Below are 260,226 nucleotides of genomic sequence, written 5' to 3'. Positions count from 1 at the left end.
TTAAAAAATATTCAGAATTTGATTAATTATAAAAAATATTAAAATTTTAAATGATTATTAAATTTTTATTTAAAAAACTTTTTTTCATCTTTATGCCTAACAAAAAAAACTAATGATTAGTTTAAAGGTTGCACTTAAAAATTGATTTCAACATAAAACTCATGGCAAGCAATCGCATGAACATAAAAAAAAAATTACATTAAAACTAATTAATTTTACAAGTGGTTTAAAGATATATGTTCAATAAAAAGAACTGTTATAAAAATAATTAAAACTTTTTTTTTTTTGAATCTCTATAAATGATTGGACTCCGGCCCAATCCTAACTCATGACAATGGGCTTCTTAGCTTTCCATATTACGACAAATGGGCTACATCGTCATGGGCGAAGGATTCACTTTTAAGCGCCGAAGGTGTCCCGCTAGAGCTTCATGGCCCAACAGATGCAATCTAAACTTTTGGGATTCTGTTTAAAATTTGTTTTAAATGAAAATTAATTATAAATTAGAAACTTGTAGTATGTGTATATATATATAACTCAATTCCAGTTATATCCCTTTTTCTTCGTATGGAAAATGTTATAGTAATTTAATATATTGAAGTGGAAAACTAGGAGACTCTTGGAATAGAAAAATAATTTATTTAAATTTATTTAATAGTGTATTATCAATTATTTTTCTATTTTAATAAAAAAGTTCAGGAAGTTTACTAGAGAGTTTCACCTAAATTATATATTATGTTATAAAAATTATTTAATCTTTTATGTGATTATAAAAATAAATAAAAATTACAATCATGATGAAAAAATTATCAATAAATATGACTCGAGATTAAAATTTAATTTAGATTCTAATTAAAGATGATTATAATACTCATTGGCAAGATTTCCTTAATGAATAAAACAGATTATAGCAATCAAAGACAAATCTAACATGCTAGTTGCTAACTTACGGAATATTATTTATTTTAATTTAAATATCTTAGAATTTTATTTCATAAAAAATATTTTATAAACATTAATTTAAATTTTTATTTATATATTATATGAAATTAAAATGTCATAACAAAAATTTTTATTATATTATAGTTTTTAACACAGTTCCTTTAATGTAAAACTTAGCCCTTGCTTTGCGATTTGATTCGATATTTCGACCCCTCCATGATTTTGCTGATTTTGCCTCTGATAGCAATATGGCTTCAATTTTATCATTCATTGAAGCTAGGCATTTTTTTATTTGAAATTAATTAATATATTCACATGTTCTGAAATTGTTGTTGACCAAACCTTGGTTTGAGCAGCTATGGCTTTCTCTCTCCTTGAAATCAATCATAGTTTAATTTTTCCATATTCTGAACCTAATACTTGGAATAATGTTCTTCGATATCCTGTTCATCATATGCTCGTGAGCAGTAGCTTTGACTGGTATTTGCAATCTCTACCACATGAACCAGAAAAACATATTGATAAAGAGTTAAAATCAGTAAAGCAAGCATGTTGGTTGATTTCATGTAATCCTGAAGCAAGTTGGTAACAAAATCAAGAGCCAGGCGGGGGTTTTTAATTGTTTAGAGGGCTAGTCGGTAGCCTAACGTCAAAGTCCATTGCGTAATGAGTAAGCAAGATTTACCAGTGCCCGTGAATTTTCAGAAACATTTCACCTCTGCTTTATCCACAATAGCTTCTCATTGTGGAATTAATAGGAAAAAAATGGAAACTAATTGTGTTGTGCTGAGCTTTTCAAAGCTTTACAGGAAGCAAGGAACCCCACTAAACGGGACATTTCGACCCACTACTTCAGTGCATTGCAACCTTTTAACAAGAAAATTTGTCATTTTGAAAAGTATATATGCAAATATTTCTGGTTTACAGCACAAGTAGTTTGAAATAAAGAAAAAACAATTGATCTTACTTTTTCTTCACCAAGAAATTACATCTTCGAAGTTAACAATTCCATAAGACACTCCCAAAGAAGTGATTACTAAGCTTTGCGCCCTTTTGTTTTTTTCTGAACAAGACTACTAGAGGAAATGACAAGATCACCACGCGATAGTCAGCAGTCAGTGGAGTTTCTTCCTTGTATCATTTCTACAGTAAAGTCCAATTTCCAATCAATTTCAAGGGTAGTGATATCTGGTTATCTCTGAGGCCGACGTTTTAATAAGACATGAAGAAAAATTAAAAGCAAGAGTTAAGGGGATCGATGTAGAATCACAAAATGAGTCAAGAGTTTGCTATGTAATGGAACCTAGCGTGTAGGAAAATATGCATATATGCTTTTTTTGCCTTCTCTATCTCCATGATTTGATGAGGAAGCAAAGGGTATCTCTTAAAATACATTTGAATTGTTTTCAAATCGATTTTCAAAAGGATCAATGAAGAATAACGAAGCAAACTAAACACTTTTTAATTTGTAAACTTAACCTCAAAGAATCTGTAAGTTTCATTCGTCGTCCAAAAACTCTTTTCCCTTTTCTTTTCTTTTTTCTTTTGGGTTCATTGAAATTACATGCTTGACCCTCAGGGATTGTCAATTTTCTCCGTGGAAACAAGCATAATTTTACATAATCAAAAGCCTAATGAAGTTTCTAAGAGGGAACTGATGTCAAGTAACAACATAAACAACAGTGAAGCTTGAAACCAGCAGCCAAAAGAGCAGATCCCAAGGCGAAGAGTCTCTAGCTAGACCGCAACATAAGTTACTTTGTACTGGTCACAGGTTTCTCATTTATCGTACTGCAAACCCAACGCGTGCCTTTGCTTGATCCAGGGTTAATGGATGATTTCATGATACAATATGGGAATATGGAAGTGAATTCAAAAGACAAAAAAGAAGGCAATTTGGGGTCAAATTGAGCATCTTCTGTCTAATGTGTCTTCTTTTTTTTTGTGAACAGGATGGAGATCACATGTGAGACACAACCACTGCTTTGGTAGTGTGAGACCTTTGAGTGTTTTAGTATGACTTGTGGGAAGGGGCATGAAATCATGATGTTTGCAGCGTGAACCAAAGAAAATTGTCCATAAAAGAATAATTCTTCTGTGTAACCAGAAAATTATAGATATAACATACAGTTTACAAATTAAAGATAACTCAAAAGGGAGGAAAGGAAACAGAAATGTGTGGAAGATTGAATCCCACAAAAAGGGTTGGAGGATAGGCTGTCGTTATTGGATCACATTCGAGTGAGTGACAAGCCACTGTCTGGTTACATCACAAGCCTAGCATTGCAATGTTAATACTTTGCCTGCCAGCTAAAAAAAAAAGAACAAAATGAAGAAAACTGTATAGCTTTTTCCACCACAATTCCCAATGAAAACATATATTACTTCTAGTCTTTTTTTTGTTTTTCATTTTAACTTTGGCTGGTGAGATTTGGGGTTGTGAAAGTGTGGTTTTCGTTTGGTTTGGCAGTTGAGTTACTGATCAAAATGTTGGTCTAATAAAAGAAATGTTAATGGCGACCAAAATCAAAGTTATTAAGGTTTTGTTAAGATATTGTGTAATGTACACCATCACAGACAAATGAAAGTGTATCTGTCTGACTTTTTTTGCTTGGTTTATAGTGGCAATGTTGGTGGCCAAAAATATGACAGCATGATAACTCCTAGATTTGGCACTAGTTTTATCAACCAAACAGGGACAGTTATTAATGCTTCATGTTACTGAGCAATTACTGCATGTTAATTTTTTCTCATTGGTATAAATTCATCAAAGATTTCAGCCTGCCTTACCTTTCCTGTACCAGGAAATTGAGCTCCATACATCAAGATAGAGACCCCTGTTTAAACTTTCAACTTTCCATTAGCATAAAAGGATTGACCATTGAGCTGAATTGCAATTGATTTGTTATTAATAATAACTTGTGGCAACTGCCGGAGTCATAATTTTCCAAGTTCATGCACTTGGTGTCTTTGAATCCAAATCAAACACCTAAATTACCAACGCGATAAGAAAGGCTGCCACCTTTGATTAAGGGCAAGAGAAGAGAGAAATTAGATTACACCAAATTTACATGTAATACTATCTTAAAAAAGAAATGCTTCACTCTCCTATTGAGCTTAATGAGTTTTCATAGGAGACGGAATTTGAGCCCCCTACTCGTAAAGTTAAGCTAAAGCCTTGGTCACTCTCTGACAGTAACAATATTTATAACACCAAAGACAACACTAACAGGCACGCAGCGGCAATCACGCTAAGTTCAGTGGTAGACTTGCTAGATCTCGGAAAGGCTTTCATTTTATAGCTTTGTGTAAATTACTAGGCACTTGGAATTAAAAAAATGATAGTGATATATATGTAAATCACTATGATCTCTGCAGTAGTCTAGGAGTACTATTAGGAGCTAAAAGGCTACAAAGTGGTTTTCAATGATGATGAAGTATCGTTTATTAGAACTTTGAAGAAGAAAAAGACTAGTGGAAAAGAAAATCCGCATTGTTGACTTTGTTTATTTGGATGGGCTTTTTCAAGTCATAAGCCGGCAAATTAAGAGGTGGCTTTGTCAAGTCACACAGCACACAACACAACCCTTTAGCTTGCAACTGTTAAACCCCATTTCTCTCAACCTTTTATCATTATTGTTTTTAATCCTTTGAATGGTAAGCAAGGGCCGACCCACATCTTAATTCTCAACTATAAAAGCCAGCCTCGGCCAGCCAACCAACTCAAGCTGTCATGCCATTGCTATTCCTACAGCATTATGATGTGTTAGGTCAGAATTAGAGATAAGTATCATAAAATAGTTGAAGAATAAGTATTAATATACATCGTTGAGAAACTAAGTTTTTTTTTTTTGCATGGATGGTTGTGAAACTCTCAGGAAAATGGTATCAATCCCCCTTTTAAATGGCCTTTGAGTGGAACTTCCAAAATTAAAAACCCAGTTGCCTTATAATATCAACCAATTTGATCCCTAAATGTCTATAGATGGAAAAAAAAAATGAAAACTAAAAAAGGAAAATAATGGAAGAAATAAAACAAGGCATGAGTATATTCCCAAACCATAACAGCAATAAAAAAGAAAAAAGGTAATATTATTCCTTTTAATTATTGATTTTTCATGTAATTTAGCTATTAATTCTCCCCCGAACCTTTTCCTTTTTTGTTTATAATTTTATTTTCTCAAGGGTAAGGCAGTAAGTGTAATTATAAAGATGAATAAGTATATGGGAATATAACGTGGCATAATATAAAAGAATGCTAAGTATGAAATTATTGACTTTTATTTCAAAAAAAATTATTGATTTGATCATGGGAATATTACATTACCATCTAAAAATACTTGATGGAATTTATGGTTATCACATTTTTTTTTATATTTAATATATATTGTAAGAGATTCATCCATAATTACAGTATTTTCATTGTTTAATCATACTTGTGACATAAGCCTAAGTATTCTCTTGTTATAGCTTTAATTACAATATTTTAATTGTTTAATTATAATCTCCAAAGCAAAATCTTTCCTTTAAAAAGAAGTAATTACAATTTTTTGGCCATCACAGATTATAATTCCAAATTAATATTGCATATATGTACATATATATATATATATGTATATTCCACAATCTTCTATCCCTCTTAGTCTCTCTCTCTCTCTCTCTCTCTCTCTCTCTCTCTCTATATATATATATATATATATATATATATGATAATATGAATCTTTTTTTTTTTTGCCAGTGATAATATAAAGCTGACCAATAATAATGTTAATTGAATGACCAAATATTTTACTAAATGAAATTTTCTGACTGAGAAATGTTTGCTTTAGCTTATTATTATATATATTGGATCCGATGATCGTAGAATTAAGGCGGCCAATCTAACCTTGTTTTTATACTAATATAAAACTAACAACTGGGAAGGCTATGAAAAGTTCAGAATCGTGAATTATTCTTTTTTTTTTTAATTGCGTGTAAATAAATTGAATATGAAGATATTCTACTTTGGCATTGAATAAATCAACGACAGACTGATCACGAGAGAATATATATAATATATACACGAAGCACGAAAGATGGCTTTTGGCTCTTTGGCATTTGGGAAGCTCCACTAGCCAAATGCCATTCTTTTCATGCTTAAATTCATGCAATTTGGAGCGGATCAGCCATATCCTCCTGCATTAGGAGTTGGCGGTCATGTCTTTTTCTTCAGTTTGAAAAAAAGATTAAGAAGTTTATGTATCTCAAATTTATATTGGCTTACGTATAAATTTGTATAAAAGCAAAATCAAACGGAGTCATGCTCTTTCTATGTGTCAAGTTATCAGAATCGATTGCATGCCATCTGACATTTTCCCATGGCTATGATTTTGCTGTGTCATCTGTCAGGTTCACCATCATCTGTTATGCCTGAAAGATATATAGCTCATTGTCAGCCTAGCCCTAACTCTCTTAAATCTCACTAATTTCCAAAGGGGCAGCTACTTTGCCATTCAAGCACCCTGATCTGTTTTATTTTTCATTTAACGCGAAGATAAAGCAGTTCTAACTGCCTTGGGTTGGAATTACTTGGAGTTGGAGGCATGGGCAGCCTACCCCATTGTAATTATAGTACATAAAATAATGATCAATTAAATGAAAATAAGTACATTGTTAAAAGAGTTTAAAGTTATTTACATTTATTACAAATTTAATGAACTTTCTGTATATTTTTCCACTGATTCTGGGTCAGTAGGATACTTTGCTTTAGCCAGACACGTTACTCTCTCAGTAAAAAACAGAGGTTTTGCTTTTTCGATTTTTATTTTTCTTATCACCTTTTCCTACATTATGGAATAATGGAAATGTATATAATGTAAATCAGATTCAACCTCAAGGCTGTAAAAGTCATCAAATATTGTCTCTTTCCTAATCTTCTGGTTCAGCAGATTTGTAGGTAAAGCATGAAACAGCATACGGAAAACACAGATAAAGAAGCAGGCACCTAAATGCTGTGAAAGGAAATGAAACAGAAGCAGATACTAACTGCTAACAGAGAATTCCTGATGAATTTGTAAATACGGCAGTAGCGACAAACGGAAGCCAATTTTTTATTAAATGAAAAAAATAGTCTTTTGTTTGTTTGAGAATGACTTTTCTTACACTGAGAAAGAGAGAAAAAAGACCATTGTTTTGAAGTAAAACAATTAGTTAGAAAAGTAGGAAGTTTTGATTTAGAATCCATGAACAAACATTGCCTGTTGCTTCTTCAACAAAAAAAAAGGAACCCAGAAGCTCTAATCCAACAGTGAAATAAACAAAAGCATTCATGAGAGATTCTAAACGATCAGTTGTTACAAACAGATCTTTAAAGACAATTCAGAGAAAAGAATTACAGTTAGAACAGAGTAGAAAGTATTATAGCATAAATTTGACAAAGCAAACTGGCAAAAATCAAAGATCCCAAATATAGATAAAAGCAACCAAAATTGTCTACCTTCGGATCTAACATTGTTGTGAACCACGAAAAAAAATTGTTTATTACTTGATGTGGTTGACAAATTCAGCATCAGAGACCGCGGAAAGTTCAATTTGGCTAACATCATCTTCATCCATTGGAGCAGGAAGATTAAGATCTATCAAGTTATCTCCCAACTTTTTGGAACTTTTATCATGGGTTTGGGTTGTTGCTACAACTTGACCAGTTACATGAGATCTTTTATGTCCACCAAGGGCTTGTCCAGATGAGAAGACTCTAAAACAAACAGGACATTCATGTCTTTTCTTTTCTGTCATAGAACAAGTACCCATGTTTTCTGGTTCCAACTCTGTTTCATGAGTTGCTGGCGAGTGAGCTTTGATCTTTTTGTGACTCGCTCTGTGTCCACCCAGTGCTTGGTACGACTTAAAAACTTTGTTGCAGGTTTCACATCTGTACTTACCTCGAGTTGTTCGATTAACCTTGCTTAATTTGAAGTACTCTTCTGATTCATCTGTTTCTTCCATAGACTTTTCTATTTCTGTTTCTTCTTCTTCTTCATCTTGACGTGCTTTGCTTTTCATTTGGTCCCTTGAAAGCATCATAAGACAGAAAGCGACATCTTCTTCAGTTGTAGTGTCAGAGATCGAACTCACCGTTTCAGGTTCAGCCCAAGACTCAGTCATACACAGTTGTTTGGTGTTAACTTTAAGCTTCTTTGTGTCTTCTTGTTGTTCTTGTCTTTGCTGTTGTTGTTGATGATATTGGTGATGCTCTAGAATTTTCCAAGCCCGTTTAGATCGTCTCCGAGTTGGGTTCTTAGACGACTCAGTCTCACTTTCTCTGTCTTGAAGAACAACGGAGCCAGCATCAACAAATTCAGGATCTACCAAGCGAATACTTCTCTTTGGATTCTCTCTAAGCCCATAAAACTGACCTTTTTCTTCCCCTTCTTCTTCCGATGAAGATGACAAATATGATGCTGAAGCTGAAGCTGCCTCAGACTCTTCTCTGAGTTGCTTCGGTGCCACTTTCGGTCGTTCTTTTTCTTCAACTTTCGGAGGAATTGGAAGATTCAACATGTGAGACCTCATATGACCACCCAAAGCTCTTCCATTTGCGAAGCTTTTCAAGCATAGCTTACACTTATGTTTCTCCATTACCAAAAAACCAAAGAAACAGAGTTCAACGAACAGAGCAAAGACAAAGCTAGATGTTTATCTATGTCTGAAAGGCTCTGAATTCTGGGCACTGTCTTTCCCTTGAGGGAGAGAGTTTCAAAGAAGCATAAAAACAGAGTGAAAGCTAAAAAAAGGAGTTGGTGACAAGCATTCAACCGATAGATATATACAAATATCCAACAAGTTTTTCCAAAATTTAGAATAAAAAATAACAAATGAATTTATTTTCTCAATTTAATAAAAGAGTATGCATGAAGGGAGAAAGAGCGACATGTAACATGCGAGACTTTCCCCGTTTCTGTATTTATTTTATTCCGTTACTATTTCTTAATCTACAATTCCAAAACTGCCCTTCCTTTCCCCTCGCGGAAAAAATTGGTTACTTTTGTAAAATTAAAAGGGTATTTCAGGAATTAAAAGGAGGTTACCAAAATAAACCGGTGGCTTTGCTTGGACAAGTCAAGAAAACTGCTGGGTTTGTTGCAACGACGAGGTAGGATATGAAACAACAATGTGTCATCTACGAAGAAAATGAGTATACAAGGCTAAAATCGCTGGCTGTGACATAGAATCAAATGACAGCCACAGCAGAACAAACGAAATCTTTACGTGCTACATGTTTTGTCCACATGTCAACACCAAAAAACCTATTAGAATTCTCTTAACATTGGTTTTTGTTACTGTTATGTAATTGTAAATTTTTTTTAATTTTTAATTTATTTTATAAGCTTAAATTCTCTGTGGTTTCAAATCAACATTTACATATGATCTATTACCTGTAATTGTAGGTTTTTTTAATGCAATTAAAATCCTAAAGTATCAGTTTAATTTTAATTTGCCATCATATTAAAGATTATAAACGAAGTAAAATAATAACAGGCATGAAAATTAGTTAATCCATTATAATGTCAACTTTGCCGGGTTTAACTTACCTTTAATTTGGGATCTTTTTGTTGAAATGTCTGATGGAAATGAAGGGTGGGAAATGGGCAGGAAACTAACCATCCATTGAGGAAGGAGTTTTCTATACATGGGGAGTAAATGCCGTTTTGTTAGGGTTTGGTAGACCCAGTCCTAGTCGTAGTGACTGCCTCTTCCATTCGTTCATGTGGACAAAAAACACATTTTTACACGTTATTTTTGTTTGAAAATTAGCCTCTTTTTGTCTTTGTGGGGTTCACGAGAAAAATTAGCCGTGGAAAAGCATAAATCAAATGAAAAAGTTTATATTTGAATTTTTTGTATGTAAAAATTTTATATATTTTTAGTTAATTAAATAATATTATTTTATTAATGAGATGAATTAGATGATATTATTTTATTAGTGAATAAATTTTTTAAAAAATTTTAATGAATCATTATGCAGTACCGTTATGCAGTTCAATCGATGTACTTAAAAATTTTAGCTAGTTTTACCTTTGATCAAATGTTCGTTGTTCCAGCGTTAAAGAGTTAAATCAAGATTTTTTTTTTTTCATGACAATTTAGTAATAAATCTGCAGCATAGGCAAAAAGGAAGTGATCGCCTTTCTTTCAGATGCGAAAGTAAAAGCACTTGGGGCACATTAAGATCGTGTCTCTTCAGTATAGTTAGACCAATTCAAACTGGATAGGCACTGGAGCCGGCGTGAACAAGACCACATTGAATTATAGCATGTCCAGTGCTGAGGCAGAGCGGTGAGCATTAAATTTAAGTACTCTTTGATCTACTACGTACCCTGTACATCTTCATCATATGGGTTTTTGGCCCCAGCAGAAAGATGGGTGAAAAATAACCGACAGGGCAGACCATTTTTTTTCACTGGCAATAGCTTCAACCTTGTACATACTCCATTATATAACTTGGGTGCATCAATGCGACACATCACATTCATCGACCATTGCTCCGTCACCATCTCACAACTGCTATCTCCCATCTCATGATAACACTAGGGTAGGATCAATTTGGGATCTCATAATCATTGACATTGAAATTATTTCAAATAGACATTTGGGAATGATATATATGAACAAGGTACTGTAAAGCATGAAAGAAAATTTGGCAGAACATATATTCAGGCATAATTTGATATTATTATAGATTTATAGTTGGACTCCACAATTGCAATTAAACCTACGTAGTTAGGTAAAAATTTTTAAATCAGTTTAATTACAATCGCATCTAAATCACAATCTTAGAAGGCAATTGCAATGCGAAACTAAAGTTTAGTCAGATTGGTAGAAAAGGGATAGGCTCAAGTGTAGAGCTGGGCTGCATGGCACATCCAGGCTGGTTCAAACTTTCACTAATGACTCAATTTCAAGCTATAAACAAATATATTTGCAAATTGTTGGGTGTAATATTTCATGTAAAGAGATATTTCGTTCATCATGAATACGGGAATTTTTATTTGATAAGTCATTTTCAAATTATTTTGATAATATTGTTGAAATTATTGGCGAATTACTATAACCATTGGAGAAGAATTTTTTATTAGTATGAAGATATTACGCCATTGCCAGGCACCTGTGGTATGTGTGCATGGATTTGTCTTCTTGGTCAGTTTTAGATTGACAAGAACAAGACACTTAAGGATATGGTAATTTGGTCGGTCATTCTTTTTCTAGCTAGGCAGTAGTTACAGTGTTCTTTTTTACAGATGAGCAACTTCCATGCTTGTTCGGACAAGTCGTAAAGGGATTGCGTGTATTCTTGTGTTTCTACAGGATAAACTTAACAATGACATTTTAGGGATGGATATATATAGATATGATCCAAACGCTTGCTTGCATGTCAAAGAGAACCTCCTCTTTTATCTCTATTTTCATTGGTTACACAGCTACTCCACCTTGTATAACGTAAGTTGAATTCTCTTCTGTTTTGCATCTCTTTGTTGTTGTAATCTTTTTTTTTCCTTTTTTGTCAAAATGCCATTCCCTATATACCTCCTTCTCTTCCTCCATGATAAACAATCCTGTGCAGAATTCATGAAGGAGCAACAAAAGAACTTTTTCCGTAAGTCAAACAGTTTGACGGCCTATTGATGAATTGGTAATTGCTTAACGCATGCAATTAGAATTTGTCCATATCAATTTGGAAAGTTAATTTTATCATGCTTGTTGTGTTCCACTGCGCTGTTTTTAGTTCTGGTTCTGGGAAATTTTCTGCCCCGTCCTAAATATCCCTCCCCTTCATATGCTTTGAACATATGGAAGTTCTTTAGTGGCCAAGGAATTTCTCGAAGGAGTCCCATGAAGGGAAGTTTCTGTCGTTGTTTGTTTCAGGTGTGAATTGAATAAATTTCTAGCTAGTTCAGGTTGGATGCACACATTGCACAACGCGCTTAATTTGCTGTGAATTACCCAGTTGAATCCAAGAGCTTGCCACTGAAATATTAAATGGCTGCACTTTGGACGCATTCCCTGCTGGTGTCATACTGGGGAAGTTTCGTCCCAAGAATAATTGATCAGTTCCTGAAGGAAAGTTTAAGCCATTGCTTAAGCCATTTTCACGGAAATTATGAGTTGGAACACGGAAATCCCTCTAGATCATAAAAAAGTAAAAGATGTTTTCTATGATCACATGAAATAATTAAGAATTTTTTGATACTGATTATCAAAGTGATCATATTGTGCTGTAACTCGTGAGTTATACATGTCGGTGGGAATATACTGTAGTCACAGGCCATGGATATTACAAGAAGTTCAAAAAAATAGGTTCTCTAATTATCACTCATCGCGCATTTGTCGTCGGTTAAGTCTCAATCCAGGGGCCACAGGGCAAACCCATGCGCGTTCCCTCTCTTGGTTGCTCCAATTTCCCCGAAAAGGGTTACTCAAACTCGGACACCTCATGCTTGCTGATAGGAGCTTGCCCAAGAATTAACATACCAGTAATCAATGATATTGATAGCCATTCCAGCTTCATATTACCCTAATTATCGTTATTTGTACAATTTACAATCATGAAAATAACTGCCCCGTAAAAAAACAAATGAAGAGGTTTGGAATTAATTAATTAATTATGGTAAACAAGTTTCATTATCTCCATGATGTAATTAATTTACCGTCTGTATTGCTTTTCGTGAGTTGCATGTAAATAATCTACAGTTCCAAGGACTAACAACAGTAGCTAGAAGCAAACGACCCATTTAATTAATTTTCTAATTGCATTTACTTGGTTGTTGATGAAGTGGGCAACTTCCAAAGTCAAACAAGTAATGACAAGCACTTTTGTAGGAAGATTCCACTTGAAAATAAAGGAAGGCTACAAACCTTTCCTTTGCATTTGTCCCCAAAGATGGAATGGAAAGGCACCAAACAAGAATCATTGACTCTACTCTTTTCCACTCTCATGATTCAGGGTTAATGATGTAGCCTAAGAAAAAAAATCAAAGTTTTATCTAGAGATTATGAATCCCCAACTTAATTTGATGCTATTTCAAGGTGATTTTCATGACTGCAGTTTGCTGCAGACTTTGTTTTTTGTGTGGATATTTTTCAACCAAATGTTTTTAACTTCAACTTGCCCGCACCCATCTGTTTACTACTAGTAAAGTTGTTAGGTCTTCAATAAAAGCTGTTAGAACAAAAAAGAAAAAAGAAAAAAGAGCAAAGTCAAATATATTGCACTTGCTGTATATATTATTCTCTCAAATAGAGTTTAGTTTTCTTTATTTCTTTGGTCTAAGAGAGGAAATAAACCCCTTAGATTAATGCAAAAAAAATGAGAATATGGGTACTTGAATTCTGGCAACCTATCTAATTCCCACCCTCCTAGAAGGTGATTACGTGATCAACAGGTCGCATCTCTTGCTGCACTCAAATTAATGTAATATACATTTGATTTGTTGTCCAAATTCCTCACCATTTATTTTATAATAAGATAAGTGAACTAATTAATCTCTGTGGTAAATATATACAAGTTGAGTACTGTTGTACGGACCATGGAGTATGGATCAACATTTTCCTTTGAGCCATTTTCATATTTTCATTGGTGATTTCACTTATATATATGGAAGTTGCAATTTGAGAATTAAAAAAAATATATATTTCATTGGTTCTAGAATAAGACTAATGATGATATCTTTACAATCCTGCACAATCGATAGCCATCTTAATTAACTCTAAATTCTAGTGCCTTAATTGAGTCGAATTGTTATGTCTGTAATAACAAAATTTGAAGCATTTTATTCATATACAATGTATATGTAGTAAAAATGTTTAAATATTGGTGCCATCTCAAAGGATCATCACCCACTGTTTAATGAAGCAATAACCTCCCTTCATGATGTTTTATCTTTTATGCATTCTACTGATCACTTACCATACGATGACATTCACATGCAACTGGATTTTTTTTTCCCTCAGTGAATTTCTTTATAAATTAGTATATTAAGATCACAAATCCTGATATTCAAACTTCAGAATTCATGACTTGAGTACAATGCCACTCAAAAACACTTAATTTTCAATCTCAGCCTCTTGTAAGTTGAACATACAAATTTGCCATTAAACACTTAATTTATGAACTACTGTTAAATAATTTACTGATTTAAAAACTTTAGCAGCCGCGTACAGCCACTAGTTCCTATGTCGATTGGTTCGCATCAATCAATTGAAAAACAAAAAAAGTATGACTTGGGTTAAGGCCCATGGGCTTCAATCTTACCAATTTGACTGAAGTTTAACGCTGTTCAGTAAATCAGTGTCATGCAGGTGGCTTGGGGCTGCCGCTGGAGCATGCTGTTGCATGTTGATTACTGCACAAACAGTCGACTTCCAACACTAACAGCTCCAATGAAAGCTAGACTCCTAGCAGATACTCACTCTGCCCGCACAACTTTTGTCTGCTTGACAAGTGTCACTCTTTGAGTGAGGTGAGGTACTACCCCTCTTCCCTCCAGTCAGTCATCATCCCTAGTCCCTACAAAAGTTAGGAAATTACTTTGAGCAATTACCAGCAAGCAAAGTAATTGAAATGGAAGGTGCTTGAACACTGTACTATAGACAGAACCAAAGAGAATTTGAAAGAAACAGTTTCTGTGTGCATTTCATTTTCACCTAATACCGAAACATGCCAGCAATAACCATGCATGATTTTGTAATTACAGTTTCATTTAATATATAAATACACAATGGTTACAAAAAATTGAAAGTAAAATATGAATGAGAATATTCTCTTAATGAAATGCGTCGCAAAATTTAAGGGTCAGAGCCAACATTAGTAGGTGAACCAATCCCAACTTGCAGCCATGGAGATGAACCTGCACTCATGTTAATGTCCTTTAGTTCGCTTAGTTTTGCTGACTTCACCTTACTGTCTGCTTCGTCATCCGCATTTTGCATAAAACTATTACAATTATTGTTCCTTTCATTGTTGTTATCATTGTTAACTTGCAGTTGGGCTTGATTATCGTCTTTTTCTTTGGCATCAACGCTTATCCAAGGCTGTAAATAAATTTTTGTTGAAACATCAAAACTTGATGGATTAATGAGGTTCCGTCGTAAGAGATCATCTGCTGGAGCAGGAAGATTGAGATCGAGCTTAAGATGGAGTGGCTCAGAATTGTCAATGAACTTTGGTCTTTGCTGAATCTGCTCCATCTGATCTTGAAACCGATGAAACTTAGCCAAAGAGGAAGTGTCAGGTGCATTTGAAGTGATCCAGTGACATCTTTTATGCCCTCCCAATGCCTGTCCTGAAGAAAAAACCCGGTGACAGATTGAACATTCGTGTACTTTTGATTTCCTTTTCGATGTAGAGGCCAATGGAGTACTAGTTCCTTGATCAAATTGCATAGTTGACGTTGATTTTGTAGGGAAAAATTCTTCGTTTGTGATAACATCGTGGTCTTCATCAGCTTGACTATCATCCATATGATCAAACCGAGCTGCGAAACATCCCTTAACCTTCTTGTGACTGGCTCTATGTCCGCCCAATGCTTGATGGGAATTGAACACTTTCTTGCATGCTTTGCACTCAAATAGCCCTTTGGCTACGCCTTTGGCCTTGTCCATAGGTACCCTACATGCAATAGGAGCAATGAAATTCATTGTATTTCTTCTCTCCTCTTCTTTGCTGGCAGAAGCACAAGACTCCTCAGGCTCGGTTACAAAAGGATCAACGGTTGCATTAGATAACATCATTAGGCAATTGGCAAGATCTTCCTCTTCGCTTGATGGGCAATTCATGGAGTTGAAATTACCCACTTTGGCTCTCAATGATCTTTTCCTTTTAGACCAACCGCACCCTCTCCTTGTCACGCCATCGTCACCGTCTGACCCTGGTGAGGACACAAGCGATTCAGCATCCTCAGAGCTACATTTACCGTGCTCAAGAAAAGATTTCCATGACAAAAACTCCTTCCCACAATTCTCACAAACCCTGCAGCTCTTTAATCGATTAGGGTTTGTTCTTAATGCGTACATGCGCTTGTTACTAGGTGGCACGTTCCCTCCTAATTTGTCTTCCCAATCACTTGCAGGATCATTGTCGTCAATGTGCCCGCTCTCGTCGCCTATTCCATGCGCCCTCATATGCCCACCAAGTGCTCTCCCGCACCCAAATCCTTTCTTGCAAATTTTACAAAAGTGTTTAAAGTTTGACTGTTGATCCACAATAAATGCCATGCATTGAAAAGGAAAAAAAAAAGTTAAAAAGCAAAAGGAAATCTGGGAAATTTAATGAAGTGAAAGAAGAATGGGAAAGAAGGGTTGAGTTGTTTGTTCTTGTATAGTGAAAGGTTGTTGCAGAGTTGTATGGTGAAAAGAGGAACTAGTCCTAGTTTTTAGTAAGAGTCATGGCTTGGTTTTTGTGGATGAAAAATAGATTAGAAAAGAAGAGAGCAAATGGAGAGTTGAGGAGTGTGGTGACAAGTGGTAGGAGAGGAAGAGGGTAAGAGACTTTTTCCACGGCTTAGTGGTGGTGCTGGTGGCGCCGCCGGTCAAACAAATGTTACAAAAACCAACGGAGTTCCGCACAACCAGTGAGAGTGTTAGAGTCTGAGTTTTTTTTTTTTTTTTGCGTCTGTAAATATTGTGTGAGAAAGAGAGAGTGAATAAGTGATCAGTGAAAGAGATTAAGAGAGAGTGGTTCTAACTGCCATACCTATTCATATCCCTTCAATTCCAAGCCAAGAAAACCATCCCATGCTTCTCCTTCTCTGTCGGTTGGTTCAATCTGCTTTTCCACAGATTTTTTATACTCTTACACATTATTATTATTATTATTATTATTATTATTATTATTATTATTATTATCATCATCATCATCATCATCATCATCATCATCATCATCATCATCATCATCATCATCATCATCATCATCATCATCATCATCATCATCATCATCATCATCAAAACCCATTTTTTTTTGAGAGAAATGGAAGGACGTTAAATATATATATATATATATATATATGGATTTCTTTTCTATGACATTTTTTACCTAAATCATATTGCAGCACGACGTAATCCTTAGTCATGCTAATTAAATTCCTTAATCAAGCTGGTAATTCAAAATAAAATATCATCAGTTTTTTTTTTTCCAAAAAAATCACAATTTGAGTAAAAATAATTATAAATGTTAAGATAATGAAATTTGAATATCAAATTTACTGTGTATTATTTTTTAAAAATAATTATATAAATTAATTTAGTTAAACTTTGAATTCATAATCAATCTTTTATACACATGAATAATGAATCAAGTTGAGGTGAAAGGATTCATAATTTAAATATAAGAGCAATGAGACCTTAGTTTAGTGATAAAAAAGAAATCTTAGAACATGACGATCTTAGATTCAAATCATATATTTGGTTGTTTAGTTATATTCTAATTTATTAATTAATGATTCAGTAATTGTAATTTAATTATAATATAATAGTGGATGTAATAGTTGATTAGGATTATAACTTAAAAAATATATATGTAAGTTAGCATTATGTTATAATTGCCTTAGCTAGGCAATTTGAAGCTCAATCTATTAGCATATAGAACAAAAACTTTGTTTAGATTTAAGAGAATTTGTACTAAGTTTGTAGTTAATTATGAGATCAATTAGCAAAAGTCACTGAAGTACTCATGGGCTTGGCTAAGAAATGACTTTGCTTCCATCAGTATGGCAGTGGGTTTAGTCTCTCTAATCAATCAATGATCATCCTGTTGCTTTGACTCAAAGCATTCTATATTAAGCCAACTAGCTAGCTAGTCAATTAAGTAGTGATAGTGATTAAGCAAAGAGGACTGTTGGTTAGTCCAAGGGCCAGCCTATATTGAAGTAAGGATCAGTATACTCATCAACTGCATTTCAAGCTCAAGAACTTCACGTCGATGGTTGGGACCATTCCCCGATGATTTTGATGTAAATATGATTAAATATGATGATATACAGGTTGATGCCTGCCACCTAACATTTCAATTTATAGGTGTCAACTAGCCATTGATAAGCGTATATACTGGCCCATTTTGGCTTAAATTGGCCTCGAAATGAAGCAGTTTTTATGTTTTCCGTCTCATTTTATCAGACATTTCAATGGAGAGCATGGCGCAGTTGCAGTAAGTAACAGTGATTTTAAGGCTTTTTGAGTATAATGTTGCTTTCTGTCGGCATATTGTAGTATTTCACAAACTGAATTGCAATTATTTTTGCTTAATTACAAATTTGCACCACAATGTTCAGCTGAATTATATTATCAGGACACTAATTAGCGATAAATTGCTCCTAATATTATTATCTTGATCTCATTTTAACCTGTAAACGATGAAAGAAAAGATGAAGCGAACTAGTGATATTCATAAATTAAGTCAGAACTGAATTCAGATCGAATTTATATTTAATATTAATAATTTATATATTTATTTATATTCAATTCGATAATTTAAATTTTTAAATTTAATTTATATAATAAATTTTTTTAAATAAAATATAAAATAAAATTTTAATTATATATTTATATAATTATAAAATTTTAATTTTATATATATTGTTTAAATCAGACATTAATTTTAATTTTTTTATTTGAAATTTAAAGGAATTTAAAATTTATGACCGAATACTTTAATTAGAAAAATAAAATCTGGGAGAGGTTGAGGATTGTCCAAAGCCCAAACCTTGACAAGACTTGCAGCCTGAACCCAATAGTAGTTGACAAGTGCTCCAAAAGTGGGCTAAAAGGCAAATGAACGCCACACAATAATTAAAATTTTTCATTTGAGCAATTGAGCATATATCCACTTAATATTTACATTAGATGCATGTGAAATTTTTTTGTTAGTTTTGAAGAAAATGAATCAGATATACATATATATATAGTATAGGGCAAGATTTTGAATCTGTTGCATAAAACTAACTATAAATTATTTACATTGTCCTAGTTTTACAAACCTTCAAATAATGAATCTTAAGATTTTTTTTTCACTTGAAATTAGAATCCATTTTCTACCAAGAGATATCTTCAGCAACATTACATTTTCGGCTGAAAAAAAAGTTTTCTCATACTCTTTTTTCCTCATAGGAAGAATTAGAAAGAGATTAAGTGGGAACTTAACTATATAATTTCTATAAAAATATTAAATAGGGATAGGTGGTATGAAAGATGGAAAGGGATAAAAATAAAAAATTTATTAATATAATGGTCAAGCTACAAAAGTAAAAAAATAATTATGAATTTTAACTATTAGATTAACAAATTTTTCATATTTACTTCTTTCCATCATTCTTACTAAATAAAATCTTAAGAGATGATTTTCGGCTAAATCTCAATATTTATAATATTTTTCTTCTATCTTCATACTACAATGTCTTTTATAAAAAAAAAAGTTTAAATTTCTTAGATAAATAGCATTGCCACCCAACTTATTATATATATATATATATATATATATGTTCCCTCCGTCTCAAACTATTTGTAATATATTAATTTTCACGAAAATTTAAGAAAAAAAACTTTAATTTTAATGTAATTAATATTAAATTTTAATTTTTTCTATAAAATTAATGTTACATGATTTTTAATATCAAAAGGTAAAAAAAAATCATAAAAAAATAATTTAAAAATATAAAAAAAGTTTTAGATATTCAAAAAAATAAAAATAAAACATAATTTTGAAACATAAAAGAAATAAACAAAGAAAATGAGACAAAGGGAGGAATATTTTGTTGTCATTTTTTATATTGGTCTCTTTATTTGGTTGTTACTCAATTTCTCTCGAGGCTTTTATCTCACTGCATGTAAAAGAAAAGGGGGACTAATTGAAATTAGTCATACGATTCAAGCTATGAACTATATATAATATATTAATATATTATATTTGTATTAATAATAATTCTCCCCCATAAACATATGTAATCAAGCAATTAAGACATGGAAGAATATCATTTTGACTTAAAATTCGCCAACAATACGTATTAAACTTGTAACTTGTTATTCAAATTAAAATACGTACGTATACCTAATTTATACTAATTACATCGTCACGTATTAGGCATTAAAATTAACAACTGATCTATAGGTTTTCCCGGGCTCCCAACCAGCAGGAATAACACCAGCTGCCACAATGGTCTTGCCAGATTCGAGCGAAGTTAGCCTGATAGAGAACGGAGCCTGCAACCTCGAGCCAGCGTCAAGTTTCCAGACTGCACCCCAGGATTGTTGCATGGGTTGCCAGTAGTCAGAGTCAAGCGCTTGTTTAAGATCAACAGAAGAAAGGTCACCATCTCCATTTTCATATTCAACCAGGGTGGCGAAATAATTAGGATTGGAGCCGGAATCAACGTGAAATGCAATGGTCGTTCCAGGATAGTTACATTCAACTCTGCAACCCATTTCGTCAACAAACAGAATGGTTAGAAAATTAATGTTAGGAATTTGATAGCGAAATGAAGATTTAAAATTACTTAAAAAAATAGAGTAGATAATTAATCATAAAAACTAATCCCATAGGCCATAGGCGTGGTTTAAAAAAAGTCCATTCCCAAGAATATATACTCCCAGTGTCCAATTAATAAGCAATTAAAGTAGACTTGAAGGTTTCTTTCCTTCACATTTTCCATTAAACGTAATCTCAGGATTAAATTCTTCGTGGAAAAAAATTTACAAATTGCGTCATGCTCTCATCCTCTCATTTTCTAGTCAGTCCCAAAATAGTCCCAACAACACATGCACTCACGTGCATAAAATGTAAACTCTTACTTTCTATATTGAATCTGCAAGACTCCAGCGTTACGGAGTTGTTCAGCCCGGCCAGAGTTTGCCATGGCACCAAAAGCTGTGCCACTTAAATCGAAATGAACAGATTCTGAAACACAGCCAGGGCATTCATCAGTGATTACTACGGTCACAGGGTTTCCCGAGCAGGCTGAATTAGCCGTGCATTTTACCTGAAATATTTCAACCAGATATGTCATATACATATGCTAATTAAACTGAGTCTTAACTACCTCGCTAGCATATAAGCCTTTTTGGATACGTATTAACAAATTCCTAGAAGCTATATTTACATATAGTAGTAATAGTAGAATATATATGGAAATATGCAAATTTTATAGCACCTCATAACAGGCTCCGCATCCTTTGCCAGATTTGAACAGAGAAGGGCCTCCAGCTGATATCATTGCCGAAAATGGGGCTTGCTCCACACTGCTCCCATATCCACAAGCTCCACCTAGATGCAGAAAAAAAAATTGAATTTCAAGAAATAATATCATAAAATAAAAGAAAAAAAAGGTACGTAAATATTCTCAATCATTCTACTTGCTGAGCAGTACCATCACTTCCAGCCCCTGTGGGGCTGCCATACCACGTTGCTCCGGCTGGGGACCAATCAGACTCAGATGCTGCAAATGAAGCGTTAAGGAGCTTAGGGTAGAAGCCGTAACAACTGTTGAATAAAAGGGAAACTGTGGCTGCAAAAGTGAAAAGCGAGAACATGTTTTCAGGAGTAATGGAAGTCATGAAGCGGATACCTTGATCAAAGAAAGTTAGAAACTAGTAAAGGAAGAGCTTAAGCTCAATTTTGCTGATAATGGCTTCAGCAGATCAACGACTAGGTATTTATAGAGCAAAGGCTAGTGCATGGTTTCTAATGCAATCACTTAGTAGTGACACGTGTATGTATAATAGGATGATTTAAGCATTATTTTCTCCAGGAACAAGTCAAAAGAAGATCTTTGAGATACGAAATAAGTTATAAACTATACTACTTTATTAGACTTTTATAAGAAAAATTTACAAATTTCAAACATGAATCTTTCTAACTCCAGTTTTTAGTCAAATGAAAATTCTTTAGGACCAAACTAATTTAATTACATAATTAAATTGAATATAGTTCGTAGTTCTACATCTTAATTTCAAGCAATTAGTTGAGAACTTGAGATTTCTTTTTTGGCACAGCCCAAAATCACAGAACAAAATGCCGACGAGTTACACAAGGCACCAGAGAGACACGGCTAAACAACAATCACAGGTCCATAAAACAACACACAATAACAAAGAACAACAATGCCAAAACTCAGAAAACAAAACAAAAACAACAGGAACAATAGAAAAACCAATAATAGAAATCAAGTATCTCTTGTCCTGGCCAAATTTGACAGCGGGCGAATCAGCCAATCGTAATGTTTATCCACAAAAAATTAACAAACTCCATTGAACTAAAATCCAATTCATTGACAATCACCAACAAAACTATTTGCTTAAAAAAAGAAGAAATTATTTTAACTTTAATGTTCTGTCTATATTAGTCCAATCACAAGTTAATTATTAGTGTTAATGATGGTTCTGTTAGCAAAAACCCTATGACTATCAACCCAATCTTAACAATTACAGTAAATCAAATGTTAAAGAATGAGTTATATATTTATAAAAGCATGCCTCAACATATATAGATATATGTTATTCCACGTCTAATAAATATTTAATTTTTTATGATTTTATATTTAAGTTAAACTTTTTTATTTTATATCAATTGATTTTATATAAAATATTTAATATGATATCAAAATTAAAATTTATTTTCGTTGTCCTTTCTAAATCTGTCACAAGTAAACTTCTTTTCATCTTCTCTTACATGTGTAAGAGATTGTTAGTATTATATTATTTCACATCTAATAAATATTTAATTTATTATAATCAGATTGGACATTTTCACTTAATATCAATTAATTTAGATACTTAACAAGATATATATACATATATAAACACTATATAAACATACTCCACCATGGCTACATCAGTTAGATTGCTTGTTTCCAGGCTTCGTTGCCGGGCAAAACAATGCAATCTGATTTCCTCTCTTTGTCTTTCTCCTACGTAGACTTTAAAGTTCAAACGAAGCAAAGACTATTAACGTCTTTTTTGTCTGTTTGTGCATAAAAGTTGCATGTTAGTTTCAATACGTGGGCCCCCAAAAGGCCGGTTAACATCGGGTCCACACTTTCGTATGTTTCTCACCGTCTCATCATACATAATCAGCCCCCCTCCCTCCTCAATTCAAGGGGACATGCTTAATAAACTTCAAATTAAAACAGCGAATGCACATACAAGATTTGCGGTGAAGATTTGAAAGGAAATACAAACACAATTTCCGTTAATTTTGCCGTTGAACATCCCTATCCCAACGATCCATTTCATTCAAAATACGAACGTAATATTAGGCGGAGATTTGGACTTCTCTGATTTCAAATCATTTTTATTACATTCAATAAGAGTGATTATTGTGATCAACTCCTTTGTTTTATATGAAAATTAAAATTACTTTTTTTAATAAAATGTAAGTATGCATATATTTGTAATAATTTTTTTGTTTTGAAATTATTAAAAATTAAATTTTGATATAAAATTAAAAATATAACATTGTAATAATGAATTACACAATTATCCGCATGACGATAATAAACTTTAGTGCCTTCAATTCTACGGCAAATATAGATTTTTATTTTTCAATGGTTTATAAGCTTTTGAAAAAAATGAAGAATTTTTTAGCAATAATGGAATTTTAAATACAGAGTCTAATTAGTTGAGGCAGCTCACATGGCTATCAACATCAAAGATGAAGAGTGAGTCCTTCATTCCGAACAAGCTGACTGAGACAACACGAGACCATCCCATTCATGCTGAAGCGTGAGAGATAGTTGCAACAGGAAGAAATGCCCCCCGCAGGCTACACGACGAATATGGCTCTAGGTGAAACAAAATGGATCTCTAAATATAACCATAGAAAAATCAGCTTAAAATAGAGGAATTTTTGGTAAGATCACCAATAGCAATATATGTTTTTCCTTATTATTCCGGACAAAGCTTCAGTTGGTGAAACAGAAAGTTGTTCAGAGACATCCCATATGAAAATTTTCCATCATACGTATGCATTTAATGCTGAATCAGAATCTTATAAGAAGGTCAATTTCTATCACCAAAATTGGAAAAGAAAAACTCAGTAGTCAAATGGTATAAAAGGGTCCCGTATTGCTACATTGTTTTTTTTATCAAGAAAAGTTTAAGAACAGGTTAAAGATATTTTAGACATACATTACCTGCCAATAGAAAATTATGAAGGTTTAAACCTATGTACTTTACATTTAAATTCTAAATTTTAATCATTTATGTCAATCCTTATTAGCTATTACATTTACATTTCATGCTGTAGAAAGTATTCTGCTACTTTCTCTCTCTCTCAATGTGGGTCAATACTCAATATATTCATATCAATTCATTTAATCTTTCCGCTACTTTTGGATTGCCTGACTTTCCAAGTAGATTTGAAAATTTTAAATTATTGAAGAATTTCACATGCATGTCGAAAGGAAAATGTATTTATCTCCCTATTAATTAGAAAAGCAGGACAAGTTCTCGCCAGCTGACGTTGAAAAACGCACCTTGATGGAATGGGTTTGGCATAAATCGTAGATTCGGTTCAAGGTAACTGTTTTGGGCTTGTGCTCAAAAAAGAAAAAAAAAATTAAGGATGTAACTCGTCCTCGACAACTCAAGGAGCAATTGTAATTTTTAAAGGACCAAAAAAATTCCAATCTCAGCCTTCCAAACACAGCTTTTACAATCTTCCAATAGGGCTCCTAATTCCTACGTATTAAGGGTGATGAGAGAAGACCCTAGAGCCCAATAATCAGATGAGGTCCCTCCAACGCTTCACTAATCACTCTTGGGTCACCCAAAACTTCAAAAAAAAAAATGCTACCAACTCCTAATGGAAACATATTTAGGACCTGAATGATCCATTGTTCTTTTGGGCCCCTCAGCCTAGTATTCAAAGCATAGGGCTTCAGTTTTGTTATACTATTAACAGGCAATGGCCCAAGAGCCTAGATATACAATAAATGATATTACGAATCGACATCAAATACCATCCAGGCAAAATGGCCTATGACCCACTTAGCTTATGGAGACGCTTCTTGGCCCAGTCCTGAATATCAACTATGCCCAAGTGTCTGGCTTCCCTTAAATTTTCATTAATTCACGTGGAGATTCACACTCAATTTAAGATATGTTATCAATTTTGATTCAAATATTTTATAGCTTTATCTCATAAAAAATATTTTATAAATTTAAATGTTTATTTATATTTCATAAAAGATCTCAAAATATTTAAATATAAAATTAAAACATCACAAACTTTCTTTATTAAAAGTCTTATTTCACAAAAAAATGTCTTACAAGTATGAATTTAAATTTTTGCTTATAAATCATATCAAATTTTTAAAATATCTTGATATTAAGATTGGAGTGTCACAAATTTTTTTTATTAAAACTTAATCTCCACGTCAAATCCAATAGAAAGCACACATAGAATTAAAATCATGACTAGTGATCACTCTAATATTATTTGTAAAAATTCATACTCAACTTATAAGATATTATCTATTTTAACCAAAAATCTTACGATTTTATCCCACAAAATGTGTTCATTAATTTTAGGTTTAAATTTTTACTTATATATCATAACAAATTTTCTAATATTTTAATGTAAAATTGAGATATCACACTTCATTTAATCGATTGCAATTTACATAAATAATTAAATCCTTTTGCGATGATTGATGATACTTTGATCATCAATCTTTATTCCCTTTTACGAATACATGACATATTCTTTGTCAGGAGGACCAAGCTCAACAATATGATTGTATGGTTGAAACTTTACTTTTTGTAATTATATATGTACTCTATACTGTGACCATTGTTATTTCATGCGTGTATTATGCAATAAAGAAGATGTTTAATATAGGGATATTACATATAAAAAAGCTAAAACCAGTTGTATTATATGAGGCAAAGTGAACATAATTCATGGCAGAGATGTAGAGTTTGGAATTGAGCTTGGGAGAAAACAAAAATCAATGGTGCATCTGGGGAGGAGCAAATTCAGGCGAAACTTTCTGGTAAGAAAGAGAGCTGACTTAGAGCTGAATTATTATTAATCACAAATACTCATAATTTATAGCCAAGGAGTGGGTTGATAGGGGACAGCCTTAGTTGTAAGAATTATAGCACACCAATCTATGTAGAAACACTGCTGCCTTACTCCAACTCATTTAATTGTCGTTTTCGACAAAGCCAAGCTTGTACCTTCTTTCTATCTCATTTTCCACTCCCCACTGTTTCATTCACTGCATTTTATGTTATTGGGACTTTGAACTTTTGGTTCCTTCATGCTAATAGATTACTATGAGTTTCGGATTATGGGAGAGACGTTAACTGTCTTTTTCCATGGAAATGGCCATGGTTTTGTTTTAGGGCTACCCTAGCTACCACCGAACCGTACATCATCGTCATTAAAGGACTAACTCTATTCACCAACTGCAACATCTTGATGATAGGGCCCATAGCTCGTCGGTGTGTGGTGCGGCCACATCTTCCAAGAATCAAACATTTCGACTTATTTGGGAATATGATGAACACAGCATTAGGCGCATACCCAAAACTATTAGATTCTGGTTTAGCAATGGCAAAACATGTTTAAGACACTAAAGCTAAATCAAATAAAGTAATGTTTTCTTAAACCAAATAATCATTTCTCAAATTTCACGTTCTTTTTGCGTCCGCCTTCTTTCCTCTTTCCTCTGCGAAAAGTTGTCTTCTGTTTGGTAAACATTATTGTTGTTTGACAATTTTAAATGCGATTTGTTGTAGTAATACGTATTAATTAAAAGCGGTCCGATGTAGGTTTATGTGATGGAGGCCTTCCCTTTTGCTTCAAATCGAGACAACAAGTTTGTTAGATAAAATTAATGTTATTCCTAATTCTACATCCAAGTTTCAACTAACTGGATTTTATTACATAAATAATGTATGCTCTGTTCTGAACACAGGTCATTTTCTACTTAAAACTAGTTAGTTAATGTACCATCCTGTATCACTGGTTTGTTTATGTCAATTTTCACTGTGTTGCCAATGGGCAATGGCCCTTCTAAACTGTGATTGGTTGTAAGTATGTAAGTAAAACGAAAACCATGGGAATGTTAAAAACCATACGATATGGTTATGCTTATACACCACTCCTCTGTACTCAAATAAACCATCACATATTTATACATCGAATCTGTACAAAACCAAAAGCAAAATAGGGAGAATGAAAATTGCCTCAATGATACAATTACAACATAATGCGAGCAATCTGGTTGTATCTTCTTTCTTCATTTTGTCTTGATTTGATTTCTTCAGCACATCTTAGAGTCCTCTCAATGTGGTATCCTCCTCCAATGCTAACTTCCCTTTCCAAGTGACAGCAGTAGCTCTCGAACACACTCACATTTACATGCAACTTGAAACCCATCAAGAATAAAAATTCAAGCTCCAAGTTATTTAATTCGTTTATCGTCAATCCTCCCACTCGCGCAAAGTACGAATTTCTGTAATTCCTGATCAACAAAAAACACCAATACTATCAGAAGTGTAATAGATTTGCTTCCTTTCCCTTTTAGTATTATCATCTGTCAACATGCCGAGCAAAGAAAAAGGTAAAAAAGAAGGGGAAACAATACTCACATGTCTTCAACGTACTTGGAAGCCACCATGATGGTTATAATGAGAAGCCTATGTACATTTCTTGTATCAATCCGAAACCTTGGATTTGACTGGCAAAACCGATCAAGATATACATATGCAACCACATAAACTGATGGTCCGGCTTTGGTGTATCGGAAGATTCTCTCTAGGTAGGATTGAATTGTCATGTCTGGTGTCTCATGGCAATCAAAAACTCTGCTTCTGAAATCCTTTGTCAGCGCCGATTTACAATTCTTGGAAATCCTTTCGTTTCTTGCCATTGTTCTCTCAATAAGAGAAGCAAGAACTGATATCACCAGTGGGATGTTTGCATTATTCTGATAGGAATATGAGTAAAGATCGGATCGAAGCTTTCTTGGAGAGATTGTAAGGGAAGATGCTGCCATTTCTGTGAGTTAAAAAACGTTCTTCTCTGTATGTGGTCACACGGAGAAGATTATGCTAATGAGCTTGAAATCTGAGAGAAAATGAAGGGGAAACCTAAGCTGTAGGGTGTTGAAAAAAGGGTGAGGTTTAATGAGGATCTATATTAAGGGGGCTTGAGTTGGTAACGTAAAGAAAGATGAAGAAGATCAGAATGACCTGGTTTAGATAATTAGCTGTGACAGTGTATAAAGAGAGAGAAATGACATTATTTTGGGCCATTTGGAAGGTGGGTGGAAGCCAAGATACGTGACACCAGTATCATTTTCTTAAATATTTGAATGTTTCCTTCTTGTAAAGTTACAGTACAGACAAACCAGCTAAGCTTTCAACATTATAAAATCACCCAATTTTCTGTATCCCTAACCACCCCTTTGGTCCAAAAAAATAGAGCTCGCCGACAGTGCATCGAAGGGAAAGGATGGGCATGAAAGGAAGGACCTTAGTAGCTTCCCTGGTCAGGCTTGGACCCACAGAAAACTAGAAGGCATTTATGGTTGTAGATGTACTTGGCCTTAAGATTCGTGTCCTCTGAAATCCAAAAGGACTCTGGTCCAAGAGGGCGGCCTCTCTGTTACACGTGCAGTAGCTAATTGGTTTTCTACTTGTGGTGGTACTCCGTGCAATTTTGGTTGATTTCCAGTCAATTGTTTACCAGATCATGCTTCATTTTGCTGATCTAAGATTAGAATTTTCACTTCAAAAATCTTGAATTTTTTCTTTTTCCCTTAAAATTTTCTGCATATTTTGCATGTTACTTTGAAGCCAACCGACACTAAATTCAACTCTTTATATTGATCTATCAGGATGACTTACCATGAAGATAACAAAAGTAATTTTCCAATCGATATCTTCAAAATATGAAAGTGTAAGTTGACAGTTAATTAATAATAGGTGAGAAAGAAGTCCTAACGTATACTTGTATATACCATGATTTCTTATATTAGTACCAATTATTATAACAATAACAATAATAAATATATAACTATATTTTGTAATTATGCAAGTGGCGAAAACCTAAAATGACCACTATGGTTAATCACCGTTGGTTAGATCGATCGCCATTCTTCAATGTGATCCACAATTTTTGTTGAAATGAAATCTTGTCTGAAAATGATTTGGACTATCAGAATCTTACAGATCGTTGATTTTGCCACAAAGTTGTCTTTCTAAATTCTAATCTTTCTCAATGAGTAGAGAAGGGGAAAAGTTGTTTTTGAGTTGCTGCTACCATACACACGTCTTCTTTTTCTTTTGAAGGAAAAAATTTGTTCCCACATTTTTCCTTGATTTGCAAAATAACAAATCAAGCCTATAGGCCATTACTTTTAGGATCTGACAAGGGAGCCCATACCAAGCCTCAAGGCACTTCTATACCTCCCTGAGGGTTAAAGCCTGAATGAAATTAGCCCAAGTTGGGCCTAGAGAATTTGTTTTCTAGGCCAAACCTAACCCATAGGCCACAAAATTTTGGGCTTTTTGCACAAATAAGATAATGGGCATCAAATGTTCAGGACAAAAGGGGGATCAAGGCCCAGGACCAAGTCTCCTTCTCAGGTGCAAATATATATACGAAAAAAATGGTGTGCTCTGGTTTTTACTTATTATTTTTAGACGAAATAAATGTGTTTAACTATTTATATATTCATTGTCATTCCCTCTTACTTTCTGTGGGATTCGAAAGAGTAAAATTTTTATTCTCTTACTCCATCCATACCTTTTATCGTTCTCAAACAATGTAAAAAGGCTTAAAGTTTGAAAAAGAAGAAAAGAAAAAGGGGAATTTTAATTACTACAAAAGAGCTGAGGTCAGTGATTGTGTAACGAAAATGAATATGATCCACAGGCCACGTAGGATATGATCTTCCGACCCACGAGATTTCTTTTGGATGAATTAAGGAATAATAGCCGTATATGAAAAAACATTTCAGCAAGCCTTTCTAATAGTGACCAACTCTGTTGGGATCAGCTAAAAATGTTCCAAAAGCATCTCCTTAAGAGTTACAAGCTATTGGTTCTTGGTTGGGTCCAGTACATGAATTTTACAAGACCAAGTCGCCATTTTTTGACAATGTGACAATCGTTTGACACATCAACATCCGGTACCATTCCTACTCCTCGAATAACAAAAGCAAAACGCCATCAACTTGGCTGCCAGCATTGCTTTGGTTCTCAGGATTTGCAAGTTTTCCTCCCATTTGCTTCTATCGTTTTTCCTTTTGTTCCTTTTCATCTCTCATTAAAGAGGTATTATTGCTTGACCATGGTGAGTGATAGAAGAGCAAAGAGATTGGCACCAAGCAGGCATTAGAACAATTCTTATGATGGGACAGAACAAATATGCGCATTCGAAGGAACATTTATAACATTCTCCAAATGAGGGAAAACAATTATGCATGGATATAAGTTATGTTCTTTTGCTTTCAAGTTGCAAAGATGTCATGAAGCATACGATTCCTCCTTCCGTTACATCTATTTCCCTTTTGTCACCTCTTCTTTTTTCCTTCATTTTCTTTTTTAATGCTTTTCAATGGATTGAGTTGGTAGGGGACAGTCACTCAAACACGATATAGAAATAGGATCTTTCTACTTAAGGCCTAAAGACCCTTTCATCTTTCATCCATAAAAATTATAAGACTTTTTTATATGTGATATTAAATTATATAATAAGATATAGTCTTCTCTTGTTATATTAAGTATTAACTTATCCAATTCATAATTTGAACTCTATTTTAAAATAAAATCTTAAAATTTTATAGGAGATTCACATTGATATCCATGAATACTCTTAAAAATTGAACAATAAGAATTGACAAATTCGTTAATAATTATATATATATATATAATATATATATATATAAATGAACATTTCTGAAAAAAAAAAAAGTAGTAAATTTGTCATTGAAAGTGAAATATCAGCCTTACATCAACAAAGAACAAAAGTTTTGTTCAGTTCATTATGATAAGTTTTTCTACTATTCTATTGAACTCATATGATAAATGAATGTTTGACTTTATCTAGAAACATATATTTATATTTCATAGAAAAACAATAGAACCTTAGTAACGCCTCAAAATAGTTTTGACGTGATGGAGCAGCAAATTAGTAAGAGTTTGATATGATGACTGAGAAATTCAAAGTGCTCGAAATTGAGATTAATTATTTTAGGTGGGGAATAGGGCTAGATTTTCAACATAAAAGCATGTGTGGTGATCTCATCGTCCAAGCGTTTCATTCTCCAATCATACATGATACACTCTTATCTATCTTTTAAATAAGGATGTTATAACAGCTAAATGCCAAGTCTTTTGGGGTCATTTGTTGAAAAGGAGCATAATTTCTTCACATTTTTCTGCAAATAAAGAACAAATTAAACAAAAAAACAAGCTATCTCATTCTTAATCATCGACTATATATCTTGCTGATTAATTCTATAAGATGTAAATATTGTTTTGTTTAATTTAAAGTGGAGAAGATTGAATCTTCGTGTAATTATTTATTTTTATTTAAAAAAATAAATTCAAATCTTGGTTTTTTTAATAAAAAAGTCATGTTCTAACCAATTGAGCGAATTCGATCATGTAATTAAACAGAGAAAATGTGTCTTGGAAGTAGTTTATATTGCATATGAACAAAACCCAAAATGCAAGCAGCTGATTCCTCATTTACATACATAGCTGATTTAGTACTAAAATTTCCAGCAGGGTTCCAGAGTGGGGCCAACTTGAGAATCTATGAAATGATGTTGAACCAGTTGATATTAAGTGATTAGTAATTCATACAGAACAACTTGCAGCAGCCTGGATAACGTTTGTGAGGATTTGGTGCACTAGCAAGTCCGACCAAAGACTCAAAAAGAAAGGGCAAATGTGAAAGGCAAAACCCACCCCTCCAAGAAAAATCTATTATCGGCTTGAAAATAGGCATTTCTCATGATTTTGTTCAAAAGGCCAATGTCATTCACAATATGGCAAATGATAATTTGTGTGGAACCCATTGGAACAAACGTTTGGTGACTCCCAAATACAAGTTGACAAATGAGCATCCAATCATTCAAATGTTCATCTTTTAATGAACATTTCACATTAGATGTCTCCCAAAGGAATTGGAAATCGACAACAATACTTCAGATATTGGTTTTGAATATCCACCATTAAATTACAGTTAGCAGACGATCCCATGATCAAATTTGCGTTTCTACTATGTATGTCATCAATGATGAGAATGGAATGCCTTGTTTCAAAAAGATTTGATTGCTGGCTTGCATGCTTAATTACATTATTTTCAATGCTAAAATATTACAGGATTCTAAGTTTTTGCACAGAATTGAACAACCTTCGTTTAGCTCCAATTAAGCATATGACATATGGAAACTTCGAAAGATGAAATTTTTTACACTAAATACAAGGTTGAGGAAAGGGAAAAATTGGAAGCTCTTGGCTCATAGTAACCATGATATTACAAATCCAAAGAAAAAATTTTGCATCAAACTTACCACCCACACGCTTTGTAATTATCAAGAAATTATAAATAACTACAAGAACTAGATCGTACCAAAACCCTTTGCAAGTGTAAGAATTAAAACCCAAGTTCAGGTTTTTGCATACAAAAACGTAGCTAGCAGTAAAGGCAAGAAGCTTAGCTCTTAGAACCAGAAGCCGGAGGTTGTTGCATCTGCTGATACATGGCGGCCATTCGACTGTAAGCATCCATGGTCATCGGCTGCAACAAATTTGTAATCAATTAAATAGCCAATATGTATATCATTGTAATTTATAAATCTCACATTCATCTAGATTATTTTAAGATTAATCTTAAAATATGCTACCTGCGATTGGCACGCAAGGAATGCGGATAGGGGGTCTGGCATTACAGCTGCTGAGGCAGCTTGTAGTCGGTCACCAGAGCCATCCCAAGAAGTCATGGTCATGAAAGGATTAGGCAGAACAGGAGAGATGCCGCTGACGTTTGGCCGGCCCATGGGGTTCATGTCCATGAAACCCATGCCCATCCCCATCCCCATCCGCATCCCCATTCCCATCCCCATTGGGGCCATCATTGACATTTGGAGTTGCTGTTGCATTGTCATAGGCAACATCATTGGTGGTATGTTAAACCGACTCATTATTTGAACTTGTGCTTGTAGTTGTTTCAGATATTCAATCACTTCGTCTAGCATTGAAGCTTTGTCGGTCTGTAATGAAATACAATTAATCTAGTAAAATCAGTAACTTAGAAGCATAAAGCATCAAAATCGCTATAGTTTTGAATTTGTAATTTGTAAATATTGAGAAATCTCATCGAGAAAGGTACACAGGAAATAAGGAAAACATTCTTCAAAGAACCATGTTCATATGCATGCATGCTTTATTCTGTTACACTCCCATACTGCCAAACATGCAGAGCATCAAAGGCCCTGCTAACTATGATTATCAGAAATCTGTTTTAATTTGCAGTTCTATAATTCCTAAGGGCAAAAAATGAAGTTGAGGTGCTTGTGAACTCAAATGTGAGGGTTTTCCTGGTTAGTTATACACTGAAACTTAATTCCAGTAAGACTTGAACCATTCAATATTTTCATGCTTGGTTCCCCTTTTCCGAACAAAAATTGTAGTATTAATCAAAAGGTGAACACAAACAAAACCCTGCGTCACATAGTGCACCGCACAGTTCTTCAAGTCCTTTTAATTAACGTACAATCAGATAGTGAAAAAAAGACAAATCTCTCCCAACCGTAATATATGTCACTATGTTTTGCATGCATGACCGACTCGCCAAGGCGTGTACACCAAACTACTTCTCTGTACCATTATTTGCAGTTAATATAGATTAGAATCATGGCAATGACAGATTTCAGACATGCCCAAGAGCAACAGGGGCCTACCATGAAAGGGTATTTATGTGGTAGCAGGTGATTGTCTCCACACCAAACAACCTTCTGTCTTGTTGTCCCCATGGCAAATTAGTTTATGTGGCCTAGGATCATTGAAACAGCCCAAAAATTCCCACAGCCACTTGAACCAAAAATGGTTTTGGTCCACATTTTATATCGTTCTATATTATGTCTGCAGCAGTCTAGGGAAGACTAATCTGAGAAATTGGGATCTTCTAATCATGTGAAGTATATAATGTTGTATACATTGATTCAAAAGATAGTTTCCAACTTTCTATATTGCTATCTCTTGGACTTGGGTTTTCTAACTACCAAGAATGGGTAAATAGCTAGTACATAACTGCTCCAAAACAAGCAATCGGGACAAGGATCAAATCTGATGTCAGTGGATCAACTTAGACTAGATAGCATCTAGTATAGGTAATTCTCCATTGGAACAGATCCAAAAGACGAAAGTATAGTATCTTTTATTTAGTTGATAAAATATTTATTCCATGGAAAACCCCAAAAACAAAAAAGTATCTAAGTCGAGGATAAGGATTAAGGAAGACCTCAAAATAAAAGAAGCCTCCGCCCACAAAAATTATTAAGTGAGAGACTGACAGTGAAGGGCAGGAAGAAGACTTCGTCAGCTTTTTTGTTATGTTTTTCTTCTATTATGTACGTAAGGTGGGTCCTTTTTACTTGTTATCATCTGGTATCCTATAGGCTATAGAATATAGATAAGCCTCCAAATCTTTTTATTTTTTGAGCTTTTTACGAAGCAATTGGTACTAGTTTATAACAAAAGCATAAAAGTAATCCTACCGTACTGTATTGAGATGGCAATATCACTCCAAATATGGAAAATTGTGGAAAATAAACGTCATGAGAACTCAGATAATCCACTCAACTACTGTACTCGAGCTTTTGACCACCGCGAAAATTTTGCAGAGATTTAGTTGTTGCTACTCGTCTGCTTACTAGTATCAACATAAAAAGCAGAGATCAAAATTTCGTACCTTGCTAGAATTGGGTACGAGTTTCTGCAACGTTTTCATCCTTTGATTTATCTTATCTCTCCTTTTCTGGGGAAACCCAAAAAATAATGTAAATACTCCTTATAAAGAAGAAAATGAATACTACTGTTACAGCGTACCAACGATGGTATTTAATTATTTATACAGTATACTCTTGAAAAGTCAAGTTTCTTGCTTTATCCTTTTCACTGTCGCCACTAGCCTGATCGAATCCAATCATTGACAGTGATCATCAGCTTGGTGTCTCATTGATGAAGACAATTATAACCACCATTTTCTTAATCAAATTTTATGGAGTAATATTCAATATGATTAACAGAACAACTACATTGGAGTTTTATATTTTATTTTATTTTCTTAAATTCCTTTGAGGGAGAGAGAGCATACACGTTCAGACTGGTTATGGATAGCAGCAGCCCTGCTCCTTTTAGTTGAAACTGAAGATTTCATTGTTTCCTTCTTCTTGGCTTCCTCACCTGCCTCCCTCTTTAGCAAAACAAACATAAAAAAATTAAAAAAAAAAAAAGAAGAAGAGAAGGTTTTTTCAATATTTTTGTAAAAATAAAGCAAAGAAACTCAAAGTACATACACATGCAATAATAAATATTGAAAAGATCTTTGCCTGGGGTCTACTGTGACAGACAGAGTCATGATCATCAGCAGTGGTAGCCTTGGTACAGTGTTTTGCAGAGCTTGTATTTTCAGGGGAACCAAGGGAAGTAGAAGTGAAACCCACACCCAAATCTTTCTCATACGTATCAACAGTCACGTGCTGGCCATCTCTTCCAAACGTGGCACTGGCGCTTGCACTTTGTTCCTTTCTGCTCCACTCTGGTGTTACTCGAACACGCGCCGCCAGTGCGGGTTTCCCCGTGAGGATCACCTCGTCGTCTTGGGTACCAGCTGCCCCACTACAGGATCCCACCTTAGTGGAGCATCCCACCACGCAAGTGCCTCCAAGCCCTGGTATAGATTCCATCACGTGCGTGGCCCGGTCCTCGGACCTGTTCGAGCAAGGAACCAAAGCATCCATGGTCTTGGTGGCTGAGGACGCCGCTGCCGCGGCTGCAGCACGGTGGTGGTCCAACCAGGGTACAATCTCATCGCCGCCGCCATTAAGAGAAGCCTTATGATATGGAAAGCGAGTGGCCTGGTTCACTATGGACTCCAAAGTGCCACTAGCGCGTGGCTTATCCCAAGTGTACTTAGGGGAAGAGGTGGAATTAAGTAGTTTGACCGGCACTCGTGGCGGACCTAAACTGTGCATGGTTAGTTGGCCATTTTCCCATGTTAATTCTGCTACTTCATAGTCTAACCTGCAAATTAAGTAAATCACAAACATCAACAAAAAGTAAAATTGGTAAATTTACAGTCACACGTATGTAAATACGCGTAGATAAAGAAACAAGCTGAAAGATAAAGAGATGAATTTTTACATGGGAACATCAGGGGTAGTAGAATTGGAGTTGGAACGGAGGGAGTGGCGTGCAGTGGCAGGATTGTCGTCGAGATCCCAACTGGGAACACACCGACTCATTTTAACAGCACTTACCGGGAGTACTACCAGTGATTGCTGTCTTAGAGGAACTTGTCCCATCCGTTTTGCTTCACAATTTTCATGTTTCAGACAAGCGATATATATATTTGGGTCTCTTTTTTTTTTTTTTTTTTCCTATTCACGTTGTTGTTGTTGTTCAACTCATAATAGGATTTGAGAATGGAGTCATTGAGTGGTACTGAAAAAAATAAATGCCTTCCCTAGCCTTTATTATCGTGGAGATGAGAATCACAATCAATTGAAGAAAGAGAGAGAGAGAGAGAGAGAGAGAGAGAGAGAGATTCTGGTCCATATATAGTGAAAAAGAAAATGTGGAAACGCTTAAAATAAAAATAAATAAATATAAGGTACGAAATAATGGTGGGTAACTACATATATCAAGCTAATATCCATGGGAGATAGCCACAGAAAAAGAGGGTCAAAGAAAAGAAAGCTAGGAAACAAAGGGGAAACTCCAAAATTAATATCGAATGCAATTGTGGTGCGGGATAACGGCACGCACATTGAACAGTCAGAGAACGGAGGCGATTGAGTGAGCTGTTCACCGAAACAGCGCGTGGAGAACTGTAATTTTGACTCATCAACTGTACTGTCACGCGCAAAAGCTCTACTGGTGAGAGGTAACAGGATCTAACTATATATATACGGAAAAATAATTAAGAACCTTTGTTCAGATAATGGCTCTTCCCACCAAATTTCTACCATTGTTCAATTTGGAACTATGAATGTTCTTTGAAACATTTATTGCATCTGATCTGAGGCATAGAGTTCCTCGCTTTCTGGTTAATCTGTGACTCTATCATTACCAGTCTTCTTATGATCAAACGGGGTCCATTCTCCATATAGCAAAGATAAGATGAGTCATACAGCCCAAAACTGGCGAAGAACTGAAGTTGAAATGTTGTTGCAGGCTGTCAGTTTAAACTGTGAAGTTGATTAACTATCGAACTATTTGGTGTGTCTAGATTTTTTTAAAGAAAACTACTCTTTTGTGAAACATATTTTCAACGATTTGTGGTGATTAATGCTGCTATGTCAGTACTGTATTCTGGTCATTGCTTGGTTTTTTTGGGTAAAAAATCAGCCCTCAAAGGAACAGGAATTAAATCTAATAAAATATCTGATTTTTAGCTAAATGCATGCGAGGGAAAAATAATGGTCCAGAGATACCGACAGTCGGGCTTCAATGAGGCCTGATTCATAATTTCCATGATGTTTACCTGCTCAATGCCTTGAGTTGCATGGATATTCCAGGGTCCAAAGATTAATCACGGGAGAGCAAACCTTGACTAATAAATTCAGGAACACTTTCTATTTTCTATGATCGCCTTATTGATATCGAGGACTCTATTGAAGTTTGAGTCTTTGCTTGAACCCTTCAACTATAGATTGATTTCATGTAAACCCTTCAGGATACAAGGATGAAGGGGGTGAAAACATCATGCATTTTTTCACTTCAAGGATTGACACTCCAGAATCTCACTCTAACCACCTTCGACATGCCACTTGAAAAAGCTGCACAGTATCTAAAATCTCTATAATACAGCCAACGCAAACAAACTACCTATATTATTCTTTATGAATATTGAAATAATGTTTTCTTAATTATATAACTAATGTCCTGTATTATCGGCGAGGGTGGCCAACCCAGTGGAAACTCACTCTCTCTGCAGTGAACCCCGTATTGTTAGGAGCCAAAACACCACTAACATTCACCGCCCTGGACCCCTAATTGCTTGATATGAACTTCACTCTCTTGTTCCATGCAATTGAACGTGTTAACCTTAGACGTTAGATCGTTGAAACCAATTCCAAACTTGTACCAAACGACACGAATGTTATATTTATTGATGATATTTGATGTAATAAATTCACCAATGTATCATAGTGGATTGCCAAAGGATTTGTACTGGCAGCTGGGCCACGCACTTTTTAACCAAAAGAATATGAAAAATGTCCTGCAATTGTATGTGCTCATAACAGGTTCTGTAGTCAACAGGGTCTATATGGGCTTTGCCTTTGCCCCACCATGGTTGTGCCCATTTATTGTAGTACTAGTATACCACTTGAGTTTAACGCAGAACTCATTGCTTAGGTTATAATGAACTTCTCCATCCTGCCAGGCCCATAAATTGCAGTAAAATGGCAAAGGAAATTCCAGCTACCAATTGCAGTATAAGCAAGATTCACTTAAATGCAGTTTGTCGAACATGGAAGCACTTATTTCATCTCTGTCATACACTATTGGACGTACGAAACTTCATTGTCTAAAGAAATCCTTACAAAATCTATACAAAAAGATGACATATTACACCTATAACATAAACAAACCAAAATTGAAATTAAATAGTTTCAAAGCTCAAGCCATATCAATGACTAATAATTTGATAAACTCAAAAAGAAAGAACCTATGAATATCTCATCACTCAAAATTATTTTCTGTTTGAGGATTTCTTATGACTAATGACCCCTTTTTTTTTTTTTTTTTGCTTTTCTTGAAAAATGCCTTTTCTTCTTTTTTTTTTTTTTCATAATTAAAAAATTGTTGGGAAAAGGTGGAACAAAATCTTATCCGCCGATAAAGTAGTTACTCATATCACACATTACAAGAGACAAAAGCGTTAAAAGTACACCAGTGTTATTGTGGCAAACATAAGACAGGATTCAGTTACACATCATTTCCATATAGTATTGTACTAACAAAAAAGGATGAAGCAGGTTTCAGATTATACCAAATTACCATGCCTCCAACTCTAATCACCCTATAGAATTACGCCACGTCATTCCAAACATATCCATTTTGCTAACGTGGCACCTCTATATATATAAAACGAAAAGGATTTGCTTGAAGAATTTGTAACATTGTACAACCCACAATCCAATGAAAAGAAAAAATGGTTATGTTTCAGTTGGGAATCAAAATACCAGTTATGGAACATGGGGAAACTACAGAAAAAGAGAAGCAAAAACTTACTTCAATTAGACAAAAATAAAGCAGATTAACTGATACGTACAATAATTATTTGAGTTTTGGATTTGATTTTTCAAATGTTTTCTTTTTAAAGCAAAAAAGAAAAACCTAAATCCTTAGGAAATGTCACATTCACCAGGATCACCAAATTCCACCAAGACCCTAACCCTAGCCTTATCCCTAATTCTGACCATTATTACGATAAAAACTTAAACTTAAAGCCATCACCAAAAGCCAAGAGTAGGCCAGGGGCTCGAAGCATACCGGACATTTGGTTCAAAAAACAAGCTCTAAGGCATGTTATTTACAAGATGCAGCAGCAGTTCCACCGACCTCTCAGCAGCACCCCATCAACTTCGCCGCCATCCGAGCTTGATTTAACGTCGTATCAATCACTTTCCTTCGACCCAACCGCACCGGATTTCATCTCCCTCCTCTCCGACGAACTCCTCCTTAAAATATTCTCCAAGCTTCCCATATCTCAACGTGTCTCCAATTCCTTGGTAGGCAAACGTTGGTTGTACCTTAATGGCCGGTTGGTGCAATCACTTATAGTTACAGATTGGTCGTTTGTTACTTCGGGTAGGGTTTTAAACCGGTTTCCCAATCCCACCGATTTAGACATCGTCCGTTCGTGTATTCGGATGCCAAAAAACTCTGGCATTTTAGTAACTCACAAAACAATGTCGGTTAATGTCGATACTAGTTTTACTCCCAATGGATTTATCGAATAAACGGCGTTGTTGCCATCAAATGAGGTTGATCAAGGGCTTATAATGATAGCCGAAAAGTACCCGAATTTGCAGAGATTTGTGGCGATTGGGGCAAACGAAGAAGGGTTGCTAAGACTTGCGGAGGAGTGCTCTACATTGCAAGAATTGGAGCTACATTGTTGAGGGGATTCGGCTTTGAAGGGTATTTCGGGGATTAAAAATTTACAGGTGGTGAAATTGATTGGGTTTATTGATGGGTTTTACAATTCCATAATTTCAGATATTGGGTTAACGTTATTAGCTCAAGGGTGTAGAAGGTTAGTCAAGCTCGAGCTTTGTGGATGTGAAGGGAGCTATGATAGGATTAAGGCAATAGGGCAACGTTGTCAAATGCATGAAGAATTGAGCCTTTTTGATCATAGAATGGACGGTGGGTGATTAGCTGGGCTTTCGTTTTGCGGGAATTTGAAGACTTTGAGGCTTAAGTCTTGTAAAAGTATTGATAAGAGTGCCGAGGCGGATGAGCATTTGTGGTCTTGTTTGACTCTTGAAGAGTTGCAATTGCGGCGCTGTCAAATTCGGGATAAGCAAAGTATTAAAGCTTTGTTTTTGGTTTGCGAGAACGTTAGTGATATTGTTTTACAGAATTGTTGGGGTTTGGAGGATGATGTGTTTAGCCTTGCAAGTATTTGTAGGTACGAGACTTCTTGTCATTTCGATTAGCATCATCTTTTTTTTTTTTTTACTTGGATTATTGTAGTTCATGTTTATTTTCGGATTCTGGTTTCAAATGATATATGTATCAATATATTGCTGTTTCCATGTTAGCTTATTTGCAACCTCTGATTCCTAGAGAGTACCTGTTTATGTTTCATAGTGCATTAGTGATCAGGTTTCGAAGGGTTTCTTCTTTTAAACAATGGGCACTTTAATCTTGAAATATGACAAGAGGAAATTTTAGGCCTTTGCCAGTTGATTTAATATTAAAATTATTTGCACTAGCATAGCAATAAATTTCTGGAATTTCAGAATTGGATTCCAAATGAACAAGAGGTCATGCCCTTCATTTTGATGATTAGTAGGTTGAAATGTCTCTGTGATATGCTCATTGCTTGCCTTTTGAAATCCCAGCCTGTTTCTTATGTAATTGTCATGTTCAAATAGTTAATAGGAATTTTTGTTGATGATCATGATGCATTCTCAGTTGTCTAGTTTCTTTCATCACTTTTCAATGGATATTCAGTTTGCAACAGTATTTTATTGGAATTCTGACTACCGATTTCTATTTTGCTTTTCCCCACTTTATAGGAAAGTGAAGCTTCTTTCTCTGGAAGGATGCTCATTGCTGACAATAAAAGGTTTGGAGTCGGTAGTGCTTTCTTGGAAAGAGCTTCAGCGATTGAGAGCAATGTCATGTAATAACATTAAGGATACTGAAGTCACACCTGAACTGGCAACCTTATTTTCTGTGCTGAAAGAGTTGAAATGGAGACCAGATTCCCGATCTCTGCTATCATCAAATCTGGCAGGGACTGGAATGGGAAAGAAAGGTGGTACATTCTTCAAGAGGTCAAAGGATTGATTGATCTGCCTGGTGCCATGCATCTGGGTCTCAACTAGTTAATGCTCAGATGAACAAAATAGTAGCTGCAAAAACATCTCCATCCTTTCTATAGTTTAGATGATCTTCATCATGGTGATAACAAAGGAGGATTTGCCATTCTTACACGCATCAAAGCAGTTAAGCAGAGTTGTCTTCTGAATTATTTTAATGATGGATTCCTTCGGTTGTCATAAAACCCAGAATGCAAATGTCAACATCAAGCAAGAATCACATTGTTTATGCATTTTAGTGGTAGGAGTCTTTAACCATGAGTGAGGTTAGATTTTCTAGTTAGTCATCTGACTTTTTAGTTTATATAAACAGAAAGTGTAATAATATAGTTTTACAGTTTTACACTCTCATTTTTCAAACCCATTATAATTGGGATCAGGCTTCTTTGCATTTGATTTCCTTGACAGAATGAATGATCCATTTATTTAGGTTTAATATAATCGACGCTTTTGTTTTTTTGTTTAATATTTTTTATTTTTATTCATAATTTGCTAAAAGCAAAGGAACTTTATCGAACAAATCGCATTATTTTTGGGCATGTTTTGTTTGAGTTTGCTTTTTATACAGTGCCAGTGCAATTTTTTAATTCCCACATATTTACATTGATTTTTAGATTTATTTTTATATGCAAAAAAAAAAAAAGGAAAAAAATCTCAAATTGGGCCAACTTAGCCCATATAGTCTGGGCCCAGTTAGGCCACACAATCGTACGCGTCGGAATCGATGCATGCAGGCAAGTTTGATTCGTACTTTGTCTGGGAATCTATTGATGACGTGGCTAAAACTGATTGGTCAGTGTTGCGTGGAAGTATCCCACAATTTGCGTTCAAGGAAATATATTGGTCAAAGTCTCAAGGACATCAAACGGGCGTCTTGGCCATAAAAGAAAGGGCGTTTCCAAAGCTTGCAAACGTACGATCTGAATTCTGATTTCCAAGCCGACTCAGGCGAGTTCTTCCTCTTCTCGCTTTCTTTTACCTTCCATTAGATTATAATTGTTGCGTTTCTATAAACGATGGCTAGATTTTGGATTTTATCTCAGATTCGCATCCGAATAGAATAGATCGATCTACTGGATTACTTGCATTTAGATCTGGTTTCTGATATCTGATTCTTTTACGTTGTTTTGATTGGTTTTTTCTTAAGATCTTCAACTTTAGGGTTTTAGAAATTCTTTACATATGATTGTTAACAAGGATTTAGGGTTTGAATTAGATTGTAATTTGATCGAATCTTAAAATTTGGTGGATTGAATTCTATGGTTTTCCTTTTCGGTGATTCAATTAGTAGAATTCAATTGCGTAGAGCATGAATATTTAGTACAAATTTTGGTGGTTTTTATTATAATTTATATTATGATATATGAACATGATTTATGCTGATTTTATTGATAAAGTTATAACGGAGATTTGGTAACTTTTGGGCATTTTTACCACCTCTATAAAATTGACTATTTGCATCCCATCTGTTTTTTTATTCTTTCTTTTCTTTTTTTTTTTTTCTTGCAACTCTCTTTGTTCCTTGCAAATTACTTGCAATTCTCTTCAGAAATTTGTTTAGGTTTTACCCTCTAAGTTGTGTACCATATAGCACATGTAGCATGGCAGAGCAGCCATTCTTCACTAAGCCCTCTTCAAGAAAATGTGATAAATATGTATTTATTTTTTGTTAATACTGATTTGGAAATTCATTACTATTTTATTGGGTGCTAAATTCATTACTATTTGTATATATTTTTATCTGTTATTGAAAATTGAAGTTGTGCGCTTTGGTGGTTGGTACAGAAATGGCAACGGGAACAGCACCACCAAGAGGAAGTGCAGCGGCAGCTGCAAGCATGCGCAGGAGGAGAACAACAAGCGGTGGTGGGGCCTCAGGAGGGGCTGCTGGGACTATGCTTCAGTTTTACACAGATGATGCCCCAGGACTCAAGATCTCTCCAAATGTCGTGCTTGTCATGAGCATTGGTTTCATTGCTTTTGTTGCCATTCTCCATGTCATGGGCAAGTTGTATTTTGTTCGTAGGGACTAGGGAGGCTTCAGAGTGTTTTAACAGTAGCAAACTAAGATCAATGTCGGGATTTTCAATTGTCCGTGGTTCATTACTTTTTGACCTTTTACAGATTATAATTTAGAGACCGATTTAGTTTGATCCCCTGTACTTGTGTTTTGTTGCGGTTCCATTTCAAATTCTCGCGTCTGAATCCCTTACTCACCTGGAAGATACGCAGTCAAGCTAAAAAGATATTTACACTGTGTTGCATTGTGTTATAACAACTCCCGCGCTAGCTTTGGCAGTGAAACGCAATACCATTACCTTTTCTGAATGAACGGGTCACCATTTTCTTGGAAAAGAACTTGAATAATTATGTTCTGGGAGGGCGTGGTTCAGCACCAGAGAAATTTTCAGTTACAATCTATCCAAATATAGAAACTCAGAAATAATGTCCAACCAACCGCAGCCTCCTTTGGAACCGGAGAAATGAAGCCAAACACCTACTCTAAATTATGTAGCGGGCGCATAGAGGAATTGCTGCATTGCATGATCATTTTCTAACGGTCATGACTCATTTGGCCCAAACAGTCGATCAGAGCCACCTAAACCTCATTTGGCCTGAGCCAATGAGGGGTGGTTTTAATTCACAGTTTATACACAATAATCTAACACCGAATACAATATTCTTCCGGTCCGAGGCATTTACAAATAATAAAACTGCTGTGATCTCGAGTAAATTTGAACTGGTTTGTCAGAGGATACAAGGATAAATAACAAAAGGTGATACATTGCTTACAAATGGTGATTTTAAAATTAAACAGTTCAAATATATAAACATTAAACAGACCCTTAATGTGCGTTGTCGGATACCCAACCACTCTCATCCACAGGTTTCAGGCCCCCACAAGATCGTGCAACAGATTCAAAGAGTTTTTCAATCTCGGGTGCACACCTTATGAATGATCGATTCCAGAAGTTGTATCTTGGATTCTGAAATATAAAAATATGAACCTCAAGGCATATAGGCATATAGGCATATTCCGTACCAGAAAGCTAAAAAAATAAGATCGCATTCAAAATCAGTTTTACCTTTATGAGCTCAATGAAGGTAATAAGGAGACCCCACGGGTGAGGTTTATTAACAATTAACCGTTCCAACAGAACTCTTGTAATTTGCTCTTGGATAATTTCCTGAATAAAGCAAAAGTGTATTCTCATCCATTTGAAATGAGCAGCAAAAAAGCAACAGATCAAACAGTAATCTCACCTGATTTGATTCGGCAAATAAGAATAGTAAGATGAAGGAGAAGTAATGTGTATGGTTGTTTGGGTATCGCAATTGGTTAGCAATTGCATTAAGAAAAAGATAGCGCCCCTCAGTATCAAGGTCCCCTATTAGGCTCTGGAAAATATCCAAGGCAGCACCAACCAAGAACACAGTCATTGGAACAGTGTTTGCTGTTGACTGTGCATGAGGTACTCTTGACTGCAGTTGCTGGATAGCCTAAAAGCAATTTGCCACAGGAATTTGTTAAACGGTGAAGTTATATTCACTAAATGCAGATGATAAATTTTCCATATGAAAAACTTGTTACAGTTAACAGAAGTGAAAGGTGACATCTAGAAAAGTAGAAGATACAGTAGAATACCTGCATTCCAACATAAAGCACCAGTGAGTTGATTAATGGTACATTATAACGGGTACCAGCAGATGCTGCCTCACTAGGTGAAAGGAGCAGTCTTTGTTTCAGTTCAGTTAGAAATGATCCTCCTTGTAGCTTAGTCTGCAGAGAATTTTTCAGACAATTTTCAGAAAATAATTAAGAGAGTTACATAAACGGGATGGATAGCTGACAAGAATAAAAATTTCCAGTGAAAAGTAATAGAAAAAACACCAATTATCATATCTGAAAATGTTACATAAGAAAAGTAGGTTGAAGTAAATAATGAAGATAAAGGGAAAAAATTAGGGATGGGAAGAAACAAGCCAATTCATAAAGTCCAACACACAATAAAGAGTGAATTTGAGTACCTTGAGATACTCATCTACATCAGCCTTCATCTGTTTTGCTTTAAGAGCAGCATCAACCTCAGAGAGGATGCGAGGGGGTTCTCTGATTTCTGGAAGCAAATCAATCTGCACACCAAGTGATTAAAGAATTAATTTCATGATTAAACTATCTGGAAAAAAAGAAAAAGATCAATCCTGATGAATTGACACCTTTAGGTTGGGTGTAGATGGATCTGGCAGCCTCATATTGCGTGGAAATGCACTAAGGATAATATTCCGCATCTGTATGCAGCTCGGAGGAATCACATCACAGAAGGTAAAATGATAATCACACAGGAACTCAGGAAAGTCATGAAGCAGAACTAGCAACACCCTCAGTGTGCCTTTATACAGAAAATGAACCTATACAGATAACACGAGAGAATAAGTGGGACCATCATAATTAGTTTACAATGGCAACAAATAATGAAATCAGTCTTTAGAAAGAGGCAAACCGGCCCTCTAAGCTCAGCATTCCTCAAAAACGGCTCCAGGAACTGAAGCAAGTCCACCAGCAACCGTTGGATATAGGGCCAACCCTTCTGAGCATTCCCAGTGAGCAATTTCGGCATGAAACTTCTATGACTGACAAGCTCTAGCCATGCAAAGCTATAACAGCACAGTGAACAATGAATATAAGTAGAAGTATCCGAAGGACTTATGAATAGCAGCTTCCAGATTGTAAATGTGAATGCCAAAATACTAAAGCTCAACAACCAGTTATTGCTTTTCCAACTTCTTCCAACTGGATGCAATGTTCTCAAGACAATCTTCATTCAAATGCACAATAAACCATTAATAAAATGCAAGGTTTATGGGAACAGGAAAGTGCATTAAAGTATCCAGGTGATTTGTTCTTTGGACGTTAGATAGTTTTGCTATACTGGATGATACGTGAAAAATAAAACAGTTAACAGAAAATGTAGCTAATTAAGTCTGTTACAGCAGCTATTTTAAACCTGCAAATTTAGCTACCAGGTAATTTAACCCAAAACGCTGATTTAGCACAAACCTTAGTATAAGGTAAGCCAAATCATTCCAAGTGCAAAGTCAGGACTTAAACCAAGATAATAATAATAATAATATGATCCAAACTAAACCAATGCTTCACGGTGAAAATCTTTTGACTCAAAGACTCAAAATTGCATCATAAATGATGCTTTTTAAGAGGAGACAGCACATTCCTACATATACGAAAACCAAACAAACTTGCAGTTCTTACCTGAAGGCGGGAACTTTAAGGGGCTGCAAAGCATGAAATGCATTGGCAAAGGCTGTCAAAATCTGCAACAAACACAACGAGAATTAGCTATTCAACAGCAACAATCTCAGCTAAGAATATGCAATCAAATTGCACCTGAAAATTTGCACCATCTGTGACAGGGTCCAAGGAACCAATATCTAACAGCCAGTTGATAAATAATCTGAAATATGGTCTTGGATTAAAAGATGCTTTCTTATCCTCTGCATCTTTTTGAATAAATCTCATAGTCATGTTCAAAATCTGTTAAGCACCATAAATATCATTAAATGTTCTTGGAAAACAAAATTGAAAAATATACAAAATGAAATGTAAATAATATTCACCTTGGACATCAGAAAGAGTTTACTTGATCCCTGTTCTACTGGGCAATACTGAAGAAATTGCCAAAAAGGAAAAATTTTAAACATTTGCAAAGTTAGATTTAGAATGAGACAGAGATCATAATGATATAATTAACGAGACCTTAAGGACTGACAGCACAAGTTTGGAATAAATATCAATGGCAAGGAAAGAAAGAGTCTGCGCTTGCTGAGGTGATTGCAATGTGCCAGAACTCATGACCTCAGAAGATAGGCAATGTGCAACAGATAGTTCCTAACATGAAGGAAAAACAATAAAAAATGAGTTTGGTTTCTTGAGTTTTTGGGTGACTTTGTATGTAACAAGGGCGAGATTCACCGTGATAATACGGAAAAAGCGTTCCGTCATATCATCCCCTTTAAGCAGTCCATTTTGATGCAATTGTATGATGTAATGATTACAAGGTCCATCATTTGCACCAGGACGCTCACATATCTGGTACCATTCTGCAAACAGCATGGATACCTACAAAATTTTTGAAAGAATATAACGAATAAGAATTACATAATATCCCCAATTTTCCTAGGCATGCAGAACAAAAGAGGGAAGGCGAGATGGGAGAGACAAGGGCACAGCAAAAAGGGGAGAGAAGATAAATGATTAAAGTACAACAATAAGAATAGTGCAGGACTGCAGGAAGGAATATTTGCATCAGCACTCTCATACATTGGTGTATAAGCAAATTTGCAAGTGGAAGAATGATGATGAGAAAGAAAGTCAAATATAAATAATAGGAACATATGCAACTGGAAGCAAATGGTAGTTTAATACTTAAATGAGCCTATCCTATTAAAAAACATTCAATCTCCATAATATCAAAAGTGGCAATTACTGTAATTGTGATATACTATCAGACCATAGTTTGGGCAGGAACAATATGCATATACCACTCATAGTAGCAGAAGACAGGCCAAAGATACCTTGCTTTTGTTTTTGAGATGGTTGCAGTCTCATTGGAGTATACTATGGCAAAAGATGCAGCAAACTATTAATCTGCATGTGTTTTTAATAGGCATTTTTGTTCAAGAAATGACACCACGAGCTTTATATTTGTGCTACCCCTTTTTTAGAAACCCTTAACATCCTCCTAAAATTTTCTCTCCCTTCATATGATATTTTTTGGGTCCATGGTAGATTACTAGCAAAATCTATAACATGCACAATGCATTCTAGCAATGCCTTCTTCAATCTAGAAAAAAATAGTTACCTGCTCCTTGAAGCCAGCAGGATCTGGTTCCAGAGCCTCTATATTACTATTATCTTCCCTGTTAGCTGGTGTGGGACTAGGTGCCTGCTTCAAGAGAAAGATTTCAGGTCATAAGAAAATATTAGAATACTTAAGAATAAAGCAATACCACGGAAGAGTCATTAACCTTTTTGTCTCTAGATTGCCTAGCCTTATCCTCTTTTCCAACAGTGGCACTGGATGAAGCAGCCAAACTGGAAGATGGATTTCTGACCATCTCAATCAACTGTTGCAATGATTCAGGAGATCCTGGTTTCAAAGCAACCTGCATGTTCATAACAGTTAGAAGTCAATCCCAAAAACAATCAAGGGAAAAAGTAAAGGTAAAAAAGAAAGAAAGAAAAGAAGAAGAAAAAAAAAGAGAGGGAAGCAAAGAGAAGGACGAGGACAACCTTTGCCAATGCATCAACAAGATTGTGGAGTTCTGATATGACTCTCGATTCATCAGAGACCAAAGTTTGAAGAAGTGACATCGCAAATTCCATCGCAGCTTCTGCATATTTAACTTCATTAGCTAAGTTATACAGAATTAACTTAAGTGAAAGGGAAATTCCTTATACATACTATGCCTTCCCCCATCAATAAGTTTTGCCATATGAACATTGTACTCTGCAAGGTTCAGCAATTCACTTCGAATAAGGCCAACAGTGATATCTTTGTTGAACTTTCGCTCCTCATCTGAATATATCACCTGTAGACAACAAATGGAACGATCAACACAAATGAAGAAGACAATTCCAGACACACGTAGAAAACCAAAGAACAAACCAGAGAGAGTTTAAGCAAAAAGCCATAAATGCAGAATACAATCTAGCAAAAACTTACTCAGTCAGAAAACATCATATTACCAACTAGATAAAGTCCTAATAACCACTGTTAGATGAGTTCTTTCAATGGAAGCAGCATGCGAATAATAACTTTTATAACAGTTCTCTTCTTTGCTTTACAAATTAAACCAGTAACAAGTCCAAAGCAATGGAGCTAATGGATTTCACAACTAATATTAGCAGGTAAAAATGCAACTTGGTTGCTGCTATACACTAAGGAAAACAAGCCTCCAAAGTCTCAAAAGACCAGAATGTGGAAAACAGCATACCCAACTAGTAAGCTCCTTAACAGCAAGCTTACAAACATCACGGACAGCAGCCAGAATAGCAAGATGGGCACTGACATGAAGACTGTTCGATGCATTCTCATATAAGCCCTTGAAAACCTGCGTAAATATTGAGAAACAGAATCGAGGATGAGAACACAACAGAAAAAAAAAAAAAAAAGTGACTAACAAATAAAAGTTTTGCTCCAGAATTGTTAGAACACCTTTTGAGCTACAGCCAGTGCTGCCTCGTCCCGACTTACACATCTGAGTATGATTTCAGGTACCTCAGAGATCACTCCCTAAAACAAAAAATCAAAAATTAAGTAATAAATCTTTGTTAAAATAATGTAACCAAACAAAAATGAAATTTCATTTCTTGAAATAGTAACTTGTTTCTGCCAACAAAAGGAAGTGCCAAGGAAGATAAAGAAAGGCATGGAGGGAACAAGGAATAGATTAGGCTATTTATGGCACTGTTATATCAATAATATATAACTGCAGTACAAAAAAGTAGAAGGTTAAAATTACCTGAATGTCAGCTTCTCTACCATCACTTGTCACTAAAGTTTCCAACTGAATATATTTGACAAAGAGTCAGAAACATATTTTGACAAGATTTCAGTGTTTAACAGCTAAAAGTCAACTGAAGTAGTAAGTATACCAAAAAAAAAACCAAAACACGAGAGAGGAATGGGAGCCCTATAGCTGAGGTATCTCCTTCCTACTCTCTTAAGTGAGAAACTAAGTTTCTGTTGTATGCCAGTCTTCCTTGAGAGTAGATCCAATAGTTGCAAAGTTACAAACATTAAGATCATTCTAGATAATATTATGCACCTCTCTCAACAATTGAGCAGTGAAAAAGAAATATCGGTAAAGGCCTAAGAAAATTATGGAGTGGCATCTTATCCACCATGATATGTATGATCCATTTGTTGTGGCCAGACACCAGAATAATCCATTGATCTGACCAAATTCCCCCAGACCCCAATGATAAAAGGAATAAGTAGGGCAAGAAAGAAAGCAGCAAAAAGAAAGAGCTATATTCAACCTTCTGAGCAACAATCTGATATTTATCCAATGCATCCCTTGTGCTCAATGAAGTCTCCGAGATGCTACTTCCAAGACGCTCAGTGACAGCAGGTGAAGGTAACGGCTGTGATGCAGGTCCCAATTCCTAGCAAGTTGGAAGCACGTGTCAGTAAAAAAAGCATGAGTTTACCAGCACAAAAGTTCGTGCATATAGAGTTTCTCACTTTGACAGCATCAGTATCAACTGAATGTAATTCAGGGGCTGAAGTTGTATAAGACAATGAATCATTGAGGGGATCATTTTCAGTAGTCTGTGGGGTCAGACCAGCTGCTGGGCCAATATGAATTGAGGAAGCACTAAAACAAAAGGATTTCATATAGATCAGCAAGAAAACCAGAAAAAATCAAAGAAACCAAAGTAGCATTTAAAATGAAACACCTCAAAGGGGCAGCTGAGGTAGATTCAATTGCCTCAGAAGCAACATCCAATTGTGCCAAGTTTCCTGGGCCAGATGAGTAACCAGGGGTAACTTGCCCTGATGTTGAACCAAATGTGCCAGTAAGACCAGCATCACCAGATAAGCTTGAAGGAGCACCAGACATGGAATGTGAGCTCTGGCCAGATTGATTTTGCCAAGGAAGCCGAACAAAGTCCTAAAAGATAAAGATGAGAAATCACAAGAGGGGCAGGAGCAACTCTCAGTGCCTTTCTTCTTTAAATCAAAGAAATCCTTGTGCAAATGGTTAATCATATGAATACCTCATAAACTCGCTGCTGAGACAAAGACAAGTGACCTGGTTTAGGTCGAAGAGCCTCAGACATGACACCCATAGAACCTTGCCCGTACATGCTTGGATCAAAAAATGCAGGATCCCTATGCTTTCTTCTTAAAGAAAGTTGATTAGCTATTTCTCCATCAATGGTTTGTATTGCCTATATATTAAAGTCAAGGAAAAAAAAAAGAAAAAGTTAGAAAAAGATTAGTCAAAAATATTCAGTAAATACTTTTTCCTAAAAGCCTGCCATTATGCAGAAGAAAACCTCCATCAATGCGGGCGGAACTTCCATATGAACCATGCATTACTAAGAAGAAGGAAGTTCTAGAAAGCTAAATCTGAATATAATAAAACTCAGAGAAAGTCCACAGCAACTTCAAGTTTTGCATGAGAAACATTGTTTCCATTGGAGCTTGGAGTCATTAAAGCACCCTACGTATGAATCTAATCCATGAGATTTATAAAGATAAAAAAATCAACTTAAGAACCAACCCATGAAAACGAGATCAAGCCTATCTTTAAAACTTTGCTCAACGGACATGCACGCACAAAATGCTCCATTGTTTTCATTGGAGCATTCGAAGTCACTAAAGCACCCTACTTATGAATCTAATCCATGAGATTTATAAAGATAAAAGATCAACTTCAGAACCAATCCATGAAATCCAGATCAAGCCTAATTGTGACACTTTGCTCAATGGACATGCATGCACAAACTACTCCATCAAAGGCAACAAGCTGACCTTATCAGTAGCAGCCTGTTCTATGACCGCACAGCCAAGATCAAGGTTATCATTAGTAACGAGCTGAACAGCTTGTTCTAGAAGATCACTTCCAACATTCAAACCCTGAAGTGAATTCCTCAGCTGACTTGATATAGAGCCACGCAAAGGTTCCTAGAACACCAAAAAGTGAGATTAAAACCGTATGATAAAGTTAACAATGAATGGAAAATAAAACATACAAACTCAAAATGGCACTAGGAAAAAAAAAACTCTGAAAAGGGGAAAGGGATATCGAAGGAAGATTGATGTGAGATAAAACCTTGCATGTTACATGTGCTAGGCTTCCAGCCAAACTTGCAACCATCAAATGTGCTGCATTATAGATCCGTGTCTCATCTGATTCCATAGCATAGTCCTAGATTGCATTTAATTAAGGTGATATTAGAATAAAAATAGTTATTGAATGGCATGTTTAAAAAGGTGGTTGGAAGATGCCTATGCTTTCCAATAAACACTAGTAGGAGACAATTCTAAACCATAAAAACAGGAATTTGAAAGAGAAGCCATCCAGTGACTGCAAGAAGAAATAGAAGCTATAAATAATGAACAAGAGAATCAAAATTGAGCTCTAATAAGAAGAACACCAGAAAATACAGAAAAATAGTAACAAAGGCAATTTGTCAATAATGAGCCAAAAGCAGTGGATCTATTATGGAGAAAAAACAACTGGAAAGTCATCATATTGCCCTAACAAAACGAGAAGTCAAAAGTGCCACAAGAAAAGCTTGAAACTTGGGCAATTATTCAAGAAACACAACACAATCAAGGAGCAAACCAGCAAAGCAAAATTTGCAAAACTATTGCTATCAACCAAGTAGTTCGATCTTAAGCTTTATTGAGTTGACTTTTCAGACCTTTAAAACAAGCTCTTTTGTTGTTTGAGTTGCTATAGAAACGCTTCGCTGAACAATACCAGCTACAATCTCTTTGATAGCCCTGTCCATTGCAATTGGAACCACCCTGCAACAGGTTATATGCAGAGTTTATCATCAGGGCACCGAGTAACGTATGTAACAAGCAGGAATAATTAATATGACAATGGCATCAAACCTCTGAAAATGCAAGTGCAAGCCTAGTGCACTAAGCTTCTGATTGATAATAACATGAGTTCCAATGTTAGGTATCGGCGTGGAAAGCTGCAAAGAAGAAAGGACCAACAATCTAAATCTAAATAAACAAAAAAGTTAATAATTCTTTGAACATTGAAGAATGAAAACAAAAATGATCAAACCTGACTAACAGAAAAAGGTGACTGTGATGGAGTTGCTTGAAATAGCCCTTGTGCAGAAGGAAGCTGATCAGACAAGCCTAAAGCTGCTAGTTTTTCATCCTCCATTAAAGCACCAGTAGAGAGACGCAAAGGACCGGCATACTAGAACTCCCAAAAAAACAAATTAACACATGTAACTAGCTGCTAACAGCTATGATGAATAATTGAAAAAAAGCAAACCTGAGATAATAAATGTGTGTGGCCACTAGAATTAGGTGGACTAGCAACCTCCAGAGGTAGTTCAACATGATTAAGTGGAGTAATAATTCCCGATTTAACTTCCGCAACCATCTGGGGTTGGGATGCTCCAACATCTTTGTTAGAAAAATCAGGATTCCCCTCAAGTTCTCTTTTACGATCCTTAAGAAGAGAAGTTGGCGTAATGTCCTTCATATCCACACTAAGGTTCTTGAATAGAACCTAAATCGCCAAAAGACACACATACGTACACAATAGGCAGATAAATTCGGTGAGAAAAGCTACAATAATGAGCAAAAAAAGACCTTGTCTTCATAGCATGCATAAAGCATATGTCAATACCTCTATGTCAAACTTGAGATTCATTTTCAAGTTTGGCATTGAATAAATCTCAGCTAATAATGCCAGAATGCCTATGGTCCAGGGATTAGGGGGTTGATATGCCAGACTGCTTTGACATGGCTCAAGAATCTGCAAAAAGTAACAAATTTTTGAATATTGAAACATAAGTTAACAACAAGAAAACAAGTTAATCATCAAAAAAATCATACCTTTGAAGTAAATGGGATAACCGCAATCATCAACCCCTTCTCATACGCCTGGAAAGTGTAAAAATAAGATCAAAATCAAAAAGAACAATTTCAAAATAAGTGATGGACTATGAATAAACCAGATAGTCATCAAGGGACATATGAATAACTGAAACCTTATGACATACAATCAACTAAAAGTTTAAACTTAGGAAACAAGTACCTCTATGATCAAAGATTTGGGATCTATTTCACGAGCCCTCAAAACTTGATTCCGGCCAATTGTCAACTTCCCAAGCCAACTACCCAAATTTTTTAGCAATGATCGCTCTTCTGAGCTTGATTTTATAAGCTCTGATCCCAACAAAACCTTAAAAAGTATATGCGATAATAAATATTCTCTTCTACTATTTGGTCAAATAAATCTCAATGCATAGCTATTAATTAAAAGACAGAAACCTTGCAGTTCTCATATGTAGCTTGGATAATCTCCTTATTCAAAGCCTTTGAGTGAACTTTATCAAGGAACTTCAAATACAAATCATGAAAATTTGGTTCAATGCTTGCTCTGCAATAAAATACAAGATTAAGTTAATCCAATGGTACAAAGATGAGCAGGAATTATAATGAAAACACAGGTGTGAGTTAAATAATCAATCACATATCATGCAGAAAGAGGTATGCAAAAGAGAATTAAAGTTTGACCTTTTCATAACCATATACTGGGCAAACCAGGGATAATATTGCTCTTTTAATATATCAGTGAACTCTTTCCCTTTAGCTTCTATATTTGCAGCCGAAATATTATTGATTATAAATGATATCTTGTCCTGAACCTCAGATGCTGGAGCCTGCAAACAGAATGGAGAGTAATAGAAGGATTAAGTTCCAAAATAAGGTGACATTTTCAATAAAGCAAAACTCAACATCCACATGGTCATCATTGAGCCGATTAATAGTCTGTTTTGAAGGAAGGGAACTAGAACAGAGTAAAGGTTTTAATCTATCTTGATTGGGAGTTTTTGAAGGGAAGGGAGAGGGTTTGGAGGAAAACCAAATCCCCCTAGATGATCACTTTCTAAATGTTCTTCGCTTGGGAGCATATCGGAGTCAAATATTCCAATTCAATGATTTTAGCTTGTGATCACTTTTTTATCCCTCAAAAACTATTTTAGCAATGACTTTAAACCAGCGTCCCTCTACACTCCCAAACAAGGTGGAGGAGAGAAGTCTACAATCCTACCTTTGCACCCATTTTGCTCATGCTCTCTTTCATCTTCAAACTAGGCAAGCAAGATCCAGTTAAAAGCAAATCAATGGTCCAGAACCTAATGATTCTTATAACCATGCCAGATTGCAACTAATAGTAAACTTGAATGTTTTTGGCATCCTCATCATAGCCTATTCTAAATCCTTTTCTCTCAAATCAGCACAGCCCAAGGCTAAAGTTAAGTATGGTTAGATAGCCACCATCATCTATAACTATGACATCTTTAATTGATTCCAAGCTGTTTGTTGCAAAATCATAAAACAAAAATGTATGATATGCAAGCTGATTAAGAAAATGTTAAAACAAATTTCCAATAACAATTAGAATGAAAGATAGATAAAGGTTCATTAAATACCTCTATGGGCGTCTCTCTTCTCTCAGCAGCAGCAACTAGTGTTTCAATGTTCAAAGCAGAACCAAATCCTGTAATGAAGAGAGAGAGAGAGAGAGAGAGAGAGATTGTGGTGTAAGCACGTAAAGAGGTCAATGTTTTATGGAAGACTGTAAACGAAAAATCCCACTATCAAAAATTATTACTAGTAGAAGTAACTCCTCGAGAAGAACGAACAAAACCAGGGGAAGCAGACAGCATAGATGAACCACTGACTGCACTCTGCAGCTGCAATTTTAGTAGTAATATTAGTTCTAGAGAACAAAATTCCACATGCATCACAAAGAAGTCACCAGTCATACTTTTTGAATGCTAGAAGCATCACTCAAGGGAGCAACTGAAGGCTGCCCTACAGAAGATAGAAGGGGTTTCACATCATTAGATGATGTAGGAGGGATTTTATTACGCTCATCACTGGAACTATCATGTCTTGGAAGCTGAAGTGGTGAAGAAAGTTGTGGCCCAGGCAGAGAGATGTTAGAGCTATTTAACTGCAATGGTGACTTAAATTTTAGAAAACAATACAACAATAACTCAGATTATATAGATCAAATAAAAAACTATATAATAGAAATCCAGGATAACTTTATAACTGGAAAGCCTAAAACAATGGTGACCAGATCATCAGCAAGGTACAGATTATTTATCATTCCTTCTACAGCCAAATGGATTGTACTTTTTTTTTTTTTTTAGTTTGTAGCATCAATCAAAAGCATGTCTTTTGAGCTTTGACATTTATAGGCATGGATCTAAAGAGAAGGATCTTAAGTACAAGTACAAAGAGGAAAAGAATCAACTTTCTCAACAGCTCAATTCTTGTATTATATCCAGTTATCATTCATAAGCAGCAAAACATGGTAGTTTTTATTTATATATTTTGGCCAAGGTGATATTTATTTTGTGACACTGTTATTCGTAAATTTAAATTTTTTATCTTATGAAACAAAAACAAAAACCAAGATTTTACCTCCCCATTTCCTGGGGCAACCTGAGAGGAAACTTGGTGATGAACAGAAGGATTGTGGCTCCCATCTGACTCCAAGTGCCCAGATGAAATCCTGGCGAGAGCTCGTTCAATGAAAGTGACAAGCTCTGAATGAGTGGCACGCAGGTGAGATATCTGTAAAATATGGTTGCAATACTGCGGCCACTCAATCAGACGATCCACGAACTGCTCCAAGGCCTTGGTTCCAAACAAAAACATCTGTCACACAGATAGGCCATCAGCAATTCATTAATAACACCAATGCAGAGAAATAAGAAAACACAAATGCTAAAATAACACTAACTTTTGAATCAGCAGGTTTACGCAATGCATCTAAAACACCACGCAAGGCAATTCCAAGAGTGAGGTGAGTTACAAGTTGCTGCTTGATAACAGAGCCTGAAAAATGTCCAAAGGCATGGCATAAGTTTAAAAAGAAAGTGAGTATCTCGAACCAGTGCCTGATAAAAGTGCCTGAAACTTATCAATAACCATGGCGTCACAAAAAATATGAATCTCGGTCAGAAAACTGAATTGTTTAGCTGAATGAAATAAAAAGATAGAGTGCATTATAGATTAGACAACTGGGTTCTGCCTAGACAGCAAACATGACCCATCAAATTGTTAGTATTACATATGCAAAACATACCTTCAAACACATTGATCCAGAGTGATCATGATAGACTGCATGCATAAGATTATATAGTACAATAACTCACCAAAGAGAACTGCAGCAATTTTGAGCTGTCTTTCAGGATACTTGGGGAAAAATCGGTATTCTTCAAACAGATTCGCAACCATGCACTCAAATATCAATTGTTCCCTGTTAGTATTGAACAGCCTATCAAACCATCATGTCTCAAATATGAAATTTCTCGTAAAAGCCAAGTATTCAAATGATGACAAATGTAAAGGCACAGATACACTGTGGATAAAAGACTTGAGTTCCTTCCTTATATTACAAAAATAAAAAATAACTGGATGCATATAAATTGAAACAATTAACCAATTAAGAATACCCATAGACAAGAGTATACACAATCAAAGATAAGAAAAAATTTTGAACAACAAAGTAGAATCCAAGAATGATATCAAAGCAACAACTTACCTTCTCACAGAAGATTCCTTGAAACGTGCAAGCATTTGAACCATCGCTTCAATGGTCAACTGACCAGAAAACATTTGATGGAAGTAAGAATTTGCTTCTCCCTCAATATCATCTCCATATCCATCAGAGGTTGAGGAATCTGTAGTCCCACCATTTTGCAGCTTTGGATTAGAATCCATGATCGTTGCATGCAACCTTTCCATTTCGTCAAGAAGCTGAGTAGAGGCTATCACCTCAGAATTAGCTTTAAGGACCTGCATGGGAAACACACAAAGGAAAGCAGTTAGTGTCCAAATAAAAATATATCAAATGTGGATCATAAGAATAACCAACTGGTAGAAAATAAAACCTTGAAAAAGGTAGAACTAGTTTCCAAATAAAAATTTAAAACAGTAGTAGTATGATGGAAGGGCCTGGCAGAAAACTCTTGTGATCCACTGAATTGTATATCCTTCAAGAACTTTAGGCACTCCTGTAAATTGCACCATGCATGTCAGGCTAATCATTCTGATGACCAAATTAGCTTCAGTAATCATATCAGCTTGTGAAGGACTCAAAATTACCTCAAAGAAAACATCTTTATATGTATTCAGGTTACCACTCAACCACTTCTCAAAATCTATAACCTCTTTCCTGGAAGCAAGGACTGCTAATCTGATGCCAGAAGGAAAAGGTATCATCTCCAACACTGATGATAGAATCTGAAAAATAAATAAGAAACAAGAGAAATTACCAAAAACAGAAAATAGATAATAACATACAATTAAAATCCTGAAGCAATTTTTGTAACAAATAAAATATGAAATCACTATTGAAGAGAATTTAAAAGAGATAGACAGAGAAAAGGAGGAAGAAAGTGACATAATCAGTGTCTGATGCAGCATAAATATTTATCTCACAATGTGGAGCAGAATGAAAGAAACGTCAATGAAAATCCAAACTTACCTTTAACTCTTGACAAATTTCCAATATTCTAATCATGCTGTCAGGTTCAGTGTTGTGTACTTCTACAAATCCCCGCAAGACAAGACTAGTGTTCACATGCCAAAGTTGAAGTATCATACCAGCACCCATGGCATTTTTAATTATCATTGGAAAAACTGTGGAAGTCACATCATGCTGAAGGAGATTATAGACCGTCTGCAAGCATAGATGCAAAATTTATTAACCAAAAGTGAAAGATGCAAAAAAGAAACAGCACACAGCTTTATCACATATGTGATATTATAGACATGTACATTAACATGTGCCATCCCAAGAAGCAGGACTTCAGGGCAGTGTTTTAAGGGATACTCGAGCATTGATCGAACAAAGCTGGTGCGACCCCTTTCAGCTAGTTGACACAGCACATCTAGGAGGTCAAGACATAGCCAGGCATGATTTTCATTTCCAAGGTAAAGCTTATGGCCATGCACTGCATCTATATAGGCCTGCAAGATTGATCATTATTCCTACTGCAAATATAGTGACAAGAATAAGGCAAGACTAAATTTGCATAGATCTTACCAGCTGCCTCAAAGAATGGGCAAAGGTAAATACTTCTGGAGGTGCTGATACAGCATATTTTAGAAAAGATAGCTGACCTTCAATATTCTTCCACACAGAGCCACAAATGGCATGGAGAGGGAAGGGTTCCTGCACAACTTCCAAGGATTAATTAAACAAACGAAAAATAATGACGAAAAAATCTAAAGCAATACGCATTTCTCGCAACTTGACACATGCTAAAATAAAATAATACCTGGCACGCATGTCGATATACAGACATGAAAAAGGAGAATGCTGCCTCATTAGGAATGTAGAACCCCTCGTGATCTAGGTTTTCAATAACTCGAATCCAGTTGGTACCAGGAACCTGTATTCAGCATGCATTACAAAAACAAAGAAAATATGTTTCTTCTAGAAAGAGCAATTAGTAAATTGAAAGACAATAAGAACTACAGAAAGCAAAACAACTATAACTCACCAGTTGCTTTATAGTTTTTATAAGAACATCAATGTTCCAGGAGCTCAATGGAGGTAAATCAGGTAAAGTGCTGCAACCGAGGGCCAGACTGAATGTTGAAAATGTGGTTTGGTTGTCCTCAAGCCCGACATAGGTGCTAGCAATTGTGCCAAGTATTCTTGATATAGTTATCTCTGTCAAAGGTGAGCAAAGAGATAAAATATCTTTGCAGTGTGCAACATCAACGGTGCAGCCATAACCTAGTTCCTTAATGATATCCCCCATGCTCATCTCCTTCTCCATTTCTGCTAAAAGAGCATCAAAATCATTTTCTCCAGATTCATTGAAGAAATCCATGTTCCTGCAGGGAAGAGAACGGGAAAAAAAAAAGACTTATCACAACATGATAAAAATACCAATGAACAGAGCAACATGCCACCAAAGCTCGCATGAATATGATTAACTGCAGGTTTAAAGGAGAAGGGGAAGAAGCCTGATATGCAAAAATCAGCACCTCAAGAAATTAGCCTCACGCAATTCATCAGAAAGTATTGGGTTTAAAATGAACTGCGCAACATCTTTTTCTTGAACTAGAGATAACATCTGCATAAAGGAATCTACGTGCTTTGAAAGGGCATCGGAGCACCGGAGGAACATAACTATATTCTGAATTTGCTCGGAAGAATCAACAGAGGCCGGATTGGAGTGCAATTCCTCGATCTGAGCCATACAGAAATTCTTCCCTAGAAAGATGCAAAAGCTTCACTTTCATCAATCTGGTCAACAGTGTCAAAGAATCCAACTATAACAAACCAATAGTACCAATAGTACATCCATTTAACACCCAATGCCCATTCAAATAATGCCACTTACCACACATTCTTATGTCAGGACTTTCAGAATCGAACAAAGCAAGACTAAGGCCAATTTTTTCAGACACCGATAACTGAATAGCTTTTGAGAAATTCTCCAGGAAATCCTCACTGATATCCATACTTCTCAGTGAATGACAGAAAACGGTACAAAAATTTGGCTTGTCCATGGCATGTCTAAAAATTGATGCTATAACTTGCTCAGATTGCAACTTCGAATCTGTCATGTGAGAATGCAAGCAATCCAAGCAGGTTTGCAGCACCAGAATGCTGCCCTCGATTCCATATTCAAAGAACTGCCAATATTAAACAGGCCATACCAATAAGTTATCCAGAAAATTGCATTAAATTGAAAAGAATCAAACCAAGCACCCATCCCAACCCGCTGGATATCCCTTTTCACAACATAACAGAAGTTTAAAAATCTCGACAAATTCACTCTTCATTATTAGATATGCCGCAAAACTAACATAATTTGAGACTGACTTGATTGACTTGATATATTGACAACGTTCTAGGGTTTTTTTTAAGACAAATCAACAGAAATCCTCGCATGTGAGTTAGCTCGTTTTCAAACAGCACCGAGCTAGCTAATCGAGTAAAGAAATAGTTACAACATGATCAGGCAATAAGTTAAAACGATAACAAAACTCCATATAATTGAATAAACGTACATTAAATCCAATGTTAACTTTTGCGTAATTTTAGGGTTTTTAGTGACCAGACGAATCTTGAGAAATGTAACACAAAAAACACCAAATTGGCGCATTTTAGCATGGAAAAGTTGATTGAGAAAGAAAAAACCTGGCAGAGCTCTCGAATAACTGAGTCGGCGTTGGCTTCCGTCACGGACCGGAGCAGGAAACGAACGTGAGTTGAGAGTGTCGTAGAAAGCTTCAGCATGGTGAGGGGAGACAGATCGAGAAGGTCTTCGGCGGACAGCGCCAGTAGAAGGCACTGAAAAAGAAAGAGACGGAGATTAAGGATGACACAGTGGGTATGGAGCTTTGAAGATTGGGAAGACCGATGAGAGAACCGTCGACAAAAGTTCTTGAATATATGGTAAGAGAAAGGACAATCGTTGTGTCTGGGTTACATGCGGGTCACGGTTCAATTTAAAGGTGTCAAAGTAAAAGCCCAAATTTTTGAGGCCTAAGGCATGTTTAAAATAATATTAACATAATTTGATAATTTATGAAAATAAAAATCATAAATGTGGAGCTTTCAAACATGTTTTTAGTGATCAATAATAAAATATATATATATATAAATTTAAAATTTTCAATAATTATAAATAAAAATTAATTAAAACAATTATATAATAAATATTAAACAATACATGCATGGAAATATTCAATTACAATGCATAGAAATGATGATGTCTCATTTTTTATTTTATGAAATCAAAAAAGCTTATGTGTAAAAAATAATATTTTTTAGATAATTGAAGTTTATTTCAAAATCCAAAAAAGCAAATTAAAATTTTTATAGATGAAACAATAAAGGTGATCACAATATTAACTAGTTCGGATAAAATCTATTTCATATAAATAACATAGTTTGCAGCTTAGCTATCATAGTAGAAATAAAATTAAATATGACATAATTATTAATAATATAATTTATTTGTCAGATGTTATGTGATAAAAAATAAAAAAAAATTATTAAATAAAATATCCAAATGTTACCTAATTTTTCATAAATTGTCAAATGCATAAGTTTTTTAATTAAAAAAACTTCTTAAAAATAGTGAAAATATTATAAAAAATAATAACAAAAGAAGGAGAGTGCAAAGAAAATTAGAAAAGTATAAAATTAGGCATTTAGTAGAAATAAGCAAAAAAAAAAAAAAAAAAAGAGCATGATAGGAGAATTTCTTCATTGATAGTTTTTGTCCAATGGAGAAATGGTCTTCGGCTTTTTCTTTTATTCTTCCTTCTGTCTTTCATTTTATATCATAAAGACAAAATTGTATATTTAATTTAATTTTTATTTTGAGTTATTTTTTAAAATTTATGAAAGTATTTTATTAATTTAATATAATAAATAAATCTTATTATTTTCTAATGAATTAATTAATATAAAATTAAAATTTATTATTATATTACGAACTAATAAATTAAATAAATTTTATTAAATAATAATCTATTATTTTATTAATTTTAATCATTTATTAATAAATTTATTATTTACCATAAAAATAAATTTTAAATTATTTAATCATTTTATAAATTTTAAATAATTTAAATTTTAATTTAATATATTTAATAATTATTTTTCATTATAATTTACTTTACTACTCTGACTTTGTTTTATTTTAAAAAATATATTTTTATTATTAATTTTAATTTTATTATTATAATAATTAATCTCATATCAATCATAATTTTTAATCTCTTAAAACATCCAAATTAACTCTTAAGCTGAATTTATTCAATCGCGGCCATGTTTCGTCACAATGAAGTAACTTTTTGAGCTAATCTCACTGTGATTTGTTGTTTGAAAAACAAGGCTCCAATACAATTGTGCCTATGTGGCACCAGCGAATGGCCAGTCCTGCCATGCTGGGAAGGCCACCATGTCCGTCCTTATCAATATATTTTTAGTATAATTTCATCTATATATTTAAAAGATTAAAATAAAAATAACCTTAGTGAATTTTAAAAAAATATTAGTTTTGAAAAATTTTAATTATTAATTAAGTTTATAAATATTAAAATAATTTAAATTTTTTATTATATCATATTTTAATTTAATATTTTTAATAATTTTATTATTATATTTTATCTTATCTTAATTATTATATTTATATTTAAAAAATTATCTTAAAATTAATTGTAATTTTATTATTATAATACTTAATTAATTTTATCATATCATTATTTTTAATCACATCAAAATTACTTTTATTATTATTACCCTCGATAAAAGCGAGTATGAGAGTGGACCCGGGGAAGCAGGTTATTACTTATTATGACCCTATTAATTGTCGGATTCTTAAAACAAAATTTACGAAAGGTTTCCCAGACAGCCAAACAATCACCTCCCCATGGCTACGGTATCTGAACCACCAGAAGATAAACCAAACCCTAATTCACTACCAGCACTGCCGCCGCCGCCGCTGCTGTCCAGTGATTTCTCTTCCAAAAGTGAATCGAAAGCTCTTGAACAAGCCACTTCATGGATCGATTACGCAGCGGAGCAAGCTCTTCTATACCAGAAGATCATCGAACAGAACATTAACGCCACAATTGAAGCTTCTAGATCTCGACTCTCAGAAATTCGCTCCACTTCCTCTGCTCATTTTAATCAAACCATTGTATGCTTCTCAAATTCTTTTTTTTTTTTTTGTCTATATTTTAAGCCGAGTTTAGGAGAAAGGAAATTTATGTAATTCCTTTAATTGCTAGGATTCACTTGAAGATGTCAAGCACCAAATTGGTGTTTACGAGGACATGGTATTTGGCAAAGTTAAGGGTCTGTTCCATCAATCGCTTCAATCCATGCACATTCTGTTTCTATCTGAGAGAATTAATTTTTAGTTTTGAAGGCTTTGAGGTTTGACAATTTTGTTGCAGAGGGGATTAACATTGCAGCTTCGCATCCATTGATCACAGGTGGTGCTGCTGTTGGCTTGGGATTTCTGGTGCTGAAAAGTATGGTTCTATAATATTTGTAGGTAGCTTTTGCATTCCTAGGTTGTATATGTAACAGCAGCATCGGTTAAATTCATCTCTATCTGTTTTTGTATATAACGAAATTGCTGCTACTATGTAATTATACGCGCTAATGTATAGGCATAACTTGTTATTCATTGAAACTAGCTCTTTCTGACGATGTTGAGGTGCTGCTTTGCCATAACTGATTTTAATGACTAGTTTAAATTTTCTAGAATAGTGGAAGAATCTTGATTAAAGTTGTTGCTTAGATAACTTGAAGGTTTATGCTTCCTAGCCTTGCAAGTGCTAAGTTTGCAATTGCTTAGATATCCTTATCACTTAAGTTGTTTTAACATGGATTTAGAGACTTAATTGATATTGTTTCATTTACTTGCAATGTGCAGGGCCAAGACGTTTAATATATTACAAGACTTTGCGTCTTTTTAACAGCGAAGAGGTGGGTTGAATATAGTTTCTGTATATGTTCTGATTGATGGAGCTCCCTTTCTATCCTTGCTACCTGGTTTTGTTGGTGTGTTTGTTTGGCTTATAGATACATAAACTCGATTTGGATTTTAGAAGAGGATATGAATGAGATTTCAAACTGCATGAAAAGATTTTATCCTATTTATCCTACCCAGGACATTGGATTGTGTAATTCTGTATAGACTCCTTTTTCACAAAAGAGTGAATCTCATAACAGCACCATCATCTTCAGCTCTTTGCTTTACCTGAGAGTTTGATGGATTACCTACTCATTATTATGAAAATAAAGCATCTTCCCTGTTTAAAACACTATCATTTACCTTGTACTATTTGTTGTTGCAGTCCTTGCTTTCCAAAGCTGATATTAGAGTAAAGAAGCTGAGACAGTCAATTGACCGCCTTAAGGCTGAAAGTGAGAAGTTGGAGGTAACACTTTCCCTAGTGGATCTAATTGATGACAAATATTGAAAAATATTCTATCATCATGTGCTTGTGTCATTTCATGCTTTAATTATTTTGGACCGCTGTTTCTGTATAGTCTATAGTTTATACATGTGTGTTTGTCTATGGAAGATAACTTTTTCCCTGGGCGTTTAAGCTGATTCTAGAATACTTTTGTGTAAACTCATAAGTCAACTTTTTTTCTTTATTTAATAATAATATAAATGTGAAAATGGAATGTTATCTGAATTCTCTGTGATTAATAATGAAAACAGAGAATTCACTGTGTCCAATGATATGTACTTGAGCTGTTTTAAATAGCAGTGTCAGTTGTGTGGTCAAGGAAAATTGGTTTATCCTCAGTAATGTAAAATTTTTAATTGCGGAATTGATTTTAATACAGTTTGCATTCAACAAAATGTTCATTTAGTGATGCCTATAGCTAATTGAAAAGTTTATTTTTCTTAATATACCTCCTGGAAGTACATTGACATCTGGTTCCTATTCTTTCATAGCTACTAATATGAAAAAAAAAAATTTACATATGCATGCTACTCAGAAATTATAAGTTAATCATTGCTTTGTATCAACTTAAATGCTTTAATCAAGCATTTTGTTAAATATTTTTCATAATCTGCTATTGATGTTTCCAGCGGAGTGCTTCAGTAGCTGAAGAAGAGCTGATCCGTGGCAGGACAAAACTCAGGTTTGAGATTTCAAATGAAGTGCAGTGGAATATTAACTTCTTCTTGAGGCTAATTTTTTTCCATCTGAACATATTCAATATTCTTTCAGACAAGCAGGCAAGCAGATCCAAAGTGTGATTCACTCAGCTTACAAGATCGAAAGACAAGCAGCAGGTATTCAGTTCTTTCTCTCAATTAGGTGCATTGAACATCTCAGCATTTATGTGGCTGAGATAACACCCACATTTTCTGTTGCATCAGGATTAAAAGATGTCCTTGGAGAACTTCCAAGAAGAGAAGCATCTCGATTTAGATCGCAGGTAAGTTCTCTGAATATTAGTATATGGACTTTGTTTTTTAAGATATATGATAGTGCTATAATGAAATTGGCTATGTTCCTCTATTCCTATACCTGTAATTGCATAGAACGTAAACATGGATGAGACTGTTGTTTTCCATGTTGCTTATATGGAATCATTAATTTGGCAGGTTTCAAAACTTGCTTCTGAGGCTAAGCAAGAACGAAATGCTTTGGCAGAGGAGGTTTCGAAAATTAGTAATCATGGAATTGCAGTTTGAGGATTCTCGTATCTGTGCTACATTGTTGCATCTGATCGAGTTTACAGGTCACAGTTTCCATGATTAACTCATAAAACATTTCTGGAGATTACATTTTGGCTGGAGGTTCTACCATTGCATTCAAATTTTACTTTTGAGCATGATGCGTGCAAATGTGATGTTTCCTGGTCAAGGGACATATAGAAATAAGCAAAAGTACAACATGAATTTTAGTTTTCCAATTTTAAGCCCTTGTTTTCAGAATTTTCTGGTTCAGAAGGTTGATTTCAAGGCCTCTAGTTTGGCCTAATCTGTGGAAAATTTCTAATGCTAGGAATTCAGGACGATTTTTTTTCATTAAAAATAAAAAACAAAAAAACAGCATGAATCAGATAAACCGCTTTATCTTTTATTGCATGTTTCTCGTATACGTTTTAGTTGGTACTTACACCACTGGCTCATGGTTTTCAATTTCTCTTTGTAAATGGTAAAACAGACGGAAAGATAGTAGCCATCTGTTGAGATGAACCATGTTTTCTTTGATTGGCACTTTCGAAGTTGGGATCAATCATTACCATGTTGAATTATTAGTGAACAAGAAAAATAAAAAAATACAAAAACTATTGGTTGGGATCAGAATAGCGGATGGCTTTTATCTCAAAATCAGGATTTTTCGGGCTAATGATTTTTGAATTATAGTAAAATATTTAATAAGATATTTAAATTATAAAATTTTTTAATGTGATATTTGAATTATGAATTTATTAATTAATATCATATTAATTTTTAACATAGATAGCTTTAAATGATGATATGTTATACACAAATTATTTTTTAAATATTATATTAATTAATAAATTTATAATTTATATATTATATTAAAGATTTTTAAAATTTAAATATTACATTAAATATTTTATTAAAGTTCAAAGATCATTCGTAGCATTATCCCTTGGCCAAACTACAATGTGATATGTCCCAATCTCAAACTACAATGTTGGACAATAGCGGCCACTTAGTTATTAGAATTAAGGATCTGGTCTAAAAATGCCTGCGAGAAGGATAATTACTGATATTCCTGATCACCTACAAGAGGGAACCAACCAAACAGGTCTCCCTCTTCAATAAAATAAATAAATAACTTAAACAGTAGCTATGGACATTTTAAGACATACGTACAAGGGATGATCTCTGGATCTATCTCATCTTGGAGAGACAGCTCATGAGTTAATGATCCCCCTGCAACAAGGTCAAGTTCTGGACCAATAGCAGGGTACCCCAGCAAATGCATACATGAAAACTAAAATTCCAAGTTGTTCCTTTTGTTAGATATTGATTATATTGGTGACCTGAGACCAAAAACCAAGAATTTTTTATTAAGTTTGTAACCTGAATACAATTTTAAATTTACATAAAAAAACTTCGATATTGATCAATTAACAATCAAAACTATATTAATTAGTATGAATAAAGTGCAAGAATGAGAATGTTTATGAGAAAGCATACCTTTATGGTAATAGTCGGATTTAGGGTTTATTGTCACTTAATGTCGTGTATTTACCTCCTCATCTTAACCCATATTTGAAAATTATTTTCCTAATCCTTCCTCCATGATCCAACCCAACATCGAGGGCCTGAACCCCTCTTTTCTTCTCTCATTCTTTTTCCTTTTTTTTTTCTCTACTTTTTAAACTTTTTTGAGACTTCAATTTAAAATTTTCTCAAGTTAGAATCTTATGAAAAACAGTTGGGTTTATTGAATTTAAAGGGTTATTTCTCATCATATAGTTTTATATCACGTATATATATGTTTTCCCTCTATCCCTCGTGCCCGTACCTCTCAACACCAGCACCAACTTTTTTTCATGACCTGATTGGCAAAGATGGTCCAGTGTCCAGTGAGACTGTCGGCTTTTGTGGCAAGCTGGTGAAACCCATTTAGGCACTTGTCTAGAAGTAGTAACTTGAGCAATTAAATATGCAATGATCAACCTGCTCTCTGATAAAACAATGGGTTGAATTGAATTTAAAGTATGAAAAAAAATTTCACCACATATTTTGATCATATATATAAGGGTGGTAGATCGCACGACTCCACACTGTTCGAATGAACTCCTATCGTTTGAGTACTGGGTAGCTAGCCAAATAGGTAGATAGTACCGATTCATATGAAGTGCAAAGTTTTCGTAGAATCTGGGTTGGATCCCAGCTTTCACTCAGCCAGATCTATGAGGCCCACAGACAATTGTGATTCACGTGTAATGAATGGTGCATGGGACCGGATGTTTTCAGTTCATGAAAACAAGTGTACGAGTCAATTTGGATGGTCGGTACAAAAGAAACCATTTTTTTCTTTTCAAGTTAAAAGAAAGCAACTTTTATTGCAAAATGGTACGTCTCTGGTTTCTCTGCAAAATGGTGGTAAGGGTGTAGTTCTGTACCCAAGGGGTTTCCAGTACGGAATAAATCCCCCGACATGTATAGGCAAGGGTGGTGGCTGTTGGGCTTGTGGGCACGTCATGATTCATGTGTGAAAAGAAAGAAAAGTGCCAAATTTAGAGGGGGAATTTTGTGTGGGGTTCCATTGCTTCTTAGCCTTACGATGCTGGTCCCCTTTCGCTCCTGAATAGGTGTCAACTTCGACTTGACACTGATGCACAGCCACCCTTGGTTTTCATAGATTTTGCTGCCAGGTTACGTTATGTCGGCGACCTCATGTTCAGACAGCCAGCCTCGTTTATAATTAACAATGCGGGTTTTTAAATTTTTCTCTACAACCATAAGTTAAGGTGCAACTTTCGCTTTTCTTGTATTATATGGGATAGTTTCTGCAAGGAAAAATTAAGATTAAAAGTGAAGTTGAGGTTGGCCAAAAGGAAAAAGATTGGCGTTCCAGCAGGAAAGGCAAATTAATGAAGAGTTCTAGCGTAGCATGCATCTATTATAACATGGAATATGATGCTACAAAGATGTTGACCTAACCCGCTGTATCAGTCTTTTCATTACGTAGGGTATTATTATATCAAATTGAGTGGCATAGATTGATTAAAATGGCACTTGAAAGTGGCTAATTGCCTATTGAAACAGCCAAAATACCCAATTCCCACACGTAATTCATATTGCATAAAACAGTCAAGTTTGTACTTTCCTCAGAACCTTCAACTTGTGTCCACACATGACATGAAGATGACTTTTAACAACTTACTTTGTTCGATTTGGATGTTTTCAGCTTTTCCTAAACTTGTAATCATGCAGCTCATCACTCATCATTCAAATTTGAATATTCTAACCCTGGGAGAAGCTTAGAAGTCAATTGGGTTCTGCCACCTCAACTGTGAACTATCAACAGGTTTCTCCAGGAGCAGGAGCAAGTGATGAAGATATACAAAGTGGAGAGTAAATTAATTAGCTGGAAGTGTGATACGTGGATGTAGAGCACCGAAAGATATCTGAGTAAAACAGACTGGAAAATGATCCCAATTATGGAATTCTGGAGCAGACATTACCAATGATCCATGGTTTTAGCCTGTAGGGCGCAAGCACGAGCCGTTAAAAGAGCTGTTTTTCTTTTGGGCTACACTTGACCTACACTAGACTAAAAGTTGCCGGGTCCTGCTGCCTTCCGACATCAACATAGCCACCCATAGCCTTATAATTTGATTTTAGCATTACGTCTCTGCTCAGTGGCCACTGCTCCCTCATTCTCAGTCTCAAACCAGAATCGCTTCGTCAAGTAACAAATACTAGCTATTAGCCATGGGGCCCTATCACTGCCTTGAAATAGAGCTGCTTTCAATACTCTTGCCATTCACGTGTATGGTGCAAGTAGTCGTATTTTTTTTCCTTTTTATACGAGACCCGAGCTGATGGTCTATTTCTCACATCATTATTCTACCAAACAAATTAGAAAAAAAATCAGAAAATATTACTACAGGAGTACTCGAGGTCATATGATCATGAAGAAATTAAAAGAAAAAGATAGTTAGCCACAAATGACGTCCTTGTTACGTTACATTATGGGTGGAAGTTGCAGTCCAATAATGTCTATTTATCTTAACTAGTTTGACAGTTGAAAGACTTCTAATGGCTTCTTACATCATCCAAATCCGAGTAGCCTAAACACTTAAATTAAGTTAGATTCGAATCTACATCACTGTGATCATGATTCATGACAATGATTGAAGCAGTTCCTGCAGATAATTGGTAAAACAAATTCTGGATATGGACATTTTTACTGGGACCCTATAAGTTTTTTCTTCAAAAAGGCAGTTCCATCTCATTTTCTAATTTCTTTCTTTTCTTCAGCCTGATTTCTCGAGTTAAAGATCAGGAAAAGAGAGGATATATGGTGTTTATTGAAACTAGATATATAGCAATTGGTACCCACTACATAAAATTGACAAGCCTAGTATTCTATTTCCGATATTCATCGATGTATATATGATTAATGAAAATTGACAAGCCTAGCTATATCTAAAGATTGGTGAAGATGGATGGCAACATCTTGAAGGAAAGGATAAATTAAAAAAAATTTTGTATAGTTCAGTTTGTTAATTAATAATGATGGTGGAGTGCTTAGTTTGGGAAAAAGGTAAGTAATTCTGGTAAAAGCTAGTTTGAATATGAGGTATATATGAATCATCTAATTCACCTTGCCTAATCCTAAAGCCATGATTAGCCGTAGCTTTGCCAACCCTCCCTTAATTAGCCTCTTGCTTTCAGCACACCCACAATCAGGCCATAGTCATGACCATCATACAACAACATCAGCCTATTATAGTTACCTAATTAATTATTTACATAGATTTCATTTTTCTCAAATTTCGTATTATATATATGAGAAGAAAAACACTTACATTAATGTAATTTTTACAATTTTTTAAAAATTTTTGGAACAAATTACTAAATTTAAAAATATTATTATAATTCAAATGATCATGAATTTAATTTTGATTCAAAGGTCTCAAAAAATGTAAGAAATACACTAATATAAGAGAGATCCCTACTCCATATAGTATATAAAAAAAAAAAAGGTAACCAACAACTAATCTGTTGATAGAATATTGTTGGACTTTTAAATATTAATTTCAGTGATCATAATTTAAATTCTAACAATTTTAAATATAAAAAATTTATAAAAAATGTTTATTAATAATGAATTAAAGGCAACCCATTAAAATTATGATAAATGGGATAGGATTGCCTTTCATTATTTAGTTACTTAAACTTCAAAATTTTCACATAATATATATTTTAAAAAAGAAACTTAATATCCCATAATATCTTTGGTTTGCTTCAGATTGAGATATTCAAAACCAAATTACTTTTATTTTTATCTGAATCAAAGCATTAATTCTTAATCTTATCACGAGTTGTAATTATTTTATGAAATGTCAAAGTACAAATCAAAATATAGTAAGACTTTTTTCCTTTTTTGCACAAGCCGAGGCTAAATTCTACCAAGAAGTGGACAGTTGAAGTGGATGATTACCGGGCTGCGCCATTGGAGAAAAATAGAAAAAAAAATGCTAAAAAGTGACCCAAGATCTAAACATTGACATCCTGAAAACCAAGTCTACCAAATGATGATGGAACTATGAAATCCATTAGAAAATTATTGAAAACTTATCCAAAATCTCGGCTTTGACATCTCTTAAAAGCCAAGTCCACACTCCACAAGTGTTGATGGAACTTGAGATTTGGTTCTTGATATATCACTATTATTTTAATTTTTTTCAACATGGTGTATGAAGTTTATCTTTCCATGCCCTGAAAATTATTATTTCAATAATAATGACTTCCAACCATATAATATTTCAGACTTAATCTCATGATTGTCATCCATGATCAAATATACAGCGAAGACTTATAATTCAACTATATATAGTTCTTGTATTGCTTAAGGGGTGTGCATAAGGATAAACTTTCAAATCAGATAAGTTATTTCGACTTCGAAATCATGATTAAATAGTGTTAACAAAAGATTATTAATAATGTTTTAATTTGAAATTTCTTAATTCTTTTTTGTTAAGCATTCAATTTAATATAAGATTATAAAATATTATATATTTATTAGATGTAGTACAATATCATATTAACAAACCTCCATCACGTATAAACAGATATAAAAAAAATTTATTATGTGATAAATTTAAAAATAACAAAAAAAATCATAATTCTGATATCATGTTTAATATTAATTTTAAAATTAATTAATTTTAAGTTAAATACTTAATATTTTTTATATATAAATGAACTAAACTGATTAAACCAACTATTCATTGATCAAAATAATTTTAATTGCAACAAGATAAGTTAAATTTGAACTCGGAGATTGTCTCTTAGCAAATATCCCATCTCGTATTACAATTTGTTTTGATCATTAAGAAGGCGAATGACTCCCAAAATTAATTAAATAAAAAATTGGACACTAGTGTGGAAGACAAAATTAGGTTTGTGATCTTACATATTATCATTAATTAATTTCTACATATATTATTTAGTTGACCAAAGACTAACAAAATTTTGTGCAAGCGTCTGCTTATTAAAAGAAAAAAAAATCGTCACTTTAGCAATTTAATATGGACATAATCAATCACAAAATCATTCCTTCCACCAAATTCTAATGCTTGGTAGTATAACTCAAACAATTTTAAGGGCTGCGTTTTATTCTTTTGAGGAAAAAAAAAATAAAAATGCTGCTTTCTTGGCTCATGTCAATTTGCTTAAACAAAAAGCAGATGTAAAGCGCCCTTTGGCCCACGTGACGCTTATCAACTTAATGGACTATTCTGTGTTGTCACTCATACATTACATGCATCCCTACTTCTCTTCTGACCGTCCGATTAACAGAATCCTTTCCTTTTTTGATGGGATTGTTGGGGATGCTTGACGTTGACTGAATGGAGTATTTAGGCTGTTCATTTCGTAAGTTAGGATGGCACCTTTATCCCTGTGTGTATTAGACCGTAATGGACTGTTAGGATGTGAAATTGAACCCTTTTTCTGGTTCTAATTAATAACAATTGACGGTTAAGATGTGTGAATGTAGAGAAGCTTTGTTGAGGTGCGGAGCATAGTGTGGAAGCACGGAGGGGCTGCTTTCCACTTCGACTATGGTACTGTGGGCTTCGTTTAAAGGTTGATAAACAGTAATAATGTATTTGGGATTTCTCAACCATCCCCAAATTCCCCACCGGAATATTTTTAATGACCGTTGTGTCCCACGCTTGTTAACAAGAAGAAGAAGAAGAAGGCAGCAGCTGAATCAAGTTGACCAAGTTTTCCTTTCTCTTTCACTGTGTCCAATAAATGCTAGATGCCAACCCACTCTCTTCACGTACGCGTGGAGACTGCAGTTGTTCAAAACTAGGCAACATTGTAATTCAACAAAACACGTGTTTTTTGAAAACCTAGGAAGGTGTTGTTAGGAGGGACGGGGAGCGTGGGGTGGAAGCTCATAACTTGCCAATTATATAATGGCAAAGAGGAAAAAGAACCATAAAAGGACAAAAGATGGGAAAAAGAATAGGTAAAAAAATAAAGAGACCAAAAGCAAAGCCGAACCCAGGACATAACTGTCATTTTCGGGACATAAATTTTAAGGTTCACAACTCTTCTCTCTCTAACTGAAAACGACTGCAAGCAACCTGTGGTCTACCTGTGAATAAATAAATTTATTTCTTTTTTTTGTAAATAAAAAAGTAAAAAATGTATGGGATTTATACACCGACTATGAAACCATTACTCTTTCTTTATATATAGATATGGTTCTCTAGTAGTTATCTCTCTTTCTTGGGCTTTTTCTCTTCAATCGAATCTTCTTCTTCTTCTTTTTATTCTCTTATTAGTTTTCAGCATAATTCAACGCCTTCAGTAATGGTGGATCTTCAAACTGTTTGCTGCATGTGCGGCGACGTTGGTTTCCCTGACAAACTCTTCCGCTGCAACAAATGCCTCCACCGCTTTCAACACTCGTATGGATTTTTCTCATTTCACCAACATCATAATCCATTCATCCATATATAGCCCCTCCCATCATCATCATCACCATCCACATGTATGCATATATCTCATCATCATCATCATCATCAAAATCATGCGGCTTGATAGCTACCCTCAACTGAATTTTTCTTATCATCATCACAGGTAGATAACTGGATACCCATCTTCACCAAGCACACCACCCAACTACCACCACCAAACATCATGGTTTCGTAATAGCCGAAGTAAACATCCTAGGCTACCATCATCATCATGCTGTAATAATCTTCTTTTTAAAGAATATATAAATATGTTAATGTTCATTATACCCATATGTTTTTTTCTTCTTATATTTTATGGCTTGAAACTTAAACGATTTCTTGATTCTGGCAGGTATTGCAGTAACTACTACGGCGAGTTAGCAGAGCCAATTGAACTGTGTGATTGGTGCCAGAGTGAAGAAAGAAACTCAAGGCACGGAAGCTCTTCAAAGAAATCATCAGCTGGAAACGAAACAGGAATTATAAACCGATCCGAGTATTCGGGTGACAAAATCAAGCAACACGATCGAGACGACAGTGTTGATCAGAAAGGCAAGAGCAGTGGGACGCCTTCTCCAAGGCCTACGACACGCAGGTACAAGCTTCTCAAGGATGTGATGTGCTAAAAAAAGACTCGAAAAAGAAAAAAAAAAGAGTTTGTGTCAAGAAAACTTTCTGTGTTGATAGTAGCAGAAAATGTTTATAAGCAGTTATCCAGTGATTTCTTTTGCTGGTTATGGATGAATATTTCACTTTGTCAGTCAGTTGTTAATAAAAAATAATGTAAACTTCAATCAAATTGGATTGGTGGCACAGATTTTTAAGCTTTTCTCTTTTATCCGTTGTCTGCCCCCATTTGTCCTAATGCTAGTTTTGATACGCCAAAGCTTGTAAGATGAAGAAAATTCTTGATGAATGACGGATGAGATATAGGTTTCGTGCATGAAAAATGTTGGATTAGCTAATTAAAATATACTAATCCATCTGACTGACATAACAAAGTTTGAAAACTTATTCAAGTCCGGTTGGTCCCTGAGGAAATACATAGTGAAGTTTTATTTTAGGCTTTATGCCGGATCAGCGACCTAACCAGCTCCTTTGGATAAGCATCAGAGTGATTATCTAGCTAGGGTTTGTTTCGTCACAACAACGTTTAGCGGGAGGAGTTGCACCTTCATTTCCTTTCACTTACATTTTATTAAACGAATCATGTTATTTTCAACTAAAATTTTATATTTTATTGCAACTGATTGTGTTAAAAAAAATCTGTAGCATCTTTTATGCATATTTTTACTGTAAGAAATAGTTTGTAATATTTATTGTAGTATAAAATTTTTTTGTTTTTATACAAATTGTTGTAAGATACGACAAATAATAGTGTTGTAAAAATATTAACAATAATTATATATTTTTTTACTATAAAATGTAATTTGTACTTATTTTCTTTAATGCAATATTTATGCTGTGAAAAAAATATATTTTATAATATTTATAGTAATGATTTTAAAAATTTTTATTACTAAAGATAAAATTTCTCGCAATGTTTGTTGAGTCGCCTAAGGAGAATTGAATGCAATTAATTGGTTGCCTTTCGGCCGAAGAATTCATACTACCTAAAGCTGCAAAGTTTTACAGATTCATTGAAGGCCTTTAATTGCTAGGCCCTCCTTTATTATTATGAGAAAAAAAAGGAAAAAATTGCCTGCAAAATGGGTATTTTATGGTAGTACTATAGTAGTATATTGTTAAAACAAAAAAAATATACATATATACATATATATATATATATATATATGTCAACACGCCATTCCGTGAAGAAGAGAAAATTATGTTAAATGTTTTGACTTGGGCTTGAGCTAGACCAACTTGTCGAGACAGGAGAGAACAGAGGAAGAGTATATTTCTTTCTACGAGATAGTGGCTCCTAGGCCATTCATTCAAGTCATTAGCTGCTGATATTTCTTACATGCTTGGAGTGCAGTCTTGACCCGTAGTTGTATGAAATATATATATATATATATAGATATATCCAAAGTACACTAGCATATAAAGTCTTCTTCACTGTATCTGTTTTGGCCATTTATGAGAAACCAACAAAACCCTTTCTTATTGGGGCTCTTGAAGTGAAAATGAACCCAAACCCCTTTTCTTTTCTTTTATTACCCTTTTTTTCTTACCCTCAGTTGAGGGCACCCTTGGATTCCTTAATGATTTCGTTACCAACTCTTCTCTCTCATTTTTTTTTCATCCTCTTCTACTTCTTCTTTTACTTTCTCTTCCACAAGTTTGGTCTGACCTCTTCATGTGAACCTGATTTGAAGAAGAAGGAAAGTCACCATAGACAAAACAATTCATCTATTAATAAAAATCTTAGCGATCTACCAAAAAAAAAAAAAAGACAAAACAATCATGACCCAATTTTCTATCCGTCGATACTATTCCCTTTCTTTCCAAACAATCATGAAATGAATCACATGGTCGCTGCTTCGCCTTGCTCTCTCCTCCACCCTCCATTATCTAACTCACAAGCAAGTCTTTGGTATCCTAGGATCTTTGCAGATTAACATGCATATGTCGGTTATCTGGGTATCTTAAAGCATATCTTTACAATTAGTTTTCATTCATTTAAAAAGAAAGTTGTCCTTTGGGGTTGCATGTGAGCACACATATCAAGTTCAATTTTTCTTAGCCTTTTTTAGGGTTTGAATTTTTATTTTATGTCTCTGATAAAATTTCAAGAATCTGATTTTGTACTCGGATCACATGTTATTTTCTTAGGGTTCCCTCTTTCTACGTTCTTTATCAACTTATTGCGCATGATTAAATGCTGAGCAGCATTAAATCATTGAAGAGCTGAATTCCCTTTTAGGTTTTGGTCATTATATCTTCCATGACAATTTTATAAATGGCGATAGTATTTGAATTGATGATTTGTACGAAGCACAAACTAGCTTGAAATGACTTCTCAAAAAAAAAAAAAAAAAACTAGCTTGAAATGAATGATTCTAAGAATCACCCAGCATGAAGATTCTAGACGATCGATCGATGTCTAATTTTGTCGTACCGATTCCCTATCTCCAAACCTAGACGAAATTCTAGTAAGAGTCGAAAGTGAGAACAACAATTTGCCTTGTTTCTTCCATCTTTATTGATTAACTCATTATATACGTTGGGTGAACTGTTAATTTCGCCCAAATAGTAAAGTTCGTGGCCTCAAATTGCGCATAATATTCACAGCATTACACATGTACAGTGTTGTGATTTAACACATGGATGCCATTAACATCGAAGTTGTCAACTATAAGCACAACAATTACTATAAAAATCAAAGGCAACCATTATGAATTACATATCGTGTAATTCTCTGTTTGCTTCACTAAATTATTAATTTTTGTACAACTTCGATAAACATGAGGATGATTATTAATTATAATGATGATAATAACCGTTGTTTTTATATTGTTTAACTTGCAATATAAAAATGTACATTAATCAAGGTTTATTTTTTAAAATGTACAATAGCCAACGTTATTAATTAATTTAATAACTGTATTTTGTTTCTACATTTATCATTTTCTGTATTTTTATTAATCCTTAGTGTTTCCTGCTTGGATGGGTTAACTTAGCTACCCTGGTAGTATATATAATTTATTGACATGATAAATTAATATATGGGGAAAATTTTCTGTTAAATATATACAGACACTTCAAATGTAAAACAGCAAAATTAACTTTTAACGGCCTCCAATCCTGAGATCTTTTGCCACTTCTCGATCTTTTTAATTGATGTGATTTTGATTTACTTTTTGTTTGAGGTGAATAGAGGTGGTTCGTGAGCAGTTCCCAGCAGTGAGCCAAAGAATCCGACAAATATGAACAAAGTAGCAATGAAATCTTATTGAAACTTTTAGAAAGAGGAGGGAAAATTAAAAAAAAAAAAATCTTTGCCTTAAATGGGTCGATGGGCATTACCTGGCATCAGTAAGCCTTTTGGTCTTGTGTGTTGCCAAATGCAAACAAAAGAAACATCACAATGCTGTTGGACTGAACTTGTTCAGAGTGGGTTTCCTGAGTTTTTGTCGGGTTAATTTGTTTGTGATGGGTTTAAAGCGTAGAGTTCTCTTTTGTTTCATTTGGTTTAATTTTTCCGACATATATACTTATGGTCTGGTCAATGTTGTATAAATCGTATGCATAATTACATATATGTATTAGATATACTCATATAGAGAAAATGAATATTAGAAAATATTAAGTCAAGTATGGGTCCCAAATACCAACTCTACTGTCATTTACTGCTTTGATAGTTTCATACCCTAAAATTCTATTTGTGAACGCTCAACTGTCAAAGAATTTGTTTAAGATGGAATCGCAGCCCTACAGCAGGGAAGCCACCGGAATCAAGGCCGCCAATGCTGATCACATCGCTGAAGACTTCACTTTGACAATGACATTTGACTTGTTTGACAAATTATTAAGGATAGGGTCGTGACTCTCGTGAGTAATCTTTTATTATTAGCATTACTTATTTTTTCTTTAATTTTCCGCTCACGACTTATGAGTTATGTCAAATTCAATTGTGGGACTTTTTTTTGCCACGTCATTCTATTGACATGTAACAAAATAATTGCATAGTATATATGAAGATGAATAGTTTGGAGGATCTAAATAACCAATGGTATACATGAATATTTTTTTTTAATTTAATTGTAATAATCACTTTTACATCGTGTTAAAATGATACATAAAAGAATATGCTATCCTCTTACAGCGTCCTCCTAAGTATAGTTGAGCTAAGACTATCAATATTAAGTAGAAAACCGAAAAAAAAAGGTCAAAATTCTGCTCCGTTTGATTTCGGAATCTCCCATATGACTGCAAAAGTATCCTCTATCAAGGGTCTGGGGTGCTCCTACCATGGAACAGAGATCACAGAATCAAAACCCAATCACCTTCTAAATTAAAAGAAAAAAAAAAAGAAAAAAAAAACAAAGAAGAAAATTTACATGCAGAAGAAGCAAGCTGCCAAGAGCATCGACATGGCCCATAAAGATGAATCAAAACTCAAATTAGCCGCTTGATTTGCTGAAGTGTCAGATTCCAACAAAGAACCAAATGTAAAATTAGGGTTTGATCCATAAAGAGATTGGACTCCTTCTATATCATCAACCGATAAATCGATTTTCTTTTCTCTAGGTTTCAAGCTTGGATACATAACAGCTCCTTTAACTGGACTATGAGCTAACCCTAACAAATGCCCGATTTCATGAACTGCCACTGATTCTAAATCAATAGCTACCTTCGATTTCTCCACTCCAAAATCAATGGCCCATGTCTCAGCTGCATCGAGATGAAACTTCCCGCTTTCAGGAGAAAACGAGTGGGCTAGGATCCCTAACACCCCATCAAACGGCTCTCCATCGCCATGATCGCCAGTGTAAAATCCTATTTTGATATCAGCAAAGCCATAATCATCTGTTTCTACAAAACTGACAGGAATAACCGATGCCCATTTCGAGAAAGCTCGTTTAAAGGTTTTCTTTATATCAGATAAACTCAAGTAATGGATCAAATTGTCAGGGGAAAATCCATACGTTAGAGTCATCGGAATCCGACGTGCCCATCGAGGTTTCCCAGGAAAATATACATAGTTTTTTGTTGCATGCAACGTAGGAGAAAGTTCTGAGTCGGGAACACCACATCTAGGAGCTAAAATTTGATACAGCGTATCATAATCGAGCTTACCGGTAACTTGAAGGCCAAGCTTTGTTTGAAAATGAATGATAGCCGATTCCAATTGAGCATCGAAGATATCATCTGATACGTTGTAATTTGGTGATGTTATATAACCGAAGTAGTGGAAGTATTTCTTGATCTCCGACATGCCACTGACATGGCTGCCTCTCCAGGAATTGAGGAACCTATTGTAGTAATTGACAGTTGATTCAGTTAGTTGCTTAAATGGAAACTCGGGTACTGGTCTTGCCGCCATGTAGGGTGGCAAGTTGTGAAGAAAGAAGATGAGGAGAAGGGAGAGAGGGTGATTGGATGGTAGAAGCATGATGGGGGAGGCCGGTGGAGATTTTTGGAGTGTAGGCGTGGGAAGCGCTGTTATAAAGAAAGAATCAAATTTGTAATTATGAGGTGGTTAGTAAATAATTAGAAATTTTAAAAGCATTATAGAAGCATGATTTATCTTTTCTGTTGTTTTTTGGATAATGGATATAGATAGATTCATAATTACAGTGTGTATTACGTTGTTGAAGTGAAATAATGGGAACTTTGGAAAAATGTTCCTCAATCTTTAGTGGATTCTAACCTTTAAAGGCATGACAAGTAAGCAATATATTTTCTATTTTTGCCAGACAAATTTCAATTACTGAAATTGTTGAAGTAACCGCTTTAAGGACTAATTACATTGTTAAAGTAAATGTAGACAATGTTAATTTTTAATATGATATATTTATATAACTTGAAAGTAATATGATTTAAAATTTTATTGAGTTTGATAAAAATAAAAATTATTTCATATTTAATTTGATGATACAAATTTAGTATAATAATTTTCATGTTTGATATAATACGAATATATAAATTATTAAATTTAAATAAATTAATGCCTTTATTCTATTGCTTAAATTACAATTGAACTCATGATTAAGTGTGTGTCTAAAATGTCAAATTCAAGGAATTAAAATCTATTCTTAGTTTTTACTCAATTGCTTTAAACTTTTTTTTTTTTGGTACAAACTTGAGTGATTCTTAATAAATAATAATTAATGGTATATAAGTTCCTCGTGAAGGATGATAAAGACAAAAGGATTTTGGATCAAACTTTGAAATTGCATTAGAATGAGTGGCGGAAGATGGAGCCGAAACACAATCGAAAGGATTGTGGCAAAGGGTAGGACCGAGGTGGGGGGCATGTCAGGCCTACCAAATTTTAGTTGTAGTTTTGTTTTCTCTTGAAGGTGAGGAAGAGGCCACAGTTTGAAGCGACTGTGACTGGTCGTTAGGATTTATCATTGTTGCTGGTGTTATCAGTCACAGTGTAGACTTGCGGACGACTCAATCTGTTGTCAACTCTGAGAAGCTCATGAAAATACTGCTCTGCTCTCGCTGCTTTTGAACGTGTAAAAGACTCAATCTTCGGTACATCTCCCTTGAAAAGTAATGGAACTATGCCTAAACTACCATTTTAGGCAACTACTGTACATTTGGTTGCTTGCTGATCATTCCAAATTTTCGTCTCAATATTCCAGGAAAGTGACATTACCCCAAATTCAACCAGCCTTTAGCTTCAGCAAAATCCATACATGTATGACAACAAGGAGAAATTGAGTTGGAATTACGATAATCAAAACGGAGTTGAATCGCTTTAACTTATGTATACCAAAATAGCTTACGGTCTACGTAACATTACTATTTTTTGCTCATACAAGTTAGGCTTAAGTTGTATGAGAAAAGGATACCTCATACATAACAAAAAGACAGGAAGATATGATCTATATATAGCAAGGAAGCTGGAGTCGAAATTTTATCTTGGGCCTTCAAATTTTCTCTTTGTTTTTAAGAGGGATACAGGACAGCCAATGCCACCACCGCTCAATTATTATTGGGCCAAGGCCCATTAAGTAGGAGGAAGGTAACAAGCCCTTCAGAAGTCAGGGTTTGCACCGTGGAACTAATGCCCAGCTCAAGTTAATTAGACCAAGAAGTCCTCCGGTTTCTTCGATCCGAAACAACTTCAAAGCTAAACTGCAGAGTGAAGAAGCTCTGCCCATAAGATTTTCTGGGTTTTCATCAGTTTTGGGATAGTTAGAATCTTGATTTTATAGCTAGATCAAAGTAGTAATAGATTGGTAGCCCCGGGTGATGAAACTTTCAGCAGACAATCTGATAGCCAAACAAATACAACAATAGGGGGAACCTTCTTTTAATCGTGATCAAAGTCTGGATCGTGTGTAACAAACTTCTATTTATGGTGAAATAAAGAACTGGCCCTGATTTGAAATTATTGGTCTAAAAATATCTATAACAAAAAAAAAAAAAAAAAAAAACAAAAAGGGAGATGGAGAGAAAAAGTGCTGAAATAATTGAGGCATTCCCTTCACAAGTGACGCTGGGTCCATACAATGCTTAAATCCAGTTGTACAAATAAATCAGGAGAAAGGCTCTTTTATGAGTTCTCAGATACAGAGAAAGGGCCATTCTTGACTCAGCCCCAGTCAGCTTTGATTGAAAATCTATAGCTGGGCCCATTTCTCTCTTCCTTTTATCCTTTTCTTTTACTATCTCGATTCTGAATGCATGACTACCATCCCCTTCCACCTTTCATCCTATTCTCCTTTTCTTTTGAGTGAAAGGTCTCATTCACCTTCCCCTTTATATCAAATTTCATCAGTTTGAGCAGGATTGTTTAGCTCATTGGGATATCAGAAAGTTACTTACCCTTCTTCCCCACTATCCATAATTTTTGTTTTTGTTTGAGGTCCAGATTTCCCTACCAGTTAAATTAAGTAACTGTAGAATTTACTGCTCAACAGTATTAGCTAGGGATAAGACAGTTATGTTCTGATCAGGACAAGGATTCCTTGTTTGAAGAAGTATAGAGTGTGTCAATAAGTATTTATTTATTTCAATGCTTTTGATATCAGCCGGGACTGTGTTTATTCCTTGGGATCCAACGCTTTCATAAAGAGAGAATGTTCCTTTTACAGACTTAAAGCCGAAATTTTGATGACCGGAGTATTCCAACGGTCCCCCTCTTGTAACACCCAAAACAAGAAACAAACATATATATATATATATATATGATATAAGACTCTCAATATTTTATAGTCATATTAAATTTTTGAATAATTTAGATTCAGATTGAATTTTATAAAAAGATAAATTATTTTATTTTATTTTTTCACAAAATTTAAAATCAAAATCTTAATTAAAAAAAATCAAATTTTAATCACTCAAATCAATAAATATATATATATATATATGAAAAATGGTCTCCTTCTCTCCCAATCCCGTATCCTTCTTTTTTACCTTCTCTGTTGTAAACCTTCAGTGTGTTTCATTAAAATAAACAATATGGTCTCAGGCTTCTTATGGTTCCCTAACTCCGTTGAAGTACGGGAGTATAGAATTTGGAAAATTGGATCGTCAATCAAAGTTTGTTTACATGCACGTGTCAAACACCCACTTTACAGGAACTCTTTTGTTTCATTCTACTAAATTTTCTTCAATTATATTTTACTATTAGTACCTTATACAGGAGTCAATGTTTTCCATCGCCTGCTGTAACAGTGCAACCCAAGTTGGACCATGATGTCCGAACACGTTGTTAGACCTAAGGTCATTAATTGTTTTGGGTCTCACAACTTTGGATACCCCGATGCTTCAGTTTTTAACTATGGTAAAATCTTTATGCCAAACCTGATGGGGTCGGCAGCAACAGCCCAACAGCCAACAGTGGAACGAACGATAGCTTTTGTTTAGGTTTAAAAGGATCATAAGAAGATTAAAAAGCCGATGGCAAAGAGCCCAAGTCTCCCGAGTCCTGATTTGCTAAAAATAAGGATTGGATTGGATTAACGAGACAGCCTGTGTATGTGTTCTCTGATATTGACAATTGCCCATCAGTGTCAGGCAGCTCGTAGTAGGAATAATATTTTTACTTTCTTAATAATCCAAAGCAGAGAATTTTTACTTTCTTAATAATCCAAAGCAGAGAAACTGCAAAAAGGCTTTGAATTTCCATCCCAGGAATGACAATGGAGTGTTGAGAACCGTGGTGAACGTCCCCCTTTACAGCGTGTAAACAGTCGATAAAAAGGCGCGTGGGGGCTGAATTGTTTCAGTAGTGCTGGCCTAACTGATCATATTCTGATGCGATCTGTCAAAAAATGGACACAATGGAGTATTTATAAAGTTACTATCACTGTTTGGCTTGAACTTCAAATCACATGGCACGACACTGAGTTCGTTTAATTTTTATGTGCAAAAATGTGTAGATTACGATTCCTAAATAGTTACTACATGTAAAGATTTTAGTTTTAATTTTTAAAACTTTGAAATATGAAATTAACATTAACTTTTTTTATTAAATTAAATAACATCTTAACCACTCAAAAAATTAGACTTTTTTTGTACAAAAAACAAAATATTTGAATATTAAACCCATATATATTTTGTCTTTTTTTTTTTTTTTAAAGCTAAGGGAAACAAATGTTGATTTGAGAAACCAAAAAATAAATATTAATATGGCCAGAAAAAGGGGAAATTGGGGGAGCGTCAATCGATTCCATGCAGATTTTGCACCTATTCTCGGAATAAACGAGTCTGACATCCAATCGAAGCTCGGTTCGGGTGACGCATTGAGTCCCCTTTGGAAGTGTATTACACGTTCCTTGACTGCTTCTACAAATTCACTTCTACAATTACTTACATATATATATATATAACAAAAAAAATTGTAAAGGCGGTGGTTTTCTTTCTTGCTGCTTATCAGCATTCTGAACCAAAAATAAATTAGAAAAACAAAAGGGGGAGTGATTTATCTGATCTTCTTCAGTCTTCTCAGTTATCAACCTCTCTCTCTCTCTCTCACTTGTTACCGCCTCGGCATCTGATTCTTCGTATCAAAGTAATCAGTTCAGTTTTAGCCCACTTGGATTGGCCCACCTTCACTCTTCCCACGTGCCTCTCTCCCCTTCCTAAAACTCACAGCTTTTCTCTTTCTCGAGCTCCTATTCACTTCCCCATTGGGATATAATAGAATAACGAAGAGCCTAACCCCACATTCATATTCTCTTACTATTATTATCTCTTTCTTTCTCTATTTTTTTTTAAACTTTTTTGTTTTTGGTTTTTAAATAAATATCCTCTTTTCTGTAAAACAATCAAAGGATGCTTCAGTCCTCTCTGTGTAGGCAAAACCGGCAAAGGTAAGCAAAAAAAAAAAAAAAAAAGTATCCCAAACCCAAAGCTATCCACCGTTATCGCTTAATTTTAATAAACAGATATATAGGCAAAGGCACTACGGAGTACGGACACTGCTAACTTCAACTGCAAGTTAAAAGACAGATTATGGAAAATGGCGGAGACATGTTCATGGGGAATCGAGGGCAAACTGGTAATGACAGCATTAATCTTGCTTGGGACATGCGGGAGCTTAAACCTACAACTACAAAATTCGATTGGGGAGGCAACAACAATATTAACACCTTCAATTTGTACGACACTACCACTTCTATTACCGCCGCCGCCAAGAGGGCGGAGACTACTTCATCTTCCTCCTCCACAATCCCTGAGGCGAGTACTGCCCACGCCCTGTTCCTTCCTCACGATGGTATTGCTACTCTTGCCCACCACTTGAACCAGCAACATTCTGTTTACACGGGCAATGTGTCTCGTATGCAACCCGACCCTCTTCTTGTTTGCTTGAAGCTTGGCAAGAGGCACTACTTCGAAGAGTCAAAAGCTCTGACTGAGCGACACCTGGCCGGTGGGTTCCCCATTGGCAAGAAAGGTAAACTCTACTGCAATAATCTTGGGAGGGGCAGCGGCGATAGTGCTGGAATGGGGCCTTCCTCGTCCACAGCCGTGATGGGACCTCCAGCGACGGTGCCAAGGTGTCAGGTTGAAGGATGCCATGTTGCACTGGTCAATGCTAAATACTATCACCGGAGGCATAAAGTTTGTGAGATGCACTCTAAGGCACCCAAGGTGGTGGTGCTAGGGTTAGAGCAACGTTTTTGTCAACAGTGTAGCAGGTGAATCTTTTAATTATCTGTTGCGTTTATTTTTTCCATCTTAGGGCTAAAAAATATGCCATTAAAGTTTACTTAAAAATAAGTACTATTTAGTGTTATCCATTTTATCTAATGTAGTACATTTTCCTTTTTTTTATGGTTTTTTACACTAAATATATATTAATGATTAGAGAAAATTGGAGTAGTGAATAATATTTTGGTTTTGTTTTCTTCCAATTTTCCCTTCATTCTCTTTTTCTTTCTAATTTTCAATTATTGTGTCATTGTATGCATTGGTCAAATTTGGCTAATGAGAGAAATTGAGATGAGTATTAAGAAATCTTTGTATTTTTATGAGCTGACGGATGAGTGGGCAAATGGGCATAGGTTTCATGTACTGTCAGAGTTTGACGACTCGAAGCGGAGTTGCAGAAGGAGATTGGCAGGGCACAACGAGCGTAGAAGAAAAAGCTCACTCGATTATGCTTCCAGGAACTCTGCCCAAGGTACTTTTTTTTGTTGCTTTTTAATCAGTTCTTTAATGTAATATATATATATATTTTTTTTAATACAACAAAAGGAAAGCCGGGGTCGAACCGCTGTCTTGTTATTTTCTTTAAGGCTTTCTTGAAGACAGTTCTTTAATGTAATAACATAGTGTCGATTATGGATTTTTTTTTTCGCTACATGATTTACATGTGACATTATTTTTATTATTTTACAAGTCCTTAAGACTGCACTAGCGGATGCTAATCGTGCTTTTCCAAGATGCACAAGGCTTTATGTCTCGGAGAAAATGAACTTTGCTTTTGAAAAACCTGTTGGAATAGTCAGAGTTTGGGAACGCAAATAATGAGCAAAGCAATACAATGCCGCCCACTGAGCTTATTAATTAAAAAGTGCATTTTCCTATATGAATCTTCTGCTTTGGGATAAAGGTTTTATGCTGTTTAGACGTGGATTTTTTTTGCCTTCAATTTCTATCTCAATTGAGCTGGTCACAGTTGAATCCCTGTTGTTTGAATAGGAATGGTCCATTAGATGCTGATATTCAATTGACAATCGTCATTGAAATAAGCTTGAGCTGGTTAACGTTAAATATTCTCTTTTTAAATTTTAATTAGCATTGAACTTTTTTAGATCTTTATGCCCAAAATATAAGCTATGCCATGTAGTCTGCTTTTTAGTAATGTTAATACACTTAGGTCTAATTCTACGCTTTAATCAAACCTTGATTTTTCGTTGGGTTATTGAAAAACATTAAAGCAGTGACATTTGATATTGTTGTAGCTTATTAATTTGGACACAATTTCTTTTGATGAAGCTTATCCCCAATGCTTTCAAGTTTCAACCCTCTCCCTCCAACATAACCCCATTAGACCTTGGTAAAAGCCACCCATCTTAAAAATAGTTGAGAGGGAGTAGGGAAACTTAACTGAGAGGACTTAAGATATTCTGACAATGAAAATGTTAGGCCCATAGATCATGTTGTCATTCCCACCTGAATTTAATATCAATCATATCTGAATCAACCCTTTTATATTGGTAAAAAGAATTTTAGCTTTGTCCCTATGTTTTCAAACTTCAAACCCTTTTGGTCTAACTTTCATGTGCATTTGTTCTTAGTATATTGAATTGGTAGTAATCTTGTCAGTGGAATAATGCATGCGCATGAGCATGAATTTCTGTGCATGTTGATTAGAGAAAACAAATTTTATGTATGAATTATGATCAAGTTGCATTTTTTCCTTAGACCACCACAATGATTAATTAAATTCCAAAATGTTTGGTGTATTAAGTTGAGCAATCCTTCATGCTTAGTTATAAAATGACAGAGTTGGTTTCTAATAACAAAAATTTGTGAGCTCAAAAGGTACGCTGTACTTCTGTGACATTCTTACTGTGAATTTCTTATTAACTTGTGATTTCACATGATTTTTTTAATATTGCATAATCATTTAATGTAACCATTGTACCCTTTTCAATCACCTAAATTTGTGAAGAAAACATTTGCTTTCTAAATATTGTATAACTTCATCTTGTATTAAAGCGAGCACTTATAATACTTTTGGAGCATTGATTATGTTATGAATACAATTGTCTTCATTTCATTTGAATTGTACATTAGATCACTGGTGATCAACTTACGTGATTTATGAACTCAGAAAGCTGAACGCGTCACTATGTTCTTAACAGATAATAAATTGATGACAGGGAGATTTCCATACCTATCGTGGCTGACAGGACGTGCTTTCTCTCTTCTGTCATCTAGGGCTGATTCTTGGGTCTCCCCATCTGATCTCTCCTCGAGATCTAGTGCTGCCTTACTTGAGCTGATTGCTGAAAATCGTGCTTCCATTCTGGCCGGGCAGCTTATACTCAATCAAGACTGGCACTTGCACCACCATGCAATGGAAAACCTAGGGCAGGCCCAACCTGGGTCCGGTTCTATAGGAGTTCAGCAGCATCACTCATTACCTGAGCCTCACCGTTGGGACAGGTTTCCTGAAACCGGTGCTCAAGTGACATTAGATCTCATGCAGGCTTCAAACTCAGCATTTGGAATGTTGTCTGTGGGGGAGAAAACAAAGGAAGAGTAAGAAGAGTGTTCGGAGTTGTGGAATTCCTTGGAGGGAGTTGAATTCCCATTATTTATTGGCTTGAAATACTGTAGTAGTTGCTTGATTTTCTAGGATGATTATTAATATTGATTGTTGGACTGTATAATTCATTCATAGTATGAGAACAATTGTCTTCACTTTGTTCTATGTAACATAAATTTCTGACAGTTTTCATTCAATCATGTGGTGATAAATATATATATTTATTTAGAACAATTAATTTCATAAATGCATTTGATGAATTTCCACCAGTTATCCTTTGGACTCATTTTGAATTGAGCTGTGAGAGTTGAGCATTTTCTAGTTCACACTTTCGACGTAACCAAATTAATTTCTTGAAATATACTTGAATGATGCTTTAAGTTTTCAGAGTTCATAGAAGAGACTGACAACAAACTTTTGGAGTTTGGACCACAACCTTATAATTGGGGCAACAAAAGTCAGGTTGAATCTGACCCTGGTTTGTTGAGTTCAGTAACATTTTGCAAGTAAATTTGTTGGGGCTGAACTCGGATTTTCATTTCTGAAATTGATGTATGCTGAATATTTCATGCTTAGTTTGTGATCATTTATCAATATATAGTTGATGCATAGTCGGCATTAGGCACCTTTTTATCATTAATTGAAGGAATTTAAGCTTAATTAGCGGCTTAATTATATAACTGCGCTCGCTCTGCATCTTGTTGAATGATTTTCCAGCATAATGAAAGTTAATTGACTATTTAAACTAAAATTATTAGTAATGATATTAAACGTTTTACAAATTACTTTAACTTATATACCTAATTAATATAATTAATCTTAACTCAGTGAACTATATATCTTGGATCAATTAATTATTAATCCAAGACAATTGAGGATGTTGTGTCTTGCCCTGTAACGTGTTTCCAAAGAAGTATCATAGCCTTTTGTCCCCTTGTTTTTAAGCAGTTAAGCATACTCGAATTCCGGACAGGTTTAAGCAGATTCATCTTCTATCTCAATCAATTAATAATTTTCTTTTGTAAAGTAATAAAGGACTGATATTGGTGAAGGCCAAAGAAAATTATGTCTGCCCAAGTTTAAATCGTCTCAAAAGAAATTATTCCCTTCCTCTTAAAATGACAATCCTTTTCTTATTTGTAATAAAAAAATTTTAAAATAAAATTTATAAATTTTGAAAAACATATTAACCCAATTTAGGTGGTAAGGATGGGAATAGGGATGATGGGAAATTTTCTGATATATGGATTTAAAAATTTTGACCTATAATGGCTACATATAAATATGTGAATGATAAATTTATGGCTACATTTTGTGTCTTTCAAAAGCGAAAGTAACCCACCGCCAAGAAGAAAAAAAAAGGAACAAAACTCCCTTTCACGATCAAGCACATGGCAAAAGCTAGCTACCAAATCCGAAAGGCTCCCGATACTAACTGTTGGGAACTATAAATCCATATCATGCCAAATCAGTTGAGGCCGCCACTTTTACATGAACTGTTAAACCATAAGAGAAAAACCACGTGGCAACGAGGCTTTGTTTTAGTGATAAAAAGAATCCTAAAACTCTGAGGACAGGCGGTAAATAAAAGAGAAAAAAAATTGTGTGAGGGACCCTACAAAAGCTGGAGAATGGGGAGCTAAGGGATTTGCTGCACTCCTACCCCGAAGCAAAACGTGAAACGTTGCTTGACAAACCCTTTGTCCAAACACACGCAGGGAAAGGGAAAAAGAAAAGAAGTTCCGTCCCCCATGTATCTTCTTTGCAAACCAAGAAAAAAAAATCATTTATAAATGAAATAGTTCTGAAAAACATAGGCGAAGTCCGTAAGTGGGCCATGCCCCACCTGACCTTAGACATATTCATGTGGTTCTACAATTTAAACAGTGGTATTTGGTACCAAGCTGCCGCCTGGTCCACCACCATAGCAGTCATTACGTCTACTCATCTGATGGGTAACTCAATAAAAGAAAATCTTTTTCTTTTATCCTTCTGGTTTCTCTGTTTATTAACTATTAACTACACAATTACCAAATCTCTTTTAACAGCCGTTTTTTTAGCTTTAAATGTCGGTCGTTTGAAAGTGGGTTTAATCATCTCACCTATCGAAGATAACTAAGTGAGATGAGTTCGATATATTAATATCGCTTTCAACATTCCACTTTGTACATGATGTCGGACAATCATATTTACATGCTATGCTATGTTACATGCATTTTTTATTTTATTTTTTACTCTATTTTGGTGATTATTTATATATATATATATGACAATTTGATCTTTCAAAATTAATATAAAAAAATTAAAATCATAACAAATATTCGTGTTCAACTCGGAAATCCAAATAAACATAGCATAGCTACAAAATATTATTAGGAAATTTCTCTGTTATTAGAAGGTGCGAATTAGGAAATTTGATATATTTTGAGACCAAAACAAACGCTAAAGATTAGGATTGAAGTTAAAACACCGACATATTGAAATGGGTACAAATATAAAAAGTTGATTTCCTCGAAGTTGCAAGGAGGTTTCCGAATGATTTATAGTAAAGCTTAAAGGAAACCCCCTCACTCCGGTTACTAACCCACATACACATAATTTTAATGAAAGAGGGCATAATAATAAAACAAACATAAGATCTCATCATCACTTAGGAACAAAAGTGCCAACTTTCATCTCTGGAATGTCCCGTCGGTCTCAACCCACTGAGATTGCAAGAAAAAGCTACATGCTTTGCCTTCCTTAGCTATCTTCTGCCTTGACATCCCAATGATTTAACTCATGTATTTGTTATTTTGAACTGAAGTACCTGTATCTGTACGGTCAAGAAAAGCTTTGAGAAGAAGAGTGTTATTAGTATTTTATTAATAAATCATACCATTGTTGACAATAATATTATATTTAAATTACTCATAATTAACTGATTGACAATAATATTATATTTAAATTGCTCATAATTAACTGATATGAATGTTCCAAAATTTTCTATGTTGAAAGAAGTGAACATATCAGTATATGGCAGAATAATTTTTCAGTGAGACGAAGGCAGGGAACAGATCAAATGGGTTCCTTCGGCAACGTATAAACTGGTTGAGATCGATCAAATCAAATGTCAAATTAACAAAGTAAGGCGATATTTTGTCTCAGGTAGGCCCCAGTCTAATGGGCCCCTTTTTAGCATCTTTTACCACTCGCTGAAATCCTAACAAAAACATAGCCACACAGAAATGAATGATGATGACGACGACGATGATGTTATGAGAGAGAATTTGGAAACATCAGATTGATTTTCTTCATGATAGCTTTCTTCGGTACGGCCAGCTTCCGTAGAGGAGACAACTTGATTGCCCATCCTCTTCCTTAGTCCCTAGCCCAGTAGCCCTCCCTCCCCTTTCAACTTTCCCAGAAATTTCGTACCATGCCATTTGGTTATTTTTCTTTACATATACAGTGTTACACAGCATTTTCCGGGAAAATTCCAATACCAGACAAAAAGGATAACAATTCGATTCCCAAAATGCAAAAAAAAAACCTGCAAAGTGCACAGCCCCGTTCCTGACTAAATTACACCGTATGAAAAAGAGTACTTTTTAAACAAAATTTTCACTCTCGCACTGGGACAATTGATCATGTCCCTTCCAAAATTATATTCTATATATGCAGAGATACAAACACTACGAATTAGAATAATAATTGGGAACTTATACATATATATATTTGCAATTATATATATTAGATGCTCTATATTAGCCCAAATTTCTTGATGTTTAGGATAAGCTAACACCAAATGATATTACAACTTGAAATTTCAGAGATAAAAGTGAAGAGAAAATCATACTAGAGACATTCAACTCGTTATTGCAAAAGCTAATTCTTAGGCTTCTCTTAAATCTCCATACAGTTCCATGGCATTACTTATTACTCATTATACCCACTCGAGAAAAAAAGTGTGCTTGATGATGATGAAGATGCCGTTGCATTGTAATTAGCTCTTTGCCTGAAACAATCCAATGACATTCGCGGTGGCGAAACTGCCACGGTTACTGATGAAGAAGACTGAACCACAGAATCCGGCGGTGAACCTATATACAAAAAATCTCAAACTAAGAAACCTCAAAAAAAAAAAAATCCTTACTGCTGTACTGTTTTCCTTGTCAATATGACAAAGAGAAGCTTTTTGAAAATGACTTACTTGTGGGTTTGTCAGAGGAGGCATAGCGGCCATTTTCAAGAAGGAGCGGCTTCTGATTTTCTTCGTTATTGGATTGTTGTTGAGATTTTCGCCTGCGACGATTGTGATCGGCCAATCTCTTTCGACAGCTACGCTTTCCATTGTCGAATTCTGAGAGAACGTGGAATCTGCAGAAAGTTTTAAGAACCCCAACGTTAATGAAACTAAGCAGTGCAGTTATTATCGACTGTTGTGAGTTGAGTTGAGCAAAGCCAACACAACAGCATTACATGTCATGGGGGGATAAGCATGATCCTCAGACGATAATGCCCTCGGGATTTCTACGAGTACGGGAGAACCAATCATTTGTCTCACAAAGTAATTCCAGGGGCACTTTCGTCAGCTCAATCCTCCTCCATATTCACAAGAAAAGAACGGAAGAAACAAAAATACTACCAAAAAAGAAGATTCAGGCAAACTGCGATAACGTATTGCAGAGAAAGAGAGAGAATATGAATGCATGTGGAGGGTGTTTCTGTAATTTAACGGTAATTAAATGTGTTTTTCCGTCAACCCAGCCTCCTATAAGTAGCACAGCAAACGGTACGTAAACGGAAATAACAGGGAACTTTTACGGACACAAATGCTATCCGGATCACCCCACGTATGCGGTGGGCAATCATTGGCCCTCACAGGCACACAGGGGCACTTCCGTCATTCCAAACACATGGTTATCCTCATCGGTCATCCCTCCTCCAGAGAGCTTATCGAACACTCTATATGATTGTTACTGCAAAATTGGAAGTGGCATTTTAGTAAATTGCTTAAACCTGCTGCACTGCTGGCAGAATCGTTGAGTCAACCCGGCGGCGATGACGTTGGAGGCCTTGGAATGGAACTCGCAGACTTTATGGCGGCGATGGTAGTGCTTAGCGTGGGTAAGATCGGCATTGCAACCCTCGACTTGGCACCTCGGGCAGTTGGTCAAACTGGGATCTCCCGGTCTAGACCTGCGATAAAGCCGGTTTACAAAGTCATCCTCGGCAGAAGAAAAATACGTACGGCCACCTAAGTTGAGACCAATCCTCGCTGTAAAGTCAACAGGTCTAGAAACTTCCTCCGTCTTTGGAACCAGAAAGTAACCGCCTCCGCTGCCTCCAGCGCCGGAAGTATGGTCCAGGGAGAGCAACGAAGGGTGGGGTGTGGAGTAAGGCGACCCTCCAGAGTAGGCGCGTTGGTCGTATAGGGAGTGAAGATGGGCGTGAGATTGGGGTTGAGCTTGAGCTTGGTTAGGGCTAGGGAAATGGTTTTGGTGGGAAAAGGCAGTGTTGTTTGGATGGGAAAGGAGAGTTTCGATGAAAGATTGCTGGGTAGTGGTGGTGGTGGCATAGTGATCGAACACCTGACGATTCGGGTCCGGTTCTTGATGGGGCTCTTCACCAGATAGAATCATTGCTGACGGATTTCCCCATTCATATTCCAACATTTTGTCAAAGTTGAAAAATTGCAAGATAAACCCTTTTTTCCCCCTTGTTCCGGCGAGGTTACGATGTTTTTTTTTTGTCGGTACGATTGCAACTAATGATCTGTCAACAACAAAGAATAAAAAAATTAGCAAGGGAAGCGAAGAGTTAGAGAGAGAAAGAAAGAGATGGGAGATGTGTCAGCTTTCACAAGAGAAAATTGAGTTGAATGAAAACAAATACAAAGTTTTTTTTTTTTAGCATTGCAGAGAGCTCTATTAAGAGAAAAGTAGCATAGCTTTTGGTGAAGGGAACATGTCGGTGTTCAAGGTGGTTTTAGCCCCCCAAAATAAAACAAAACAAGAGTTTTTTTTTTTTTTTTGAAACTCACCTTACATGCTTACACGTTTACGGCAGTGGATGCGAATTTCGAAACCCTAACTTAACTCTTCAATTAAGCCGCTCCCTCTCTCTCTCTCTCTCTTTCGACTCTATCTAAATCTTCTAGTCTTTAAAGCTCACTCACTTTTAGTCTTTAGCTTAGTCTCTTTAAAGCGCCTTAATCCCTCACTCACTCTCTCTCTTAAAGCCAACTTCAATTTAGCTCTTTCTTTCTTTTTCTCTCTAGGCGAGTGTGTGCGAAACGTGGTTACGAGGCGGCTTGTGCAGCAGTGATTGGTGAGTTTGGGAGAGGAAATTAAAGTTTAACACCCGTGATGGCTACGTATTTGTGGGGGCGAAATGAGAAAACAGTGCAATGAAATTCTGTGTAAAAAGCTAGGAAAATGGAGGAGAGTGGGGTTTGGCGTGGCTTAATCTTTCTTCCCATCTTTCCTAGTTCAACTAGTTGGGCCATCTCTTTGGTTCAGTCTCAAGACAGCAATGACAACAACCGTGTGGTTGGTTTTCTGTCAGCAGTGTAACGCCACGCGGTGCTCTTAAAACCTCTGGTCCCACTCACCTTTGTCTGTTTGATCAACTGCCTAGAAAGCCAGAAAGGGTCATCATTTCTCTTTTACTTCTTTAATCTTTACCCACGTCATTATTCACAAAACGAATTATAAGTAGATATAATTCATCTTGTTTTAATTTGTATTCTTGCTTTCGTTAAAGATTGTAGTTAGAAATTATTGAATGGCATTTCCAGTTCTTGATAGTGTTCATGCAACTGCCAATTTTCAATTTATATCTAAAAAAAATCCCATTGTCAATCAAAGTAGTTGGCTACTAAAATATATACTTTAGACATATATACTGTCCCCATTGCATTCCCAATTTCTGTTCTCTCGAGTCTAATAACAAAAAAGGCGGTGAACGTTTGATCACTTTAAGAAGGGATCATTCATTGGTAGAGAAATCTTTTCACATATTTATCATCATTCAACAATAATAACATATATATAGTGTCACATAAACGTCACTCTGATGCAATTTTTACAATTAACTTTGAAAAGAAATGATTAATACTACTCCTTTTCTAGGATTCGTTTATTAAATCGATAAACTTCACTTACTGGTATTTGTCAGAAAACCAATGTTGCCCTTTTTTTTGGTTTGATCGGAGAGTTTTCTGATATTTTGAGATTGGAGAAGGGATTTGATCTGTCTTTTGCGTTTTAGGGTTGGGAGGTTATCGGAGAAGACGAAGGAATATTCGAGGGGAAGAAAGGGGCATATCATGTAAATAAAAGGAGCAAAATGGGCACATTGTTGGAGGCAGAAAGGGAGAAGCCGATCGTATCTTCATCGTACGATGTATTATTAGGTGTTGTAAGAAGTTTGTTTACATCGAAGCCAGACAGCCCCATGTATACACGCTATTCAAAACGAACTGAGACACGCGCTGCCGGTAGTATACCCCAAAAGTTTACGCATAAAATTCTTCATTTCACAATGGATGCTTTACGGAGGAAAATCCCACTTTATCGTAGGGAGCCTTGGGATTTTTCTCTTGTTGTAACGTTCAAGTTAACCTATATTTTCTTACTTACTGTTTTTCTTCTTTTATTACATGTAACATTAATTTTGTCGATACATCACTTTGATTATAATTTTTTTATATGTATATATATATATATTTTACTTTAGACTAAATTATTGATGTGCAATTTTTCAAAATTATCAAATGAATTATGTACTTGTAGCATTTATTGTGTAATTTGTTTAATCTTGGTGAAAAATCTTAGAAAAAACTTTTAACAATGCCAAAAATTATAGTGGCTGATATAAAGTCTATTAGTTAGTATATTACCTATCACATATCTAATTATTTTTTTTTCTCTTATAATATTCCACATATCTAATTCTTTTTTTAGCTCTTATAATATTCCCATAAGTGATATGTTTCTCCATAGTTAATACCAAATAATTATTGTCATGTATGATTAGAAGTCCTTGCAGGCTTGGAAAATCATAAAATTCTTACAAAATCTTGGAAAGGCAAGATTTTTTACCCTATATCTTATTTTAAAATCTATATAATAATAATAATAATTTTTTAATGTTTTTAGGAAACAAATTCTTAATTATATATCACTAATTGTTTAGTAATAAGAATAACTTTTGATTTTTGGCATCATTCTTATTACTGTAGTCCATATGTTTTATATTTTATGCTCTTAAATACAATGTATATCCTTGTTCACTTTTTGCCTACTTAGACTGTTATTATATACTTTAAAATCCCTTATATTGTCAATTTATATGGCTGGATGTTTGGAATGTAAGGCCAAAATAAACTCAAACTTAAAGGATGAGCCAACACTTCTCTAAAATTTTTTTTAAAAAATTTCTAACTTTGTTTTTTCAAATATTTGATAATTTTCGGTCTTTTTCAATTATTATTTTTTGCTTCTGCGACCAGAATGACTTTAAACATATATGCATATCAAAGTGATGCATTATCACAGACTTTCAGCTGAATTTTGAATGAGCTTAAGTTGCCAATCTATCTTCTGAGTTAGAAATGATGTAAATCAACATTTGCTTGTAATCATCGAATTGGGCATGCAATAATGTGTTAAGCAGACCTCCTTCCCTTCTTTTTTATATATTTTACTTGCAGGATATTAACCTAAAGAATTTTCAATTCCATAAAAAATTCTTCAAACATGAAAAGAAAGAAGAAAGAGCCATGGAGATGGAATTATTTAAAAAGAAACAACAAAAAAATGCAGAGGGAAAGGGTGAGATAAATAGTAAAAAGAGAGGGGGAGGAGAGTACAGTGATCAGCTGGTGGCATTTGGTTAAAGGCTGACACAGACGTTGACACTTCTGTACGGAATGTCCACTACTTCAGTCAGACGGTTTTTTTTTTTTTTAAAAAAAAAACTTATTTTTTATTATAATAAAATAAGAATAAGAATTCCAATTGATATTTTCCAATTAAAAGGATTTTTCTTTTCCCTAAAATTAACTATACAACCCAGAAAAAGAGATTCAGAGAGCGAAAAGCTTTATACCATATGGATATGTTTCTTATACGTTCACCCTCAAACCTGACTTCACCAAAACTGCATTGAAGGAACTGCAAAGTAAAGATTTAGAGCTGGCTTCCTGCCACTGGATGGGTAAAAAACTCACATGCCTGCCGACTAAAGTTCATAACACAAAGAAAAGAGCCACACCCACCATCAAGAAATTAAATATTCTATTGAAAAAGTAGAACAGGCCAAGAGCAGCTCTGTATCATGCAATGCCATATTCTTTGCCTTGTCAACATCTCTTCAACTAACAACCTATCCAATATAAGATACAAAACAACAATAATGCAACTACGTGAATAGGTACATCAAAAAGAAATAACATATCATGCTAGTCAAAGATTTCGCAACGTTAAGGCTTTGTTTGGTAAGAAAGATGAAAAATTTATTAATTTAATAATTAAATTACAAAGTAAGAAAGCAATTATGAAAGCTAATAATTGGATTAACAAATTTTCCATCATTCCTACTAAGCAAAGCTTAAGTGAATCAGAACAAAGTCAGATAATGAATCACTAGAAAAATGGTTTCTCTGTACCCCTTATTAATGTTACTATGCCAGCATTGCTTCTAGAGAGGAAGTCAGTTCAGTAAGGTAAATGATACTTACAAGACGCAGCGGCAGTCATTTATACCAAAAAGATTCATGTTGTAATTGATAAAAACAAATCTTCACAGCGCAGTCAACAAAATCAGTAACAGTCGCTAAATTTCATCCAAGCTCCTTAAAAATCACAAGACTGTTAGAGCTTTGAAGTTTCTCAGATACTTCTGCTCAAAAGGTATTCCAACCAACTCCATTGTCATCCCCCTATAAAGAGCAGTATTGACTCCAAGAAAGTACTTTTTTTTTTTTTTGATTGCTTCATCAAATCAACCAGATCACACAATCTGAAAATAAGAACAAAACCAATGCTTAATCAGTAACACTGATTATTAACTGCTATACCCTTTTCAACAGACAGAACAACAAACAATGATACTTGCATTATGAGCATAAATCATCTAAAGAAAGACTAGTACACATTACACAGGATGATGTTTGAAGTGTCTGTAAAGTTTATGAATCACAACTAGTGGCCTTATTTTCGTTGGTGGTGGCTAGTAGGTGGAAGAAGGGGGAGGGGGGCAGAGGGTCACATTAGTACAAGATTATAGCATTACAAGGTATCCTCAACTGCTTAATCTGTTGTCACGAACTTCACAGCTCTAATAACATCATATATCCATATGGTCCCTGAACCTGATATTAACCTTTCCTGACATTCAACTCAAGTAAGAAGGGAGTTGAAGAAACGGAACCAAAAGCTATTTGCAGTCACACAATGCAAAAGGAGATGGCAACCTTACCAAGATTCAACAAAAATTATAGTTTATAAAACAATAATAAAGCACATGCAGAATTCAGTCTTCGTGATGATGATTGCACCTGTGAAGAAGTAGCATGTTTTTGTTCAATAAATCAATACAATTTGAAAAAAACAAGCCATGAGCCATTGATATGAATACTGTAGCCTGCTTCCTATGCAGAATAAGTTACTGGAAACAATAAGAATAACAGAAGAAAACAAATTTCCTTTCTGCACGGTGAAAAAGCAAAATAAGATTAATATTTTGGGTGAAAATTACTAGCTTCTTCATCATATAAATCCATCTTTCATGATTACCACTGAGTCAGCTGTCCGTGAGCGGTTGTCATAAAAAGAATGAAGACTTATGTGAACAAACCTATGGCTAAAGCTACTGCACAGAATAGGAGAAATTAATGATTTTTTACTAAAACGATAGACTGTTATCTAGTCAGGTTCAACTTTCCATGGTTTATCTTTTAACATTACTGGGGATCTAAGCACACCAGGGCTTCTGATATAAAAAAAGATCTCTTTCACATAGCTTTGTAATTTCTTAGCTTCATGATCCAGTTTTGCTTGATCTGAAAAACAGCAAGGACAAGAACCAATAATCCAAGCACAAGAATAGTTAATAAAACAATGGGAAATAAAATATTACAATGACAATTAACTAGAGCTCTACGACAATCATGCTCTAAGCCCCCAATTCTTAAAGCAGTGTTAGTAAAAACAACAGCAAATAGAATAAATTAGGTGATTAAAAAGTGGATATTCTGAGAACCAAAATCATTAAACTTCCAGATTCTCAAAGCACATGCTCGAGGCCCCCTCCCCCCCCCCCCCCCCCCCAAAAAAAAAAAAAAGGGTTACAAGCTCAATGTGCAAAGTACAGGACTAATGTTGAATAAATTCTACAAAACTTGTTGTCTTAGCACGTGGCAAAACCTACAGATTGACTCTAGCCATGTTATAATCAGCAGTTGTTTTTTTAAGACTTTTAGTAAGGAACAAGCTGACTGACAAAAGAGAGCCTCTCCTCTTTTGCTAACCCAAATTTTGGAAATTAAACAAAAGTTGGCAGGCATGCCCAACGGGAATATAATGCAAATATTACACCCATAAGGACCTAGCACCAGTGCTTGTTATTCTTGAATACTGACAAAAGGAGAAAAAAGAAAGAAAGGCCAGGAGAACGGCATCCTAATCATCTAAATGTCCACAAAAAGTTTGATAATTACAGAAATTGATGTCAGGGAATAAAATCCAATCTGTTCTCAACTACTCAACAAGGCTATATTCAGAATTTCTCAGTGAACCACCTACTATATTACAACCAACAACAACACATTTCTCACTAGTATAATGTTCTGAACCAAAGAAAACATACGAGTGTTCAACATAAATTAACTTGCACGCCAAACCTGTTTCCAAAATAGCGTGAGCAGCATGAAATGGGATCTTAGCAAAAACATCAGTTCCTGGGAACATCATCCATGTCCACTCGTTTGGTTCATGGTTGCCACAAGTTTCACAAGCCTCCTTTACCAAAGGCCTTGATCCAGGATTCCAAAATATTCTTCATCATTGACTCAAAAGGAGATGGGACATTAGTTTTTGTTGTTCGAGTCCTCTTCCTCAATGCAGTAAGTGCTTCCCTGTTTCCATTCCTCATTTTATCTTTCTCATCCAGCTGCATTTCCAATTAATATGACTTTAACACATTCTGTTATTTAAAAAAGGAAGGAAAAATTAAACTTTTGTATCTTATACTACATCATAGTTTATTTTAACTTTTTTATAAAGGAATGGAAGAGGTTTTAAATCGTTGACCGAGATGAAGAATTGTATTGGCCTCAACTTGGTGAAATTCTATGTTCTAGGAACTGAGAATTTATAAGCTAAGGATTACCTGATGCCGAGCTAATAGTAAATGTTCAGCTTCAGTTTCAAGCTCAATCAAGCCTTGCTGGAATTGCTTCATATTCTCATCCATTTCCAAATCGACTAAAAAAAAAAGCACCTTTCGCCTGAAATTGAACAACTTAACAATCATGCAAAACAGAAAAAGAAACTTCCTCATTTTGCTTCAACAAACAGTAATGAAATTAGTTTTTTTTTTTTTTTTCCTTTCTCAATGAAGGAAAATTGCAAGAAACAATGAGAGGAAAAATCAATTTCTGACCTTTAGATTAAGGCAAAAGAAAGCCAGTCAGTTTAAGCAAGCATTAAGATTAAGATGCAAGATGAGAGGAAAATAAGGATGCCTGCTCAGATTAAATTGTATCCAATTTGGTATTAATTTAAAACATCCGGTAGATTTTATTAGAAAAATGGCAATAAAACATCAATCTATGAATATTAAATGATTAAAGTAAGAAAAAGCAAAATAACTTACTCTTATCCAATAAAAGTGGTTTATATGAATGAACAGGGATGCCGGTGATAGAAATTGTAGCAAACTCGATGGTGGTCTCAGCTTTGTCACAAATCCTTCTGCATTCATTCCAGGAAGTATATGAGTTTGTTTTATATGAAATAGTTTCTCAGAAGATTTTGATTTACACCAGAAAGTATATGGTCTCGGCTTTCATTCTCAGAAGATCTCTAGAACAGATTCATTTCAGGTCACATATAACAAACAATTGAGACCTATAAATGGAACATAAACAGCACATGAATCCTATCTCCAATGGTCTCTTCCATGTTTGAAGCAAAATTAGAAAAATAAAACCAGACCCATTATTCTTAATTGCACCATATGTCAACAAATTCATTCAATTACAAGTGCCAAGCATAAACTAAAGATAAAAACTTAATTCTGAAGTATAGACAAAACCAAAAGAGTATACTTTTGCCGAAGTATTGATGAACCAAAACAAAAGCAAACTTGAACAGAGCATAAAGAATAATAGGAAAGACAAACCATAGCTCCCATCGACCTCTGAAGAGCTGCAAAGCATACACCAAAGAAGCATACAGGTTTCGTATAACATACCCAAAAATAATAACAATAAAGAAGCTATAAATACGAAGGGTACAATAACATATTCCAAAATATCAATCCCAGAAGAGGAAAACATACGTAGAAAAAGAAAAAGAGAATGAAAAAAGCGTTACAATGAAGATTGCAAATCAAATCTTTCATGTCCAGGAAAATATTTCTTCCGTAAAAACGAAATCCATATAAAAATTAGAGCGAAATTGTAATCCAAGAAGAACAGGGGGAAAAAGAAAACAGAGAGTAAATCCTTACAAAAATAGAAGAGAAAATAACGTAGAGAGCTTACGGAATTGGGTATATGAAACGTCACCGTTTGATTCAAGGAAAATTTGAGGAAAATGAAAATAGAATTCATGGATTTTGTTTTCCAGTTTGATAAGGGTGAAAATGGAATCTTGGCTCCCAAGTCCATATCCATTTTTTGTCGGCTACAGGAAGAACCAGAACAAAGTATAAAGGGGGATAGGGCTTTTGACGTTTCTTCTATTTTTATTTCGACTGGGCTTGAAATTGAGTTGGGTTTGAGTAACGAGGATGCTGAAGTCTGGCCCAAATAAAAGAATTATTACATTTCGGGATTTTTTTTTTTATATTTTTGACATAATTGAGCTTACTTATTTTTTTTAGCTCGGTTTTTTTTATTATTTCTTTTGCTTTAAAATATTTATTATATATTTATTTCAAAAAAATTTAATTTTAATATATTAAATAAAAATTTAATTTTTTTATAAAATAAAATTTTCATAATTTTTATTGTCAAAATAAAAAATTTTAAAATGTAATTTTAAAATATAAAAAATAAGAATTGCGGATATTCAAAAAGAAATAATAATTTTGAAACATTCAAAAAGAAATTAAATAAAAAAATGAGATAAAGAGAGTATCACTAGTGGTACTCCTTGATTTCAATTTTATTTTTGTTCAAACTCATTAATTTCAATGTCAATTTTACCAAGTTTATATGGCTACATTTCTGAACGTATAATTTCATTGGTCAGATTCAATCATACACAATCTCTATTATTATAAAACATTTAAAAAAGAAACGCATTTGACATGTGCCTTAAAATTCTATTGGGCCGTTAACGAAAGTCCAAAGTCCAGAGTCCAAACTCCAAACCTTGTTTGGCAAATATCTATCCTTGTCCGGAGTGTGGTACTCAAGCCGCCAAACAAGCCGCTTGAAACGCCATTTTCTTTTGCGTTCGCTCCCCTTCTCTACAGTTGCTGAAGTGTGAGTGGGCAGAGGCTTGCAAAGCCGAAATGCAGAATGTTAGGAGTTTGTTAACAAGGCGTTGTCGTCACAAGCTAACCCAGTGCAAGAGAAGCCTATCCTCGCTTCCAATCAATTCATCTGCCGATGATCTTCAAAATCAAGTAAGTTCACTTGCTCTCTGAAAACTGTGAATTCAATCAATTTTGTCATCAGTGATCTATATATAAATATATATTTATGGATAATGTTTTAGGTGCTGGTTCAAGGCAAAGCTAGTTCTCGAATAGCGATTCTCAACAGACCGTCTTCGCTCAATGCTCTCAATACAAATATTGTAAGCTCCATTTTGCATTTAAATCGGGTTTTGATAAATTCTGTTTGGTTCAAATGAAGATTATGCTATCTAGGGTTTACTTTTGATCTTTTGTTTGGATTGAAATAACAGTAATAGCAACTTCTTATTGCAGGGTGCTAGGTTACATGAATTGTACGCATCTTGGGAAGACGATCCCAATATAGGGTTCGTGGTCATGAAGGTAATTTTGGTTTTTAATAATTTTTTTTTTCGTTTTTCGTATTAACTGTTATGATAATAATACAGTAAAATGTTAAGTGACAACTGACATTTGATTTTTGGATAATTTTAAGGGCAGTGGAAGGGCATTTTGTGCCGGTGGAGATATTGTTGCCCTTTATCATTTGATAAATGAAGGTAAAACCTAGATGAAAAATGTTACGATAAAAAAATTGTAATATAATAGTATTTCTTGTTAAACATGATTTCTTGGATGATTGATTTTTCATAATTAGCTGCGTTTTTAATTCTTTTATGCAGGGAAGATAGAAGAGTCTAAGGATTTTTTTAGGACGTTGTATAGTTTTATATACCATCTAGGTACATATTTGAAGCCGCATGTGAGTGTTCAGTTCATTTTCTGTTCCTTGAAATATTAATAATCATTACCTTCGTTGGTGATTGATTTTTTTCAAAATTTTATTCAAACTATATTTTCTTTTTATGGAGTTATGGTGATAGAGATATGTATATTGAATTCTTTGTGGTGACTCCTAAAGTAGTGATTGGTTTCTAGGTGGCTATTTTAAATGGAATTACGATGGGTGGTGGAGCTGGTGTTTCAATTCCTGGGACATTTCGGCTTGCAACTGGTAGAACTGTATGTTGTAGTGATTTACTTTTGGTTATTTTTTCTTCCCATTATTCTTTCATTGTTGCTTAATTCACTGCAGGCTATCTATTTGTTGCCATGTAATCATCTTGTTTGAAAGACTTTTTCTGAACTTAAATAGTCATTTTGCATATTTATCAGTTTTTCTGTTGGTAATAATCAACTTGCCATTGGAAAATCCAGTAACTTGCCACAAAATTTTCCAGGTTTTTGCTACCCCTGAAACTCAGATTGGTTTCCACCCTGATGCAGGAGCATCCTTTTACCTCTCTCATCTACCTGGTCACTTAGGTATGCTTTTACAGTACATTTTCTTATGCCTATTCCACTTGCTTTTCATTACTGATTCTTGGACCTGTAATGTAATTGTTTCATCATGGACTTATTGTGTTCTTGAGTTTGGGATATAACTCAAATGATCTTCTTTCCAATTTGTTATTTTGCTATTTTGATAAGTCTAAGATAAAATTGTTAGAATATTGCTCCAGCATGTATATCAAGCTTGATTTTATTTATCTGTTATATGCTAATATCTTAAAGGAATATATTTTTCGCAGGGGAGTACTTGGGTCTGACAGGAGAAAAACTCAGTGGAGCTGAAATGATTTCTTGCGGGCTTGCAACACACTACTCACACACCGAGGTTAGTACTGATGGGCTTTTACCTTGTTCTTTCCTGGTTTTGTAATAATGGTGTATTTTGTTCCACAGACGCTTCCACTGATTGAAGAAGAGCTTGGGAATTTGGTCACAGATGATCCTTCTGTCATTGAATCTTCTTTGGAGAAATATAGTGATGTAGCCTATCCTGAAAAGATCAGTGCACTGCACAGGTTTGTTTTCTCAAATATGAGACCATATTTCTATAGAAGTTTTAGTAAATTAAAAAAGCAAAGAATTACTCTTCCTTGTTCCTGGTTATAGCTGCTACCAATTCAGTGCTCTTAGTCTTCTTTATTTCTTCATTATAACCTATGCTTATTATTTTGAATATCTTCTTATTAGTCATACTACTTATGTAGGATTGAAGTGCTTGATAAATGTTTTAGGCATGACACCGTTGAGGAAATTATTGATGCTTTGGTAAGCACTTTCTTTTTTTCTGCTTATTTTTTTCAGACCATAAATATGGTTTGATTTTTTCACCCGGAAATCTTGAGGCTATCAGATGGTTATGATATTCCATTGTTGCATAAAATAGAAGGCTGCAGTTGTTTTAGGAAAAGTTTTTACAAAAATTGCCAAAGAAAGGCATCGTTTAATGTAAAATAGAATGGGTTATTCGTAGCTTACTCACAACGAATAATATATTTCTCCATAATTCCACCTCCCATTGAGTGGATGAAATGTGTGTTAAAATGGGCTCTGGATTAATAGTGGGTGTTGGTCTGTTTTACAAGTAAGAAGTTTTCAACTACTATAAAATTTGTGGGAGATAATTGTTTCCTACTGTAGGTTCCTTTTCAATAAACAGGAAGACTGATGTGTATAAGATTCATTTTGAACTTGCGCTGCAGTAAGATTTCTTGATCAGTTTAGTGGTGTGACAGTTTTAAATAACAATTTTGTTAGGAAAAGGAGGCATCTGCAACAAATGACCCATGGTGCAATTCCACATTAAAGAAACTTAAAGAAGCTTCACCATTGAGCTTAAAGGTTTCCTTGAGATCGGTGAGTCTTCTTAACAGCTAACCCCTTTTCTTAACTTTTAATGGAATGCATCCATTGTTGATGGTGCCATTATAGTGATTCAGATACGAGAAGGCAGATTTCAAACCCTTGACCAGTGCTTGGCTCGTGAGTATCGGATGTCCCTACAGGGGATATCTAAGCGAATCTCTAGGGACTTCTCTGAGGTACAATATCTTTTTGTTTTCGCACTTCCCCAGTAAATAAATAAAATTTCATGGACTTCATTAAAATTTTGTTTTTCATGCTAGGGTGTTAGAGCACGAGTGGTGGACAAGGACTTTGCACCAAAGGTGTCATTCTTTTTCCATTGCGAATTCCTTGTGATTTTCCTCTTCTGTACAATTCTATTCTGTTATCAAACCTAATTTTTTAACCCTTTGGGGATGTAGTGGGATCCTCCAAGCTTGGAGAAAGTGTCCAAGGATATGGTGGATCAGTACCTTGCACCCCTCAGTGAATCTGAGCCAGATCTAGAGCTCCCCACGAAACAGCGGGAAGCATTTAGCTAGTTGCGATGGATCGTCATGCCAAAAGTTTAAGGATGGATGATAACAGTAATATACATAGAATCTGAATGTATGGGTTCCATTCCTGAAAATATAAGGTCTTGTTTGTAGTATTGGGTGCAGCTTGGAAATAAATCATTGCACTATAACATTCCGTTGAATAAGATACATTTATCGAGTTTCATTTCCATCTTCAAGCCTTTCTTTTTTAGGATGAAGGGTATAAATCTGCTGAATATAGTGCATAAAATAAAAATAAAACGAATATATTATTATGTTTAAAACAATTATGTCAATGTTAGAACAAAAATTCCGTCCGTATATACTGCTTGGCCGTTCACGATGGTAAAGTATGTGAAATACTACACTATTACGTTGGCCAAAAAATAAATGACGTTTAAACTTATTGTGCTTCCAAAATTTCTATCTTTATATGATCAAACGTATAGCCTTGACAAATATAGCAAAAATGAATATCACAGCGAATTATATGATTTGCAAAGATCATAGCGACGGACTTGTGGATAGTTTATTCAGCCATCCCCCCTGATTATTCCGCTGCTTTACTGGCCTTGTGAGTGTTCACTAACTGCATTTGGACGTCCTGAGAAACTGGTGAATGCTCCTTGTATTCCATTGTAAATTCACCTTTTCCCTGTACAGAGAGTATAGTACATATAAAACAAATTTACATAATCCAAACGAGGATCAAGCAAATGGGGGAATCCCAAATGCCATGCCTATGAGTTGATTTTATGCCTCACCTGTGTCATTGAACGAAGAGCAGTTGAGTACCCAAACATATTGTTCAATGGGACCTGGAAAACGCAAAAATAATATTCAGCTGTACGGAAAAAAAAGGCATAATTTTTCCTGCTGCTATGATGGCACTAAGCTGTGTGGCAAACTACATGCAAGACATGGCGTAAGCATGAAATACACCATATGCACAAGTACAACATGACATGCCCACATCACAAAATAATTAAACATAATTTTATTTGAGCACTATGGCACTGATCCTCAAATGTCAGACAACCTAGAGATCTACACCTATCATGTACTTTACATGATTTACGCATCATGTTAATATTATGTCTATAGCACGTGGCAAACACTCCTTTGACATATTTGTGAAGGTATATCATTTCAATCAAGATGAAACTGAGTTTATGCAAGGGTAACAAGGTAATTAAAAAAAGTCTATGGACAAAATTATGAGCAACTTCAAAAATTTATCCATAATGATAATGGATAAATTTTCTTGGAAAAGCACCTAAGCCATTCCTTTCAAGAAAAGTAAGTTTCACTTACATTGGCAGTAATTATAGAATCATCTCCATCTTGATCGTTTCCAACAATAACACCTTTCCTCCTACACATAATTGACATGCAGAAATTCAGATGTAAAAGGTTGAAGATCAAGGTTTACCAAGTCCTAAAAACATTCAACTACAAAGAGAAGAATAGTGAACTCACTTGTTAATATCTCCAGCTACTGTACCCTGAAATTCTGTTGGTACTTTCAACTCAACCAACATAACAGGTTCGAGAATAACAGGCCTTGCATTATTATAACACTGTTTCACAAGTCAATATGAAAATCCAGCAATAGCATGCCAAAAAGAATAACAGGAAGGAAAACCAAAATATAAGTAGCAATCACTTCACAGGATAACATCCTAAGCACATTAGACATACCTGTCTGAAAGCATATATAGCAGCTAACTTAAATGCAAGCTCACTGGAATCTACTGCATGAGAAGCACCATCTGTTAATACAATCCGGATATTTTCAACTGGATGCCCAATTAATGAACCCCTGTACATAAGAACACAGAACCAATATGGCAAATCATACTCACAGCAAACCATGTACAAAAGTATTAATTCTTTATTGATGAGTGAGTTTCAAGAAACATGAGAGCAAAAGAAGTATACTCACGAATTTGCAGCTTCTTTGAAACCCTTCTCAATTGCAGGAATAAAATTTGATGGTATAGCTTGTCCAACAATCATGTTCTCAAATTCAAACTTAATTGGAGACCCTGGTGGAAGTGGTTCAACGTACCTACCAATAAAAGAAATCAACAGATCATATCAATGAACAAGGTAGGGAAGACTAGACAATCTTGCCAAGCAATAATTGAACAAAGAAAATCAAAACCAAATCCGATAATATCAATAACTAGCCCAGAACAGAATCAGAATCAAGGAACTGCATCTAGTTTAAATGCGAGATTGTTATTATTACTAAGATGTCAATATAAAGATAAGCCAAAGACAGATAAATTGCTGCTTACCCACATACTCGTCCATATTGACCCTGTCCTCCAGATTGCTTCTTATGCAGATAATCAAATTCAGCACGTTGAGTTATAGTCTCCCTGAAATTCACACGAGGCTTTCCGACAGTTGCATCAACCTGTTTTGGGAAGTATTGAGTTATTTAAAAAGGAAATTTTCAATCATAATACTCTTAGAAATCCTTATTTTATATGCTCAACAAAGAACGAGTGAAAACCTTGTATTCTCTCCGGATCCGTTCCACATATATGTCCAAATGAAGTTCTCCCATTCCAGAGATAATTGTCTATGTAAATAAATAAACAAAATGACACTGTGGGTCAGTCAATGCAAAATAGCATTGTGTATGGTATACGAATCATTGAAAAAAAGATTTCTACATCACACCTGCCCACTTTCAGCATCCAAGCCCACACGGAACGTAGGATCCTCTCTCTGAAAACGATTCAATGCCTTTGAAAACTAATTTAAAGAAACACAAGATTCATCATTAGTTAACACCATATGCTGTGATTGAGTACATGCACACAAGCATTTATAAGGGACCAGAAAGCACTCACCTGTCCTCCAGAATCCTTTGAAACTGGCTGAACAGCTAATGACATCACTGGCTCAGGGACATTCATAGAAGTCATGGTGTATTTGACAGACCCATTAGTAAATGTATCACCTGGAAACACAAAGCCATGCATTATGAAAAAATTGTAAAAGCCCTTATGGCTTTTTTTGTTTAAGGGAAAACAAGAGCTTTGTCTACTCAACCAATGATCATTGTGGCGATTTTATTGCTTGCATAGTCAAACTCCTTGAATAATTAACAAAAAAAAACACAAAAGCTTGCACTTGCGAGCACAAATATGCAAAGCGAGTAGGACCTGAAGCACAGTCTACACCAAAAACTGCAACTATTTGCCCAACATGTGCCTCTTGAATGTCCTGCGTACTATAAACCCCAAAGAGAACAATATTAAATTAACCAACTGCCTCAAGATCCAAGAATTTACATAACTATTAAGATTGATGTCAAGTAAAGTCTAACCTCCATTTCATCAGAATGCATCCGAACCAAGCGAGGCACCTGGGACAAAGATCAGGTTAGTACAGAAAGGAAAGGAGACAAACAAAAGAAAAAAAGAGTGCTTCCATGTAATGGAAGTGGATACATCAATCACAAGACAAAGAACGACACATGTTCTGACCCAATAGAACCATATAATTTATGAATAGTCACCTTGCATGTCAGGGTGAAATTAACATGCATATGTGGCAAGTAGATGATCATACATCACAGGTAACTGCTTTTCACAATTTCATCTAATACTATTTTCTACCACAAATCACAAAAAACTAATAAATAATATGTTAGTTTGATATATGTGGTATTTCTGGTGGTCCATGTTATTCTTTGTAGATCAAGACCAAATCATACTTACAAAAAAGAAACAACAAATAAAATCTCCAGTACAACACATGGGATGTGTAGGTTCACACAGTTGAAATCGAATCCTGCTGTGTTGCCCAACAAGATCACACAACAGGAAAGTTAAAAAAAAAGGCATGAAAATATTGGCCCAAGAGAACATGAAACAACAAATTAACTTACCTTAATCTTCTTTCCTGTGTTTATGTTCACCATAAAATCGCCCTTCCGAATCACACCCTCATAGACTCTTCATCAATATAAATTACTGTTAGCATAACAGAAACACTAAATACTAATACAATGCAGAACATCAATGGAAGATGATGCAGTGGCATTACCTTAGATAGGTTAGCTGACCAAACCGCCCTTCCTCCAACTTAAAAGCTAATGCCACTAGTGGTCCATCTGGGGTTCCAGGCAACATAACCTACAAGAGAATTACAAAAAGGATTACATAAAAAATAAAAAGCAAAAGTTTCTGACCAGTTTTAACAAAGCTTTTTTTGGGAGGACTTGTAGTATCAATCTTATACCTTCTCTTCATTCTTTGTTTGATCAAGAGCACAGTTACTGACTTCAATTGGACATGGCAAGTAACTAAGGACGCCATCCAAAAGTGTTTGTACACCCTGTGTAGAAGAGAAAGTATCTGATAAATAGCGTCTAATAATCCGACAAATAAGTTAAACAAACTACATAATGTTGTTTCCTTCCAAACAATATGATAATGGGAATTCCAGGAGTGCCTTATTGTCACAAGTTGGTTGATTGTGAATTTATCAGAAACCAAAGAACAGAATCTATCATAAAGTACCTTGTTTTTGAATGCACTACCCATGAACACAGGAACAAACTTCCGCGCTATGGTTGCCCTACGAACTGCTTCCTACTTAGATCAAGATCCTAATTTTAGGACTCATATCAAGTTCATAATGAAAAGTAAAAAGAAAACAGCAGCATTTAGAATTGTAAGGTTAGCAAAGATAGAAAGATAAATGATCTGCTGCTTACACTTGTGTAATAATTAAGCTAATTTGACATTTAATATTTGAGGTAAGAAAAAGCCTTCATCACCCACCCATACGGCACACATACAGAATTATGAAAAACCATTCAACATGCTGGGTCATTCTAAATTCAGTGAGAGGCCATCACATCCACATTTAATTTTCAGAAACAAATATCAACTGCAAAAATTTGATGGCATAAAGTAACAATAAAGCCAACCATACTGTTTTTCTCAGCCATTTTTTAAATTCACAACTGACACTAGATTGCCAGTATCAAGTACACTTTATGTCATTAGAAAATAAAGAAGTAAATAAAGCAATATCCCCCAAACAGACCTCAAGATCAGCAGATGAAATAGGCTCATCATTTAGAAATACTTCAGCAAGTTTATCATCCACTTCAGAAACTGTTTCTATCAGTTCACGTCTCCTTTCTGCGACTATGGCCTCCATATCTGCTGGTATTTCTTCAGCTACAACTTTTTCTCTGCAATAGTTAGAATATGATAAAAAAAAAAAAGGATAAAGAAATGAAACGGGCTCTACACTTAAAGAAAAATTAAGCAAACCAGAGAGATTGAAACAAACCCGCTGGAACCATGAAAATAATAAGCTTTTAGTCGTACAAGGTCGATAAGACCCTGAAAATTTTCTTCCAAGCCAATTGGAACTTGCACAGCTGCACTATGATGTCGAAGCTTAGACCTTGCCTGAAAACAGAGACAAAAAATGATCAGCATGACATCGTTAAATTTCGAAGTCCAATAACGCCTATTCGGTTACATGAATATATCCAACTGTACCTGGTTGAGAACTTTCCATGGATCAGCACCCATTCGATCAAGCTTGTTAATAAACGCGAGTCTTGGAACCTCGTATCTTCTCATTTGTCGATCAACAGTAATTGACTGACTTTGTACACCACCAACACTACACAGAACTAAAATGGCGCCGTCAAGAACACGAAGCGCCCTCTCCACTTCAATCGTAAAATCAACGTGACCAGGCGTATCGATTATATTAATCTACAACAACACATAAAAATTATGCAAAACGTTGAAAATTATTAAAATAAACTGTCAAATTAAAATTTCTTAATGAACCTGGTAATCTTTCCAGGTGCAATACGTGGCAGCAGATTGGATAGTAATTCCTTTCTCTCTTTCTAAATCCATGGAATCCATCTTTGCTCCGACGCCGTCTTTACCACGAACTTCGTGGATCTCGTGGATCCGGCCCGTATAATAGAGAATACGCTCGGTTAGCGTGGTCTTGCCCGAATCGATGTGAGCGGAGATTCCGATGTTTCGGAGTCTCTCCATGGACTCTTTCCACCATGGTTCTTTGTCGTCCTTTGCTCGCGCGACGTTGCCCGCTGAGAAATGACGGACCTCGAAGTTCCCGAGGAAAGCGGCTGCCGGGGAGCGGGAATTAGGCGGCGTCGTTTTAGTGGAGTAGAAGGTGTAAAGGAGGCGCGGGACAGTGAATCTTCGGAATCGCTCCATGGTGGAATAATGGTACGGTGCTTGGTGCGGGGAAAACCCTAAACCCAAGACAAGGGGTTTTCAATTTTCTCGGGGTTTTTTTGATATGGAAAACAAAAGAGGAGATTTGGATTTGAAAATGGGTCGGGTTAGGAATTAGGATGGGAAAGATATCGGATTCATTTTCTCTAACGGGTCAGGGAATTTGGATCTTGCCTCCGGACCTATTTGACCATTCGCTTGCACTGTGCTCATGAACCGTAATCCAAATATGTATTGTTACTAATAAGGTCATAGACGAATAAAATTATGGACTGAGTAACGTGTTATGCGTAATATTTCCGTCGCAAAATTTACCGATTCATCCAAGAAACTAAGAATATTCCTATTTTATTATAATATAATAATAGATGAATAAGCGCAATAATAAATAGATAAATTAGTTGCTATTAGTTTTTTTGTTCAAATCAATGTGACCAATCAATAAATTCAGTTGCTTGGCTTCGATTGTCCTTGGAAAAAAAGAAGAAAGAAGTGAAGTTTTGATAATTGGTCGAAAAATCCTATACGGGCTGTATTTCCAACTTTATGTTTTCACCAGTTCCAGAAGATGATGCAGATGGAGATGATGATGATGCTGCTGCAGACTCCTGCTTACGATCATCAGAGTTCATCTCTTGCACTGGAGGAGGCTTAACAATGGTCATTTGCGTTTCGCTGTTATCAGATAGATGATTCCTCATCTCTCTGTGCTCTTGACACAAGGCACACCAATGCAAACAGCAGTGAACCATGCAGGGATCACATGGTGAGTTCTGCAAAACAACAGCACGAGCTTAGCAGTAGGAGTCATGTTTCCATGAAAACCTGGACATCTTTGTTATAGGATGGGATGACATTGGAATCAAGAATGGACATACCTTGAGATGATATTTCTTCTGTAGTGATTGTCGAAACAAGCCATTATAGATGCCACACAACCACCAAGCAAAAACCAGGGTCTCACAAATGAGAAACGATGTTTTAGGGTCAATTCCATGGAAGAGTAGAGTTGCTCCTGCAACCACCATTCCGCCCTCTACACATAAAGCATGGCAAAAGCATGCATCGCTCCTTGTAATATCGTCTCTCAAGGTTTCAACATTTTGCCCAAACAACAAACATGGACAAAAGAGACCAGTCCGGCCTGCAAAATTTTGCAATGATCCAAGACTGATCAACAATTACAGCATTGAGAAATGCGCCTGAACAGAGAAGAAATTATCTGTAGCCTGTGGATAAATGATGCTGCTTGTTCTGCATAGACAGTTAGTATGAGGAAAATAGTGACTATAAAGATGGATTAATTGGACTCTTACAGCTCTCAGTATCCTCAAGACAGCCGCAAATTCCAGTTGTCCAGTCTTCATCAGCAGGTGGCTCATAGCATTCAGGTAGAGGTTGCCCACATTCAGGGCATCTATGAACTATTAACTATGACATGGTAGCCACAACATAATCAGAAGCAAATATAAATTAAGACAATTATCTCTTTTGACCAATAAAACAAGAGAAATTCAAACTATCAAAGGCAAGAAAATAATCAAGCTTTGGCTTCCGATAATGCACTGACAGTTGGGAAATAAAGCAGCTCTTTTCATTCTGAAAGAAAATTGAAATTTTTAGCAACAGGTTATTCAAAGTTCAAACAGAGATTTGATAGAGATTACTGCTTTTCACTTATGGTTTATCTCATGAACCATGTCGTACCCCTTCAAACAGCAAAAGAAAAAGAATTTGATTTGTTCAAAGCATTATTAGAACTACAACAACAACAAACTAAGTCTTATACCCGTAAATGTAATTATATTGCAATGGAAACAGATAATAAAGGGTAGCAGATTGAGAAGCTAAGAAAACAAGCCTGTCAGGCTGATCAGGGAAGGAGAAATGATCATAACAATGGAAATATTAACCTCAGGAACTTGAATGGGTTGATTGAGTTCTCCAGGGGTGATATCTTCAAGAGGATCTTTTTCCTTTGTAAGCCGTACGTAACGTGAAGGCGCGTTGCTGTCATCCATCTGTAATCAAAAGAAAACAAAACAAGACACCGAATCATCAGCCACTTTCTGCATGTGTTTCACCAATGTAAGAGATGTCAAAGAGAGATGGAGAAAGGTTATGGTTGTGAAACCATTTTTTTTATATGTTTGGTTGGATATGAGATAAAATGCTCCCGACAGAAACCAGAACAGGAGGTGAAGAAAGCAAAAACAAAATAAGTAAAACAGGAAAAAGCCTGCTCCGAATCTGGAGATGTTTTCTTCTTGACACGAATCAGTCAATCTTCCTTTTTTATAGTTTCTTTTTTTCCAGTAACTTTCCATTGCCTTTCCTACGGAAAAGGACAACGCCAACTTTATTTTATGGGATGTTAATGTCAAGAAATTTGTTTGTATAGTATAAAAGAAATGAAAACATTATTTAATAAAAAAATGTGGGAAACATGAAATGATCCAAGAGCCTTTGTTTTGTTTTTAAAGAAAAAGGAAGGCTATTTTTTAATATATAAAAAAAGAACACTATGACTTAATATAAATTGTAACTGTCAGAGTCATACCCGTAATTCCCCCCCCCCCTTTTTTTTTTCTTTTTACAAAATCCCAGTAATTTTATCCCCAAAAATAGTATCTCAACCAAAGGCTATCATGCAGAAGTATCATTGGCCCAGAAAAAAGAATGGCTAATATCTTGAACTTACTACTGGTGTGTCCTTAAACCTTTACTCTGCTACAACAGAAACTGCGAAAAGCAAAGCTTTTGATTACTGAATACTAACTAAAAGGTGCAGAACCACGGGAGGAGGAGCCATGATCATTGACATTCCAAAGATTCAATTCAATTCTTCCTCTTCTACTGTCCCTTCTGTTTCTTTTTCTTCAAATAATCTTATCTTTCCTGTCCCATCCAATTATGCTACTCCACTTAGAACTCATCTCCTGGAATTTAAATTCAAGAATACAAAAAAAAAAAGTATTTAAATTTTCAACGAAAATAGAAAAGAAAAAGAATAAAAAGAAAAAAAAAAGACCTACCAAGAAGGACGTTGACGCCGAGAACATACCTCCGAATAAGCCAAGACACTCCCTCGACTTGGTGAGGTTTCAGCTTGGCGGTGACTCCAAATTCTGCACAATCCACCGCCTTGTCTCCGGCACGTGCATTGTACGCAAGAGCGATTTGGGCAGCGGATTCAAGCCTCTGTTCGTAATTCATCTAGATCTTCGTATCAGTTTGTTTGTGATGAGCTTTTGGGTTGGGGTATTGGCGGTGGATTTTGAAAAGGGAAAGCGTGGGCGGCAAGCTAGAAATTTTCAACGGCTAAAACGCAGATAAATAGTCAGACTAAATGCTTGCCTTGACAATGAAGAAGTTGATGCATAAATGCATGTATGTAATAGTTTAATTTGTAACACATGTACTAATTCTTTATATTGTTATAATATATAATCACAACATAACTGCATTTTTATTTGTTTTACTTTTCAATTTAAAAATTTGTTTTCCATATAAATACAAAAAAAAAAATGAAAATGAGTAAAAAATAAAAAAAAAGAATTAAAATTCCTCCACGTGCTAATACTGAACCCAAAAAAACATTGGGCTTTTTATAAACAATGTTCTGTGTTTTTCCTGTGTCTCTCTGAGTAATTGGGTTAGTTTTGGGCCTGGCCTTATAGCGTTTAAAAAACGATTACACCCGAAAGGCCAATACCTAATGAATCAGAGTGCAGCCACGTATGGATCAGCACCGACATAGTCCATTAGTTTTAAAGACCCTCGCATACCCATAAGTCAAGTTCATAAACGAGCTTTGTTTGGGTCATTACTCTTGACAATTTATTTGCTTTTTAGCCGTTGAAATATTTTAGCTTGCCTCCCACGCTTTCTCTTTTCAAAATCCACCGCCAATCCTCCTACCCAAAAACCCATCACAAACATAGGCTTATTCGGAGGTATGTTCTCTGCATCAAAGTCCTTCTTGGTAGTTTTTTTTTTATTTTTGTAGTTCTTGAATTTAAATCCCAGAAGTTGAGGTATGTTTCCTGTCAAAATTGATTGGATCACCACAGATCTCTCTTTTCCTTTTCTTCGTCATTATCTGTTAATTTCTAGATGATTGTTTCTTAATGCGTACTTTTTGTATTCTTTTGTTGAATTTGGAATTCTGGGTTTTTTTTTTTTTCTGTTCCTGACTTCCTGTCCTCGGTTTGTTATATATATTTCTTGGGGTGTGGAACCAGATGGGAAAAACAATGATAAGGCTAACGCTATGCGATCAAAACACTCTGTCACGGAGCAGAGGAGGACGAGAAAGAGTAATGAAAGGTATCTTCTTTTCTTTTCTTCAAGTTTCAATGTCCATCTCTTATTATTTCATTTAACTTTGGAAAGTGGAGGTTTTTAGTATAACCCTTTAAGTAATTCTATATTTATCTGGTTAATCTTCCGGTAATTGCATAAACCATTCATTGTAATGGCTTGGGATGGGTTGAGTCTAAGAAAGTTTTGAATTTTATTAGCTTAGGTTTACTTTGTTGTGGAAATATTGATGATTGAAAAGGATGTGGACTGTCAAACTAACTGACAGTTTTATGAATAGATGGTGTTCTACTGAACATCTGTTGAAGAGTTCTCTTTTTGTGCAAAGCTATTCAATTGAGTTGGGAACTGTAGGTACAGATGAATTGGTTTAAAAGAATGGTTAATTTTAGTTTATAATATGTTTAACTTGAATTGGCACAAGAAATTAAGATGTTACTAGTTATGTGATGGTGGGATATAATAGGGGACCGGCAAAATGTTTGCTTGTTTCTTTGCTAGCACTGACTTAAGTGCTTGTTGTGCGTAAATTTCCATAATTTGAAAATTATCGACAGATGGGACTAGGGAAGACTCTTCAAGCTATTTCTTTCTTAAGCTATTTGACAGTCCATCAGAAGTCACCAGGACCATTTTGTGAGTTAAATCTTTTGGTTTGATCTTGAGAATTTTGGGGTGGGTGGGGGGTTTTTATTACAATTTGTATTTTGATTTTTCATTGTTGTCGAATCATTTTGCAGTAGTGCTTTGTCCTTTATGTGTGACAGATGCTTGGGTGTCAGAGATAGTTAAATTCACTCCTAAATTAGAAGTTCTTAGGTATATTGGTGAGAAAGAGCACCAACGAAATCTACACAAGACTGTATATGAGCATGTAGAAGAGAAGTCGTCATTATCAGATGTGAGCTTATTGCTATTTGATCTAAAAGATTAGATTAACTGTTATGTTGGAAATCTGGCCAAGTTGTTTTTTTTATCTGTTCTGAGTATATTGAAACATGAGTTTTCTCTTTTCCCACATGTTTGAGGAATTTTTCCCTTTATTTGCAGGTTTTATCCTTACCCTTTGATGTGCTCTTGACAACATATGAAATAGCATTAATGGATCAAGATTTTCTTTCTCAAATACCCTGGCATTATGCTATAATTGATGAAGCTCAAAGGCTTAAAAATCCTTCCAGTGTGTGGTTAAGATGGCAAGATATATCTTTCATGTTCTTTTACTAATCACTTCATTTATGATATTGTGGTTTATGTATTAATTTCTAAGTTTGATCGAGATAGTGAAATTAGACATTCTGATTTGTAGACCTTGACAGGATCTGTATAATGTTCTTAGTGATTGCTTTCTTATGCCAAGATGGTTGTTGATGACAGGTGCACCTATTCAGAGCAATCTCACTGAACTCTGGGCTTTGATGCATTTTTGTATGCCCTCAGTGTTTGGGACACTAAACCAGTTTCTTTCTATATAAACCAGTTCCTTTCTATATTCAAAGAAGATGGAGACTTTTCATCAGGTTATGATTGTTTTTTACTATATATATCATATAAGTTTGGACTTCATCTGAATCTATGTTTTATCCTTTGAGAGCATAGCATATATCTTGGAATCTAGCATTTGATTGGTCTTGCTTCCCTCAGTTTGAAGCTCTGGCTTTTTTATGGATTAATATTTATTCATTTATTCTGTATCGGCTTCTTTCTTGGAATCAAGCATTTACAACTTTTGAGGAGCCGGCAATTAATTCCTATGGCTGCCTACCTGTGTTGGCTTCTAAATGGACATAGTGACTTTATAGGGGGCTTTGTGGCATATATCTTACACCTTTTCTGGGTTTCCTTTGAACAGATGGCACACTATCTAAGACTTTAAAATATATATTGCAATCCTTTATGCTTCGACGGACAAAATCCAAACTTATTGAATGTGGAAATCTAATACTCCCGCCTCTTACTGAGATTACTGTGTAAGTTCTCTCTGCTGACTTTTCGAGAAACTTACCTGTTTTAAGTCACTGATGTTAATATGCCTTTTCTTGATAGGATGGCTCCATTTGGTTAGCCTGCAAAAGAAGGTATATACTTCAATATTAAGAAAGGAGCTTCCAAAACTTCTTGCTTTGTGTTGTGGATCATCTAACCACCAGTCATTACAAAATATTGTATGTTAGATTCCTAACTTTTTAACTTTGATATTTACTTCTAAGCTTTTACGTTTATCTTGTGATACGAATTATTAGTTAATCCTGAGGCTTTCATTCCTGCATTTCTTAAACATTATATAATCACCTCATTTTCTTATGCTGGAAGATTATATTGGAGTGGTCAATCTTCTGTTCTTCCATTATATTACTGTTACGGATACCCCCAATACAAAGAGGAAGAAAGCAATCTTCTAATTATGTATGATTATGCTCATCGTGCATTTCTTTATTTTTTCTCTTTGGTAGGTAAAACAACCACTTGGAAGACTAGGTACACGGTCACGTCTAAGTAGCTTTTAGATAAATACCCAGAATTGGCAACTGAGGGTTAGTTATTTTTAATACAACACTTAAACATGTAATAATTCTTTATACTGTTATAATAAATAATCACAACATAATTGCATTTGTATTTGTTGTATTTTTTCGATTTAAAAATGTCTCGTAAAATACAAAAAAAAATAAAATGAAATGTGTAAAGAATTTAAATTCCTCCACTTCCTAAGACAGAACCACCACCCCCCTCCCCTTCCCCCCCCCCCCCCAAAAAAAAAAAAAAAAAAAAAACAAATTCTCGTTTGTATTTTGTGTCCACATTGGTCAATCGCATTGGGCTTTTTATACATGATGTTCTGCGTTTTTGCTTTGTCTCTCTGAGTAATTGGATTATTTTTGGGTCGGGCCTTGAAAAGTTTAGAAGACGCTTTCACCCAAGAGGCTAAGACCCAATGATCAGATTGCAGCCACGTGTGGATTGGCACCGACATAGTCCATTAGTTTTAAAGACCCTCGTATGCCCATGCGACAGGCACTTCAGAATTCTTAAACGAGATTTGTTTGGGTCATTACTCTGACTATTTATTATCAGCTTTTTAGCCGTTGAAGTATTTTAGCTTGCCTCCCACGCTTTCCCGTTTCAAAATCCACCGCCAATCCTCCTACCCGAAAACCCAGTGCAACCAAACTGATAGGAAGATCTAGATGAATTACGAACAGAGGCTTAAGTCGGCAGCCCAAATCGTTCTTGGGTACGATGCACGAGCCGGAGACAAGGCGGTAGATTGTGCAGAATTTGGAGTCACCGCCACGCTCAAACCTCACCAAGTCGAGGGAGTGTCTTGGCTTATTCGGAGGTATGTTCTCGGCGTCAACGTCCTTCTTGGTAGGTCATTTTTCTTTTTATTCTTTTTCTTTTCTATTTTCGTTTGAAAATTTTAAATACTAATTTTTTTTTGTATTTTTTGAATTTAAATTCCAGGAGATGAGGTATGTTTCTTGTCAAAATTGAATTGAAATTTGTAGATTTAATGGTAATTTTCCCGCTAAACAGTTTTGTAAAATAATTTCCGTAATTTGAAAATTATCGACAGATGGGACTGGGGAAGACTCTTCAAGCTATTTCTTTCTTGAGCTATTTGAAGGTCCATCAGAAGTCACCTGGACCTTTTTGTGAGTTAAACCTTTTTGTTTGATCTTGAGAGTTTTGGGGGTGGGTGGGGGGTTTGTGTAACAATTTGTATCTTGATTTTTCATTGTTGTTGAATCGTTTTGCAGTGGTGCTTTGTCCTTTAAGTGTGACAGATGGTTGGGTGTCAGAGATAGTTAAATTCACTCCTAAATTAGAAGTTCTTAGGTATGTTGGTGAGAAAGAGCAGCGGCGAAGTCTACGCAAGACTGTATATGAGAATGTAGAAGAGAAGTCGTCATTGTCAGATGTGAGCATATTGCTATTTGGTTTACAAGATTGGATTTACTATTATGTTGGATACCTGGCCAAGTTGTTGTTTTATTTATCTGGTTCTGAGTGTATTGAAACATGAGCTTTCTTTTTACCCACATGTTTGAGGAGTTTTCCCTTTTATTTGCAGGTTTTGTCCTTACCTTTTGATGTGCTATTGACAACATATGACATAGCATTGATGGATCAAGATTTTCTTTCTCAAATACCCTGGCATTATGCTATAATTGATGAAGCTCAAAGGCTTAAAAATCCTTCCAGTGTATGGTTAAGATAGCAAGATATATCTTTCATGTTCTTCTACTAATCACTTCATTTATGATATTGTGGTTTATGTATTAATTTCTAAGTTTGATCTAGGTGGTTAAATAAGACATTCTGATTTGTAGACCTTGACAGGTTCTGTATAATGTCCTTAGTGATCGCTTTCTTATGCCAAGACGGTTGTTGATGACTGGAACACCTACTCAGAACAATCTCACTGAACTCTGGGCTTTGATGCATTTTTGTATGCCCTCAGTGTTTGGGACACTATACCAGTTTCTTTCTATATTCAAAGAAGCTGGAGATTTTTCATCAGGTTATATTTGTTGTTTGCTATATATGTTATATAAGTTTGGACTTCATCTAAATCTATGTTTTATCCTTTGATAGCATAGCATATATCTAGGACAGGTTATCTTTGTTCTTTACTAAGTATGTTATATAAGTTATGACTTCATCTGAATCTATGTTTTATCCTTTTAGAGCATAGCATGTATCTTGGAATCTAGCATTTGATTGTTCTTGCTTCCCTTAGTTTGAAGCTCTGGCTTTTTCATGGATTAATATTTATTCCTGTATTCTGTATCTGCTTCTTTTTTGGAATCAAGCATTTACAACTTTTGAAGAACTGCAAATTACATAATTCCTATGGCTGCTTACTTACTTTATGTAGGCTTCTAAATGGACATAGTGACTTTATAGGGGGCTTTATGGCATATATCTAACACCTTTTCTATTTGAACAGATAGTACACTATCTAAGACCAAGGAGCAATTTAAGACATTAAAGTATATATTGCAAGCCTTTATGCTTCGACGGACAAAATCCAAACTTATCGAGTGCGGAGATCTAGTACTCCCACCTCTTACTGAGATTACTGTGTAAGTTCTCCCCGCTGACTTTGGGAATCTTACCCGTTTTAAGTCACCAATGTTAATGTGCTTTTTCTTGATAGGATGGCTCCATTGGTTAGCCTGCAAAAGAAGGTATATACTTCAATATTAAGAAAGGAGCTTCCAAAGCTTCTTGCTTTGTCTTCTGGATCATCAAACCACCAGTCATTACAAAATATTGTATGTTAAATTCCTAACTTTTCAGCTTTGATATTTACTTCTGGTTATGTTGTGATACGAATTATTAGTTAATCCTGAGGCTGCCATTCCTGCATTTCTTAAACATTATACGGTCACCTCATTTTCACATGCTGGAAGATTATATTGGAGTTGTCAATCTGCTATGCTTCCTTTGGGGTTATTGAGGTCTTATGAGGGACCAATGTTATTCCACTACTGGCAAAATCTGCCAACTGAGGTCTTGAAGAGTGGTAGCTATTAGATCCAACAAACTGTATTACATGATGATTTGAGGTTAATGTACTGCAGGATCTACTCTGATTGTTAATTCTTCTAAACAGTGGTTTTTTTCTCATGTAAACCAGTTTTGCTCTGATTGCTAACCATTCTAAATAGTGCTTTTTCTCATGTAACGCCAATTCTACTCTGATTGTTAACCCTTGTAAATGGGCTTTTTCTCATTTAACAGCTGTTATGTATAAGGCTGCTTCTGCTCCTTGAGATGCTGCACAAATTATAGTTCTAAGTTCACTTTTTTGCATAAAAATAGAACACTTCAGGGCATCAATTTCTCAAGGCATTCCTTGGTTTCTTACAGTGCTCCTATGCTTTTATTCTTTTAAAAGTAGTTGATTAATTTGACTCTTAGATGTCTTACTTATTGTTGCTCATCAAAAGTTATTCTGCAATCTGCATGCTTTCAGTTACTTTTTTTTCTTTAATCTGCTTTTGTTTTAAAAATGTTGTTTAAACACTTATTGTGCAGGTAATTCAGCTAAGAAAAGCTTGTAGTCACCCTTATCTCTTCCCTGGCATTGAGCCCGAGCCATATGAAGAGGGAGAACACCTAGTTCAGGTATTGTGTTGTTGCATATAGCTTTGCTACAATAAAGGGCATTTAATTATGAATTCTAATCAAGTTTATTGGTGTGTTAAGACTATAAAACTTGTAGAAGAACAAAAAATATAAAACAGAATGATTGAAAAAGTTTTCATCTTTTGCCTTCACCTCCCTCCCATCACTATGGGTTTTAAAATGCACCCATTACTCTCTAAAAATTTCCGGATCAGGGGAGTGGTAAGCTTATGGTTTTGGATCAACTACTCCAGAAGCTATATGATTCTGGGCATTGTGTCCTTCTCTTTGCTCAGATGACCCATACGCTTGACATTTTACAGGTTAGTCATCCCTAACACGAAGCATTTCTGTTTGGTTGTTAATGTTTGTGTGTGTGTCCAGTTATAATAGTATATCTAAAATGCAATGTAGGATTTTCTGGAGTTAAGGAAATATTCATATGAGCGGCTCGATGGATCGATTCGGGCAGAAGAGCGCTTTGCTGCAATAAGAAGTTTCAGCAAACGATCAGCCGAAGGGAGTTTGAATTCAGAATCTGACCAAAATGCTGCTTTTATTTTCATGATCTCTACAAGAGCTGGGGGTGTTGGCTTAAATCTTGTAGCTGCTGATACTGTAAGTTTTCTCAATACATGGATGACTACTTTCACAACTTTTTGTGGTATGGAATTGTTACTAAATATTGAGCAAGGGTACTTTTGTCCTCGCATTTCAGAATCTAGATTTTTGCTTTGCAAAGCACTCTAGGTAGGTGCAACCATAATGAGAGATTTGATTCTATGGCCTGGTAAGGAACTATGAATATGAGCAACTGGATCTAACATCCTCTTAAAATTGTTCTAGAAAAGCACAATCTAAATGTATTAGTTATTTTCTTAATACTATATTCATACATTCTTGACTCGGCTAATTTCAATTGATAGCGCAGGTTATATTCTACGAGCAAGATTGGAATCCTCAGGTAGACAAGCAGGCTCTGCAGCGAGCACATCGAATAGGCCAATCGAATCATGTGTTGTCCATAAACCTTGTTACAGAACATAGTGTGGAACAGGTGAAATCTTATATATATAATAATTAAAATTGAAGGCTATTATACTTACTCCTGTCACTTTGCTGCATTAATGCAGGTCATTATGAGAAGAGCAGAAAGGAAGCTGCAGCTTAGTCATAATGTTGTAGGAGATCCTGTCATGGACCAGGAGGAGAAGGACATGGGAGGAGCTGAAATGGGTGATTTGCGATCTATCATATTTGGGTTACATATGTTTGATCCTACTGAGATCAACATGGAAGAAGCACATGAGTTAAAGACATCAGTGTTTAGATCTATGGCTGAGAAAGTGATTGCAATCCGTCATGAACAAACATTAGGCAAGAATGATAGCAAGTTTGAGATTAATGCAGGGGATTTGATGGATGGCTATGGTGTTATTATGAGAGAGAGTTCTTCTGTCAGTAGTGATCCTGGTCTTGATGAGGCTTCATATCTCTCTTGGGTTGAAAAATTCAAGGCAGCCTCACAGTCAGGTGATAATCAAATTGTGGGGTTGGAAAGTAGAAGGAACCTGGAGGACAGGCATTTGAAAGTTGAGGCTGCAAAGAAGAAGGCAGAGGAAAAGAAAAAGACTAAGTGGGAAGCGCATGGATATCATTCTCTGTCTGTCCAAGATCCTTGCCCAGTGGATGGAGATATGATGTCAGATTCAGGTTCTGTTCATTTTGTTTATGGAGATTGCACTGATCCATCAAAAGTTTGTCCATCTGAGCCTGCTATCATATTCAGGTTAGTTTCTTGTACGCATCTATCTTAGCCTTCTCATTATTATGCTCCCTTTACAGGACTAATGATTGGTCGTAATTTTCTCCATGACCAAACAAATAGCCTCTGTTGCTTAGAATTTTAGTAATTGTAACTCAAGTTACTGTCACTTGGCATTGCTTTTGAATTTTCGCTATTTCTTAGCTTGTGAGCCTTCACTGCAGCATTGTTGGCCAAAATAGCCTAGATAATGCGATGGTGGAATTTTATTTGTGAACTTTCCTTTTGAAACATTTCTGAACATTGAATACAGAATAAATCATCTGCTTTACATTTCTTTTGGGCATCTGGAATAATTTACAAAGCAATTGAAAGTGAGCTTGTTCCCTTAACATTTGAAGTGATTCTGCCCCCAGTGTTATGATGTACCATTAGTGGCTTAAAAGTATGTTCTTCATATTATGTTCATGTTAATATTTGAACTTATTGACCTCTTACTTGCACAGGGTTTATCAGAAAGTTGAACTTGTGCTTCTTATTCATACTTATTGACAATTAAATAAATTGGAAGTTAACCTCTTTTTTTGTTTATGGTTTTATCCTTGATTTAATGTTAATTTGACAGTTGTATTGATAATTCTGGAAACTGGGGTCATGGTGGAATTTTTGATGCTCTGGCAAAGCTTTCTGCCGGGATTCCTGATGCGTATGAACAAGCTTCTGAATTTCAGGACCTTCATCTCGGTGATCTCCATCTTATAAGAATCAATGGTCAGCTAACTAACTCGGATAATTCACCTTTTTTATTTTGGTATGTGTTTCTAATTTTCCCACTCTTATTCCATTTTTTGCCATGAAGAGGATTGCAAGGAAAATAATACTCCATGGTGGGTTGCTTTGGCTGTTGTACAATCTTACAATCCAAGACGTAAAGTTCCCCGTAGTGACATCTCTATGCCTGATTTGGAACGTTGTTTGTCAAAGGCATCATTCTCAGCGGCTGAAAATTCTGGTAAAGAATTTTAAGTTAATGTATCTTACATCACCCTCATCATCATTAATTACTATCATATCACCAAAACATTCGAGTTGGGTGGTGCGGCTCCCTCCTCTTTTGTTCCGTTTATCTTAACTACTTGATCCTTGCATTTTGTAAAGATGCAATCTACTTGGCTAATTTTTTGCTTTCATCCATTTGTGACTTCTCTCATCCACTAAAATGTGGAAAAACAAGGCCATACATTATGGGATGAAGCATCATTTCCATTATCATTTGCTGCTATGAAGAACCCAAGTTTTGTTTGCTTCAACCATTTGGAGCCATCTAATGTATTCTCCCCTCTTTCTTTTTAAACAGCTTCAATACACATGCCACGTATTGGATATCAAGATGGATCAGATCGTTCACAGTGGTACACTGTGGAACGTCTTCTGCGAAAATATGCTTCCATTTATGGTGTAAAGATTTTTGTGTATGCCTCTCCCTCTTTTTTGCCATCCCTCTCTCTTTGCAAATGTATTGTGAATTAATTTCATTTACCTTTTGCAGGTATTATTACCGTCGATAAGAAGCCGAAGGAGTATTGTTGTTCATGTCCATGACCTTCATGGATGTGTCTTTGCCATAAATTAAGTTACAAGTTCTCGTATGCTTATCTCCTTGCATGACAGTAGAAGGTTTTGACTGTTGTATAATGAATTATAATACTTGTTCTAAATAGATGCATTTGATGGGATGATATGGATATGTATCCCGGATATCTCGACTTCTTTGGGCTTTTAGTGAAGGATGCCTGAGTGTCGCTACTTTTGCATCTCAGTTTTGGTAATGAGAATTTTTAAGAGCTCATGAATTTGTAATACTAATTTCAAGAGCTTATGAATTTGTGGTCAATCGTTGGTTTTTCATGGATACCAGACGCCCAGGCCTCACTGTCTAGGCTGATAGTCGTCTGAACACGTCCCACTGTCAAAGCATTACATTGCTATCTCATTCATGTTTCTTTTTTCCCTCTAGAAATTCAGATCATTCGCTTGCCAGTTATTTTCTAGAAGTTCTATCAGAATGATGAGAAGTATGCCGAGGCTGAACCTTGTTTGAATTTTACAAACTGAAAATATTCAACTGTAGAATCTATTTCAGCACATAATAACTAGGAGGGAGCCGTAGAGGCGTGGACCCGTCAAAGTTTGTGATTTCATGCTTGACCGCCTCCAGCTTCGATGAGGCCGCTTATAGACACTCGTCTACGCTCTTGGGTCACCGCCAAGTTTAAAATCACAGTCTCATTAAAGATAGGAAGCGCCTGAAACATTTTTCTCCCGAACATTGTTGCTTGTAACTCTATTAAAACTAGAAGATCAACACGCCACTCTTATCTGCAGACTGCTGTTCCTCTATTGGTTTAATTGCTTCGATACAACGTGCATAAGAAAATCAGCCGGTTTTGACATCTGACTGATGAGATAAAATAATTTGTTGTAGTAATTTTATGTTCACGGAAATGGCGCTTAGTCCTCGTTCTCACCATCGTGCCGGCGAGCAACTCTTTCTCTACCAGTCTCCGCTACGTTCTGTTCTCCGGTAGGTCTGTCTTGACTTTTCCTTTTCTTTTCCTCCATTTCTTTTGGCTTCTTAATCATCTCTTGTAACTTCAAACATAAACACAGGTGCTTCTCGTCTCGTCGAATCAAGATCCATGGCGAAGGCATCGATGAACAAAAGCGGGGATGGGGTGATAAAACAAAGTCATCCACCAAAACCAAGAGGGCAAAATCTATGGCTCGTGTCATCAACTCCACCCTATGGTCAAGTGAGCTTGAATCCTCTATTTCTTCTCTATCTCCTTCTCTTTCTAAAACCACCGTTTTGCAAACACTTCGCCTTATTAAAACTCCATCTAAAGCTCTTCAATTTTTCAACTGGGTTCAAAAAATGGGCTTCCCTCACAATACTCAATCCTTTTTCTTAATGCTTGAAATATTGGGTAAAGAAAGAAATCTCAATGCTGCTCGTAATTTACTGCTTTCAATTGAGAAAAGGTCTAATGGGTCTATTAAACTCGAGGACAAGTTCTTTAACAGCTTGATTAGGAGCTATGGTAAAGCTGGGTTATTTCAAAAGTCTATCAAGGTTTTTGAGACAATGAAAAGCATTGGCGTTTCTCCTTCAGTTGTTTCATTCAATAACCTTTTGTCAATTTTGCTTGAAAGAGGACGCACTAATATGGCAAAGAGTGTGTTTGATGAAATGCTTAGCACGTATGGGGTTAATCCTGATGTTTATACTTTTAACATTTTAATTAGGGGTTTTTGCATGAATTCAATGGTTGATGAGGGGTTTGGGTTTTTCAAGGAAATGGAGCGATTTAAATGTGACCCTGATGTTGTTACTTATAATACAATTGTTGATGGATTGTGTAGGGTGGGAAAGGTAGGAATTGCCCACAATGTGGTGAGAGGTATGAGCCAGAAAAGTTTGGATTTGAATCCTAATATTGTTACTTATACTACTTTGGTTAGAGGGTATTGTATGAAGCAAGATATTGATGAGGCTTTGGTTGTTTTCCAAGAGATGATTAGTAGAGGTTTGAAGCCGAATAGGATTACTTACAATACTTTAATTAAGGGGCTCTCTGAGGTGCATAAGTATGATAAGATAAAAGAAATTTTGGAGGGAATGGGAGAAGATGGAAGATTTATTCCAGATACATGCACTTTCAACACTATAATAAATGCGCACTGCAATGCTGGAAACACGGATGAAGCATTGAATGTGTTCAAAAGGATGTCGGAATTGGAGGTTCAATCAGATTCAGCTACTTATAGTGTTATAATCAGGAGTTTGTGTCAAATAGGGGATTTTGAGAAGGCGGAGGAGTTCTTTGATGAGCTAGCCAAAAAGGAGATATTATTAAGTGATGTAGGTTGTACGCCTCTTGTTGCAGCATATAATCCCATGTTTGAGTATCTATGTAGTAATGGAAAAACTAAGAAAGCTGAGAGAGTATTTAGACAGCTAATGAAGAGGGGAAGACAAGACCCTCCTGCTTACAAGACTTTAATCTTAGGTCATTGCAAGGAAGGTACGTTTAAAGCGGGATATAAGCTCTCGGTCTTGATGTTGAGAAGAGATTTTGAACCTGGTTTTGAAATCTTTGACTCACTTATTAGTGGTCTCTTGCAGAAGGGTGAACCTCTTCTTGCTCTACTGACCCTAGAGAAGATGCTGATGAGTTCGCATCTCCCTCGAACACCTTCTGTTCATTCTATACTTGCAGAGCTACTGAAAAAGTGTTGTGCCCATGAAGCAGCCAGTTTGGTAACTCTAATGCTGCACACAAGAATTAGACTGAATATCAATCTCTCAACACAGACTGCAAAGTTGCTGTTTGCAAGACAGTTGGAGGACAAAGCATTTCAAATTATTGTTTTACTTTATGATAATGGCTATGTGGTTGAGATGGAGGAATTGGTTGGTTTCCTTTGCCAGAGTGGAAAGCTTTTGGAGGCATGCAAGATGATGCAATTTAGTTTGGAAAAGCACCAAACTGTTGATATTGAAATGTGCAGCACAGTCATAGAAGGTCTTTGTAACAGCAAGAGTCTTTCGGAAGCATTTGGTTTATACTATGAACTGGTGGAGAGGGGAAAACATCAACAGTTGAGATGCCTTGACAATTTGAGAATGGCATTGGAAGCCGGAGGAAGGTTAGATGAAGCTGAGTTTGTATTGAAGAGGATTCCAAACCAGTGGCAGTGTAATGATGCTTCTACAAAACTCAATGTCAGGACACAGAAATTTCAGCAGCAATAATTCCTGTGAAAGTCTTTTTATTTGATTCACTTTCCAAAAGTGGCAAACAGGTAATGTAGATCAAGCATCTTAACTACATGATTTTTGTTCATCTGAAGTATTGGCATTGAAACAGGCAGAGCCTTCGGATAGGCAGAGCCTCTTAGTTCAAGACTAATATTGGACCACTTTCAACCATGCCTCATTAGGTTGGAGATCATGCATGTTACTGCTAAGAAATTACATTTCTTGGATTTAGATTGATTTGTTGATACCTTTAATCTCTTGTTTCAGTAAAATCATTACTTTTTTTTATCTTGTGTCTACTTAAGATGCTATGCTTTGTTTTTTTTTTTTTGTAAGATAGTATTGCATTAACATTTCAACCTATGTTTAACTAGCGCAGGGCCCTGCTGCTTGAGTGTAGATATAATTTGTCATTTATATGGTTTTTTTTCTGATTTCTTGCAGGTTTAATTCGGAAATTTGATTGATAAATATTCCCAGTATATAGGTTCTTTTTTACATTGTAGTTGAGCATGTTATATTCATTATAAGTTTCATCCATAATAGGTAATCTAGGAGAATCAGGTCGCAGGAAGTCAGGTATATGGTTGAAGCCAACGACATAATAATGGTGAATGGTTGAAGCCTTCTATAACTCAACTGATTATGAGCGTGTGTTCTGCAACATCCAGTCTCACTTAAAAGATAGATAGGATTCTCCCAAGTTGCCAAGTATCCTCATTTTAAGGGTTAATAATCATGACTATTATAAGGGTTCTTTTTTGTATGTAATTATTCGCTGCCAAGATACTTCATTTGAGAATACTTTGTTCTTTGGTTCAGAAAACAAATTAACATCAGCAGAGGTGGGAGTATTATTATTATTAAAGAAAAGAGAGAAAGAGTGAGAGATTTGGGCTTATAACTTGCAGGTCATACTAAAGAAGGAAAAGACTGCTATCCCCATAGCCTTCACACTTCTAACAACCTTTACCAAACCCCAATACAAGTAACCCATTTCTCTTTTCATAACAGGCTTTCTTGAAACCAAACTCTCTCCAAGAACAAGCTAACCTCTTCTTTATATTCTCTGCTAATGGAAACACCGACATTAACTTTTCCATAAGCCTAACCGGAATCTTCTTTCCAGGCTTCCTAAAGATGTCAAAAACTGACAATAATGGTGCTCCTTGGCAGCATCTTACGCATGCTTCCATACCAGGGAAGGCAACCGTGCTTGCCATCGGCAAGGCATTTCCAAGGTAACTCATTGCTTAAGAATGCTTGGTGGAGGGCTACAATCACAATACAAAATGCGAAGATGTCTCCATTGAAGAGAAATTGGAACTTTTATGTAAGCAAAATTCTGTGTGTCAAACTGCCACCGTTAAAAGTCCCCACTTTCCTTTTTGGTGGCTTCTCAGAAAATTACAAGCATAGATTCTTGCAATAGTATTGTCTTTTATTATATATCATTTATAAGAGTTTTCTAAGGTTGAGTTAAATTTGGCAATTCTGATTTACAAGAGTTTTATTTAATTCTTCTGTTGTGCATCTTTGGCTTTTGTTTTTTTGCAAATATACTTGCTGAGAAGGTTTTTGCATTGCTTTGTAGATGGGCCTCTATCTCTATTGAGGATGCTTTTCTTGGCCGACTTACATCGACAGCGGCAACTGAAAGTTCCTCCAATAATTTCCTAGAGCCGATGAAGATAGAGAACAGACTGCCTCTGAAAAGACTAGTAACATTTTACACAATATAATAGTTGCCATTAATAAGCTATGGTGCCTGAAGTCGTGTTCTGTTAACTACCTCCGAAACTACCATCCTTGGTTTTTGACCTCCAAACAAAGCATTACCGTATGACCTTGTTGGTGCAGCACTTTTTGTTAATGGAGCAGTTGCAGTGATAGTTGGAACCGATCCAGTAAAGAGAAGAGAATCTCCTTTCATGGAACAATTCCTGCCAGGAACACAATGTCATCGATGGGCACCTTTCTGAAGAGGGTATAATCTTCAAACTTGGCAGAGACCTTCCCCAGAAGATTGAAGACAACATCAAGCAATTCTGCAGGAAACTCATGTCAAAGGCTAGTTTGACAGAATTCAACGACTTGTTCTGGGGTGTTCATCCTGGAGGACCAGCTATTATACTCAACCGCTTGGAGAACACTCTCAAACTGAACAAAGGGAAACTAGAATGTAGCAGGAGAGCATTGATGGACTATGGAAATGTTAGCAGCAACACCATCTTCTATGTCATGGAATACATGTGGGAGTAATAAAAATATAGTAATTTATCTAAATAAAGTAATAAAATTCAGGGTTTTTTGTTATTATTTTAACCTAAAACAAAAAAATTAGATCTTTTTTGTGGCCCATAAAAATTTCTTACATTGATGTAACATGGCCAATAATTGGTGAGCAATAAAATCAGTATTGGGCTCAAACTGAATATAATTTTCCTCTTAGAGCCCTTCCTTTCAAGGCCCAATTTCAATAAAGTGAGTCCAAACGACATCGTTAGCTTCATCTTTTGATTTTGCTACTAACATCCTCGGGCTTCTTCTCACCCGTCAGTCATAGGTGTTGAAAATTACTGAATCTACAGTAACAAAACAATAACATTACTAGCGTGGCATCCAAATTCAATAGCTGCAAAATTTTCACAGATAATTAGTAATTCGAGAAGGCTTCAGGTAAGTGCTTCATGAATTTACTTCTAAAAGTAAATTTTTTATCGTTTATTCTCCGATGGTTATTTGCTCTCCTCTTTAATATTTCTGCATTTTACTTTTTTTTTTTTTCATTTTATGCTAGGAATCTTTCAATGAGAATGATCTAGTCTAAGAATCAGTAAAATGAAATTGAAAGAATGAAATAAAGATTTTTGTGGAAGGTTTAATAACAGTATAACTACCTAGTCTTCGGCTTTTGGAAGCAAATTATTCTACAATGGGAATGCTCCTTCCAAAACTTAGATTAAGAAGGGTTGGGTTGCTCTTCTTCTAGGCAATTTTTTGTTTATTGGTTTCTTTACCTCCCTATTTTTCCTCTTTGAGTGTCTTTTATTAAGAAACTAACCTGTTATTTTTCCCCCTAGTGGTTTTTCGAGGTTGATCCCGTTGAGGAAAGCTGAAAGCTGCAGAAATGGAGAATCAAGGACATGGATGGTGGTAAGTGTTTTAGCTTCGTAAGTCTAGGTAGTTTTTGTTTGAAAATGTTTTGTCCGTATCTGCATGCGGTTTACGTTTCAAGTTGTTGCTGGGTTTTAAAGAGGCTCTTTTTCCAAGATGTTTAGTCTCATCTGGGCACCAGTTTAAATTTGTAACATACTAGAAGCTTTTTCTGCTGTAGATTTTCTTCCTTCTAGTATTGTTTCATGTATGATTTTCTGTGCACTTGTTTTGACTGGAACTGATGTTGCTAACATTTAGTTTGATATAAGCTTTCTCTTCAGCCTTTTTATCTTCAATGTAGGATCTTCTTTTGCAATAACATTCAGTTTCTATAACTTCGTAACTTGGTGTTATAGTTCTCTTTTCTCCTTGATAGATGATGTTATAGCTGATCTGTCCATCCTTATCTTATATTGCAAGTAACAGCAACCCTGTTGTCAGGTACAGAGTGATGGTCTGGGAAATTATGGGCTTATTCCTCAATTATTTACTTATTATCTTGCACAAACAGCTACTTGCTTAACTGGTTGTTTTTCTGATTATTCTGGTAAGTTCTTTCCCTTCATATTATATTTCTCCCTTTTTTCTCTTCAATATTTATCTATGGAAGTTCATTTTGTTTCTCTTTTTTTATTCCCTTTTTTTTTCCTGGAACTTAATCATTAGCCTTTGAAGAGTTACTTATCTCATTTTCGTGTGGAACTTGCTGATTAATGAAACTAATAGTGTTCTTCATTTGTTTGGTCTATATATCTTCTTCTCATTGAGTTAACCTATGATTTATGGATGTCTTCATTGCAATACTTTTTGGCAATGTTGCAGTGGAACCTGATGCTAGAGATTCGAGGGATTCCATTGTACATGAACAAGAATTAGTAACATTTTCTTCTGGACAGAGTGAGGTGTCCATGATTAGTGATCATCTGTTTTCTAGTGGAAACTGCTCGACATTGTCTGAATCCTCTAGTCCTGCTTCTACTACCCCTGCTAACCATGTTGGAGTAGCAAGGGCCTCTGCTGGAGATCCATCTGAAAATACTGGTGTGATTGTACAATCAAATAATACTGAGCAAAATGGGATTTCCATTTTTCAAGGGCACCTATTCCTATATGCTTAATTGTGGATGTCTTTTGTAAGGAAATTTGTGAAAATGGATTGTGATTTTAAGATTTCATTGCATACTTTATAATATTACTAAATAGTAGTAGTTACACATTATGCTAAAAGGTCAAAATGTTTACAATTTTTAAGTGGTGAGGTTCCTCACGCTGTCAGTTTAAATAATCCTTGTCTGCACCACTGGTTCCTATTGAGGAAAGTGGGAAAAAGGGGGGGGGGGGGGAGATAATTGATTTATGAGATATAGGGTAGCGTACTTCTTTTAATTTAAAATACTTGAAGTTTTTTGTGTAATACTCTTCCCCTTTATTTTCCTGTGATCTCTATTTGTATTGCTCTTAGTTAGTGAAGAATCAATTTTAGTTATGAGTATTTTATGGAGTAATGAATTGTTCCAATCTTTCAAAAACCAAAAACCTCAGGCTTATTGAAAGAGCATGGAGGACTGTTCGTGGATCTGCAGATGATATAGGATGGTTGAAGAGTGATCCAGAGACGCCTTCAGTTGAAGATGGAACTGAGGAGTTTATGGAAATCCTTGACAATATTAGGTAAAATAGGCGGCTTTGCATCTTTTATGTGGTTGCTATTTCTTGGCATGGTTATGCATTTCTTGATTTGTTAGCTCTCATTTTGTCAGGCATGGTCTACACAAACTGCCAAGCTCAATGGTTTATTTATTGGTTCCAGGTACCTTTGCAATTTCTCCTCCAGAAAACAACAATATTTGTACTCAAGGCATTTCAAGATAATAAAAAAAAAATGTAGAAGCTGGAAGGAGGGTGGTGTTAATTTTGAATCTGATATACTCAAGTAGAGATTAGAACATCGATACTGTTTCTTACAGTACTCTTTTTTAGGAAAAACACATTTGTTGACTAAAGGTTTAGTGTAAGCAGGTTAAAACACCGAAGATTGTTTCTTAAAAAAATTAGGGGGAAGAGGAAAACAGTGTTACCAGACCCATCCTTAATCGAGTTTATTTCCTCACCAAGTATATGAGTACCTTCCAAATGATTTATTTCATATCAGCTATGAAACATATTGTATGCCTTTCAGAGTTGAAATCTGATATTGTATACAACATTGATATAGCAAGTGATTAAGATTCTACCTGGGATTTCAACTGACTAAAATCAGTTATGGAAAATTATACTTGGAACTAAGAGTATCCTAAAATGGAACCAAGGCTGAAATTGACTCTTGTTCAAATTCAAAATTTAACCCTGAACTTAATCTTTTTGAATGGTGAAGTTTGATGCCATTGGTTGGCATGCTGCAAATAGTTGATTTGTTGAGAGATATCTTTGAACTATTTTGTTTTGATTTCTCCTCTTTGTAAGTTCAGATTCAATATTTCTATGTTGCTTAAATTCTTAATTCTGGCTATTTTCATATTTGGCAGGTCTTTTCAGCAACCATGGGCCTCTTTATTTTGTCAGTACAAAAACGAGTTTCTCAAAGATGGGTCTGACTTGTCACATTGCGAAAATTCACAGTGAGGTGTATTTAATTAGTCTTCACTCGCATGGTTCTGTTCTTTTTAGTCTAAATTGAGCATTGAGCTATCACAAATCAGGCTTCAGTCGAGAAAAATGCCAGAGAGATAAAAGATTACATTGAGGAAATTTATTGGGGATCAAAGAAACGTGTTTTGCTTCTTGGACATAGCAAAGGAGGAGTAGATGCAGCCGCTGCTTTATCTATGTACTGGTCTGACTTGAAAGATAAGGTTGCCAGTTTGGCATTAGCACAGAGTCCATATGGTGGAAGCCCTATAGCTGCGGATATCTTGAGAGAAGGACAGCTTGGTGATTATGTTAATCTACGGAAACTTATGGTGATTCCAATTTGCAAAGTGATTACGGTATGCAAGTGGTCTTTTATACATTTTCTTTCCTCTTGAGTGTCTACAAAAAACTGAAAGCATGACCATACGCAATTACAGTTGCTGCAACTTCTGAGTTTCCATGGGATGAACTCAGCTCGTAATTTTGTATTTTAGTGATCGTTACCTCTTTTTCTATGGAAGGAGCCTACATTCTAGTGAAATGCAGTTGCATTATCTTTTAATAATTTGTAGCCTTTCACATTTTATTTTGCTAACAAGCTTCACATGAAACATTATGACTGCAAATGGGGACATGCAAGCTTTGGAAGACTTGACTTACGAGAGAAGGAATTTTTGAAGAAACACTGTTTGCCGAGGGAGCTTCCTGGTGTTTCTTTCCATACTGAAGCTAGCATCAGTCCTGCTGTTCTGGCAACATTATCTCATGTTGCTCATGCGGAGCTACCATTGTTGACTTCCCTTTCTGCTGGCCAGCCTGCAAGATTACCTGTTGTCATTCCCCTCGGTGCTGTAATGGCTGCATGTGCCCAGTTGCTGCAGGTAAGGTATGGTGAAAAGAGCGATGGGGTTGTCTAACGCTGTGATGCAGAAGTCCCAGGATCTGTTGTGGTGCAGGCCAAACGTAAATTAGATCATGCCTGGATGGTTTATTAATCATTGAATGATGACCCTTCTGCAGCAGATGCAGCGCAAGTGTGCGAGGCTCTTTTGACATTACTTGTGGAAGTTGGGCAGAGAAAAAGGCATGAACTTCCAATGAAAGACGAATGACATCAGTCCGCTCATGCCGATGTCATGCTTGGTTGTAATAGGTTGAGGTTAGTTGAGATTTTCTAAGTTCTTTGGCCACACGACTTCAGTAGCTCGATTAAAGTCTGATATTTGATCGTGTATGTAGCTGAAAGCTAGGCTGACTCATTGTGCCCAAGTTGCTAAAAACAGAAAATTTACAACAATGATCAAAATTTTTAAACATATGAAAATCATCAACCGACATTAGAAAACCAACCTTTTTGATGCAGTTAGCGGTAATTCCAGACTCTCTGACAGACAACACCGACACATTCCACGACCGCCAATAAGGTTTCAAAGCTCCAATGAAAGCCTCAAGTCAAACCAAACACTGGACTGTTCTTTCACTGCCTTAGCTTCACTAATCAGATTCCACCCGTCACCCTCCTGCGTACCATCTTCTGTGTCTTAGTCATTATTCACCAGTTCCACCTCCTTAGGTTCCTCTCCAACAGCACCAGGTGTCCATGTTTGTAAACATCGAAACTAAAAAAAAGTGGAAAAAAAAACACTTGTTTTTGCCCCAATTCCCAATACTACCCTTCTAACATTCACGAAATTTCAAACTCTTTCATTCAATACCCCTCACTAACCCAGGTATTTTGTTCATTTTATTTTATTTTATTTTTCTCTTTCCTACTCGAGCTCTCTTCTACTGCGCGTTCCGTCGGGAAAAAAAAAATAAAGTGTGAAAAGAAACTGCATCAACTCTTATTATTATTAGAAATTCGATTATAGTTTCGACACAGTTAGGGTTTTCAGTTTAGAAAAGAAAGAAAGAAAAACTGATTGGTTAGGTCTTTCAAATTGAGGAATTAGGGTTTCCGAACGGATTAATTGGCTAGGTTTTGTTACTGGACTATTAGTTTTTGATTTAGCCAGGTTAAGATTTTGGTTTCTTTGTAGCGGATATTCCACTTGACCTTGATGTGAATAAAGGTGGGTTGGGTGGACTTCTAGGGTTTTTGAGTGTGGGGGTGGGTTCAATGGGGAGCACTGGTGAGGCTGATCGAAAACGGCGTCACTTTAGCTCTTTGTCGCCCACTGCTGTTGCCGCAAAGAAGCAACCGTTTTTTCCAACTTCTGAGGAGAAAAAGGTATTGTCCTTTGTTGCTCATTCTGTTAAAATTTTCTGATTTGAAGTAATTGGTGGAATATTTATGCTTGTCCTATTGCTCAGTATTTTCTTAAATTTCAATTTGAAAATAATCAAAATAACTTAATTTCTGACTTGGGTTTTTTCTTATGTATCAAATTTGGCATTGCTAATTTACCATACGGTATGGACTTTAATCTCATTTAAGGGATCAAACGGATATATAGTTGTGACCTAATGCTTGGAACTTTAAATATTGATACAAGAAATATGATCTTTTTCCCTCTTTTGACTTCTGAGGATTTTTCTATTATTTTAGATGATCATGGATTTTATGCAGGTTTATTTGCTTTAAATGCCACTTACCTTCTTTGCAGATCTCATTTACCTCACAGTAGTAACTATATTATTTGTACCAATACCCTCATTTTAGTTGTATGCTTTTGGTTGAACATTGCTGGTTCTTGGGTCGTTTTCAGATGTGAACATGGGTGATTATTATTTTTGGGATAGGTTTGCTTGGTGTTTAGGTAGGTTGATTGGTCTGTAGAGATTTGTAAGTTGGACTTCATTGATTTTTGGGTGAAATATCTTCCTTTAGAATTGGAAACCTCAAGCCCTAATTTTGGCATAGCTTTGTTTATGCTAGTGCACATTATTGGTTGTCAGCAAAAATTATATTGTATATAAATTTTTTTTTTTATCTATGCTTGTATATTTTCCTGCTTTGAAATCATGATGTTATTGAATTTTTTGTATTGTTTTCTGGTTTTTGAATGCTGTAAAATAAAGTTTTTGGGAAATAATTCATCTGTCCGTGACAAGCAGGTTTCCAAGTTGAAACTTTTTCTTTTTTTAATTCATATTTTTGAACCTTCTCCGAATGCTACTTCCTTTTTTGTTGGTATGATGCAGCATGATACTGCAGTATTGCAATTTCAGAATCAAAAGCTTCTGCAAAAGTTAGAGGCTCAGAAGGTAGAGTATTCTGCTTTTGAGAACAAGTTCATTCTATTGAAGGAGAAACAAAAGCCATATGATTCTACATTGAAAGTGGTGAATAAATCTTGGGAAGCGGTAAGACCCTGTTCAAACTGTTAGACAATTTTATGCATTATCTGCTCATTATAAAAGATGATAATTGTATTTAAATCTTTTAGATTTTTGTTTTATTTAGTAAATTGCTTGATGGGAAATTGACATTAACCTTTTACAATAGCTAATTACTGACTTGGAATCACATTCCATCCTCACAAAAGAGTCTAGCAGACGAGATTTTGGAAGTGCACCAAATACGGAGGGTGAGAATCTTTTGCCATGCTTTGGTTTCATTTATTATTGTTGCTGCCGCTTGTAATGGACTGTAAACATAATTCCAAGGACTATGCTTTCTTTCTTGTTGAAACTTATAATTTATAAGGTTGAGTTAAATTTGGCAATTCTGATTTATATAAGTTTTATTTAATTCTTTCGTTGTGCAATTTTGGTTTTATATTTTTATATTTTTTATTTTTTTGTTTTACAAATATACTTGCTGAGAAGGTTTTTGCATTGTTATGTAGATGGGGCTATATCTTGTACTGAGGATGCTTTTCTTAGCCGACTTATGGAGACCGGTGCAACTGAAAGTTCCTCCTCCAATAATTTCCCAGAGCCGATGAAGGAAGATAGAGATCAGACTGCCTCTGAAAAGACTAGGAGCATTTTACACGATATAATAGTTGCCATTAATAACCTATGGTGCCTGAAGGATGGACTATATGCTGCAGTTTGGAAAGAACATCCAAACTATGGTACGCATCTAGTGGAAATTGTATATTGTGTACTATATTGTTTTTTTTTTAATAAAATTTTTCTCTGGAGTATTACTCAGTTAACTGTGTTAATGTCTCTTTATGCTAGGTTCTTGCAGGCAGAAGGCATCTAGTGAACTAGAATCAGAAGTTAAGAATTTGAGATTAGCAACAGGTGATATTTATTTGAAACACAGATCTTTGGCGAGAGAATTGCAGAGCCATAGAGATATGGATGCTAAGAATAATGCTGAGATTAAACGTCTAAAAGGTAACCTTCTATATGTGGTTAGAATTCATCTGTTTATTAAGAAGTTGTGACATCATCATTGGTTGTCTGGATGTGACATTATCAGTTGCCACCTAAGCAGATTTAGCATGCAAGATATGTTCTTAACTCATTTATTACATTGATCTTTCATGTATGTGGTGGAATGGACAAAAATCAGTACACATGCCTGCTGTGTAATTATGTAAATTTATGCAATCCATACAATTATCACACCTTAGACAAACTGCTATCTCTCTTTAATGCTGTGGATGGGCTAATCAATGGGAGATAAACCTTTCATTGTTGTTCAAATGCCAGTTAATTATCAAGGTATGAGATGTCATTGAAATATATCTAAGTTTGACTGTCATCTTTTGCTTGTTTTTTTTTTTTTGAAGGTGAATTGGAGAGTGCAGTATTGGAACTGCAGGAAAGTAATTGCAAATTGGCGGCTCTTAAAACTGAAATAGATGCAACAAAAGGGGCATTTATTCCTTTCTTAAACCTTGGGAATAAGTATGTTGCTGGTGATAAAATCAAAGATAAGCATAGAGATTTGCAAGAAATTGAGTCTGCCCTCAAAGAGTTGTCGGTAATTCCTACTTTCCTTTGAGTTATATTGTGAAGTTTCTGAAACTGAATATTAATCAGGATGATTAATTTGATTTGCACAGGAACAAGCTTCTTCTCAACTAACAGAACTGAAAGGTCTTCATGAAGAAAGGATAAAAATATTACAGCAGTTATCAAACTTGCAGGTTTACCTTTTTGAATTATTATTAATTTTCATTTATTTCTGAAATGCAGTTCTATTTATTCTGTCATAAATTGAATGGGGATTTCTGATTGACAGAACACATTGAAGAGTGTAAAGTGTATTTCTTCTTCCCAAGTGTACCTTTTGGTGAGAGATCAACTAGAAAAGTCAAAGTCAGAAGTTTTCCATTATCAAGATTTATTTGAGAAACTACAGGTTGTTACTGGTCGGTAGTTTCATTTATGCCTTTTGTCTGTCATTTTTATTAAGGGCATCCATTCCCATGCTGACTATATCTTCCCTCCTAAAACTTTTAGGTTGAGAAAGATAACCTGGCTTGGAGAGAAAAGGAATTCAGTATAAAAAATGATATAGCTGATGTATTTCGGAGATCATTGGCTGTTGCTGATTCTAGAGCTTCTCATCTGGGGGCCGAGATAGAGCGTCAAATTGATGAAAGAAAGAGAATTGAAGCTAAGCTTGAAGAGGCATCTAGAGAACCAGGTAGGAAGATGTATATAGTTTGTTATTATTCTGAATCATCTGCTGTTTTCATCTTGTAGCTATTCTTTTACTGAAAATCTGCTTAAAATACATTTACATTTCAGGAAGAAAGGAAATAATTGCAGAATTTAAAAGCTTGCTTTCTTCATTTCCCGAGGAAATGAGTTTGATGCAGAGTCAATTAGGTAAGTACAAAGAGGCTGCTATGGATATTCATTCTCTCCGGGCTGATGTGCAATCTCTTTCCAGTATTATTGATAGGAAGGTTAGTACTTTATAAGTTGTGGTTAATTCTGGTTTTGCTTTAAGGGCTTAGAGATCCTTTTTTCTATATGGACTTGCAAAGAATTTGTAAATAATTATTTATGAACAGGCAAAGGAGTGTGAGAATTTATCTGGCAGATCTGCTAACCAAGTTGCTGAGATGCATAAGCTGCAAGCCATGGTATGATTGGTTAATATTACTCTGTTATTTTGATTAAATCTGTCTTCAAGAAACCTGTGATAAGAAATTGATGCTTGTTCAAATTAAAGGGAAAGATGCCTACTTTTGCCTGTAAAATCTGCTCTTGTCAACCTTTATGCTTTTTTCTCAGAAACAAAGAAAATCTATTAGTCTACATATTTTTTCTAATTACAGGTCCAGGATTTGAAGGACAGTGACGCAGAGTTGAAGTTGATATTGGAGACGTATAGACATGAATTTACTGATTCTAGGTTAGGTTACCCATACAAGATGCTTTCTTTTATTTTCTTCTGCAGTGAATTCACATCTAATTTGATACATTGAAGTTGACTTTATTTTCCATAGAATATGCTGGATACCTAAGCAATGTTTTGACAAATCTCTCTCATTGTTTAGAGTTAGAATGAACATCTGTTTCTTCTGCATTGTAACTTTACATTTTCTGGGAGGTGTTGTTGCCTAAGGTGCAGGAGAATGTTGGTATCTTATGTTATACTGGTTATTATATGCTGCCTTGAGAACATTCTCCCAAGTTTGGAGGAATGTCTATTCCAGATGTAATTTTAGGGAGTAGGATTTGATTTATTAGTGGGCTTGTTCGTTTGGTTTATTTTATTAGTCTTTATTTGGGTTAGGTGGGCTTTGTTGTCTAATGGTCTGAAAACCTTGGTTTATGAAGCTTATTGGGAGGTTGGATTTTGATTATTGACGTCTTTGATATTGAGAATTTTCAATTTATACAATTGAGATTTCAGACAATTTATTGAGTATTGTCATTCTGGTTTATTGTTCAATGTCAGTTGAGGTTCTGATCTTGCAATCCTTGATATTGTTCAATTCTTGATGTGTAGTTCTAGATTCTTACAATTTTATTTTTTTTTGTGATTGCAGAGATGTTTTGGATGCGAGAGATTCAGACTACAAGTCATGGGCTTATGTTCAAAGTTTGAAATCCTGTCTTGATGAGCAAAATTTGGAATTACGTGTTAAGAAAGCTAATGAAGCCGAAGCTATATCCCAGCAAAGTTTGGCTGCTGCAGAAGCTGAAATTGCTGACTTGCGACAGAAACTAGAAGCTTCTAAGAGGTTAAACTTCACTTGGTTTTTTTCTTTGGAGTTTTTCTTTTATGATTGGGAAGAGGATGTTGTCTAGACCTTTCCAGCAAACCTGCAATTGTCATTTCTGCATTAGGCAAATGTTTCTTTATCGTGCCTAGACAATTCCATCATACAGTTTTCTGTTGAAATTCCCGTTGGCCAAGATGTAAAGTATTGGAAATAGTATAGCAGGTATAAGTGTAGTTGTTTCCTTTATTTATCTTCTCATCTTGCATTCATTTATCAAAATGCTATTGCAGGGATAAGGCTAGGCTTTCTGATACTTTGAAATCCAAAAATGAAGAAAATGAGGCTTACTTGTCTGAAATAGAGGTTAGTTTCTTGTCATTTATTGATGGCTCTGCCTTTCGTTCTGTCATGATGGTTTCTTGAGGTTGTTAGTTTGGTTTTTTCCTCAGTCAATTGGACAGGCATATGATGACATGCAAACACAAAATCAGCAGCTATTGCAGCAAATCACAGAGAGAGATGACTATAACATCAAGGTAATAAATTTATTTGGTTTAGGATATTCTGCACATTGAATAGTTTATGTTTTAGTATCATTTTACCACATTTTGTTGCTGCTTACTGCCATAAAGTGATGGGTAGAGTGACAATATTTTTATATTTGTCTTTATGCTGACTAGGTATGATTGAATTTGACTCTTTATGCTTTCATTCCAACATCAAAGTGTCCACTTATCACTAGCTATGAGCCATGTATTTAGAAGTGAAACGGTTCTTAGTATGATCATGGATGCTTGCATAACAAATCATAAAAGATATTTGACATGGAATAGAAACTTTCACGTGCTAACCAACCATGGAAAACTAACAATTAAAAGGGGGTGCATAATTTTTGTTTAGACATGGGGAGATAGAACATGGGAAGTTGAGTCCAGTGCTTGGTCTCTATTTGGATGTTAATTCTTGGTATTAAGATTCATAGAAGTTCTCCTTGCCGAGTTATCCGATTTGATTGGACATGTGATAACCTCCATGTTAAAATTTTATTGAGATGGGATTTCTGAATCGCATAATTCTCCAAATATATCAGGGAAAAGGGTGTTAATGGCGTAAATATTACTGGTATTTGCTAAAAAATTGGTGATAATGGACTTGTAGTTTTAACATAAAGATAGATGTGCCTATGTTGAAACTCGAAGAGAAGTTAATATCTGTGGTTCCGTCATAACTAATTCCTGTAAAGGATTTTGGGCTTCTAGGTTCATCATGCTATTTCGTGACATTTACATTAATATACAGGACTTATACTCATAGAGCATCATGTTTCTGTCTGTATATTTGTATTTTTGCTCCTAGAACTTGATGTTGTTGCTTCAATGGTCCTCTTTCAGCTTGTTTTGGAAGGTATGAGGGCAAAACAGCTGCAAGGAGCTCTACACTTAGAGAAACATACCATGGAGAAGGAGATTCAGCAAGCCAGTGCATCCTTTGATTTTTATGAGATGAAAGCTGCAAGAATAGAGGATCAGGTATGCATGACCTATATTGTGGGAAATAATCTTCTAAAAGTAATATGATTTTTTGAGGCTTGAGCAATTCCTTTTGCAGTTGAGGTTCTGCTTAGAGCAGGTTCAAAAACTTACAGAAGAAAGATTTCAAAACTCAGTTTCATTGGAAAATACACAAAAGCGATTGTCAGATGTGAGAAGATCATCTCAACAAGCAAGGGAGTCACTGGAGGAGTCACAATCTAAGATTGAGAAAAGTCAAGTGGAATTGGTGGAGTTGCAGATAGAATTAGAGAGGGAAAGGTAAAGTAATTTATAGAATTTTTTTTATGTTTCTGTCTGTTCTAAGTGCATAGGGTGAATTTATATCAGTCTTTGTTCACTTTATTCATCTATTAGGTTTAGCAAGAAAAGAATTGAGGAGGAATTGGAAGTGGTGAGAAGGAAGGTTTTATGTCTTCTAGCCGAGACAGAAGGATCGTCTATTGTAGGAAGGCTTCGACAAGAACTTAGAGAGTACAAGGAAATACTGAAGTGCAGTATCTGTCTTGACAGACCAAAAGAGGTAAATATGCTATTCTGATTTAGTATTTCCAGGTGGCAATTTTTCAACTGGTACCTTTATTGTTGTAGCTTGAGCTTTTATTCTCTATTGCACTGACAATGGATAGGGTGCTTCCGTGCCTTTGGCTGCATCAAGAATGGTTTTTGTGCCTGTTACATGGGTTCTCGGGGAAATACTCTTCACATTGTTTTTGTAGCTACGGCTTTTTTCAAATCTGTTTCAATTAATGCTCTTGCCTTACCTTTTTTCTCCATCTGTATTTTTTGCTTAGAGATTGTTTGTCCCTTATTCAGGTTGTTATTACAAAATGCTACCACCTCTTCTGCAATCCGTGTGTACAAACAATTATTGAAAGTCGTCACCGCAAGTGTTCAGTGTGTGCTGCAAGCTTTGGTGCTAATGATGTTAAACCTGTTTATATCTGATATTGGAGCTCTCATCACAGCTGATCGTCAATGAGATTTGGCCAGCATCTCTCGTGCATGCGACCATATCTGACATATGGACACTCACAGGTTCCGATGTATTGTTATATTACAGATTTGTTAGAAAAGAATCTTGACAGGAACTAGAGGGTTCCTGTTCTTTTGGTCAGTGCAAATCCTCTCAGATTTGCTTGTTTGCTTCTAAGTAGTTGATTTGACTTAATTTTATTTATTTATGATGTTTGCCTCTTTATTTAACTGCTTGGAGCGACTGGAATCTTTCAAGTTATTATTTGCAGATTAGTCAGAATTGATCAAATTCAATATCCAGAGCCACGGAGGTTGCGTGATCAAATAATGAAATAAAATTTATGATGCTAAGCCTGAAAAAAAGAAACAAAAAAGAAGATCCCTGTCTATCTCCATTGGAAGTAGGCATCGAGACTAATCCAAGGATTATTTTTTTTCCCTGCCGTAACCATTTTAAGCATTATTCAAATTTTTGGCGTACAGATTCTCATAGCAAATTATTATCAGTATTGTTAATATTTCTTTTTTTTTTTGTGGTCAAATTTTCTCCTCTTTGTATTGCAAGTTGTGACGGTATCTGTTGAAAGAAAATATTTAGATTTTCTCTATTCTTTTATTTGTTGTGTAGAAACCTTTTTAATTGCATCATATCATTCTTTGAAATTTAAAGAGCTTTGGTTTGCTTGCTTTCCTCAAGGGAGTAACGAGGATGAGTATATATGAGACTGGATTTTGGCAATGACTCAAATTATTGGTATCTGTAGCGTTCTTACCACGAAGCCAGACTCCATTATCTATGCCGAATAACTTACAGGCCAACATGTAGGTGACAAATGTAGTATGTCCAGGTTAATGAAAGAAATTGCAAATGTCAGGATTAGAACTTGTCTACCTGTGCTGATTGGAAGCTGTTACTAGCATTAGTTGATAGTTTCGGTAATGGATGCGGGCTGTTTGATGTTGTTAAAAGAATGTGATCACAGGTGCTGTAAAGCTGTTTGTCCTACAAAAAAACGTGAGTCTTGCTCTCTAGAAATCTTGTCAGCTTTGAGTATTAGCACACGTGTAATGGTTCAAACTCAACAAACAAGTGTTTGTTTATCCAGCAATAAACACATAGTAGTCCTAGATCACAACCCCAAATTAAAGTTTACTACGTAAAATCAACTCACTATAATAAATAATAATAACAATGTGGAAAAGAAAGTTCCAGTCTGGTAACAGATGTGCTATTTACAAGTGTGGCGGCCCTTAGTACGTCATGAACAAACATAAAAAGCAAAAGCGCCAGAACTCTATAATTTGGTCAAGTAGTGCATGCAAGGAAGGGTGATTAGCAGGCGCTGGGTACACTTGGTTGCATTGAAGACATTACAAGCAGTGGTTTCAGCATTACACGAATACCAAAGATAATAAACCAGCTCCAGATTGTCAATCCATAGCTGTAGAGTCCGACAATATGATTCAATTCAGTCAAGTAGCATTACGGAGAGCATATATAGTACAGGTATTAAGATACTACACAGATTTTTTTTTTTTTTTGGGTTGCGAGTCTTATGACCCTATATGTAGTACTAGAGTTTCAAAATTTGGACCATTGCAGATGAAGTATGTGGGATCATGGCTTATAATTTTAAAGAAAGAAATGAAGGTGTTGGTTACCGTCAGACTTAACGCAAACTGCATATGATACTATTGATTAGATAATTGGATCTAAAGCTAAGAAAACCTTTAGTTATTGATAGTTACCTCTAATCAAGTGCTGGAGCTACCAAGATCAAAGTCCATGGTGTAGTCATACTCAATTGTCGGAATTACGGAGGCAACAAATTTCAAGAACAAGAAAAGATACCTGCAATAGTTGAGTTGGAAACAGAAATTCGTGAGTAAAAAAGTCACAGAATTGCTCCACGGTAACAGTTGAATTAGTTGCACTGAAGCACCCAAAAGTACATGTAGACTGCATTTTAAGAAGGTAAGAAAACAATATGATGACAGTTAGTGCAAGGGCACTTGCACACACATTTTCTCAAAAGGTAAAAGGGTCAATTCAAGGCAATTTAGTAGTTAGAGGGACCAAAAGTTTTACTTATCAACTTCAGGTTCCACTCCACGTGACATCAGCACATCAATGATCTTTTTCATCACAGCCCCATGTCTGCATGGATGTACGGATGCATGCTTCCCAGGTAAGTGAGGATGGTCCTCAATAGTAACCTGTATTCAGGTAAATCACAATGGAGTAAGACATTTTTCAAATTCATTTAGGAGCATGCAGATAAAAGAATGAGATAAGCAAACTGAAGTCCATACTCCTGCCCATTAAGAATGAATGAAATAGAAAATTTTGAATTGTTAAGTATGGCATACCGTTTTGTGTGCATGGTCCTGACTAACATCCTCCAGAACAAGCTCTGGTTGTAAAAGCATCCTTGACTACAACCAAATTCAGATGAGGACAATGATTTGTATTCAAATTGGTTAGTTCAATATTTACATTAACAAATAAAAAAAAAAAAAAAAAGGAAGCAGTAAAAACAGGGATTTTTTGGGCGTTAGGGGGAGAAAGGGGGGGGGAGGATGCGCCTATTCTCCAACACCTACCTCATCATACCCAGTAAGCCACACGCGAGGTGTTTGATAGTATTTATCATACCTGCAAATAAGATAATGTTTGGCAAGTTTGAGATTTCATAAGAAAATGCATATTCTGACAACAAATCCTAAGCATGTTTGCAGGCACCAGAATCGTCTTACGTGATGCTGACATCATAGGTTCGGGTCCGTAAAATATTGTCATCATCAGGCTCTTGAGCAACAAGGTATGTTGATTGTAGAGTTGCCTGCATCGATCATAGTCACAGAAATTCAGTACACAAAAATTTGAACGTTTAAGGTCTGCAGAAGAAACTAGAATTCATATCCACCACGATAGGTTTGTTAAGCAATAAAACAACTACATCCATGCACCTCATTACAACATAATCTTTCATTTCCTTTGTCTTCTGTCTCTCTTCTCCCCACTCAACACAAACTTAACCAAGATATGCAGTACTAAGATAGTACAGGAACTTAGTTGAAAAGCTTTCAACTCTTATAAAAGGCTAATCTACAACAATTGGTTACGAAAAGAAAATAACAATAACGCAACGAAAACCAGTTACCCAGCTAGTTTTTGAGTCTCTGAAATCAAAATAAGTTTCTTAAGACTTACTGCATCAGTCTCAATAACATTGTCAGCTTCTTCATAATCAGCCATGTCGGGTATATCTTCTTCGTCTTCAGCGCCCCCAAAATATGAAGGTATAGATCTTACGGTCTCCTTCTGCCTAATTTCCAAAGTCTCCATTGAAGGCAAGTTTTCCTCCACATCACTCCTATCTGTCAAGAACAGAAGTTGTATAAAGTCCAAATTTTCATCTTATAATCAAAACACGTACTATCTCAAGAAAAAAGATACCTTTAGGTTTGCCATGAGTCGCCAACCAACCATCATTGTCTTCATTATCAAGGAGAATCTCTCCTCCAGCAGCTTCATATTCTTCTTCCACCGATGCAGCCCTCCTTAGGCAAGGGACTAACCACAAAATCACCAAATAACATTTACTAGTACAAATCATGATATGCAATTCAAAGGGAAAATAATTGACACAACGAGAAAAGAAATTCAAGTAAGATTATGGTCAATTCAATTTACCATTTCGGGTAATCAAGTATTGCTTTTCGGCCGGTAGATAGGACTTCCTCTTGCTTGGCTCTCCTGATTCCCTAACATTCATAACAATCCACCGAGTTAAATTGTTATACTTGAATTATGAAGCCAAATTACAATTTTACCAAAAAAATAATCCATTGATATCGATATACAAATGAAACTTAAAATTGATTCATATAATTCTAAAACTATCAAAGCAAAGTTACGAACTTAGAAAGAAAAAATTGAAAGCGGGGAGAAGAAAATACCAAGACCAGGTAGGGCATTTGGAGACGAGATTATCGCCGGCGATGATGAACTCGGAGACGCTCAAAACTCCTTTCTCCTTAAAAGCAGAGACGGTTCGAGGCCCTGTTATTCTCTCCACTGTTCCTTTAAATGCTTCGTGAATCCTCTGAGAAAGCACCATCTTTTTTTAAATTTCCTAATTCAAATTGAAACACGACCAGAGAACATACAAGAATCGAAACCCTAGCGATTCAATCGAAGACGAAGATTGAAACCCCAGAGACCCGCACGGAGGAGGTAGACAGAGAAAGAGATTGTTGAATGCGTTTGCCTTGTGTTGCGTGTGTCTGGGGGAGGGAAAAAAGGATACAGTGTGGCGTAGGACTTCTCCTATCTGTGAGCCCGTTTCCCACGTGGCTAGTTGGGCATCCCGATTGCCCAGTATTGAAGTCGCAAACGGACGGCTCTGATTGATTAGTCGCAAATGTGGGCCAACGCTATTCATTAGTACTTTGTCAAACCCCAATTTGTCGAAGAAAAAAGAAAAAGAAATATTTTCCATTAAAATTTGAAAAAGATAAAGATTTTAATAATAACCGTAGAGAATAATTATTCAAATTTTATAAGTAATTTATTTAAAATTAATTAGATATTATTTGATAAATAAAAAGATTTATAAAAAATTTTTTTTTTTAAATTTTTAATAAGTAAATTTGTATACTTGTAAATAAATAAAATTTTTATAATCTTAAATATGAAAAAAATATATAATAAGGTTGTAAGATTTTATGAGATAGAAACTCTATAAAATTATTAGATATTTACGTCTTATAGGTATATGTTTATATGTTTGTGAGTGGATTAGAGAAGATTGTGAGTGTTTATGTAGGTATAGTGTATGTGAGTAAATTAAAGAAGATTGAGAAAGTTCACATAAATATGGTGTATAGGTGCATATGGATATGTATTTGTTTGGGTTGAAAATATTTCACATGACTAGAAGATATTACAAGGGTCTGCGGTTATTAATTATGAGTGATTGTTTTGATGTTTTGATGTAATTCTTTACAACTATAAGATCTTTTTTCTTATCTGTCGATGTAAGTTAATTAGATCAAATCACGTTAAATTGCTGTCTCTTGTGTGATTGAATTAGTGCTTTTTGTCTAACAAGTGATATAAGAGCTACAGGTTCGAAACATGAGAAGAGGTAAACTTAGAGAAACTTGACTCAAAGAAGAAGTTTCAGTTCGTGTTTTAAAAATCGATTTACGTGAAACGTGTTTATCTAAATTTGAAAGTTATCACTTAATAAGTTTTCATACCAAACTCAATCCAATTCAATTAAGTTTGTAGCGTCTACTAATTTTGCCATAAGAGAAGATTATGAGACTTACATTGTAAGTGGAGCCAATTATGTCTAGCATGAAAATTGATAAATGATAAAATTTGAGTCAATATAAAGATTATTTGAAATAGTGGCTCAAATCTTATAAGTGATTTATTTATCACTTAATAGGTTTCCATACCATACTCAATCAAATCCAATTAAGTTCGCAGCATCTACCAATTTCGTCATAGGAGAAGATTATGAGACTTACATTGTAAGTAAAGCCAAGCATATCTAGCATAAATATTGATAAATGATGAAATTTGAGTCAATGTGAAGATTATTCAAAATAGTGACTCAAATCTCATAAGTGATTTATTTAAAATTTGTTAGATATTACTTAACAGAAAAAAAAACTTGTAGAAAAAGAATTTTAAGAGAAAATAGATTCTTAATAGGTGAGTTTATATGCTTATAGATAAATAGAGTCTTTATATGTTTAGGTGTGAGAAAAAGATGTAAGAGAGTTGTAAAGTTTTATAGAACAAACATCCTATAAAATTATAAGAGATTTATATTTTATGAGTGTGTATGTTTATATATTTATGAATGGACTAAAAGAAACTGAGAAGGTTTGCATAAATATGGTGAATTGGTGCATATGAGAATATATTTATTTAGATTGAGAATATTTCATAACTAGATAGATTAAGAGGATTTATGGGTATTAATTATTAGTGGTTGTTTTGATATTTTGATGAAATTCTCTATAACTAATAAATTTTATTTTTCATCAATTGATATAGATCAATTGAGTCAAATCATATTAAATTATCATGTCTTATATAATCGATTAATTATTTAATTTTATTTTCATTGACTTGATTAATTGAAGAGACTTTTTAACCTTATAAATAATATTAGAGCCGTGATCCTCACATTAATAAAGACTCGTTTCTTCACCTAATTGGCTCCATTATTGATGGCGTTGGGTCACTCACTGGAATTTTGTTATTGGAGCCATCAAGGTTGGTGATCACTGTCTCGAAAAAGCGACGAAACTGAAATATGCCTTTCTTTTCCTTTTTGATGTTTCACATTTTTGTGTGAAAAGCAACATTAATTATCGCCATGTTCGATTTCTTGTAAGAAGAAAACAGAATATTTATGGTACATTATTTGACAATGACACTATATTTCGGTCCAATGTCGACTGAATAATAGAATAGAGAGCTTCATTTCCTAGTCCCTGTTCACAAGGTACATAGTACACTGTACATAGTACTAAACTTAGAAGCTGGACCAGTTATGACACAGTAAATGCAATTAATCGAGATTTCAAGAAAATTTCAATTGCCAAGAATCAATTTTGACTGGTGTTTATGATAACATAATATGCACTCAGATACAGTGTATTTAACACTGGTTATGAAATATGGTATATCCAGGCTCTTTGAGTGCAGGGTGGGGGGGGGGGGGGAGGTCTTAATTCTCAGACATAATGGCGGAATGGTTGATTTGTTTTGTTTCTCTACTGTCGTTTTGGCAAGGGTTTATGCGATTTTTCTGGGGTTCGAGCCTTTGTTTCCAAAGAAGCCATAGGAGAGTGATCATGCTTGAAAGTCGAATCAGCCTTTGCCTGATCACCCCGTATTTTTTTTTCAGTATGTAGGGCTAGCTGCATCGTTTTGGCTTTGGATCCACATGAATTCATTATCGTTTTGACACTCTAGCATAGTGGAAAGAGTTTCAAATATGCACCGTAAATAGGGTTTTTTGTAGGAGGTATCCATATTCAATGGAGCTATAGGAAGATTTCTTTGGAATGATGTTACTTATCTTCTCGCTTATTAATTTAATTGCAGGAAAAAGAAAACCCTCAACTAATGCTTTGGAAAAGTTTTGCTCAGCGTTGTCTGATTAATTTTATTGATGAGTTGGACTGACGAATATCAACCTCCATCTTCATCCGAGAAATCCTACAGAGAAGTCAAAATATTTTAGATTTTAGTGCATGTCTCCCGACAGGACGCATAAAATCTTCCAGTAGACGCAAATCATCAACCAAAGCAGCAAAATCATGCCTCTGTGCACCAATAGAAAATCCTCGAGCATGCATTAAACTGAAAAACATTGGATTCTTAAAGTTTATTTGTTTGTTTTCTGCAAAAGAAAAAAGAAATGAAAATGACGAGGATCCCAGCAGCCTCATAAAACTTGTCATAACTTTGGATGCAGCTAGCTGAGATGCATGAACAGCTTTTGTTAAAATAAATGTTATGTTTGTTTTGTTCTCTTCAATTTGGATGCTAGAGAAAACTGAGTTATGGCCCATCCATGTCAATCGTGTTATTCCACTGTCTTTTCAGAATTCACGCACATGCTTTCCCTTTCTCCTGTCAAAAGTTAAACACCAACAAAGAGCATCATTTTTGTTTCTTCAAAAAAAAAAAAAAAAAAACCCTTAATTTTACATTTGCCATGCTAGTTCTTTAATGGTCATTGGTCCCCGAACAGCAAATTACTAATCAGGTTCCACTCAAAAAATTACCCAAAAAAGAAAAATAAAAAAAAAGTAGGAAGAAATGAATTTGCTCATTTTTTCACATAAGAATTTATGGAGGATTATAACTTAATCTGTTAGATGCTAAATTCTATATATGATCTTGAAAATACATATATATAATTATATAATGATTTGCAAGTTAATGTCGGGCATATGATGAGGTGATTGGCACTAATTTATATAGAATCGCTTCATTGGAGTGCATGTGAGTTTCCATGATGAAGTCCATAAACAAGAGCTTATAAATCCTCGTGCTAGTCAGCATTGACTTTAAACATTACATCAAAAGCATACAAGTATCTCATGATTTTAGGAAAATAATTTGATTCTCTTCTTTCAGTTGTATCCCATTTATATATAGTTCGTACTGTGACCTACTGATTTCAAGTTACCTTTTTAATTAGACCCTAATCACTAAAATCAGTTGTTATTCATTGTGGATCAAATGCATAACTCTCTCATCATTAATTTGTTTAAAATTTAAAACCTTACTGCATATCTTATGACGGCAGTTCTAATTAATTTATCATCCACATGATGGTCAGCTTTGATATATCAACCTTAAAATCTCAGAGATGACTATGTTTTTCTCTTACTTTGCATCATGGTGTTAAATAAATTGATGTGCCAACCACGTTTTTTTCCTGGTTTATAATAAGTGCAAGAAGAGAAACTCAAACTTGTGACATTTTCTTCAGCAGTAAGAAGTGCAAGATTGTTGTTAAGTGAGGATTATATATATTTTCAACCTATGTTTAGTCAAGCGTAATTGCAATTCTCTTTATTAGAACTTCAATAAAATAATTTGTTTAACCTTTTAAGATAATTGATCATCCAATTCAATATGATATTTTATATTTAGTTTCACTTTACTTTTTACATTTCATAGATGATGATTGAATGAACATGTGTTAAGATGATAGATAATTATTTAATATCATATTCTTAAAAGTTACTGTATTAAAATATCAAGCATCCAATTTTTTACATTATTTTTATTAATTTAGATGAAAATGAAAATGATTAGGTCTTCTAGTAAGGGAAAATAAAAGCCCTTACATTGATGAAACTATAATTGGGCTTTGAAGTTTGTTTCTCACCTATTTTATACATAGTTCCTAGTGTGAATATTCACAGTTTGCAGGACAATTTCCTCACGAATTTGGGTGTTATGTATAAACCATGAATTTTCTAATCTTTATTTTGTCACCTTAATGTTTTCTGCGCTGTGAAAAAATGTTAAAAATTACACTTTGTCTAGGATCTGGCTAACAATTAAAGAAACACAATGCCCGAATTGGCAAATTCTCGTTTACATGCACACGCCATTGATTAAAAAAAAAAAAAAAAAGAGAAGACATCTTTCTTACTTTACCACAGATGAAACTTTTCTATTGATGTTGATGTAACAGTCACAACTCACTAGATAGTAGAAACTAATTACCTCCAATTCTTTAGTGTCTGGGATTCTGATCCACAACGTTTCTTTCCACTGTCTCTTTCAAATGACTAAGAAAAAAAATGCTAATAATTTCTTTCCATAGAAGATTCCAAGCAGATTAAGTTTTTTTCCTTGTCGTTTACTTCATGCATTGTTTGAAGTTTTGTTATAATTGTGGTATATAATTAATGGAAACCGAAACCCAGTTCCCTATAATTCCTCTGTAAGACAAAAATTTAACCCACATGGTTAGGTACTTGTATTATATGACTTGGTTTACCATATATTTTGTCTGTTCTGAAATCTCTGGCCAATGGCTGCTTGAAGTTTGGCTAATATGATTGAAAATAGAATATGAGATAAAGAGGGTGATGTCATTTGCCACTAGAAATAGTGGCTTGAACCAATTTGTTGAGGCAGGTGCCCTATAATTTGCCACATAACACTCTTTGGCAAAAAAGTTGAAGGATATTTTGAACGTCGAAATAACTTTAGTTAGATTATGCTGTCACCTTGTTTGGGTTTCCTACATGTCTATCCACACAGCTATGGGAATCTCCCTTGCTTCTTTTTGCCAAATGATGGTTGGAAAAAGTGCTGTTGGGCACAACTATTCCTCCACCTTCAATTTTGCTCACTGTATATCACCAATTCCTTTGGGAAAGAACTTTGGAGAAATCATTCACCATATCATGGATTTCGTTCTTTGGGTCTTTTTCCAACCCCTAGACAGGGTATTTTTTTTTTTTTCATGGTAATTACTTTAGCTAGTCGCTTTAGACTTTAAAGTCAATTGCGTCGAAAGTTCCATCTGAATATAGCAAGGCCAAGGTGGCTACTAGCTTTAAAGTTAATAGTACTGAAGTTCACAAGAATAATTAATTTCTCGTTTTTGCTAAACAAAAATACAAAACAAAGTTGGAGTAACTCACAAAGAAGAAACTCGCCATTTATTAATCTTTTGTGTATCTCTGGTGCTCATATTTTACAGTGGAGATAACCCTGTTATCTCACTCAATTTTTTTTAGCAACTTTTGACAAGCTGGGAACATTGCCACTGCTTTTGTATCTCTCTGAACCAAAGTAGAAAAGAAATAACAATATTCACGAATTCCAAAGCGAGTTTTCGTGATTGGTTTCCTTCTGCTGAAGGAAAGCAGTGGATTATTGTGTGAAGGTGAACAGATGAAGAATTTTGAAAGTTAGAGCTATTGACCATGAAAAAGATTCCATGTAATGAAATGATCTCTCTTTCCTAGTAGTACTCCCAGGAGAATGGCTCCTCAATCCGGAAACCAGCATCGACTGCGTATATTTGCCATGCTGAAGAATAAGAGCAAAATCCATCGCTTCGATCCGTGGCATCAATCATGAGATCAGGCAGATCAAACAAGGTGTCGTCGTCATCGATAGAGGGTGAACTTGATGATTCTAGTATGTTGTCTGAGGTTGAAGTGTGCGCCAAACGTGCAACAGGAAGTTCTTCTTGGCTTGGTCCAACTTCAGCTTCAGCCTCAGCTTCAATGTTGCTTCGCTTGGTCTCGAGAAATGTTGAGGCAGCTGCTTTCGAAGCGGCTGCTTGGATGTCCTTGGGAGACGTACTGGCAGGGCGCGGAAGTTCCTTTGCAAGTTCAGGGAAATTAAGGTAAGCCGAGCGGCCTTTAATGGCCTGTGCAGCGACATCATGGGCCCGAGCAGCCATTTCAGCTGTGGGGTATGTTCCAAGCCATATTCTTGATTTCTTCCTAGGTTCTCGGATTTCAGACACCCATTTGCCCCAGCTTCGCATGCGTACTCCACGGTATTTGGGATGCTTGCCATTATCATCATCACTAGTCCTGTGCCTTCTCTTGTTCTCATTTTCATTTTCCAAGTCTCCAGCTTTCTTTGACCCTTTGGGAGCTTCACTGTTTTTTGAAGTTTTTTTATCTTGATGAGAACCCGAAAACGAGAATATCGTGGATGAAGAAGAAGTGGAAGAGGAAGAGGATGTAAAAGAGGAGGTGGCGGTGGTAGAGATCACGGAAGAAGAGCTAAGCAAGTTGTTATGATGAGTATCATTCTCTATGTTGATATCTCTTTCCATGACAGATAGAGGCCTTGTTGTAGGTAAAGAAAGAATTTTGAGTGATTGGCATATAACATAGTGGTCTAGGGGCTTATATGATTCTTCCATGAATTCTGATCTAAAAAAATGAATAATGATATAAAGAAAACGAATTAAAGAAGCCTGGGTCCATGGCATAAAGCAATTACAGTTATAGCTAATTTGTTACCCATGTGGCAAATTGAATAAAACGTATGCTAGGTTTGGAGATCATCTTTGGTTTTGGCCTGTTCTTACGTCAATTTCTAGCTAAATAGTGAATTCGGGCTTGGGTATTTCTACCTAATGTATTGAACTATTGATGATAAAACATTTCCTACTAATTTCTACGGTGTTAAACTTGAATCATTTTTGGTCTTTAACTGATCTCGTGTTGAGAAAATGGTAGGCCAGATATGCGCTCATTGAAACCTGGTAGAGTGACTTCACATGAACTTTGTCTAAGGGCCTTTGAAGAGTCCTTTTGATTTTCACATGTATGCTTCCTTCTTTTTTCCCTTTCTTTTTTCTTTTTCTTTCTTTTTTACTTTTGTTTCCCCCTCTTTTTCCTGTTCTTTGATTGAACTGGCTCAAGAAAATTAACACCGCAAGACCAAAGCACCTTAGTCTTAGGTTAGCTCGTTGATATGTCATCTTCAGCTTCACCCAATTATGTCTCATACCTGATCTGGCCTCTCTGCCATGGCTTTGTCACTAGTTTCATACTTAATTCACTTATCTATCTGTGAATTCATTTATTTATTTCAAAGGGTCAATTGTGCTCTGGTTAGAGCTCATTGAACACTACATATTAAAAATCTGATGGCCTAGAAAACGGCCTAATTGAATAAATTGGCCAATGGAAATCTTACTAATGTGATAGATTCTGCATAAAAATATATATATAAGCATGAACAGATTGTTAAACTGCTTTCAAAACAGCCATAGAAAGCGAACACGCGGGTTCTGTTATAAAAGAAGAGGACATCTAATGCAACCCAGGCACACATTTTCTTTATTAATTTGTATAATGTACAAACCAACGGTTAACATATAGCGACATTGATTTTGATTATTAAGTATTACTGAATCTACTAATCACCATTTGAAGAAGGTATTAAGGGAGGTTAAGACAAAAACAAGAACTGGATATACCGTCTGGTAACTATTCATCACAATCGGACACATGAGCGGGCACATGCCAGTGGGTCCTCCAGGCAAGCCTCTGAGGCTCTGATTCAAGATTTCTTATTAGCTAATGAGTCAACTATATATGCAAAAAAAAGAAATTCCATTTTTCTATTTTCTTTTCAACTTTCCTTCAAAATACAACCTGTATTGAGAGAGAGAGAGAGGCAGACCGGATGATTTGAACTCTGCGCATATTTTTCCCAGTAACAATAGGTCCTCGCTGTCTGGAGAACACGATATTTTTATGTTATCCATTTTCCATTACCTTCCCTAATATACTGCTTGTAGGAAGACATTAAAGGTTTTACTGAATGAACAGATTTAACGTTTAAGGTTTTTGTTATCTCTCTATTACCTCATGGCTATAACCGTGCAATATGTATAATCATACAGAGTAATCTTGTAGGGAAGCCTTTGTCTTAATTGAGCACTTTCTCCACATTATCATCAGCAAGGGTCTAGAGGCAAAGATGAACATTCTGATATATAGCGCTAACTAAGGGCACATGGACCACCTATGAAAAGACTTCACAGAACTTTGAGTTCTTTGTATAATTGTTTTAAGGAGTCCAGACTCCAGAGCCTTGCCCCATCAAAGCTAATTTCATCAGTCACTCGTGCAATACTCTGCATGTTTCATGTGAGTGAGTTTATTTCTTGTCTCAATGTTGCACCATCAAGAATGGATAATAACAGCATCTTGGAACTACCATGAGATATAGTTCATTGAGCACAGACAATAATTTAATATCCAGAAATCGTCTAGATTTGCTGTCCAGTATCTTCTTTAAAAGGTTCACATTTTTCAATCCTATCAAACACCTAACTTTTGGGCCATCCCTTATCAATCTATCCACATAATTGTTGCCTTACTCGTTATTTTAATCTCCACTTCCCTTAAAATTACCCCAAGTCTCCTATTGCATGTTTTCTTTGACTATCATTACTTTCCATAACTAGAAATTATTTTATTAGAAATCATTTTGAGTTTTATGTTCAGTATTTGGTGGGGACTTGATGAATTTTACTTGGGGCGAGCTACAAAATTTTTAAGCCACATTTGGAAGGAAAATAAATTATGTCCAATAAAAGGACAATTTAAGCCACAATAATTGTCAAGATATCAGATAAGTTCCAGCCCTACATTGTCTAATCCAAACCACCCTAATTGATTTGCATAATTTCCATTAACTAGCTAGTCAAGTCTAATAAAGTTAAGGAAGAAGAGCTTGCATATACTAATTGTGATTGCTGATTGGAATATTTCAACAAAAAGTTTCTCTTCTTTGGTAGTAAGGAATGGGTTAGATGGATGGAAGTTAAGCTATCAAGCTGCCAACATTGTGGATTGACATGGACGATCTGAGATGATCTACAGCAGCTTGTTCCCCTTCTTCTGCCTCAATCTTCACACAAAACTTTCTTTCTTTTGTTGCTTCTTCTTCGTCTTTGGGTACTTGCGGGAAAAGAATTCATAAGTGCTGCAATTGGTACCTAAATTGTCTGATACAACTTTCCTTCTTGTCATCAGAAAAGATAGCCAAACTCCTTTCCCACTAAAATTATCAAATAAATCTTGCATCTGGCCCGGGGGTTATTCAACCTTTCATAATTAAAACTGACGAAAATCCAAAATTTTAATGCGGAAAGTAGGCCAAAGTAGGCCTATCCGGTCTCCGTATGCATACAGTTACTGACAAAAAATGAGGCACTGACAAAGAAGGAATATTTCTTTATTCTTCCAATTTAAAAGCATGGGAAATATCAATATAAAAAATGTGAATAATCGGTAATAATTAGCATAGCTTTAAAGTTAGTTCTGCCTCAGGAGATTCTACTCAATAAATATATATATATATATATATCACGTGTTTCAAAGTATATACATATATATGTATAGCAGTTCATGCATAATTTTCGAAGAACATGAAAAAAGTAAAGCTAAACCTAGATGATATCCACTGGTGCGTATAGGCTAAGAGATGGACTACAAGAAAACAGAGTTTTGAAATGATTTTGACCTAACTTTTTATGGAAATAGATTCTCATTAGTCATATTATATTGATAAAGAGATTTGTTTGATGAAAGATGGATTGTTAGACTGGACTCGTTAAGAGGCATGACCAAACTTCTTTAATTGTCGAGAAATTATTGCATAAACACTTTTTATTACGTTGTAAATTCATTCAAATATCATCACGTTAACATTTAGATAAGACTAACCATGCATTTAGTATACATTTTCTCCAATTACACAACAGTTTCTCTAATTTTTCCCCCTTTTTTTCAACTTCTATTTTACCTAATCATACAAGCAGGTCTGTCCAGGCTAGTGCCTCTGTGCTCGAGAATTCTCATTATTTCACTATAACAATTTTTATAATAAGCTGAAATAACAGTTGTTAAAGTATATGACTGTTAATCATAAAATTGCAGGTTCGAGCTCTCCTAGCGTTTTTCTGTTTTTTGGTTTCCATCATTGGTAGTTTATTCAGGTGTTTTGTTATAGTTCAATTTAACTACGGAAATGAACTGCAATGAAATTACCCAAGGAAAGATTGATAAAAGTACTGTTGTAAATAAATACCCAATGGCCAATGGGACCCTTCTATCGCTCATGCCTCCTGGTATTTGGGTCCGTCTTTTTTTTTTGGGTTAATTGGCCAGAATTCGGAGGAAACATCGGTCACATGATTTCCACAGTCTCAAAGGCTTGGATCGCATCGTGCGAACTCGAGGCCCAGGTCACCGCAAACAAACCGACAACAGTCACCGTGCGACCCTCTAAAAGCTTAAAGATTTGTTGGCCCATCGGGCTGTTAATGCAAGTGAAATGCTCCTTAAGCTTATAGTATAATATCAAAATTCGAACATAGAATCTGAAAATAGATTAACCGTTGAAGAAGGGTTGTGAACAAACTGTGATAATATAACACAAAATGCTGGAAACGAAAAAAAGTAACCAAAATAAAAATTAAAAAAAAAGTCAAAATGCTAATTTAATATGCAGACACCCACAAAATAAAAACTTCCTAGTAATATTTGTATCCAGCAGATATAATTACTAGGGAAAAACATTAAATGCTAACATTTCTTATTGTTGGGCACACTGCACTCTTGGCATTGATGGCTCATCATCATCTTCATCGTAAGCTTCATGGTGCCTATGCTGCTGTTGTTCCTTCCGCTTCATTTCCTCCTCAATGTTGACGTCATGCAATGTAGTCTCTTCACAGTCATCGAGTTCCATGTCTGCCAAATGCTTATTAGACCTCATGGGCAATATATTCTCTAATGTCCCGCATTGCTCAGGTGAAAATACCCCGGATTCTGGGAAATCAACATTGAAATGGATGAATAGCCTGCCCTTCATGAAAGGCCTTTGATGATGGGGCATACCCTCATCATTGATAGCCTTGTATTGACCTACATTTTCAAGCAAAGGAGAGGAGATGAGAAATATGATGTCAACTTGGAACAGTAGTTTAATAAATAATATGCAAAGGAAAATTACCGGGCTTAATGACCTCGCCGGGGTTTGATTTAATTAGGAGCTGCCTGCCATCAAGGTGAGTTAGGGCAAACTGGAACCCACACAGAGCCTCTGTCAAACTGAGGTTGTGTTCAACATAAAGGTCATCAAATTTCCGTTCAAATTTGGGGTGTTTCTTGAGTTGCAATAGAAAAACAATGTCTCCAGTAACTGTATCTGGCTGCAAATGATGAAAAGAATATGGTCAAAGCTTGAATTATTAGAAAAACGTTACATACAAGACAAAAGTAGTTCACTTACAGCTTCATCAGCTTGTCCTTCAAATGTAATTTTTTGGCCATTTTGCATTCCTTTCTCAATATGTACTTCCAGCACCTTCTTTTCCTGAGTAACCTTGTTTCCTTTGCACTGTGGGCATCTATCTCTATCACTGATCACCTCACCTGCAAGAAAGGAAATGAAATCCATGCTAAAAATCCTACATAAAATGATTACGAAGCCCCCAATAAAGCAGGTTAAATTTAAATACCTGAGCCTCTGCATTCAGGACAGACATGCTGCATCTGTTGTATCATGCCCAGTCCAATCTGACGTGTTGTAATTTTCATTCCTGTACCCTGGCAACCATAACATCTAGAAGAGGCTCCACTCTTTGAACCTTTCCTGAAAATTTTAAGAATGCAGGTGAATAAAATGTAATCACACCAATCATAAAGGTTCTTTCCAAAAGAGGATATAGGAGAAAGAAGAGGGAGCAAAGATGAACAACACCAAATATAGACTAATAGACAACAAGCTACTGGATAGGAGTAAATAGGACAAACATAAAAGCACCAACTTCAAACTTAGTAGAAGACCACAATGAATAGATATACGGGTGCTGTACAACTAAATAGACAACCATATTCTTGGGAGACCTAAGAGTTTTTTGCAAGCACATAAATGAAACATTATATGCCAAAAAGCGAAATACTGTGTAATAAAAAGAATACATCAGATGTTAATCAAACCGAAAGAAGGAATGACCACCACAATATTATTTGACAACAAATTAGGCTCAAAGCACCACATAGACAAAACTCTAAACATTTGCTAAAAGGAAATTCTAGTTAATGGAAAAAGTTAAGTGTGATGGAAGACATACCCTTTACATTTTCCACAAAGAGCGTTCCTGGAAAGAGAGAGTTTCTTTGTTGTCCCATTGTACAAGTCCTCCAGGGAAGCTTTTAGAGTATGCACTACATCTTCACCTCGCTTCTGCCTTCTTCCTCGTGAGCTACCACCACCTAAATGTCGAAAAGACTTGTGATTAAAAATTGCAATGGAACTTTCCTAACTAGAAAGTTCAATCAAAAGAGAAAGCAAAAATGGATAAGAAAACCATCTCTTACCACCAAAGGCTCCCCCACCAAAAAATGACTCAAATATTTCGAAGGGGTTGTGAGAAGGACCACCTCCTCCCATTCCCTCTTTAAGGGCATCTTCACCATATTGATCATATATTTCTCTCTTCTCTGGATCGCTAAGAACTTCATAAGCTTGAGCCAGTTCCTTAAACTGAAAGGCAATATCAGATGATAGTGTTAAAATAGGAAAAACAAGGGAAACCCTAAATCCAATTCCTTATGATTTTACTTGCACGAGAATTTCTATTGCATTTTGCATATATACACCAAAAGCCACAAGTTTTATTCTCCCTCAAATTAAAAATATATATCAAACAATATGCCAAATCTATTACATGATAAGATATTCCAAAGCTTGAAAGAACAACGGAGATGTAACCATATTAAGATAGCATTTATATTACGCTTTTAACAAACACCATATTGAAACATTGTTTTATCTTTACCTTCTCGGGATCTCCACCTTTATCAGGATGATTCTTTATGGCAGCCTTCCTATAAGCCTTTTTCAATTCATCTTGACTCGCACTTTTGGAAACCCCAAGTACTTCATAATATTTGGTGTTATCACTCTTCTTTGGAACACGACCAAACATGATTAAATCACTTCAGTTATCTGTGTTAAGTAATAGAATGGTAAATTCACTATTGAAACGCTCCAAAAGTCTAAATTAAAAGGAGAAAATTCAAACACAATTAAAACCAATGTTAAGCAATCCCCAACTAACTAAAAAAAACGCTAAACCTAAACAACAAAATTGAAAAGCTATCGTATTCAAACAAATTTTGCTCTAATTCTAAATAATCTTAATCTCACAAAGCACGCGAAAGAGCAAATATGAAAGATCCAAAGCAGTTAACTACAGATTGCAAAACCTATGATACTCACCGTATTACCGATAGATTTCACGGAAGGTTTGGGGAAGCGAGAGAAAAGCTTGAGAGAGAGAGCACTATTTATCCCTCAAGTTCCTCCTCACAAATCGCAGAAGAGTTCTACTGAAACATGAAGATCTCCTATCGGACCTATCCTATTAAAAGCAATTTTAATTTCTACTGTCACGCCATTTTTTACTGCTTGCACTTCAATTTGACCGACTTGCTTGGACTGTAAGTAGCAAAAGTGTGTTGTGAATGTAGTAATTCTTCCTCGAGAGGGAATATTAGAGAGGCTTCACGTGACAATTGGAGGCACTGACGCGTTTCCAAGAATGGAAGATATTGAGAAAAAATAATCTTATTGTTGTAAACTTGACATCTTAACCGTCCAATGCAAAGATCGGACGACTGATGTTACTCCATAAATAAACAAGGCTGCTTGGAAAGAAGGAGCCGCCTATTTGGTCGTAATTGATGGCTGGCAACTAACGACGTCGTTGCATTATGTTTTATTTTTAAGTTTGACAATAAATCTTTTGGATTATTTCAATAAAATCCTTCCTACTTTGTATTTTGAGAATGTCCCACATTTTTTTCTACGATTACCATCCTCAATGTGCTAAGCTCAGCAGTCCCAAATACACCAACCATTGTGCATATCAATCAAGTCAAAATATAAGTCCTACTATAACTCAATTTTGTTTCATCAGCAACAATAAACAATGGCAATGATATTTACTTTCCAAATGGACAGTAAAATTATAAATTATAAATTACTATTATCTTATACAAAATAAAGATTCAATAAATAGTAATAATTTTTAGGATAAATGCTGATTTTAAATTTTAAAATTTTTAATAAACTTTTATTTCAGAATTCAACTTTTTATTTCTTTCAAATTATTGTTAATGGAATCAACAATTGTCACATGGGGATATTTGTTATTTAGTTATTTAGCGAAAATGGTGAAATATTTGCTATTACAAGTAGATAGTAGATAGGTTTAGTGAACTTCAAATTTTGTCTCCCTTGCCAGTTAAGCTGTCAGTCGGCTCCATTGAGCTTATTATAACAGTGTCAATGGATATCGACGCTTGATGGTTCGAATAGCAAAAAAAAATTTATTCTTTTTAAGTAAGATTTTGATTTTGAATTTTATAAATAAAAAAAATAAGTTTAAGAGAACTTACTTATTTTATGAAATTTGATCTGATTCAATCTTAATTAATCAAATCAAAAGTAATTATCGAACATCAGGAGGTTCAAAAAAAAAAAAAGTAGTGTTAATGGGTAAAAATAATGACTTTTTTCCTTACGAGAATAACATAAGGTCTAAAACTTGAGATTTCATCTCAATACTCATAATTAGGATTCTTTTCTGTTGCTTATCGTATACCTATGCCTTTGTTTCTTGATCGCTGCTTTACTTCTGGGGTAGCTTTTGTATTTTAGTCTCTCAAGCTCAGTGATAAGAATATGTAGCATTTTTTTTTTTTTTAATTATGATGATGTTAGAGTTTAAGAGAATGATTTGAGTGCACGAAAGTCAGGAATTGGAAAGACAGTAAATTGTTGTGTTCTTTGTTTTTGTTTCATCGTGAATCGTTGGCATTATCTCTTTCGTAAATTGAAATGTAAGTCAACTGACCATATAAATTTGTTTTCTTCTTTTCTGTTCACCATTATCTTTTAGTTTTCTTTTTCTAATCGTGACATAAACTTTTCTTAAACCAAATAAATACCTGAGTAGAAAAGCATTATCTTTTTTTATTATTATTATGAGATATTTGGTATTATGAAAAATGAAAATGAATCAAAGACAATCCATATATCCAAAAAGAAAAGGGAAAACCTGAAGAAAGGAATCATGAGAAGCCCCAAAACCACAAGTACTAAGAATTAATCAACGACAATCCTCAGATCAGCATTTCGTGTTCCCCTACTTACCAAAAGGCATCAAACTTTATCTTATCAACTACAATATAATACTAACCCTTAAATTCGTCCCAACTGATAAGAGAATTAAACGTAAACAAAGCTTGAAAATATTTCTGATCATCTTATATAAAATGAAACTATAATATAAGATTTAAGTATACTAGACGTCTAGTGCTTATTAATTTTGTTTAGTGTACTTATCCAAGTAACTTTGCCAAGTCCTTTTCCATTTAACTACAGATTTGCAATACCCTTGCTCTTTTAAGAGATAAATTGCAGAAAGGAATACGAATTTAACCTCATTTTGCTGTTTTTGAGCAATAACCAGTTGATTAAGGTACTTCACTTGTAATTTTATCGAAGTAGACAGATTCGAGGTCTTGCAAGTTTCTCAAGATAAGCTTAAGTAAATTTATGTAAATCTTGAAACCCAAGGTGAAGAGACTCCAAAGTGTTCCTAGTTTACAAGATAAGGATATTAAACCCAAGAGATCTTCTAAGTTTCGTATGACAAGCATATTATAGGACAAAGGTATTAAACCCCCCTTCGAAAACTAATATTTTGCTCATTTGATTCCTCCATCTTCGATTTATATATCTAACAAAGAAAAAAAAAGCTAAATTCGGACTTTTATTAGATTTCTCATGGAGGATAAATCCAAGAAACTTGGTTTAATTCTCTTCTTCTCCTTGGAATTGTCCTTTCCAATACTATATATTTGTTGAATTACAGGCAAAGGTATGGTATTATTGATTACTAGTGAAGTGTTTTTGTCTGGATATGTTTGTAGGAACCAGAAGAATTACAAGAGATTTACTACCAGCTCACCACTTATTTAAAGTAGAATCCTTCTCTTTGTTGGCCGAAACAGGGCTGGAAAAGTATGAATCTGATGTTTTTGAGGCTGCCGGTCACAAATGGTAACGATTTTCTGTCATCTTTAATTTTCTACATTGAAAGATAAGAAGGTTATTTCTTTGAATTTCATTTTTGTTTACTGGTCTCTTGAATTAGGAGATTGTCATTCTACCCAAACGGAGACAATAAAAGAAACGGATGTGGCTTCATCTCCCTTTACTTGGTAATTGAAGACACAGAAAATTTACCACTTAATTGGGAAGTCAATGTCAGCTTTAGGTTATTTGTACTTGACCAGATTCGAGATAAGTACCTGAGCATTGAATTTGAAGGTGACCCAGGTGACCGTTCTACTCTATATGCAATCTTTCTCTTCTTAATCATATATATATATATATATATGTGTGTGTGAGTATATATATATATATATATATATATATAATTGACCATTAATTTGCTGATAAACTTTGTGGATTCTGTTGTGGCAGTCAAGAGATTTCATTGGATGAGGACTGAATGGGGATTCACCCATTTAATCTCCCTCGAGTCATTTAATGACATTTCCAATGGATACCTCGTCGATGATTGTTGCATATTTGGGGCAGAGGTTTTTTTAATGGAACCCAATTATAAATGTGAATGTCTTTCCATGATAAAGGAGCCTGAGGACAATACCATAATTTTCAAGATGGAAAACTTCTCAAAATTAGACAAGAAGTATTATGAATCTGCCGTTCAAACTATTGGCGATTCAAAGTGGTATTTTCTTACCAAATTTGACATAGATAGCTGCTGCCATTTGTGTGTTTTTGACACATGAATATATGCAGGAAATTGATCGTTTATCCCAGGGGACATGTGGAATCTAAGGGCAAAGCAAAAGGGTAGTTTCTTACCAAATATGATAGATAACCGCTGCCATTTTGTGGGTTTTTGACACATGGATGTATGCAGGAAATGGATTGTTTGTCCCAGTGGAAATGCAAAATTTAAGGGCAAAGCACTCTCCGTCTTCCTGGAGTTGGTTGAGGTTCCCCTTAAGCGTAAAGTGTATGCAGAATACAAGCTTCGGGTAAGGGACCAAATCAACGATAATCATAAGGAATTCACAGGTAATATTAACCTCTCAGATTTATAAAACTTGTTCTCCTAATATTGTTCCAAAAATACCTGCCCAAATGTTATTGAATTACATTTGCAGATGTCCATAATTTTCCATTTCGATTGAATTGCAGTTAAACATTGGTTTAGTGCAACAAGTGTTAACATGGGTTATCCACAGTTCATGGAGCTGAAGGATCTCCATGCATCCAAGGGTTTCATTAAGAATGATACTTTGATTGTTGAAGCAGAAATTACCCGCATTTCTAAAGTCAAGACATTTGACATAAAACAAAATAAAATTTGTTAGATTTTCTATTATTAAGATCATTTTAAGACAGTAACGTGGAATATCTTTGTTCATGTACTGCTGGACATAATTATATATGCTGCTTGAAATCATGATGAACGATCGATATATATAGTATGCAACAATCACTCAAAATATGCTTAATTTTAAGGAGAAATAAGAAGATTGATTATTTGTTACTAATCATCAGAATTTTCCTATTAATATTTGATTATTGAAGTTAAAATAATGGCCCTCGTTAATATTTTTCAAACAAAATGTATTGATGATAACTTACTTCAAATATTGACTTCCTTTTTTATCTTTATTATTCAATATATTCATCATTATCATTTACATATATTGAATTTATTTATAAATTCTTAATTAGTACACATGAATAGTGATTAAAAATATATTGATCAAAATTACTAGTTCACATAAAAGTAAGGAGAATGGGTCATTTTTCCCCTTTTTTTTTTTTTTATAAAAATTGCATTGACAAAAGCTTTGTTCTATAATTTTTTTTTTTTTGGAAAAAAAAAATCCTTTGTTTGAATGCTAGTTTCTTTTCAAAATTATATTGAAGTCTTTAAAATTTATAATATATAAAATTCATATATACTAACTTGTTATAAAAATAAATAAATTTTTTGAAAAAAGTAAGAAGAAAATGACATATCTTCTTTTTAGATCATTTTTATTTACAATAATATTTATATACATGCAAGATTATATCAAATAAAATTAAATTATGTCTTTCTTGAAAAAATAAAAACATATATATTATTAAATGATAAATTAAATAATAAAACAAATATTAGCATATTTTTACTTTTGTAATATTAACCAAAGTGTTTTATAAAATATAAAATATGTTAGGAGATATGTGAAAAAAAATAAATTAAAAAAAAATACTTTTATAAGAATGAAATTGCAATAGTAATAAAATTTATCTTCGAAAAAAGTTGTAAACCAAAAAATAAATTAAAATAGTAATAGTATATACTTTGAAAATAAATAAATAAATAATTGATATTTCATTTATAATCTTAAATGTGTAAAAGAATTTTTGGGTGACAATTAAGGTTGAATAGATAATTTTTAAATTAATTTTTTAATTTAAAAGAAATATAATAAATGATAAAAATGAAATCAAACTCATTTCATATATTTGAAATATAAATTTGATAATTAGAGTTTAAACGGATATAATCTTTTTAATGATTTTATTATTTAAAGATTTAATATGAAAAGTTATTTCAATTTTTAATTTTTAACGTAAATTTTATAAAAGATAATTTTTTATTGATTCAAATCAAAATAAATTCTTTTTTGAAAATTTTGAATAATTTAATCTTTATAATTTTTAAATATGTTGATAGATTTGATAATTAAATAATTTTTTTAATAAGATTACTTGGTAAATAACTAAAATTATTTATTATGAAGATAAAATCTATATTTTAGATTTTTTATTCTAAAAAACATATTTCTAGATTTGATTTTCAATTTTAATTTAAATAATTTTAAAATTTGAATAAATTTAAAATTACCTATTTTGTAATTAAAAGAAGCTATCCTTCTATTATAAAAAAAAACTATCTTACATATTATTCAAAAAATTATTTACATTGACGTTTATTTGATAAATATTATCAAATGTCTATATATATATATTATAATATATATATGATGAGAGTTTTCTCAAATGTTAATTATATTATCTTATCTTCATATACTTTTGTATACAAGTTTTTTACCTGCGCGACAAGTGTCTAAACTTAGAACACAAAAGAAATTTGTAGATTTGTTAATAATAATTTTGAATTTTCAGATTGAAGATAAGATCAAACACTTTGTTAAAGTGAAGTTTGCATTCATTAGAAATTATTGCGAGAGGTACAATTAGCTCATTGGAGAAAAAATGCATCAAATAATTAATGAAAAAAGAAAAGCATGCGGGTAACAATAAGCGTGTAGACATGTGAATATGTCTTATTAATCATTATGATTTTTAAACTCATTCTCAAATTTTTTATCTCTAAGTTTTGATCAGAATGAAACTTTTCATTTTAAGACATAAAAGGAATTTAATAATTTTTAATAATATTTTTGAGCTTTTGCAGATAAAGGATAGGATCAAAACATTAATAGTGACAGATCTGTCTGTCTCTTAAAATAAGAATGAATTATATCTATTTATCTTTTTTAAGCGTAAACTAACTATTTGTAGCATTTCGTCTCTCTTTTGTTCCTCTTTGAGTTATTGTTTGTGAGAGTTTTTTTATTTTTATTTTTTAAATATAAGGCATCTTAATAAGAGCATTAGGAAAAAACTTCTTTCATTGACTTAAAAAATTGATGGTGATTTGTTGATTTTTTTACAAAATAATGATGTTTTATCTTCTATGATTAAATTATCTCGAAAAATCAAAAGAATCACAATTACTCTTTTGTTTTTGTTTTATTTCGCTAATAGAGTCTTTGCACATCGAACTCAATTTTTTAAAAGTTAAAACTTTTCAAAATATTTTTTAACAATGATTTTTACATTTGTTTTGCAAGAGATATTGATCGAGCCGTGCTCAATTCCAGGTATGTACCCAACACTTCTTTTTATTTATTTGATGGTCATTGGTTTTTTTTTTTTTAATATATAGTGAGTTTGTATGTAGTATCAAAATGAAAGGCTTGCTCTATTTGTTATATCATTTTCTTTCATTTTAATGTGCAATTGCAATAATTACTTAATGTTTTGTATGTTTGTAAGTAGTTATTGTTGTTAATAATAAAGCAAAAAATTAAAAATAAAAAAATTCTAAACTAAAGTGAACTCTTTATTCAATTATCTCCGCTTGGAAACCTTTCATTATAAATTTTTTTTTCTTTCATTCTAGTGATAATCTTTAGTTCAGACCATTTAAATTTTTGAGTTTATCTTAAAATTTATAGCAACTCAAATTTTTATAGACTTTAATTTTTTCTCACTGCATTAAAAAAGAGTTAATTTTACCATTGCAAATTTTGTTATAGATTGAAAGCTCGACAATTTTACAATAGCCAAAGTATATCATGATCTTCTCAAATCAATAAAAAAAAAAAGACATTGAAAAATAATAAGCAAATTAAATGTATTGCTTTTGGAGTTTGCAGATGTTGTAAAGCAAATTATGCATTCGTTTGTTCCTATCATTTTTTTTTTAATCTTTTTTCCTTTATTATGGTAGGTTTAGTGCTTCTATTTTTTTTGTACTTTATCAAATTCATGCATTTTGAGTATGTTGAGTTTACTATTAAACTTTATGGAATGATGCATTCCTCTTAAAACACGTTCATCAATTTAGTTTGTTGTCCTAAACATCTTTTATATAATAGTTTTATGCTTGCCTTTTCCTAGGAGCCATGAAATTGTTTTGTTACATTCTATGGATCTTATCATAGAGGATTCAATCTGAGTGTATTTTAATAATCTTTGCAATTTAGTATTTTCTCAATTTAAATGTAGGATTTAATGTGTTAACTTCTAAAATCATTTGTAGTCACCTTGCTTTGTATTTTCAAGTTTAAATTGTGTAAAGACAAAAGCCAAAGTTGAAATATATGGGACATGAGAAAATTATTTTGGATATTAAAAGTAGAATGATTGAACTTAAAAAATAAAAAGGGTAAACAAACCTTTTAGGATTATAATAATAGATACTTACAACATTTACAATGAGATTTTGACCAATTACAATGAGATTCTAATTTATAGGATAAATCTTTTAAAAAACAATGGAAGAAATCATGTTGCCATCAAAGAATTACTTGCGATCTTGGAAGGAATGTCAATAATTTGATGAAATAGGCAGACTTAGGGTTGAGATTAGAAAGGTTGAGTTTAGGAGAAGTAAACTCTTTAGCATAGCTAATTTAGGTGTTAATAAAATTGATATGTTTTATATTTGAGTTGAAAGGTTTTATTTCTTTTTTGGATAAATTTGTTTCTAATAAGTTATGTTTTTCTGAAGCTTTGTCCTTATGTTGCAGGTCTTGATCTGGCTGCAAGTGTAAGACTCTTTTATGAATAAAAATCATATTTTGGGTAAAAAAAAAAATTTATCACTTTGATGATGTCTAGGCTATGAAGAATTTGAATACAAATAATTTGACCCATTTTACTTAACAAGATATTATATGAATTTTTTAATTGAGACTTATATCTTTTGCTTTTAGTTACTTATCAAAATTTTTAGTGTTTCCTTAAATTATTTTTTAAATATATTATTTGTGCTTTAAATTTTGAACTTAACTCTCTATACTTAATATCTTAATATTATATTATGCAAATTCTTTTATATTTGATAATTATATTTTTAATATTGGATTATATATATGTATATTTTAATTTTTTTTGTTAATTCTGCAGTGAAGCGCGGATTGATTTTCTAGTGAAATATAAAATCAGCTTCATAAATCTATCAAAATTCAATTCCGGAAAGAAGCAATCTAAGTTCATGTTGATGGCAAGCCACTCTGCTTCATGAAGCTCGACAATGTTTGAATGGGCCTATGAAATTCAGTGAACCCAACCTAGGGCTTTCAACCATTTTCTCAGACCCAAAATGAGATTGGTGGGCTGCATCTGCCATGGCCAATGTTTCGTGGTCATGGTCATGTCCTTGTCCTTAAACTACTCTAATGGGCTTGGAAGCGGCTCCACAAGATCAAACATGTCAGCGAGGAAGTCATCAAAGAAGGCATCTGGGGTCCGCTGCTTCTCACTGGTTCAAGTAATGGCTGCCCGGTGTCAGTCCTTCCAGGCAAATACGTAGCAATCTTGCCCATTTTTGTACCCAAACCACCCTCTCTTCCTCTGCCGTAAACTTGCAGCCACTACGAAGATTCAGAAAAAGAAAAAGAAAAAGAATTACTCGTGAAGTACAAGCTAGTAGCAGATGAAAGTAACCGAGACAACCCTTGCGATTTGGCAGTTCTTTGTAAAATGCCTTGGATCGAATGGAGATCCAGTCTCGAGGGCCATATTTCTTGACATGGTAGATCAGCACTTCATCTTCCTCTGCTTCCATTGCCCTTTCCTACTTATCTCTACTCGCTTTCCTTCCATTTCCTACTTCACGATCCCCAAAAAACCCAGAATGTATACGAGGTAAACACGCCAATAGCCCTACGTTCCCAATTTTCTCTCATTCAAAAGCGGTACTTAAAGTTACATATATGCCTCCACCCCTTCCCCATATTTGATCGTTGAAGCGTGGGTGAGAAATTATCCCATAAGAATATAGCTGCCTAATTCCCCTCGCAGCACAATGAACGCCTGTAACCTTAAAGAAAACTTGGGCCTGAAGTTTCACAGGCTTATGAGTAGGGATGACAATAACTACGGATTACAATAGCAGGTCTAGAGTTAGTCCGTTTGGAATCAAATCCAACAAATAATCAGCTCTTACTTAAACCAGCAAGTTTGGAACCCATCGACTAGTCTCGAGATAAGAAACAACTGAAAAAAAACGCTTCTAATTCATTCATCAAGAGAGGAAAAAAATCACGTTGTCTCACTCCTTTCTTGATCAAATTTTGGATAAAAAAAATTTCGTCAAATCGGAACAAGAATTTTTCATTCTTTCTGTCTTCAATGGCCTCAGCACCATAAGTCTTACGTTTGCATTGTCTAAATAGTTTTGTATTTGATATAACAACTGACTATACACTTGGATTTGCCCGTTGAGTTGAAGCTAGTTAGGATTGTGACTCCAGCACGAATTTTCCTCCTTGGATTAATGTTATTATCGAGGCTTACTTAGCCGAAAATTTACCCTGTTCTCACAAAAATGGTGAAACATTTGCTATTACAAGTAGAAAATAGATAGGTTTAGTGAACTTAAAAATTTGCCTACTTTGCCAGTTAAGCTATCGGTCGGCTCCATCGAGCTTATTATAACAGGTTCGATGGGTAAAAACAACCGCCTTTTTCCTTACGAGAGTAACACAAGTCAACTGACCATCTAAATTCGGTTTATTCTTTCTGTACACCGTCATCTTTTAGTTTTCTTTTTATAATCGTAACATAAACTTTTTTAAACCAAATAAATACCTGAGTAGAAAAGCATTATCTTTTTTTATTATTATTATTATGAGATATTTGGAATTATGAAAAATGAAAGGAATCAAAGACAATCCATATAGCAAAAAAGAAAATAAAAGGGAAAACCCGAAGAAAGGAATCATGAGAAGCCCCAAAACCACAAGTACTACGAATCAAAGACATTCCTCATATTAGCATTTCGTGTTCCCCTACCCACCAAAAGGCATCAAACTTTATCTTATCAACTACAATATAAGACTAACCCTTAAAATTGTCCGATCTGATAAGAGGATTAAACCTAAACAAAGCTTGAAAATATCTCTGATCATCTTATAAAAAAAAAACTACTAGTGCTTATTATTTCTGTTTAGTTTACTTATATCCAAGAAACTTTGCCAAGTCCTTTGCCATTTAAACTACAGCTATGCAATACCCTTTCTTTTTTAAGAGTTAAATTGCAGAAGGGAATATGAATGTAACCTCATTTTGATGTTTTTGAGCAATAACCGGTTGACTAAGGTACTTTACCTGTAATTCTATCGAAGTAGGCAGATTCGAGGTCTTGTAAGTTTCTCAAGATAAGCATAACTAAATTTATGCAAATCTGGAAACCAAAGGTGAAGAGATTCCAAACGTTTTCCTAGTTTACAGGATAAGGATATTAAACCCAAGAGATCTTCCAAGTTTGGCATAACAAGCATATTATAAGACAAAGCTTATTAAACCGGCCCCCTTCGAAAATTAATATTTTGCGCATTTGATTCCTCCATCTTCGATTTATATATCTAACAAATAAAAGAAAAGCTGAATTCAGGACAATAACTTTTACTTTATAGTGTTTCTCATGGAGGATAACTCCAATAAACTTGGTTGAATTCTCTTCTCCTTGGAATTGTCCTTTCTAATACTATATATTTGTTGACTTAAAAGCTAGGGTATGATATTGAACTCTTGATTATTAAAGTGGTTGTCTGGCTATTTTTGTAGGAATCAGAAGAATTACAAGAGATTTCCCACCAGCACACTACTTATTTAAAGTAGAATCCTTCTCTTTGTTGGCCAAAATAGGGGTGGAAAAGTATGAATCTGATGTTTTTGAAGCTGCCGGCCACAAATGGTAAGGATTTTCTTTTCATCATTACTTTTCTACATTGAAAGATACAAGGTTCTTTCCTTGAACTGTTCTCTTGAATTAGGAGATTGTCACTTTACCCAAACGGAGACAATAAAAGCAACGGAAGTGGCTTCATCTCCCTTTACCTGGTAATTGACGACACAGAAAATTTACCTCTTACTTGGGAAGTTAATGTCAGCTTCAGATTATTTGTGCTTGACCAGATTCGAGACAAGTACTTGACCATTGAAGGTGCCTAATAATCGTTCTTTTTATGATCATATATATAACTGACCATCAATTTATTAATATCCTGATAAATTTTGTAGATTCTGATGGGGCAGTCAAGAGATTTCATTGGATGAAGACTGAATGGGGATTCGCCCAATTAGTCTCCCTTGAGTCATTTAATGACACTTCCAATGGATACCTCGTCCGTGATTGTTGCATATTTGGGGCAGAGGTTTTTTTAGTAGAACGCAATTGTAAATGGGAATGTCTTTCCATGATAAAGGAGCCTGAGGACAATACCATAATTTTCAAGATGGAAAACTTCTCAAAATTAGACAAGAAGTATTATGAATCTGCTGTTCATACCATTGGCGATTCAAAATGGTATTTTCTTACTAAATTTGACATAGATAGCTGCTGCCATTTGTGGGTTTTTGACACATGAATATATACAGGAAACTGACAGTTTATCCCAGGGGAAATGTGAAATTTAAGGGCAAAGCACTCTCTGTCTTCCTAGAGTTGGCTGAGGCTGACAAGCTTCCCCTTAAGCGGAAAGTGTATGCAGAATACAAGCTTCGGGTGAGGGACCAAATCAACGATAATCACATGGAATTCACAGGTAATATTAGCCTCTCAGACAGTCAGACTTATAAAAATTGTTCCAAGAACACAAGCTCAAACGTTATTGAATTGGATTTGTTTTGTTTATTGATGTTTTAATTTTCCATTTCGATTGAATTGCAGTTGAACGTTGGTTTAGTGCAACAAGTGCTAACTGGGGTTATCCACAGTTCATGGCACTGAAGGTTCTCCACGATGCATCCAAGGGTTTCATTGTGAATGATAATTTGATTGTTGAAGCAGAAATTACCCTCATTTCTAAAGTCAAGCGTTTCTCATAAAAAAATGTTAGGTTTTGTGTTATTAAGATCATTTTAAGACAGTAACATGGAATATCTTTGTTCATGCACTGCTGTACATGGATATGTGTTTGATTGATTAAGAGCGATTAATTTAAGGAGAAATAAGCAGTCAAATCTTTGTTAATTGTTCAATTTTATAGCCGATTGTCTTGACTGTAACAGTCCATTTTTTTCATATCCTTAAACTCTTTTTATTTTACCATTTACTAAGTTGAAGAGTATATTATTAAGGTATAACTCCCTCGAACCTGCAATAGAGATGGTCGGCAACATTTTCTTTCTTTTAAATGACCTCATTAATTGGCAATCAATTCCGCGTACGCCTTCCATATCCATCAGCCACCCACCCAGTGCGGAAGTCTTTCTTGAATAATTGATGCCATCATCCTCAAATTTCTTGTTGGTTCCGAAAGTCCTATTCACTTGTGATGCATGTATTCCTATATTTCTTTGTCGAGTAATCTACTGGGAATCTACTGGGTTTTTTTTTTGTAGTGAATTTAAAACTTGTTCTACCATTGACTTTGTTTGTGCAAGACCAAAACTTCTCCACCATTAACTTTGTCTGTTTATGCAAAACCCAAACTTCTCCAGTCTTCTTTGATTACGTTACAACTCATGTGGCATTGATGTAAATATATTTTTTTTTAGTTAGCTTTTTTTCTTTATTCTTTTGTGATGAATTTCTAAGGGAAAAATAAAAGCCTCTTAGTATATTAGGGTTTCGTTAATATATTTATACAAATTTAAGGGACAAGTGTGTAAGTATAAGGTATAACTATCTAAGCTATTACTATTAATTCGATCAGAATTATTGCCAATTTTCTTCAAAGTCAACTAGTTTTATTTAAAAATTACCCATACCATTCATTTGGTCTTTAAATAGGAGCGGTCATTAATCGTAGTTCTCAAAGCTTGATTTTGCCATTGTATCATTGCTCTAACCTTCATCTGCACTCTACAATGAAGAACAATTTCCTCAGTTCTGGCTCTAGCAGCAATAGTCGTAGGTGATGGTTTCGCTGGCCTGTTTCAAGCCAGTTTCTTCATTCTCTTGTTAATTAATTTAATTTTACAACATACTATTTCAATTCTACCTCTATCCACCATGGTTTAAGTTAATCATTGTTTTTACTCTATTCAAGTTAATTGGTTTTATCAACATCATGACCAGTCCTTGGTCGTAATTAAGTTTTTGCTGACCTGTTCTTCAAAGCACTCGTGCATCTCTATATTAATGCAGTATTCTATTACAGTTTATGGTCTATAATTGTTGGTTGTTTTTTTTTTTTTTACCCCAGAAATTGTAAGATACAAGAGAGATATTCCGCCGGCTCACTACTCCTTCAAAATAGAGTCCCTCTCCTTATTGTTGAACACCAAGGTTGAAAAAATTGAATCTGGTATTTTTGAAGCCGGGGGCTATAAATGGTGGGTATCGAGTCTCATGATGAGGCGCTTCTTAAATTTCACTATATAGAATTGCTTACCTTGCCATTGGTTTATTGTTCCTAGGAGGATGGTTCTCTACCCAAGTGGAAACACCAAAAGCAATGGCCAACACTATATTTCTCTCTATTTGGCCAATGAAGAAACAAAAGTTTTGCCTCAACGTTGGGAAGTCAATGCTGAACTGAAATTGTTTGTATTTGATCAGAAAGAAGACAACTACTTGACAGTCCAAGGTGTGTGTATATATATATTAATAAATGCCTGTGCTGCACGGTTCGTTCACAATTTGAACTGTCACAATGTTTCACCTCTTCACCATATTCATGATCATGAATTGCATTTGAATTTTGTAGATTCCCATGATGGAGGAATAAAACGTTTTCATGAAACGAAGACCATATTTTTGGGTATTTGTAAAGTTAATTCCCGTTGAAACTTTCCAGGACATGCGTAATTATGGATTCCTCTGTGATGATTCCTCTGTATTTGGGGCGGAGGTTTTTGTAATAAAACCGAAGGGTAACTATAAGTGCCTTTCCACGGTTAAAGAACCTGCTCATAGTACTTTAACTTTGAAGCTGGAAAAATTCTCTACAATAGATGCGACTGCTCATTTCTATAAAGCGTTCACTGTTGGAGGACGAAAATGGTATGTACTTTAAATAGTATATATATTACATACAATATTTTATTTTTGTAAGGTAGATTTGTTAGCCTGTAGTTGCTGACTTGCTACTGTTTTTCTTTCTATTAATTCCAGGAAAATAAAGGTTTATCCCAAAGGTTTTGGGAAGGAGAAGGGTGATTGGTTCTCGGTTTACCTTGTCCTATCTGATTCTGATGCCCTGCCACCTAAGGGAAAAGTATATGCGGAATACAAGCTACGGGTACTGGATCAACGACGGGATCAACATGTTGAAAAATCAGGTAAACTTTATATATCTTCATCGCGAACAAACTTCGGTGCTGATACACTGCAACACTTCTTTTTTCTCGCAGTAAAACACCGGTACACTGCCTTAGAAATTTCACGGGGTTATCATAACATGATACGCCTAGGAGATCTCCATGAAAAATCAAAGGGATTCGTTATGAATGATACTTTGATCGTTGAAGCTCAAATTGTTGTCATTTCTGTGACTAAGTTTCTCGATTAATACGTCCTTTGCCAGTGTTTTTATGATGGAATAATGGTGGGAGTCTAACCATGTTTGCTTTTGTAAGCAATTAGATTTATCAGTCAATTTACACGCTTTCGTTTTAATGTAGTGAATAAGTCAGCGCGTGCTTTATTCTGCCATTTTGTGATTTGATTTATGGGCTCCGGATTAGCGATTTATATGTATATATATTAGCTTACTACCACGAATTATTTTTATTTTATTTAAATTTAAATTTAAATAAAAACATAAATTAATATTATTAAATTATTTATATATTTAAAATATATGTAACATATAAATAATATAATTAAAATATTAAATCATAATAAAAATAAAATTTTCTTTTTAAATTTTGCTAAAGAATATAAAGATTTCTCTTTTTATAATTGTAAAATTATCATATGATTTATATTTTTTTTTTTTAGGAATCTTGGTAAAATTTTTTATTATTTTGAAATTTTAAGTTAATGTAGATACCCCAATTTGTCTAGGGTATGCTAGATTAGGATTTGGTTAATTAAAAAAAATAAAAAAATAAAAAAGGTAAAAAACAAAAAATTAGAAAAAAAAAAGAGTGGTTAGATTTGTGTGAGATTGTTTATCTAAAAGTTAAAATCGAAACTCTGTTGATATAGGATTATGTTGATTTGAATCTTATAAATACAGAGATCATAAGTATCAGAAAGGACACACACGAAAGAGGCAGAAACAGAAATAAAAAATGACACACAAAAAGAAAAACGGAGAGAAAATAGAAGGTAGAGGTGGGGAAAAGTGTTTAAGAAAAGCTATGGGAATCCCAGTATTTTTAGAAATGCTTTTAGAATTTTTGGGTATTTTTTTCTTGGGAAATTTTTAAAAATTTTAGATATCGGTTGAATTTTTTGATTCCTATTGAATTTTTCGGTGACTTTTTCGACATCGGTTGAATTTTTTAGTCAGTTACCCAGTTTCTAGCATAACATCTCCAGAAACTATTGAATTTCTGATCAACTTCTGACGAAAAACTCAGATTTCAATCAGATTTTTTAAAATCTAGTGAAATTCAACAGGTGTTCTTGGGGTTTAGAGAGAGAATGAGAGAAAAGAAAGGGGTAGAGAGAGGGAAAATGAGAGATTCGAAGCAGAAAGAAGGAATTTGGCCTTTTATAGGGCCTTGAAACGACATCGTTTTGGAGTTAAATGATTTCTATGATCCGTGCGTTTTCATTCGAACAACTCGACCCGAACGCTGACTCCCGTTTCCCAGAAGCAGTTGCTGAGCCGAGCCGTACACCCCGAGTCGCGTTAAAGTTTTTTTTTATTTTATTTATATATTTGTTTTTATTTATTATTATTATTATTTATGTCTATTTATTTATTGATTAAATTAGAATTATTTTTTTTATTTTTTAAAAATAAAATTTTAAAAATATATTTTTTTAAAAAAAAGTTGAAAGTATCAATTTTTCTTGAAACTAAAAAAAATTTAAAAAACATATATTTAAGGAAAAATTGAACGTATCAATTTTCTTTGAAAATCAAATTTTAAAAAAATATTTTTAAGGAAAAGTTAAAAATATCAATTTTCTTTGAAAATAAAAAAATAAAAATTTTAAAAGCATATTTTTAAGGAAAAGTTGAAAGTATTAATTTTTCTTGAAAATCAAATTTAAAAAAAATATTTTTAAGAAAAAGTTGAAAGTATCAATTTTTATTGAAAATAAAAAAATAAAAATTTTAAAAAACATTGTTAGGAAAAAGTTGAAATTATTAATTTTTCTTGAAAATAAAATTTTTTTTAAAAATATTTTTGAGAAAAAGTTGAAAGTATCAATTTTTCTTGAATAAAGGCATTAATCCTTAAAAAAAAATAACAATAATAAAGTAAGAAAAAGAAATTTTAAGAAAAATTTGAAGTATTAATTTTTCTTCTTGAAAATTTTTTTAATAATCCAATAACGGAGCCTTTGCAAGAAAAACAATAGTTTTCTTGCATACTCTTGAGGTGATGAGATTTTTTTTAATTTTCTGTCAAAAGTATTGGAGTTAATTAAGAATATTTTTTTATAATAATTACTTGATAAAATTTTTAAGACTTATCGGATAACATGAAATTGAGCTGGTACAATCTTTTGATGGGCGTTATGAGGGTGCTATAACATTCTTTACTCGTAACCGAACTCTCGAATACTGTTCTGGTTAATAGACTTGAACTTATTCTTTTAGGGCCTTTAGTCAAGCTTAGGTGTTCCTTGAAATGATAGATTCTTTAGGTGATCAATCGCACCTAAACAAAAAAGATTTGTGACGACTCTTCAAATAGATATCTAGCGATAGATCCTCGGATCTAAACATTATGAAGTTTGACGACTCAACTGGAGATAAGCCGAGAGTCAAGCCAGCAAATAAATTTGTGTTATCCAAAAGCCTAATAAAATTAAATTTTTTTTGTAAAGATTTTTATGCATTCATTTTATTTATTTGTTTGATAATTATGTCATTCATATACATGTGCATGACATAAGTTCTATACTCGAACTCCGTCCCTACAGGAGGGAGTAAAGTACCTATACTTTTGTGAGATTTTAATGCCTCTGCAGTGGCTAACGAAATACTCCCACTCAAATTAAACTTTTTTCGCTTGTAACCTATAATGGATGAGGATTGGGATACCTTACTAGTCTGTGAAAGATAATGATGTAAGGAGTAATTTGGGAACCTTTAGACTTTAGTCTTGAACTACATATAGTGAACCTTAGAAGTGTCTAACCCTAAGATAGAGCTCTTCTTACCCAATGATAGATATACCTTAAAACTAAGACACAAGAAAGAACAAGTTGTGTTGATTGTTTAAATTTATGCATTTGCATTATCATATCATACATCATTTTCATTGTCATACGTAATATTCTGCATCTGCATTATTTTTATCTCATCCATAAAAATGTACATTTCATCAATGCATCAACATATCATACATAAAGCATAGCATGACATTTTTAATCATAATTATGGTGCTAAAGGTTCAAGGATAGCTCCACCAAGTAACTTCACTCACAATACAATACAAGAGCTCAAGCTAAACAAATGGAACAAAAAAATTTCAATCGTCTCGAGATGATAGAGAAAGCTCAAGAAAAGTTAGAAGAAGAGTTGAATAAGATGTTCGAGGCTTTGAACAAGTTAAATAAGGGAAAGAGTGTAGAGGAGAATACTAGCCAACAAGACCATCCTTCACAAGAGGATGATGATCTATTGTATCCTCTTGATTTTGGGTCACATCAAGCCTAACCTCCACAAAGTCCACCACCACAGCAGTTTACCTATCCTGTAAGGTACACATACCTTGAAATGCCATCAACTTTAAATTCAAAGCAGTATCAAAGTTATGTAAATCCTATCTTTACTAAAAAGGTAGTAAAACCAATATCAGTCCCTAATTTGGATGATCCAAAAAAAAATTTGAGGCCCAAAGAGAATAAGACTTTAGAAGCCTTAAAAGCTAAACAGAATATGAACTTGTTAAATAAGAGATTACAAGTCGTAGAAGGCATTGGTTTTTATGGTTTAGTGGATGTTGCTGGGCTTTATTTGGTCCTGGATGTTGTTATTCCTTCAAAGTTTAAAATGTCAAAGTTTGAAAAATATGATGGTATAAAGTGTCCGAAAACTCACATTACCATGTACTATCAAAAAATGATTGTCCATGCTAATAATGAGAAGCTATTGATGCATGTATTCCAATATAACCTTACGAGCTCTGCTGCTAGATGGTATGTCCAGTTGGACAGGATCTGTATTCATTCTTGGAGCGATATAGCCTATTCCTTCATCAGTCAGTATCGATATATTATAAACTTAGCCTCTGATCACCTGTCTTTGCAGAATATGAAAAAGAAAGTGACTAAATCATTCAAAAAATATGCTTAGAGATTGAGGGACATAGCCTCTCAAATGCAGCCTTCATTAACTGAGAAAGAGACCATGATATTGTTTGTCAGCACTCTGAAATCTCTCTATTATGAAAAGATGATACGAAATGAAATAAAAAATTTTACTGACATAGTGATCTCAGGTGAAATCATTAAGAATGCCATTAAAAATGGTAAGTTGAAAGAAAGAGAAACCAAAAAGGTGCTAGAGAAAAAATAGACTGAAGCTCAAGCCGTGAGCCTTGATAGATAATTCAAAGAATATCAACCCTATCTACCACAAGGTTATGCCCCATACTATCCTGCTATAAATAATATTTTACCTTACCCTTATCAGCCATATCCACAACCAGCTTACTTACCAACTTATCAATCAGCCTTTCAAATATCTGCATATGATTCTAGTCATATCACTGCAATAGTTTCAAAGTCTAATAACCAAGCGAGTGATTTAAGAAAATCTCAAGATAAACAAGAAAGAGCATAAATTGACCATATCTCTATAACCTGTACTGAGTTTTCCCAGAACTGATCAAAAATAATTTGATATCTTCAGTTATGCTAGAACCATTGAAGTCACCTTATCCAAAATGGTATGATGCTAATGTGACGTACGATTATCATAATGCAAATGTGGGTCATTCTATTAAAACTTACCCTGCTTTTAAACATAAAGTGCAAAGTTTGATCCAGAAAAGCTGAGTGAGTTTTGATGAATCAGGGGGACAAGATGTCAATAAAAATTATTCACCTGATTGCACAGGAGCATGATTTTAGAGAATGATGTCAAAACTGGTTGGAAGCTACGTGTCATTTTAAGATTTCTTTCATAGTAATGTTAGGAATTCTTTTTTTAACGATATGATTTCACTTGTTATCATTTCAATAAAAGGCAAGTTAGTGCATTTCATTACGTTTTCTTTTTCATTCAACTATTGTTCTATGTTTTGTCACATTTCATAACTTTTCGTTTTCATTCTTGAATTTCAAACGATGAATGTTTAGACAATAATAGTAATAATTTTAGGATTTAATTTTGAGAACTCATTCACATTGATTTAGAAAGAATATTTAAGCAAAAGAAGCCAGTTACTAGTAGATGTGAAATTAATATGACTTGAAGATCTGTAGTTTTATACAAATCCATGAGCTTATTTTTGCTCAATAGATGATGTTCAAGAAAAGCATTCACATTTGAGATGAAAAGTGGCCATCTTTCTTTTACCATTTGAAAAATCATTCATTGTTACCCTTTTGAGTCTATTATGATAATCTTTAAAGAACTTCAACTAAGAATCACCCTCCACACTGGGGGTAATTTTTGAAAAAAAAAAGATAAAAGATCATAAAAGGTCTCAAAGATGGAAAGAGAAAGAAAAGTAAAAGAAAAAAAAAAATGAATGTCACACATGATTTGGGGTAAAGTAAGAAGAATCTTTTTGTGAAGAAGAAGATCGATGAAGTAGTGAAATAATATGGAATGGGGTAAATGATCCTTTGGTTTTGAACCCTTTAAACACATGTTTTGAGCCTATTTTATCTATTTCTTTCATGACCCCTTACCACAGCCTACATTATAATTTTGAAAAGTTTATTTGGATCAAGTGTGAATGTTCGAATTGAATGATCATATGTTGGACAAATGTGTGCTCATGATGGAATAATGAAACCATGTTATATTGCTCTAGAGATTAATGTATGCGAGATACCACTAATGGATAAAAAAGATGAAAAATGAAAAAAAAAAGAAAAGAGGAAAAAGGAAAAAATGAAAAAGAAAAGATGAAAGAATGGAAAAAATATGAAAAGAATAGAAAAGAAAGACTCAAGTTAAAAATCTAAAAAGACGATTTGGGTAAAAAAATCTCTAAGCTGAAAGTTAGATAAACAGATCATATGAAAGAAGGTTAAAGATATCTAAAGATCCATCAAAGCTGAGGTAAAGCTCAATGAGCTCAATATGATTTTGAAAGGTCAATGGAATGAGTTTTTAAAGAATCCTGAATTAAAGTTAAAAATTGTCTGAATGTTCATTGTTTGGATGTCGTCACACCATTCAATACTATCTCAATTGATATGCTTCGAATTTGTTCTTTTGTCCATTTGCTCTTGTACTAGACTCACTCCTCATCGATTGCTTTTCCTCCAATTCACCTTAAGCTATTTTATTCTCACATCCCTAGAATAGATTGAAAAAATGTATGATTGTATTGTATTTTTCATAATTTGAAATGATAATGAATGAATGAATATGTACTTAAAAGGTTCTTGCATTTTTTTGAAACAAAATCCATAATGATAAGGGGTAAAAAAAATTTAAAAAGATGATTCGAAAGGACACATGATGTGACCAAGTAATGAATGTGATAATGGATTAGTCAACATAATTTGTGAAAGGTGATCAAACAATATAGATCAGAACACATAATTCATTTTGGAATAGTTAATACTAAGAAGTCTGTGAATGATGATCAAGTGATAAAAATAATATGGATCAGCTGACAAACTTGTTCTAAAGTGCTGAAAAGCTAAAATATAAAAAGGTGAGATGGTGGGGTCTTGAAGACCATGGTACCACTTTTTTATTAGGATTTCATGACATGGATATCCATATTACATGTATTGCATTTGCATTATTCTTTGGAGAATATTTGAAACTTTGGTTTGGCTATGCATTTGCATTATGCAGTAAATATTTGAATAATGGTTGAGAATATGACATTATGAGAATCTAGATTGTTGCATTTGCATCATTAAGAAAGCATTTGCATCATTAAGTAAGTATTTGCATCATTAAGTAAGCACTTGCATCATGGATCATGTCATTCAATACATACAAAATTTTAACTTTGGTAAAACTTTAAAACCCATCTGTAAAAAAAATTTTGAGTTTTAAGTGAGAATCTTTAAAACGTTTTCAAATGAGAATCTTTGAGTGTCAAATGAGAATCTTTGAATTTCAAATGAAAATCTTTAAGGTGTGAAACCTAAAATTTATCGAATGTGAATCTTCGAATTCAAATGAGAATCTTTAAATTTTAAATGAGAATCTTTGAGGTGTGAAACCCAAAATTTATCGAATGAGAATCTTCGAATTCAAATGAGAATCTGTGAGGTGTGAAATCTAAAATTTATCGAATGTGAATCTTCAAATTCAAATGAGAATCTTTAAATTTCAAATGAAAATCTTTGCGGTGTGAATCCCAAAATTTATCGAATGTGAATCTTCAAATTCAAATGAGAATCTTTGATATGTGAAACCCCAAAGTTTGTTGGGTGTGAATCTTCAAAGTAATGAAAAGTTTTAAACTTTTGGATGTGAATCTCTAAAATTCAAAAGAAATGCTTTAAACTCAACTTTTGGATGCGAATCTCTAAATTTTTTAGTGAGAACCTTTGAACTTAGATGTGAAACTCTAAGATTTCTTGGATTTGAATCTCCAAAATTTAAACAAAAAGCTTTGAACTCAACTTTTGAAGGCAAATCTCTAAATTTTTGAGTGAATACCTTTGAACTTAGGTGTGAAACTCTAAGATTTCTTGAATGTGAACCTTTTAAATTCAAACGAAAAGCTTTGAACTTTTGGGTGATAATCTTTAAATATTGGATATGAGTCTTGCAAATGCAAATATTAAAATCCTACAGAATTGAATTCTTGCATATCTAAAATTTTGATAATCAAATTTCAGTAAATTCTTGTGAAGTTGAAAGGTTCTTACGAATTTGAATCTTTGACTTTTAAACTCAAATTGTGAATCTTTGAGTTTCCATTATAAATTTCATCAGATCTAATCTACGTTTCCTCTGGACATCCTTATCGATGAGCGTTTTATTTTTAAAAGCTATGGTACCTTTGTTTAGAAAAGTAATTTATTTTTTAAAAAATTATGGTACCTCTGTTTAGAAGAGCAATTTATTTTTCAAAAAGTTATGACGCCTCTGTTTAGAGGAGCAATTTATTTTTAAAAAAATTGTAGTTCCTCTGTTTAAGGAGTAATTTATTTTTCAAAAGCTATGGTACCTCTGATTAAAGGAGCTTTGTTTATTTTTTAAAGTTGTTAAGCCTCTATTTAGAGAAGCTTTGTTTATTTTTCAAAGTTGTTGAGCTTCTATTTAGAGAAGCCTTTGTTTATTTTTTAAAAGTTGTTGAGCCTCTAATTAGAGGAGCTTTATTTATTTTTTCAAAGTTATTGAGCCTCTGATTAGATAAGCTTTGTTTATTTTTCAAAAGTTGTTAAGCCTCTAATTAGAAGAGCATTGTTTATTTTTTTAAAATTGTTAAGCCTCCATTTAAAGGAGTTTTGTTTATTCTTCAGGAATTGTGAATCTCTGCTTAGAAGAGTTTCGAGTTATTTGGGTGTCTATTTTAAAAAAACATGAATGGGTGGGCATGATCATAAACAGGGTGTTTACGTCTTTCCGTAATTCCTGTTACACATGAAATACATAAAGAGGGACAGCTGTAAACATCCCAATCTGTCTGAGGGTTTGCTAGATTAGGATTTGGTTAATTAAAAAAATGAAAAAAGGTAAAAAATGAAAAATTAGGAGAAAAGTGAGTGGTTAGGTTTATGTGGGATTGTTTATTTGAAAGTTAGAATTAAAACTTTGTTGATAAAGGATTCTGTTGATTTGAATCCTATAAATACAAAAGTCATAAGCATAAAAAAGGACACACACGAAAGAGCAAAAACAAAAATAAAAAATGACACACAGAAAGAAAAACGAAAAAAAAATAGAAGGCAAAGGTGAGGAAAAGTGTTTAAAAAGGGCTACGGGAATCTCAATATTTTTAGAAATGTTTTTAGAATTTTTGGGCATTTTTTTTCTAAGAAATTTTTGAAAATTTTAAATTTCGGTTGAATTTTTTGGTGCTTGTTAAATTTTTCGATGACTTTTTCGACGTGAGTTGAATTTTTTGGCCAGTTACCCAATTTTTCACATAACATCTCCAGAAACCATTGAACTTTTCGATCAACTTCTAAAGAAAAACCTAGATTCTAGTCAGATTTTCCTTAATTCGATGAAATTTAATTGGTGTTCTTGGGGTTTAGAGAGAGAAAAAGAGAAAAAAAAAACGAGTAGAAAGAGAGGAGGAAAGAGAGATTTGAAGTAGAAAGAAGAAATTTGACCTTTTATAGGGTTTGAAATGACGTCGTTTTGGAGTTAAGTGATTTCTAGGATTAGCGCATTTTTATTCGGACGACCCGACCCGAGCGTTGACCTACATTTCAACCCGCTTCCCAGTCGCTGTTGCTGAGCCGAGGGGTGCACCCCGAGTCGCACTTTCCAGCCTTCTTCTGTGTCTCAAGTCGAGCCATTTTAGCCGCTAAACCAAGCCGTGTTAAGGTTTTTTTTTCATTTATTATTATTATTATTATTATTATTATTTATGTCTATTTATTTATTAATTAAATTGGAATTATTTTTCTTCATTTTTCAATAATTTTTTTAAAAATAAAATTTCAAAAAATATATATTTTTAAGAAAAAATTGAAAGTATCAATTTTTCTTAAAATAAAAAAACAAAAATTTTAAAAACATATTTTTAAGAAAAAGTTGAAAGTATCAATTTTTCTTGAAAATAAAAAAATAAAAATTTTAAAAACATATTTTTAAGAAAAAATTGAAAGTATAAATTTTCTTTGAAAATCAAATTTTTTTTAAAAAAATATTTTTTTAGAAAAAGTTGAAAGTATCAATTTTTCTTGAAAATAAAAAAATAAAAATTTTAAAAAACATTGTTAAGAAAAAGTTAAAAATATCAGTTTTCTTTGAAAAATAAAATTTCAATAAAAAAAAATATTTTTGAGGAAAAGTTGAAAGTATCAATTTTCCTTGAATAAAGTCATTAATCCTTAAAATAATAATAACAATAATAAAGTAAGAAAAAGAAATTTCAAGAAAAATTTGAAGTATTAATTTTCCTTCCTGAAATTTTTTTTAATAATCCGACGACGGAACTTCTGCAAAAGAAACAGTAGTTCTCTTGCATACTTTTGATGGTAAGAAATTTTTTTTTTAATTTTTTACCAAAAGTATTTGAATTAATTAAGAATAATTTCTGATAATAATTATTTGGTAAATTTTTAAGGCTTATCGGATAACATGAAATTGAACTGGTATTATCTTTCGATGAGCGTTGTGAGGGTGCTATAACCTTCTTCACTCATAACCGAACTCCCGAATCTTGTTCTAGTTAATAGATATGAACCTATTCTTTTATAGACCCTTAGTCAAACTTAAGTGTTCTTTGAAATGATAGATTATTTAGGTGATTAATCGCAACTAAATAAAAAATATTGGTGTCAACTCCTCAAATCGATGTCTAACGATAAATCCCCATATCTAAACGTTATGACAATTAAGATATAAATAAATTTAAAATTAATATTATTGATGAGATTATCCCTGAATTATTTCGTTTCAATTTTATTTTTTTATAAAAAATAATCTATTGATTTGAAATTATATTACATGTTTCATAATAAGGATATAAGTTGAGAAATTATTCACTCTTTGAATGTACATCTGGTTCATAAGTTTCTGTTTATGTCACATAATTCTATTATATCAATTAATCAGAGCATCATATTTATTTTATAAGAATGGGGAATATTAAATAAATTATCAATTAAAAAACAAAATATATTACTTAATTGAGTGAAAAATCCGTTAAAAATTAAAAAAAATTGCAGACAATATCAATAAAAATATAAAAAATATATGTGTTTTGTAATATAAAAAAAATGTTATAGCTAAAAAAAATGTTACAGTTGATTTTTAAAAAAAATCCTTCTTGATGGAATGAATAGTATGTTTAGTGAAATAATACTTTCTACCTGATAGAGTAAAAAATATATCTAACAAAATAGTACCTATTATCAGAAAGAGCATGTTAGTTCCTATAGCAATAATAGATTAATAAAAAGATTGACTAAATTAATAGTAGAGAAAAAATGTTTAGCTCAATAGGATATTAGAAAAGTTATATAACTAAAAACTACCAACAATAAAGGCTTTTTTAAAGTTGTTTTGATATTTATATTTTTTTTTCACATTTCCTTTATGAAATATATTTAAAAGTAAAAAATAATATAAGGATTATTTATAAAAAATATTAAAGATATTAAATAATATTTTTAAAAATTATGATAAATTTAAACACTCATGTTAATGGTAGATAAATTGAAAAAGATAAATTACTTTGAAATTGATTTTAAATTGAGATAAGACGATGTATAAAAGAAACTTTCATAAAGTTATTTTGATATTTATATATTTTTTTCATAACTTATTTGTGAAATATTAAAAGCTGAAGATAATATAAAGATTATTTATAAAAAATATTAAAAATATTAAATAATATTTTTAAAAGTTGTAATAAATTAATTGGTTTTAAATTAAAATGAGGTATGTATAAGAGAAATTTTTCTAAAATTTTTCTGGTATTTATATTTTTTTTCACATTTTTTTGTGAAATATATTTAAAATTTGAAGATAATACAAAGATTTTTTATCAAAATTATTAAAGATATTAAATAATATTTTTAAAAGTTGTGATAGATTTTAATACTCATGTTAATTTCAGATAAATTGAAAAAAATAAATTACTTTAAAATTGATTTTAAATTGAGATTCAATTATTTATGAGAGAAAGAAATTTTATTAAAATTAAATTGGTTTTTAAATTTTAAAATTTCATATAATTTAATAATTTTATAAATATATATTTTATAAATAATTTAAAATTAATAAATATATTATATGTCATCATAATGAAAATTTTTTTAAATTATCTTACGTGTTAAAAAAAAAATCTACATAATCCTCTACGTCAATAACTACTATTTAATAACTATGTGGTTATAATATAATATAATATAATATAATATATATATATGAGATTATTTTTTTTTATTGGTGTTCCTCTGGTGGCAATGTTTGAATGGGCCTCTGAAATTCAGTGAGCCCAACCTTAGGCATTCAACCAATTTTCTAAGACCCAAGATAAATTGGTGGGCTGCATCTGCCATGCCCAATGTTTCGTGGTCATGGTCGTGCTGATGTATGTTTCCGTTCAAGAACTACAACCAATTTCCAGGAAATAACCTTGAAAGTTGAAATAGATGGGTATAAGGAGAAAATCCAATTATCGTGTAGTGATAACAACGGGTCAAAAATCGGGATGGATTTTTGTTCGGGAAAAATCCCAAACAACATACATACCTCATTCTCGGGCAAATATCTCGCGATGATTAAGTATTTTGTTCGGGCCTTGGACAACAATTTGATTATTAACCGAAGTATTTTTCTTAATGGACCCAATTCCTTGTTTAATAACAACGATAATTTTTTAAATTTATCTTGAAAAAAACAAGCAACTATAACCGGGGAAGCAAAGGCCGCTGAGAATGGGAACATTGCGCAACTGTTTTATAGCTCCTTTCCAAACTCCACTCTCTATTCGCATAAAAACCAGAGACAGAATACCTTTGATTCCTTGGAGAAATCTAATCATTAAAGCGACAGCGATGGATTCCTCGGAGACAAAGGCGTATTACCAGAACGTGGTCGTAATGAGGCACGGCGACCGTTTGGACAACTTCGATGCCAAGTGGGTGCAGACGGCGGAGAGGCCATGGGACCCACCGCTTACACAAGACGGCTTGGCCAGGGCTTTTCGTACCGGCCGTACGTTTCGTACCCACCTACCATTCCCGATCCACCGAGTGTTTGTCTCCCCCTTCCTCCGCTGCGTCCAGACCGCCTCCGAGGTTGTCGCCGCCCTTTGTGCCGTCGATGACAATCTCAATGCCAAGTCATCCACCGACGTTGTTTCCATCGACTCATCAAAAGTCAAGGTCAGATCAAAATTCGTCGAAAACAATTTTTTTTTTTGAAGGCCTTGAGCCCATATTATTGTATTTTACAGGTTTCTATTGAGTATGGACTGTGTGAGATGTTAAGTAGAGAAGCAATTAGGCTTGATGTAGCGCCCAAAGATGGAATCTTTCGTTTCAATGTTCCACAGCTTGAGGCTTTGCTACCAAGTGGCACATTGGATCATACCGTGGAACCAGTTTATAAAGAGGTAATATTTGCCTTGTATTTGATCTATTTCCTGAACAATTTAAGATTTGTGTCACTGTAGCTGGATCTGGATGCAGTTTTATCTGCCTGATTCATCTTCTGTCCCATAAATTACAGTTGCCACGATGGGAAGAGACCGTGATGGGGACGAGGACTAGATATGAACAAATTATAAAGGCACTGGCGGATAAATACCCCTCTGAAAACTTGCTGTTAGTTACTCATGGTATGCTTCATTCTTCAATATCAGACTTGTCCTGCATAGTTGGCCATTTGTTATCTTTGTCCATCAAATGTCATTCTATTTCTAATTAGGTTCAGAACACTTGATATGCCATTGACTATATACATTTCATATGCCAGGGGAAGGTGTTGGGGTTTCGGTTTCTGGGTTCTTGGGGGACGTGACTGTCATTGAAGTAGGTTATTGTGCTTATTCAGAACTAAGAAGACCGATCTCTTTCAAAGATGAGTCATTCACTGCTGGAAACTTTGAGGTGCTTACGAAAACTGACCAGACTGGCGTTACTTTCATTTTCGACGAGCATCTTTAATAATGTTTCAATGGTAATGTCATTGATTCTTTGGGTTGAACCCTGAAGAAGATGACTCCAGTTTCATCTCAAGCATGTCTCAGCCTTCCTCTTGATGCGTCTGCTTTTGTTTGCATTAGAACTTTTGTATCAATTCTTAAGACCTTTGATTGAACAAATAATCAGTTTTACTTCATGACAGTCTTTTTCTTCCCCTGTTTTGTCTGCTAACAGTGTGAATTGAGACAATGAAAGTGATGGAGATGAACCAATTCTGTTTTTTCTTTGGATTATGATATTGAAGCTGTTGATTCATTGCGAAAAGTTGTAGTCTTGATGCGGATATGTACTTTAGTCGGCCCAACAAATTAGCACGTGAATTAGAAGTGGACCAGCTATTGGTTGCTGGAAAGTGTCTTTAGTCATCCTTTTAAGAAAAAGAAACAGAAAAAGAGAAGGACCTCCTACAACTAGAAACAGAAATAATATACAAGGGACAAGTCAACTTTGTGGCTGAAGAAACTAGTTAAAACGTTAAACTTAAGACAAATTTTTAATCATTGAAGCGTGGGTGAGACATTATCCCATAAGATTATAGCTGCCTAATTTCCCTCTCTCACAGTGAAAGCCTGTAACCTTCAAAAAAACTTGGGCCTGAAGTTTCGCAGGCTTATGAATAAGGATTACAATAACTATGGATATACGAGTTTTCACCAATAATTTCCAGCATTGATAAGCTTCGGCAGGAAACTTATGTCTGGCAAGTTGTATTCAGAGGAATCTGTTCTTTCTGCTTCCTCAAATGTACTAAGAAACGGGGAAATAAACATTATAAAGACCGACAATTTAAGGTTTCAATGTGAGATCTCTGCTGCGAATTTTAAAAAAAAGTGTATTACAACATTGGACTGTAAAATTTTGAACATTTAGTATATAGCTTCTTAACAGTTACAAGTGATCCACTTTTGCCAAAAGCATGAAAATCTACATTTACAATACGAGATAATTTGTTGGCTAATTATACTAAAATTTAGTGCAACAGGCAGAATCACAAAATTATCAATTAAATTAATTGACAAGCATGTACAAAGAAATAAAGAATTGCTGAATGATAGCTAGCACCTGTTTATTGTGTCAGAGCCAGCACTGAATGCAGAGTTGTTAGCAGCCTCTTCTGAAACAATTTTCACAGCAAGAGCACCTTTCTGATCACGCCTCACCTGTTCACAAATCTCCTTATTTCCATCTTGAGCAGTCTTTTGAAGTTCAGAATTAGTTGAAGAAGGTTTGTTGCTAAGTTCCTTCTCACCATAATCATCAGTTTCTTGAGCCGCAACTTCAATAGGTGGTTGACCATCACCATGATGCAACATTGTTGAATCATTTTGGAATGTTTCTGAGCATTCAGCCACACTGCTGTCAACTGTCTTTGCTTCATCACCAAGATCAGTGACAATTCCCAAATTAACATGAACGCCATCTGATGAGAGAGCAGTATTAGAAGAATGATTCTTACTTCTAATCTCATTCTCATTTTCTGATGCCATTGATACATCCAGATTCAGAGCACCTGAGGCTTCAGCCAAAAGCACTTGTGGCTCGACAGTACAGGACATGGATGGGGCGGCTTTTTCAGGAGTAGACATGGACGCTTATGAAGGTTCACTACTCTTGCTGCCAAAACCATTGTGATGAGTTGCTGTGCATGGCTTTGAAAGCTCTCTTGTTTGAGGAATCTCATCTGGTTGTGTCTCTGCAGCAATCACACTTTCATGACAATTAATGTTAAAGATTTCTTCTTCACATCCATTTTGAACTCTTAAAGCATTATCTTTGGAAGATAATTTGCAATTCATATTAGTGACCATGCTAATCAAAGCACTCTCCCCCCGCTCAGAAAAGACATTACCAGCTACAACCTCCTCATAAAGAGATGGTAATTCAGGTGGAGAAATACTGGGGGGTGGGTCAACATCCATATCACAACCAGATATTCCTTCTCCAGAATTCTCACCAGAAATGCCATTTATACCAACTACCTGATCAACTGATTCACTGCCCAAATCACTAGCAATACCAGCAGGAGCCTTAGAGCAAACTGCATAACCATTTTCATGATTAGACAATATGTTACCATTTGCACAATGATCCTTGGCAACTAATCCTCTATTTCGACTTGCAGAGACCACTGGTGCACTTCCTTGCTGAATAGCATCCATGGATTGTTTCTGAATAAGAGCAATTAGTGAACTTAACTGTTTCTGTACATAGATTGCTTAAGAAACAGCATAATCACAGATCAAAGAATCATGAGGCAGGCAATGTAGCATGTCAATCAAAGCCTTGTTGTATTGAAATGCGCTCACAGATGGCAAAATAGACCCTTTTTCACGATAGACCTTCATAACCTTGAACACATGCTCACACTGGTAGCCCATTGCCGCCCAAGTACAATCACAGATCCCATACTGTGAGCCAGGGTTCCAGACAACATAAGCTCTATCTGGATCAAGCTGGTCAGTCACTTTTGCACATCCCCCTTCTCTGGAAACATCAGAATCTGGAATCTTCAATGCCTTCCGCCAAGATGTTAAACCACTCACCCACTCATCCTTCCAGTATCGTGCAAAATCATCTTTCTCTGAATATTCATCCAGCCAAAAGTAGGAATGCACTTTTGTACCCAACTTATCAACCAGCCAATCAGCGCGTTGGTAGACAGCCGGATCCTTCTCATTCGACAACCGGAGCTTCAGTTGACTGTAGTAAAATTCCATTGCTGCACAAGTCTCCAGGCTTGCAAGTGGAAGAGTTACAAGTGCAGAGATCCAAGCCCCTGAAACAAAAAGAAAGGTCTAATTTTCTTTTTCCACGAGTTAAGAGGCTTTCATAGAGGGGGAAAAATGTCATAAACTTTTAGTGAAATATAAGTCTGTTTTAATTCAATACAAATATACAATCAAGTTTGTAGGACCATATGCTTCCAATTAAAGTTATTTATACTCTGCATCTTTGCTTTATGGATTGTAAAATATAGAGAAATGAAATAGACCGTCAAAATGGTAGCAAATTTGAAGGTGCACCATTATACTTCGGAGAGATAGTTCAACCTAGAAGTGGCTCCCCACTGATGATTTAAATCAAGAATTCAAGAGCAGGTGTAAACTACTGGAAAAAAAATAGCAAGGAAAGGTAGAAGTAGCAACCAACCTATTCTAGGATACCAGATTGCTTTGAAGTAATCCATAAAATCCAAGCAATCAACAAAATCTTCCATGAATTTCTCAAACAAATCAACATTTCCACATCCTCTGCAAATGTCATCAACTGCCAGCCCAAGTTGTCTTGATATCTCAACACGGATCCCTGTCTCTAAACATCTCTTCACTAAATTTTTATGCCATGCATGGTGTACCCGCCAAAAGGATATCAATATAGAGCACTCAAAAACATCCCGGAATACAATCCAATAGAAAGAAAATATGAACTAAATTGAGCACGTCCCATCCATCCATAAAAGAGAGCAAATATCGTAACCCTTCATCATGCTGAAATGGCATAACCATTTCAATTGCCACTTAAGATGCTCATGTAATCAAGCTGAACGAAGTTACTCCTAGTTTAAATAAAAAAGAAAAACAGAAAAAATTTCTACCCTCAGTTTGTTTCACATTTATTAGAATCATATCAGCAGAGCAACCTCTGGAAAACACACAAGAGGAGACCCCAACCAAGGAGCTGATGCACAAAATAAATAATCTTGAAATAGAAGGAACAATATTCTTCCACGACATATTAAAAGCATAAAGTCATGTAATTAACAGCCAACCTGATTGTAAGAACATCAATTGAAGGATCATCCACAATAAACCCTGCCAACTTCCAAGTAGGATCTTTTGTGCAAACCCTGTTGTATAGAGCCCTCATCCATCTAAGGGCATCCACATTAGCAAATCTTGAGTTATTATCCAAGCTACCAGGATTGCTTTCTTGCCTGAATTGAAGACAATGAGACTGTGAACAGGATACTGAAAATAATTTTAAAAAGGAGAACAGTTAGTTTCAATGACATTAAAAGTCTTCACGGACTGACAGTGACAGTAATAGAAGTGAGTCATGTACTTAAGAGGTGAGTATCAGGGAAGGCAAAGAAAGGAAAAAGACACAAACCTTCAGTTTATTTGTTCCAAACCTTGAATCAGAGGCAACGAAGCTGCGATTTCCAAATCGAATCATTTGTTGCAACTGCCAGTTTGAATGCCCCAGGGAAATGGGTCCGAATCAGTGAAATCTTCATAAAAGAATACATGATTCTGGTAGCTTTCAACCCACATGCTTACACTGACTGCATCATCTGCATCCAACTCAAATGTAGAACGTCTAATGCTCCTTTCCTGCCTTCGAACATACCTGTGGGTTAAAAGGTCATCACGGTGGTATGGACCACCCTGTTTCTCTACAGATTCATTGTGCCGCTGCATTATGGTCTCCACAGAGACCCCAACATACAGTAAAGATAACACACGGAGGCGCAGATCCTCTGAGATGTATGGCGCAAACATAGAACTTGTGCCAGCAGCCTTTTTGTCCTGTGGCCCATGGCATGGCAACGCTTTTTTATCTACATGCTTATCCTGGTTATATATTATGAGTGCTACCGATGGTTCGGCAATTAAGCGTTTTACAATAAAGTAACACGTGCATCCTCTTTTCGTATTAGGTCAACCAGCATTTGTCTTCTTAGGAATATATGTATTCCTGCTGGGTCGTACAATGCTCCCTTTCCTATGGTCATCAGGACCAAATGAACACCAATAACTACAAATTCAATAGGATAAATTTAAACTCAAACAAATTGTAGTGCAAGATCATCGAACACAAGCTATCAAAAGATTTAAAAATAAAAAACAAGGAAGAACAGAGGCAGAACCTACAGAATATATTCAAGAATACCATCAACCTTTGGCTTATAAGGTGCCTTTGGTGATCTCCGCCTTCTTGCTTCAACATGAAATCTTGTTGGACAGTCTTTATTAGAGGATTCACCCCTAACAAAGTCATCCACTCTAGCAAAGGGGATTAAAGCAACTCTATCTATATTGTCACGCCAATCTTCTACCTTTGACCATACAAGATCATAAGCAGAGAACTCCAAGGTCGGTTGATTTTGTACAGGAAGGGACAGAATCTCATCCCATCTAGCCATCTACACCAGAAGAAACAGTGATTAGACCTCACTTGTCAATCATAAACCCAAGTTACTGCAGCCCCATTTTCCCCTACGTCCACAAGAAAGTCATTCACAAGAACATACAATTCATCATCAAGACCACAGCTTATTTATATAAGTTGTGTCATATTCATAGCCAAAATGTAAACAAGAAAACAGAAACCCCAGCGCAAGAATAATACTTAACTCAGGCCGCTTCAACCAAATTTCTCTAAACTTGAAGAAAAATAAAAGAAATTACAAATAAACATATAGAAATAAGTGTTCTCCTAGGTTCTCTATTAAAGTACTATAGAAATAGTAAAAAGTCATTCGATTAGCTCATTCAAGAGCAAAGGATTTAAGTTTTTGATGTCTAAAGGCTCAAAAGCTTTCCATTTCTTCATTCCACCTCTATCATCACTCTTAGGAAACCAAAGAAACCTTAAAAGCGCCAGCTTTTGCAGGTCAGTTTGGTCAACTAAAAGTACAAGTACATGACTCACCATATCTTTACAAACTAATAAGCTTATATAAGTATATGGGTACGTAAATAAATATGTGTGTATAAGTTAAGGTTAGGGTTACTGGTAAAGGGCAGCTAAAGAAAGCTTCTTTGTTTCTCCTCTGTTCTTCTTAATCAGACAACAGATGGAGTGAGTGACGGAGAGGGAGGAAAAAGGAAAGACCCGTCATGCGCCGTGTTTCATATTTTGCCCATAATTACTCTTTGACCCCTTCATGTTGGAAATGTTTGTTATTATATCCTTTTGGATCCTGGGCTCAAGTTAGACCCCAGCACGGGCCATCGCTGAGGCCTGAGGTTAATGGCTTAATGCAGTTCAACGGTAAGAAACACGTGCGACTTCGGGTTGCACGTGTCTGTGATAAAACCTCAGCCGCTGGGGTTTCTCGTTTCCCCAATTGCATCGCGCTGTCTGTCTTTAGTAGTTCATGTCTTTTGAATAGATTATATTCAGGGTTTTTTTTTTTTGCTTTGTTGCTCGTTGATAATCCAGCGAGAAAAGAGAGTATTTTTCATAGAGTTGTAGAAGAAAAGGTTTCAGTTTATATAGTTGAAGATGCAGAATGTAAGGAGTTATGTAATATCTAGTAGGAGCAGATGGAGTGGTTTCTTGAGATCATTTGTGGAATCTAAGCCTTGTTTGGATGGCTTTTCACCATCTGCTAAAAGGGTACGATGGCTTATTCCTTGCTTTGTATGAGTAGTTTTCCTTTTGGACTTCACTGTTCTTTTATTTGCTTTATTTGAGGTATTCTTTTCGCTTGCCAACAGAATGTGTTACCCTTTTTATGTGTGTTATTAACTGACAAGGTAGTTGGCAATGGTGATTTTTTTTGTGAAATGTTAAGGGCACAAATGCATAAATTTTGTAGTAGTTAGTAGAGAAAAAGGTCTATGTGCCAATCAATTTTATTAGAGCTTCTTCTGCTTTTATGTTGTTAAGCCTAAACTTTGCTTTGACTTGTTTAATATGATTGCATCATAGTTTATGAAATTCTGTTGATCTTTTGAGTATTTCTTAGATATGATGAATCTGTATCAGTTGGTGAATAATTTTCTGATGACATACTGCAGTTTCCAGCGGATTGGAGTTCTAGTTTTACAAGACAGTATGTGACAGGTGCCAATAATATATCAAAGGTCAGGCAATAGTTCATATCCTATTTACATTTTTTTCTCTCTACATGGCTGCAGACTAAATTCTTTATTTACAATTTTTTCTCTCTAGTTAGCTGCAGACTAAATGCTTTCTTCTCCATTCTGCAGGGTGTACATGGAGCTGACGGTTAGTTATTTCTCATTTATGTTTATCTGTCAGCATTTATGATCAATTTATTAAGATTTTAGCAATCAGCAATCTAGATTAGTTATTTTGAGAAAATAATTTTCTGAGAAGGTTTCACATTTATTTTTTAAAAAATTTTTGGAAGATAGCTCTCATTTCTTTTCATTCAATTTCCTGAAGATTATGGAGTTCTTGCATTGTTCATGTTGCTAAAATCTAACTTTACAGTTAATATTGTTGTTCCTTTTGCTATCTGTTATGGAGAACTTCTGTGTTCGCCTAACCTGTCTTTTCATGAGTTTGTTGTGGTAGAATATGTTTCATGTACAAGTGGTCTACTTTGTGGAGTGCATAAAACGTTTATGTCAAGTTGGATTAGCATAAGAATAATTCTTCTCTTCTTCTCTCCCTTATTTTTTTCTTAAATTTATATTTTGACAATAACGTCCGGCAGGCATTCCTTTTCCATTTAGAGGACAGTGTGGTAGAGATTATATAGTTAGCTGTCAGGCATCAGTCCCACCCACAGAAAATTATGGATTGAAGCTCAGGTCTCCTTGCTTTGCTAGACCCTTTGCATCCAGAGCTTCAAAGCAATCAAAAGAAACATCGGAGGTATGCTCACATACATTTTTGGCCTTTCATGTTTTCATTATATTAGCTTAAATAATTTAGAAAAATACTTTACATGTTTTTTGCTTAGTTTGTAATTCTGGTATATTAATAAATGTATGTTTTATCCTCTTTTATCGTGAGACTATCACTTCCTGAATGCTAAAAGGATGCTAAAGAGTAATTTGTCCAAAAGGATTAGGTTTTTATCATCATCTTTCTTTCCTAAGATGAGCTTGGAATGACTTACATTATTTTATCATATTTTGGATATTAAATAGCAATAAAAAGGCATTAACATTACTGAAGATTATTTTATTTTATATTGAGCAAAGTCCATCTATCGATGCGGGAGTTCAAAGTTTCTAGTATACAATCAGGGTGAGAACAAGTAACTTCATAATTGTCTGAGCTTTTCTCATCAAATGCTGTACTGGTTGAGTTCATATAATTGCTGCATTTTCTTGTTCTCTGGGCTTTATGGTACTTCAATTCACACATCAGTTGCACTGAGTTGTTGTCTTTATCCCATTGGCAGACTAGGAAAGAAGTATCTAATATTGAGGATCCCTTTGATGCTCCTACATACAATATCCCAGACAAACCTGTGACATTTACAGAGGGTGCTAGCTACAGTCTGATAATCCTTGCTGGGCTTGGGATTGCAGCTGCTGCAGGATATGCTGTCTTCAAAGAGCTGATATTTCAACCAAAAGAGTAAGAGTCAAATGCCTAGTTGGTAATTTGGCTATTAACTGTTCTCCCTTTGTTTCTTCCACCGTGATTTAAATTTTGGTCTTATAGGTATAAGATATTCAACCAGGCTCTGGAAAGAATTCAGCAAGAAAGCCAGGTTTGTGAAAAATAGCATGTTGTTGTCTTGGAATGTGTACTAATCATATGTAGACCCAACGAAGAGATATTATTCTGTTCTCAAAGGAAACTAGAAATGTCAATGGTGCAACATGTATTATAAGTTATAACTGCCAGAAGCCTGACATTATACCTATGCAGCCCCTACTTTGCCATAGATAAAAACAGCGGAGTATGAGAAGGAGAATAAAAAAAAAATGAAGAAATAACAATGAGCAATGACATCTATTAGCCCTTATCATGTCAGATTTTGGATGATTCTGACATATATTAGCTTGATAAATTATAAGTACATTTCTTTTTTACTTAGCAATGATATCTATTAGCCCTTATCATGTCAGATTTTGGATGAATCTGACATAAATTAGCTTGATAAACTATAAATATGTTTCCTTTTTTACTTAGATGCATAAATTGTGCCCTGATACTGGAGACACTTCAGCAGGCAGCATATTTGTATACGATTCTAAGCATTTTGAAGCACCAGTTAGTGTTGTCATTGCAATTAAATGTTCACATTGGACTACATTTGTTCCTATCAGGTTAGGGTGAGGATTGGACATCCTATTACAGGCTATGGTCAAGAAAGTAGAAATCGTGCTGCCCGTCAACGCATTCCAAACAGGATATACACAGACGAAAATGGTGTAGAGCATGTGGAGGTGATCCTCTAGTCTTAACAAGCATGTCAAAAAAAGTCTTTCATATTTGTTAGCTATAAGCAACTTTATGTTAGTTATATTGCAATTTCTACTGTTTTTCTGAGATAACCACTCCACAGATCATACTCCCCCACCCTCCTTCAAACAAAAAAAAAAAAAAATGATAGTTGCATCCCCTAGATCTTTCATATTGAAATTTTGATTTGTGATTGCTTCTTGACCATTTCAAAACAGGTTAATTTCTATATTCGTGGGCCCCATGGAGCTGGGAAAGTTTTTACCGAAATGTTCAAGGACAAAACAGACAACAAATGGAAGTATACCTACTTGATTGTTCAGATCAATTCACCTTCCCGGGCAGAATTAATGCTGGAGTCTTATTTACCAGCAGCTGAGCTAAGATCTTCTGCAACAAATTAACATGGGATAAACTTATTCCTGCAGAAAATTCGTTTTTTCTTCAAGTTGAGCTTAGTTTTCACTGTCCCACATTTGATCTCTGTCACTGATTAAATTTAAGCACACCTTTACTAGATCAGGGGAAATGTTTGGGATTTTGTAAATTTGATTGGGAATTGTTTGTCCGTTCTCCGTAAAATTGTGAATGGGGTAATGGATCCTTGGTACTGGTAGATGCATGGATTCTTCAAATCTTAATTCTACCAAATTAAAATCGACCATGTAAAAATAAGCAACTTTCATGAGATTATTTTTAATATATGGTATAGATTAAAAAGTAAATAAAAAAAAGTTTAAAAATTTTCTTTTTTCTTACATTTAAATCTATCATCATTTCAAAAAGAAAAAGAAAAGCACTAACTATTATTTAATTATGTGACATTAAAAACACTCACCTATGAATCCATATATTTTCTGATCCAAATTCATTAACTTGTCTTCTAGCAAGCAGTTAAGCCCATAACAGATTTAATTCAACAAGATTGGGCAGCTGTCAAATAAGAAAATGTTAGTCATTAACTAGAAAATAAAGGTTTATATAATCATTTCATCATAGAGCACAACTGATATAGTTTATAGATGTATAGACCACCCATCCGTTGTGGGCCACGCTTGCTATGGCCCAATACCGGTGGCTGTGGATGCGGGATTTATCACCATCATCACCACCGCTCTCCTCCACCTCCATTATTTCTCGTCCTTCAGACTTTCAGTCACCTTGTCCAGTTGCCCCCTTCTAAGCTGCTTCTCTTCGACTGCTTCCTTATTATTTGGACTTTTCTTGTTAATGGGTTAGCACTCACAAGCTCGACTTAATGTCAGCCCAATCTAACCATAGGAGGCTGCCTCCTGTGGCCTGCCCGGCTAATCCCATTGTTTGTTTTTTTTAATCATGATATATTTTTTCTTCTAAGAAGTTTGAAGAAACCATTTACATCCAGGGGGAATAATTAGTAAGGGAAGCTTTTCTTCTAAAAGATAGAAGTTTGAAGAAACCATCGAGTACAAATGTGAAATGATACAACTTTTGTTGCAGTATTTGAGGACAACCAGTTCCAGTAAGGACTTGTCGTTTCAGTTTTACACTGTAGAGTAATGAACAAGGTTCTAAGTTGGTACGGGGAAATCGCCCAATGCTTTGGCCAATAATGCTTCTTACGTCCTATCCTTTCTGTCCTTTCTATTATAAAGGTCGTTGGAGAGTCAATTCCTGTACAAAATCTTTTTTTTTTTTTTTGGAAGGAACAAAGTCAGTGTTTTGTTTGGAGTGGAAAGTTCTAGTAAAATTTACATGGATATTTGGAATTGAAATCATCACGTTTAGAGAGCAAAAATGTGAAAATCCAGAGCAATTTTAGTTTTTTTTTTTTTCTCTCCAAATATGATATCACTGCATGTTTTGCAAGGAAAATGACAGCCATTTGTGAAAAAATTACATTAACCCACCACTCATATTTCATATCTAACTTACGAATTTCATTTTTAGGAAAATATACCTGCTTTAAAATTTGGCCAATGCACATGCAACAAGTGAAATTGGTTGCTAGGCAGCCAGGCCTTGGCTACAAAGATGAAGTACGTTACCAGGCACACTACTCCCGTCATTGTCAAAAAGCAGCATTATCTCAATGTCAATACTCCTAGTTTCACGATGATAGAATTTTGTAAAAATTGCCACTTTCAAAACTTGTGCAGGATGAAATACAATGAAACGTATTAAATCCCTCAATAACACGTAGGACAGCAAGCTACATTTGTAGTCTGCAGATCCTTAATGGAGTGTGCTGGGAGCCATTTTCATCTGGTTCTTAACTGCAGCCGTTTTCATTTGTATGGTGTCACTGGATTACAGAGACGATCCAATACCAGAACGCCCCCTTCAAGTTCAGCATCAAATCTACGAACTTCAAGCTCTCTACAAAATCCAGAACAGGGTTTGCTTAGTAGTCAGTTCTTTGCTGGGAACCAGCCAGGTGATATAACCTAGGAGCATGGAGAAGTTTTGAGTTTGCACATCTCCATGACAAAAATTATCCAGTTCAGAGTCTCCCTTGGTCTGACAACATTATAGTCAAACTTGATCTGCTGCAAACTGAAAATATCACAGTTAAAATGGAAAAAACACAACAATTGTACCTACCAAAATAAAAAATAATAAAAAAAAAGGCAGGGACCAGAACTAAGCATGATAGTGATACCTGTCATGTTGTCTTTCAAAGAATGTGTGCTCATGAAACATTTTCTAGATAGTGACAGCCCTGGGGGTAATTACATAGCCTTTCAATTAGGCTGAAGCATTAAACAGAACAACCAAGTATTTTCTATGAAACACTGAACGAGAAATCAAAACACAGTAAAAATCATGAAATTATGGCACTTTATTTTTTTCCTTCCACATGATCTGAGCATCTAACCTGAAGCAGCTTTGTAACCAATGTTCCCAATCAGATGCATATTCAGTCCTAACTTGCCAGATATTTCCAGTAGAAATATCAAATAATAGATAACATCATATATCCCAGAAGAAGCACATTCTAACAAATTTAAGGCCCATACTCTATTACAGAGTAATAGCAAATCAGATAAATTTAAAAATTAAAACCTCAAGCCAAAAAGAGTACTATATCCCATTTGATATATGTACTATGGTGAAATGGTTAATGTTTCAGAGAAAGTGGTTATAGCAAGATTTGAGATTTATAGAGTTTCCAAATATATAAAACGAAATTCATGAATGCTAAGGATGCTATATATGCTTTTACCATTCACTATATATGCTATATAAGCTTTCAGCAATCATTGTAAATACTATGTATACTTTGATATTCTCTTGCACCCTTCTCAAAAGCAAAGAATAGATGCACAGGCACCTCTAATATGTACTGTGGTTAACCAAAAAAATGTTAAATAATGTCAAATATAGAGATGATTAGTTCTTTGGACAATCTAATTGCATGATAAACACGTTTTTATTTTAAACTCCTATCAAGTGATATTAGTTGCATATCATATTGCTAAAAATGAAAATCATTTGTATGACAGAGATAAGACTCTAGCAGGAGAATTTAGTTTTTCAAGTTTAACTAGTATTTACACATATTGATGCAATCATATTGGCAATGAATAGAAAAATTAACCTACTCAAACCTATCATTATTTCCTTCACAGTCTCTCTAATTGCAATAATTCTACTAATAAGCAAAACAAAACTACTTCAGTAAGACTGAAGCTTGTCATGAGGTGACCAAAAGCAGTTTTTCTTTAGAGGGAAAATTTAGACACAAATATAAAGCATGGAGGTCAATCACAATAACCCAACTCTTAAGGCTCCAACACTGATATATTCCATGAAATTCCAGCCTATTCAGTCATTCACATCTTGCCATTAAAAATAACACAAACAAATTCCTCATACACTTCAAACAGGAAAGGCAAACAGGAAAAACTACTTAATTAAAGAATGCCAATATTTTCATAAGACCATTAGCCTGATTATTCAGCTTGCTGACTTCCATACATACAATCTGCTCTGACTTCTCTACCTGATCAGAAACACATATCTGTGTGTAAACAGTTGCTGCCGCATCCATTCACTCAAACACTTTCAAATTGGGAAGATAAACAAGAAAAACTAATAGAGATTGGCATTTTTCTTAAATCTATTCAATAGTGATAAACTGACCACTTTTACTTTTTACAAATGCAATTCTCAAAGCAAGAGTAAACTCAGTGCTAAAAGATGTAACTCAATCACACAATGCACAGCTTCTGTGACATGTAAGTCTTGCTGATCAATCAGATGTGTCATATAGAAATAATGGTGATGCATCTAGCTCATAATCTTTTCAAACAAGAAAGATGCACAAGACAAAACTTTTTGATTCATTTAACGGTTGAACTTCATCTCAAACCAATCAAGAGCCAGTGAACTAACTGTTTTTCATCTGGCTAGTTTGCTTTCTAATAGCATGTAAGAATGTAAAGATACACTGCATGCAAGCCAACTATAGGGTGTATCACTCAACCGTTTCATCGTGCTCATAGGCACACGTCTTGCCTTGAATGGCCAAAACACATGTTTGTCACTTACACTATCTAGGGATAAAACAGAAAGAACAAATAAAACAACTTACTTTCATTAAAGAATGACACTTTACTAAATAAATTGAAACGGTACACTAACCTTTTTTTCTTTGACAAATGTACATTTAAGAAGCGAAAAAGAACTTAGAGATCCCATTGTTGCAAATCAATCATAAAAGTATGTCCCAACCATATATGGATTCCATAAATTATATTCTTGTCCAGCACTCTGTATTCTTAACATAACAGAAAGTAGCAAAAACATGTTCATGTGCTCAGAAGTACTTAATCCGTTAATTACTAACACGTGCTCAGAACTACACAATCCGTTAATTACTAAAGCATTCTCATATCCACTTAATTTATTTAATTACTAACACATGCTCAGAACTACTCAATCTGTTAATTACTAACAAGCGCTCATATCTACTTAATCCATCAACAACTAATGTGTGCTCATAACTACTATCCGTTAATTACTGATCCAATCGATCAACCACCAGTAAATCAGTACATTTTATCCAACTCGTGCATACTAGAAAGAACAAAATAGAAACAAAAAACACATGCTCATCAAACACAAGTATGCATCCCAAACTTTCTGGATCAATAAACAGTTATTACGCTCTAACATTTAAACCAGTTCCATGAACAACTAACAAGTACTGATAACCTAAGGATCTAAAAGATCTCCTGAAAAACGATTTCCTTTTACATAAACTGAAACGGTTAAAACCCTGTTTTTGAAACTGGTAAGTCATATTTACAATCTGTAACTACTCATAACAAGATTCATAATATTACTGTCTCCCGCCATCCCTCTAACTTCGTCATGGATTAAAGAAAAAGGCACAAAAACAAGATACATTTGTTACCCTTTCATCTCTACAAGCTCATTCTAGAGCAGCAAAAAAAAAAAAGTTTAGCAGTCACCCTTATCCCCACCCTCCAAATTCACAGCTTTAGCAGCAGTCCCATCTAACCCTGCAATCACCAAAATCAAACCTTCACTCAAAATCAGTTGGCTACGTTATTAAAAAAAGATTAAACTTTTGAATAGCCAAAACATCAGACCTTTATAGGAGCCTCTGGGACTCTGTAGCAGTCAGGCGTTATCGAAGCTAACCACAATCCCGGAAACACGAACTGTTAAAGATTCACAAAGAATTAGAAAAACAAAAGTTTTGACAGATAGATAATGAAGAAATTCAAAAGCTTACATCGAGTTGTTTCTGAACATTCTTGGCTCGCTTCTTTGGCCTTCTAGAGGCCTTTGACCCGGTCATAGCAAAGATATCATCATCAATTTCTTCTCTAGAAAGCGAAATCGAGAATTTCTGTTTCTTCTCCTTCTTCTCAGCCGCTTTGTGTTCTGTTACATTCCCAGACCGGGTCGATTCCGGCCTATGAGTTTGGTTCTCGTGCGCCGAAGCTCCGATCTTCGGGACGCCTCCATTTTGATTTGGAGGCTTAGAAATCGGCTTCCTAGGCCTCAGATTCCACGTTTTGGGAACCAATTCTTCAACTTCTTCAGCATTCAAGTTCTGATCTCCTACATCCGCAACCTCGTCAGCAGACTTCTGATTCCTCGCTCGCAAACGTATGTAGATCTTCGATCTACCGTCCGGTGGAGTAGCTTTCTTCTCGGAATAACTAACAAACCAAACATCAGAACCGTTGATAACTTTCTTCTCCGATTTTTCAGTTCTATGATCAGGAGAAGAACCTGAAGAAGCTCCGTTCTTTGCAGGAGCGTCGCATACTGGATTCCCCCTCCGATTATTATCAGAGTCAGAATCAGTGTCGCCGCGTTGAGGAGATTTGTGAGAGGAATCGGAGAGCTTCCGAAGGCGGTGGTTGTTAGTGTGGTTCATGGCCCATTTAAGGTCATGTAATTGAAAGTTATGCAGAGGTTGAGATTTCAATGTCGAAGAAGAAGCCATAACAGTTCCAGTATTGCTCTTGTTTGAGTTCTTTCTTCTTTCAGAGATTGAATAATACACCATTGATCGATAGAACAGAGAAAAATTCTCCGCTCTTTCGACTGAAACAAAATCAAAAGGCAAACAGACAGAAAATAAGGTTTTTGTTTGTCTGGTTGAGAGGAAAATTTGACTAAAGAACAGTGGGTTGTGAGGAATCTAAATCCACGACAGTTAGGAAAGACAAGAGAGAGATAGGAGACAAAAGTGAGTATGTTGCTTGAGTTTGTATGAAGAGGGAAGAAGAGCGGTTACGATACCCTGAACTAGAATGCAAGGAAACAAAGTTTTTTTTTTTTTTTTTATGACGGTTTTGCCCTTAGTATTCTGTTTATTTCCTTTACAATTTTGAGCCAACGTCAGATGGCTTTTATTTTTTTTTAAGAAATGTTTAAGAGCATGAAAAATTATCATAATTTCGAAGTTAGGTTAAATTGTAAATTTAAAAGAGAATTTAGGGATTTTTTTATATTTTTTAAATTTATAAATCTCTTACCGTGAGAGTTTAAGCTTTTATGTTTTGTATTCAGATTTTAAATCTTAATCATTTATTTTAATTTTTTTATATTTAAATGCAACTATATTTTTAGTGAGATATAATTTTTTTAATTATTATTAATTAAAATTAAATATTAATTTTAAAAAACTTTATTTGATATAATTTTGTTATTAAAAATTTTAAATTAAAGTTATAATAATTTTTTTAATCATAATTATAATTATTTTTTTTAACGTTATCAAATCAATTTTACGAATATCAAAATAAACCTTATGAGCCAAAGCCTCAAACACTATTTCCGAATATGGGACCGAGCCATAGAACAGTCATTGGGTTGCCAGGGACAAGCGCGGAACTTTATAAAACATTTTAGAGAAAGGCAGGCGTTAAGCATAGAAAGTTCTGAGAGCCTATAGACGCGGCTATTGTAACAAGGAAATCAGGCGTCTAAACACAAAAGGACCTAAAAGGACCTTAAAGCCATTAGATGTGAGCACAGTAGCGAAAGGGCCTGAAACCTTCGAAACTGGAGTATACATCAGAGTGTTTAGAACACCCAAGTCTTTAGAAGAACCAGCATCGACTTAAGGAGTGCTTAGCCCTTGAATGTGTCTAAAAGCCAGCCAAACACTTACCTTAATGATAATCACACAATTAAGAGGGCTTGTACTATAAATTCAGTTGTTTTCCCTTCATTTGGTGATGTACGTAAGTAACTAACTTCTAGCATGAATTTGAGTACTGTCAGCTTCTTAATGTGTTTTCGGTTTTTTTTATTTAATTATTTTAATGATCTCAGTTGGATGGCACGCTTATGCAAATTAACATCATTTGCTTTTTTACTTTTTTTTTTTAAATATTGAAATTTTATGGATTTGATTAAATTTGTTGTTTATACTTTGAAATTGCATATAAGCTAACACTATAATTTGATTAAAGATGTTATAAAGTAAGAGTTAGACTCGTAATTTGGCATCATGTTTCTCTTTTACTATCCAGCCATGTTGATATAAACGATTATTATTGTAATTATATATTGAGAATCTAGCCTTATTCTCTTCATCAGTACATGTAATTATTGATTGTGGTCGTTAGTGGAAATTAGCATGTTCATTTAAATTTCAACCTTAGCAAATATCTTTTTCTCACTTTAATTAATTCAAAGTAATATCAAATATAAATAATTTATAATTTAGATATATAATTAAAATATTTTAATCCATATTCAAAATTTAACGTCCTCCTAATATATAGTCAAATTGATGATTTAATTTTTATGAAGTTATGCTTTTCACACATTTATTATTATTAATAGAATCTTAATACATCTGAATAGTTTAATTAGAATAAAGTTTTAAAAAATAATAAAAAATTTTAATATTATTCAGGCCAAAAAAATATAATAATAATAAATAGTACTATAAATAAAACAAATTGTCAAAAAAAAAAAAGCCCATAAATGATGGATAAAATATTGTTTTCTAAAAAAATGTGGACGGAATCGAATCAGTTCAAAAGATCTTAAAAGGGAACACGTGTTCATCATGCAAAACATTTACGTGTGACTTGGCTTGTATTAAAAGAAAATGGAAATAACAATATGGATTACCAATTTTAGGTATTAGTTGGGAGGATCCAAAATATCCCAAATCGTTGTTATCATATCTATACTCAAACAAGAATTTCATATAAATTATCAATTAATTTTTAGATTAATTGATATATTATTTAAATTAATATTTGAAATCATAAATTTAAAAAATTTAAATGTATAATTTTTTTCAATTAAATATATAATAAAATAAAAATAAAAAAAATGTCATGCAAATTAAAATTGGGAAGGTCTTGTCTTTAAAACGCCTGTTAAAAGTCGTTATCCAGAAAGAAATACAAGCATGATTTATTATTATGTATGTACAACTTTATGCTTATCTGCGGACTCAACTTGACTTTCTTAGCTTATATGAAGCTAAATCTTTTTTTATTTTTTCATGTGTACATAATTTTTTTTTAAAAGATCGAATTTTAAAAATTATAAAATTCGTTGATCTCTTCCTATATATTTTTCATACTTATATACAGGCATATATACTATAATTTATAAGTAAAACTTATTTTTTTCTGTCAATAAAAAGGCTAACTTAATTTTCTTAAAAAAAAGGTAAAATTGGCTCAGCCTCGTGGATTTGATTGGTTGTGACCAGTGAGTCGTGTGGCTCGTGATCGAATTGAGTTAGAAATGCCCTCTAACAAGGCTATAAAGGTAAATCCACACTTTGAAACAATAAAGCCCTTGGCTTCCGAGTTTCTTAGCGGATTCGTTTCTTTCTCCCTTTTTTTTTTTTTTTCTCTGGTTATGCCCAACCGCCAGCGATGGCCCAACGAGGCACAACCTCCACCACCTCCTCCTCCACTGCCAGTCCGATCCCAGCCTCAATCCCCACAAGACCTTTTCTCCACCACGTAATATAATATGTATAACTTCAACGTTGGATCAATGCTTAGGGAAAACCCACCACGGCAAGTGATTTCTATTAGTCCAGCCTATAATTATAACTTGCTTCGACCAGCTCTGCCTCAGCCATATGTGGACCCAACTTCAGGTTATTCAATATTTTTCACATTAAAGTTATTTTTAGCTTTCAATTGCTACATTCTGTGACTATCAAGTTTTTTTTAACAATTTTTCTTATAACCACATTATCTTTAGGACAACCACTCTTGCAGCTGATTGTGTACTTTCAACATGGTGGTTTCGGAGGTGGATTGATCAGCAGATGTGGCTCCAATATTTCAAGGATCAGAATAAAAACAGCTAGTAACAGTTTTAGGAGAAACAAAAAGTTTGCCGCCAACTGGGTTCTTTATTATAGTCTTTTTCAAGGTTCTTATTTTTCCTCTTGTTTCAATTATGGATGTTTCTTAGGTTGCCATAACAAAGTAAAGGGTTGATGAGCGCATATATTCTTATATTATACAACAAGCTGGTACTTAACAACCGGGGGTAATTTCTTCCTGCTATATTTTTCTTTCCATCTTGCCATTTGGTTGGAAACATATTTAACGCAGAAACGATATCTGACATGATAATCTTGTAAAACTCTGCTTGTGTACATCGCAGATTTTTTTTTAACATTGTCTCCTTGATAATTGAATCTTATTGTGTAGAAGTTTTTAGATTGGTTGACTTGTCTCACATGTCTAAACTCATATCCTCAGGTCTCCTGGTTCTTTACAAAGCTAACATTGATGTATTCTCTCGGTTTGCATATGTAATGAAGCTGCAAGGAAATATCTTTTAGATCATTAACGGTTCAAGGCTACCATCATCTCAGTGTTGCACCACCTTCGGGCCTTGTAGCTGAGACTGCGAGTCATTATATTCGGTGGCTTTGTTTCTCCTTGCAGAGACACGGGTAGCCTTTCTAATCAAAGAAGCCCAGCGAAAGTAAAAGATTCATTCAGTTAAAGCCCATGATGAAATGCCAAGATAGGCCTTGAAGAAAAAAAATTCCGACGCTAACAAGCCCCAAAATCACTTATCCAATTTTTCCGACGTTAACAAAATTTCCTATGTCAATCTTTTCCTATGAAATTTCATTCATCATAGCAATTATGCAAAACTTCAACTTCTAAAATGCAAACGTTTAATGGAGAGTTTGGTATTATTATAACTTACTAAAACATCATGATTGTTATTTCTAAGAAAGAAAGAACAGAAAGGCAAAAAATTACTATATACTGTATAAAACTTACTTAGTATTAAGAAAACGAAAGGTTAGCAAGTTGGAGTTAAAGTATCAATTAACAGAGTAAGGCAATGAAAAATGATAAAGGTACACACTTGTCACATGGAGGACAGCAATATATGGTGGTGTGTTTTTGGAGTTGGCGATCGGCTGCACGGTGGGGTGGTCGGAGCGGATGAGCAAAGGGACCCTTCCATTAAATTTGCTTATAAGATAGAGTTAAGAATAGAACGAAAAGGGTTGTACGGTAATTTGGAGGGTTAATGGAGCGCAGGGGTATCCAATGATTAATGTGTCCCGTCGGAGTGAAACAAGATGAGATGACAGTCGTCGATAGGTCCACGTGTCAAACCCCACATAAAGCACCTTCACACGTGGCAGGCACCACTGGTCTTTGCACGTGAACTCTCTTCTTTTTCAAATGCCTTTTTATTTTGGAGAAAAATCTACGACTAAACAGTGATATTGTAAGGTTAATCCAGTTTCCTCCCTTTCTGGCTGGGTTAGCTAGGTAATCATACTGTTGGCTATGCTGAAGAAGCACGAGCTGGTACATCCATCTTTTTTAAGCCACCTAAAAAATAATTAAACCACAGAGAGAACACATCACTTGGTCGACCCGACGTTAAAGTAATAAAAATCCATGATGATGATATAATGATAAGAGCAACAGTTAAAAAAGATAAGCATAAGTTAAGGTCTTCATCGATGGTGTTATCATTGCTAACGCGCTCCTGTTTACAAAACATCATAATTGCTATGGCCCTTGCCAGAGAGTTGAAGTTACACGATTCTGATTTTGATTCTGATGCTAACAAATGATCCTTGATAATATGGAGTCAGCAAGAACAACCTAGGCCAGTAAAGTTTGAGTAACACAGACAACAAGGAAATATGGAGCCATGTAAGTAAAATAAAAGCATAAGCTTTTGAACAGCTTTCTTTATTTAATTATTCTAATGATACAAATGTTAATGATTTTATTTTGATCGTGAATCCAGGACGAAAGGGCCTTGTTCATCACTTGTTTGCCAAAAAAAGGGGTTTGGATTTTGGACCAAATCATGTGGGAGAGCCATTTCGTACGAGCCGGAGACGGTGCATGGTGGGGAACAGTGGGCTGGTGGTGGAATCCACAGCACGTGGGACAGCTTGTTGAGATCCTAAGCACACGTGAGGCTAACTTAATAATTTAACCGACAGTCTCCCTCTTCCTCAAATCATTATGCCAAATTGCAAGCCCCACAAATTGAGCTCACTTCATCAATCATGTTAATTATAACCAAATGTCTATAAAAGATATCATTGTTTCATGGTTAATGCGATAGTATCCACAGTCTAAAGTTTTATTTATTATTTCTAAAACATGCCAAGCGCTTTTTTATCACAGGATTATCAAAATTTACTTACAAAAGTTGCAAGGTTAATGCAACCAATAAAAGAGAGAAAACTTTTATTTTTTTTTTATTATAAACGAGGATTCAATATTTGTAAAAATATTTTAAAAGTAAAATCATAATTTTACGATATAAAAAATGCATCTTTAATTGAGATAGTCATAAGAATTAAATTCAAATAATGAAATATTATTTATCATACTTAAAAAAAAATTATCAACTTTTATTCTAATTGATTAGGAGTCATTTGTCGTTACAAAATTTAGATAACAATTTTTTTATGAAATTTTTATTAAAAATGATTATAGAAAAGTTTATTTTAAAAATCAAAACTTATAAATTGATAAATTAAAAAAAATTTATTAATATCTCAAAATAATTATTAAAAATATAATTTGTAATCAAATTTTAATTCAGACTTATTTAAGGTAAAATTTATGTGAAAACTTTTAGTAAATTTACCTAAATTTTCTCCGCTGCATACAAGTTGAGAACGGCATGGCGCGTGAAAGATATAGGGGTAGATTAGTTGGCGCGTGAAAATTGGAAGCTGACTTGGGAAAGCATGAAATCCCGGAAAGAAGAGAAAGTATCCAATGATTGTAGACGAGTGGGTGTCTGGTTGTGGAGAGGCAAAGTGACACGCACGAGTGCTATCATGGGACCATATGCTGACACGTGGCAAAGTATACACAAGATTGTGCACGTGAATTCATGCATCTCTCCCACGTGCCCTTCACTCTTTTCTCAGTTCAGCCCCACATATTTAAGTTCCCAATTTTCAACTTTCTCTAATTCACTCAAAGCTCACCCTAGGCGCAAGCCAAGCCGATGCTAAAAACACAACCAAAATTTCATACTAGTATTCGAGTCTTGAAAACTTACTGCACTGCATGAAAATAAAATTAGACGTAATTGACTCTTAAAATTAACATTTAATAAATTTATATTTAAATTTTAATATTTATAATTATGATCGTTAAAATTTGAATCATAATCATTTTATGATTATTTGTAATTTTTTATGCTTATATTATTATTTTTTTATAAAAAAAAGCAAAATTTAAATTTTTATAAGAAAGTACAAAGATAGAAATCAACATATAAATCATTAAGGATAAATATAAGCGGTCGTTATGATTATGTATCCGTAGTACTTACATATTTTCTTTCCTTAGATTTGATTGAAGCAGAAGCAAGCATGATGAAGTTTAGTGCTAATATCATAAGCTTATCTCAATTGCTTGTTGGAGGGATCCTGTTGTCGACCAGATTCAAAAAGGAATTAACCATGCATGAGATGTGATTACATGTCAGACTTGGAAGATTTTTACAAGATTTGGTTGGTACGACTCTGGGTAACATTTACATGCATGTATATTAATATAGACTGGAAGACCAACCTTTAACTTGATAATAATAATAAAAATAATAAAAATTAATTTTGCCACACATTTATAAGGAGGATTCACTTACTTTATAGTAAGAATTATATATTAATTATAATTAATATAAATTTATAACTCTTACATTAATATAAATGAATCCTTATTTATATACACAAGAGCGAAGCATGAAAATTTTTTACTTCAAAATGTGTATTTCAGGCATATTGTTGATTAATTTTTTTTCTTCTATCTCTACACATATTTTCCTATTTAACAGGGATAATTTCTCTTATAAAAAAAAAAAATCTGGGTATAAGAGTCTCACACTTTTTTAATTTTTGAATTGAATTGTGGCATTTGACAAACTTTCTGGTTTGAGAGATTTTATTGTGTTTATTACAATTATATATGCTTTTAGTTGTCTCAGTTATAAACAATATATCTTTTCAAAAAGGTTATTTAATAGTGTGGATAACCACCTAGAACTTCTACCTTCAACCTGGCAAAGTTGTTAATTGCCTTTTAATAAATTTCTTGGAGTTTTTATTTAAAAAAAAATCCATGTTAACTTTTTTTTTTAATAAATAACTAAATATTGACCAGGCATCCGATATTTCGAAATTATAATCGAAATTCGAGCCGCATCAACCCTCAAGCACTTGTATCTTTCGAATGGGCCTCCCAGTTGGGCAAAAGGTCCCAACTCTCAAGGACGAAGGACCTCATCATATCATGATTACTTTGGTCAGTTGGTCCCTATTAATTAGACCTCACCAAAGAATGTAGTTTCACATATGTGAACACGATCGAGGCAGCTTCCTATGGCTCTAATCTCCCCAGGAGCAGCTTTAGTGTTGCCACTTAGTTAGTTACCGTAATACAATATATAAAGAATTATATTATCTTATAATTTGTGATATCATTAGAGAATCTTTTATATATACGAGAAAAGGTTCGGTTTCTGTCCTTGACAGAAACATGTAATTATAAACTTATTTTTAGAAATTACCTTATTTATTTTAGCATTGTTAATATACTCTTGAATTTGGCATGTATTTGTTGTGCAAAATGTTAACAATAATCTAGAGCACATAACAGTATACTATTGCATTTCCCTTTTATTCAATGAATTATACCCATCTTGGCCATTCAATTGAGTTGGTAATCACACTAGTTGGTAGATTAATTAGAATTACTCAAGTAAAGTTTTATGCAATTATCTGTTTTTTTTTTTTTTTACTATTTGAGAGGACCCAATGAACGATTTGATGTAAGGATATAATGGTGATAATAATAATAAAAAATTAAAATTATATTAATACTAATATTAATTAAAACATAGAAGCTAATGTAACATTAATTTATTATCTTTAATTAACATAATTTGAATGCATTAGTTATGAGTTTTGGACTCATAACTCATTCAAACAAAAGCAAAATTTTAAGTATATTAATGGGATATTAATGATTTGAGTTTGTGTGAACGGCATTTGTATTGCATGGTTTCCATGGAAGGTAACTCCCAACTCTGTAACCTATCCTTCAACACAAACCAAATCCCCTTCTATAATCACATTCAGCGCAGTGCCAAATTAGCACACGCGCCTTCAGACAATCTGCGGGCCCGCAATTCATTTGCCTCGTGATTTAATGTTCTGTCAAAAAACCACGCATGGGACCCAACGATGAACATCTTATGGGCCCCACCTGGAGGGGAGGATAAGAGATTGCTGACAGTGTTTCCATCATGATTCGATGATTTTCAAGCGCGTGGCTGCAGAGTGTGGGGGTTGCAGCAGCTTTTGATGTTCCATTTTTCAACGGTCAAGCGAAAAAGCCGCTTTTTAATCAAAGTTAATAATACAAAAAGAAAAAAAATCCCTCCCCAGACAAGACCTAACCGCGGTTAAAAGGACTTGACATTAATTGGGATCTCAGTTATTACTTACGACTTAAAAGTGATGTACTTACTGTCTAAACCCACGGTTAAAACTGAATCATGGTTAAAAAGGAATTAAACTAGAGTTGAGTTAATTCATGCAATTGCAAGCTAAGCCAAGGAAAAAGCCTTACAATCATGATTGAGACAGAATGGTCACTGACATAAGTCATGATTGAATCTATACCCATCTGTCTTTGTTTATATTCTCTATATATAGTCCCATCCTTTCACTGTTCTGCTGAACCAAAAGCAAAAGGCTGTTAGACACCTCCGGCTCCCAGCCTTTTTCTACCCCTATTTTCTACTGTTTTGTTATTCTCAGAATCCAAACACACGGGAGAAAACCCAGAAAGGAGAGGGTGAAAGTTTGAGAACTTTGTTTGGTTTTACTTTGGAAAAGTGAGTGTTTTGTTGGTTTTAAAGGACAAGAGAGAGAAAAACAAAGAATAGGAGATGGGTGATAAAGATGATGGTTTGGGGTTGAGTTTGAGCTTGGGATGTGCTCAAAATCAGCCTTCTTTGAAGTTAAATCTCACACCTTTAGCTTCAACCCGCATGCAAAATGTTCAGCAGAAGAACAGTTGGAATGAGCTGTTTCAGTCTTCTGGTATGTTTTTATCCTTTGACACCTTTGTTTCTTGATTTCTTTTGGAATAAAAAAATGGTTTAATTTGAAGAATAAAATGTGTTAATCTAGGGTGATTTTGTAATCGCGAAATTTGTGTAGTTCTCATTACCTGCAACAGCATACGGGGTTGTCGTATTTCACTCCTGTTTTTATGACTAACCTTTTATACTTTTCCTATTTTTTAGTAACATGAAGTCTTAAATCTAGAAGAAAATCAGTACTATTTTACATTCAGATCTGATGTTTTATCATTTCTTTCAATTTTTGTCTTGCACATCACATACATTTACCGCGGTGATTTCTGTCCTTTTTAGAGTTAAAATAATCTTAAATTTTCAATATTTGGTAAACTGTAAATAAAGAAGGCTAAAAGAACCGGTCAGCGTTACATTGCCTATTGATTTTGTCGTGTCACAGTTCGTAAGCAACACAATATTCACAAATAGCCATTTGTTTTATTGTAATTACGAAGCTGCCATTTAGATAAAGCTAACTTATCAGGTTGATGAAATGAGTTTTGTGATTCATAACGTGCATGCAGATCGACACTTGGATGCAAGATCATTTCTTGGAGGAATTGATGTGAACCAGGCACCAGCAATGGTTGATTGCGAGGAGGAAGGTGGGTTGTCGTCGCCCAACAGCACCGTTTCTAGCATAAGTGGAAAGAGAAATGAGAGAGACCCTGTGAGTGATGAAACTGAGGCTGAGAGAGCGTCTTGCTCTTTAGCTTGTGATGACGAAGATGGTGCTGCTGGCGATGCCTCAAAGAAGAAGCTTAGGCTTTCAAAGGAACAGTCGTTGGTGCTTGAAGAAAACTTCAAGGAACATAGCACTCTTAATACGGTTAGTGGCATTTCAGTCATTGACATCTTTTGAAAGAGTAGTTTCAGAATTTGCGGTTTAAGGGTAATGTTGGTCTTGTGTTATGTACAGAAGCAAAAGTTGGCATTGGCAAAGCAATTGAATCTGAGGCCTAGGCAAGTGGAAGTTTGGTTCCAGAACAGAAGGGCAAGGTGAGATACTTTTAAAGTTTGTTAAGGGTATTTTTGGGACTCGATGAAAGGGCGATCAAGCATTTTCAAGTTTTAAACACCCTTATTAATGTCTTGAGAAGGATAGAGTTGTCGCTTTCTGCTAGAGAAGATTTCAAGGGATTCTGCGGTTGCTGTCAAAGCTTCATATTTTAACTCATCTATTGGTTTTTGAGGGGAAGTGATTAATGAGCATCTTTAAGACTTCTGTTTTTTTGACATTTTCCAAGGGTGCATCTCATTGGATTGGATTTGGATTTTAGATGAAAGAAAAAAAAGTGTCAGCCTAATGACCTGATGTCAAATCTTTAGATTCACTAGGTGCTTGGGTTTAGAGCAGCTCCAGCAGGTGAAGATTTTGTTCAGTTGCTAATTAAATGAACGAAAAAAGATACTGCAATTCTAGAGTTTAAGCAAAGAAAATGTCAAAAAGATTTGCCAAGTAATTCTTGTTGTCTAGCGTTACATTTTCTGGTTATTTAGCAGTAATGGATGTCTATGGGAGCTTGTAACATAAAAAAAAATCCGAATAAAATCTCAATGCATGGAATTGAATTGGTGCAGGACAAAGTTTAAGCAGACGGAAGTTGACTGTGAGTATCTAAAGAGATGTTGCGAGAATCTAAGAGAGGAGAACAGGAGGCTGCAGAAGGAAGTGCAAGAACTTAGAGCATTAAAACTCTCCCCACAGCTCTACCTGCACATGAATCCTCCCACAACTCTCACCATGTGTCCTTCCTGTGAACGTGCGTCGGTTTCTTCATCATCGTCCTCTGCCGCAGCTGCTTCCTCCACCCCCACTTCAGCAGTTCCAAACCGTCACCAGATGAGTTCCAGCCATCAACGTCCAGTGCCTGTTAGTCCCTGGGCAGCACTGCCAATTAGTCATCGACCCTTCAATGCCCCTGCATCTAGATCATAATTAGGATAGTTATGTTCTCAAATGGGAGAATATTTTTGGCGGGATACCATTACTATTTTTTTCAAGCCTTGTTTCCTGTTGGACTAGATAAAGCAGGAGATAAGGAAATATAACAGAAGAATCTGAATCCCTTTCGGTTATATTGTTGTGATCTGATTGTGGGCGAAGTGAGAAGTAGAAATGAAAGGAGGTGGACAACATCTACAGACTCTAATGAAGGAATAATAAAGATATGGGAAGATGGTTTTGTTTATCCTTTATAACTTATTGGTGGCTTTTTCCTTGTGAATGGTTGTACAAATAGCTTTGATCGGATTCCGACTTTTGTCTACTATTTTGTCGAATTCGTTGCAACAAGGACTGCAGGATTTTGGCAGTTAACTTCAAAGGACGCACAGCAAATCTGACAAATTCCTAAAATGATTTTTAACGTCATTCAACCCCTTGAATAGTTTCTAGGAAAAGCACTAAACCAAAACTGTACAGTTGATTTTTTTCAGTTCCTTTCCTCTTTTACATAAACAAATTAATTGTCGAAACAAAACCAGAGAATTTAAGTGAACATTGTCCATTAAATGGTTCATAAAAGAGTGAGTAAATTAGAACGGGCCTAATCCCTTAAAGAAGCAAGGTATACGGATGTATAGGCGTGCTAGAAGTTCTTAGCCACAAATTATAATCTCAGAAGTACTGCTTTAAGCCCAAAAGTAAAAGAGAGTAACAGCAGTTTGGCAGCAGAAGCTTCCAATAGGCAATAGCTATAATTCATTCCTCTTTACTCTTTTCAGGATTGAAAAACAACACGAGGATCCTGTGGGGATTCGTTGCATTTAGTTATTTTCAAGTTCCTAAATGGAGCTGTTTTTGTGGTGAAAACAACTTTAAGAAAAGCATTCAATGCGCTAATAACTGCGTTTGGAACGAAGTCCTCAATAATGCGGTAAGTTTCAACAATGAGCAACTACTTTTATCATTATTAGTCCTATAAAAAAATAAAAATTAATTCATAGATAAGACCTTCACTCTATTATCTCTACTGCCTTTGCCAAAGCTCCTCAAATTAAGCTTTACAATTAAGTTCTACATACCTTTTTGGTTGAGTTTCAGCTATGTTTAAGACATCCAGCATGCTAAAAAGATTTCCATAGTGAACACGAACAAGCAAGAAACAAACAAATATTTCCGAGTAAAAAACAAAATAAGAAACAGGACACCGAGATAAAAACAATATATATGCTCATGCCTGGAATATAACAGTAATAGACATATAAACTTGAAGCCTTTTGTTAGTATCTCAAACTCTCTTTTCTTACAATTTCTTCCTAGGAATGAATAAGTAACAAGATTGTTATGGTAAAAGGGAAAAAATACAGTAAACAGAGAGAGGAAAACAGCTGATTAGCAGGTAATATGATTCGATAATTAAACAGCTCCGATTACCCCAACTTGAAATGCCATATATGAGAATTATTATAAACTATCGCTGGCATCTCCAATCATTCTTCAATTTGAATTTGTTTAGGCTTCAAAATTGTAGTGATAATACCTCACTATTTTTACTTTCATTTCAAGGTAACAGCAGGACTTGACAAAAAGAATTACGATAATTGCAGCCAAGAAACAAAATATGTATTTCACATACATGTGTAATAATCAAGGGAAAATGCCAAACCTTTCTAGAATGCATATTTTTCAAAGAGAAAGGTCAATTAGAGTCAAACTGTATTCACAGTGTCTGCAAGGGAACGACGTATGCATCCCAAACCAGCTCTCTCTGTCAGCTTCTCATGGATCCTAAGGCATCACATGTTGGGCGATCTCCAGTTGACAATCCTCTATATAAGTACCTAGAAATAACACAACAATCTTCGCTTGTTATTCATTTGCAATATCAAATACACAACTACAGAGCATGTGCCTGTAATGAAAGCAATTGTCAGAAACAATGATAGTAATAACCAAACTCTATCAGAAAGAAGGGACCCAAAAATCCTTTTAAACAGTCAGAAAGCAAATCTGTCATTCGCAACATCCTTTATAAACCGAGTAACATGGTTTACAATCAAACTTCTAATCAGTATAAATAGTAAAAATGTAAAACCATAACAAGAGACTCCATGGAGTATTAAGCAGATCAGACCAGATTTTATTTTGCTCAATTACAAACATAATTCGATCTCTTTTAGCCTGGTTTAAAAACATCGCAAGAGACCCTATGAATAAGTCTATGTGTTCTGCTTAGGGTCTATGTGTTTCTATGTTTGCTTAGTAGTTTGATCGTATTTTGCTGCTGAGTACAGCCTTGTTTGAGACCATAGCAGCATTAAAATTCAGCTATATTAAGAAAGCTGTAAAGGGTAGGAAATTGGACTCATATCATTTGCAATCAGAAAGAGGGAATAGACATTAATGTTTTTGACGGAGATCATAAAAATCATATGCATAATTGGGAATAAAACATATAAATATAAATATAAATATATATATATATATATAAGAAATGCATTTAAAGCTGAAAAAAAAAAAAAGATAAAAAAGAAGAGAGACTCACTTCATAAGAACATCATAGTACTCGGGATCCAAAGAAGAGAACATTCCTTCAACATCTTTGATAGCCATTAATGTTCTATGCACAACTATCCAATTTGCAGACTGCAAAGCCCAAATGCAAAAACCAAAAAAATTTAATTCTTTTTATAAGTAAATAAAAAAGAAATTGAAAAATAAAGTTTCTATTTTTGTTCGAAACCTCGCATCGCTCGTCTCGGGTCATAGGAGGAGAGCCCTCGAGCGCAGTTTTAAGAGCTTTAATGGGTTTATTCCAGAGATAGGAACAAATCAATCCTGCTTAATTAAGGTTTCTTTTTTCAAAAATAAAAGATTGGGACATTTTGATTTGGATTAGAAATTCTTACTGTTTAAGTAAGCTCTCGATCTTCCTCGATTTGTGCTCGATTCTTGTTATTATAGCCTCTGCATTATCAGCTTCCACAAATTTCTCTGCTCCTGCCATCATCGCCAATTCACTCATTAGTCCAAGACCTGCCAAACTAAATTTCGCCGGAAAATTTTTTGTCCGTATGAACGGCGTCGTTTGAGGCCTTTTGACTCCAAAGGGTAACCGTTTTTATTTTTCCCACAAATCGCGGAGCGACGATGCAACGTCCTGCGGAAGGCCAGTTTGGTCATTTACTTCAACGATCAAGACAATTATTACAATAATAATAATGATCATACTTTTGAATTCGGCTCTCTTTCTGTCCAAACTTCAATCTCTTTGTAACCCAACTATTTCCCTTGGTTTCAACTTTCAAAGTCCTCCTTTCTTCAATCAATCAATCGGAATCGAAAAGACTTACACGGATGGAACTCATGAAAGTGAACCAAAAATTAAGGACATAATAATCTCTCTGTTGGGGTTCAATAGGCAGAATCTTGGTGGTGACTCTTATAATATGCCAAAGCCAGCATCTTTTGAAAAACAGAACAGAGAAAAACAAGAGTGTTCAGAGAATTCTGCTGTAGTGTCTGGAGAAGACTAGGAAAGAGAACGAGGATTTCCAAGTAAGCTCAGATGAAGAACCCTGTCTGGTACTTTCAGTGTAGCAGGAAGTGATATGTACGAGGTTGATAGTAAGGCTGGTGAGTTCATAGCAAGTCCAGAGAGCAGATTAGGCTCCAAAGAAAGACATCGATTGATGCAACGAGAGGACTCAACATCACTGTTAACTTTTTCAGGTGAAAATAGCTGCAGTATACAGCTGTAAATTTCTAACAAAAGATCCCTCTTCAGAAATTGAGGATTCTTCATCCTTAGTCCTGGCATAGTGAGAACCTGTTGTGGACAATTCATTCAAAAGCTGGACATCATTGACTTTTACTTCATCAACCTTTTGATATTTCCTTTGATTTACGGATCGGTGTGAGATTGAAGATGTATAGTTACAAACATGTCTCAATCAATATGCCAGAGAACTGTGATTTTGTGCTTAAGAAATTAGAATTATGTGCTTAGCTTTGAGATATGCATCTCATTCAGAATTCGATCTTGTCAACTTTTCAACGGAGTTGAATTTAGATACAGATCACAATCACTCACGCGGAAAATCTTCATTTGTTTAAATGACTAGATCTTTTTATGAATTGAAGCAATAGGGGCAGTTATGAATAGATTCTTCCTACTGGTGAATGTAAAAGGCATCTCCATACGTATGCAAAAGCATGCATGGTAAAAGCAGGACATCACCAAATCATCCTTCAGCTGAAAGAGAGGCGAACCGAATAACCCACCAATCACCCTAACCAGAATCTTTCATCTATTTGAAACGTTTCAACTTTCAGGGCTCCAGCTTCTGTCGAGAACTCGTGAACAAATCTGTTGGCCTCATCGAGTTCTGAAAATATTTTTGCCCCACAGTTTATATATATATATATATATATATTTGTGAACACCATAGTTCATATGTGAACTGTGAAACAGTATAATTATTCTGTTTGAGGTCCATGCCATGCTTGATGATACTATTCTACTGACTTTTTTCCAAATAGCCGACGATCAACATCATTGTATATTAATATTCGTTTTACCAATAATGTGTTCTAAATTCATACCAACTATCGCCACAATATAAATAAATAAATAAATTCATTATATTATCCTTGAATAATAAGTTTGGTCCAGAACATAAAAAAAAAAAAAAAAAACTAAGTATAATATACCAATTATTATTTGACTTGCCTGACACATTTATATCCCTTAGAAGGAAAAAGAAAAAAAAAGTTGTGTGTATTTTTGTGCACTACAGTATATCTATATACGTCAACTACTTTGTCACCGATCCAGTTATTACGAAATTAAAAATTACTACAAATATCCTGACATTTACTATTGGTTAACGAGCTTAATCATATCAATTCTCACGTCGTATATTTCTTATCAGATATAATTTTAGACATAATATAAATAATAATGATATAAATATGATATAAATATATAAATAATTTAAATATAAATATGATACATTTATTATATATATTACACGTAACATAAAATAATTAATGTATTTAAAATTAATTTATACTCAATTAACATAACATAACACGATATGACTCAATTAACATGATTATATATAAATAACACGATTAGATATAATTAATTATTTAAATAATACGATACGATATGACTTGATTAACATGTTTATATATAAATAATACGATTAGATATGACTAATTCATTTATCTAACCAAAAAAATCATTTAATTTAGTATTTAGATAAAAAATTATTTAAAAAGTAAATATTTATAATTTATTTAAACATTAAAATGATATGATAAATATGATTATTAATTTATTTTTTAAATAAATTAAAATAAATTAAAATATTTTTATATTATGAATAATATCGTATATTAAACGTGTCATTATTGTTTGACACAAATATGATACAAATAATATCGTGTCTTAACCGTATCTATACGATTAAGATACAAAACATGATTACATTAAATTTATACATGATTTTTCTTATGTCATTTTATTAACCGATTTTGTGATGTTATTGTAGTAAATTTTTTTATTTTCAAAATCAAAATAATAAAAATAAAAAATGTTAATATTATGAATAATTTTTAAATTATGATATAAGATTTAATATAGTATTAAAATTTTTTAAAAAATTAATATATTATTTAAATTATAAAATTTTTAAATAATATAATATTTAAAAGATTATGTGATATTTAAATTTTATGTACTATTATTTAAAGTCAGTTATATTAAAAATATATATTACATTAATTAATAAATTATAATTTAACTATTACGTTAAAATTTTTAAAAATTTAGATATTATATTAAATATTTGATTATAATTTAAGTATCATTTATAATATTAATTTAAATCTATTGAAGTAAATTGTTATTTTTTATATTTTTATTGAAGTTAAATAAGTTTTTAATTTAAAATTTATATTTTTTTAAATAGATTAGTTTTTTATTTCTTAAAATATTTTAAAAATTTTTAACTACATTTAGGTTAATTTTTATAAGGAAAAATATCAACTAGCATTAATAAAAAGTCAAATTGAAGATTGAGAGTTAATTTTATTACAATAACAATTACTTAAAAAAAGCAAGGGAAAGATTCGAAATTAATTACACTTTATTACAAATTTGATAACATAAAAGAAATTAATTATACTTTACAACTATAAATAACGCAGCGCTATTTAACCTTCGTTTTCAAGAGTTTGGTGAAGAAAGGGAAAGCGAGAAGAAAGAGAAACTGACTCTGCAAGAAAAGGGCCAAAATTAAAGCTTTGTCTTTTAAATCCTTCAATTTCGGATTCTCTGCGCATATATCTTTTCTTTACATCCCCTCCAAAATTTCATTTCATTTTTTTCTTTCTTTTCTCATAATTTTCATATAGATCATGCATAGTTTCAGGTCAAACATGTTTTCAGCTTTTCATGGTCAGATTTGGTGTCGAGGTCTGATTGCAGTCTTCATCTGTTTTAGTTGATGGGTATTCTTGTTTTTCGTTGATTTCCATGTTATTCTTGTTCTAGACTCCAGCTCTGGGTAATTAAGATTAAAGGGTACTTTTTTCCCCGTTAATTTGAGTTGTGTTATGTAAACTTTAAGGGTCTAAGGTTTTAGTTGATGGGTGTTCTTGTTTTTCGTTGATTTCCATGTTATTCTTGTCCCAGATTCCAGTTCTGAGTAATTAAGATTAAAGGGTACTATTTTCGCTGTTAATTTGTGTTGTGCTATGTGTGTTTTAATGGTTTAGGGGTGATTTTTTTCCCTTTTATTTGTGTATTTTGGTGAATTGAGAGAAAAAAGAGATGTATATTGAGGAACTGAAGGAAGGGGAACAGCAAGATCAAGATCAGATTCAATCGTGTGGAGAGAGCCTTGTTGTTTGGGATGCAAAAAGGGTTTTGGTGGGAGCAGGAGCACGTGCTCTCTTTTATCCGACTTTGTTATACAATGTTGTCAGGAACAAGATTCAGTCTGAGTTTAGATGGTGGGATAGAGTTGATGAGGTATAACACTAACTTATTAGCCTTTTTTGGTGCAATTGTCTTTGACTGCTATGTTTTCCCTTTGATGTTAGATTTTGACATATTAATATAATGAATTATGCCTTAAAACTATGAATTGTAAAGGTGATTTTGTTGTTGCAATAAGCAATATTATGGTAACTATTGGGCAAGGGAGGGGAGGAGGGAATAGGAATTTCTATATTAATAATCTGTTTTTTTTGGTAATTCATCTGATGATCTCTTTTTCTAATTTAAATCCCATCAGCATTTAGATATTTTATTGTCTATTAACAAGGCATGCTTTGATATCCTTATAATCTTACTGTCTAAGCTTGAATGTCAGCTTAGTTTTTCTGGAATCCTAGTTGTTTGGTTTGCCAGCACTCATAGATATAGTATGGAATTTCGCTTGATTATTAATATTGCTGATGATGCAATGCATGTTGTTGTTCTTATTGCTTTATGGTTATCTGTTAAATCCTCTTGTTTAGTTCACTTTGCCTCGGATTCAGTTTATTTTGTTAGGTGCTGTGCCTTTCCCCGCTGATATTCCCCTTTTGAAGGATCTCGGTGTTTCTGGAGTTGTGACCTTAAACGAACCATACGAGACTTTGGTCCCAACATCGCTGTATGATGTGAGTATGCTTCTCGCTGTTTTAATGTTATGTTGGTAGCATCTACACTGATTCTGTAGATATAGAATAAATTGTTGAAATAAATAATCATTGAACTTTAGGTAATACTGGTTTTATTAAAAATGTACCTACTTGGACTTGAAAGTTGCATAAAGTGAGCAATCTTTTAGTGAGTGGAATTTCAGATGTGGAAGCAGAAGTCCTTTAAGCTGAACCTTTTCATCTTTACTTTCAAGGTACTCAGTGCATGTTTTAGCTATGATATGAACAGTAGAATGAATGGAATGTTTTTTTATCTCCAATGCCCATGCTAAGAAGGCCAATGTTTCTTTCAATGAAATAGAATTTTAGAACTGCTGCCTGTTACCTTCATGCTAAGAAACGATTATTTTCTGTCATAGATATGAGCTCTAATATTCATTATTTTTTGTTCTCTTTCCCCGGTAGGCTCACAACATTGATCATTTGGTGATTCCTACAACAGACTATCTTTTTGCACCATCATTTGCTGATATATGCCTTGCTGTAGATTTCATACGTGGTATGCATTTGTTTTTATTGTTTGTCAAGTGCAACTTTTCTGGTTACACATTTACTTATTTTTGGTTCTTTATGAAGAGAATGCATCTCTAGGAAAGACCACATATGTTCACTGCAAGGCTGGTCGAGGACGCAGCACAACCATTGTTCTGTGCTACCTGGTATGCACTGATTAAAAAGTTAAAATTAATTATCTCTGACTTACTTTATGAATTAATCTTATCTTTTTTTTTTTCAATTATAACAGGTGGAACATAGGCATATGACACCTGATGCGGCCTATGAATATGTCAGATCTATCAGACCCAGGATACTTCTGGCACCTAAACAGCAGCAGGTATGCCCTATGGGGTTTATTCAACTCTTGTTTGGTGCTTATTGAATTGGCAGATAATTTTTGGTACTTGTGGTATGAATGTTTTTGTTCTTCCTAGGCTCATATTATCTAGATCTGTTAATGTAGGCTGTTCAAGACTACTATCTTCACAAGGTGAAAAATAATGGAATCCCTAGAAACCCTTGCTGCATGATAGTAAAGAAAACCACCCTCATTCTCCCAGCAAAACAGGATGCAGCAGCCTTTGATGATGGCTCTGTAGTTGTTGTAACAGAGTCAGACCTTGATGGATATGACGCTAGCTTTGACGCAGGTTTGCCCGCTAAAGAGATTTTCGGAGAGGGAAGCCTGGCTGACAGGTTTCAATTTGCTAGTCAGGCAGCTATTGCCAGACTTTCATGCTTATGGATTCGTTGCCATGTGGATCAGAAGACATCTAGGAAGCCTGGTCCGTTGAGCAGTCTTGGTATTGGCATCCGGGTTTATTGAATTTTTTATATTAAATCAAGTTGTTAATCTGAATTTTTTTTCCCAATGCGTTGTGTTTTTGTGTTATTTCATTTTTGGTTGGGTTATACAGAGAATGAAGTTTATTATCATTCATGTATAACTCAAGTTGAGACGTCGTGGAACAGATAGATAGCAAGTTTAGTTTTCCTTTCTTTCCAGAAGCATAGAGATTGAGGAAGCATTTGTATATTGGTAGGCATGGTACTTCATGAAAAGGTTCAATTGTACTGCAAGTTTAGTCGTTTAGATGTGGAAAGATTTCCAAGTTTGTACATGGTTTCTTCAAGATGTTTTAATACTTGTTGATCTGCTTCTTCCCCTGCACATGCATGCTTGTGTATGCACAGTTACCAGTTTGCCATGTTCCTCATCAAATCCAGTCAAATATCGATAAGAGCTGCAGCTTTCTTACAGTATTGCAAATGTAATGCTAACGCGAACCATTATGGTAATTTCCTGTGTCTTTCCAAATATCACGAAGAATATTGAACATGTGCTCAAATGTAATCGAACTCAGCTGATTGATTTAACATTGAGAATCAAACTCAAAATGTCTATTAAAAATCCACATTTCACCTCGAAAAAGCCTAAAACAAGAAAACGTACTAAATCGAACATAATAATAAACCTTTTGGGATGAAGGAGAAATATTAAGAAACGGAAGGGCGTGATATGATATTTTGACATTTTACCCTCAACCGAGGATAACATAAGACTGATAAAGAGGAACGGCCAACGGCTATTCCAGACTGGAAAAGAAGCCATCCCAATGATTCTCTCAACTCCTCTTCTGTTTGAGCCATCATTTCTCTGTAAGTCCCTTTTCTTTTTCTCTGACAAACATTTACATTTACAGATCTTTTCAACCATGTCCGTGAAAGATGCGATTGTACACGTTGTTCTTCGAACAGATTTTGCTTTCTGTTTCTGGGTGTTTCTAATTTGCCCTTTTAAATATCTCCCCCTCAATTCTTAGTTCTTTCTATCCTTTAATGGCATGGAATATGAAGAACTTGGGTTGGCGAGTTAAGTGGAAAATGCTTAGCCCCTGAAGTGATTCTAGAAAGAAAACCCATGCCGCTGTTGATAATAACTTAACGATTCAACGTGCCTGGGTACAGCTCCGTAGTCTCAGAAGCAAATTTTTAACAGTGAAATTAGTTGGGCAACTTCCATTAGAATTCTTTTGTTGAAATTGGATTTTTTTTTTTTTGGGCACTCTATTCCAAGGTGCTTGGAGAACCAACGTATTTTGATTAACCTTTTCACAATCCGAATACGTACAAGTGATTTATCAGTCCTTAACCATAATATTACTGCGTTTATTGATTTGAATTTCTTATTTATGTAGCATACAACTAGTTTCTGGTGGTGCCTATTTGAACCTCTTCAGTTGTGATTGAACTTTGAACTACCTACATTGGATTTTGACAACTCTTAGATTAAGATGCTTGTTATATCTTTCAAGAACTTCTTTTCTCAATCAAACAATGAATTTAGATATGTTCTATTTTATACGTATTAAAATATTAGTATATCTAGTTTCGTATTTTTTGACATATTACATTTCAGCATGTTCCAGGGTAGGAACTTTTTCCACGCAAAGGAAGAAAAATGCATTTTGCTGCTTGAATCATAGCTTAAAAGATAACGGGTGAGTCAGTTGTTATCATCTCTTTTTTTCCTTTGTCTTAAAGATTGCTTAGGTCCTCACCTTCAGCATTTTGTTTATGGCCAGAGTACGGAACAGATTTGTATCACATCAGGAGAAAAACTTGAGCCGTAGGTTTCTTCTTTTCATTTTGGTCTCATCAGGCTTGTCTCCAACCTTGTCTTCTTCCGGAAAGACCAAGAGTAAGAATCCCTATGATGAGAAACGCTTGCTAGAACAGAATAAACGAAGACAGAAAGAGAACAATGCTCCTGAAGACTTTCCAAATTTCATTAGAGAAGGTTTGTGTTGCAATGATAGAAAGTCAAACTGTCTTGTAATATCTACCAGGATGAACACCATCTACAAGTATTCTACCTGTTATGAATCCAAATACTCTTTCTGATTTGCATATCTGTGATTTTTTAGTCATCTATCATTCTCTCTTTCTCTCTTGAGGGATCTAAGGAGGGCAGGAGAAAAGAGATTTCTGACTATTAGTGTCAGTCATTGTAAACCATCTATAAATTCCTCTAACCACCACTAATAGTAAACATTTGATTCAGGTTTTGAGGTTAAGGTTGTGACTTCAGAGGATTACATAAAGAGTGATTCAGGGCTTATATACCGGGATTATGAAGTTGGTAAAGGTGATTGCCCAAAGGCTGGTCAACAGGTTTTTTCTTTTGTTGACTTTGAACAATCTGTTCCTTTCCTTTTTGGTATAAACAATACAGAAGTTATGTTGGGAAAACAAGTGCAATTTGTGAAACATGTTTGACATTTTTGTCAATATACAGAAAGGAAATTATTAGCCCTGGGGTATTACAATTAATTTTTACCATTTGATGGAACTAGTACCAACCTCAACATGATTGGCTGCATTTGTAGTAAGTTTGTATCATTAAGAGAAAGCTTCTTGCTTTGACATTCCTCCAAAAACATGTTTAAGTCCACAGTGGCTTCATTTTGCTGACCAGAGAATCTTTTGTAGCCAGCAAATGTTATCAGTATGAATTCAAAGACAATATATGAATTCAAAGACAATAACAAACCTATTTAAAGGCATAAAATCACAATCAGACATTTACTTCCAAAACATTTAGTCTTGAGCTATGAAATTGAGAAATTTATATGATATTCTTACTCTTATAGCATGTTTTGCTATTACAGCTACATTATATAGTATAAGAAAATTTGGAATTAGCAATATTACTGCTATATTGATTTATGCCTCCTCCTAACTAGAAAAAAATTTCAGGTCACTTTTCACTACATTGGTTATAATGAGTCAGGCCGGCGTATTGATAGCACCTATTTACAGGGTTCTCCTGCCAGAATCCGCTTGGGAACTAATGCAGTGGTTCCAGGTGAGAAGATTATAAATCTGGCATTCCTTTCTTCATGGCCATCTGATATGGGAAGTTCTCTCCCCTACAAAACATAAACAATTTACTGTACATATGCAGGATTTGAGGAAGGAATTCAGGATATGAGGCCTGGGGGGAAGAGAAGGATAATCATTCCCCCTGAACTTGGACCACCGGTTAGTGATTCCTGTGGCTTGTTTCTGTTAGTTTTAGCATAATTTTTTGTTTTCAGGTTTTCTTTGTGTTTCTAATGTTGCCATAACTTCTCCCGGGTAGCAAAATTATTCATTCAATATGCTTCTGCACTTAGGTCAGGACAGAGATGAATCTCTTCTCTAGATGTGGAATAGAAAAGGAAAACAATTTCCTAAGCTATTACTTTGACCAAGATTCAAGATGATGCCTCTTGCTATTGATCAACTGAACATTAACAGCAACTAATTGTCCAACATGTTACTTACAAAAACAACATATTTAAGTCTTTTCTCACTGTGCAGTCAGGTACATGGGTTTTTGTATTATGTCAGGATCATAGTTTTCAATAAGCTCAATAAAGTGAGGTCCTTTTTGAGAGCTTTGACTTTCGACCGATGTCTTATTTGGTCTTTTCCACCCCTATTTGACATGGGCATAGGCCTTCAGCTCATATGTCAGGGGTCATGATGGGTGAAACATCTATTTGAATTTTCATATTTGCCTTAAATCCTGCTGTTAAATAAGTAGAAGAACAAGATTGTCTGTAAATCAAATTCTTATGTACTTCACTTACTGCCTAAACTGTGTTGAGAAAACTATTATCATTAATTTTAGTATAATGTTATTGCCATGCCATTTTTCTGTTCTGCCACACTGCAATGGACTTAGGTTACCCTTTTTCCCATTTCTCTTTTTTTCGTTAAATCAATTTGGATTAACTTGATTCATTGGAAATTATGTTTTCCTCTTCAGGTGGGACCTTCGACATTTTTCAGCTCAAAACAGTTCGAAGTTTTTGACATAGAATTACTCAGCATACAGAATTGTCAAAGGAGAACCATAGCTTTTTACTCTGATGTTGTGTGCAATTGAGTGATGGGAAAATTTTGAAAATCCAACTCTTTATTATGTAACGTATCATATTTTTTTCAAGAACTAATCGCCATGCTTGTATTCTAATGTTACTTGAGAAGGTTAACTAAAAGAATACATTTGGAAATCATTGAATCGATTGGATTAAAATCCCCATAACTGGATCACTGTTATCATGGAACAGGAGCTGCGATAGAAAGCAAGGGAGAGAGATCTGCTTGAACATTGGGATAAAGAACAAGAACGTTTCGGAGTTGATGATTCCCAGCAGGTTGTTATTGAAGTGAAACGACATCATTGGCGCTGAAGCTCTTCTTTGTTGTTTGGATGGGAGGAAAGTTGGAGAGAAAATTGGGGAAGAAAATGCTTTGAAGGGGAGTGAGTGAAGTGGGTTTAAATATGCGCGGGGTTGTCATTTTGAATGGAAACTCCGGTGACTGGGATTTACAGTTAATGCAGTGATTTATTTACACGTGTGAAGACTACAGCGCGCGAGACATATGTGGACTCGATTGCCTTTGATTGGTGCCGCGTGGCATTGCTTAAGGCGAAGTGATTAAGATTGAGATTCAACTTCAAGCATGATTTTTATATTATGCCTTAGTTACCTTAACCTGTGATTATCTTTCTTTCTTACCCAAAATTTTCTTATATTTATATTATAACTATAAAATAATAATTTTGAAGCAGCAAATTACAATAGGGGGCAATGATTTTATACCCTCTCCATTAATAAAAAAAAAAGAAGTAATACTATATATTAACCCTTGTCAGGCATGATTCCTCCTCACTTCTAAATAATAATGCTATAAAAATTCTTAATACAAATTATCCATTTTATCTCTCTCTCTCTCTCTCTCTCTCTCTCTCTTTGCTTGTGTGCACACAAAAAAAAAAAAAAGAAAAATGAAAAAACTTAGCAACAGAGTTTTAGTTAGACACATGCCTTAGGGGTTTGGTTTCTTTCTTTCATTGCTTTTCATCTCTCTCTCTCTGATATGCTAGCCTGAATTGTCTCCAACGCTTCCTCAACTCTCTCTCCTTTTCTTTCTCTTTCTCGTTCTCTCTTTTTATCCGTTGTAGTTTCAGTGAAGCTTCTTCAAAGCAATCAGATAAAAAGAAAAGCGCTTAGTGATTTAACCTGAAAGCTACGAGAGTTAAGGGTTTACCCACATACCTAGGAAGCCTTAACTCTTTCAGGTTTGAGAAGAACATTCAATTTTCTTCCCTGCAATGCGTTTATCATTGTAGATTTTATTGGGTTGTTGATATCGGACAATTGGGTTATTGTAAATTATCAAAATTCAAGATTTGTTGATTGTGATGTGCATACAATTCCATTGCTTGTTTGAGGGTTAAGGTTTTTGAGGCCAAAGACCATTGCTTTTTTGGTGTCTCTATGCTTCTTAAGTGGTTTTATGAATTGGGTCTTTGAGTTTAAAGGGTTTATGTATTTAGTTCCTTGTTTGTGCACTTACGGGTTATTTGTTTAGTTGCTTTGAGACAAAGGATTTCGGTATCTGGAGTTCTGTTTAGATTGATCAAGACATGAGTCGTAGGGTGCGGAGCAAGGCTGCAAAGAAAGGGAAGTATGACGTTGTCTCACTAAGTTACCCTGAAATTGAAGTTGAGGATTTAGGTCATGAGAGAAATGGTTTTGTGGATTGGACAAGCTTACCTGATGATACTGTGATTCAATTGTTTTCATGTCTGAATTATCGTGACAGAGAGAGCTTGTCATCAACGTGTAGGACATGGAGGGTTTTGGGTGCTTCTCAGTGTTTATGGAGTTCATTGGATCTTCGTGCTCATAAATTTGATACTGCAATGGCTACTTCGCTTTCTTCTAGGTGTGTGAATCTTCAAAAGCTTAGGTTTCGTGGGGCAGAGTCTGCTGATGCAATAATTCATCTACAAGCTAAGAATTTGCGTGAAATAAGTGGTGATTACTGCAGGAAAATAACTGATGCTACTCTATCTGTGATTGTTGCTCGACATGAGGCTCTGGAAAGTCTTCAGCTTGGGCCGGACTTTTGTGAGAGGATCACTGGTGATGCTATAAAAGCAATAGCTCTTTGCTGTCCAAAGTTGAAGAAACTTCGGTTGTCTGGAATAAGGGATGTTTATGCTGATGCAATCAATGCTTTGGCTAAGCACTGTTCAAATCTGGTTGATATTGGGTTCCTTGATTGTCTAAAAGTTGATGAGGCTGCATTGGGAAATATTTTATCTGTTCGGTTCCTCTCTGTTGCAGGGACATCAAATATGAAATGGGGTGTAGTTTCGCATCTCTGGCACAAGCTGCCTAAATTGATTGGGTTGGATGTTTCAAGAACTGATATTGGTTCAACTGCTGTTTCTAGATTGTTATCCTCATCCCAGAGCTTGAAGGTTTTGTGTGCTTTAAACTGTCCGGTTCTTGAAGAGGACACTAGTATTAGCACCAGTAAAACCAAAGATAAATTGTTGCTTGCTCTTTTCTCAGATATTTTTAGAGGACTATCCTCTTTATTTGCCGAAACTACAAAGAAAGGGAGGAATGTGTTTTTGGATTGGAGGCGCTCAAAGAACAAAGATAAAAACTTGAATGAGATCATGACTTGGCTTGAATGGATCCTATCTCACACGCTTTTGCGTACTGCTGAGACGAACACACAAGGTCTTCATGATTTCTGGCTTAAGCAAGGGGCAGCACTGTTGCTCAGCTTAATGCAGAGCTCACAAGAGGATGTTCAAGAAAGGGCAGCCACTGGGCTTGCGGCTTTTGTTGTTATTGATGATGAAAATGCTAGCATAGATTGTGGAAGGGCTGAAGCAGTTATGCGAGAAGGTGGCATTCGGCTTCTTCTGAACCTAGCAAAATCTTGGCGGGAAGGGCTTCAGTCCGAGGCTGCAAAGGTTATATATTTTTCTTTTTATTTTGAAAAAATATAGTAGTTTTATTATCATAGTGCAATTATCATCAATTCATCATATTCATTTCTTTTAACTGAATTTTTTAATTCTGGTTATCATAGGATGATTTGATACATAGTGTCTCTTAAGAACATGTTATTCACAGTACTTCTGTGTTCATTATCATTTTCCATCTATTTTCTTAAATACTGGGGTTGCTAGTTTCTTATCTAATATTTGAGTTGATTTGGACTTTTAATGGTGTAGGCTATAGCAAACTTGTCTGTCAATGTGAATGTTGCTAAAGCTGTTGCTGAAGAAGGGGGAATTAATCCTTGCTGCGTTGGCGAGGTCCATGAGCAGGCTGGTTGCTGAGGAGGCAGCTGGAGGGCTATGGAACCTTTCTGTTGGGGAAGAGCACAAGGTTTTGTTCTATGCAATGCTTTTTCTCATACCTGGGAACATAAGTTTTTTATCTCTAGTTCTAACCACCTTTTTTTTAAAAAAAAAATAGGCTGCAATTGCTGAGGCTGATGGAGTTAAAGCTTTAGTTGACCTTATATTCAAATGGTCCTCTGGTGGTGATGGAGTCCTTGTATGTTTCTCTTTATGCAATGTATTTGCTTGTGTACTATGTTTAAAGATCATGTAGCATCTGACCCTTGCCTGTTGGAGTTGTGTCAGGCTATAGTTTGTTGGTTGGATCATGATTTCCTTTGTTTTCAGGAACGTGCAGCTGGTGCACTGGCAAATTTGGCTGCTGATGATAAATGCAGTATGGAAGTTGCCAACGCAGGTGGTGTGCACGCATTGGTGATGCTTGCTCGTAACTGCAAGTTTGAAGGAGTGCAAGAACAGGTGCCGTTACTTTCACAATTGAGAGGGAACCTTGGACCATGCATGATATAATCTCTACAGTTCCATTGAATTGTTGGATCTGAAATGATTAGAATGGCTATGTTATTACACTGTCATAACAACTTAGCTAACCAATACTGCTGTCTCTAGGGTATTTTGTCACATAGTTCTAGGTTGTGGAAATTTTCGGAGTACCCTCATCAATGCCGTACTGCACTTCTTTGGATGCTAAGCATGCTGTCATCTGCAAATGCTTTAATTACCTATGTGTTCTGGCAGGCATGAAATTCAGAAAGCTTGAATTTTCAATATTCAAAATCATGGCTTCAACCATCAACATGCTTTTCTTTACGTTTGTGTTGGAAACCAGTCTTATTTTTCAGCATTCAAGGCTTATTTCTGATACCATATACTACTTGTTTGTTGGGAGTTGATTAATGTCATGTCCAAATATGTTAGGCTGCTCGAGCCTTAGCAAATTTGGCTGCTCATGGTGATAGCAACAGTAATAATGCTGCTGTTGGACAAGAGGCTGGTGCTCTTGAAGCGTTAGTTCAACTTACACGTTCTCCTGATGAAGGTGTCAGGTAATTCATAATTAACGTATTTCAGCTGGCTCTTTGATATCTTAAATGCATTCATTTATGTGTGTTTGTGTTAGTGAATTTTCTCATAAAACTTTTTATTGTATTATGGAATTGAAGCTTTAGAATTGATTTTGACTTGAGCTGGAGGCATTCTATCCTAGTTTTTCTTGGATTGTTGCCTTTGGTTCCATCAAATTCCCATTCCAAGTTTCTGATTTCTGGCTGCTGAACACCATCTTTCTATCTTTGTACTACCTATTAGATGCTTTTACTTGTAAATAGGTTTAATATTCATCAGCTGGTCCCAAAATATTTTTTTCAGCTCTCTTCATTTTCCTGTTGATCCCCCAAAACTAAATCCAGTCTATAACTCATAGACCTTAACATTTTTTCTTCATTCACAAAATTAGCTGATTCTGTTAAAAGGTTTGTTCTAACATGTGTGATGATACCTGCTGATTGGAACAGGCAAGAAGCTGCTGGTGCCTTGTGGAATTTGTCATTTGATGACAGAAATCGAGAAGCAATTGCGGCAGCTGGTGGTGTTGAGGCATTGGTATGATATTTATCTTTTTTTAGCACCTAATGTTTTCTCTGTCTAAGCAGGGGTAGCCTTGGTTACCATCAGGTGCAGCAAAAAGTGGATAATTGTTTGAGTCTAGTAAAAGGCCTCTCAAATATCCAGTAATTTTTAGTGGTGTATCAGGTTACATAATTTTTTGCTCGGGCAAATTGTTCTCTGTGGACTTTTAAATCATTTAGCATGTTTCCTGCGTTAAATGCCTTTATCAGCCTTAATATGTTTAGATGTGGGAAAGATGTGTTTTGGTCATCTGTGGCTTTCTCTTTCATGTATGCCATTACATAATTTTTTTGCTTGGGCAAATTGTTCTCTGTGGACTTTTAAATCATTTAGTATGTTTCCTGCGTTAAATGCCTTTATCAACCTTAATATGTTTCGATGTGGGAAAGATGTGTTTTGGTCATCTGCGGCTTTCTCTTTCATGTATGCCATGGATTCCGATGGATATCTTTGAGTTTCCTTTTTGGTCTTTCTCCTTGTTGTGTTGGTGGCATGGTGTAAAATTCTGAATCCTGAAATATTAGCCGCTATAATGAAGTGCTACTGAAATTGACGAATGTTAAAAATTAGTCAAATTGTGCTCTTGGCTTCATGATAAGTCTTTGGTAGATCTCAAGTGGAAAAATTTTTGTTGTTGTATGTGTTTCATTTGGTAAAGAGTTCATTACATCTTAAAGATATTGGTATTTTGTTTTTTTACAGGTTGCTCTTGCCCAATCCTGTTCAAATGCTTCCCCAGGTCTTCAAGAGAGGGCGGCTGGTGCTCTTTGGGGATTGTCAGTGTCCGAAGCTAATAGGTAATGTAATTTTTTTCTTTTATACGTGGACATGCAAACCTATGATAAAGTTGGTCTGAACACATTATTTGAGAAATTTTTTTAACTATGAAGTTTTTATGCATTTAGTGTACAAGGCTTAAAACAACAGGAGCAGAACCTCTGTTAATTCTGGCATCTTCTCGTCTTCTTCCTTCTTTTCTGTACCACAGTGTTGTCATAATCCTTTGCTATCATCCTATGGTTGGCCTCACCAAAATAGGGTGGTGCTAGTGGATATTGCCCTAAACCTTTGGTAATTTGCATATTGCTGTTCTGAAGTCTTCAACATGCATGTTTGTGCTACACAGCATTATTTGATTGCTCCGTGCTTCTTATCATTATGATTACCACTACCAAAGCTTCATGATGAGAAATGGAAGTTTGTTACTGGATGATAGGCAGCACTGGATCAAATAATTTCTTAGTGTTAATGGTGCAACTGTGTTTTTTGTTTTGTTCATACATTATTCCAAGCAAATATTCTCATTTTATCATGCCATGGAACTCTAGCAGGCAGGATATTGATGCTATTTATATTTGATCTTTGTTAGTATTGCTATTGGACGAGAAGGAGGTGTTGCACCCCTGATTACCCTTGCACGCTCTGATGCTGAAGTAAGCATTTCATATGCCAGCCCTTGCTGCTAGTATATAATATCAATTTGTTCCAGTGGCATCTCAGTTGATCTTAACTTATGCTTTTGCTTTCAGGATGTTCATGAAACAGCTGCAGGGGCTCTTTGGAACCTTGCTTTTAACCATGGTAATGCTCTTCGGATAGTGGAAGAAGGTGGAGTTCCTGCACTTGTTAATCTTTGTTCTTCATCGGTATCAAAGATGGCACGCTTCATGGCTGCATTGGCACTGGCATACATGTTTGATGGGAGGTATTGTTTCTACCCTTAATTGCATAAACTTTATCAGGACCTTGTATTGTTACGTTTCCTTGTATGGTTATCTCTCTGTAATATTTACTTGGTGTATAATGTTGTATTCTGCTTTCTCATGATGAAATCTCAGGTTTAAGACTACTTTTACCAAGGACTGAAAACTGGAAAATATATTTCTATCCTTATAAAAGCAGCTTCTGAATTGAGTAAATTGGTATAGTGATCTATGGATAAAGTTTGTATATTGTTCTTTTCTGAAATCTTTCAAAGAAGTTCAAATATATCAAATTATTATTATTATTTTTTTCTTGCAATACATATAGATTTTGTTAGAATCTGGTCTGGATGCCCACCAATACTGATTCCTAAATAACGAGTTAAGGTCAATTTAGAACTAGTAAAAGTTACTTTCACATATCATGGAGTATAATAAAAATTTGTAAATTTGTTTTTTTTTTTTTTTTTTCACTCAAATCTCTAGATATCAAATGCTTGTATCAGATTCTGATTTTGCCCCTCATGTCCTTGGTTAAATAAGATAAAAGGTAACTCATGAGAAATTAAGCCAACTGATCAACTAAACTTGAGAAGTAATTCTTGCAGGGACCTTCCATGACAGCTCTAATTAAAGTTTTAAGATAACACATGCCATAATTCCTTCAAGGGGTATTAAATGATTGCTTTTTCAGAAAATTACGTTCTAAGAGTCACTATCTGGTAGAAGGAATACATTGAAGGGCTTAAGTGAATGAATACCCTGAGAGATGAGGTTGATATTACCAAGAAATTAGTGTTTTATTGTGCATATGCAAGATATTATATAATGTAAAAAGGCTCCTAATATCTTGTATGCGTCCTGTGGGAAGAACAGCCAGAGCCATCTTGATAATAATTTGCATCAATTGATATTTTTAGCAGAATCGATGAGTTTGCACCAATGGGCACGTCATCAGAAAGCACTTCAAAGAGTGTGAGCTTGGATGGGGCCAGAAGAATGGCTTTGAAGCATATTGAAGCTTTTATTCTTACATTCTCCGATCCACAAGCATTTGCAGCAGCTGCTTCTTCATCAGCTCCAGCAGCATTGTCACAAGTAACTGAAAAAGCTCGCATTCAAGAAGCAGGGCATCTGAGATGCAGGTTTCCTTCATCCATTTCCTCCGTTTTGTATTCCAGATGCATTTGTGCTTTAAGATAATTATGTTCTCAATTTCATTGCATGAAGTGCAAAAAGAAAATGGCTCGCTGTTAATGACGAAAATGCCCACTATAGATGTCAATGAAAAAACACAATTGTAAGTTTATGGAAGTGAATGCAATATGCTTTTAATAAAGTTATTAAGAGATAACCTCCTGTATAATATGTCTCACTTTGTGCTACTCTTGATAAAATAAACTGTTTGATTAGCTTACTTGCCAAATTTTCTTCATTAAAAGAATCTGGTCCAGCTATCTTGGGCTGGTTGGAACCCATTAATCATTTTGAGTAGCAGCGTCATTCTTTGATTCTATTCCTCTCTTTCATGTTTTGCCTGCTTGTGTGTGTGTGTGTGTGTGTGTGTTGGGGGGTAGGGGAGGAGGGTGTGACTCTAAGTTAATCTCTCTGAATTAACATGACTTTATATTCCTTAGTGGGGCTGAAATTGGAAGATTTATCTTCATGCTTCGAAACTCTTCTTCAATACTCAAGGCCTGTGCTGCGTTTGCACTACTCCAGGTAATATATTTCTATGGGCTCCAGTAACTATGAAGATCCTGTTTGGAAAACTCTTGTTTCTGAAGCATAATATGTATTGCTGAACTTACACCAAGGGATTTTTACATGTTCCTTTTTTTCATTTTATTCAATGATTGCAGTTCACCTTACCTGGTGGTCGACATGCTGTGCATCATGCTAGTCTTATGCAGGGTGCTGGAGCTGCAAGAGTTCTGCGTGCTGCAGCTGCAGCAGCAACTGCCCCTATTGAGGCTAAAATCTTTGCGAGAATCGTACTTAGAAACCTCGAGCACCACCAAGTAGAACCTTCCATCTAATTCAGGAACCAAATTAATATTAGGCAAGGGTTTCATAGGCTATAAGGATGTTTTACCATCTCTGTAACCTTTCGAATATAAGAACTTTCAGAACAAGTTGGCATAGTCCTTTTGATTTTCTCCCTTTGTTGTCTCCCAATTTGTTGTTTAAAGTAAGTCTGCTTTTAGGTCTGGGTGAATTTCCTTCCCTTGTAACAAATCTTTGCATGGGGAATTGATGTAAACCTGTACATTTTTGTGTCTGTATTCATTGCAACAATATCTTTTATATAATCTTATATGTCCTCTCAGGACTTAATCTGTATCGACCCCTGTTGTGACTTTACCAGTGTTTTGGAGAATTCCTTTGGCAAGTACTAGTAGTGTAGTAAATTTTTTTTAATTGTATTTGTTGGGTCATGCGAGCACTGTATTGATTGTCTGACACTTGTATCAGCTTGCCTTAGTGAAAAAGATATATTCCATAACAATCATGGATTTGATGTGTTTGGAATTTGTTTCAGGACATGGGGCTTTTGCTAAGGTAATTGATGTTGCAGAACATGTTGCTGAAGGTTAGCCAATATGTTTAATTTGGAGAGTTTTTTTTTTTTTTTTTTAATTGGTGCAAGAGGATTACATCTTTGAGTAGGAAGTTCTCAAACATCTGAATGGTAGAGGTAGAGGCTAAACCCGTACTGTATTTTGCTTCGTCTTATTCAGACAAGACAATAGCACTTGGTTTAGCACGCGGTACGCACCAAAGGTAGATCTTCATCAAGGCCAATTAGATCCTTAAACAAGTACCAGAGTCTTGAAAGCCATTCATAAGATGAAGATTCTGTCACAGTCTGCTCTGTTGGTGCATATGCTTGGTCATCCAAGTATGGTACAATGTACTTCTTCATGTCACTTTTCGCGATTTGCAGATGACCACCTGACACATTTATGAATTTAACTTTTCCAGCTTCATTTAAGGTTTTCAAACCAATCCAGTCTTCCTTATAAAGCTTGGTCTGCAGAGAAATAGACAACTGCAGTCGTTATTTTCATCTTAAACATTGATTTACAAGACTTCGAGAAATACTCCCAAAACAAAGATTGCTGTTCTAAACCTAGTCAAAGGAAAAATGATCTCTGCCTATAAAACAGTTGCTTTAAAATAATTAAAGCAGATTTACCTCTTGTGCAGGCAATATAGTATCAAAGGAACCATCAGGATAATAACCAAACCAGGATGTTTCCTTAGGTATTAAAACTGTATCATCCTCGAACTGATCCAAACATGCAAAGGAAAGAGTTAGCATGACAAAACGGGTGAGAAAAATTACAGATTACTCCTCCAAAGTTGGCTAAAAGGAAACTTCAACTTACCATTATAAGCACTAGATTCTGTAAACTGGCAAACCGTTCCTTGTAAGTGGAATTTCTCGTGCCATTGATTTCATTGTTGAGTTTTGGGAGGAATCTGCATCCTTTGAGATAGCCAGATATGTCCTGGTGAAAGAGAAAAAGAATTGAATTAGACCACTGACGTGGGGAAAGTTGTACAAGTGTGAATGGTGACAACATAATTGATTCGACTCAAAATGAAGAAAGGAAGGAAAATGATAAAGAAACAATATACGTCAACAAAAGCAGGAGACTCCTAATCCTGCACTAAAACACTATTGTAAAGTTCTATGTGAATATTTAATGCCAAACTGTTAATGATACAACATGATAATTGGCATAACCAAAGATATTAAGCCAAAGTTAGGAACTATACTCACCGTTGGAATTTTAAGATAACCACTGGGCGCCAAGTGTTCCTGCAATTATCAACGGTATTCATTTGAGATGGTATTAAATTCCCATTTAGATATACAAACAAGATAAGAAAAATATGCTGAAGGGTGGGGATTGCAGGGTGTTTGAGATATACAAGATCCATAAGGAGATGGAACCATCATTCGTATTTATCAGTTTCTTCCCCTATCAACAGACTTGCTAACTATGTAAAGACTGGAGAGTTCAAAAAGAATCTTATACCTGGACATAGTCGCTATAAATTTCCGACTTGATTAAGCTATCCAGAAGTATGCATATCAGAGCAGACTGCCAAACAAAGGGCATATCAGACCAGAATGCAATAATAGTCTGAAATAATTACCAAAAATATGTAAACAATGAGTAAAACCATGGAACAGGCACTCACTCCACAAAATGGAATTGAAGCAGTACCAGCATGAATCCCTGCCAAAGATATGAAATTCTTGACCTGAATCACAGAGGTAAAAATAAGATATAGTGTTAGATTTCAGTTAGAAGACAAAAGTAACTTGCAATAGCGCAAGAGAGAGAAAAGTACAGGAGAAGTAAAAGCATGCAAAAAAGCTGAAAAAGAAAACAATTCAGCAATAAAGATTGAGGAGATGATGAGGCTTTGTCAGCACATATGCTAGAGAAGGGGCATCTTGTGGCCAGCTGAACCAGTAACATTCGCATTCCAACTGCCTATTCACTAGGAGGGGCAATTACAGTACTACATTTTGGTAAGGAGAAAGAGAAAAGTAAAAAACTAAAGTGATATTACTAATAAATGATGCTATAAATTCCAAATAGGGAAGCTCATAGCAGTATGCAACCAACAACTCCGCATAATTATTTCATATTATATGAATTTGACAATTGACAAAATGAAATTTGTTGCTACTAGGTTACTAAACCTATAGCATCTTATATTATGACTAATGGTATGCAAGTGGATTTGTTCAAAATTGATTGCCTTATATTGAAGACGAGTCCAGGGCTTCTTAGCAGTGTTGATAGGCTAAACAAAATATTAAATAAAATGCAATACAATGCAATATCAAAGTTTTTAATAATAAGCTCTTACAGGGGGTCCTCCATCACAGAATTCAATAACCCCTCGACCAATCATGCTACCCTGTGTACAAGAAAAGGATTATATGAAATATTAATACATAAAACCATTAAAAAAAGTTTGTACATGAATGAACATTTGTGGGCATGTGCACACATAGAACAAGTAGAAATTATAGATACAAGCAAAGTTTCAATTTATATTAATCACCTGAGAGAGTCCAACTATGTTGTAACCCTCGCTCAGTTCACTCATGTTTTTCACCTGTAAGTTGGAATTAAGATTCATTCAGATCAAGTTGGAACTTCAACTATAATACAGCAAAGTCATAAATGTTACCAAATGTTTTTACGACCTTCTCACAAGCAATTGATGTCTGCAAGAATTAGTGAGATAGGTTATGGTTATATGATTATTATAGGGACTACAGGTGATGAGAAATCTCAAACTCAGTTCAATGTGTCACCTGTTCTAAAAGGGGCATAGTCCATGAATCCCATGATCCATCTCCAATTTCCCTACAGCCATGAAAAGGATGTCGGATTATTTGGTTCAGAATGTAGTTACAAGAATTCATACAAAATTTTGCTCCAGAGAATAGCATGATCAGAAGAACAAATTTACACTCACAGACATGTGCAGACCCATGCACATGCTTATGCAGAAGAGTATTACACACATACTGCTAAATGCACGCATTGATACCTAGAATAGCAGTATGAGTTTTCTAAAATAAGAGAAAATGGTGAGCTGAGTCTGAGAATAAGCTCAAACAAATTTCACTTGTTCTTGATGCCTTCTCATAAGCTTATTAGAAATGATACAATAAAGAACATCATCGTCAAAATAAAGATTTGCAGTACAAGTAACTACAGCAAGGTTTTGAGACCCAAATTGCATAGACACTTAAATTAAACTTCTGACTTGGGAAGATTACCAAAGAAAAATTTTTATATTTGCAGTCATAAAAATATGAAAATGATAAGAGAATCATAAAAGAAACATGAAAAAAGAACATACACACAGTAGCCTTGAGAATTAGACCAGCTGCTTAAAAGTTCAGTGAATTGAGTGACTCCACGGTTACTGCATTTATCACTAATGCCTGCCACAAAACGTGTCAGTAGTGAATAACATAGGTCTGTCTCCAGACTATCTAAAAATAAAACTCCTGCTGTTATAAAGAAGATAAAGAGTTATGGAGGATAAAAGGTCCTTATTCTACTTTAAAGATAGGGGAAGAACAGGAACCAGACTATTTTGCTACAGTATTATAGCTGTGTTCAGATCTTAAAATCTAGATAGTAGTTTATGGTTTATATGAATATTAGATGCATATTTTTGATAAATTCTAGCTCCAAAACAAAATTACATTTTGTTTTCCACAAGGTTTACAAATTATCAATATCGCTCCACAGACCCAATGGCAGGTGTCAAGAATTCCACCAAAAACTGACAGAATAAGTCAAGTGAAAATTTTGTTTATTCAAACCGACCCATGGAATTTAGACAATCAAAGAACCATATTTTAGTTTCAGTTTTCCTAGGCAACTAATCAGGATTTGACTCTCAAAGAAATTGGTTGCGCCAAAATTACATAGAATTAGCAATAACTTCAGTTATACCTCGATAACAGTTCGTTTTGTAAACAGAGAGCAAGCATGTCAATGGTCCTACACTAACAATTATACTAGAAGTAAAAAATGGAACGGCAAACTCAGTGGAACATTACCGTGAAAAACGACGAAAGGAATAGCGTGTGTGGTTGGGATGTGAATGAATGTAAAGAAGAAGAAGAAGATGGTGATGAGGAAGGTAGCTGACTGCGAAAGAGATGCCATTGCTGGTAAGAGAATGAAATAAAGTTGCTCCCTTCAGGGTTTATAGATGTAAGCCAGTAGCAGAGGATTTCACAAGAATCCAACAAGGATATGCTTGCTGGGAGTTTGGAAGTAACTGGGAAATTCTGGGGTTTTGGGTTTGCGATTTAAGCGGGGCGGAAGATCAACAAAAACACTAAACAAAAGGATAAAAAACATTCATTAGACTTGAGATAGAATAGTTTTCAGACTTCACTGGTTTGACCGGCAGAGACAACTCGCCAACTACCCGTCCACGATGTAGAAATGCATCTAAAAAATTCCATAAAAAAGATTAGATTATGAGACTATGAGTGAGACCGTGAGCTCCATGCCTCAATTGCTGTCTCTTAGCGCTTCCGTAGAGCCGTGGGAATTTCCGCCGTCACAACAAGGCATGCTAGCTAGACCATTGTTTTTTACTCGATTGGGGGCCGCTAAGGGCCTTTTTGTGGGTTTAAGCAGCTCATTTCAAACTAAAGGTTGGCCCAATGAATAACTGCCGAATACAATCCTTAACCCAACCCCTTGGGCCGACTGAGATGGCTAGGGTTTTGCCTTGGTCCAATTACAATATATCAATAACAATTTCAATTCGCTTATTTGATGTTCAGGGAATCATATTTTCGCTACCGGGTTTTTTTTTTTTTTTTTTTTGTAGTTATTCTAGCGTAAATCCTTCTTTAAAGTATGGCTTGCTGCTTGGGTTTCTTCTAGTGTTAAGTTAGTTGAATCAAGAAATTCAAGGTTTTGTTTAGTTGTATTGTTTTCTTCCAAAGCTTTGAGGAAACACTAAACGTCAACAAAATTCAGGCAGCATTGGCAATGGCGTGCAAAGTTAGAAATTTGTTATTACAGAGACACAAAAGGAAAGGGAGAGTGTTGTGGAAACATGAAGAGGCAAACCATAGAGAACGCTATGATCTTCTTCCTGATCATGCGGCATTCATGCCCATTCACTAGCCATTGGTAACCAATGAAGGATTACCAGGTCATGCCACGATGGATTATTTTGCTTTGGTTATCAGTTGACTCCTCTTCTCTTACCCATAACATCTTCACTCCGGTAGGAGAGTAGATAAGGAAGCCCTACCATCAGTGCTATTTTCTCCGGCTAAATATATCTTGTCTTTCTTATTGCTTGATCTAACTTACCCTATTCATTATCCTATGCACCAAATATAACGTAAAAGGCTAACCTAAAAGGCTTAGCTCTATTAAATTCAATGACTTTTACCCGCATATCATTGAGAGTCCGAGCATTGTGAAACAAGAAACATATGAAACTTCTTTTCTCTTGAATTATATAAAACATTTTCTTCAAGCATAAATACATACAGGGCAAGACTGGGGGGGAATGAAAAATGGCTAAATTAACTAAGCCAAGTGCATCATTCAATCAACTGACATCCATCTTTTCAATAACTTCAAAATGCATTTGCATATCAGGAGACCTATCAGCAAAATAAAATCTCTCACACACCTTTAATTTCCCACCACTCCTTCTAGCTTCAGCTTCAAGCAAATGATACAATTTATCCTTTTCATCTCGTATCCAAGCTCGCCTGTTGTCACACCATTGCCTTGGAGTTCCATGAAGCAAAAAACGAATTCCAGGGGCTCCATCTACAAGGCGTTTTGATATCCTTCTAATCACGTTTTGGTCAGTGGTGTATGCACCAGAAGAGTTTAAGCCCACATCCACATAATGAATCTCAGTGATACTGTTTAATAGGCTTTCCTTAGTCCTAGGAATTATTTGAATCTCTTCTTGGACTCCAGATAATTCCATAACCCCAGGCAGTTCTCTTACATGGGTGGGACTTACAGAGGGTTTGTCTTCCACAGATCCAAGTTCAGTGACAAGCTGGTTAACTACAGTACCACCCTTGCTAAACCCAAGAATTAAAGTTGTGGGTTGTGATGCAGATATACAGATGGAATAGGTTTTACTCCGCCCACTTGAAATTACATTTTTTGCCTGCAATAATGATAAATTTAGTACATGGAAAATCATTAAACAGCCAAAATATTTAGAATTCCATAAATGCTTGCTAGGGAATCCAAGGAGCAAATTAAACAAACTGAAAATATTTATTAACAATCTAACAGTTTGCAGATAAATACCATAATTAAGACATATATACTAGCAGTTTTTGTGGGAATTCATCAAATTTATATCATTCTATGTGTAATGATCCAGCAGGAACCAGACGGAGCTAATTCATCCACCAGCAGGAAAACTTCAATTTGTGGTTATCAAACAAACCTGTTCAAGGCAATTTGATAGGAGTGAGAAAACTGATGTAGAAGCTGGGAATCCAACAGGGGCATATGATTTAGGCTCCCCATATCTATTCACAGATGGGATAAAATCCTTATAAACAGCAAAAGGCCCATTGAAAATGGAAGCCTCAATAACCCAAGCATTAATAGAACCACCAAATTTGGAAACTAAAACTTGAGCTATTTTTTGCAAATCAGATAGTCTCTCAACGACTGGATTCCTGGTACCTTCAACTCTATCTCCATTGAAAAATATGGCATTCGCTGAAGGCACCTAATAACAAAGATTTTGTGAGATATTGATTTCAGACGGTGCTTGAAAGTTTGATAGAAAGGAAAATAACTTACAATTAGGGACTTGGAGGCAGATGAGAAGCAGAGAGATACAGCGATTCTGTAGTAATTCCTACTATTTGGGTCCAATTGAACCTTTAAAACACCACTCCAACGATCCATGGAACAAAAAGAAAAGCTGCCTGTTTCGTAAATATCAGTTAAAAACAAGACAACTTGCAGCAGTTTTTAAGGTGGGAGTTGTAAAAGAAAATTAGGAAGAGAAAAACGTTAGCTGAAGAGAGAGCTCGGAGTCGACAGTGATGTAGGAACGCAGGGGACAGATACTCATCGGAGAGCATTTCCTCGTGTTATAGAGAGAGAGAGAGAGAGAGAGAGAGCGATGTCGAGGGGGGCTTGGTTTATTTATCATGGACCAAAGAAAACATATTGGGCTTGGTTTTGAACCCAACGTTGCTTTATGTAGGCCTAAGGTGCAAAATCAGACCTGGCTTAAGAAGCCCAACAAAGACATAGGATGAAAGAGGAATATTTAATATTTTTGTTAAAATAATTACAAAAATCTTAAATTTTATCACTTTATATTTAAATAAATCCTAATATTTTTATTACGCTCAAATAAACTCTTAAATTTTAATTTACACTCAAATAAGCCTTTAACTTTTAATTTATATTCAAATAAATCCTTAATCATTAATTTGTACTTAAATAAATCCTTAATATAAATTATTTTGCTTAAAATAAAAGTTTATTTAGATTAGATGTAAATAAAAAATAAAAAATTATTTTAGTACAATAAAAATAAAAAATTTATTAAAGAAAAATAAATAGTTTAAGAGCCTTTTTAATATTTTAGCCAAGTAAGAAAGAAATACTAACGATGAACCAATTGTTGGAATGTTGTGCAGCATTTGAAATCTACAAATTTGTATAATTTCATCCATCCATAAGTGTTTTAAGTTACGTGGCATTAAAGGATTTAAACTTATGAAATAAAAAATTTACCCATTTATAAGTTTCGAGGACAACTTAAATTCAGGCCATTAAACCATAATTAATTCAAGTAATAATATAGAACTTTAATGTGCATTAAGTATTACTTTGCTTCCTTTTTATGGAATGGTTATATGATCGCCAATATTAATTATTTGAATAATTATGAAATTTATGGTATCGAATACTGCTATAAAAGCTCACAAACACAGAAAAATTTTATTAATCACCTCAACTCTATTAATGCAATAAACCCAGACGCCATGCCTTCACAATATATGCATAACTAATTTAAAAAATATTATGTGTTTAAATTCTTTTAAATTCGTAATTTTTAAATGTTAATTAATAATATAAAAGATAATTGACAAATATTTTTATTTACATTAATTTTATTACTAATGTTTATATAATCAGTTAAGCTTTCAAAACCTTACTTTCATACATATATAAAATTCGTAAAATGAAACCTCAGGTATAAAATATAAATTGCATTAAAAAATTTTATCTCCTTGTCAACGTATTGATTTTGAATCTCTCCCCTTCAAAAATTATAGTTAGGTATGAATATGATTTTCATGCATTATATCACTTTATCTATAATAATATGTCATTCACGTAAAAATATTATATATAAAATAAAGAAATTATTAATGTATTATTTAATTTTATTTGCTTAATTATATTATTTTATATGATACATTTTCATTTTCACTTTCACTTTCCTTTTTTTTCTTTTTGAAATCATAAAAATAATATTATCAAGTAAAATAGTCAAACATCTATATATAATAATTAAACATTTTAAATATATATTATTTAATTATTATTTATTTAATTAATTATTTAATCTTATGTCACTTTTTATTTTATTTTTATTTTTTTGTTAAAATAAATTAGAGGATTTAATTTGCAGTCAATTGGGCTGTCAACTGTCAAGAAGTAAATCTTTCAAAAACTTTGTTCGTATTATATATTGTTATAGATAGAAGTTATAGATTTTGTTTTCGTCGGCAATTATACAGGGAACATATTTTAGCTATTCCCTTTCTTTAAAAAAATAATTTTTTTGAAAATTTGAGTTGCTTATAATCCGAGAAACAGGGAAGATGTTGGGCTTGGTTTCAAACAACCGAATTTAATTGATGTTGTGTTTCGTGCAAAATCAGACCAAACTGAAAATTACCAACATTGCCCATTCGGTTGTCCACAATGCCTTGTATTTTCTACTTTATTTGTAAAATTTTATCCATCTACAAGTTAATGGCGTAGAAAAGGACAACAATAATCAAATTCACTAATTTTTTACACCAAAAAAAAAAATCACTAATTTTAACTGCAAGCTTTAAGGATATATAAACAAAAGTATGCAAAAGAGTGGGCAATAAGTAGCAATTTCATTTCCCTTTGATATAATTATTTCTTAATTTTTATACTTTGAAATGTGCATTAAATTATTAATTACTAATTACTTGATTTTTTATCTAAATTACGATAGTTATGAAAATGCAAATGGTTATCCAATAGTGATTGTGATATTTAATTATCTTATTATTTTTTAATTGAAATTGTCTAAATTTAAATTATGCAACTATTGATCATTATCTTGTATTGTTATGGGCTAGTAAACACAAAATTTTCATCAACTTCAATTTTATTAACACAATAATAAGCTAAGGTACACATTGCATGATCTAATCTAAGAACGTATAATATGAATCATTATTTGAACACAACAATATTAATTAGGATAACCAAGGAAATGGCAACACCCAATGGCTTCCTCACAGCTTAATTTGTTTCTCTTAATAGTTCTGGATAGCCGGCTTCCATCTTAATGGATGCTGCAGGGCAAGAAAATGGAAAGTGTTAAGCAGAGTTTTGATCATTAAGTAACCGTATTAAAGAATTTTGGCTGCCTCTTTACCTTGAAATGTCACCTGGTTTCCACGAATAGTAAAAGGTATGCCAATAATGGCAGTAACAGATTTTTTTGGTTCATTCTTTTGCCCAAAACTGTTGCTTAGTTTCTTGGAACGGTAGAGACGATAAGCTTGTGGATCAGATTTCCTCGGTTTAATGTTTCTGATCTTTAAGCTCTTTATTAACCGTGATGTAACTGGACAAGTGACATTTTTCTTTGCTTTCCAGAAAAGATTCACACTGATGACATAAACTTAACCAATCCTGTTTATTGCAAGGCAAATGAGTTTCTCCTAAGTTCAATGGGGAGTTTCTGCATGAACCTTCTGAAACTGGGCCTGCCTAGTCCGGACAGTTCATAGTCTTTAAATCCGCATTCATACTTTTTGGTTGGGCTCACAAATAATCGGGCTTCTCGCTTTGAATAATTAAATAGGTCTCTAACTTGGAGAATTACAAATCAAAATAACCAAGGATCCATTTCCAGTTTCTCTATCACATGGGGCACGGTAGATTATCACTCATTGAAATGCCTGACCATAACCTTTTTTTTTTTTTAATGTAAAATAGATGAACTACCTTTGGTACACTAGCTAAAATTAAGAGCTCAAAATATGTACTATATATATATATATATAAGATATTCATGGTTTGCTGGAGAATAATTTAGGCAAATTAGTTCATCAATTTGTTTGGTTTAACATATGCTTTGTCTCTCAAGTAATTATTCATCAAGAATGTGTATTAGAATATATATATATATATATATATATACACAAATTAATCGTAGAAGTTTGAAATAACTAACCAACTAATTATTTCTTAAGTAATCTGTCCACACGGATTATTTTATGAATTAAAATTAATTCAAAAAAGAAATTAGCAAGTGATGTAGACATCGAATTTTGTTCGAGTCTATCGGATAAAATCTTGTTTTTGGTTTTCATTTTTTTATATTAAAATTATTAATTAATTATATTAGTAAATAATAATAATAATAATAATAATAATAATGGTTAAATAAAAAAATAGTAAAATAAAAATAATAAATATATATTTAAAAAAAAATTTTTTTAAATAAAAAGTAGGAAGGTTAGTGTACAGCATCGCTGCCGCCTCTGTCCAGTCCCATCAAATCAGCCACCCTGCAGCCATCAAGAGTTTGCTCTACAACCTACGCTATTCATACATCCAACCACCTTACAGCCACTATTTATAGCCACCACCAACTCCACCTTTCATCACCGTCTAACCCTAAAAAGCACCCAATTCATCTCATTTCGACTCTCTCCCAGACACATCTTTAGACACCCAGGAACCCCATTCATTCCACCCTTGATAGAACCCCAACACTCGACACCAACCCCAGGAACCTAAACCTGTGCCACACATCCACTCCCTGCACCTGAAACCACCATACCAGCACCTAACGAGCCATCGACCATTAGTTTCCCATAATACCCATCAGAAAACCAAAAAACCAAAAATCCACAAAAAAAAACCATATAAAAAATCAAACAAAGTTTTTCATATAAGGAGGAACCCAGCGTTAAGCCACCTGCAAAAATAAAATAGTATCATCAGTTTTGTTTTTTTTTTTAAAAAAAAAAAAGAAGAAAAGAAAAGAACATCGAAACTTCAAACCCCGATCTACGTTGATCGGGGTTGTTTCTCGCAAAAAGAACGGTGGGTTCAAACTTAGAAAAGTGAAAGGAATTTTTTAGAGCATTTTAGGATTTTTCGATCTCGGACGACCATTAGCGATAATCATCAGTGACGGCAGGCATGACGATTGACACAGCTAAGGGTGTTTAGATTCTGGTTTTTTGTTTTTGGCTTTAGAGAAAAAGAAGAGGTTTTTTTTAGCAGGAGGGATGAAATGGACAAAAAAAGTTGATTTTTATATAAAAGCCTAGAAGTAAAATGATGTCGTATTGGACTAATGAGGATCTGCGCTGGACCCGAATCTGACTTGAAATCTGTGCAACCTAACTCGGAGAGCCATCCTTTAATTAGCCTTGAATTGGTTTAATTGAACCATTGTTGAACCGCCACTCAATCGATTCAACCAGACCACTTATCGAACCATCTTTCTTTTCGATCTAATCGAATCAGCTTTGACCAGACTATTAACCTGTCCGGTTTAGGTAAAGTTTTTTTCTTTTTCATTATTATTTTATTATATATATTTTTATATCATTTTAACTTTATTATTATTGTTATTTACACATGTTTTAAAACCGTTAGAATTTGTTAGAATAAGTATAAGTTGTTTTATAATGATTAATAATAATGACAATAATAATGATAATAATATTAATAATAATAATGATTTTAAAACTTTTAATTCTTTCTAATTTTTTTTAATAACCCAAGTGTTAAATAAAAAAATAATAAATAATAATAAAAAATATAAAATGATTATAAAATTAACTAGTAAAAAAAAATTTTTTTTTGCCTAGATGTTGGAGGGATTACGATTATACTTTAAATAATGATAATTCCTCCTAAATATTGAGAAATTATTATTATTATATAAAAAGACTAAATAAATTAGAAAATATTATTAATAACAGATTTTCATAATTTTTTTAAAATAGTTTTTCAAAAAGTCATAAAAATTAAACTTACTCTAAAAGTCTGCCTAGATGTTGGAAAATTTAAAAAATGTTCACATTTAAAAAAAAACTAACTAAACCTCAAGCCTTTCAAACCCTAAAATCAAAACCCTAAATCCTCTAAACCCTAAAACTAAACCCTAAACTCTCTAAACCATAAAATCAAACCCCAAACCCTTTAAACCCTAAACTTTCCAAACCCTAAATTTCAAAACCTTAAAATTAAAACCCTAAAATCAAAAGTCTAAACCCTTCAAACCTTGAAATCAAGATCCCAAACCTCCAAACCCTAAAATTAAACCATAAACCCTTAAAACCCTAAAATCAAACCCTTAAACCTTCAAACCTTAAAATTAAACCCTAAACCCCTTAAACCTTAAAATTAAAACCCTAAATCCTCCAAACCGTAAAACTAAAACCTTAAACCTTAAACCTAAACCCTAAATAAAAAACCTAATCCCCAAACCCTAAAATCAAAACCTTAAAATTCAAACCCTAAAACTCTCTAAACCTTAAGACCAAACCCTAAAACCGTTGAAACTTAAACCAAAATCCCAAAATCCAAAACTCCAAAATCTTGATGCCCCAACCTTTAAACCTCGACCCATATCAAAAAACAAAATCATTCTGAAACTCTAAGGATACATGCAAAAATATCAAGTGGAGTAGTTTGTTCTCAAATGCCACCTAGACAATAGGGCATTTAGGAAACTTTATTCCACTAATTTTTTCACATAAGTCTTTAGTTCGCTTTAACAATAAAATGATATGCTCTAATAAAAAAATATAATAATAAAATAAGATCCTAAATATGAATAGTTACACCTAAGCTTTGCCTAGATGTTGGAGAGTCAAGGTAGTCTCATTATATTTAAGAATCTAATTTCAAATTTGCATTTCATCATCATATATAGCACCTATTGGCTTACATGCATTTATTTGTTATTGTTTGCACTTGTTTGCATTTCTTTGTCTTTAATTTTTATTTGTTATATGATAATACCATTATTTACTTTCTCACACAAAGTGTTTTTTAATTTACCTACTTTTAAAATTGTGATATTATAAAATAAAACAAAAATAACATTCCAAAGGAAATAATTTTAAGTACTCTACCTAGATGTTAGAGAGTCACCAACAATCATTTTTTGCAATGAGTGTTATTTTCATTTTAAGGGATATTGTATTAAATCTCAAGTGAAAAGAGTTATTTTTAATTTTGCCTAGATGTTGAAGAATTTTAAGATGATTCTTTAACTTGAATATTTTTTCAAGATTTCTAAATAAAGAATTTTAGAAAAAAATTTTTAATGAAGGGAATTAGTATTAAATTTCAAATCAAAATAATTTCATCCAATATAAAAAATAACGCATGATTAAATGGTACCAATATATGGGCATTGTGGGGGTGCTAATCCTTTCCTACACATAATCGACTCTCGAACCTAACCTAATTTTTGTAAATAAAAAATTATCTTTTTGATAAACTTTAAATCCACTTTTATAGTTTTATTAAAAAGATAAACTTTTGGGTGGCCAATCACACTCTAAAAAATGATTGGTGGTGACTCCACTCATTTTTTTTCGATTTTAAAATTTTTTTCATTTTGTAGTCCCAAAACCATTACGACAGCTTAGCGACTCCACTAGGGACTTTAAGAGTCAAGCCAAAAATTTTAATTATACGCTATCAAGAATTGTTGGACTTAATCGATTTTATTTGACATTTAATTTAATCGTCTTTATTTTGATTTTTCAAAAAAAAAAACATGTACACGTTAATAAATACGATAAATTGTGTGTTAGTTATTATTTTATTTTGATTTTGCATTTATGATATTTTGATTGATATGTCACTTTGTGCACTTTAGCATATATACTTACATGCATGAGCTTTAGACCCGGGCTTCATCTTTTGTAAGAAAAAGTGAAGTAGCTATGCTCTCATGAGGTGATAACTTTCACATTTACTAGTAAAACACTTCCACTTAGATTGAATCCTTTCCATTAATAACCCGTAATGAGTGAGGATCGGAGAATCTTACTAGTTTATAATAGACAATGATGTGAGGAATAGTCTGAAAAACCTTTAGACATGTAAATCTTAACTCGACATACAGTGAGCAGTAAGACCAAGCCCTAGGATAAAGCCATACCATCCTTCTTGAAAAAATTACCTAAAAATAAAATACTATGTATATTATGTTCTATCACATACTATACTTGTTTGTTTGTTGATTTACTTATTTATTTATTTATTTTATTGACTTGTTTAATTCTTTGATTGTCTTCAATTTTGCTGCATGCATTATATAGGTATCATATTTCTTAAGAGGGTATTGTTTTGGGTCAATTTTTTATAAAAGAAACTCTTATGAAGCCTACAGGAGTGTCATCCATGTGTAAGAGCTACTTAGAGGTTAAAAGCCAATCAAAAAGTACTCAAAAGAAAAAAAAACTATTTAGTAGATGGTTATATATAGATACTGCCGCAATCAGTGCATGTGAATCTCAATCAAAATGACATATTAGAAATAGAGGCTATCTGGCAACAGTGTAGAACAAAGAGAAAAAAATCTTTTTCTAAAAAATATGGGGATATGGCATTACTTATGTCGATAAAGATTGATGAATAGCTGATTAGAGTCGCAGTATAATTTTAGGATCTATCTTATCGATGCTTTATGTTTAACCAAGATTATGCAAATAGGGATCGATGAGATAGACAAGCATAAGAAGGAAAAAAACGGGGTCGAGATTATTCCATTAATTTTTTTGAGCATATAAAGAAGTATATTGATACTAATCAAAGGTTGGATGTATTTACTTTGGTTGTGTATAGATTGATGATATTTCTTAAAGTGTTAGGACATATAGAAGTATCAATTTTTATGAGCAATTGGATAAAGGTATAAGCTCTTTACTGACTATTTTAGCAGAGAATGTTAGATCACTTAATTTTTATCGAAGGAATGATGATGGGCGATTTATAAGATGTGTTCAGTTACTTTTTATTTGGCTTAAAAGTCACTTTTAAGAAAAAAAAAAGATATCATTTCGATCATTTTCCATTCATTTTGTTTTCATTAAGGAGTTTGTTGCCAAGGAATAACGAAGGGAGTGGACAAAAGGTCAATATATGTTATTCTTTTTAAAACTTACCAATAAGGATATAACATAGAGGGCATAATGGATATTTCCTATACCCATCCTATATAATTGTGGAGACAAGTCATAAATACCTTTATTAAGAATATGAGGGGCAGTGAGTTATGCATCCCTTATGATTCAAAGATAATATGACTCACGACAGTTTATCTTTATGACTCATGGACTCAATTCGTTCGAATTTGATTATGGGGCACCTGGTTATATGAAAAAAGTTCGTAAAATCATCAAGGCATAAAAGCAAGTCAATCGAATAAGCTTGGTTACATTTATAGATAATGTTACAAAAGGTTACCTTGCATGGAGAATGAAAAGGACTAATGAAGTTAGGCCTTTACTAGCTGATGTTTCAGACAAGTTGCCTACTCCTATTTCAATGTCGGTATTGTTGACTTTTGAGATTGCCCAATGGAAGTTTAAGATTTAAAGGAAAAAGTTAGAGAAAGAAAATATGACAATAATGGATTAAGTCAACCAACTGAGATATGCTTTGATGATAAAAGATGATGCAGTACAAAAGTTGACTAAAAAACAAAAGGTATTGAAAGAAGATCTACAAAATCTATTAAGAAAATAAAAAATTGAGATTGGATAGTAGACCTTTGAAGGGATCCAAGAAGGATATGAGAGAATTAATTTTTTCACATAAGTCATTAATTTGCTTTAACAATAAAATGATATGCTTTAATAAAAAAAATATAATAATAAAATGGGATCTTAATATGAATAGTCGCACCTAAGCTCTGCCTAAATATTGAAGAATCAAAGTGGTCTCATTATATTTAAGAATCTAATTTTAAATTTGCATTTCATCATCATACACAACACCTATTAGCTTACATGCATTTATTTGTTATTATTTGCACTTGTTTGCATTTCTTTGTCTTTAATTTTACTTGCTATCTGAAAATACCATTATTTACTTTCTCACATAAAGTGTTTTTTAATTTACTTACTTTTAAAATTGTGATATTATAAAATAAAACAAAAATAACATATCAAAGGAAACAATTTTCAATACTCTGCCTAGATGTTGGAGAGTCACCAATAATCATTTCTTGCAATGAGTGTTATTTTCATTTTAAGGAATATTGTATTAAATCTCAAGTGAAAAGAATTATTTTAAATTCTGCCTAGATGTTGAAGAATTTTAAAATGATTCTTTAACTTGAAGATTTTTTCAATATTTCTAAATAAAAAATTTTAGCAAAAAATTTTTAATGAAGGGAATTAGTATTAAATTTTAAATCGAAATCATTTCATCTAACATCGAAAATAGCGTATAATTAAATGGTATTAATTTATGGGTGTTGTGGAGGTATTCATCTTTCTTCACACGTAATCGACTTTTGAATCAAACTTGATTTTCGTAAATTAAAATTTATTGTTTGATAAACTTTAAATTTACTTTTATAATTTTATTAAAAAGATAAATTTTTAAATAATCAATCACATCTTAAAAAATAATTGGTGATGACTCTTTTTATTTTTTTTTATTTAAAAAATTTTTTTTATCCGACAATCCCAAATTCGATACGTAAATTTTTTTTTCTTCAAAAGAGACGATAGAAAGCTACTGCGACTAGCTGCCGATCACAAAATCACGAAGACTCGAAGCACTTTCAAATTCATCAGTTTCTAGTAAAGATGGCCACCTGTTTCTGATGACCGTTCCCATATTATTTTTTGTCGGATGGCACCAAGTGAATGCCGAAGCTTAAACACGTGCAATTAAATCATGAAAGGGAAACTTAGATATGGGTTTCGTACTCATTTCGTTTTTAAGTACAAAAGGGCGTATTGAAATTTGAGCCATATATAATAGAATTCAAAACAAATTATGAAAGGAGTAGATAAAAACTTTGAATGTATATACTTCAAACAGTTGCTGTGATCTAATTAACAAGTGTAGGAAATTTTCATGAATTTCCTTTTTTATTACTAATACAATAGGCTCAGATACACATTGCATGATCTCTTACAACGTGCATAATCACTATTTGAAGTTGGAGCATAGCAAAACTAGGATATATAGCTAGTAATTAAAGAGGCAATGGCAACACCTACAGGCCTCCTTTGGCCTGTTGGCCTTATTTCTTTTCTTGATGGCTTCGATCTTAGTAGATGCATGCTGACAAAAAAAAGGAAAAGAAAACAATGTTAAGCATTACGATTAAGTTCA

General features: G+C 34.4%; 33 protein-coding genes, 1 long non-coding RNA gene and 8 pseudogenes across 73 annotated transcripts; 22 read left to right on the top strand and 20 right to left on the bottom strand.

Annotated features, from left to right (window-relative positions):
• Positions 1-7,257: 7,257 nt before the first annotated feature.
• LOC111313271 (zinc finger protein ZAT9 pseudogene) lies at positions 7,258-8,836 on the bottom strand (annotated as a pseudogene). The gene has a single exon (XR_016332713.1). The product of XR_016332713.1 is annotated as a zinc finger protein ZAT9 pseudogene (transcript).
• A 5,190-nt stretch (positions 8,837-14,026) lies between these two features.
• On the bottom strand, positions 14,027-16,714 carry LOC111313270 (zinc finger protein ZAT9-like). Its single transcript, XM_022913932.2, has one exon. The coding sequence runs from the start codon at positions 16,189-16,191 to the stop codon at positions 14,764-14,766; it is 1,428 nt and encodes a 475-aa protein (XP_022769667.1). The 5' UTR covers positions 16,192-16,714; the 3' UTR covers positions 14,027-14,763.
• Positions 16,715-19,898: 3,184 nt separating this feature from the next.
• LOC111313269 (putative expansin-B2) lies at positions 19,899-21,599 on the bottom strand. The gene is made up of 4 exons (XM_022913930.2): positions 21,330-21,599; positions 21,114-21,226; positions 20,755-20,942; positions 19,899-20,377 (listed from the first exon to the last, which is right to left on the bottom strand). The coding sequence occupies exons 1-4, from the start codon at positions 21,514-21,516 to the stop codon at positions 20,044-20,046; spliced, it is 822 nt and encodes a 273-aa protein (XP_022769665.1). The 5' UTR covers positions 21,517-21,599; the 3' UTR covers positions 19,899-20,043.
• Positions 21,600-26,841: 5,242 nt separating this feature from the next.
• LOC111313268 (cyclin-U2-1-like) lies at positions 26,842-27,980 on the bottom strand. The gene is made up of 2 exons (XM_022913929.2): positions 27,562-27,980; positions 26,842-27,434 (listed from the first exon to the last, which is right to left on the bottom strand). The coding sequence occupies exons 1-2, from the start codon at positions 27,966-27,968 to the stop codon at positions 27,170-27,172; spliced, it is 672 nt and encodes a 223-aa protein (XP_022769664.1). The 5' UTR covers positions 27,969-27,980; the 3' UTR covers positions 26,842-27,169.
• A 4,435-nt stretch (positions 27,981-32,415) lies between these two features.
• LOC111313267 (transcription factor UNE10-like) lies at positions 32,416-36,751 on the bottom strand. 4 transcript variants are annotated; one of them, XM_089752407.1, is made up of 6 exons: positions 36,355-36,746; positions 35,508-36,234; positions 35,306-35,404; positions 34,901-34,966; positions 32,835-33,200; positions 32,416-32,728 (listed from the first exon to the last, which is right to left on the bottom strand). In XM_089752407.1, exons 1-6 carry the CDS (start codon positions 36,513-36,515, stop codon positions 32,645-32,647), a joined length of 1,503 nt encoding a protein of 500 aa, XP_089608533.1. In that variant the 5' UTR covers positions 36,516-36,746; the 3' UTR covers positions 32,416-32,644. The 4 variants fall into 4 exon arrangements, with proteins under 4 accessions (XP_089608533.1, XP_022769662.2, XP_089608534.1 ...); XM_022913927.2 differs by having other exon boundaries at positions 35,541-36,234; positions 36,355-36,744; XM_089752408.1 differs by lacking the exon at positions 34,901-34,966 and having other exon boundaries at positions 36,355-36,751.
• Positions 36,752-39,662: 2,911 nt separating this feature from the next.
• LOC111313265 (F-box protein At5g07670-like) lies at positions 39,663-42,029 on the top strand (annotated as a pseudogene).
• A 577-nt stretch (positions 42,030-42,606) lies between these two features.
• LOC111313763 (Preprotein translocase Sec, Sec61-beta subunit protein) lies at positions 42,607-43,930 on the top strand. The gene is made up of 2 exons (XM_022914501.2): positions 42,607-42,722; positions 43,560-43,930. The coding sequence occupies exon 2, from the start codon at positions 43,562-43,564 to the stop codon at positions 43,805-43,807; it is 246 nt and encodes an 81-aa protein (XP_022770236.1). The 5' UTR covers positions 42,607-42,722; positions 43,560-43,561; the 3' UTR covers positions 43,808-43,930.
• Positions 43,931-44,358: 428 nt separating this feature from the next.
• On the bottom strand, positions 44,359-61,975 carry LOC111313761 (uncharacterized). 7 transcript variants are annotated; one of them, XR_016332489.1, is made up of 51 exons: positions 61,752-61,975; positions 60,949-61,243; positions 60,590-60,818; positions 60,097-60,436; positions 59,872-59,985; positions 59,637-59,765; positions 59,369-59,560; positions 59,076-59,270; positions 58,694-58,831; positions 58,480-58,602; positions 58,131-58,384; positions 57,742-57,845; positions 57,327-57,421; positions 57,005-57,241; positions 56,340-56,528; positions 56,184-56,265; positions 56,002-56,069; positions 55,082-55,227; positions 54,836-54,944; positions 54,600-54,746; positions 54,398-54,445; positions 54,189-54,317; positions 53,829-54,068; positions 53,610-53,750; positions 53,429-53,514; positions 53,233-53,338; positions 52,638-52,733; positions 52,337-52,489; positions 51,577-51,750; positions 51,256-51,470; positions 51,041-51,173; positions 50,836-50,961; positions 50,316-50,360; positions 50,009-50,086; positions 49,788-49,904; positions 49,256-49,382; positions 49,084-49,184; positions 48,819-48,956; positions 48,653-48,736; positions 47,764-47,910; positions 47,548-47,679; positions 47,409-47,456; positions 47,179-47,325; positions 47,044-47,105; positions 46,277-46,591; positions 45,993-46,184; positions 45,804-45,908; positions 45,421-45,555; positions 45,039-45,275; positions 44,861-44,962; positions 44,359-44,761 (listed from the first exon to the last, which is right to left on the bottom strand). XR_016332489.1 is itself a non-coding variant. In XM_022914494.2 (51 exons), the coding sequence occupies exons 1-51, from the start codon at positions 61,848-61,850 to the stop codon at positions 44,621-44,623; spliced, it is 7,224 nt and encodes a 2,407-aa protein (XP_022770229.1). In that variant the 5' UTR covers positions 61,851-61,975; the 3' UTR covers positions 44,359-44,620. The 7 variants fall into 7 exon arrangements, 6 of the variants coding, with proteins under 6 accessions (XP_022770229.1, XP_022770230.1, XP_089608472.1 ...); XM_022914494.2 differs by having other exon boundaries at positions 46,277-46,430; XM_022914495.2 differs by having other exon boundaries at positions 46,277-46,430; positions 57,026-57,241.
• Positions 61,976-63,939: 1,964 nt separating this feature from the next.
• On the top strand, positions 63,940-67,194 carry LOC111313760 (alanine-tRNA ligase). Its single transcript, XM_022914493.2, has 9 exons — positions 63,940-64,266; positions 64,358-64,424; positions 64,526-64,603; positions 65,011-65,063; positions 65,435-65,518; positions 66,187-66,239; positions 66,329-66,393; positions 66,481-66,539; positions 66,709-67,194. Exons 1-9 carry the CDS (start codon positions 63,997-63,999, stop codon positions 66,796-66,798), a joined length of 819 nt encoding a protein of 272 aa, XP_022770228.2. The 5' UTR covers positions 63,940-63,996; the 3' UTR covers positions 66,799-67,194.
• A 7,350-nt stretch (positions 67,195-74,544) lies between these two features.
• LOC111313264 (uncharacterized) lies at positions 74,545-75,639 on the top strand. Of its 2 annotated transcripts, none has more exons than XM_022913926.2 (2): positions 74,545-74,753; positions 75,154-75,639. In XM_022913926.2, the coding sequence occupies exons 1-2, from the start codon at positions 74,656-74,658 to the stop codon at positions 75,425-75,427; spliced, it is 372 nt and encodes a 123-aa protein (XP_022769661.1). In that variant the 5' UTR covers positions 74,545-74,655; the 3' UTR covers positions 75,428-75,639. The 2 variants fall into 2 exon arrangements, with proteins under 2 accessions (XP_022769661.1, XP_089608629.1); XM_089752503.1 differs by lacking the exon at positions 74,545-74,753 and adding an exon at positions 74,771-74,925.
• A 3,843-nt stretch (positions 75,640-79,482) lies between these two features.
• LOC111313263 (Matrixin family protein) lies at positions 79,483-80,974 on the bottom strand. 3 transcript variants are annotated; one of them, XM_089752948.1, is made up of 2 exons: positions 79,808-80,974; positions 79,483-79,702 (listed from the first exon to the last, which is right to left on the bottom strand). In XM_089752948.1, exons 1-2 carry the CDS (start codon positions 80,860-80,862, stop codon positions 79,636-79,638), a joined length of 1,122 nt encoding a protein of 373 aa, XP_089609074.1. In that variant the 5' UTR covers positions 80,863-80,974; the 3' UTR covers positions 79,483-79,635. The 3 variants fall into 3 exon arrangements, with proteins under 3 accessions (XP_089609074.1, XP_089609075.1, XP_022769660.2); XM_089752949.1 differs by having other exon boundaries at positions 79,483-79,713; positions 79,808-80,971; XM_022913925.2 differs by having other exon boundaries at positions 79,483-80,971.
• A 4,327-nt stretch (positions 80,975-85,301) lies between these two features.
• Positions 85,302-89,415, top strand: LOC111313665 (squamosa promoter-binding-like protein 7). Its single transcript, XM_089752822.1, has 3 exons — positions 85,302-86,572; positions 86,939-87,057; positions 88,748-89,415. Exons 1-3 carry the CDS (start codon positions 85,887-85,889, stop codon positions 89,149-89,151), a joined length of 1,209 nt encoding a protein of 402 aa, XP_089608948.1. The 5' UTR covers positions 85,302-85,886; the 3' UTR covers positions 89,152-89,415.
• Positions 89,416-92,866: 3,451 nt separating this feature from the next.
• Positions 92,867-95,798, bottom strand: LOC111313759 (squamosa promoter-binding-like protein 8). Its single transcript, XM_022914492.2, has 4 exons — positions 95,180-95,798; positions 94,156-94,911; positions 93,347-93,513; positions 92,867-93,236 (listed from the first exon to the last, which is right to left on the bottom strand). Exons 2-4 carry the CDS (start codon positions 94,809-94,811, stop codon positions 93,073-93,075), a joined length of 987 nt encoding a protein of 328 aa, XP_022770227.2. The 5' UTR covers positions 94,812-94,911; positions 95,180-95,798; the 3' UTR covers positions 92,867-93,072.
• A 4,226-nt stretch (positions 95,799-100,024) lies between these two features.
• On the bottom strand, positions 100,025-102,870 carry LOC111313758 (uncharacterized; annotated as a pseudogene). The gene is made up of 4 exons (XR_016332600.1): positions 102,019-102,870; positions 101,533-101,650; positions 101,045-101,313; positions 100,025-100,204 (listed from the first exon to the last, which is right to left on the bottom strand). The product of XR_016332600.1 is annotated as an uncharacterized LOC111313758 (transcript).
• Positions 102,871-103,803: 933 nt separating this feature from the next.
• Positions 103,804-107,409, top strand: LOC111313757 (3-hydroxyisobutyryl-CoA hydrolase-like protein 1, mitochondrial). The gene is made up of 14 exons (XM_022914491.2): positions 103,804-104,001; positions 104,094-104,174; positions 104,308-104,376; positions 104,489-104,552; positions 104,676-104,755; positions 104,932-105,015; positions 105,234-105,318; positions 105,585-105,670; positions 105,739-105,860; positions 106,050-106,110; positions 106,600-106,698; positions 106,782-106,883; positions 106,968-107,009; positions 107,109-107,409. Exons 1-14 carry the CDS (start codon positions 103,888-103,890, stop codon positions 107,226-107,228), a joined length of 1,209 nt encoding a protein of 402 aa, XP_022770226.1. The 5' UTR covers positions 103,804-103,887; the 3' UTR covers positions 107,229-107,409.
• Positions 107,410-107,475: 66 nt separating this feature from the next.
• LOC111313756 (elongation factor G-1, mitochondrial-like) lies at positions 107,476-113,521 on the bottom strand. Of its 2 annotated transcripts, XM_022914489.2 has the most exons (20): positions 113,069-113,521; positions 112,769-112,990; positions 112,554-112,675; positions 112,302-112,452; positions 111,770-111,841; positions 111,489-111,584; positions 111,294-111,382; positions 111,136-111,202; positions 110,572-110,610; positions 110,408-110,468; positions 110,093-110,202; positions 109,920-109,994; positions 109,750-109,818; positions 109,529-109,650; positions 109,171-109,296; positions 108,927-109,047; positions 108,705-108,805; positions 108,540-108,600; positions 107,990-108,043; positions 107,476-107,880 (listed from the first exon to the last, which is right to left on the bottom strand). In XM_022914489.2, exons 1-20 carry the CDS (start codon positions 113,468-113,470, stop codon positions 107,776-107,778), a joined length of 2,265 nt encoding a protein of 754 aa, XP_022770224.2. In that variant the 5' UTR covers positions 113,471-113,521; the 3' UTR covers positions 107,476-107,775. The 2 variants fall into 2 exon arrangements, with proteins under 2 accessions (XP_022770224.2, XP_022770225.2); XM_022914490.2 differs by lacking the exon at positions 111,770-111,841.
• A 136-nt stretch (positions 113,522-113,657) lies between these two features.
• Positions 113,658-116,712, bottom strand: LOC111313262 (cell number regulator 6-like). 3 transcript variants are annotated; one of them, XM_089753083.1, is made up of 6 exons: positions 116,527-116,712; positions 116,271-116,430; positions 115,405-115,512; positions 114,808-114,922; positions 114,370-114,635; positions 113,658-114,264 (listed from the first exon to the last, which is right to left on the bottom strand). In XM_089753083.1, exons 2-6 carry the CDS (start codon positions 116,313-116,315, stop codon positions 114,013-114,015), a joined length of 786 nt encoding a protein of 261 aa, XP_089609209.1. In that variant the 5' UTR covers positions 116,316-116,430; positions 116,527-116,712; the 3' UTR covers positions 113,658-114,012. The 3 variants fall into 3 exon arrangements, with proteins under 3 accessions (XP_089609209.1, XP_089609208.1, XP_022769659.1); XM_089753082.1 differs by having other exon boundaries at positions 116,556-116,705; XM_022913924.2 differs by having other exon boundaries at positions 116,193-116,430; positions 116,556-116,704.
• Positions 116,713-116,871: 159 nt separating this feature from the next.
• Positions 116,872-119,315, top strand: LOC149512063 (putative helicase CHR10). 3 transcript variants are annotated; one of them, XM_089753086.1, is made up of 6 exons: positions 116,872-117,447; positions 117,736-117,820; positions 118,372-118,450; positions 118,555-118,715; positions 118,865-119,010; positions 119,192-119,315. In XM_089753086.1, the coding sequence occupies exons 3-6, from the start codon at positions 118,372-118,374 to the stop codon at positions 119,217-119,219; spliced, it is 414 nt and encodes a 137-aa protein (XP_089609212.1). In that variant the 5' UTR covers positions 116,872-117,447; positions 117,736-117,820; the 3' UTR covers positions 119,220-119,315. The 3 variants fall into 3 exon arrangements, with proteins under 3 accessions (XP_089609212.1, XP_089609210.1, XP_089609211.1); XM_089753084.1 differs by having other exon boundaries at positions 116,872-117,528; positions 118,865-118,994; XM_089753085.1 differs by lacking the exon at positions 119,192-119,315 and having other exon boundaries at positions 118,865-119,173.
• A 351-nt stretch (positions 119,316-119,666) lies between these two features.
• Positions 119,667-127,737, top strand: ASG3 (SNF2 domain-containing protein / helicase domain-containing protein). 4 transcript variants are annotated; one of them, XM_089753079.1, is made up of 19 exons: positions 119,667-119,784; positions 119,861-119,979; positions 120,890-121,183; positions 121,280-121,287; positions 121,392-121,470; positions 121,576-121,736; positions 121,890-122,021; positions 122,159-122,339; positions 122,769-122,904; positions 122,979-123,096; positions 123,863-123,952; positions 124,168-124,275; positions 124,367-124,570; positions 124,884-125,009; positions 125,086-125,741; positions 126,343-126,488; positions 126,577-126,729; positions 127,075-127,189; positions 127,267-127,737. In XM_089753079.1, the coding sequence occupies exons 3-19, from the start codon at positions 121,003-121,005 to the stop codon at positions 127,283-127,285; spliced, it is 2,613 nt and encodes an 870-aa protein (XP_089609205.1). In that variant the 5' UTR covers positions 119,667-119,784; positions 119,861-119,979; positions 120,890-121,002; the 3' UTR covers positions 127,286-127,737. The 4 variants fall into 4 exon arrangements, with proteins under 4 accessions (XP_089609205.1, XP_089609207.1, XP_022770218.2 ...); XM_022914483.2 differs by lacking the exons at positions 119,667-119,784; positions 119,861-119,979 and having other exon boundaries at positions 120,760-121,183; XM_089753081.1 differs by lacking the exons at positions 119,667-119,784; positions 119,861-119,979; positions 121,280-121,287 and having other exon boundaries at positions 120,727-121,187.
• Positions 127,351-132,858, top strand: LOC111313753 (uncharacterized). Its single transcript, XM_022914484.2, has 5 exons — positions 127,351-127,394; positions 128,203-128,301; positions 128,388-128,530; positions 131,669-131,780; positions 132,134-132,858. The coding sequence occupies exons 1-5, from the start codon at positions 127,366-127,368 to the stop codon at positions 132,279-132,281; spliced, it is 531 nt and encodes a 176-aa protein (XP_022770219.2). The 5' UTR covers positions 127,351-127,365; the 3' UTR covers positions 132,282-132,858.
• Positions 132,312-132,858, top strand: LOC149512062 (type III polyketide synthase A pseudogene; annotated as a pseudogene).
• Positions 132,859-132,989: 131 nt separating this feature from the next.
• Positions 132,990-137,653, top strand: LOC111313755 (uncharacterized). The gene is given in 11 exon segments (XM_089753087.1): positions 132,990-133,218; positions 133,340-133,531; positions 133,623-133,695; positions 134,125-134,245; positions 134,521-134,794; positions 135,241-135,369; positions 135,459-135,508; positions 136,224-136,321; positions 136,398-136,681; positions 136,953-136,996; positions 136,999-137,653. Coding segments are annotated over 9 exon segments (1,449 nt in total). The 5' UTR covers positions 132,990-133,218; positions 133,340-133,531; positions 133,623-133,689; the 3' UTR covers positions 137,442-137,653.
• LOC149512061 (uncharacterized) lies at positions 136,881-137,820 on the bottom strand. The gene is made up of 2 exons (XR_016332835.1): positions 137,680-137,820; positions 136,881-137,602 (listed from the first exon to the last, which is right to left on the bottom strand). It is a non-coding gene; the product is annotated as an uncharacterized LOC149512061 (long non-coding RNA).
• Positions 137,821-138,054: 234 nt separating this feature from the next.
• Positions 138,055-146,239, top strand: LOC111313751 (E3 ubiquitin-protein ligase BRE1-like 1). Of its 3 annotated transcripts, none has more exons than XM_022914479.2 (19): positions 138,055-138,559; positions 139,474-139,635; positions 139,778-139,859; positions 140,121-140,351; positions 140,461-140,622; positions 141,021-141,214; positions 141,297-141,380; positions 141,476-141,595; positions 141,697-141,883; positions 141,988-142,148; positions 142,257-142,328; positions 142,524-142,600; positions 143,241-143,435; positions 143,708-143,780; positions 143,867-143,953; positions 144,809-144,946; positions 145,026-145,228; positions 145,325-145,490; positions 145,784-146,239. In XM_022914479.2, exons 1-19 carry the CDS (start codon positions 138,449-138,451, stop codon positions 145,913-145,915), a joined length of 2,637 nt encoding a protein of 878 aa, XP_022770214.2. In that variant the 5' UTR covers positions 138,055-138,448; the 3' UTR covers positions 145,916-146,239. The 3 variants fall into 3 exon arrangements, with proteins under 3 accessions (XP_022770214.2, XP_089609204.1, XP_022770215.2); XM_089753078.1 differs by having other exon boundaries at positions 138,095-138,559; positions 145,597-146,239; XM_022914480.2 differs by lacking the exons at positions 138,055-138,559; positions 139,778-139,859 and having other exon boundaries at positions 139,496-139,635.
• A 775-nt stretch (positions 146,240-147,014) lies between these two features.
• Positions 147,015-150,191, bottom strand: LOC111313754 (autophagy-related protein 3). Of its 2 annotated transcripts, none has more exons than XM_022914485.2 (10): positions 149,909-150,191; positions 149,643-149,713; positions 149,406-149,522; positions 149,160-149,326; positions 148,703-148,788; positions 148,550-148,601; positions 148,316-148,381; positions 148,035-148,162; positions 147,695-147,797; positions 147,015-147,387 (listed from the first exon to the last, which is right to left on the bottom strand). In XM_022914485.2, the coding sequence occupies exons 1-9, from the start codon at positions 150,067-150,069 to the stop codon at positions 147,701-147,703; spliced, it is 945 nt and encodes a 314-aa protein (XP_022770220.1). In that variant the 5' UTR covers positions 150,070-150,191; the 3' UTR covers positions 147,015-147,387; positions 147,695-147,700. The 2 variants fall into 2 exon arrangements, with proteins under 2 accessions (XP_022770220.1, XP_022770221.1); XM_022914486.2 differs by lacking the exon at positions 147,015-147,387 and adding an exon at positions 147,410-147,625.
• A 5,958-nt stretch (positions 150,192-156,149) lies between these two features.
• On the bottom strand, positions 156,150-161,236 carry LOC149512060 (ethylene-responsive transcription factor ERF035 pseudogene; annotated as a pseudogene). Its single transcript, XR_016332722.1, has one exon. The product of XR_016332722.1 is annotated as an ethylene-responsive transcription factor ERF035 pseudogene (transcript).
• A 139-nt stretch (positions 161,237-161,375) lies between these two features.
• Positions 161,376-164,410, bottom strand: LOC111313750 (dnaJ protein homolog 2-like). 2 transcript variants are annotated; one of them, XM_022914476.2, is made up of 8 exons: positions 164,292-164,410; positions 163,849-164,018; positions 163,388-163,553; positions 163,141-163,282; positions 162,526-162,659; positions 162,297-162,439; positions 162,018-162,216; positions 161,376-161,929 (listed from the first exon to the last, which is right to left on the bottom strand). In XM_022914476.2, the coding sequence occupies exons 2-8, from the start codon at positions 163,996-163,998 to the stop codon at positions 161,598-161,600; spliced, it is 1,266 nt and encodes a 421-aa protein (XP_022770211.2). In that variant the 5' UTR covers positions 163,999-164,018; positions 164,292-164,410; the 3' UTR covers positions 161,376-161,597. The 2 variants fall into 2 exon arrangements, with proteins under 2 accessions (XP_022770211.2, XP_089609020.1); XM_089752894.1 differs by lacking the exon at positions 163,849-164,018.
• Positions 164,411-166,443: 2,033 nt separating this feature from the next.
• LOC111313749 (uncharacterized) lies at positions 166,444-173,536 on the top strand. 6 transcript variants are annotated; one of them, XM_089752898.1, is made up of 9 exons: positions 166,763-166,890; positions 167,012-167,141; positions 167,236-167,420; positions 167,568-167,838; positions 167,910-167,963; positions 168,034-168,191; positions 171,038-171,067; positions 172,502-172,556; positions 172,881-173,536. In XM_089752898.1, exons 1-8 carry the CDS (start codon positions 166,866-166,868, stop codon positions 172,540-172,542), a joined length of 894 nt encoding a protein of 297 aa, XP_089609024.1. In that variant the 5' UTR covers positions 166,763-166,865; the 3' UTR covers positions 172,543-172,556; positions 172,881-173,536. The 6 variants fall into 6 exon arrangements, with proteins under 6 accessions (XP_089609022.1, XP_089609024.1, XP_089609025.1 ...); XM_089752896.1 differs by lacking the exons at positions 171,038-171,067; positions 172,502-172,556; positions 172,881-173,536 and adding exons at positions 166,444-166,752; positions 168,315-168,671 and having other exon boundaries at positions 166,859-166,890; XM_089752899.1 differs by lacking the exon at positions 172,502-172,556.
• LOC149512059 (MATH domain and coiled-coil domain-containing protein At3g58410-like) lies at positions 173,373-176,872 on the top strand. Of its 2 annotated transcripts, none has more exons than XM_089752902.1 (6): positions 173,373-173,508; positions 175,545-175,674; positions 175,754-175,923; positions 176,001-176,286; positions 176,358-176,524; positions 176,650-176,872. In XM_089752902.1, exons 4-6 carry the CDS (start codon positions 176,033-176,035, stop codon positions 176,805-176,807), a joined length of 579 nt encoding a protein of 192 aa, XP_089609028.1. In that variant the 5' UTR covers positions 173,373-173,508; positions 175,545-175,674; positions 175,754-175,923; positions 176,001-176,032; the 3' UTR covers positions 176,808-176,872. The 2 variants fall into 2 exon arrangements, with proteins under 2 accessions (XP_089609028.1, XP_089609027.1); XM_089752901.1 differs by having other exon boundaries at positions 173,499-173,621.
• Positions 176,873-177,204: 332 nt separating this feature from the next.
• LOC111313664 (uncharacterized) lies at positions 177,205-179,593 on the top strand (annotated as a pseudogene). Its single transcript, XR_016332760.1, has 7 exons — positions 177,205-177,262; positions 177,366-177,459; positions 177,798-177,838; positions 178,130-178,259; positions 178,344-178,513; positions 178,634-178,929; positions 179,041-179,593. The product of XR_016332760.1 is annotated as an uncharacterized LOC111313664 (transcript).
• Positions 179,594-191,530: 11,937 nt separating this feature from the next.
• On the top strand, positions 191,531-193,185 carry LOC111313260 (uncharacterized). Its single transcript, XM_022913923.2, has 4 exons — positions 191,531-192,222; positions 192,294-192,452; positions 192,569-192,677; positions 192,815-193,185. Exons 1-4 carry the CDS (start codon positions 191,773-191,775, stop codon positions 193,003-193,005), a joined length of 909 nt encoding a protein of 302 aa, XP_022769658.1. The 5' UTR covers positions 191,531-191,772; the 3' UTR covers positions 193,006-193,185.
• Positions 193,186-193,319: 134 nt separating this feature from the next.
• LOC111313747 (uncharacterized) lies at positions 193,320-198,994 on the bottom strand (annotated as a pseudogene). Its single transcript, XR_016332329.1, has 5 exons — positions 197,919-198,994; positions 197,155-197,802; positions 196,818-197,012; positions 196,195-196,443; positions 193,320-195,820 (listed from the first exon to the last, which is right to left on the bottom strand). The product of XR_016332329.1 is annotated as an uncharacterized LOC111313747 (transcript).
• A 65-nt stretch (positions 198,995-199,059) lies between these two features.
• On the top strand, positions 199,060-202,783 carry LOC111313748 (putative mitochondrial import inner membrane translocase subunit TIM21). Its single transcript, XM_022914472.2, has 8 exons — positions 199,060-199,389; positions 199,794-199,859; positions 199,986-200,004; positions 200,459-200,619; positions 201,155-201,333; positions 201,421-201,469; positions 202,032-202,151; positions 202,386-202,783. Exons 1-8 carry the CDS (start codon positions 199,276-199,278, stop codon positions 202,569-202,571), a joined length of 894 nt encoding a protein of 297 aa, XP_022770207.1. The 5' UTR covers positions 199,060-199,275; the 3' UTR covers positions 202,572-202,783.
• A 4,496-nt stretch (positions 202,784-207,279) lies between these two features.
• LOC111313746 (uncharacterized) lies at positions 207,280-209,058 on the bottom strand. Its single transcript, XM_022914470.2, has 3 exons — positions 207,914-209,058; positions 207,768-207,839; positions 207,280-207,677 (listed from the first exon to the last, which is right to left on the bottom strand). The coding sequence occupies exons 1-3, from the start codon at positions 208,697-208,699 to the stop codon at positions 207,672-207,674; spliced, it is 864 nt and encodes a 287-aa protein (XP_022770205.2). The 5' UTR covers positions 208,700-209,058; the 3' UTR covers positions 207,280-207,671.
• Positions 209,059-211,300: 2,242 nt separating this feature from the next.
• LOC149512058 (uncharacterized) lies at positions 211,301-212,824 on the top strand. The gene is made up of 3 exons (XM_089752866.1): positions 211,301-211,777; positions 211,885-212,058; positions 212,394-212,824. The coding sequence occupies exons 1-3, from the start codon at positions 211,648-211,650 to the stop codon at positions 212,474-212,476; spliced, it is 387 nt and encodes a 128-aa protein (XP_089608992.1). The 5' UTR covers positions 211,301-211,647; the 3' UTR covers positions 212,477-212,824.
• A 4,984-nt stretch (positions 212,825-217,808) lies between these two features.
• LOC111313745 (homeobox-leucine zipper protein HAT3-like) lies at positions 217,809-222,075 on the top strand. Its single transcript, XM_022914469.2, has 4 exons — positions 217,809-218,257; positions 218,820-219,124; positions 219,215-219,294; positions 219,877-222,075. Exons 1-4 carry the CDS (start codon positions 218,104-218,106, stop codon positions 220,232-220,234), a joined length of 897 nt encoding a protein of 298 aa, XP_022770204.2. The 5' UTR covers positions 217,809-218,103; the 3' UTR covers positions 220,235-222,075.
• Positions 221,950-223,423, bottom strand: LOC111313663 (actin-related protein 2/3 complex subunit 5A-like; annotated as a pseudogene). The gene is made up of 4 exons (XR_016332759.1): positions 223,321-223,423; positions 222,984-223,078; positions 222,786-222,886; positions 221,950-222,081 (listed from the first exon to the last, which is right to left on the bottom strand). The product of XR_016332759.1 is annotated as an actin-related protein 2/3 complex subunit 5A-like (transcript).
• Positions 223,424-226,477: 3,054 nt separating this feature from the next.
• Positions 226,478-229,576, top strand: LOC111313743 (phosphatidylglycerophosphate phosphatase PTPMT2-like). Of its 2 annotated transcripts, none has more exons than XM_022914466.2 (6): positions 226,478-227,282; positions 227,846-227,917; positions 228,365-228,458; positions 228,536-228,618; positions 228,705-228,794; positions 228,921-229,576. In XM_022914466.2, the coding sequence occupies exons 1-6, from the start codon at positions 227,082-227,084 to the stop codon at positions 229,281-229,283; spliced, it is 903 nt and encodes a 300-aa protein (XP_022770201.2). In that variant the 5' UTR covers positions 226,478-227,081; the 3' UTR covers positions 229,284-229,576. The 2 variants fall into 2 exon arrangements, with proteins under 2 accessions (XP_022770201.2, XP_022770200.2); XM_022914465.2 differs by having other exon boundaries at positions 227,795-227,917.
• A 59-nt stretch (positions 229,577-229,635) lies between these two features.
• On the top strand, positions 229,636-233,528 carry LOC111313744 (FKBP-like peptidyl-prolyl cis-trans isomerase family protein). 2 transcript variants are annotated; one of them, XM_022914467.2, is made up of 7 exons: positions 229,636-229,752; positions 230,877-230,958; positions 231,043-231,257; positions 231,522-231,631; positions 232,217-232,325; positions 232,425-232,501; positions 233,274-233,528. In XM_022914467.2, the coding sequence occupies exons 1-7, from the start codon at positions 229,644-229,646 to the stop codon at positions 233,391-233,393; spliced, it is 822 nt and encodes a 273-aa protein (XP_022770202.2). In that variant the 5' UTR covers positions 229,636-229,643; the 3' UTR covers positions 233,394-233,528. The 2 variants fall into 2 exon arrangements, with proteins under 2 accessions (XP_022770202.2, XP_022770203.1); XM_022914468.2 differs by lacking the exon at positions 229,636-229,752 and adding an exon at positions 229,840-230,116.
• A 691-nt stretch (positions 233,529-234,219) lies between these two features.
• LOC111313740 (protein ARABIDILLO 1-like) lies at positions 234,220-242,362 on the top strand. The gene is given in 13 exon segments (XM_022914458.2): positions 234,220-236,291; positions 236,556-236,620; positions 236,622-236,712; positions 236,803-236,883; positions 237,015-237,146; positions 237,606-237,733; positions 238,202-238,289; positions 239,019-239,113; positions 239,686-239,749; positions 239,846-240,021; positions 240,940-241,164; positions 241,657-241,741; positions 241,882-242,362. Coding segments are annotated over 13 exon segments (2,757 nt in total). The 5' UTR covers positions 234,220-234,941; the 3' UTR covers positions 242,059-242,362.
• Positions 242,363-242,621: 259 nt separating this feature from the next.
• LOC111313741 (alpha/beta-Hydrolases superfamily protein) lies at positions 242,622-247,163 on the bottom strand. 2 transcript variants are annotated; one of them, XM_022914462.2, is made up of 12 exons: positions 246,636-247,162; positions 245,924-246,008; positions 245,370-245,421; positions 245,259-245,279; positions 245,114-245,167; positions 244,916-244,966; positions 244,235-244,297; positions 244,069-244,134; positions 243,810-243,848; positions 243,412-243,534; positions 243,219-243,311; positions 242,622-243,053 (listed from the first exon to the last, which is right to left on the bottom strand). In XM_022914462.2, the coding sequence occupies exons 1-12, from the start codon at positions 246,742-246,744 to the stop codon at positions 242,781-242,783; spliced, it is 1,029 nt and encodes a 342-aa protein (XP_022770197.1). In that variant the 5' UTR covers positions 246,745-247,162; the 3' UTR covers positions 242,622-242,780. The 2 variants fall into 2 exon arrangements, with proteins under 2 accessions (XP_022770197.1, XP_022770198.1); XM_022914463.2 differs by lacking the exon at positions 245,259-245,279 and having other exon boundaries at positions 246,636-247,163.
• An 878-nt stretch (positions 247,164-248,041) lies between these two features.
• On the bottom strand, positions 248,042-249,712 carry LOC111313742 (uncharacterized). The gene is made up of 4 exons (XM_022914464.2): positions 249,612-249,712; positions 249,397-249,524; positions 249,032-249,322; positions 248,042-248,743 (listed from the first exon to the last, which is right to left on the bottom strand). Exons 2-4 carry the CDS (start codon positions 249,502-249,504, stop codon positions 248,162-248,164), a joined length of 981 nt encoding a protein of 326 aa, XP_022770199.2. The 5' UTR covers positions 249,505-249,524; positions 249,612-249,712; the 3' UTR covers positions 248,042-248,161.
• Between the last annotated feature and the right edge of the window lie 10,514 nt (positions 249,713-260,226).

Source organism: Durio zibethinus, chromosome 23 (genome assembly GCF_047325235.1).
Source record: "Durio zibethinus cultivar Kanyao isolate XHJ-2024 chromosome 23, ASM4732523v1, whole genome shotgun sequence".
NCBI classification, from domain to species: domain Eukaryota; kingdom Viridiplantae; phylum Streptophyta; class Magnoliopsida; order Malvales; family Malvaceae; genus Durio; species Durio zibethinus.
The sequence above is the reverse complement of the archived record's forward strand: the minus strand, read 5'-3'. Positions and strand labels throughout refer to the sequence as shown.

Excerpts from the sequence above, each read along its gene's own strand:
- LOC111313270 (XM_022913932.2), bottom strand. The coding sequence starts at position 16,191 with ATGGCATTTATTGTGGATCAACAGTCAAACTTTAAACACTTTTGTAAA.
- LOC111313269 (XM_022913930.2), bottom strand. The coding sequence starts at position 21,516 with ATGACTTCCATTACTCCTGAAAACATGTTCTCGCTTTTCACTTTTGCA. Across the intron at positions 21,227-21,329 it reads CACAGGGGCTGGAAGTGATG|GTGGAGCTTGTGGATATGGG; the intron begins GTACTGCTCAGC and ends TTCTGCATCTAG. Across the intron at positions 20,943-21,113 it reads GATGCGGAGCCTGTTATGAG|GTAAAATGCACGGCTAATTC; the intron begins GTGCTATAAAAT and ends GAAATATTTCAG.
- LOC111313268 (XM_022913929.2), bottom strand. The coding sequence starts at position 27,968 with ATGGCAGCATCTTCCCTTACAATCTCTCCAAGAAAGCTTCGATCCGAT. Across the intron at positions 27,435-27,561 it reads TCCAAGTACGTTGAAGACAT|GAATTACAGAAATTCGTACT; the intron begins GTGAGTATTGTT and ends TTTGTTGATCAG.
- LOC111313267 (XM_089752407.1), bottom strand. The coding sequence starts at position 36,515 with ATGGGACAAGTTCCTCTAAGACAGCAATCACTGGTAGTACTCCCGGTA. Across the intron at positions 33,201-34,900 it reads TCGTACCCAATTCTAGCAAG|ACCGACAAAGCTTCAATGCT; the intron begins GTACGAAATTTT and ends ATTTCATTACAG. Across the intron at positions 32,729-32,834 it reads TCCTTGCGTGCCAATCGCAG|CCGATGACCATGGATGCTTA; the intron begins GTAGCATATTTT and ends AATTTGTTGCAG.
- LOC111313763 (XM_022914501.2), top strand. The coding sequence starts at position 43,562 with ATGGCAACGGGAACAGCACCACCAAGAGGAAGTGCAGCGGCAGCTGCA.
- LOC111313761 (XM_022914494.2), bottom strand. The coding sequence starts at position 61,850 with ATGCTGAAGCTTTCTACGACACTCTCAACTCACGTTCGTTTCCTGCTC. Across the intron at positions 50,361-50,835 it reads ATCAGATTGTTGCTCAGAAG|TTGGAAACTTTAGTGACAAG; the intron begins GTTGAATATAGC and ends AAATATATTCAG. Across the intron at positions 44,963-45,038 it reads TATTTGCCGAATCAAATCAG|GAAATTATCCAAGAGCAAAT; the intron begins GTGAGATTACTG and ends TGCTTTATTCAG.
- LOC111313760 (XM_022914493.2), top strand. The coding sequence starts at position 63,997 with ATGGCTACGGTATCTGAACCACCAGAAGATAAACCAAACCCTAATTCA. Across the intron at positions 65,064-65,434 it reads GTCTTTTTAACAGCGAAGAG|TCCTTGCTTTCCAAAGCTGA; the intron begins GTGGGTTGAATA and ends TTGTTGTTGCAG. Across the intron at positions 66,240-66,328 it reads CGTGGCAGGACAAAACTCAG|ACAAGCAGGCAAGCAGATCC; the intron begins GTTTGAGATTTC and ends ATATTCTTTCAG.
- LOC111313264 (XM_022913926.2), top strand. The coding sequence starts at position 74,656 with ATGGTGGATCTTCAAACTGTTTGCTGCATGTGCGGCGACGTTGGTTTC. Across the intron at positions 74,754-75,153 it reads CTCCACCGCTTTCAACACTC|GTATTGCAGTAACTACTACG; the intron begins GTATGGATTTTT and ends TGATTCTGGCAG.
- LOC111313263 (XM_089752948.1), bottom strand. The coding sequence starts at position 80,862 with ATGCTTCTACCATCCAATCACCCTCTCTCCCTTCTCCTCATCTTCTTT. Across the intron at positions 79,703-79,807 it reads GCAGCTTGCTTCTTCTGCAT|ACCCTTGATAGAGGATACTT; the intron begins GTAAATTTTCTT and ends GGAGCACCCCAG.
- LOC111313665 (XM_089752822.1), top strand. The coding sequence starts at position 85,887 with ATGGAAAATGGCGGAGACATGTTCATGGGGAATCGAGGGCAAACTGGT. Across the intron at positions 86,573-86,938 it reads TTTTGTCAACAGTGTAGCAG|GTTTCATGTACTGTCAGAGT; the intron begins GTGAATCTTTTA and ends AAATGGGCATAG. Across the intron at positions 87,058-88,747 it reads TTCCAGGAACTCTGCCCAAG|ATAATAAATTGATGACAGGG; the intron begins GTACTTTTTTTT and ends TGTTCTTAACAG.
- LOC111313759 (XM_022914492.2), bottom strand. The coding sequence starts at position 94,811 with ATGTTGGAATATGAATGGGGAAATCCGTCAGCAATGATTCTATCTGGT. Across the intron at positions 93,514-94,155 it reads TTCTGCCAGCAGTGCAGCAG|ATTCCACGTTCTCTCAGAAT; the intron begins GTTTAAGCAATT and ends AACTTTCTGCAG. Across the intron at positions 93,237-93,346 it reads CTCCTCTGACAAACCCACAA|GTTCACCGCCGGATTCTGTG; the intron begins GTAAGTCATTTT and ends TTTTGTATATAG.
- LOC111313757 (XM_022914491.2), top strand. The coding sequence starts at position 103,888 with ATGCAGAATGTTAGGAGTTTGTTAACAAGGCGTTGTCGTCACAAGCTA. Across the intron at positions 104,553-104,675 it reads TTATCATTTGATAAATGAAG|GGAAGATAGAAGAGTCTAAG; the intron begins GTAAAACCTAGA and ends TCTTTTATGCAG. Across the intron at positions 105,319-105,584 it reads TCATCTACCTGGTCACTTAG|GGGAGTACTTGGGTCTGACA; the intron begins GTATGCTTTTAC and ends TATTTTTCGCAG.
- LOC111313756 (XM_022914489.2), bottom strand. The coding sequence starts at position 113,470 with ATGGAGCGATTCCGAAGATTCACTGTCCCGCGCCTCCTTTACACCTTC. Across the intron at positions 111,842-112,301 it reads TTTCATCTGCTGATCTTGAG|GAAGCAGTTCGTAGGGCAAC; the intron begins GTCTGTTTGGGG and ends TGATCTAAGTAG. Across the intron at positions 111,383-111,488 it reads AAACAAAGAATGAAGAGAAG|GTTATGTTGCCTGGAACCCC; the intron begins GTATAAGATTGA and ends ATTCTCTTGTAG.
- LOC111313262 (XM_089753083.1), bottom strand. The coding sequence starts at position 116,315 with ATGTCAATGATCATGGCTCCTCCTCCCGTGGTTCTGCACCTTTTA. Across the intron at positions 114,923-115,404 it reads AACCCATTCAAGTTCCTGAG|TTAATAGTTCATAGATGCCC; the intron begins GTTAATATTTCC and ends ACCATGTCATAG. Across the intron at positions 114,636-114,807 it reads TCTTGAGGATACTGAGAGCT|GCCGGACTGGTCTCTTTTGT; the intron begins GTAAGAGTCCAA and ends AAAATTTTGCAG.
- LOC149512063 (XM_089753084.1), top strand. The coding sequence starts at position 118,372 with ATGGGACTAGGGAAGACTCTTCAAGCTATTTCTTTCTTAAGCTATTTG. Across the intron at positions 118,716-118,864 it reads AGAAGTCGTCATTATCAGAT|GTTTTATCCTTACCCTTTGA; the intron begins GTGAGCTTATTG and ends CTTTATTTGCAG. Across the intron at positions 118,995-119,191 it reads AAGGCTTAAAAATCCTTCCA|GTGCACCTATTCAGAGCAAT; the intron begins GTGTGTGGTTAA and ends TGTTGATGACAG.
- ASG3 (XM_089753079.1), top strand. The coding sequence starts at position 121,003 with ATGAATTACGAACAGAGGCTTAAGTCGGCAGCCCAAATCGTTCTTGGG. Across the intron at positions 122,340-122,768 it reads AGCTGGAGATTTTTCATCAG|ATAGTACACTATCTAAGACC; the intron begins GTTATATTTGTT and ends CTATTTGAACAG. Across the intron at positions 126,730-127,074 it reads CTCAGCGGCTGAAAATTCTG|CTTCAATACACATGCCACGT; the intron begins GTAAAGAATTTT and ends CTTTTTAAACAG.
- LOC111313753 (XM_022914484.2), top strand. The coding sequence starts at position 127,366 with ATGCTTATCTCCTTGCATGACAGTAGAAG. Across the intron at positions 127,395-128,202 it reads TCCTTGCATGACAGTAGAAG|TAATTTTATGTTCACGGAAA; the intron begins GTTTTGACTGTT and ends AATTTGTTGTAG. Across the intron at positions 128,531-131,668 it reads CAACTCCACCCTATGGTCAA|GCTTCCTAAAGATGTCAAAA; the intron begins GTGAGCTTGAAT and ends TCTTCTTTCCAG.
- LOC111313751 (XM_022914479.2), top strand. The coding sequence starts at position 138,449 with ATGGGGAGCACTGGTGAGGCTGATCGAAAACGGCGTCACTTTAGCTCT. Across the intron at positions 138,560-139,473 it reads CAACTTCTGAGGAGAAAAAG|CATGATACTGCAGTATTGCA; the intron begins GTATTGTCCTTT and ends GGTATGATGCAG. Across the intron at positions 143,436-143,707 it reads AAACTAGAAGCTTCTAAGAG|GGATAAGGCTAGGCTTTCTG; the intron begins GTTAAACTTCAC and ends ATGCTATTGCAG.
- LOC111313754 (XM_022914485.2), bottom strand. The coding sequence starts at position 150,069 with ATGGTGCTTTCTCAGAGGATTCACGAAGCATTTAAAGGAACAGTGGAG. Across the intron at positions 148,789-149,159 it reads ATGTTATTGAGACTGATGCA|GCAACTCTACAATCAACATA; the intron begins GTAAGTCTTAAG and ends TGATCGATGCAG. Across the intron at positions 147,798-148,034 it reads GTGGAACCTGAAGTTGATAA|GTATCTTTTCTTGTTCTTGA; the intron begins GTAAAACTTTTG and ends CAACTATTGCAG.
- LOC111313750 (XM_022914476.2), bottom strand. The coding sequence starts at position 163,998 with ATGTTTGGTCGTGTTCCAAAGAAGAGTGATAACACCAAATATTATGAA. Across the intron at positions 163,283-163,387 it reads TGGTGGGGGAGCCTTTGGTG|GTGGTGGTAGCTCACGAGGA; the intron begins GTAAGAGATGGT and ends TTCGACATTTAG. Across the intron at positions 162,440-162,525 it reads TCCTGAATGCAGAGGCTCAG|GTGAGGTGATCAGTGATAGA; the intron begins GTATTTAAATTT and ends CCTTTCTTGCAG.
- LOC111313749 (XM_089752896.1), top strand. The coding sequence starts at position 166,866 with ATGGAGGATAAATCCAAGAAACTTG. Across the intron at positions 167,142-167,235 it reads GAGGCTGCCGGTCACAAATG|GAGATTGTCATTCTACCCAA; the intron begins GTAACGATTTTC and ends CTCTTGAATTAG. Across the intron at positions 167,964-168,033 it reads TCTAAGGGCAAAGCAAAAGG|GAAATGGATTGTTTGTCCCA; the intron begins GTAGTTTCTTAC and ends GGATGTATGCAG.
- LOC149512059 (XM_089752902.1), top strand. The coding sequence starts at position 176,033 with ATGAAGACTGAATGGGGATTCGCCCAATTAGTCTCCCTTGAGTCATTT. Across the intron at positions 176,287-176,357 it reads ACCATTGGCGATTCAAAATG|GAAACTGACAGTTTATCCCA; the intron begins GTATTTTCTTAC and ends GAATATATACAG. Across the intron at positions 176,525-176,649 it reads TAATCACATGGAATTCACAG|TTGAACGTTGGTTTAGTGCA; the intron begins GTAATATTAGCC and ends ATTGAATTGCAG.
- LOC111313260 (XM_022913923.2), top strand. The coding sequence starts at position 191,773 with ATGGGAACATTGCGCAACTGTTTTATAGCTCCTTTCCAAACTCCACTC. Across the intron at positions 192,223-192,293 it reads TCGACTCATCAAAAGTCAAG|GTTTCTATTGAGTATGGACT; the intron begins GTCAGATCAAAA and ends TGTATTTTACAG. Across the intron at positions 192,678-192,814 it reads CTTGCTGTTAGTTACTCATG|GGGAAGGTGTTGGGGTTTCG; the intron begins GTATGCTTCATT and ends TTCATATGCCAG.
- LOC111313748 (XM_022914472.2), top strand. The coding sequence starts at position 199,276 with ATGCAGAATGTAAGGAGTTATGTAATATCTAGTAGGAGCAGATGGAGT. Across the intron at positions 199,390-199,793 it reads TTTCACCATCTGCTAAAAGG|TTTCCAGCGGATTGGAGTTC; the intron begins GTACGATGGCTT and ends GACATACTGCAG. Across the intron at positions 201,470-202,031 it reads GAATTCAGCAAGAAAGCCAG|GTTAGGGTGAGGATTGGACA; the intron begins GTTTGTGAAAAA and ends TGTTCCTATCAG.
- LOC111313746 (XM_022914470.2), bottom strand. The coding sequence starts at position 208,699 with ATGGTGTATTATTCAATCTCTGAAAGAAGAAAGAACTCAAACAAGAGC. Across the intron at positions 207,840-207,913 it reads ATGTTCAGAAACAACTCGAT|TTCGTGTTTCCGGGATTGTG; the intron begins GTAAGCTTTTGA and ends AATCTTTAACAG.
- LOC149512058 (XM_089752866.1), top strand. The coding sequence starts at position 211,648 with ATGTATAACTTCAACGTTGGATCAATGCTTAGGGAAAACCCACCACGG. Across the intron at positions 211,778-211,884 it reads ATATGTGGACCCAACTTCAG|GACAACCACTCTTGCAGCTG; the intron begins GTTATTCAATAT and ends CATTATCTTTAG. Across the intron at positions 212,059-212,393 it reads TTATTATAGTCTTTTTCAAG|GTCTCCTGGTTCTTTACAAA; the intron begins GTTCTTATTTTT and ends TCATATCCTCAG.
- LOC111313745 (XM_022914469.2), top strand. The coding sequence starts at position 218,104 with ATGGGTGATAAAGATGATGGTTTGGGGTTGAGTTTGAGCTTGGGATGT. Across the intron at positions 218,258-218,819 it reads TGAGCTGTTTCAGTCTTCTG|ATCGACACTTGGATGCAAGA; the intron begins GTATGTTTTTAT and ends ACGTGCATGCAG. Across the intron at positions 219,295-219,876 it reads TTCCAGAACAGAAGGGCAAG|GACAAAGTTTAAGCAGACGG; the intron begins GTGAGATACTTT and ends GAATTGGTGCAG.
- LOC111313743 (XM_022914465.2), top strand. The coding sequence starts at position 227,082 with ATGTATATTGAGGAACTGAAGGAAGGGGAACAGCAAGATCAAGATCAG. Across the intron at positions 227,283-227,794 it reads GGTGGGATAGAGTTGATGAG|TTTATTTTGTTAGGTGCTGT; the intron begins GTATAACACTAA and ends CCTCGGATTCAG. Across the intron at positions 228,619-228,704 it reads CCATTGTTCTGTGCTACCTG|GTGGAACATAGGCATATGAC; the intron begins GTATGCACTGAT and ends CAATTATAACAG.
- LOC111313744 (XM_022914467.2), top strand. The coding sequence starts at position 229,644 with ATGCACAGTTACCAGTTTGCCATGTTCCTCATCAAATCCAGTCAAATA. Across the intron at positions 231,258-231,521 it reads TCCAAATTTCATTAGAGAAG|GTTTTGAGGTTAAGGTTGTG; the intron begins GTTTGTGTTGCA and ends CATTTGATTCAG. Across the intron at positions 231,632-232,216 it reads GCCCAAAGGCTGGTCAACAG|GTCACTTTTCACTACATTGG; the intron begins GTTTTTTCTTTT and ends AAAAAATTTCAG.
- LOC111313741 (XM_022914462.2), bottom strand. The coding sequence starts at position 246,744 with ATGGCATCTCTTTCGCAGTCAGCTACCTTCCTCATCACCATCTTCTTC. Across the intron at positions 244,298-244,915 it reads TCTGTGATGGAGGACCCCCT|GTCAAGAATTTCATATCTTT; the intron begins GTAAGAGCTTAT and ends TCTGTGATTCAG. Across the intron at positions 243,849-244,068 it reads TTTATAGCGACTATGTCCAG|GAACACTTGGCGCCCAGTGG; the intron begins GTATAAGATTCT and ends TGATAATTGCAG.
- LOC111313742 (XM_022914464.2), bottom strand. The coding sequence starts at position 249,504 with ATGGATCGTTGGAGTGGTGTTTTAAAGGTTCAATTGGACCCAAATAGT. Across the intron at positions 249,323-249,396 it reads CTGCCTCCAAGTCCCTAATT|GTGCCTTCAGCGAATGCCAT; the intron begins GTAAGTTATTTT and ends CTTTGTTATTAG. Across the intron at positions 248,744-249,031 it reads TATCAAATTGCCTTGAACAG|GCAAAAAATGTAATTTCAAG; the intron begins GTTTGTTTGATA and ends TCATTATTGCAG.